At 36.0% G+C, this 288,358-nt stretch overlaps 1 protein-coding gene across 2 annotated transcripts; it reads right to left on the bottom strand.

The window, feature by feature from the left end:
• Nucleotides 1–82,996: 82,996 nt before the first annotated feature.
• On the bottom strand, nucleotides 82,997–252,083 carry LOC149578363 (uncharacterized). 2 transcript variants are annotated; one of them, XM_089828507.1, is made up of 3 exons: nucleotides 251,438–252,083; nucleotides 192,969–193,098; nucleotides 82,997–83,620 (listed from the first exon to the last, which is right to left on the bottom strand). In XM_089828507.1, the coding sequence occupies exons 1-3, from the start codon at nucleotides 251,888–251,890 to the stop codon at nucleotides 83,403–83,405; spliced, it is 801 nt and encodes a 266-aa protein (XP_089684633.1). In that variant the 5' UTR covers nucleotides 251,891–252,083; the 3' UTR covers nucleotides 82,997–83,402. The 2 variants fall into 2 exon arrangements, with proteins under 2 accessions (XP_089684633.1, XP_089684643.1); XM_089828517.1 differs by lacking the exon at nucleotides 82,997–83,620 and adding an exon at nucleotides 116,366–116,715 and having other exon boundaries at nucleotides 251,438–252,064.
• Nucleotides 252,084–288,358: the final 36,275 nt, after the last annotated feature.

Genomic DNA, 288,358 nt, shown 5'->3' with positions numbered 1-288,358 from the left:
TCTACCTATAAGAAAGTCTCTTTTGATTAATATGTTGATCTATTGGATATAAAAGAAAAGAAGTTGAAATCAATGGGGATTCTCAATTCACCTAAGTCTAAAGCATTGGTGGCCAACAATGAGGGTTCTCAAAATTCAACTAGAAAGACTTCAAATAAAGGAAAGGGTAAGAATAAGAAGTGAAAGAAGGAAAAATCAAAGGATACAAAAAAGACAACACCACAATCTAATCAACTAGGAAAGTCCTCAAATTCCAACAATAAGGAGAAGAAAAAGTGTGCCTATTGAAAGAAAATGGGTCATGAAGAACATGAGTGTTATCTTAAGAAGATTGATGACCAACATCATGAAGAAACATAATGTTCCATTGCCTAAAGCTTATAAGTAGAAAGGATCTTCTTTAGATTCAAAGGGAAAAGGGTAAGCACACATGGAAAATTCAAATTCTCCAAAGGAATGGATCCTTGACTTAGGTGCCTGATATCATATGGGTTCTTCAAAGGAGGATTTTTCTTCAATGAAGCAGTCAAAGGTATTGCATATCTTTGTGGAAGATGATACCAAAATGGAAGTTGAAGGGAAAGGAAATGTGGAGATGGACAATGGAGACTTTCAAGATGTTTTCTATGTTCCAAACCTAAGTTCAAATCTCCTACCAATCTACCAAATCACTCACCTCAAAGATGGACATCGAGTTGAGTTCCTTCTAGACTCAGTACAAGTGTATAGTCTTAAAGATGACTCATTGGTTGCAGTGGGGAAAGTGAATCATAACAAAATCTTGTACTCTTTCTCCCATTTTGTGCCCAAGTTACCTTCAAAAGCCTTGTTATCTCAATCAAATTCAAACATGCAATTATGGCATGAGCAGTTTGGCCATCTTTCCTTCCACTATCTTCAACAACTTTGCACAAATAGAATGGTCAAAAGTCTACCCCAAATCAACTTTTCCACAGATGAATGTCTAATAGATTTAGTGGATATGCATCTAGAGGGAAAGTTATAGAGAGGGAAGTCTTCAAGGGCAATAGGTGTTCTACAAATGGTTCACATGGTATTAGTAGGTCCTTTTACAGTGACATCAATCAGCTAGGGTTGCTATATACTTACTTTTATTGATGACTTTTCAAGATACACTTGGGTTTACTTTCTTCATCATAAGAATTAAGTGTTGGACAAGTTTCTAGCCTTCAAGACTCATGTAGAACAAAAATTGAGGAAAGTCATCAAAGTTCTAAGAATGGACAATGGAAGCATGTATGTGAATAGAAGACTAAAAGACTTTTGTAGATTTGAGGGAATTGATCTTTAGAATTCACTAGTATTCAGTCTGCATAAGATAGATGTCGCAGCACTAAGGATTCAAACTCTCAAATCTATGGCAAGTTGCATGATACAAGCCAAGTCTCTAGATCCATCACTTGAAGATGAAGCAATCTCTAGTGCCACTCACATTCTTAATCAGTCTCATCATCCATCTTTAGATGGAAAAACTCCTTTTGAGGTGTGGTGTGGTAGAAAACCTATTGTGACACACTTTAGAGTCTTCAGTTGTCCTGCATGGGCAAAGATATCTTCCAGGAGTTGCAAGGCATAGTCATCTTGGCCTTGTACTTTTATTGGTTATGAAGATGGTGTGAAGGCATATAGACTATTAGATCTAGAGACACATTAATTTTTTGTGGAGAATGATGTACACTTTGAGGAAAGTTCACCCAGCTTGTGCTCTAATCCTCTTTGCACATCATATCATGTGGAAACTGATAGTGACACCAATAATAGTGCTTCAACATATTCAAACACATGGGGTTCTATTGACAGTTTCAGTGAGAGGTCACTACATCCATTTAGTCCACATGCATATATAGCCACAGTGATAGGTCCAGTAGAGCAAGGTACATCCAATCTTCTAGGTCTAGCTATAATGACAGATTTGGTGATGATCTGCCTCTTCTTCTTAATACAACAAAACCTTCTTCAGTTGTCATGAGGGCTCCATCTGACCCTCTTGTTCATTCTCTACATGATCAATCATCACATGTTGAATTGATTGTGGATACTTGTGATCAGGAGTTGTAGAAGGGTTATTCATTAGTTGTAGAGACAGACAGTTCTTTGAGATAGGTTCTTCAACCAGTTGAGTAGGTTTCAGAGACATCACTCATCTATGGGATTCTTTCCATGCACAGTGGAAGCGTCTCATTTGTACCTTTGGCATTGTTTCTTCCTAAGGGGAGGAACACCATTCTGCAGTCTTGGATCAGCTTCTTCATTAAAGCAGTCACTGGTAGGCATTCTTCTTTTGGGGGGGGGGGGAGTCTATCCTGTCTCTCTTCCTCTTTTCATCACTCTCTTATGTATATAGTGAATGTATGTCATAATGGGGGTGTCTTGAATACTCCATCCATCCATGCATCCCTATTTATCTCTCTCTATGGGGGAGGGTTTTTCCCATGATGTTTTCCCTCTTTCTCTGCTTTATGAGATATTGCATATCATTATGTACATGGTTACCTAACATGGCCTAGTAGTTGGGACCCATCATGCACTTCACCCTAGATTTTGTTAGCTTAAGGGCATTTCCCTAAATTGCACTTAGGGGGGTGTTGGTGTAAATAAGTATTTACTATTTACACTTACTAAAGTTTAGTTAGGTTAATGTACTATTTTATTATTTTTCATTATTTTATTATTTATTTAGGTGAGATGCTTAGGAGTTTGTGTACTCTCATGAGTTGTCATGTTGACAACACAAAAGTACACAACTCTAATTCAACACATGGTGTCTATGACACTGGAGTTTGCATCATTCATTGAGTTACCATGTTGACAACACAATTATTCATACTCCTAATTTAGCACATGTTCTCTACACCACTAATTTGTGTGATTCACCATTGTAGGCTTATCCTCACATCATCACACTTACTTCCATGCTTAATGGAGGATAACCCATATCTGGTGGACATGTGCCTAGTTGTATGACTTATCATCATGCTGACTTCTATGCATTCTAGAAGCTCTCCAAAGGCCTTTATATGTAGGCACTCTTAGTGTACTTTCATATGGCATATTGAATGAATATATCATCATTCTGATCATACTCTCTCTTTGGTCTACTGTTGTGCTTGTGTTTGAGTTCCTTGGTCTTGGGTGAATTTTGGCCCAAGCCAAATTCTTACAAAAACATTCTTGGAGAAATATAGGAACCAATTTGTTCCTAAGTTTAGAATTTTTATGATTTTGCAAAATAATATTGAAGTTTTAATTCAGCAAAATGAGTTACTTTGGAAAAAAAAATGGTCTCATAACTAAAAAAATTGACACAAGAGAAAGACATTGAGATAGTAACCATCTAGGATGATCAAAGTGATGAAATGAGTTTAGGTGTGTCAAGTCTATAAGGTAGCATCTCACCTATTCATGTCGACACCCCTAACACTCCAATTGCCAAGGAAGAGAATCTCTCACATGTAAAAAAAGAGGAGTAATAGGCAAAGGAAACAAATAAAGAAAAAAGTGTAGATATTTCTACCAAAAATCAACAAGGACTAAATGTGTTAGAACCACATATTGAGGAAAATAAAATTATACCTAGTGTAACCATTTTTGTCTCTAGCACTAATATACAAGAAAGACAGAGCAGTGATACCACCTCACCATCTCCTAAAGTAGTGTCGAGCAGTAGCACTTCATCCCTTAGTAAAGGGAAAGAAATAAAGGATATCTCTCTAGATATTCAAGTTAGTCTGGATAAAGTTATTGAGATGCCAAAAAGGGATTTGGAAAACTTCACTCTTGAGAAAAGTATCATGTTGCAATATATTTTGGCTAACAAGAAGAAACAAGAAGAGATGAGAAGAGAACATCAATAAAGGAAAGTATTACAAGATGTAAAGGACATTTTTGTAGAAGCATTTGATATATAGAAATTTGATGGGAAAGCCCCAATCATTTCCTAGCTTGCACATATTGTTGAACAAATTATTGTTCGAGATATAGAAATAAAATAGAAATTAATTGCTTGGTCAACCAAGAAATTTGAGAGTAAGGTTGTGGAGAAAGTCTCAAAAATAACTTTTGAGAAAAAGGTTCAATTATAGGGACATGTACAGAATACCATGGAACTTATATAGAAAGTACATTATTTTGTTTGATGTGTCAAGATTCACTTTTGATCTATAGGAAAACATCAAGATGATTGAGGCTAATATCTAGAGAATGAGTAGTATCATTTTGTAGTCAACTGAATCTAGCTCAAGCCAAATTGGTTGAGCTTCAAACAATTGATAGCGGCATGAGGACAAATTTTTTCTCCATCCAATCCATGTTGATACCTCATTTGGAGGCTATGTAACAAGAAATAAAATCAGCACAAGATCTTATTCAAGAAGATCATAATCTTTTGATTGATGATAGTTTAATTGATTTGGTAGTTAGATTGGAGTTATAGAACCATATTTTGGAATCCATAAGAACCAATCAGGATCATGCACTTGCTATGATCACCCAAGTTCACAAACTATTCATTGAAAAATATGGTTTGATTCCATTGATTCCACCCCAACAAAAGACATAAGTGACAAAACCAAAGGGGAAAGAAAGAAAGAGGGGATATAATGATGATTACATATTTTCAATGGAATAATGATTGATCACAAAGTTGGATTCAGCATTTCAACATATACAGATTAGAGTTTAGAAGGAAAATAGGGTATGACACTAAAGCAATAAGACTACTTAGACTCATGTTCACATATGTATTGATACATTGTTTACTATTCATTGTTTATTTGGCATAAGTTGTTTAGTTCTATGTGAACTAATTCATAGGCTTATGGGGAGTACTCATATTATCATTGTAACTATGTAATCATGAAAAAAAAAAATTTCCACTAATATCAAAGGGGGAGATTGTTGGTATCTCTAACTATTGTTTTCTATTAGTGTCAAACATTTAGTCATATACTAGGTAGAGTTAGAAGGTCATCACTATGAATGAGCTACTCTATATGAGTTGAGTCATGTAAAGACTTATGTATAAACATGTAAATGTCAAGCTCTATAGGAGTCAAGAAAGTCTTTGGCCACTGAGTATTTTCAATATAAGTTGATTCTAATGATTATCAAGTAGCTCAAACATTTTGATGTTGTGTTACATAGAAGGTGTCAAGCATAGTATAGACTGAATGTCAATAGCATGTACAATAAGTGTTGAGCATCAGCTACAGTAAGTGTTGAGAAATGAAAAATTGACATTCAAGTTAGGAATGATACAAACTTTGAGGTAAATTATTTCAGACTAGCATAGACAAGATATTTAATACTTAGAGGTTGTTACAAAGGTTATTACATGTTTTATGATGTGGATCATAGATCCCTATGTTCTATGATGAACCAATTAGATCAAGAGGTGATATAAGGAAGCACCTAGATAACTCTTTATGAAATATTTAAATAGAGTAGATCTTAACCTAGTCTACAAAATTATGATGTAGAGCATGGTGATGTGATGAGGATCAAACAAGCTATTCATGTGATCATAGAGAAAATCAATTATGAAAGTGTGAGCATTGCAGAAGAGGTAAAAGAGTTAAGTTATGTAGAGGAAGTGACCTTGTCTATACAATGAAGGAAGTAAAGCTATATCAGATTGAAGAGAGGAGATCCAACATCATCTTATTAGAGAAAACCAAGGATCAGGTACTAAATCAATTTTAATAGATTGAGTCAAGGATAATCTCCTAATAGAGTGGTCTTAACAAATCTTTGTAAATCTCTTAATTGAGTCCTTACTTTTTTGTAATTGTAAAACCCTTTCACATGGTGAGACCTAACAATCTCAAACACCTTAATACCATAGACCCCTAAGAGGGTAGATCATCATATATGATCAAACATTATAACCCTAATAGGTTAACTTTATTACTGTAGTAGTGAATTTTTTTGGTGTCATCCCCACCCTAGTTTTACCTTCACCATAGAGGGTACATGGATAACCAAATCTTTGTGTTATGTGATTATAGTTCATGCATGTGATAGATTAGATCTACATGTTATAATAGTTGTATTTTATAAGTTATGCATTCATTAGATATGAGATGGTAAATATGGTGAATGCACTATAGTATTGTTAAAAATAAAAAGTGTGAAAGATCTTGATTCAGCCCCCCACCCTTCCCTTCTCAATATCTTGGTTTCCAATTAAGACTTCCAACATGAAGATGTTAAAGAAATTTTTTATTTCTAAACACACAAATCGAGTACCAAAATGAAGACACAAAACTACAAATTTGTATTATTGATAATGCATACATTTGATTATCCTTCGTAATGTTTTATGGTGTAAAATCTTGTGTTTTGTGTTTCCATCAATGCCAAAGGGGGAAATTGTTAGCCCCAATTGATAATTTAATTTATAGTGAGAGATTTTTGATTGGCAATTCTATAAATGCATGTAAAAGAGTCATATCATTTGTTATATTTCCATTGATGTCAAAGTCTTGGTTGGCTAGATATTATACTAACTTAGTAGAGTACCATATCATTTGATTAATGAAGAGGATTTGAAGAAAGTGCAATGAAGACAAATTTGATATGTAAGGTATTTAATGGGTACTTGAATGATTTTCACACTGATAATCAAATATTGGTTTGATTATTTTACAATCATGTATTTTAGCAATATATTGAAGAATAAAAGGTTAACTAGGTGATAAGGTTAATGAAGGGAGATGGTATTCACTGAGTGACTGCAATATTGCACAAGTGATTAACAAAGTAAGAAAGAAACAAGTATTCCCTAAGAGAGTTCAATATTAACTAAGTGATATATTGCTTGATTAAATGCTATTTTTACCAAGTAACAGTTGGATGAACAAGATTGGAGAATTGGTATCTAAGGCTGACTTTTGATAGAAATTTAGAAAGTTTGAGATGGTTTAAGGCATGAGTCAAGGTTTATTGCAAGATGGTGATCCCTAATCCATGTTGTCTATTATCATTAAACTCTTATTCATTCACAAGGTAGAATTATTTGGTCATCACTACAACTGAGTCATCCTATATAAGCTAAGCTAAGGAATGAAAACGTGTACATATTCCAAGTAATGTGTAAAGTAGTAGTTACTACTAAGAAATCTAATGGTCACTAAGTACTCTAGTAATAACCAACCTAATCAGAGTTAATAGTGATTCTCAAGCTATTCAAAGTTACTTGTGGATGCCAAGTGTTATAGAGACTGATCTATTCAGTTCATGTTGAGCATAGTTAAGGTTGAGGGATAGCATGATGAAATAGTTTATGTTGATCACCAGTGTGATGTAAGTGTCAAGTAATATAGTTTCACATTTTTTTTTTGGAATGGCACAAAATTATATGTTAACCATTTTTATCAAAATGGAAGTGTGTTCAAAAGATTAAGGAGGTAATCAAGGAGATAATTATTTATTTGGAAGAAGTTCATTAATCCCTAGGAAAAGGAATCCACAAATCAAAAAAATGAAAGGACCAAATGGAAAAAGGATTGATTCTAGATTGCTGATTTGGATCTAGAAGGTTCACCTAATTATGTATTTAAAGAGGGTCTAAGACCTAATTTATTATGGATGAGATGTATACACATGAATAGGTGAAGAGAGAAGTTTTGGAGGTGAAATAGAGTGTAGATAATGAGCAATGCAGTGAAGATTTTTGAGAAAAGAAAAAGGATATTTATCATAGTTAGGTGATATTTTATTGTATAGAAAATATTTGTTATCTAACATTGAAGTGCTAAATGAAGGATCAAGTAGTGGCCATTCTAACAATTTTTTTAGGGTTTAATTCTCTTAATAGATTAGTATTTGTAGGCTTGTGTAAATCTCCTAACAAAGTACTCACTTCATTGTGATATAAATATCCTTTAAATAAGGTAGAACCTAGACTTTCCTTTATCCTTTAAGAAGGAAGAGCCCTCATAGGATAGATCATTAGAAGTGATCAAATCATTGTATATAGCATTAATAGGTACAACTTTATTGTTGCAATAGTGAAGATTTTGTGGGTGTCATCCCCACTGCAATTTTACCTTCACCTTGGAGGGTTTATGCGTAACCAAATATGTGTGTTAATGTTTGATATGTTTATGAGTTTACATTTATGTAGTTAGAAGGTGTACCTGATATTATGTTGATGTAAATGGTTTTATTGATACGAGATGAATGTTTAATGAGGGTTTATATGTGGTGATATCAAATACGTTTTATGTTGAAGTGAAAGAAGTTTTATAGATCTTGATTCAACCCCCACCCCTTTTAGTGTCACACTTTTCTTATTAGATTTTAAACAGTTTTTATCACAGTAGTGTAATCTTGAAAAAAGTCTAAACACTATGGAGTTAAAATCTTGAAGATGGAAGCCTACAAACTAGAAAAGATCATTGAGAACCAAAAGGTTGGTGTTCGACTTGCATATGAACAAGTAAAGGCCGCTAAGAAAATATTAAGGCAATCCTTAAAGAGAAGGAAGTTCCAATAAATCTAATGCAATAGTAGCATATTTGTCAAAGAGGAACAATAGCATGAATGGAGAAGTTAGAGCATTGAAAAGAGAACATGAAAGTCAAATAATAGGCTATGTTAAGTGACCAAACAAAATAAAAGGGATGAGGAATACAAATCAAAGGTTGAAGATAACATAGCATTGGGTGATAAAGACAAGAGTAGGTTAGTTACAAGACTTGATGAAAGAATCAAAGAAGTACAGAAGCTAACACATAATCAATTGCTAAGTGAAAATCATCAGATTACAAGAAAGAAGTTGGAGATTAAAAATATGAGATCTAAAGATGAAAATTTGAAAAATAAGTTGAAATATTAAAATGATTTTGTTGATAGGTTGAATAAACCTAAAGACTCTATGAGATTCCTAAATGAATAGATGAATGCACCAAGGAGACCTCATGACACCGCTAGACAAGGATATGCCAAGTTCCTATCAAACGTTAAGCAAGGAGAATCATCAAAGAAAGGAGAAAAAAGGAATGTGAATAAAAAGTCAAAGAATAAGAAACCTATCATCACTATAGAAAATCAAGCCATACAACAAACATTTACAAGAGAAAGAGTGGTAAGTCAAACCCTAAACCCAAATTTCAATGGTTATTTCTTTAATTGTAACAAACAAGCTCATCAAGAACATGAGTATTGTAGACCAAAGGTCAATAAGGAACCAATTAATTCTAGATTTGAAGGTTACTATTATACATGTTAGAAGTATGGTCATAAGTCACAAGATTGTAGATCTAAGACAAAGAAAAATTAGACACCTAAAGGTTAGGGCAAACCACCTAAGCAAGGTAATAAAATAAATTGGGATTACAATACTTGGGTAAATTGTTAATATTGAGGAAAGTATGGAGACATTGTAGAGAATTGTGCTAGGATACATCTCAGAGGAAGATTTGGTAACAAGAGGAATGTTAGACCAGTATATTTTAATTATCAAAAGGTCAATTATCTAAGAAAGGATTGTATGAATTAAGCATCAACATCAAATGTTGAGGTAAATAATGGAAAGGCAAAATTTAATACTGCATAAGTAAGGAATGAAATGAATCAAACATGGAAAAACAAAGTCAGATGAAGCAAAAGTGGTAATGGAGAAGCTATGATCATCAAATCTAATGGATTAGGTGATCCCTCCTCCTCAAACTAAATAATAAGGTATGTATGGAACTATGTTTCAAATTGTGATATCATACATTAGTTCCTAATAGTACATGTATGTAAGTGAAAATCAACATGATTGAAGATGCACAAGGACATATGTTGATATTTGAGTTGAATTTGAATTTTGGCACCAAGTTGAAAATTTAGTAAGGACCAAGCGCTAGTTTTGAATGTTAATATGAACAAAGTTTTAATATTGACTAAGCAACATTGAAGGATGTGTACGCATTGATTTTTACTGTGTGTCAAGACATGTGTAATGCACCCAATGTATACCTAATAATTATATGGAGCATTTAATAAAAACTCAATTCGACCATTTGAATCTATATAGTTCATTTTAAAGTTCATTTTGAGGATATGTGCAGGATCATGGTGTGCCAAAAAGTGGTGATGTGAAAAAATGAAGTTTGAAAACATTTAAAAGAATTTCAAAATTTGCTTTGACTTTTTTCCACCCATCTTGATACCAAAGCTCAAAAGTTAGGACCAAGCCTTTTCGAGTATCCGATCGATAATTGGGTATCTGATTTCACATTGGATACCCGATATTATATTAGGTATCTGATATGAAATTAGATACTTGAAACCTGTAATATAGATTTATAAAAAAAAATGAGAGCTCTTTTTACATTGCATTTTTTTGGCTTGAGTATTGACCTCCATTCAAGTATCGAATTTCAGAATAGGTATATGATAAGGGTAATTTTTTTTTTGTTATTTATGTTTTAAATGAATATTATTATAAATTAGTTATTTTTAATTAAATTTTTTTTTAAAAAGGTTTTTTTAATAGAAATTATTAAAATTTAGGTTATTTTTAATAAAAAATATGTTTTGCAAATTAATAGGTATGGCTGACCCAAATGATGATACTAAGACAGGAAACAATATTCCTTGTAACACTCCATCAAACAATCCAATAGACCCTCAAAACCATCCACCAAATGATCCCCTACCCCCTTAAAACCCTCCTCAAATTAACGATTTGATATTTGAAAATCTCGCCGAACTAAGGGTTTTGTGAACCACATATAACACTATACCCACATTAGCTCCCATGTTATCCACATTAAACACCATAATGGATAATATTGAAACACTTACCAATGAACAAAATGCTACTCTCTGCTAGCATGACCAAATGCATGCCATGTTTGATGATGGGTTGGACTATGATGAGGTTGCGCCCCTAAATATAACTAAAGATGATATGGTTAGCCTTTTTGTAGACCCAAAAATTAGTAAACAAGTAGAATGTACAAAGCCCAAACTATCAATTAAATGGTGCACAAATGAGGCTATGCTGTGAACTTTCAGAGTCATTGGTGGATGGTTTTTGACATCCCTCCACATAGCAATTTAGAGGTGCCATTTTATTTCTTTAGAAAATTGTACTAAATTGGTGTTGGGCCTCAACGTGAACTATTGCAGCAAAAGGCCCAACATGGGTGTAGGAGGAGGAGCTCCTTAGATAGACCCTTTGTCCCCCCTACTGATGTCTCCCTACCTTCTCCAGTGTAGCATCCTAATATCATTGCAGAGGCTAGCTCTTAGACTATTATAGTAATCCATAAATTGAGTAGCCTATTGACATCCCAGGCTAGGTTAATGTTGCCTCCCCATTTTGATAATGTTGGTGCGAGTTCATCATTGTGAGCTCATCACATGTTTGTGTGCCCCATACTTTCATAATGTGTAAGAATATTTTTCTGGATCTCATAGATGATCATTCTGAGTATCAACTTGTATTTGAGGAGGATACACCAAATGCGTGTACATAGGCTACACACCCTAATGTGAGAGAGGAGGGGCATGCAAAGGCATGGAATCCTTCTGTGTCAGTACATGTATATATTTTTTTGTTATGACATATGCAATTTAAAGTTAATCTTTATAATACAGTAATTTTAATTTTTAACCCATACTGACTTATACATGTATGTGATCTTCATTCAAGTTTAGTTGATGACTATGGAGGAGCTCAAATAGGTTGATAATCGCACGCTCTCATCTATTTCATTTGGCCTTGAGATTTCTATGGTATATTATGTTGTGTTCTTATTGTTTTTTCTATTTGATATTGCAGCATATATGGTTGCTAATCTTTCTTTTCTCTTGCAAGTATCACCTGTCAATGGGGGGCAGAGTGCAGGGGATGAGGCACAACCCATTGATAAGGGAAAGGTAATTAGGTGCTTTTAAAGTGATTAACTATCAATGTATTCTTGTAAAATGTTTTTGGTAATGAAATTTAATTATATTCTTTATTGTATAGGGTGTGGGTACTAGTGATGAGTCTAGGAAGATTCCACGTCGCAGACCCTCTAGCATTTCCATTTGCAGTGAGAACCCCATCTTATGTAAAACTATCATTTATTTTTTATTTTATTTATTTTCATAAATAAATTCAAAACTAATTTCTATGATATTAATAACTAGTATTTTGTATTTTGTAGTTAGAATTCTTGATTACATGTTATAAATTTAGCATGCTTTGAATTATAATGTTATAGCTTGAGTTGTAGATTCATCTAACAAGGATACTTGAACATACACAGGCCATAATCAACGAGATTCAAGCATTGTCGAGGACATATGAGAGGACTCCCGATTGGCACAGGAGGTCGATGAGAGAGGTATTTATGATGAAATATTAATACTATAAATCTTTATTTTAAAAAAATATCATTATGTATTTGAGTAATTCAATGTTAGATACATAGAATCATTTCAATTTAGTAGTCTAACTTTGGGTTTTCCTTTTTTGTTTATGTAGGAGGCATCTGATCCACCTAGTGCAGCAAAGAGGCAACATTTTGATCATCCACCAACAACATAGGATAGTATAGTTGTCATAGGATGCATCATAAGACATTTTGAGATGGCATATGCCACATTGTATATAGAAACATTGATATTATACACATTTCGATGGCATGATCAGCCACATTTTGTAAATGGATCTATTTATTTTGATATGTATTTGCATAATTTGTCTATGAATACATGAACTTTGATATATATATTTATGTAATTTGTCTATGGATACATGTATTTTGATATATATTTTTGTCATTTATGTCTACAATGATATACATATTAATTTAGTACAGTATTGTTCAATTTATTATGGATCATGTGTATTGTTCATGTTTATGGAATATTATTAATTTTTATCATTTTTTTTATATTTGATTCAAATGCAATAATTTTTTAATAACATTTTAACAACCTTTATTATCAAATTTTGATGCAATGTTTAATTTGAAATGCTATCATATATGTTTAATGTGAAATAATCTATGCAATCCCTTAAGATGTCACTATGGTTCACCTACCCAAACACACTTAGAGCACCTTGGAAATGAGATAGGTTATTGTAGGCCTTGGTATGACCATCCTATAGCATTTGAAATTTCATCGATAGCCCCCATGAGCTTTGAGTTACGATCCTTGGAAGATTGACCTTGAAACACACTTAGAGCACCTTGGAGACTCTTAATTATGAGGTGGTTGCAAATGATGGAGGCTCTCCATAGATAGAACAAGGGTGTCACTAGGGTTTATCCACACATCTAGAGCTAATGGCATTGATGATTCAATGCCAAGATTAGCAGTTTCAAAGTTATGTTGTGATGCACCTATGAACTCAAGCACACTATGAGTTTTGGCACTGAGCGAGATCGATGTGTTGAATCCAAATAGAATGTGATATCTCAAAAATGAGATAGGTTATTTTAGGCCTTGGCATGAAATCCTCTAGCATTTGATATTTCATTAATATCCTCCATGAGCTCTGAGTTATGATCCTCAGAAGATTGATCTCGAAACGCACTTTGAGCACCCTGGAGACTCTTCAGTACGGGGTGGTCAGGAACAATGGAGGCTCTTTGAGGTTAGAACAAGGGTCTCACTAGGGTTCGCCTACCCATCTGGAGCTAATAGAACTGAAAATTTGATGCCAAGATCAGTAGTTTCAAAGCTATGTTGTGATGCACCTATGAACTGAGGCACACTGTGAGTTTTGGCATCGAGCAAGATTGTTGTGCCAAATCAAAATAGAATTTGATCCCTCAAAAATGAGATAATTTATTTTAGACCTTGGCATGACTATCTTGTAGCATTTGATGTTTCATTGATAGCCCTCACGAGCTATGAGTTACAACCCTCGGAAGATTGACCTCAAAATGTACTTAGAGCACCTTGGAGACTCTTCAATACGAGGTGGTTGCGAATGATGGAGGCTCTCCACAGCCAAAAAAAGGGTGTCACTAAGGTTCACCCACCCATCCAAAGCTAATGGTATTGATGATTCGATGCCAAGATCAGTAGTTTCAAAGTTACACTATGATGCACCTATGAACTGAGGCACACTGCAAGTTTTGGCATCAAGCGAGATCATTGTGTCGAATCCAAACAGAATGTGATATTTTGAAAATGAGATACATTATTTTAGGCCTCACCATGACTATCCTATAGCATTTGACATTTCATCAATATCTTTTACGAGCTTTGAGTTACAACCCTTGGAAGATCAACCTCAAAATGCACTTAGAGTACCTTGCAGACTCTTTGGTATGAGGTGGTCGTGAATGATGGAGACTCTCTACAACCAAAACAAGAGTGTCACTAGGGTTCACCCACCCATCAGGAGCTAATGACACTGACAATTCGATGCCAAGATCAGCAGTTTCAAAGTTACATTGTGATGCACCTATGAACTGAGGCACACTATGAGTTTTGGCATCAAGCAAGATCATTGTGTCAAATCCAAACAAAATGTGATCTCTCAAAAATGAGATAGGTTATTTTAGGTCTCAGCATGACCATCTTGTAGCATTCAAAATTTCATCAATATCCCTCATTAGCTTGGAGTTATGACCCTTGGAAGATCGACCTCAAAATGCACTTAGAGCACCTTGGGACTCTTCGGTACGGGGTGGCCGCAAATGATGGAGGCTCTTTGCAGCCAAAACAAGGGTGTCACTAGGGTTCACCCACCCATCTGGAGCTAATGGTACTAACAATTTGATGCCAAGATCAATGATTTCAAAGTTATTCTATGATGCACCTATGAACTAAGGCACACTATGAGTTTTGGCATCGAGCAAGATCGTTGTGCCAAATCCAAACGGAATGTGATCTCTCAAAAATGAGATAGGTTATTTTAGGCCTCAACATAACCATTCTATAGAATTTGATGTTTAATTGATAGCCCTCATGAGCTCTGACTTATTACTCTCAAAATATCAACCTCAAAACACACTTAGAGCACCTTGGAGACTCTTTGGTACAAGGTGGCCGCGAATGATGGAGGCTCTTTGTAGCTAGAAAAGGGTGTCATAGGGTTCACCTACCCATCTAGAGATAATGGCATTGATGATTTGATACCAAGATTAGTAGTTTCAAAGTTACACTGTGATGCACCTATGGACTGAGGCACACTGCAAGTCTTCGCATCGAGCATGATTGTTGTGCCAAATCAAAACAGAATATGATCTCTCAAAAATGAGATAGGTTATTTTAGTCCTTGGTGTGATTGTCCTATAGCATTTGATGTTTCATCGATAGCCCTCATGAGCTCTGAGTTGCAACCCTCAGAAGATCGACCTCGAAATGCACTTAGAGCACCTTAGAGACTCTTTGATATGGGGTGGCTGCGAACAATGGAGGCTCTTTGTGGATAGAACAAGGGTGTCACTAGGGTTCACCATCCCATCTAAAGCTAATGGCATTGAAGATTTAATACTAAGATCAGCAGTTTCAAAGTTACACTGTGATGCACCTATGAACAGAGGCACACTGTGAGTTTTGGCATCGAGTGAGATCACTATGTCAAATACAAATGGAATGTGATATCTCAAAAATGAGATAGTTTATTTTAAGCCTTGACATTAGTGTCTTGAAGCATTTGACATTTCATCAATATTCCTCAAAAACTCTAAGTTACAACCCTCAGAAGGTTGATGTTGAAATGCACTTAAAGCACCTTGAAGACTCTTCAGTACGGGGTGCTCGTGAATGATGGAGGTTCTCTATGGATAGAACAAGGGTGCCACTAGGATTAACCCACCCATCCAAAGCTAATGGTGCTGACAATTCGATGCCAAGATTAGCGGTTTCAAAGTTACACTGTGATGCACCTATGAACTGAGGCACACTATGAGTTTTGGCATCGAGCGAGATCATTGTGCCAAATCCAAATGGAATGTGATCTCTCAAAAATGAGATTAATTATTTTAGGCCTTGTCATGACTGTCCTATAGTATTCAACATTTCATCAATATCCCTCATGAGCTCTAAGTTATGACCCTTGGAAGATCGACCTCGAAATGCACTTAGGGCACCTTGGAGACTCTTTGGTATGGGGTGGATGCAAATGATAGAGGCTCTCGATAGCTAGAACAAGAGTGTCACTAGGCTTCATCCACCCATCCAAATCTAATGGTGTTGACAATTTGATGCCAAGATCAGTGATTTCAAAGTTACACTATAATGCACCTATGAACTAAGGCACACTGTGAGTTTTGGCATCGAGTGAGATCATTGTGCCAAATTCAAATAGAATATGATCTCTCAAAAATGACATGGATCATTTTAGGCCTCGGCATGACCATCCTGTAACACCCCACCAAGGGGTCCAAAGAATTAACCTAAAGTTTTACTAAGTTTGGTAGCAACTTTTTTTTAAACATGAAAGTAAAATCATACATAACATAGTAGCGAAAGCAATGACATTTATCAACTGAAAGTATACATAAACATAGATAACAGGTTACATTCTTTAAGGATCCCTTAATATTGAATCACATCTAAATTAACTATTAATGAATCCATCTAATACAACATCCACATGAAATAATAATGAAAAGTCCAATGTTCATTAATTACATTTCTAAATGCTCAATCATCCACTGTACAAGCCACAAGGTATGAAAGGCTTAAAATAATATACATATGTGAAATAAAGTACATCATCCTATTCTAATCCATAATGCAACAAAGTAAAGGTAATCAAATGTCATACATGATACATCATCATAAAAGATAACCAGTTATCACAAAAATAATTAACTAAGTGCATGGTTCCTCCCAACAGTAAATAGCATCATTAGACCATCATGGGTCCTAGCCATCCCTTCATGTGTAACATTCCAAATCATTGAAGAGATCATCGGTGTTAACATAGTAAGAATGTCACTCTTAAACCATACTACATAATATGTAGAAAAGAAATCTAACATGCAAAGTAAAGCATAAGATAACATAATCTAACATATGCAATCATCAATGTAAGCATACGTGTCCACCATCATAAAGAATACATCAGCCATGGTGTCTTAAATGGATCTCAATGATAAGAGTGAAATAGCACTACCACCTGACCTCGTGGTACCTAAATGTCCCACTCCCACCGAGCTGAGGAGATAAGCTCAAGTCCCAAATAGGCTATCAAAATCACATAGCATAATACTCTCTAAGTCCAGGAATCCTAAAAGTATACTAACTCAAAAGTTCCAATCACAAAACTGATATCTAATCCCAGAGGCACAACAAAGACATGCAGGAAACTTACTATGCAAGCGGGAAAGTGTCATCACACGGATCACGCTAGAGTTACCCTGATAGTCTCCCAATAAACTGTAGCCCCCTAATGACCCCTATGCGACCACTAGTATCCTCTGATATGGACGAGGCATACTACGAAATGCAAGGTCGCAACCTAGCATTCTGTCTACTCTCATCCTAGTCTGTACTAGCACTCGAGGCATGGGCAAGAACAAGCAGTTATCTTTTTAGGTTCATTAAGTCAGTATTGGGTGTGAATGTTTTCACTTATTAAGACAACTTAAAATGAGTTATCCTGGCAGCCTCTTAGGGCCCCGGTCCCCATTGTAAGCCACTTCCCATCACTACAAGTAGATAACCTACCCTAGACTCATGGAATCATAAGTCACAAAATATCAAAGATAATCCACAATATAAACATCAAATCTCCATGAGTCAACTGAAAAGCATCCATAGATAATCATGACCACAACAGTTCTCTATTGGCAACTAAAGGTATCCCTGATAATCACAATAATCATTGGTTCTTAATAAGAAATCAAAAAGCATCTCAAAATAATATTGATCGAAGACTCCAAAATGGTTTAGTCAAAACATGTCACAACATGACATCATCAAGATCAAATAACAATTTCAATTCCATCAAATGACTAGAAAGTAACCCAAGTATAATTGATCGATGACTCAAAATGGTTAAGTCAAGTGTCTCATACATATGAATCTCAGCTTCACATAAGGAGACTGGAAAGCAATAACAATCAGTAAATACAAACATCTCATAGAGCATACCATCACATAACCATGGTTGGGTTTATAAAGATCGAACTTAAAAGACATCATCATGACATCACAATCATAACCCCCAAGCCTCTGGTAGATGTCCTATAACTGGTCAACACTAGTCAACCCAAAACCCAAAACAGATAGCATAGAGAAAACACAATGCAAGCACATGTTTTGGTTTGAACTAAGTGTGGTGGTCTCAGTTTTTGTTTCAAGTTTAGATATTGAATGGAGAAATATTTTGTATGCTTTCCTAACCTATGTTGTTGAAAATTTCCCATAAGTCTAGAATCAATTTTCCAATTATTCTAATGATATATTGTTTATATAAACATTATTTGAAAATGACCCCCATCAAAATTACATTGTAAATTTCTAACATGAGAAATTACCAATTCTTTTCGTTGTCATCTTTTCTTCATAACTCAAGTCAATTAAATAATTAAATTAAACCTATATTGTTAAAATATAATATTACAAAATGATTTATTATTAAAAGAAATGATCTATTAATACAATTTTTTTTCTTTTTTTTAAAATATATAATTATTATTATTATTAATAACATATATATATATATACATACATACATAAATAAATATATATATATATATAATTATAATTATAAACATTTTATAATAACATTTTATAAAATCAAAATGTATAAAGAAAACGATTCATAAAACATACATTGCAAACGTTTTTTAAAAAAAGACATAACAAATAATATAATACCACTGCCGCGCAAGCGGTACCCTGCTGCTGCAGGGCCTGCAGCAATAGCGGTACATGGTACTGTCTATCGTCCCAGTACCTGTGACGGTAGGTACTCTACGATGCAGAGTGTGTGGGCACGGGTAATCCCTCCACAGTGTTTAATAATATTTTTTTTATTATAACATTTTTACAAAAAGCATTTTTAAACCATTGCCATTCGAATTTTGTACATATATGTATACTCCCCGCTGTGATTTAACATTCAATTTTTCAATATATATATATATATATATATATATATATATATATACATATATATATATATATACATATATATATATATATATATATATATATATACATATATATATATATATATATACATATATATATACACATACACACACACACACACATGCAGAGTTTTATTAAGCACTACAGCATAAACATATATATATATATATATATATATATATATATATATATATATATGTATATATATAATATACACACACATGCAGAGTTTTATTAAGCACTATAGCATAAACATATATATATATATATACATATATATATATATACATATATATATATACATATATATATATATGTATATATAAATGTATATATATATACATATATATATATATACATATATGTATATATACATATATGTATATATATATATATATGTATATATATACACACACGCACACACACAAACACATATATATATATATATGTATGCAGATTTGAAAAATATAAAAACATGTATAATTCTACAAAGAACATATACACAATTTTTCTAAAGGGCTTCCAATTTTAAGAATTTTTTATAAAATATTTGTTCTCTAAATTTACCCAATAATTCTTCTAATCGGTTTGATTATAAATTTTAACCCTAGCCTCATAATTTCATCGGATCTATGCATATGAAAGTTTCTTATATGATATTTAACTACTCATGACAAAATGCATACAACCAAAGTATGGAAATCCTCAGAAAATATTCAGAAGACACGAAGAAGACAGGAAGTGTGAGAAACGGAAATAACATAGGCCAAAATCACAAGTGTCTACCTGGACACTGATGCTAAATCACTTCTCTTCATAATCCGTAGAGCAAGCTCCTTCCTTCTCTCACGTTCTTGGTCCTCCAATCACGCTCTCTAAGCTTCTAGGAGTGCCTGAATATAAAGAATTTGTGACGCCTCACCCCGACCCTTCGTAGCCTTAGTTATTACTTTATCTTTTTGATACTCACGACTCGAGATGTCGAGACATTATCTGATGCTTAGAACATACTATATTATTTCATGATTGGGTGATGTTACTTTTAGATATATTTGATGTTTGTCATTTAATGTTTCATGTATATGTATGTTGATGAAATCAGTAAATTTAGGATTGATACTCTGATTTAAGAATTTTTAAATGGTTAAGAATTAAGTAGGATGAAGAGACCCTTACTAATGTATGTTTCAATTTATGAGAATTACTAATACGTATATATGTACATGTGATTTTTGGGACTACTGATGTGTGCAATGAGTGTGCAAATAATTTTAGCCGAGGAAACCGACAGAGGAACAGAACTAATCTCTATGTAAACCTTGTTATTCATAATTCAAGTATTTTATTTGAGATGTATGTATCCTTATGTGACCAGTAAATGTTAATGTTCGTAACTATGTTCTTTTAGTGTTGCTTGACACTTGTGAATTGTTTGTGCTCTTTAGTGTGTTGTTTAGGGTTAGTTGTGTAACTTTTGGACCTAAGTCAGATTAAGTCAGTGTCAGTTTACTAATTGGGTTCTTAATCGAGTTTAATCACCCTTAATCTAGATTAGTGCTTAATTTATTTTTTTAAGAGTTGTTAGTTGGTCCTAATTATTTCCTAGCTTTTGTTTGGCTCTAAACCCTTTCCTAAGGCTTTAAAACATGATATTATTATACCCAAAGGGTATGGGTATGGGTTAGGGGTCTTTTCCAACCCTTAAGCCCCTTTTGTTGACTTTGGAGATCACTCAAAAAGTCTCATTTTACCTTTGTGCGAAAATTGCAAGTGGTTGCCATGAGTTTCATTACCTCACCTCCACTTAGGGTTTAACCATGGTGTGGGTTGAGTTAGGAGCTTCTAGATTTGTAGGTGGGTGGGTATAGTTATTGATCCTTTTGGTGGTTGAGTTGAGGCTTATTTAGAAGCCTTTCTTGGTCTAGTGGGTTTTGTTACCCAATCTCTACATTTAGAGAGAAGTTCTTGAAGATTGAAGCAAGGAGAAGGAAACTCTACTCAAACTTGTTCATTGCCATTACCTCTTTGTGAAGGTTGGAATTCTCATGTCCCTTGTTTAGTTTTCATGTTTGTTTCATGTGTATGCTACCTTGTTGTTGTTTCGATGTTTGTATGCTTGTGGGTATGTTGGGAAGCTTTGCAAACCATGTTATTTTTGGATGATTTCCTTTCATGTTTATGTTTGAAATTTTGAGATCTTCTTGCATGGGTGTTTTGGTATTACTCACCCTTGGAGAGGGCAGAAGTGACCAATTTTGGGAAAGGTTTGTTTAGTCAGACTCCAACTAGTGTAGAGTCTCTTCTCAGGATGAGAAGAGGGAGAAAGGGTAGGGTGTTATGGGCCCCTACCTGTTAGCACAAACCTTGTATGATTATGGTATGTTGAAATGGAAGAATAGAAGTTCTTGGTATATAGCCCCGATTGGGCATCTGTTTGGTGTTGTGTTTGACTTCTCCTGGTTGGAAGAATCCACCTTTCCCTAGTTTTGATTCATTGTGAATCCCTTTGTGAAAACCATGTATGAATATGCATGTTTGATTGTCTCTTGGTTATGCTTGGTGGTCACCCGATCAGATTCTGTTCCATCCATGGTTCTAATAATGTGTTGCAGAAATTGTTATGAATCCCTTGATGAGGGTCATGAAGAAAATTCAATTTAAGTGTTATAATTTAGGATTGAAATCCTATGAAATTTGTATCTCCAAAACTTTGTTGTAATGGCAATGATGCCAAGTTTTCTTCCTGGTTCTTTCTCAGCTGAGCCTTTGAATCAGGTTAGCCAATAAAATAATGGTTGAGTATATTTGCTTCTCATAAGATTTAATCATAATGTTCGGTCGTATGGATGCTCATCAAAATAGGATGAATAATAGATAAAGGAAAAGATTATGGGAATCTCCTTGCATGGTTCTCATGTGATTTGAAAAAAAAAAAAATTGCATATATAGGTGAGAGAATAGAATCATAGATAATGTCTTGAATTGTGATATTTCAAGTTTTTTTTAATTTGTTAATGAAGAATTATTTGATATGATGAAACTTCCAAGTTGATGTATAAGTATTTAGATGAATTACAATTCCTACTTTGAGAACTCAAATTATCTCTTCCTTGTTAAATTTCCTTATGAACAAATAAATTTGAATAAGAGATTATGTACTTCCTTGAATTCAAAGAGATAGATCATAAACCTTGATGTATAATGATTAACAAAACATAAATTATAGGAGAGAGGGAGAAAATAATACCTTTTCTCATCCTTGTTAGTATACTTAAGAAATCATTGTCATCAATAAGTTTATATTTATTCCAAGTTTAATAAGAAAATATATAAATTATGACTACACTTAGTCAAATTTGGCTTCCAAATTAAATGTGCACCCCCAGGCCTAAAGACCCTCTCTGGAAAATGTATGAAGAAAAAAAATTTAATTCCTTCTTGGACCACAAAGAATATTCTTTGTATTATTCCTTTGACTTGCAATAAAAATCTAATATTAATTCATATAAAAAGAATATAATCAATTACTTTTGAAAATTAAAAGTAATTCAATACATGGTTGTTGTTAATCTTCAACCACAAAACTTTTGCATTAATCCTTAGAAGCTAGGAGGCAAAGCTAGCCTAGGACCCTATGTTCCTTTCAAATTTTAAACAAATATGAAATTCAAACTCTACCCACTTAATTATTTTTTCTCTTACCTTTTTCCTCTAACCCTAAGGGCTAGGCATGGGCAAGGTACTGTGGTCAGCATGCCACATAAGGCACAACATGTCTTGGGAGAGCAAATATAGTTTTAAAAAAAAATTATATCTTTCCTTTTTAAAGAAAAACATACCTTATCCACCTCTAGTCATATTGGACGCATGCTTTTACGGGTGCAAGTTTGTTTGAAGTCAAAACTCAATTATCACCAAAGATGAGTACAACCCTTTTTGAGCTGCTCTCCCATTGGGCCGTCCATAGTCCTTGATGGAAGCTTGGTTTAAAAAAAATCTGATTTGACTTGGGCCAATCAAAAATTCTTATCATAAATATGCCCAACAAATAGGATTTGGGAATCAAGTGCCCCAAAATTGCATTGTCAGTTGTGTTAGCAAATGAGTTGTGTGGGGGGCGCACTTTAAGGTCAGATTTGGATTTTGTATTTTGCCCACTCTCTTTAATTTTTTCCTTGCCCTGCGTTTTTAGCCCCTTGGGCAGCGTGGGGAAACTTTGTGAAGCACCCAAGTTTTTAATAGGGTGATGGGGTAGTTGGGGGTTAAGGGAGGTAAGTGGGGTAGGAGGTTCAGGTTAGTAGAATGTTTAGATTAGTTTTTTTTTTATTAGTTTTTAATTAGCATTTCATATAAGTCTTAGTTTTAAGTTAGTTTTAGTTATTTTATAGTTTTAGTGTTAGTTTGTTAGATAATTGCTAGATGTTAGCTTTTTAGTATGTTTTTTTTTAGTTGTTAAATTTAAGTTAGTTAAATTAGTAAATGGTATTGATGTTAATTTAAGTATGTATTTAAGTAGTAATTGTAGTAATGTTAATAATTGTATTCATTTTAGTATTAGTTATAAGATATTTAATTTAGGTAAATTGTAGCTTTGGATATTATTTTTATGTAGGTGAGTATAGGTAATAGATTTTAAAAGTGTAGTCAAATATTAATTAGTTTCATTATCTTTAATGGAAGTTTGTATACTAAAGTTTTGAAATAGTTGTTATATTTTTTTTTGAATTATTAAATGTTAGAGAAGTTGGTATATTTAATGTCAAAATAAATAAATAAGTTGGTCAGTGCACTTAGTCCGTATAAAAATAAAAATAAAAAATTCAAGTTTCATGAAAAGTGGTTATTTATTTTTAATTGAGAGTTAGCGATATCTTATTCTAGAAAGTGTTAGAATAGTAAAGGCCATAAAATACAAACAGATTATAGTTATAAATAATATTATTACTAGAATAAGTTTTTAAGCAAAGTTTGTTTATCGATGTAACGTACCTTCATTTGTAAGTTCTTTCTATTTCAAATGTATTCAAAATTTTTGGATTAACATTTATTTAAATGGGTATCTGCATGTTTAAAAGATATTAAGCATAGAATAAGCTAATAAATCCCTTAATAATGGAAATTGGATTACTTAAGTTAATTATTCGAGTTAATTATTATTGGTCAATTTTTTTTAAAAAATTAATTACGTGTGTATTGCCCTCGTATTTTGGGCATGACAGAATTCTCAGGAAGCACCTAGAATGTCTCTAGAAACAACCAAAACGTGTTGACAACTAAGCATGAGTCTTGCCAACTTTCTAGATGAGTCATAAGGTTGTAGACACCATGTGCTTAATTTGTGCACTAACTCTTGTGTTGTTGACATATGTGAAATCAAAAGGTGCATTTACTCCTAGGCAAGCTTATAACTTTTATTTTAATTCTTTTATTACTTTTATTATTATTATTTATTTATTAATTTATTATTATTTTTGTTATTATCAATTTTAATTTCTAATTTCTTTTATTTAATTATTTTCTCAATTAATTCTCATTTAATTAATTATAATCAAAATATCAAAAGATCATGATATTATATTAATTTTTTTCAAATAATTAATTTACTAATTAAATCTATTTATTTAAGACTTAATAGATAGAAAATTCACCATAGACCTTCAAGATAAAATATGAAAACCCATCATAGAACAATCCATACAAAATCAGTCTAAAGGGTTAAAAATCATCAATTATGTCAGCTGACACATTCGGAAGGCAAAATATCCAGATACTTGTCCTACCTCACTAGGACAAATGGTTTAGGGGTTTAAGATTTGGACTTGAGAATTTATCTCCCCTCTCTTACCATTGAGACAATGCGATAGGGTACGCTCATCCTGGCAATTCAACGAAGTCAATACCTGATACTTGCAACCTGCATAAAAACCATGCATGTACATACAATATATATATATATATATATATATGCTAAGCTAAATAGGAAATGGTAGGAAGTGGTGCATTATGTAGATCCCAACTAGCAGGTGACTACAACTCCCTTCCTTAACCACATTAGAAATTCCATACATAAGAACAAATACGCACACCATACACATGCAAGTATGGGGTAAGTATCCATAAGAAAACACATGTGATAATAGCCATCTAACTAATCATCATCAATAACTAGAAATAATGTAATAATCATGATGCATATATGAAATATAGAGTCTATGTAATCTCATGATATACAATTGAATCCGTAACACAAAATCCGATAGTCTCAAATAATGCTACTAACCATCAACAAATAACTAGTCTAACATAGTTTGACCATGATAGTAAAAATGTGACCTAGGGGCAGGCACTACACATCCTATAGAATTCAACATTTCATCGATAGCCCTCACGAGCTCCAAGTTATGACCCTCGGAAGATCAACCTTGAAATGCACTTAAACCACCTTGGAGACTCTTCGATACGAGGTGGAGCAAATGATAGAGGCTCTTCATGGCTAGAACAAGAGTGTCACTAGGGTTAACTTGCCCATCCAAAACTAATGGCATTGATGATTTGATGCCAAGATCAGTGGTTTCAGAGTTACGATGTAATGCACCTATGAACTGAGGCACACTACGTGTTTTGACATTGAGCAAGATCATTGTGTTGAATCCAAATAGAATGTGATCTCTCAAAAATGAGATAGTTTATTTTAGGCCTTGGTATGACTGTCCTATAGCATTTGACATTTCATCAATAGCCCTCACAAGCTCTGAGTTACGACCCTCAAAAAATTGACCTTAAAATGCACTTAGAGCACCTTGGAGACTCTTTAATATGGGGTGACCATGAACAATGGAGGCTCTCCATGGCTAGAAAAAGGGTGTCACTAGGGTTAGTATTAAGTAAAAACATTATTTTTTACCTCTCTCAACTTTTTGTCATTGGGCACAGTGCAATTTTGGTGTTACTATGTATTAAAATCATCATTTTTTAGGTCCCTCCACATAAATTGCATTAAGTAGAATCATTTTTGTTTCTTACATTAAATCAACAAGTTTACATTCACAATATCTCAAGTGTTTCTTTATTATTACATCAATACACAACTACCAAAAATTGTAGTGTCAAAAATAGTAGTGTCAAAAATCGTAGTGTCAAAAATAGAATAGACTTTTCTTCATTCTTCTCCTTATTTAGTTTTTTATCTTCATTCATGGCTACTCCTCATGATGTACCTACATTCCAATATCATAAAAAATATTAGTAACTTACTGTATTAAACAAGATAATCATTGGTTCACCGAATCATTATGAACAAAATAACATAAGAAGTAAATATACCTAGTCGAGTGTTCCAGTAGGGTCCTCTCTATTTTAGGGTCTCCAATAGGGCTTCATGATCAGCATTAGTAATAGTAAAAATTTCTTTTACTTTTGGTATTCCTTGATGCTTCAACAACTTCACATTTGTTGCTATAATAAGATATGAATATATGTGAATTTTTTTGTGCTTTTGATAGTCTTCGAATGTAGGAATTCCAATCCTTCTAAGCATGTATGTCCATAGCCATGTTCCAAAAAAAATCACTAAACCAGTAGGATTTGTGAATCCATCATCATCTGTGATCAGTTTTGCAAGCTTTTGTTTACCTCTTACACAATGTTCTAACCAATAATCTAATTTCTCATCATTCCCATGTGGTGCAACCAATGCAAAAACATGTCCTGGTTGAAGAAGATCTAATAGATGGTTATGCTCAAGTGAACTTTCCATGTCATCATTTCTTATAGAGGGTATGATAGACAATGGAGTAAGATAATGTAGAGCCTATGTGTCCACCCACTCACTTGATTTACAATGATCCCAATCACACTGAAAATAACTAAGACAAAAGCAAGCTAGATATCATGTCCAAATGGTCCATGTACTAGAACTAGAGCTCTGAAATGAATAAATTTTTGATGAGTCTCTCACTGTAGCACAATATGATCTATCACCTATGGACCCTTCCTAAACCAACCAAAAGAGCCTATTTACTAAAAATTCAAGAGTCCCCCTATGATAATTCTAAACTAATCTAATCAACAATGCTACAAGCATCAAGAAGCTATGCTCCTGAAATCTTCAATTGCTCCTTAACTAGAGCTCTCTTTACACATACCCTTACTCCACCATGTTTCCCTATCCTATGGATAGACTAAAAAAAAATCCAAATATGAGGCGCCCCCCTCTCTAAGTGCATCCTACACAACCAATAAAACATGCAAGCATTTTTGAATTGACATATGCAATTATCTGACCAAATGATATGTCTATCAATAGCAATGCCATGCTCATGTAAGAAATCAAAATAATTCTCGAAATAATGTTGCACAAACTTGTGAGAGTGAGATCTATCATCACTCATATAAAAATGGTACTCTAATAATCTTTTAATTATCTTTCACACTATTAGGAGCATGTCTATATGTTATAAGGAAAAAAATAAAAATTTGAATGGAGTTGTAGTACTAAGATTGTGTCTCATTTTGAGGCTGCAATGTGTAGTTCTCAACAAAATCAACAACTAATATAATAGTGCCAATGGAAAAAGTCTCCTTACACATTCTAAATTTTTGATCCAACCACTGAGACTTGTGACTATGTCTTGCATACTTATAGAAAAGATTTGTCTTGAAATCTGAAATAAAATTAGCCACATGGATTTCTTTTGTGACCAATTAACATCTATAGCCTTCACCCCCACTCTTCAACATCTATTTCACCATTTCATATACCATTCTTTTTTACTATTGTCTTCCCAAGATCTTGTTCACACCCCTCATGGAAACATGTGTCAAACTTGGATAAGCCACCACAATCTGAACACTTCTCATTTAAGAAAAAATTTCTATAAAAGAAACAACCATCAACTCTACGATATAAAAATTGATCTAGCAAGTCTCTTGATGATTTTGGAAGCCCACTAGCACCACAATTCTCCAACATTTCTTTACTATGCAAAATAGAATGGATGGACTGTAATAGTTCATGGTGCATAGAAAAATCAACATGATATTTGCAACAACATTTATTTCAAATTTTAAGTGGTACACAATAATATGGCTTCAAAGATTCAAAAGCCCTCTATGATATATGAAATCTTAGATGACTCTCTCTAAATTCTTTGAACAACATAGTTTGACATATCTCCAAATAATGTTTAGGATGTGGCATGCAATCTTTGATGCCAATTCTCAACTTTAACACGTCTTTAGTATTGGGTAATACTCTTGAGCTAGAGAGCCAAAACTGTGTAATTTCTTCTTTCTCATCATCGGATAGCTTCTTATCCAAACATGGAAGTCTCCCACCAAAATCCCATGTTTCATTTTGAAGAGGATCATCAATTCTCTCTCGTCTACTAAGTGCTCTTCTCAAAGTAAAACAATTTAGATTCAAGTCAATACAAGTTTGTCTAATTGATCTACTCTTTTTCAAATGATGACTTACCAAAGAAGTTGTAATAACTCTTTGAGAAGTTCTCTTATCCTTCTCCATGCTATTTTTCCCAATGCTATTGAGAGCACTGAAAAGATTCTTCACAATAATGGCATTTCTTTCCAATTTTCTATTGATATGAATCTTTAATTTAAAAATCATAGGTCTCATCTTTCACATATTTAATAAGTGCATAAAAGGTTGGCATTGCTCCACCACTATCTTGTTGTCGAAAAATATCTTATATAGTCTTGAAGCCCATAACCAAATGGTTCTTTCTAATTTTTTCCCTTCCAAATTGGTAATAATTGTTCCATCAATTTCAATTATCCATTTTGGTGTTTTAGAACCTTCATGTCGATTATAATTGGGAGATATGTAACATTCTTGTACATTGTCATTTTTGAAATGGTCAATCATGCAATTTACATTATGAACTGGTAAAATTTCATTCTCCAAATTTTCATTCTCTAAATTTTTAATCCTAGCATTATCATTATCAATTGGTACATTTTCATTCCCCTACTGTACATATTCATTATCTGACTCTATGATTTCACCTTTGATCAATACATCATCAACTTGAATCACATTTAACATATCTTATCTCTTTCTTCAATTATTTACCTTGTCCCTTTCCCTATATGTTTCAATGTCTTCATTTGATACCTTCCTTTTGCGTTTAGCCTTTCGATGACTAGTGCTCCCCATTCAAAAAATAATATCGGACACCTAATTATACATTATAGAACCTTTTTTGTTCATATGGCCCCTAAGAAATCATTTTTCTTCAAACCTGTGAAAATGGCCCCCAAAAAATGTGATTGTCAAGTCTATAGTGATAGAGAATATTTTGGAAAAAGCATGCCAATATTTTGGGTACCCAATCCCAGATTGAGTATCCAATCCCAAATCGGATACCCGATATGATAACAAGTACCTAAAATGGATACCCAAATTTTGGAGGGAAGTCAAAATTTGGAAAGTGTGAGCAATGTGAACAAATTTTTACAAACGTTATTATATATTAGTATTTTAATAAATATAATATTTGTATACAATTATTATTATGAATATTATTATTATGATATTATTATTATTATGACCTCTAATATAATATATTTATATGTATATATGTATATATATATATATATATATATATATATATATATATATATATATATATATATATATATGATTATTATGTATTATGATTTTTACTATTATTATTTAGTAGATGAGAGAGAATTGATATTTAGGAAAAGCATTCTGAATTTAAAAAGTTGTACCGTTGAATTTTAAAATAGAATTTTATATTTAGAAAAAGCATTCTAAATTTAAAAAATTATACTATTGAATTTTTAAATAGGTTACCATTATAGATGCTCCATTTTTTAAGAGTTATATATGGGCATTGATGACAAGTCTGACGAATAAGAATTTCAATGTGAATTTCATGACAACATGTCCCTAGGGACATATTTGGTTGTTTAAAATGCATTGTAAGGGGTCATACGATAACTTATGACCCATTTTGACACATTTCATGACAAAATATGTCCCTAGGGGCCTTGGGACCCCTAGGGACTGATTTGATTGGTTTGAATGCATCAAAAGGGGTCATAGGTTAACCTATGACCCCTTTTGATGATGACAACATATGTCCCTAGGGGCCTTAGGACCCCTAGGGACCCATTTGGTTGGTTCAAATGTGTCCAAAGGGGTCATAGGTTAACCTATGACCCATTTTGGTGCAGGAGCACCTAGGAAATATGCCAAGTTTCCTAAATCGTTTTTGGCTTGTAGTGGTCTTGGCTAGACCACATGAATAAGGGCTATGGGATAAATCCCCAAGTTTGTGAGTTGTGTTTCTAAATAGGTTTTTTTTGTGTTTGAGTTTCCAAGTTGCTTCTATGTTGGCAAAATTGCTTAAATTGCTTGTTAGAGCCTAGAATGGTCAAACACTGACCAAGACCCCAGGAGGATGGGAAACATGGAAAATATGTTAAAAGTTGTAATTACATGGAAATAGGTTCATTTAACCATGTTTGAGGTCATGGAGCCATTAAATGCACAATAGTGCAAAAGTTGCACTTGGCAACTTTGCAACTTTGCAAAGTTGCTTGACAACATTGACAAAAAGTGCTAAAACTTTATAAGGGCTTCAAGAATCAGTTGGAAACCTATGGGATCTGTTGATTCACATGGGTAAAAGGTATTTAAGACCAATCCAAGTTAGTTTGAGGGTTGGCATATGCTTTTGTACGAATTTTGGCATTGGAATGAAGAGCAAACTGAGCATTTTGATGACAGTTTTCTGATTTCACCCTTCATCCACACCTTTAATGGATTGATAGGGTTGTTGTTTTCATGTGATTTTATAGTGTATGGAATGTAGATGCTTTGGTAAAGATTAGGAGTTTTTTTGATCAGTTTCATTACTAGTTTGAAAAATCTTTTTAAAGTTGCCAGTTCGCTGGTCTGTACACAGCAATCAGCAAAAAAATCTCTATAACTTGAATTCCAATGGTGGAACCATGATGGCCTTTTGGAATCAAGTACTAGACTGTATAAACAATGTAAATATGTATTTTTGTCTTGTTTTGCAGAGGTTTGTTGTTTTTTCCAAGAGGCCCTAGGTGAGTTTGCATACCCGGCTAGGCAATGAAATCAGCAAATAAGTGTTTGAAAGGGGCATAGAATGGGGTGTTGGGTGCAATACAAATTCATGGAAGGAAAGAGTGGTGAGTGAAGGAAGTTAATTCCAGGAGTTCAGTCATTTAGAGTCCATTTGAGTGGTGGAAGGAAGAACTCTCTATATTCATGTTCATACAAACAAGAAACCCTTGTAAATAGACATATTTTTGGAAATCCCTTGTATGGATGACCTGGGTGTTGCAGACCTGAAAAATCTTCAAGGGGAGCCAAAAGGGTATCCAAATCATAAATTTTTTTGAGTACTTCTTAAGGGTTTGAGGAGATATAAGCCAAAAATCAGTTTTGGAGGCCTAATTTTGTTATTAGTCTTGGTAGCCCTCTTAACTATGCAATCTTCAAATCGATTGGAAACCCAATACTCCAATTCACTTAGTGATCCTAAAAACTATTGAATGAGACCTAATACAAGCCTTGGAATTCAATATAGCCAAGAATGCACTCCTGGAAGCCAGTTGTCAAGAACGGTGCAATGAGAGCACTAGGGAGACCCCATGGTGAAATAGAGTTTTGAGTTGATTGGTGAGGATTAGTGTAATAAGGGAATAGAGAGAAGATTCCCTTGGAGTAGGGTATAGGATAAATACCCTAAGAGGCTAGGAGAAAGCCTAAAGTGAGTTCTAGTAGTTGAGGCTAGAACCTTGTTCAAGATCCTCCCCATCAAATTGGTATCAGAGCCTTGAAAGGTTTGGGACAAGACATTGTGTATGTCTTATTTTGGAAGTGAGTCAGTGGGAGAAACCACCATGGTAACAAATGCTGAGTTGGCAAAGGAAGTGGCAGAACAAAGGGAGAAAAATAGGCTCCTTGAGGAAGCCTTAGAAGCTATGAAAGATAAGCTTGATGAAGTGGTAGAGACAGCTGGAAAAATGAAAGAGAAGTTGGAAATTAATGAAGAAAAGGGAAAGGAAGAGAATGAAGAGGACTATGTACCTGAACCTGATCCTCCATTACAAGACGAACCTTTCCTTAAAGCCATCAAGGCATTGGGTGGCAAATCTCTTGAGGGGATACCCCTATTTACTGGTAAGATGAATTCAGAGTTGGTCATGGAATGGATTGAAGGGATGGAGAACCATTTTGAATGTGAAGGCGTATCAGAGGCACAAAAGGTGAAGGTTGCCAAAGCAAGATTAAGGGGACCAGACCTAACATGGTGGAAGTTCATTCAAGAAGAGAGGGAAAGAGAAGGCAAGAAACCTATCTCTAATTGGAAAGCTATGGTGGCAAAAATCAGAGATAACTATTTGCCTGAAGACTATGAAATCCAGCTACACAAGAAGAGACAAAGCTTGAAGCAAAAAGATTTGGATGTGGCCTCCTATACTGAAGAGTTTCAAAAACTTTGCTTGAGATCCAAGGTCCAAGAGGAGGAGAGCATCAAGGTGGCTAGATATTTAGGTGGTTTGAAATGGAGTATTCAAGAGGAGATCAGCCTTTGGACTCCTACTACTGTTCATAAGTGTTTTCAATTGGCACTCAAAGTGGAAGATAAGAATAGAAGGAAACAAGACTCTAACTCTAGGGGTAGAGGAAGAGGGAGAGACTCTAGAGGACATAGAGGTGGTTATGGGGGAAGAAGCAATGAACCCAAGGCCACAGGAGACTCCAAGTTGATTGAGCAAAGTGGGGAAACAAGTGGAAGAGGTAATTTCACTAGAGGAAGAGGATTTGGTGGTGGAGCTAGAGGCAGATCAAACAATTTCAGCAGGGGTTCACATTTTGCAAACATTAAATGTTACCATTGTGGACAACTTGGTCATCCAGCCTATAGATGTCCTGAGAAGGCATCATCTTCCCAAGAAGAATGCAGCAACAATATAACTTTAGAAGTGAATCTTGATTCTGAGAAGGGAGAAAATATGATGTTTAGAAGAGTTTTGATCAAGGAGCCTAGCAAAGAAGAGCCTAAACAAAGAAGGGCACTTTTTAGAATAAAATGCAAGATACTTGGTAAGGTTTGCAAAGTTATTGTTGACTCAGGATCAACTGATAATATCATCTCTGAAGAGGCTGTCCAAAAGCTCAAGCTAACAAAGATTCCTCATGATCATCCATATAGAGTCACATGGCTGAATAAAGGGCAGAATGTGTTGGTAAATGAACAAGTTTGGGTGGATTTTTCAATTGGAGGATATCAAGACAAAATTCTTTGTGATGTGTTGCCCATGGATGCTTGTCATCTACTCTTGGGTAGACCATGGCAATATGATAGGGATGTTGTCTATCATGGGAAGAAGAACTTGTATACATTCAAGAAAGGAGGAGTGACATACAAAATCCAATCACTTGTTGAGGAAGGCATAGATGCAGCAACAGATCAGCGTGTTCTACTCATGAGTGGAAAAGAATTCTTACATGATTTCAAGGAGAACAATGAAGTTGGGTTTGCCATAGTTGTGAAACCAAAGGAGAAAGATGCTGTCAAACAAACACCATTGCCAAGAGAGGTAAAAGAACTATTGGATCAGTTCAAAGACATCATAAGTGATGGAGAACTTGCCACACTCCCTCCACAAAGATCTATTAGTCATCAAATAGACTTTGTTCCTGGATCCTCATTGCCCAACAAGGCTGCTTACAAGATGACTTCAGATCAGAATAAAGAAATTGCAAGACAAGTACAAGACCTACTTGACCAAGGTCTCATTCGGAAGAGTATTAGCCCATGTGTTGTACCAGTTGTTTTGGCACCAAAGAAAGGAGGTAAGTGGAGAATGTGCACTGATTCTAGAGCCATAAATAGGATAACAATTAGATATAGGTTTCCTATTCCTAGAATAGAAGATCTAATGGATTGTTTGGGGGGTGCTAAGTATTTCTCCAAGATAGATCTCAAGAGTGGCTACCATCAGATCAGAATGAAGGAGGGTGATGAATGGAAAACAGCCTTCAAAACTACGAAAGGACTTTATGAATGGCTAGTAATGCCATTTGGCCTCTCTAATGCACCTAGTACATTCATGAGGCTAATGAATGAAGTGTTGAAGGACTACATAGGCATTTTTGTAGTGGTTTATCTTGATGATATTCTCATTTTCAGCAAGTCTAAAGAAGAACACATGAAGCATTTGGCAATTGTTTTAAAGAAGTTACAAGAAGAAAAATTGACCATTAATCTTGAGAAAAGTGAGTTCTTGAAACAAGAGTTGGTTTACCTTGGTTTTGTAGTTTCACAAGGTAACTTGAAGATGGATGAAAGTAAAATAGAAACCATTCTAAACTGGCCTACACCTAAAACAGGGGCTGCAGTAAGAAGTTTCCATGGTTTGGCACAATTCTACAGGAAGTTTATAAGGGGTTTTAGTGAGATATGTGCACCAGTATTAGACACCATCAAGGGAGGACTAAAAACTAAGTTCTTGTGGACCAAAGAAGCCAATGAAGGGTTTGAAAGGTTGAAGAAAGAGGTAGCTACTAAACCCATTTTGGTTTTACCTAGTTTTGACAAGTTGTTTATTGTAGAATGTGATGCAAGTAATATTGTTGTTGGGGCTGTATTAAGCCAAGAAGGAAGGCCAGTAGCATTCTTTAGTGAAAGGCTAAATGAATCCAAATCTAGGTACTCATCGTATGACTTAGAATTGTATGCATTGGTGCAAGCACTTAGGAAGTGGAGGCACTATCTTTTACCTAAAGAGTTTGTTGTATACACTAATAACCAAGCATTGAGTTACATCAACACTCAAGAGAAGTTGAGCCTAAGACACATCAAATGGATAGAGTTCCTACAATCCTACACATTCACCATCAAGCACAAGAAAGGGCAGATAAATAAAGTAGCTGATGCATTAAGTAGAAGGTTGCTTACTATCCAAGAAATACAGTTAGAGAGTATTGGAGTTGAAGGTTTCAAAGACCTATATGCTGATGATGAAGACTTCTCAGAGGCCTACAAGGTATGTGTAGAGTTTAACAATCATTTTCATAGCAAGTTTGCTGATTACACTTTGCAAAATGGGTTGTTGTTTAGGGGAAATCAATTATGTGTGCCTAGAGGATCAATGAGAGAAAATATAATCCAAGAGAAGCATAATGGAAGCCTTAGTGGACACTTTGGTTCGAACAAAACATTGGAGTTGGTGGAAAGATTCTACTATTGGCCTAGGATGCAAAGAGATATCCGGAAGTATGTTGAACAATGCATGATTTGTCAAAAGGCCAAGGGAACTTCTACAAATGCAGGATTGTACCATCCCTTACCCATTCCAAATAGGCCATGGGAATGCATCAGCATGGACTTCATAGTGGGCTTACCAAGAACAACATCAGGTTTGGATAGTGTGTTTGTAGTTGTGGACAGATTTAGCAAAATGAGTCATTTTATTCCTTGTAAGACTACTCATGATGCTAGCTATATTGCTCACTTATTTTTCAAAGAAGTTGTAAGGATTCATGGCTTACCAATCAGTATAGTTTCAGATAGAGATGTTAAATTCATGGGGCATTTTTGGAAGACCTTGTGGAGAAGGCTAGGTACTAACTTGGCACATAGTTCAGCTTACCATCCCCAAACTGATGGTCAAACTGAGGTAATTAATAGGGTGCTTGGAAACCTTCTAAGGTGTTTAACAAAGGAGTATGGCCAAGTGTGGGATCAAGTCCTACCACAAGCTGAGTTTGCCTACAATGATAGCACAAATAGAACTACTGATAAGAGCCCTTTTCAAGTTGTTTATGGTTATCACCCAAGAGGAGTTTGTGAGCTACGAGAATTAAAGAATCAAGAAGAGATTAGTGGACATGCAGATGATTTTGCCCAGTCCATGAGAGAGGTACATGAGCAGGTCAAGAAGTCCTTGATAGAGGCTACTCAAAGGTTAAAGACTAAAGTAGATGAAAGGAGGAGAGATTTACAATTTGAAGTAGGAGATTTCGTGATGGTACACTTGAACAAGGCTAGACTTCAAAAAGGTGTTCCAAGCAAGCTTCAAATGAGGAGGATAGGGCCTTGTAAGGTTCTAGCTAAGTATGGCCCAAATGCCTACAAGATTGAGTTGCCAAACAATCTAGCCATCTCTCCCATCTTCAACATTCAAGATTTGGTTAAATACAAGGGTCCTAATGTCATGGAAGAGGAACACATCATAGAGGTAGATAAGAATATTCCAGAAATCAGTATTCCTCTCCAAACCAAGCCTCAAGCTGAAAAAGTTCTAGATTCAAGAGTAAAGAAGAAGACTAGGCATGGAATTTATATGGAGCATTTAGTAAAATGGAAGAACCAGCCTGAATCTGAAGCGACATGGGTAGCTGAACATGAATTCAAAAAGAGAGGTATCAGTCAAGATCTCTTGAATACTGACCCACCTTAAGTTTTTTTTTGTCATAGGGGGAGAATGGTGCAGGAGCACCTAGGAAATATGCCAAGTTTCCTAAATCATTTTTGGCTTGTAGTGGTCTTGGCTAGACCACATGAATAAGGGCTATGGGATAAATCCCCAAGTGTGTGAGTTGTGTTTGTAAATAGGTTTTTGTTGTGTTTGAGTTTCCAAGTTGCTTCTATGTTGGCAAAATTGCTTAAATTGCTTGTTAGAGCCTAGAATGGTCAAACACTGACCAAGACCCCAGGAGGATGGGAAACATGGACAATATGTTAAAATTTGTAATTACATGGAAATAGGTTCATTTAACCATGTTTGAGGTCATGGAGCCATTAAATGCACAATAGTGCAAAAGTTGCACTTGGCAACTTTGCAACTTTGCAAAGTTGCTTGACAACATTGACAAAAAGTGCTAAAACTTTATAAGGGCTTCAAGAATCAGTTGGAAACCTATGGGATCTTTTGATTCACATGGGTAAGAGGTATTTAAGACCAATCCAAGTTAGTTTGAGGGTTGGCATATGCTTTTGTACGAATTTTGGCATTGGAATGAAGAGCAAACTGAGCATTTTGATGACAGTTTTCTGATTTCACCCTTCATCCACACCTTTAATGGATTGATAGGGTTGCTGTTTTCATGTGATTTTATAGTGTATGGAATGTAGATGCTTTGGTAAAGATTAGGAGTTTTTTTTATCATTTTCATTACTAGTTTGAAAAATCTTTTTAAAGTTGCCAGTTCGCTGGTCTGTACACAGCAATCAGCAAAAAAATCTCTATAACTTGAATTCCAATGGTGGAACCATGATGGCCTTTTGGAATCAAGTACTAGACTGTATAAACAATGTAAATATGTATTTTTTTCTTGTTTTTCAGAGGTTTGTTGTTTTTTCCAAGAGGCCCTAGGCGAGTTTGCATACCCGGCTAGGCAATGAAATCAACAAATAAGTGTTTGAAAGGGGCATAGAATGGGGTGTTGGGTGCAATACAAATTCATGGAAGGAAAGAGTGGTGAGTGAAGGAAGTTAATTCTAGGAGTTCAGTCCTTTAGAGTCCATTTGAGTGGTGGAAGGAAGAACTCTCTATATTCCTGTTCATACAAACAAGAAACCCTTGTAAATAGACATATTTTTGGAAATCCCTTGTATGGATGACCTGGGTGTTGCAGACCTGAAAAATCTTCAAGGGGAGCCAAAAGGGTATCCAAATCATAAATTTTTTTGAGTACTTCTTAAGGGTTTGAGGAGATATAAGCCAAAAATCAGTTTTGGAGGCCTAATTTTTTTATTAGTCTTGGTAGCCCTCTTAACTATGCAATCTTCAAATCGATTGGAAACCCAATACTCCAATTCACTTAGTGATCCTAAAAACTATTGAATGAGACCTAATACAAGCCTTGGAATTCAATATAGCCAAGAATGCACTCCTGGAAGCCAGTTGTCAAGAACGGTGCAATGAGAGCACTAGGGAGACCCCATGGTGAAATAGAGTTTTGAGTTGATTGGTGAGGATTAGTGTAATAAGGGAATAGAGAGAAGATTCCCTTGGAGTAGGGTATAGGATAAATACCCTAAGAGGCTAGGAGAAAGCCTAAAGTGAGTTCTAGTAGTTGAGGCTAGAACCTTGTTCAAGATCCTCCCCATCACATTTCAACACATTTCAAGACAACATATGTCCCTAGGAGCCCTAGGACCCCTAGGGACCCATGTTGTCATGTTCTTAAGGGCCCTAAGACCCCTAGGAACCAATTTGTTGGTTCAAATGTGTCAAAAGAATTCATAGGTTAACCTATGACCCCTTTCGATGTATTTCATGAAAACATATCTCCCTAGGGGTCCTAGGACCCCTAAGGACCTATTTGGTTGGTTTGAATGTGTCAAAAGGGGTCATAGGTTAACCTATGACCTCTTCCGATGCATTTAATGACAACATATGTCCCTAGGACCCCTAGGGACCTATTTGGTTGGTTTGAATGCATTGAAAGGATTCATAGATTAACTTATGGCCCCCTTCGACACATTTCATGACAACATATGTTCCTAGGGGCCCTAGTACCCCTAGGGACCTATTTAGGTTTTTTCAATGTGTCAAAAGGGGTCATAGGTTATGACCCCTTTTAATGCATTTCATGACAACATATGTCCCTAGGGGCCCTAAGACCCCTAGGGACCCATTTGGTTGGTTCAAATGCATCAAAAGGGGTCATAAGCTAACCTATGACCTCTTTCAACACATTTCATGACAAAATATGTCCCTAGAGACCCATTTGGTTGGTTCAAATGCATCAAAAGGGGGCATACAATAACCTATGACCCCTTTCCGTGCATTTCATGACAACATATGTCCCTAGGGGCCCTAGGACCCCTTGGGGTCTATTTGGTTGGTTTGAATGCGTCAAAAGGAGTCATACGATAACCTATGACCCTTTTTGATGCATTTCATTGACAACGTATGTCCCTAGGGGCCCTAGGACCCCTAGAGACATCAAATTTTGACACATTTCATGACAACATATGTCCCTAGGGGCCCTAGGACCCCTAGGGACCTATTTGGTTGGTTCGAATGCATCGAAAGCAGTCATAGGTTAACCTATGACCCCTTTTGATGCATTTTATGACAACATATGTCCCTAGGGGCCTTAGAACCCCTATGGACCGATTTGGTTGGTTTGAATGCATCAAAAGGTTGACGCATTTCATAACAACATATATCCCTAAGGGCCCTAGGACCCCTAGGGACCCATTTTGTTGGTTAAAATGCATTGAAAGGGGTCATAGGTCATAGGTTAACCTATGACCCCTTTTGACACATTTCATGATAACTGTAGATACCTAAAATTGTCCAAATCCCATTTCCTAACCAATTAAATAAATATTTATTATTTATTTAATTACCTTATCATTTAATTGAATAAATTTACATTTATTTAATTATATGCCCCTTTCCTTGATTTAAATAAACTAAGGTTTATTTAAATCCTAACCTATTCCCCTTGCATGCTAACCCATTCACTTTAATTAAGTACTTCATTTACTTAATTAATCCTTGCCTAATTCCACTTGGAATTAAATATTGAATTTAATCCTATTTGAGCACATGGATCCTACCTTTAACCCTCACCTAACCTCACTACTCTAACCTTACCCACCTTTTCTAAACCTACCCACTTCCTAATCATCTTGCTAATCTCCTTTTAATCCTAAGTGTGTGCTCACACATGTGTGAGAAATTCTCACACAAGTGTGAGAGATGTTCACACTTTCCTCATCCCTCATGTCTTTCATGCCTCTTGCACACTTGTCCTCTTGCATGAGAGTCAAGGTGTCTCACACATGTGTGAGAAGCCATGCCTTTTCACACCTCTTGCACACTTTTCCTCTTGTATGAGAATCAAGTTGTCTCACACATGTGTGAGAAGCCATGCTTCTCGCACCTTATTGATCATGTCACCATCAAAGGTTGCTCACACATGTGTGAGCATATTGCCCCCTTTGAATGGTCAAAACCCTAATCCACATGGAGTCTACTTGGCCTCCACCTCATAGACACTTCATCGATCTTGAGGGATCCTAGCCCTTCATCTTGCATTCAATCTCATCCGTCCATTGCATCTCATTTCCTATAAAAGGAGAGCCCTCTCCTCATTTTCATCAAGCACTATCTACCCCATTGTTATGCTGTAGGAATTGTGAGCAACCACATCCCATAATGTGAAATCATCTACACTTGATGATTTTTGTGAAGTTTGCATTGGTGTTATTTTCAATAGTTTAATGCTTTTTTTATTTCATGTTATCTTTGTTTACATGTTATCTTATATATTTTGAAGTTTGCATAATCATGTAGGAATAGATATTAGTTTCTTAGTATTTATTTTGTTTATTACATTTTTATGCAATACAATAACATATGTCCCTAGGGGCTTTAAGACCCCTAGGGCCCCATTTGGTTGGTTTGAATGTGTCAAAAGGTGTCATAGGTTAACCTATGACCCCTTTTGATGCATTTCATGATAACATATGTCCCTAGGGGCCCTAGGACCCCTAGGGACCTATTTGGTTGCTTAGAATGTGTCAAAAGGGGTCTAGGTTAACCTATGACCCCTTTTGATGCATTTCATGACAACATATGTCCCTAGGGGCCCTAGGGACCTATTTGGTTGTTTTGAATGCGTCGAAAGGGGTCATACAAGAACCCATGACCCCTTTTTACACATTTCATGACAACATATGTCCCTAAGGGGCCTAGGACCTCTACGGACCTATTTGGTTAGTTTGAATGCATCGAAAAGGGTCATAGGTTAACCTATGACCCCTTTTGACACATTTCATGACAACATATGTCCCTATCATTTGGTTGGTTCAAATGCATCAAAAGGGGTCATACGATAACCTATGACCCCTTTCAACACATTTCATGACAACATATGTCCCTAGGGGCCCTAGGACCCCTAGGGACCCATTTGGTTGGTTTGAATGTATCGAAAGGGGTCATATGATAACCTATGACCCCTTTCAAAGTATTTCATGACAACATATGTTCCTATGGGCTCTAGGACCCCTAGGGTCATTGAAAGGGGTCATAGGCTAACCTATGACCCATTTTGACGCATTTTATGACAACATATGTCCCTAGGGGCCCTAGGACCCCTAGGGACCCATTTGGTTGTTTTGAATACATCGAAAAGTCTCATAGGATAACCTATGACCCCTTTCAATGCATTTTATGACAACATATGTCCCTAGGGGCCCTAAGATCCCTAAGGACCCATTTGGTTGGTTTGAATGCATCAAAAGGGGTCATAGGTTAACCTATGACCCCTTTCAATGACCCCTTTCGATGAAATCTATGACCCCTTTTGATGCATTTCATGACAACATATGTCCCTAGGGCCCCTAGGACCCCTAGGAACCCATTTGGTTGGTTCAAATGTGTCAAAATGGATCATAGGTTAACCTATGACCCCTTTCAATGCATTTCATGACAATATTATATTTAATAATAATAATATAATATTAGATATTTGAATATAATAATAATATATTAATAGATTATATAACAATAATAAGCATATATATTACTATATTATATTTAGTTATAATAATAATCATATTTATTACTATATTATATTTAATAATAATAATCATATATATTACTATATATAGTAATTATAATATAATATTACTATATATAATAATAATAATCATAATCATAATCATATATAATAATAATAGATAATAATAATAATCATAATCATATGTAATAGTAATAGTTAATAATAGTAATGCCCACACTTCCCAAATTTTGGTTTCCCTCCAAAATTTGGGTGGTTTCCCTCCAAAATTTCAAAAATTTGGGCTGGGCTATGAATGCCTAAAAGAATTTTGGCTACCACTTTTTTGGGCACCCTATTTCGAATCGGGTATTTGATCTGGTATCGGATACCCGATTAGGCTTGGTATTTACCAAACCTATTTGATCAACTCTAAAAACATGTTTGAGAAAGGTTTCACTGACATTTAGACTTCGAATAGCCTTTTGACAATATTATTTTCATCAAAATCCAATGAAACGAAAAGGGTTTTTTTATAACACTCTCAAGATTCCATTGATATAATTTTTGCCAAATTCTAAGTTCAATAAGTATTTATTAGTTAATTTTTAATGAAGATGACTATAAAGTGTTGATTGACATATTTATTGAAAAATAGCTATAACTTTCAAATGGTATAACATTTCTAAAATCCAAAAGTTGCATCACATTATATGTTTCACCTAGTATAAGGAAAAAATAATAATTTGGTAGAGTTTTCAATTAGTTAAGGTGGTCAAACACGGGAGTTTTTTTATTCTGGAAAAGTTATAGTAGAAAATTCATATTTAATTATTTATTTGAAATAAAAATACCCAAAAATATGTGTCACATCTGGGCATGAGTCTACTTTTCATATCTATAATTATATTAAAAATTTTATTATTTGATTTTGATTAAGGTGGTCAGGCATACACCTACTTTTTATTTTTGCCCTAAAACTTTTGTAGTACTACATTAAAATCCAAACTTTTGACCAATCAAATAATTTTTTCTCTAGATAAGGCCTAGTAGTTTAGAAACTACATTTAATTTCCTACAAATTATTTTCTCACAACTTTTTGATATAAATTCTAAAACCACTTTAAAATTATGTGTCGAGTTGACATAACCCTGATTTGTTAGTTTTTCACTACCACTTAAGGTCATAGTTTGGTTGACTATGATCCTACACATACCCTTGACTCACTAGTTTATCAAATTTTAAGTGAAGAATCAAGGCAATTCGCAGAGTGATTTGTGTGAATTTGTGAAAAAATTCCAGTGTGTTCTTTTGGCTTAACATGTGAGTTGTGCAAAGTTATTTGATTTGAAAACCCTAGATTGCAAGAATGACATTATTTGCATCTACAAGTGAGAAGAGTGAGGCATTGAAGGATATAAAAGTACAAATTGTTCATACTGATGCATGGCATCTGCCAAAGTTTAGAGAATATCATAACATTGTGTTATTAGGAGATTTATCTCTAATGCCAACCAAAGTGATTATGGTATATGATGTTAGATCCTATTATATATGTAAGATTGGACAGAGGAAATTTTTAGTTGAGGAATTCCTAGGACATGTTGAGTGAAAATGGGATGTTGAAAGATGAGAACAAGGTCGTGGTCGAGAAGGGATAACTCATGACATAGAATTTCCAAAAGTGTTCAAGGTTGAATGGATAAAGATCATGCTAAGTAGGATACACTACATGAAGTTATGGTATGAAAATGAGCCATACTAGATCACAAAGTCCATTATTCATCATGTGACCAGTTACCCTATGTTGGGTCAAGTGAATTTAGCTCCTTGTCAACAAAGGGATGTAATTAAAAACTTCATGAATGTAAAGTGGAATAGCTGAGGTATGTCAATCAACATTATTGAGGATCTAGTGATCAAGTTTTCAGTGTCTGTGATTTCTAATAAGTTTTATCAATCGATTCAACTGAAAAACATTTCATGTGTAGCTGGTATACAAATTGTTCAAGAAGTACCACAACTATTATTTGGACAAGTTGTAATTGATACAACTTGCAGAGAACCTTGGTACCATTAGGAAAGGAAAGAATAAATTATCTATGTTTGTCTCTCTTATCATATGTATATATTTCTACATACATAATTAATTTCCTATTGTATGACAATTTGTTTGGAATAAGACTAGGCTAGTGATTAAGAAAAAGAATGAATTCATTAATCAATTACGACAAAATTTTGAAACCATAATGGATGGATATTTTAAAGACTTCAAGAGGAAGATGAAAAATAGGTTCAGAATACCTAAGTCAATCATTGATCATTACTATGATCACATATGTTTTCTTGTTGATATTGACTATACATATGTATATGTTGTTATACCTAGAGTGGCATGGATAAGGCCTATGCAGGTAAATATTGACGAAGTGTTAGCTTTCATTATAGCACTATTAGAAGAGGAAAGTGATAAGAATGTTGAACCATCTGACACATATGAAACTACAAAAATCAAGGTGATGATGCAAACTATGGTCCCTAAGTTGGACAAAAAGAGAAAGAAGATGATCCAAGACTTTGAAGGTAAGCTTGGAGGAACACCATTGTAGATGATTGAAGGTAAAGGAGAAGATCTTAGCAGTGATGAAGGTGATGGTGAAGAAGATGAAGGAAAAGTAAAAGAACTTTTTTTTGTCAAGCCTAAGGAAACCAAATATAAAGAGTTTTTTTTTGTTGAGCCTAAGGCAAAGAATTTGAAGAAAGTGGCATCCTAACCCACTACTACACCATAGAGAGTCACCAGGAAGAGATCCAAGGCAGCGAGTCTTGCAAATGTTGAGCCACTAAAGAAAGGGCTTATTAAAATCACAAGGCTTGTTAAAGGAAAAAGTCATAGGAAGAGGACATCAGATGCTATAGCTTTTGAGAAAGTACAATAGAAGAAGAAGCCAATGAGAAATTTGGTTATCAAACTAGATGATGATGAGGATGAGAGGACCTAGTCAAGTGACTTGAGTCAATTTCAAGTTGTGCCAAGGAAAGAACCTCGAGACATTGATAAGGTATGTGAGAATGTGATGAGTTCAGCAGGATTGGCTGGTTTTAAACATATTAAGTATGAAAATTTAGAAAATATTGATAAGGAGAAAGTAGGACAAGTAATTATTGACATGATGGTGAATTTTAAATATACACCAATTGAGTTAGGTAAGCAATTACCAAAAAATTGTATAATAAAATAGATGGAAAATGGAAATGGGCTTTGACTACTAAAAGACAAATGAGAGAGGATGTATTAGCCCAAGTTATGTCTAATTTAAGAAAACAACAAATGTCAATAGCCATGAAAGACTATGCAAATAAATTTGTGCCAAAGACAAGGACACACAAATTTTAAGAAATAAAATTGAAGAGGTTGTGTAAGAAAGAAACTCATATGGAAAAAAGTTTTTGGACTGATGCTTTCAAATGAAGAGAAATAAGAAAAGGGAGATAAGGATACACGAGAAATGGAGCTAGAAAACAAAGAAGATATTTATAATGATGTCAAACAATTAGTCAAGATAGTTAAAAATATGGCACAGGATAGTGTGAAGCAGATTGAGGTAATCACTATTGAGGATGATACACCAAATAATATAGTGCCTAATGTGTCTATCAAGCCAAAAAAAGAGGAGCAAGCTCCTAACTCTATTAAAGACACACTAAAAGACACCAATCAAGTGATTTTGAAAATCAAGGAATGCCCAAAGATTGGTGATCAGCCACAAGATCAATGGGTAATAGTAAGTCTAATTGATACATCTCAAGTTGTTGTTGAAACTAATATGCAAGTGTCAGAAGAGGAAAAGGATGTTGCAATTTTTGAGAAGCAAAATGGGTTGGCACATGAGGAGAAAAATCTAGAAGAAGAGCAAAAGGATCAATTGGAGCAATCTACTACTGGTAGTAAGAGGCCAAATGTCTTAGGACCTCTAACTAAAGGAGAAAAGGAGATAGTGAAGCTAAGTTCAAATGGTGAATGCATAATGACTATGGAACATAGCCAAGGTGTCAAGGACACACAAGTAGTTGTTCAAATACCGAGTCTCGAGCTCCCCACACAAACCACACACACACACACACACACACACACATGTATGTGTGTGTGTTGAGCTCCAACATTCCAAGAAAGAGAACCAAAAGGAAGAAAGTCTAGTCCCCAAGTTCATTTCAAGATAAGCCAGCTATGCTTGATGAAGATATTAACATAACAAATTGTGACAAGTCCACATTAACTAAAGAATAGATGAAAATTTTGAGTGAGCTATTTGCACTCAAGGAAAGAAAAGGTGAGTTGAGGAGAGAGTACCAACAAAAGAAAGCACAAAAATAGGTGTTATATGATATCAAAGATATATTTGTTTTGATTATGTAAAAATAGGTTTTAAAGGATCTGAAACCTTGTAAAAAGTATCATAGAAATAAGAGCATAGAAGCTCAAATAATAGAATGCCTCATAGCCAAAAAAGAATAGACAATACAAGCCAAAAAGAAAGAAAAAAGATAGCCCCAAGACAACTACATAGTCTTTAGAAGGTTAGTTGCTTGGTCTACTAAGATGTTCATACTTTCAGCAGATGCTTTCATGTCATCCAACTTTTTTGCTTTCGCAGCCTCATTCTTCTTGGAATTATCCCTTGTGTGCTTTCTTAGGCCCTAGTCATCTTTCATAACATTATAGTCTTGGACTTTACCTTGTTAAAGCTTGTTTAGTAGTGTATTAAAGTTGTCCACCACGGTCTTCAATATAGTGCAGTTCTGATCTGCCAATTTCTTAACCATTTTTTCCAGGTTACCCGCTCTAGTATCTAGACCATCCATCCTTTTTTGAAGATCTTTTCCCAACTGATCTAAATTTTTGTTATTGGCTTCAAGTGGTGGTACACATTTCATCAAATTCTTTACCTCTTTCACATTGCCTATAACCTCAGATAGTCTGTCAATGTACTGACCCGGTGTTCTCTTCCCCCTTGTAGTCTTGGTGAGTTGATCAAAATCCTTTGAGATGTCTTGCATTCGCTGCTTTAGGGTGCCAATATCTTTCATCATTATCCCTAGGTTACAAAATATTCCCTTTAGAAAACCCTAGTCATCTTCATCCCTGTCATGCTCAAAGAAGTCCTCATACTCCCCTTGTTTGTTCTTGTTCAGCTCCATCTCCTTAAGTTCTTTCTCAATATTCACATCTTGAGCAAGCACTTTTTTCCTTTTTGTTTCCACCTCTTAATTAAGAGTTCATCATTACAGGGGATAGAATCTCTTTCAATATTCTTCCCCTTGTTTCCCAAAACCTTACCCAATGTTCCTCTCTTCTTAATACCCTTTTCTTGCTCCTCTTCAAAATCACTATCATGTTTCGATTCAACCTCCTTTTCCTTCCTTTTCATCTTGGATGAGCTCCTAGGATCACCTTTATTCCTCTTCTTCATTTCAACCTCAGTCATTTCATCCTCTGTGTCCTCATCAAATTCCTCCTCTAGTTCACTTCTCTTCATCTCACAATCCAAAGATTACTTGCTCTACCAAGGTCTATCCAGTTTTTTGGATTTTAGAAGGTTCATTACTAAAACCATTAGCCCCTCATGATAGGCATGGTCACCCTTAGGATCATTTTGAATGGCTAAAATAGAATTACCCAAAGATTTTTTGAGGTAAAAGGGTAAATTTATCCTAACCCTATGCCTAAAATGGTTAACCTACATGAAATAGTGACCATATATCTTAGTAAATCATCCATCTAAAGTAAGAAACCCTATCACCACAAACATAAAAAATCTCCAAGAGAAAGAAATGGAGGCAGGGGTAGAGTATGAATTACAAGTTTCTACCAGTCTATTGTGTTCCTTAGCCGATTCTGCAAACTCTTCAATTTCCAAATCTAAAAGCTTCCTATCCCAGTAGAAGTTAATACCCTCTATGTCAAGTCTTGTTGCTTCAACAATAATATCTTCAAAAACCTCCATCCTCTGATTACCCACCAGTATACTCCTATCTTTCCATGTTTTGATAAATTTTTGAGTAATGATAGGGTTACTACCTTTCAATTTCTCCATATATACTATAAAATTCCCTTGTTCCAATATGTCCCAAATATCACTCTTCTTCTTTCACTCTTTGTAGCTCATCGGTTCAATTCTCATTCTCCTTCCTCTCATCTTCTTCACACTAAAATGATGGTTCTGACTTCTCAAGACAACCCCCTGCAAAAATAGACCAGAGTCAAAATTGCAGCCAAGGATTTTAGTGGAAAAAAGACCCACAATCTATGTGGTATTGAATGACAATACATTGTCCTCCTCATAACAACCCACTGCTTCTCAATCCTGCCCATATCATTATTAATCCTTGATGGCATATTCATCATTAATGAAACATTTTTGTTTACTTCTATCTTTGTCATGCTCAATCAATAAAAGCCAATAGGAATAATATCACTTTGATTCCAAATTAACTTTTTATCACTCTTGCATGCCACATTAGCCACCTAGTCAGCAATTTGATTAGTTTCTCTAAAGTTGTGAGTGACAACACAGTTTTCAAAGGACTTGATAAGATCAATGGCCTTGCCTACAATATTATTAATAGTCCAAGAAGGATTAGTAATTGTATTAAAATAATTAATTATATTAAGGGAGTCCCTCTCAAACCATATCTTATTCAGATTCAAACTTTTAGCATGGCTAAGACCATAGAGGGCCACACTTGCTTCCACCACATGGTTAGTTTGAACCCAATAGGAATGGCCATTCCACCCACTCTATCCCCATTCATATTCCTAACGATAATACCACAACCTGATGTTCCTAGGTTGCCCTTTGAAGCTCCATCAAAGTTAATCTTATACCAATCCTTCGAAGGACAATCCCATCTTGCCAAATCCTAGAGGCTAGGACCATTTTGCACTAGACTAAGACCATTCAAATTCCAGTTTTGAAACACTAATTCTTCCCAAGCATTCTGAGGTTGGTGCCCTTTTTCACAAGATATGATATTCTTAGACACCATATTCTTAATCTTGCAGAACAACTAACCTAGATTAGTTTCCTTCCCCCTAAACATCCTATCATTTCATTCCTTCCAAACACCCTAGCAAAGGAACGGGAGGATAAAATTCCACAACCTCATAACCAAGGAATTAGTAGAGGGAGACTTCCAACCATTGAAAAAACCTTGAATAGTAAGGGGGAAAACCCAGGTAATATTCAACAAGCCACAAACCTTTTCCCATAATCTTCTAGTATAAGAATAGTGTGAAGTCATATGGTTAACTGATTCATCAACTTTCTCACAAAGATAACATATGTTGACAATGTTAAACCCTCTCTTCAAAAAATTGTCCATTGTCAGAACCTGCAAGAGAATCCAAAAATATATGTTAACTTTGGGATTCATACCTTTAAAACCAAGCTTTGGCCCATCAAGGCTCTCGATGCTCTTCAAAAGCATTAGTACACACCGAAGACATGAAAAATAACCCATTAGGATTATATTTCCATATTAGATCATCCTCCTCTTGGCTTAAAAAGAAAACATTCAAATTTTTGTTGAGATCATTAAGATTTTTATCCACTCTATTCAGGTTAACCCAATTATTCTCCTCCCAATAGTCTTCAACAAAAATCCCAAAGAGATTCTTGCACTACTCCATAAAGTCATTCCATCTTTGATCAAAACTGAGGGACTGGTCAAGAATCCAAATATCATCCCAAAAAAGAACAATCCTCCCATTTCCCACCTTCCATTTGACCCCTTTATTAATAATCTACTTTTTTTTGTGCATGTTTCCAAATCATTGAACCCCCTTGTAAAGTCTCATTGTTAAGGAAGAGTTTAAGATCTTGATTCTCCCTATTATATTTATCATTCCAAATATCTTGTCATTCTCCTTCCTCTTTATGCCATCTCCATATCAACTTGGCAAGCAAAGAATCATTCATAGTAGTAACTCTTCTAAGACCAAGGCCACCTTTATTGAAAGCAATGCAAACTTTCTCCCATGCAATCAAAGCTAATCTCTCTTTTTTTTTCCATACCCATCCATAAGAAATCCTTCTAAATTTTCTCAATTGCCAAAGAAAAATATCTAGGGATCTTAAAAACACTCAAAGCATACAACGAAACATTCTATATGGTGTATTTGGCAACAATGACCTCACCAACCTAGTTGAGGAGGTACCCTTTCCACCCAGTTAACTTTGAATGGATTTTATCAATTAGAAAACTCCAAAAAATCTCAAGTGGGTCTAGAAAAAGGGGTAAACCAAGATATAGAACCCAGTAAAGTACCAATCTCACAACCAATAATTCTTTTAATTATATTCTACCTATTATCATTGACATTAATGAAATATATCACACTTTTGTTCCAGTTGATAATTTGACCAGAAGCTTGCCTTTCTTGATTTTTTTACATTCCAAACAAAAGCTTCTCCCATCACAATAGAGTCATCCACAAAATGCTGATGAGAACAAGTCAGATCTTTAGATGAGGGTTTGAGCCCAAAAAAATCCCCCACAGACACCATTTTCTCCACAAATCTACCTAAGCATTTAGCCATGAGAATGAAGAGGATAGGTAAAAGTAGATCCCCTTGCCATCAAAGACATATTTGTTGAATCTTTCATTATTTATAATTTGGAAGAGAACACTCTAATTATTAAGCAATTAATTAAGATCAAGGAGGAAATCAAAGAGGTGATTACGCATTTGGAAGATCATTAATCCCTAGGAAAGGGAATCCACCAATCAAAAAAATCAAAGGACCAAATGGAAAAAAGGATTGATTCTAAATCATTGATTTTGATCTAGAAGATTCACATAATTATCTATTTAAAAAGGGTCTATAACCTAGCTTAGTATGGATTAGAGGTATGTGCATAAATAGGTGAAGAGAAAATTTTTGGAGGTGAATCAAAGTGTAGAGACCAAGAAGTTTTGTGAAGATTTTTGAGTAGCAAAAGAGGAAATATATCACAATTTGGTGATATTTTATTGCATAGAGGAGATCTATTATCTAGCATTGAAGTGCTAAACAAAGGATTGGGTACTAAATATTCTAACAAGTGTTTTGGGGTTTAAATCTCTTAACAAGGTAGCTTTAATAGGCTTATGTAAATCTCCTAACATAGTACTCACTTCATTGTGATGTAAAAATCCTTTAACGAAGGTAGAACCTAGAAATTATTTTAGCCTTTAATAGGGCAGACCCCTCATAGGATAGATCATCAGAAGTTATCAAATCATTGTAGCCTTAATAAGTACATCTTTATTGCTATTGTAGCAAAGATTTTGTGGGTTTCATCCCCACTACAATTTTACCTTCATTTTTTAGGGTTTTTTCATAACCAAATCCGTGTGTTAATGTGTGATGTTTTATGTGTTTATGTTTATGTTATATTTTTGCATAACCTAAGATTGATGATGGTGACTAAGAGGAAAAATATGAAAGGATCTGGAAGTATTATGAAAACTATTTAAGAAGGAGAACGGGACAGTTTTAGGTTGTTGGTTCAAAGTTGATGTTAGTTATGTTATGTTGTTGATCAAGACTTGATGATATTGGTTAAGATCTAATTGAAGTTTTTGTGAATGTGAAGTTGTTGAAGTTGTAAGAAGACAATTGAGCTAGGAGAATCAAGCAAAGAAAAAGAAAGATAAGAAGAAGAGTTGGTGAAACAGTAAATCAATCGCATGAGTAAAGAGAAGAAAGAGAAAGAACATAGATATGAACAAGAAAAGGTAGTTTCAATTCTTAAGAGATCATTTATAGTATTACTATTTTACCATTATAAAATAAAATCTCAGAAGAACCAAGTGAACCTAACAAATCTATGAAATTTCATATGGTAACATCAATTAGTGTTGTTTGTAAGTCCTTTAAATCAGACCACTCTTTATTTAGGCACAAGGAGTGATAAGGTCTAGATGATATTTTGGTGAAATCCTCTAGCAAGGTCACATTAAAATTGTATGTGTAAACTTTAACAAGGTTGGCTCCTAGAAAAGCTCACTTCAGAAGAGTGAAATTTTTGGGTTTTCAAGTCCCAGATGGTTTTTCCTTTCATAGGGTTTCCACATTAAAATTGTGGTGTCAAATGTTTCAACACTTAACACTTTCATTAACTGTTTGCAAAGAAGTGAATGAAAGTGTTAAGTGTTGAGCTGAATAATTATACCAAGTGATTGATGATAAATTTTATGATATTTAATAGGTATTTGAACATTTGAAGGGTTTGTATCATAACTAGATATAACTGATTCACCCCCCCCCCCCCCCCCCCCCCCACCAACGCCCTCCTTAGTTATCTAACACCTATTTGTTGGTACCTATAATCCTTCAATCTATGAAATGAGAGAACTAGCTAGCAATGAGAAAGAGATATTTTGCAATTGGTAAAAAAATATAAATCTATATAGGGTGTATTGAATGATATCTAACAATCCATGAGACTATGTGGGATGTTCATAAAATGGGTTTGAGTTCCTACATATGTAATTTAATTATATTAAGTTAACTGAAAAAATGTTGATACGTATGCTCAAAATTACATACTAGGCAACATGAAAAATATTCAATCATCATAATCAATATATTTTTTTATATTCCTTACCTTTATTTTATGTTTTATGTAAAGGACCCTCAACAAAAGTTGGGTTGAAGATTTTTGTAATCAATTACCTATTTCCACCAAGGGTGGTAGCATCACACAAAACATAAACATGAAAGAAGCACCAACAAAAAATACATATGTATTGCATCCACCATAAGCATCACATATGAATTAAAAATAGTAAAAGGTACATCACAAATTAATCAAATTAAGCACTGATAACATAATTGTATATTTCTATCAAGAAATCAATATTAAATAGTATAAGAATTGATCACATAACTATACATTTCATTCATGTCGTTAATCTTCTTCTTCATCCATTTCATCATCATGATTATCTATGGCATCAACATCATCACCACCACCATCATCATCGTCATCATCATTAGCAACAACAACATCATCATCATCATCATCATCATCATCATCATCACCATCATTATAACAGTAATAGCATTATCGTTATGATCCTCTTCTTTTTTTTGAATAAAATTTGTGTCTGCAACATCATCAACTAACTCTCGATCATGATCATCATCTACATCATTGTCTACTTCTTCTTGTTCCTCCAAATATTCTTCTTCCATCAGATTATATTTTACTAGTCTTCCTCTTAGATCATATCTAACAAAAAATGACCAACCTAGTTTATGTAGAACCTCTAAGTAAAATACTTGCTCAATTGGCTTGTAAGAACATAGGGCTCATCCCCAACTAGCTCAAAAAACCTTGTATTAATCATTGGAAATCCATTGTCGTTCAATAACAGTTCTATTGGGATCATTTTGATTAAGTCATAGCATGTACCATTTGACAATAAAGAGAATTAATTTTAAGGAATTAAAATCACACTCAAGTATATCACCCAAAGTTCTATAGTATCAATTTTGAGACTTTCGAGGATGTAAATCATTTCTAGATGAAGTATTAGTCACCTAAAAGACTAAACTTATTTTTTCTCTGCATCATCCAACTTTTTGATGTGAAATTTATAACCATTGCATAACATAGCCTTTTGGTGTTTCAACTGCAATAATATGTCAAACATGTAAAAATTATTGCATCATGAGTTGATAAATATATGGATGATTGAATAAATTATACTTGCCTAAAAATCTATTAAACCATATGATAAATCGATTTCCCTTTGTGTGACATTGAGATCTCCATTGCAATGAGCTTCTTTAACTAATCAAGACACACCTTCTCATGTCAATGTGCAACTAGAATGTTGACATCATTCAATTCATACCATCATCCAATCTTTGATTATTTTCAATATACAAATGTAGTGTATCCCACTCTCAAGCAAATGTACAAAAAATCAATAGACAACTAATGACTGATTTATTTAGAAGATTAAAAATTAATTAACTTAAATAACATCTTATAATTTATTACCTCTCATTTTCCTCAATCCACCTTTCCCCACCAAGTACTCCCCTTCAAATATTTTAATGGGCTCAGATCCCAAATGTGATCTATATTGGTCTTTTCTAGAAGATTAAGAAGATATAAAGTAACATACACCATAGTTTGTTATACAATATATCCCTTCACAATAGAACCCTCAGAACATTTTCTTTATCAAACCACAGCCTTCAAAAAATTTAAGTTCCTCTCAACCATCCATGTTGACATAGTGTGTACAAGTCCACATAATTCAATATCCCCAACTTGGTGTATCAAGTAGTGTTCTTGTGCATTGAAAAAAGTTGAATGAAGACACTTTTTCATTTCACACTTAGATGAGGAATTCTTCTCTTTGAATATTTAACATCTTTTTTTATGGATTTATTTAGATGAAAACCACCTACAAGATATTCAAGACATGAAAATATATAAATATAATACAATGAGATATATTACATAGCAAGAAAAAAAAATTGTGAATATAATAAATATATACAAAAATTTGAACAGATACAATTTCTTAGCTTGTTTATTTTCCAAGATCATATATCATTTTTTTTTTGTTATTGTCAAAATTCTTAGGGAGAGATAGGGGTAGCACGTAATTCAATAAGTACAAACTAATTCTTTTCTAACATAATACAATGAAAAGAAAATGTACTTTTACAAATATATTGTAAATAGAGAAGAGACTGAGTTACCTTGATGAAGGTATGTCGATCATGCATCTTCAACCATGACCCAAAATCATTTTTATTTGGTATGAGATTGCTAATGTTCAAAGAAAATCCTATGGGAAATCTTTTTTTTTGTATGAATTATTTTATGGCATCACTTTTTTGCTTCATTAATAACCAAGAAAGGACACTCATATTAATCCAATCTTTATATATATTTGACTCAATGAAATTTTCCATTGCATTATTGGATTCATGAATGTCACTACAAATTTTGACAATTTTTTCTTTGTCACGTCTTCCATCCAATATTTTCCATAATATCTTTGTTATATTCTTTCCAATATGCATAGTATCACACAAATGCATGGTTTGAAGTTCCTTGTAGTAGGGAAACCTATTGAATTGTCTAGGATAATAGTATAGGCACACTCTTTTTGAAATCTCAAAATTGTCAAAAATTGATTTTTATACATAGCATTAGAATGATGAGGAAACTAACCCCACTAACAATCAGAACTCTATGTACTATAACAATTGCACCTTTTAGATGATTAACAACTTCAACTTTATCAAAAGAATGCTTTCATTATGATTTTGGATACACTCATTCCAATGCACCATACCAATCAGAAGGTAATCCCATATTTCAATAACACTCAAAATAATGAATTTAGAAAATTAACAAGAAATCCATTACAAATTTTCCCTTAAAGAATAATTTGATAACAACCATAATAACTATATTACATTTAGCTCTTTTCTTTTATCACATGTTTTTATCTAATATAGGATAATCTTGCTTGGAATGGTATCGAATAGCAATGAAATCTCACTAAAATCTGGGAAAATAAACAACTATTTCAATGCATATCATCATTCGAGATCAAATGGGTATGTGGCCTCATGTAGCCTCAAGTTGCTTCTATTGGCCACTAATATGGTTGTATGTAAGCCACTTATACTACACTGTGTATACAAGACCCTTCCTTTTCCTTTTCCAGTTCCCTGTCTTCCTTCTCAATTGAAAAATATCACTGTGGAGATGTAGATCACAAGGGTATGACAAGAAAAGAAAAAAATTTCACTACTGAATCCTATATGAATGAATGAATTGAAAAACTAGGTGAGGGAAGAAGTTATACCACAATCAGTCAAAATTTAATGACTTTTAGTTTCCCTTCCATTCCCCTCACTCAACAAAAGCTTGCATCATTTTCAAAAATGAACAAAAATTTCAACCGATACCTTTTCCAGTTGCCCTAATATTGCAAGGAATTTAAAACTTATTTCATTCCTTTATTGGTTGCTCTAAGATGCTCATTCTTCACAGGTCCTAGTATTTGGGAGTTTCACTTATGGTCAATTTGGGTCATTAAAATGATTTCATGTGTTTTCCTTTTTTTTCTTACATTCTTGGCATTGTCAAAATACTTACGACACTATCAAAATATCGATAGCGATGGGGACACTTCCAAAAAAAATCACATTATAATGTCTTTTCAATTTCAATTTGGCATTATTAAATGAACCCAAAATGTAGTAATGCCTAATTGCCAGCTAAATCTAACAATACTTATTCAAATTCTTTTCTATATTTTGTAAATGTTATTTGAACCTTTGTTCCTAACATGCAGGTATACATTAAAACCACACACATTACTAACTTAACAACTGTCAATAACTTGCCCAATAAAGTTTAATTTGTCAATGATATAGATTTCATATCAATTTAGTATACACAAAAATTTGCAATATTAGTTTTATGTCATATGTTCTTAAATGTGTACTATGTATTTGAAATAATAACCTTTTTAAATCAATATTTCTTCTTTTCTTATGCAACTACAAACAAACTTTTCTTGTATGGAATATCATAATAGCAAGATAAACTTGATTTTATTTTAAACAAATAGTATAAAACTGACATTACAATTAGGTGGCAAACTCTCCAACTTTTAGTAAACAAAGGGAGTTTTAATCTTATGTAGGGAAACATAATAACAAAAGAAACTCTTCACTTTCAGCATAGATAACACCACAAATAACCTACAAAAAAATAACATTTTTCATGGAAAGACCACCTACTATCCATAGGCCTTTTTAATGCCACCCTCGAGCTAGGAGAACCTTAGCTAGGTGGGGAAGTACCAAAATTATAGCCATTCCACACACATAGCATAATTGATTTACAAATATACAATATTACAACTAACACATTACTCTCAACCCAAAATTTTCACATAGGATCACCATTGATCCATCTAATAGGGTGAAAGTGGAAATGATCAAAAGGGGAGAATGACATTGCAATAAAATTATACATTCCTTTATAAGGTTATCACACACTCCTTCACATAACACCAAACTCGCATTCACATCCCATATGGCCCCAAAAAAAAATTTAGCATATCCCTTATGGCTCCCAACTAAAATGTGGCATATGAGGCCCATAACACCCATATGTTATCCCTCTCCTTCTCAAGGAGAGACTCTCCACTCAAATTTATTCCCCATACCCTTCACCCAACAAGGTCCTTTTCCCTCCCAAGGGTGAGGTGCACCTTGAAACTGCCATACACATTAAGTAAACCAAGTAAAGATATCAAGAAAACGCACATGAACACTATCAACACTACACAATACAAAAACATCACAAGACACATCCACAACACACAAAAATTGCAGCACTATACAAGAAGGTATAACATAACACAAGAATAATTTTACATCAATTTACCTTAACATGAAATCTACATGATAGGAGTACCAACCTCACTTCCAATCTTGCACAAGGTTGATTTGAGCTCTCTCTCCTACCCAAGCTTTCTCCCTTCCCTTCCCAAGCTTCCTTCCTTGCCTTGGCTAAATTCTCAAGAATCCTAAATTCTAGTAACTTGTTACTGCAGTAGTGGTCTCCAAAATTGCAGAGTGGGAATTGGACTACAATTTCCTCCAAACCCCCACTAAGAAGGCTCACGGCTACTCTTACCTGCCATCCATCATGATAGAATATATCATGATTGGTTTTCTTCCACTCTTGTCTCATTGTCTTGGTAGTTGATTTCTTTATTTTGAAAAAATGGAAGCCTTTTCTACCCCTAAAATTTGTCACTCTCTTCTGAAGAATATTTGAAGGCTCATCATTGTGTTTTGGGGAGCTCAAATAGCCTAAAAATTCCCCCTATCCCATAGTGTACCCATGGGAAAAGTCTTTGTTAGCCTAAACTTCCCCCTAGGGTCACTTATTACCCTCCAAAAGTCCACTAAAAATTTACCTATGAAATTGGATGATGGGACAACCATCTTGGTCCTCTAATCAAAACTCTCACCTAGGGCTCCTATATGGTTAATCAAGGCTTACTATTCTACCTACCCAACTCAATTTGGCATGCCATGTCACAATACATGTGTTAATTGACACCACATTAAACACATCACTTTACAACTACTAAATATGCCAACAAGGATATTCACAATTTACATTTAACATTTACATCATTCATTCCAACACAATTTTACAAATAAAATACAATTAAAATTAGGTTAGGCCCATCCTTAGGGTCAACCTTGGCTTCACAAGGGATGTCAAAACCATTCATCTAGAAAAGGTTCTCCATAGTGTACATGGTTATACTATCTACACACTTATGAAACATATCAGTAATCCAATATGAGGTAAACATAAAATCAATGTACATGGGAACATAACACCATACTAATAATTCCCAATATCCATGATAAAATAAATAATATATAATATTTCATTTGTGATATTTCATAATCATATTTACATAACTTAAAATCTACGTATTTCACATTCATTGATATTTTACATTCTCTAATTCTAAACATAATACAGTAATTCACAATTCAATTACTTTCAAACACAATTCACTTGTCAAATATGTTTAAACCATAAAATTAACTAACTTAGATATTTAGCTTATATGCATAGTAGACATTTACATAGTCCATCAACTCATAATTCAATTCCATCTAAACACAATTTATTGTCAATTATTGTTAAACTAGAAAATCATCCACTTTTTTTCATTAATGGTCATGACATATAGATCATAAGACAAGACATGTAAGCATGTCTTAACATGATTAATAGCATCACATGGAAATCATCACATAGTATAAATAATCAACATGTTAGATGGTGTTTAGGTCTTCCTTGGGAATATTTTTATAAGTCACATATTGTTTCTCCATGTGAAAAAAAATTATGAGAACCTATTTGAGGATGAGATATATCATTTCACCTAATTTCATGGTTTTTCATTTGGATATTTTAGCTTGATATTACAAATTTAGAATCTATCTATCAAGAACTTGATGTGGTAGTTACTTTAACCTATGTTAAAGATATCATGATATTGCATTCTTACTTATTGATAATCAATTTAATTAATTTTTTATTAAGTAAAATGGGTTTCGAAGGGCCCCTAAAACCCTATACAAAAGAACTAAATATTTACTCCATTACAACCCATATAGAAAAGTATAACAAAAGAGAACAGGGTCATCCAAAGAAAAAAAGGTCAGCCACGAAAGGACAACAACACGAAAACAAAACCAAAAGACCCGAAACAAAAAAATAAACACAAAGGAAAACATGACTAAGAGGACAACTATCCTATATACTTAAGGATCCTTGCAACCTATAGCTCCAGCTGGTCCATCTTCTCAGCAAACTTCTTGATTTTCTTTATCATTGTGGATGCAAAAGTGGCCAACTTTCTAGTGTTGTCCCTAGTTCTTTTTCTAGTCACATCCCGACTATCCATGAGACCCCCTTGGTCATATGAAACTTTGATAATGGTCTTGCCCCCCACTGATCTCTCAATATTGCTAATGATAATTTCTAGGTGCTCATTTGACACCATAAAAATATTAAAACTCCAACCATCTGTACCCCTCAAAGTGTTCTCAATCTTAGTGACCTTGTTGTCAAGATCCAATACCTTGGCTTCTATACTGTAAAAATTTGGCATATCAATTAAGGACCCCATCTCTAGACCTTCCTTATCAACATATAGTAAGTCCTAATTGTCATTGTTTCCTTCTAGGGAATCCATCATGCCACTGATGTCATTAATCTTGTGGTAAAATCATTTAATGGACCTAAAATTTGTTCCTGGCATTGTTCTGAATATACATCTTAGGCTCTTTGCTAGAGTTGCTAAGAATCAACATGGAAGGATCAATCAGCTCCTTGATATCAACCTTTCATGTCTCCTCACCACCAAACATAAAGTCAAATTTCTTCCTGGCAATACCCAGTTGCATTGTGTTCATATCTAGATTTTTTCACATAGTATTTCTCACTCTAGGTGGAATGCCCTTCACGGGGGACTAAACAGGGATATCAACCGAGGGCATCTAATAGTTCTTCACATAAGATAAATTGATATCTAGATTATTCTCTCCCACTGGGGAATCATCCCTGTATTACTCCTGGATGAGATTTAGAGGAGAGTTAGAAGCCCACTTTTTTCCATCATTATCCAAAACCTTCTTCTTTTTTCTTGGAAAATTTAATTTTTTTCTTATTGTTGGTCTCCTCCTCCTATAAGTCTTGATATCCTCGTCCTCCTTGTTATACTCTTCATCAGAGGAAATAACCACCTTAACCTATCTTTTGGCTGAGGAACCCTTGGAATCTTTCCTAAACATATCTCATAGGGACTTTGGAAGAAGAATCGTTCCCTCCACTCTTAGTATAGGTGATATGTATGTCATCTAAGTGCATTCCCTCACTATCTTCAATTTTCAAAAAATCTTGCATCGATTCAGACTCCTCATCATCTTCATCTAAATCACTATTTTCATAAACAAGTAACATAAGACCATCATGCAAGAGTAGGTTAGTAAAAAAAATTTCTCTCATAACATTAATATTGGAATTTAGAGAAGTATGGAATAGAAATTTTAATTCCATGCCTAGCATGGTTTAGAAGAACAAAGCGGTGGAAGGAAACATGAGTGAACCTACCATCTAGGGTAACATAATAAATAATTGCATGGAAGAAAAATCTCAAAATCTTTTCAATACAACTAGTATGGTAAAATTGTTTACCTCCATTAATTAGGGCTTCACTTTCTCCTAACTCCTTTGGGAATTCCTCAATGGTGGTGCCCAAGAATTTCCTATCCCTACAGAATTTCTTCCCCATTATGGGAATTCTCATCACCTTGGCAACGACGTCCTCCATGAAAGTGACGCTCCAACCACACACATTTAAGGTGCCTTCAAACTAGCTTCTCAAAAATAGATTCGTAAGTTATGGCTTACCCCAATATAATCTCTCCATGAATAGAGTCAACCCACCCTACTACAAAATCTCCCACACCTTGGTGCACCTTCTTCATTTATCACAGTTTGGAGGCTTCCTTCTCCTACATTGCCCACCCATTTCTTCTCTACAACTCACTCACCAAGGATTTCAAATAAAAAAGGAAATTTTTTAAGCATACAACCAAGTGATGGTGAGTAATAATAAAGACTAGAGTGCTCAAAAATACCCACAAAACATGTTCCAAAAGGTGAAATCATAAACCAACCCTTCCTTATAGTTTCACAAGCACCTTATAATCATAAAACCATCCCATCTAAGTACCATCATCATAATTATTTATAAAGCCCTCCTTACCATTTATTAAATCATAATTAGTAATTGACATGATCTCTGTGGGGAGAGCCACATCACCCTGCCAAATCATCTTTTGGTTTATCTTCACTACCATATTAGCCATTGAGTCAACACCCATATTAGACTCCTGATACATGTATGAAATGTGATATTCATCCATTTTTCTTAGGATACCTAAGGTCTCTTTGGTAATATTTTCAATTGTACATGAGGGTTTGATATCCCCTTCAATCAATTAATAAAGTTATTTGATTTTTCCTCCAACCAAAGTTTAATGATGCCCCTATCTATAGCTAACTTAGTAACTTGAAGGGTAGCCATCAATTTGGTTGATTATTAAAGTAGCACAATTTGGTATTTACATTGATGAGGATTGTTAAAAATTCTATATGTAATTGGAACCTTAATATTAGGCATTAAAAGTGAATTATTAAGCTAATAACATTATGTGAATTTTGTGTTGAAATGTGATGAGCCTTGATTGACTAGGTAGAAATGAGAATTAGATGTTGTATGTTTCATTTTGATTTCTTTAGATACTCTATATGCCTATAATTGACATAGTTAGATTATTAGGATAATGGAAAAATTGAGTTGAGGATTTTATGGTTTAAACATAATTAACAAGTGACTTGTGTTTGAAAGTAATTGAATTGTGAACTGATGCACTATGTTGTGCAATAGATATTGAAAATATTAATGAATGTGAAATATGTAGATTTTAAGTTATGTGAATTCGATTATGAGATATCGCAAATGCAATCCTACATATTGTTTATTTTATCTTGCATATTGGGATTTATTAGTATGGTGTTATGTTCCTATGTACATTGATTTTATGTTTACCTCATATTGGACTAATATTTTTCAGGAGTGTGCAAGCAATATAACCATGGACACTATGGAGAACCTTTACTAGGTGAATTGTTGTGAAATACCTTGTGAAGCCAAGGTTGACCTAAGGAGGTACATAACCTAATTGCAATTGTATTTTATTTGCAACATTGTGTTGGATTGAATTATGTAATTGTTAAATGTAAATTGTGAATATTTGTGTCAGCATGTCTAGTGGTTGTAAAGTGATGTGTTTAATGTGGTGTCAATTGACACATGTATTGTGATGTGGAATGCATAAGTGACTTGGGTAGGTAGAAGAGTAACCCTTGATTATTTCTTGTTTAGAACCGATCACCCAATTTCGTAGGTCAACTTTTAGTAGATTTTTGGAGGGTAAAAAGTGACCCTAAGAGGTAGTTTAGGCTAAAAATTACTTGTCCCATTGGTACACTATGGTTTAGGGGGTTTTTCTAGGCCATTTGAGCTCCCAAAAATACAATGATGACCCTTCAAAAGTGCTTCAAAAGAGTGAAATTTTTTGGGAATAGAAAAAGCTTCCCTTTTTCCAAAATTAAGAAATCTACTCCAATGATGAGGAGACAAGATTTGAATAAAACCACTCATGAGATCTTTCACCATGATGGGTGGTAGCTGAGAGTGGTTAGGAGCCTTCTTAGTAGGGTTTTGGAGGAGATTTTAAGCCAATGCCCTCTATCCAATTTTGAAGAGCACTAGTGAAGTAACATGTTAGTAGAATTTATGATTCTTGAAAATTTGGCTAGGGCAAAGAAGGAAGCTTTGGAAGGAAAGGGAGAAAGATTGGGTAGGATAGATAGTTCAAATCAACCTTGTGCAAGCTTGGAAGTGACATTGGTACCCCTATCAGGTAGATTTCATGTTTAAGGCAAATTGATGTTAAATGGTTCTTGTGATATTTTATATATTCTTGTGTAGTGCTACAATTTTTGTGTGTTGTGGATGTGTCTTGTGATGTTTTTGTATTGTGTAGTATTGATGGTGTTTATATGAGTTTTCTTGACATCTTTCCTTGTGTTGGTTCCTGAATAAATAGCTTTTGAATAACCCAGTGATAAGAACACATACACCTAGGGGCAGCTAATTCCCATGGTCAATGCACCCATTCAAACACTAGGACCAACTATAAGGCTATACTCTCCTTCTTCTTCAGGCTCTGTAAAATCTAGGTGGGTGGACCTCAGATTCTTTATATGGTACCAGTGTAAAGGCATATAATTGAATCTATATAACAGGTAAAACCCCTAAATCTTCTATTTTATGCAAACATTCATGAACATGAAATAGCTAATAACAAGGCACATGAAATAACTAATATCAAGGCACATGAATCTGATAAACTAAGTGAGGGAAACTTCTTTTTAACTCTTAAACTAAAAGAGAAAATATATTCGATTAAAGATTGGATCAGCATAACCCAGGTATGCAACAACAAAAATATGTAATCTCTAAGATGACCAGTCCCTTATCCATTGGGCATAAACTAAGTTAGAACACACAAATGGATACCCAAAGCATACTCATATATCTAGATATTAGATCTATCTATCTACCTTACAAATAGACATCAATCTTCGGAATGAAACTCGTACTTATCACATCCTCCTATGATCCTTGTAATTTTTTCACTGCATATCAAGCAATTTTACTTAGGTCCTTGACCCAACAACAAAATATACAACAGCATACAACTTCAAGAACAAGTTGCAATTGGACAATACACACTGTGGGCATATATCAACAGAAAATTACAAACCCACATAGAGGAGACAAACTTTAGAATGAACCTTCAAATAAAGCTCTGTATTAAATTCTTTGAAATCAATACATCAAGTGTATGAAACAAAATGATTGTATAACTAAATGCTTCAAAAACACTACATTGATGTTCATAACAGAGGAGATATGCTAAGGAATAGTATCACAGTCATAAAATTGGAACCAACAATGGTATCACAATTGCAGAAAATTCTTCAGAACTGGAACCCTTACAATGAGGAAAGAAGAGAGACATATAGATAAGGAAGAGGCTCCCGGATTGGATTTGCTACTGCCAAGTGTACAACTGAAACTCTTTCTTCTCTTATTGTAGAAATTCTCTCTTCCCTCATTTACTGACAATCAAACCTCATCAATAATGTTCTAGAATGTTTGAAATATCTTCTTAGAATACATGAGAAAGCCCTCCTTTGATGAAAAATTAGATATACATCAAAAGGTACAGGATCCTTCAATCTGATCTCACTTGTCTTCACTTACACTTGTCGTGAATCTCCAACTGCATCTGCCAACAAAACATTCAATTCTTCTTGGTAGTCATTTCAATAGATCTAATCTTATCTTAAATTGATTACAATCTGATATTATTCCTTCTGAAACAACAAATCTGCATAAATACTAAGGATGCCCCAGAAACACAAAATTGCCTATAGCTTTTGCCATTGAAGATCTGTGCAAAGTCTAACTGTAGAAATGGAAAATTCATATTCTCTCAGTTCTGATAGTATATTACACTGCACATTTTCGATGCAAATCACCTCTCTAGCATGCGTTTGAAATTTCTAGGCCCAACTAATGTTCAGAGCATTTAATTGGAAATTTTAAAATATCCTATAGTTGAAACTATAGAAAAAATAATAAATCATTAAAAAATTTCATCCTACTAACTGCACGTTCAAGATTTTAATGAAAAATGATAAAAATTATATTTTCTTGAAATTCATATTTCCCCCTTTTTAATCAGGGTCAACCCTCTGTTGACCACTTGGGCACCACGTGGTGGCCTCCTATCATCATTGCCACCTTACCACTTCGCATAATCACACCCTTAACTCTTAACTGCACTAAAACTCCAACGATCGAGCGACTAACCTCAAGTCACAACTTTGTGGCTTTATTTGCTTAACTGCATTTAAGACCCACGACCGGGCAAAATGAGGCATTTCATGCGATTGCGACACCTCCTTGGACTTAACATTTCATGTTGGTGACCTGGCGACCGCAGTTAGATCAGCACCTCCTTGGACTTAACACTTCATGTTGGTGACTTGGCAACCACCATTAGATCTCCATTTTTTACGTCATCGTGCAGTTAACTTTTTACTTCGTGGTTAGCCTCATGACCTTACGACTAAGCACCATGTGACACCACCATCACCTGTTTCTTCTTTTAGGTGTGGTTTTGTTCAAAATTTGTTTGGTGACATCACTCTAGCTCTCCGTCCAACCATGGATGGGGCCCCTTGCCTTGAAAGCAAAATGTCGTGTGTCTTATTAGACACTTTTGTTTGGTGACATCACTGTTGTTTTTCGTTCAACCACGGATGGGGCCTCTTGCCTTGAAGAAAAATATATCTTGTTAGACACTAAATATGTGTGTAGAGGAGATTATAAACATTAAAAATAACGTGCACACAGCCAATGTGAGACAAAGGAGATAACGTTTTCTTCAGCGCTCATTCGTGTGCTAATTCCATCAAATCGATGCAGCCCTCACCATTTCATTACATTCTCAAACAACTTCCTTAAACATGGTTGCCAATTCAGCAAGAGGAAGTTTCTTAGAGGCACACACATATATCTTGATGATGACCTCACCATAACTCAGCAAGAAGAAAGGAGGAAGGAATGGGGAAAAGTGAAAATAGCAAGAGAAAACGGCAAGTGGGCATGGCTACAAAATGGCAAAGCCCAAATCAGCGACAAAATCACACGCAATAAATAGGAACTCGGGCCCACCTAGGAACATTTAACTATAGTTAGTTGGAACTGTAGAGGTTATCCTTGGAGAAGAGGACCTGGGTTAGGGCCGATAGCTAAAGATAATGACATCATTATGCTTACTGAGACTCATGAACATGATGAATGTAGGGTTCTAGATTTTGAAGGGTATAAGAAGGTATTACTGTGGAATGAAAAGATAGATAATGGTAAGGGGCATGGAGGCATCACCGTTCTAATAAAAGAAACTTGCAATAGATTTGTAAACTTAGAGAAAGAAGATGTAAACAAGCAGTATATTTGGATAAAAATAACAGAGAATCAGATTTCTACAAGGGTGGTTATCTGTTACTTCGCTCCAAAAGGCTCAAAAATATATTAAAAAAACATAGATTGGATCGAGAAGACCCATTCGTTGCACTCAAAAAAGACATAGCAGCCTTTAGCTCTTTAAGGGAAATAATGATAATAGGGGATTTCAATGCTAGAATAGTAAACAACCAAACTCTCAATCTTAAGGAGAGTTACAATGAAAGCAGGGATCCAATTTGGCTCGAAGAAGAAGGGACACAAAAATGGGAAAGATCTTCACAGGATAGCATGGGAAAGATTAATCATTTTGGTGTTGAATTACTAGGCTTATGCTGCCTATATAACATGGTTATATGCAATGGTATGGAAAAGTGGCCTAAATCAGGTGGAATCACATGCTAAAGATACAATGGACAAAGTGTTGTTGATTATGTTATATGCTCGCAAGACTATGTCACAAAGATAATTAACTTTGAGATAGAAGATTGCCCCATGGAGTTAAAATCTGATCATAACCCCATCTTGATAAGGGTGGCCCCTCACTTTAAAGATCAACATATTGTACCAAAACCTTTACAGAAGAGGAAGACGATTCCGACTAGCAAAGTTTTAATGACACAAGAAAACCATTATACTTTCCAAGACTCTCTTTTGCGGTTGTCTAGGGTTCCCAAAAACCATCTTGAGACTGAAAAACATTTCATGGACAAGGATAATCTTGTTCTTACTATCATTAAAGCATTGGAGGAGTGTAAAAGATCTAGGGCCACAAAAGAAGCCAAGAACACTTTTTCGGCCAATCCTTCGTTTGATGAGGCGTGCAAAATGGCAAAAACGAATTGGAAAAAGAACATGAACAGAGAAAGTAGAAAGGAGTATGATCAGCTGATTAAAAAGAAGAAAGAAGAGTATGTGAACAAGAGAATAATAGAGTTGATTAATCTTGGTAAAAACAACCCCATAAAATTTTGGAAAGAGCTTCAGTAGAGAAAAACTCAGATAGAGAATAACATAACAAGAACCAAATGGCTGGAATATGCCAAGACTCTCTACGAATGTGATCTAGGAGAACGTAGAACCATGAAAATAGAGACTACAGGGGAGTTATTCAGCAAAAAGGATATTATTCAAGGCATAAGGAGGTTAGCTGCTGGTAAAGCCCAAGATATAGATGGGCTACAAGCGGAATACTTAAAGTGGGGTGCTGAAATCCTCACACCACTCATCAGTAAGATTTTCAACAGTGTCAATAGAGAAGGTTTCCCTGTAAAATGGACTACAAGTGTGGTGATCCCACTCCACAAAAGTGGAGATATAAACAATCCTTCTAATTACCAAACCATCATGGTCAATCCACTATTTGGCAAGTTATTTGGCAGCTTGGTAGAACAAAAAATCAGCAACTGGGTTGAAACAGAAGGCAAACGTGCAAAAGGGCAAGCAGGCTTTAGACCGAAACACTCTACTATAGATCACGACATCACTCTCAGACATTTGATAGAGAAAGTTTGGGACACTTCGGGGAACGAGGCTTTTTGTTGTTTCGTGGACTTTAAAAAAGCATTCGACACAATGCCACGTAATAAACTATGGGATAGAATGGTAGAGCTGGAAGTTTCTAAATAACTTAGGTCAGCGGTTTACAGATTATATGAACAGGTCAAAGCTAAAATCAAACGACAAAAGGGCTATCAGAAGATTTTGACAGCAACATCGGGGTTAAGCAAGGGTGTCCGCTTTCTCCAACATCATTCGAGCTCTATATTGACAAGTTAGAAGAGTGGATAAACAAGACCAATGGTGAGGGGGTGCAGCTAGCCCACTTCATGATAAGATTGCTCTTATATGCAGATGATCTCATAATTCTTGCTAGTACAGCTAAAGGTTTGAAAGAACACTTGAAAGCACTAGAAATTTTTTGTCATGAAGTAGGAATGCAAGTTAACACTAGCAAAACCAAAATTATGATCTTCTCACTAAAGAAGAATAGAGGCATACAAGAAAAGTTTATGTTTGAAAATAGCCCCCTTGAGATTGTGGAAGAGTACAAATACTTGGGCATCGATTTTCATAACAAACTCAACTGGGATACTTGCAGATCAAAAAGGATCCAAGGGGGCTGGAAGGCGTTATACTCTTTACAAAACAAGTGCAGGAACGTAGAATTATGGGATTGGACAACCATGAAAACTCTGTTTGGTTTGCTGGTCACTCCAGTTATTCTATACGGATGTGAAGTGTGGGGCAGTAGTATGTCCGAACAGAAATGGCGGCAAGTAGAAAGAATTCAAAAACACTTCATCACATGCAATCTTAAAGTCAAGACCACAGTTCCATATGAAATCCTTTTGGCGGAGGTGGGTTCCTTTCCATTAGAAGCTGTCGCATTGATCTGGATGCTAAGCTATTTAAAGAAAACCCAAGGTCTGGAAACACATCGTTGGCCCAAGTTGGTAATAGAGGAAAAACTTGTGAGGCGGAAAAGCACATGGATGAAGCAAAATGACAAATGGATGCAAAAATGGGATATCAACATCCAAACTTGCCCGGATAACATCAAAGAAATAAAAAAGTTTGTCAATGAAAAATTTCACAATATTCTGTGGACAAGACACATAGGGCAGAAAAAATCTTATTACATTAAAGAATTTAATCCCACTTCTAGTCATGATGAAAAGGCCTATATAAGGGCACCTATTAACTGGAAAGCAAAAATGTTGATGGCACAACTTAGAACTAGTTCACATCAGCTGCGATGTGAAACTGGTAGATGGCAAGTTCCAAAGGAAGAGTGGGCAGATAGAACATGTTTATTTTGTAATACGGGAACAGTTGAGACAGAGCAGCACTTTGTCAAGGAGTGCCTGGCTTACAACAACATCAGATCTGATTATACAAAAATACTGCAGAACAAGGACTTCAACTATTTATTCAAGGAAGATCAAGTGAAGAGAACAGCGGATTTGATTATCAAAATTCAAAGGAGAGACAAGTTAACCAAAACTTTGCAACTGACTAGTTTCGCTCCTAACTCAGGAGGGTGATTGCATGGGTCCCATAGACTACTTTAGTCTCGTGGACGTCATTAAAATCTATCATATCATATCATATCATTCACCACTCATGCTATTTACATCTGTTATTGGTTGCCTCTGCATCACATGGTCAACTCACGGAAGATCATAAATTGGCGGCTTGAATTACCTATCCATAGGCAGATTAGAGGCAAATTGAATCCCATCACGAACTTTTGGCAGCAAGGTCGCCACGTGGGCTTCGCTCATCACGAACAAGCCTTTTGAATCGCCTCTCAACAAAAGCACTACCTAAGAAGCCATTATAACACTTGGAACATAACAAACATTCCCTAATGCAACTCTTCCGCTCGGCGATCTCACCAAGTCAATAAAATTGGGCGCTATTCCTGAACATGTCTGGAGTTTAATGCTTAGGCTTGAAAGCCAAATAATTCACATAGATGGAGTCCGAGTGAACTCTTGATGATTGGAAACACAATCTGTGGGTCTAGATAGCCAATAGAAATGCCATTAATGATTACTTGATTGTGAGCCTGCCAATCCCTTGCTTGGTTGAGTCTTTCCTCAAGACTTCTTCTGCATTCTCATTTTTCCATGCCCTACTCTGTAGCTCTCCTCCATCTTCTGGCATGATTTGGAACTCTTCTTCAATGTCTCCCCGTCGTGTACAACTTCTGGCACTGGCTTGGTGGGCACGGGTTTGTACCAGAATTCCTGTGTTGCTGCCAGCTTGGAGACACAGGGAACGGCTTAAACATCACACACACGAAGCTTAATTCCTAGAACAAAAGTGTTAAATAGTCAAAGTTGACTTATTTTTCACAAGCTTAATTCTTCCCTTAGTGTGTGATGTTTAAGGGTGGCCAAGACACAGTATTAATATCTACCAAAGCCTTAGCAACTCGGCCGCATCAGACCAATCCTCCCTTCGGCTCAATGGGTGTGAGCTCAATTTTGCATTGAGCTCGATTTTGTCCCAGACGACTTACCATGCTCAGTAGGTGAGATTTATTGAACAATTCGGTTTAGGATCCCTTGCATGTTGTCGTTATAAATGACCACTATGAGAAATCATGCCACACTTATAACCACCCAAGTGTAATAAAATATCCATTCTTAATATCCTCAAGACATTGATGCTCTCCATCTTGGTTTTAAACAAATCAGGAAGATACAATTGTCTTCATGACCGGATATCACCCATATGGGTAGAGTGGAAGATACAATTGTCTTCATGACCGGATATCACCCATATGGGTAGAGTTTCTAATACATTTTCTTGTTTTCGAACTATCTCAAATAAGAAGTTCCATTTGAAAGTCACTATAAGAGTTGATATCAATATTTGTGAAACTTGGGACCTCGTCAATGTGTCAAACTTCTTTCCTTACTACTCACTATAGGTATCACAACATCTTAACAAATCCAGTGCAGTCAGTTGGGCCCCAAAGCGGGTCCAACTAAAAAAAATTGAATTGAAACACATGATTCCTAAAATCCACTGAATTGACCTTTTCGAACCGACTAAAATCAATTAGGACCATTGCTTATCATATTTAACTCAATTTTTAATCTTTTGCAAACTATCCAATTTCATGTCAAGAGGCCTATGAGTTGGCTTTAAAAACCAACTAAATCACCTAGTTGGGCCCTGAAATTAGATATATCGATTCTCTATTCCACATTCTCTTACCCTGTCAAATCTTGTGTCATGACGATACCTGGGTCAAAAGATATTGACCATCAAAGTTGCCTTTGTAAAACTGCCTGCAAGCAAACATGGCAAAAAACTATAAAATGCATTTGGTTTTGGCTTTGAAAATAGGGCAAATAGACACTTGGGGGCACAGAAACTGGGGCATTAGTTCACTGTCATGACGAGAGTATAGATCTGTGATTTGGTCTCATTACAAATAATAGGGAGAAATTAGCAAGCATGCAAAGTGGGGTACTCATATTTGTAGAATTGGGGACATCAACATAACTATGGTTTTCACAAATGGAATGACCCTGGGAAAGTGTGCAAATGGATTGGTTAAGACTTGAAAACTGGCACACTTAAATAATTTTTGAAGTAGAACGCTATGGTACAATCCATTTGGTTTAAAAAATCATAGATTCAAAGATATGACATCCCGAATAGGGGTACCGATCAATCTGTATTCTTTGACACTAGTAAAACTTCACAAGTTGCATTTGGAATCGCATTTGAAAACTAATCAAACAAATTCATCATAGGCTCAAATCTAGAACATAGAAAGTGTGTGACCTCTAGAAAACAAGAAATTTTTTCAATATGGTCAACTGGGTCAAAGTTATAATTGGTCAAACAGGGCCTCTCAAAATTCACAGCAATTTGCACCAACATGACAAAGATAAGTAACCAACTTTGAGGGATTCAAAACCTAGTCAAAACATATCAAAATAACTCAAAATTTAAAACATAGGTTCTCTCATACATGTGCTAAACAATTCCAAAGCGGTGAGTTGTGAAACATAAATGGGTGCAAAATATTCAAATGCAAACTAGGCATTTTATCGATGTTTGACACAAGCAAAAATGCAAAACTGGACATTACTCAAAATGAAACTTCGTGGAATGACAGTTTATCATTATAGGACGCATGGATATACTAAATGCAAGGTGTTAGAAACATAAAACACCTCTTAGACCTTAAAATGAAAGTCAAGTACACAAGTATTAAAATGCGCTTATAGGGCTCAAATGGACTCAAAAGTTTGGAATGGTACTCACAACAAGAATGCAATTTTGAGCCCCATCACCTTGGTTTACTAAATGTGTATGGGAGTTTCAAGGTGATCCTTACACTTGGGAGAGAAGATAACCTTGTTGGATGAAGGGTATGGGGAGTGCATTTGGGTGGAGAGTCTCCCCTTAAGAAGGAGATGGATAACATATGGTTGTTATGAGCCCCATATGCCGCATTTTGGTTGGAGACCATAAGGGATATGCTACTTTTTCTCGGGTTCCATGAGGGATGTGAATAGGAGTTCGAGGTTATGTGAAGGAGTGTGTGATAGCCTTGTGAAGGCATGTGTTTTTTTATTGCAATGTGTTTCTCCCCATTTATTCATTTCTACCTCCACCCTATCAGATGGATCAATGGTGATCCTATGTAAAAGCTTTGGGTTGGGAGTAATGTCTATGTTGTAATATTATGTATTTATAAATCGGTTATGTGTGTGGAATGAATGTAATGTTGATACTTCTCCATCTAGCTAAGGTTCTCTTAGCTTTAGGGTGGCCCTGAAAAGATCTATGGCTAGGAGGCAAGCTTTCCATGGAAAAGGTTATTTTATTGTAGGTTACCTGTAGTATTATCTATGCTAGAAGTGAATACTTGTTATTTTTACTATGTTTCCCTGCATAAGATTGAAACCCCCTTTGTTGTATAGAAGTGAGCGAGTCTCCCACCTAATTGTAATGTCACTTTCATACTATTTGTTTTAGAGAAAATTAATTTTAGATTGTTGTTATGATATTCCATACAAGAAAAGTTCACAATGTAAAATTTGTAGTTGCATATGAAAAGAAAAAATATTGATTTTAAAAGGTTATTATTTAAAATACTTAGTGCAAATTCAAGAACATGTGACATTAAACTGTTATTGCAGTTTTATGTGTATACTAATTGATATGAGATCTTTATCATTGAAAAATTAAATTTTATTGGGCATGCAAACTGACCATTGTTAAGTCAATAATGTGTTTGTTAATTTATGTATACTTGTATTTATGATATCTTATAATTCAATTCACATAACTTAAAATATACCAATTTCACATTCATTGATGTTTTCCAATCTCTCATGCAAGACATAATAGATCAATTCACAATTCAATTACTTTCAATCACAATTCGCTTGTCAATTATGTTTATACCATAAAATCCTCAACTCAATTTTGTGATTATCCTAATCATCTAAACATGTTAATTATAAGCACATAGAGTATCTAAAGCAATTGAAATCAAACATACAACATCTAATTCCGATTTCTACCTAATTTAAAGGCTCATCACAACATTCTATTTTGGCATCTTTTAGCACAACATTCACATAAAGTTATTAGCTTAGTAATTCACTCTTAATGCCTAACATTAAGTTTCCATATAAACACTTCTAATCATTAGACCAATTACATATACAATTTCCAACAATCCTCATAAAGGTAAATATCAAATTGTGCTACCCTAATAACCAACCGAATCGGTTATCCCTAAATAAGCATCCAGCATCATGATATCTTGAACATAGGTTAAAGTGACAACCATATCAAGTTCTTGAGAGATAGATTCTATATTTTTAATATCAATCTAATATAGCTAAATGAAAAATCATGAAATCAGGTGAAAAGCTATATGTCATCCTCGAATAGGTTCTCACAATTTTTTTCACATGGAGAAGTAATATGTGACTTACAACAATATTCCCAAGGAAGGTCATTAAAATATCATATCTCACATACTTAACCCTTCTAACCCTTTAACAAGGGACTCATTTTTAAAGTTATGGTTATATTCAGTGCAAAAGAGGAACGGTGTTATATATTGGCCATATAATTGACAACAAGGAATTAACAATGTTGGCTCTCAACAGACTTCCCACATCTTGGGAATCATTCGTACAAGGGATAAGTGTCTAATCCAAACTTCTAAAATTCAACCAATTAAAAATTGGTTGTATTAAAAAAGAATCAAGATTAATCACTAGAGGGGTAAGAGTAAATATTTATGGTGGAGAGATCCAAGTGTTGAATACATGTTCACATAAGAAAGGGAAGAAAGGAAACATCGAATGAAAGAGAGGAAGAGACGACAATCCACATTTATTCAAAAGAAGAAAGGACATGTCTAAGGTACAGTGCTATAGATCTGACAAGTAAGGACATCTTGCCATAAAATGCTTGAAGAGACTCAAGAATCAAGTGTCACAAGTAGTAGTCAAGGAAATAGAAAGAATGGTACTCTTTTCAACTTTATCAAGCAAATTAATTACCATTATTTAGTACTTGGATTATTGACAATAGATCATACCATCACATAGCTTGATTCAAAGAACAACTGGATAGTCTTGAAGAGAATTCAAATGAAGAAGTCACCATTCAAGATAACTCCACCTACTCTGTCAAACGAATTGGGTCATGTATAATTCAACTAAAATTTGAAGTTTCTCTACAACTAACTAAAGCATTACTTGTACTAGGCATCAAAAGAAATCTAGTTTTCATCCTAGTTCTTGAAGACAAAGGGTATAAATCACCTTCTTGGATGGGAAAGTTCTTACCTTGTCTAAGAACTCAGACATCAACAATGCATATACAAAAGGGGGTCATGGTAGATGTTTATACAAACTTTGCAATGTTCAAACCTAAGCCTTAGCTCATTTTGTCTCCACTTCAAATGAAATATGGAATTCACTTTCGTGTCATACCTTCCATAGAGAAACTTGTTACAAGATTACCCAAATTAAACCTTGGATATGATGAAATATGTAAAGGATGTACTTTAAGTAAGAATTCTAAGGGACATTTCGTTGTAGTGAGTACAAATCCAAAAATATATTTGAACTTATTCACAATTATTTATGTGGATCAATGGCAATGCCCTCCTTAGGGGAATTTTTGTACTATATTATTTATGTTGACGACTACTCCATGAAAACATTAATTTATTTCCTAAAACCCAAATAATCAAATGAAGTACTATCAAAATTTAAAGAATTTAATGCCTTAGTTGAAAACATGAATGGGAAAAGAATCAAAACTCTAAGGTCAAATAACGGGGTAGAGTATATCTCTAAAAAATTTAAAGATATTTGTAGTACTACTAGAATTAAGAGGGAGTACATTGTTCCATATAACCCTCAATAAAATGGAGTAGCAGAAAGTAAGAATAGAACCATAGTAGAAACTAATAAAGCTATGATGAATGAACAAAACCTTCATATCTCATTTTGGGATGAAGCCTCTAATATCATTGTTTACATACAGAATATATGCCCTCATTCTATTCTTGACAATATGACTCCTAAAGAAGTTTTTACTAGAAACAAGCTTGACTTAGGTCACTTAAGAATATGTGTTTGCCCAATCTATATTCACATTCTTAAGGAGAAAAGATACAAACTAGAGTCGTCAAGGAAAAAAAGGATATTTGTTGGATATAGTGAATCATCCAAAGCCTACAGGGTATATGTTCACGATCATAAATTAATTGAGCTTGGTAGAGATTTAACTTTCGAAGAAGACATCGCATTCAAAATATCTAAAAATATTAATGAGACAAATGACTAGCCTCCTCAAAACATGGGAGAGGATCATGGCACTTAGCTTTAAAGGGAGGTACATGTAGAAGATAATGAACCTATGATTCCTACTCCTAGACTCATGAACCTACTGCTAATAGAAAAAGACCACTCTAGGAGAGAGAAACAATTGAAGAAGCATAAAACTATGTAGCACCAAAGGGAACATTTAAGTGTGAGCCTTCAAATGTTGAGGAAGCACTAAAATATAAAGTTTGGAAGGATGTCATGTAAGAAAAGTACCAATCCATTATGAAGAACACTATATGGGATATTGTGCCTAAGCCTAAAGGAAAATTAGTTGTCTCGTGCAAGTGGCTATTTAAAGTCAAACATGTAGCAAATGGAAGTATTGAAAAACACAAAGCTAGATCTGTTGTCAAGGGATTCTCCCAAAAGGTGGAAATTGATTACAAAGAAACATTTACCTAGTTGCTCGTTACACTTCAACAAGGACTATAATCGTTATCGCCACCTCAAAAAGATGAAAAAATACACCAAATGGATGTAATTATTGGATTTTTGAATGGTATCATAGAAGAAGTATACCTAGAGCAACTTGAAGGATTTATTATTCATGATAGTACCTCTCATGTTCGCAAGTTGAATAAGGCTCTCCATGGCCTCAAACAAGCCCCTAGAGCCTAGTATGAAAGGACAAAGAATTACCTCACTAAGTTGGGAATCTTCAAGATCAACGCAGATCCTAACCTTTACTTCAAGGTAAGGAATGGTGACACGTTAATACTAACTTTTTATCTTGATGATTCACTAATCATATATGCAGATCATCTCATCAACAAGATTTTTCTTTCAAATTTGATACAAAGGATTTGGGTATCTTGCATTAATTGCAAGAACTAGAAGTATGGCAAGAAGACAATTGTATCACTCTAAATCAAGGTAAATACACTCGTAATATTCTAAACAAATTTGGGACTCTAGTCAAGAAGCCTATGTCTACACCCATGGAAACAAATCTACATAATTAAAAGATGCAGCCATAGAGTCAGAATTAGCTAATCCTACTCTATGTCAATGAATAATTGGATCCTTGATGTATTTGGTGAATATAGGTTCAAAGATTTGTTATACAACAAATGCACTCAATCAGTTCATTCGTGAACCTAGGAAAATACATCTTGTAGCAGCAAGACATATCATGAGGCATCTACATGGTATTGTTGGACTGGGATTAAAATATGATAATGTAGATATACATCTACATGGATATTAAGACTTAGATTGGGCTGGTAGTGTTGTTGATTGATAAAGTACCTCAAGGTGATGTTTCATCTTAGCATCTACCATGGTAGCCTAGTTCAGCAAAAATCAATCCTTAGTTACATAGAGCTCTATGGAAGTCGAGTACATTGTAGCATCAATGGGAGCTCGAGAAGCAATATGATTGAGGAAACTACTTGTAGGGTTGTTTGGAATCCATGGAACCAACTATTATACGCTGTCCTAATCAAAGTTGTATAAAGATTTCAATAAATCTTGTATTTTATAATAGATCAAAACACATTGAGATCCCCTATCATTATATTAGGGACATGCTGGAGAGAAATATCATACATTTGAGATACATCAACACAGATGAACAAGCTGCTAACATTCTAACCAAGTCCCTCTCAAATTTAAAAGTAAATCATTAAACTTGGTATGTTGAAAATGTAATTATATTTGTTTAGGTTGAGTCTCCATAAAGTTTTAATGTTAAAAGATGTTTACGTTTATACTCTTGTTTATTGTTTGAGTTACTACATGATTGTATAGAAACATCATGAAAGATGGTGATCTTTCGTCAATGTTTGATTGTGTTTATTGTTACCACGTAACAATCTTAACACAAGTGGCTTGTCCCTTTGGTGAAATGGTGGGGCTTTTTGCCTATAGGGCCTACAACCAAGGTTCAAGTCCCCACAGGGCCATTCTCTACTGTGGATCTTAATTGAGAATGTTTTTCCATTGACCCTAGGTGAAATAGTGGGGCTTCTTCCCTGTAGTGCTTACAGCCAAGGGTTAATAATTTTTTTTTTTAAATTATCAGGGAAAAAATTGAAATGAAGCTCCCGCCCGCGTCGTCGCTGCTCCCGCCCGCAGCACAGAAGCTCCCGCCTGCATCGTCGCTGAAGCTCCTTGCGCAGATTGTGGACGGGCCAGTCTTGCCTGCGCCTAGCCCTGGCCCTGGCCCTGTTGACTCGACTTTGTTTTCTAGGTTGCGCGGTTGTCATCCGGCTATTCCTGCTGGATCGGTGGTCAAGACTCATGGTTCCACCTTATCCTATGTGGACGTTGCTGCCTATGAGGCAACTTTAGGTGGTCAAAATGTGAGGTCAGTTTCCCAGGGCGACTTTGGGGGTCTGAAGGCGCTTTTGGGGTCCAGGGATTCTGTGCCAGTTGCTATTGGCAAATCACTGATTCTGGAGTTAGATCCGCCCATTGTTGAGGATATTTTTTAACAGTTCAAAGATTTCTCCTCTTCAGCCGCTATATTCCGCTTCAAGGGTTTCTGGCCCTCACTTTTGGACTTGCACGCTTGGATTGGTCGCGCATGGGAACCCTTTCTTTCCGGCACAGCTCAGATTTACCCTGTTGTTAGGGGTTTTTTCATTGTGACGTTTGATTCTGCTGATGACAGAAATGCTATTCTTCGTCGAGGTTTCTCGTGGGGTGAGAAATTTCCCTTGATGGCTAAACCCTGGTTCAAGGACTTTGACCCGTCGATGGAATCCTTTAACAAGGTCCCTCTGTGGGTCAAACTGTCGAATCTTCCCCTTCACCTTTGGGTGGATTCTATTCTGGAGGCTGTAGGGGAGGCCCTTGGGGACTTTTTGCTTCTGGATACTACTTCTTCTAATGTGTATCGCACCACTTATGCTCGGATCCTAGTTGAGGTTGACATCTCCAAGGGTCTCCCAGCGAAGATTTTTTTGGCTTCTCCGATTGGATCTTGGGTCTAGAATCTTGATTATGAAGGAATCCCTTTCCGTTGCAGGAAGTGCCATATGACGGGTCACCTTGCTGCTTGTTGCTCCTCTGAGAAATCTAGACCTAAAAAGTCTCCTTCTTGGTGGAAGAATGCTTCGGATGATCACTACACTGTGCGCAAAGACCCTTCCGTCGGGGATGGTGACTCTTCTTTGGTCTCTCAGGTGGCTGCTTCGCCTGCTATCCCGGATGACTCTCTTGCGGCGTTAGTGCCCTCCTCTGTTCCACCCTTGTCTAGGGATGCTTCCTCTGTTGAAGCTTCTTCGGTGGTGGCGAAATTTGTTCTTCCAACTCCCTCTCCCGCCCTGGTTTTGGATGTTCCTCCTAGTCCTATTGGGGGCCAGGACACTGTTCCTGCTCCTGCCCTTGCCCCTGTTCTGGACTTTCCTACACAATCAGTGGGTGGCCTGAAATAACCCTGACAGGTTATTGCTTCTTCAGCTCCCAAAAAGACGCTTTATACTTCAGCTCTGATACCACTGTAATAACCCTGACAGGTTATTGCTTTCTCCAGCACCAAAAAACTCTTTATACTTCAGAATAAACTTATTACTTCAGGATTCCGACATTTTGCCAAGCAGTTTGCAGTCAAACTTAGATACCATTGAGTGAACCTTACTAATAAGACACTAAAGTAACAATACTAGAGAGTAGTTACTCATCAAATACATGAGACAAAGCTAACCCTTATGAATGACGAATTTGCAAGAGATATAGCACCCTTGTTTTCTTAACAATCAAATTGAAGAATAACAAAGTCAAAAAGAATTACAACTGAGCAATGAAGAACCTGGTAATCGGATAACAGGATTTGATTCAGAGTCATCACCCAATGGTCCACTAGCTCGAGACCAGACTGTCCCCTTACTTATGTCGTTATTGGTTCTTATGGTCAACATTCTGCGTCCTCCATGTTCATGGTGATCCGACGGCTAAGAGTGAGAGAATCCTGGTCGGGTTTCGATCTGAAACCGTTCTCCAAAATGGTGATTGTCAAGTGCGTCCAATGGAGATGCCTAACCGGCGGTTTGCCAAGGATTAATGTTGGACCAAATATCTCCCTGCTCAATGCGAAACTGGTCCGGTATCGGGTGGCCCAGGCGGTACTGAATCAATCTCCTTTGGGTGCTGCTGTTATGTGTTGCCTGCGTGTCACTTGCAGTAAAGATGGAAGAAGATTTTCCGCCACTTACTGATTTACAGGTAAAATGAACGACTTCCAATTTGGCAAAAGCTGAGCAGTTCAGTTAGAAAATTTATGGTGAGAGCTCAAGACTTTATATTGCGAATAATGTGCAGGTCGGAGGCGCGGAGTCTGGTTCCGAAGCTGGATTGCTATACTCAATGGAATTCTGACAGCATTATATTGGAAATTACGCTTCATTACCCCGTTTATCTTCATTCATTACTTCTTGTACCGACTCAAAGGCACCACTGCAGTGCCTCAAGACTTGATATCTCCAACAACTGCCTTCATTATGAGTACTACAGAAATACTGTTCAGTTACAATAGAAAGGAATATTGCTCGGTCATAATATAGAATATCTGCAATGAAATTCCTCAGACCGGCCCTAGAGCTGATAAAATCTGGCCACGCTAAACCCTTCCATCCGTCTCCCTGGTTCTCTTCCTTCGTGCAATTTTTTAATTGCTAACGGTCTCTATTAAACTGAATCCTTAAATCTGATGTCAAACAATATCCTGCAATAATTTGTGAAATGTCGACTAACCCTATCCTTGTTGATCCTTAAAAGAATAGTGAAGCAAAAACCATGAAGTTGGCCTTAAGCCACAGATTCTACCCTGATGAAATGACTGAATGTCACCTCCAATCTGCAATAATTCGGATGATATTTCACACCCTCAAAATTGCGTACCAATTGAGAGTTATCGTTCTCAATGGCCAACTGTGACAATTGTAGAAAACCCTAGGTTCCACAATGCACCTGTGATCGAATCACAACCTGAAAAACAAAGAGAGATAATCAACTGCCCGATTCGAATGGAGCCCCGGGGTGCCTATTTATTCTTTTTTCTCCATCCTCTCCAGAGACTTCTAGAACCTTTTTGATCTTATCCCTCTAGTGACTTTATTAAATATTTTCCAAGTCACTTTATTAAATACAAGGTCATCTTTTAATATTTATTTATTTAATTAAAATAACTAATTAGTCGTCCTTGGACAACCATTAATTAAATTAATTAAATCGAACTGTCACCAGAAAATTGGGGACATGACATGGCCTGCTGGCTTCGGGCTCTTCTAGGGAGTTTGTCAATTTATCGGTTTCCCCTGGGCTTTCTGCTTCTTCTAGGGATTGGACTGCTGAGGCAGCCAAGGTGGAGGATGGTTGGACTGCGGTTAAAGGAAAGAAATCTAGGCCATTTGCTCCTCCTTTAGATATGAATCTTCAATCATGCAAGGGAGGCTCTAATTCAAAGGGCAAAACGTGATGTATCTGGCCCTACCTCTTTGCTGGATCTTTTGTTTTCGCTGGTGATAGGCTTTTTTGTCACCTTGGTTACCCTTAGTGTGGGGGGTGACCAGCTCTGAGTTAGTTTGATGTAACTTTGGTCTATGCACTCATTGAAAATCCTTAGTCTTGTACAAGGTTTCAAGCACCCTTCAAAACCTGTTTTCCTTATCAAAAACAATCTTAACACAAGTTTAACTTGATATCGTGATGAATGTCATATGGATGATGTATATGGAGATATGCTAGTGCATCTCTTATGTAACTAAGTAGTATTCAACTACTATAGCTTGGTGGATACTATGAGATTTAGTATCAGTGGAGACACCATGTGCAGATATCTTCTTCAATAGGCATCATGAGACTTTATGCCAGTGCACATATAAGAGAAGATATATATATGGTGAATATCTTATGGTTGCTATTCATGGATGTACCATACTTCTAATGCTATTGTAAGCTAACATCTAAATGGAGGATATATGTTGCTATCCTTAAATACAACATTTCCTATAATATCTTATTGAGATGATATTCCTCTCTCATAGTATTATAGTACAATGTATTGGTCATACAAACTATCCTCCGTAGCTAAGAGAGAGCATTATTTTTGTAGCTCTATTCAGATGAGTTTGATCGAGAGATAAATTGTTTTAATCAATATATTGAGACCATTATGTTTATCAATTAAAACATTATTATCACTAATTAAAAATTATTAGATCAATCACATATACATACATACATATATGTACATATAGATATGTGTGTTTGTGTGTGCACTTGTGTGTGTGTAGGTGTGTGTGTATAAGGTCAAATAATATATAGTAATTATTAATCAATGATAAATATTAAATCAAATTAAATATTGATCTTATTGAATCCATGCATATAAATTGTGTGCAATAATGATCATATAAACCGATAAATTGCTATTATCAATTAATTTTTTTGATATATCTATAATGACTTCATAACATACAATAATTGGCTGTAACAAGGTTTGTATTCCTTGTAAAGTGATCTCTTATCAACAGCACTAATCACTGCATTGAAACAACACTTATTACCAATGAAATTGTTATGAATCGGTTTGCCAATGGTCACAAGGCATGTCTCATGTAGAGACATAAACCTACATGGACTTGGGCCATGTAGAGACATGACACATGCATATATGGCGTGTGCGCCCACTCTCTCTCTCTCTCTCTCTCTCTCTCTCGCACACACACACACACACACACACACAGATCTGCCAAGCACTTGAAACACACAAAATTACAAGAGTTGCTACAAGTTGCAGCGACCTCTAATTTATGTTTAATCAATCATATCAACAAGGAGATTCAAGAGAGTGTGCAGTCATCAAATCAAGTTTCATATATATATGATCCTATTTCCTTAACATATTCAATCCGTATATAGATTGTGATGTCTTCTGAGTATCAATTCTGTAAGTCTGTTATTCTAATAGACAAGTTAGTTGAAGAGAACTCAAAAAATTCTCATTGATTGACTGCAATATTATTCAATCATAAGCAAGTGGTTTTGTTCTGTGTGTAAAGATCTGAGTAAAGGAACCATCTTTAGAGAGCTGGATTGTTTCCCTCAAGAGCAGGGTTATCCCCAGGATAAAGCTTTTGTACTCCTGTGTTTAGTGTATTTAGTTTCAGTTCATTATTGCATTCTGATACTCTGGTTCATAAATTTAACATCCTCAACCTAAATGGTTTCACTTTCAAGATGTACAACACAATTTCTTTGTGAGATCACTTTCATAGGAGCGAGTAGCATCTTCTATGCAATAATGAGCACTGTATATTTCATGATGCATGCTACCTTCGTACTATAATACAAAACATAGAATTAATCGTCCAGGTTGGCACAAGTAAATTGTTCTCTATCATTTAAAGAAATCTTTAAAATAATTGGGGATTCCAAGATGTTGAAATAGAGTTGTTTACTTCAATTGCAGTGCCATTTCAAGAACATTGTAAAGACAGTTTCCTTAAATTTAAAGTATCAGAAACTAGCAGCTTATGCATCCAAGAAATCTCTCATAACCCATAAAATAACTTTCACTGGCAACTTATCCATCCAAGAAATCTATCGTAACCCAAAAAATAACCTTCTTAAAAAACTGGAAGTCTGGAAAATAATACTTTGGCCTTAAGCATCTTACAAATACAAATTCAAATAAATTATAGCCAGCCTGGTTTGATTATGACAAAAATAACTGTACCAAATAAATTCTAAAAAAATTGGGAAGTAATATTTTTGGCCTTACAAAAGTAAGTCGTGATACAAATTCAAATAAATTATAGCCCGCCTAGTTTCAATGTGACAAAAAAACTGTACCCCGTATGCCAATTGTAAAATGTGAGAAACCTTAGATTGGGACCATTGATCGTCATTTTATGGATTCTCCAATAAGTCATGTTTAATTTCAGATGAGTTAGTTATGGGGAAAATAGAATTCCTCGGACATTGTATCTGTGGATATAAATATACTTCACTGCCCAAATGATATTTTGCTTGGTAGGGGGTTAATATCATCTAAACATCTAGCTCTAATGATAGCTCCAGCAGATGCAAACCAACTAGCTGCAATCCAGCTTAGGATCATGATTTTAGAGCCTTATACTTTGATCCCATTATTTTACATACAGGTGCATTCCCATCTTGTTGAATTAGCTTTAAAAATGGATGGACTTTAAGATCACGCATTAGTATCTTTTGGCCAATATCCAGCTCACTCAAGTCCAAATCAATGTATGGTGGAATAAGATCAGGGGGACAAAGGTACTTCACTGTTCTCTTTATTGTGTTAAGATACCCGCCTGCCATTCAGAAAAAATAATAATAAAAGTGCTGTTATGATGTAAAAACATCAAACTCAAACTGAAGACCATCAACTCTCAATTTTAATTGATATTTCATGCATCATAAAACTCATGAAGTTGATCATTTATAATTTTTGTTGTCCTTAGCCTGGGTCCACTCCCCTTGCAAGATACCAAATATATTGTTATCCATATCATTGAGTGCACAGAAGAATGCACGCCCTGTTTGGTGGAATTAAAAGGAATATTCTGCTATTTTTGAGGACTAACTCTTAATGATTTAAAACTGCAAACTATTTACCATGTTGGCAAAAAATCAGAAGCTGAGTAATTCAAAATACCTTGGACGTAATAAATGCTACAACAGAAAAACTATAAAAGATAGTCACAGTATGCTATATAGGCAACATGTGAAAGTACACAAACAATGCCAAAACAGCTGATTCATTAGGCCAGAACCTATCAAAATCCACGAAAATTTTAAGCATGGCACTTCATATTGAGAGCAGTGATGATGCATTCGACACATGTATGTGCTAGACTTGTCTATCGATATGTTTTACCTTATCCACAAAAATTAATCAGTTTTTCTGGGGTTCATTTTTATTATTTATTTGGTTCTTGACCTGATTTGGAAGGGAAAAAGAAAGAAAGAAGAGGATTTAGATTGCTGTTTTATACTGATTTTTAGAAGTGGAAATGTCGAATGCTGGGTAACCAAACAAAGGAACAAAAAATTAAAACTAACCATTAACCTGAAGTGTTTAATTAAGAGAGAGTTTAACTTTCTTTCTATGGTACTTACAACAGAAATAAAACAGATTACTAATGACATTCAAACTTCAAACACTCTAACCTGATTTATAACAGCAAGTACCAAGGCTAGAAACTGAAACTTGAAATAGGCTACAGAATAAAAACTGAAAAAAGGGTTCAAGACACCTCTCAGAACAGTGAATGGATACTGGCAATTGACTCGGGAGGTCAGAAAGGTCACAGACAATTTTCAGCAGATTCTAAGCACTTTCTGAACTAAGCACTATCAACTAAGAAAGATGGGTATTACTGCATGATAGGGTCAGGTCAGTCTTGAGTGAAGATACATTTGCATGTGTTAGGTTGACTCCAACAAATTTTTAGGCAATTGAATATTTATTGATATAATCATATATGAGGAAAAAATGATAATTGAGCACTATTTTGTAATTTTGGCTTTGACCAAAGACTTTATTGGGAAGTTTCATGACCAACAGTCTATTAGAAAAATAGAACAGCAGATTTGAAAAAGAGAAAGAAGGAACTTCCAGCTTGTTATTGTTGAATAATAGATGCATATTTATACAATAGATTGATCGACCAATATTCCTAAATCACTGCTAAATAGATTGACAACAAACTACTTCATGATTGACAACACACACACGAACTTGACACCTAACTAGATCTGAGACACATCCACAACTAGTCATTATTTACAACTCAAACTCTTTGCCACATATGCAGCACACATAATCAGAAATGATTTATTCACTACAGTTGGAACATTAACTCCAACACCCCCACTTAATGTGACAACTAAAAAACATAATGTAGAAATATGTTCTTTGAGAAATAGTTCATAGACCAGTAAGACTTCCTCAAGTTGCTCTCAACTATTAGTATAGTCATGCAACTATCATCCAATTTCAAAACACCATTGGACACCATTTGCACATGAAATGCCTCATAACCCTCGTAAAGGTATGATGCCAAGCTTCCAGATTTTCAAATCTCCCTGAACTATTGGACACCAATCCACATGTGTGTCTCATAACCCCAATGAGGTATAGTTTCTCCAATCCCTTAGCACCTCAGATTGTTGAGCATCTATCTAGCCTCTACTACATCCTTTCCTATTATCAAAGCATTGGCTTATTTAGAATATGGCAAGACCTTCATCTCCAATGGAATCATCACCATCAAGATCTGGTGGTTCTTCACCAGGCCTCATCTTCTTGATAGCTTCTTCTCTAACATACACAATTTAGTAGGAAGATGGCTCTAATGCCATATTAGAAAAATAAAACAGCAGATTTAAAACAGAGAAAGAAGGAACTTCCAGCTTGTCATTTTTGAATATCAGATGCATATTTATACAGTAGATTGACCCACTAATATTCATAAATTACTACTAAATAGATTGACAACAAACTATTTCATGATTAACAACACACACATGAACTTGACACCTAACTGGATATGAGAGACACATCTACAACTAGTCATTGTTTATGACTCAAACTCTTTGCCACATATGCAGCACACATAATCAGAAATGATTTATTCACTACAGTTGGAACATTAACTCCAACACAGTCCTCCAGAGGATGGCTGTCACTATGGAAATATTTTCCGAACAGTCCTGAGGAATATAGCAGCGAGAATAAATGAAATATACATGTCAGCATAGATGATGAATCAGCAGTCCTAGAAATGACAGAGTCTATAACTGACACAATGGGCCAGCATTAGTTTATGATAGTGTAAATAATAAACAAACCAGCAGTTCAGGGGATGGCAACAAAACAAAGTTGAGCCCAGTCATGTGGATGGCAATCTGACTCAGATATGAGCCCAGGAGTCCCATGAGGGGTGGTGGAAGGACAAGCTTGCAGTCCCATAAGGGGTGCTCACAAGAATCAAATGTAGATGTGTTCAGAATGACTTAAACAGATGATGAATTTAAAATCATAGTTACTTGTATTGATTCCCTAAATGGATAATGAATTCAACTCAAATAGTTACTAATGTCAATTTCACTTGATCTTATTGTCTAGTCAAGTGATGGAGAAAAAGCTAGATGTAGAGTCCCCAATCAGTAATGGATCGCATGGGCCCAGCACTACAATGAATGACTCTTCTCAGAGGCAATTTTTTGTTGTGGAATAAGTTAAATTGGCGCTCTGGACCAAGGGTTTTGAAATTCAGCCACTGCACACTGTATGCTCTTAGAGATGCCCCATAGTTAAGGTGGCTAAGGACCCTGTGACCTTTCTATCTTGTGGAATTTGAATTTGAAAATCAAGGAACAGTCACCAAAATTAAAGGAACAATAAGCTATAGAATTTGTGAATTGCCAAAAACAGTGAAACATCAGACAATAAACCTTGCTGACATATGACCACCAAAAATACGAGCCAGCCAGTGTTTTCACCATATATGGTTCATATTAGGATATGCATTAATTAGAAAATAATGTTACACCCCTCTTTCATGAAACATTCTCAATTCATTTTTCACATAACAAAGATGTGATGAAAATATATAAAGCTATGTGAATGCAACACTTGGATGAGTTACACTGCAATAAATGGATTTTTATTTAAATAAACATGTGATCTTATGTTTTAATAGGTATGTTCCTAAAACGGTTTAAGTTATGGTCTAACTACATCTACAAACCTATGTGGATGCAGGAGATTTCACTAGTGATGCAGAGATAAATTCAACGGAAGCAAAAACAAAAGAAACCAGCACTAGCAAGAGATAGATAATAAAATTCTTCTAATTGATTTATCAAATGAACAGTATATACACTTGCTCTCCTATAGACTTCTCCCCGTAACTTCGTATCCAGAAAACTTGACTTAAACCTAAACCTAAAAACTCTATTTATACTTGCTAGGATAGTCTACGAAACATTCTAGATTATTACAAAATAGGAAAACCCAAAGAGACTTCTTGTCAAACGGCTTACAGAATACTCTAGATCTTATCCTAATGACGAAATTGGGGAAATTCTTCGTGCAGAAATCACATCCAAAATATTTTATGTGGGTGCTCCTGCACCATACTCCCCAGGAAATTTTATCTCAAGCCCACTTGAGATGAGCGCTTGTAGAGTGGTACCCTGCTTCTTGATATCTTGTTCAGTCATCCACACAACATCTACATCCGAATAACCTTTGAGTTTAACCAACTACTACTTGGACTCCTTTCTTCGTCTGCTTTATGACTTTGGTGTCAAGTATCCATTCTAGTTGTGGTGTCTACTTAAATGGTAGACGTTGAATGTCTTCTATATCACCAATCTGTCCTGTATCAATTTCTTCATTGGGTGCTTTGAATGGTGTGAGGTCTGCTATGTTGAAGATGGGAGAAATGCCAATCTCAGGTGGCAATCGAATCTCATAAGCATTGGTTCCAAACTTCTTCAATATTTGACAAGGACCTAGTTTTCTCAACATAAGCTTGGTAGATTTACCTTTTGGTAGCCTCTCTTTCTTGAGATTTGCTCGATACTAAATCTCCCAGTTCAAATTCTAAGTGTCTCCGTTTCAGATTTGCATGCTTCTTATACTTGTCAAAGGTTTGTTGAAGTTGTGCTTTGACTTCATCATGGATTTCTTTAATGGCTGTAGCAAATTCTTCTCCTTGGGCACTAACTTGTTGCTGTGAATTCATATCTCTTAACTCAAAAATCCCTCTAGGATGAATTCCATACGCCACTTGAAATGGTGACTTTCTTGTACTTCTATCGATGGAGTCATTATATGCAAATTCAGCTTGGGGTAGGATTACATCCCATTTTGCTGCATGTTGTCTTGTGAGTGTTCTTAACAAATTGCCCAATGTTCTATTAACTACCTCTATTTGGCCATCAGTTTGAGGGTGGTAGGTTGATGAGAATGATAAATTGGTTCCAAGTTTCCTCCATAAAGTTCTCCAAAAGTGTCCTACAAACTTCACATCCCTGTCTGAAATTGTGTTGAGAGGTAGCCTGTGAATCCTTATGACTTCTTTGAAAAAGAGATCTGCTATATGAGAAGCATCATTGGTCAACTTACATGGTAAGAAGTGAGCCATTTTGCTGAACCTATCTACTACAACAAATACACTATCATGCCCCTTTTGTGTCCGTGGCAGCCCCATTACAAAATCCATCATTATGCTTTCCCAGGTCTAGATGGTATTGGCAAAGGTTGATAAAGCCCTGCATGTGTAGTCCTTCCTTTGGCCCTTTGACAAATCATACATGTTTCCACAAAGTTTCTAACATCAGTCTGAAGTTTAGGCCAATAGTAGTACCTTCTAACCAATTCTAAGGTTTTATCCAAACCAAAATGTCCACCCATTGTTCCACTATGCTTCTCTTTGATAATGTTTGTCCTCATAGAGCACCTGGGTACACATAGTTGTCCTCCTTTGAAAAGAAGTCTGTCTTGTATCAAAAAATCAAAAAAATCAGCATGGTATCTTTCACCAAACTCCATACATACCTTGTAGATGTCACTAAAATCTGGATCTGCTACATACATGTCCTTGAATGCTTCAATTCCCACACTTTCTAGCTGTATCTGGGAGACAGTTAGATTCCTTCTACTAAGAGCATCAGCAACCTTGTTTGATATGCCCTTCTTATGCTTGATGGTAGAGGTATAGGCCTGTAAATACTCCACCGATTTCATGTGCCTATGACTTAATTTGTCTTGGCTATTCAGAAAACTGAGTGCTTGGTTATCGGTATACACAACAAACTCCTTTGGCAACAAGTAATGTCTCCACCTTTTGAGAGCTTGAACTAATGCATACATTTCTAGGTCAAATGAAGAGTATTTCTGCTTGGCTTCATTGAGTTTTTCACTTGAGAAAGCCACTAGTTTTCCTTCTTGACTAAGAACTACCCTATAGCAACCTTGCTAGCATCACATTCTACTTGGAAAACTTGGTTAAAATGAGGTAAAAAAAAAATTGGCTGCTCACTAACCTTTTTCTTAAGCAATTCAAAAGCTTCATTTTCTAATTGCCTCCATGCAAACTTACACTTCCTTCCTCCTCTAATAGTTTCTAACATAGGAGCACATATATGACTGAAATTTCTTATGAATTTCCTATAAAATGTAGCAAGACCATGAAAGCCTCTAACATCTCCAACTATTCTTGGCGGTGGCCAGGAGAGTATAGCACTTACCTTATCTTTATCCATCTTCAAGCTACCTTGGGAGATCACAAACCCAAGATATCTCAGCTCCTCTTGCATAAACAAACACTTTTCCAAATTTATTACCAATTTCTCCTCATGAAGTCTTCTCAAAACCATGTCAATGTGTTCTAAGTTTCTTCCTTTGTCTTGCTGAAAATTAATGTCATCTAAATATACTATGATGAACTTACCATTGAAGTCTTTGAGTATTTCATTCATAAGTCTCATGAAGGTGCTAGGAGCATTAAAGAGTCCAAATGGCATTACCTTCCATTCATATAATCCATCATTGGTTTTGAATGCTATCTTCCACTCATCTCCAGCTCTTATCCTTATTTGATGGTACCCACTTTTTAAGTCAATTTTGGAGAAATACTTTGCACCTCCCAAACAATCAAGCAAATCTTCAATTCTTGGCATTGGAAACCTATATTTGATTGTAATCTTATTAATTGCTCTAGAATCAGTGCACAACCTCCAGGTTCCTTCCTTCTTGGGTGCCAAAACAGCAAGTGCAGCACATGGGCTTAAGCTTTTTGTAATCAAGCCAGAACCGAGTAACTCCTTTACTTGCTTAGCAATCTCCTCATTTTGTAGAGGTGACATCTTGTATGCAGCCTTATTGGGTAAAGTAGCTCCAGGAATGAATCAATACAATGACTAATGTCTCGTATAGGTGGTAAAGACTTTGACATACCTTCTGAAATCAAACCTTCATACTTATCCAAAAGTTCTTTCACTTCATTAGAAATTGTCTTCTTTGTTTCAGCCTCCTTCCTGTCATTTCCAATGGGTTCTTGTGGTTGTGGGTTGGGCAGCAAAAGAAAACAAAGTTTAGGTTCATCCTTCATGTCCCGTAAGAATTCCTTCTTATCAACCATCATAATTTTGGCTTTCCTCTCTTTATTTTCTTCCACTTCTTCTTGATCAGCAAATGGAATAAATCTAATCACCTTTCCATCCTTCTTGATGGTGTATATATTGAGTTTTCTATCATGTTGTGCCTGCAAATCATACTGCCAAGGCCTACCAAATAATAGGTGGCATACATCCATGTCAACTATATCACACAAAATTTTGTCCTTATACTTTCCAATCTGAAAATTAACCCATGATTGCTCATTTACAAGAGTTTGTAGACCCTTTGTTAGCCATGAAACCTTATAAGGGAGAGGATGAGGTATTCTCTTAAGTTTTAACTTCTCAACCATAGTTTAAAATCTCGGTATCGGCAATATCTCAGCCAACCCAATTTTTTTGAAAAACTCGGAATCGGAAAAAACTCGGCAATAAATTGGCACTTTTATCGAACATTAAAAAATATACAATTTTTTAAAATATTCTTAAAAATGCATACATACACACCAAAAAACAAGTACAACATCTGAATATAAATAAGTCTAGTACATATAGAAGTATTAATTATTATTTATCTAGATTATATATCTTTTGTAATACTTAATACCTAAGTCACAAGGTTTGAATTTGAGGATAAAGGTCGACAAGGATAAAAGTTAGGAAAAAAATTCGACAATAAATTCGCTTTATATATATATATATATATATATATATATATATTATAATTTACCAAATTAGTTTAACTATTATTTTTCAAAGAACAAAGATGTTAAATTTATTATAATTTTACAATATTTATAACATATATATATATATTAATATATATAGATTTTTTACTAACATTAGTAAATATTTTATTTAAAAACACATTTTAATTTTTTTAATAGAAATTGAAATAATGTAAGGCAAAATCATTTCTATGTTTTTCATCGAATATCAAAAGCCTACTTTTATTTCCGTGCTGCTTTATTTCTCACTTTGCGTTTGGTCTGGCGATTGAAATTCATTAACACAACGCTAGGTTTGTGGGTGAAATCGCTCAGTCAAATGAAGGCAATATATCCTGCAGTGTTTTGAACTAAGCCTAGATTGCATTTGCATTTATAACAAAATTCGAGCAAAAGTGCCTAACGAATTTTTTTTTAAGGAAGATCAACGCATTTTTTGGGAGCGAATTTCTTAACGAATTTGTCCAAATTTTTTGTCCCTTGAATATGTTGACCAGTCAATGATATTTGGAAGTGATTTTTGGTTTAATGCGCAATTTATAGCCAAAAAAATCACCATGTTTTTGGGAAAATATCGGTGCCAATATATTGACCGTTTAATTCGTCTCCACAATAAGCTCGCAATATTCCACGATATTTGCAATATTTCGCAATGTTTTTAAACTATGATCTCAACCATCTCAAGAGAAACTAAATTCTCAGTAGATCCTAACTCAATAATGACTTTACATACCTTACCTCTGGATTTGCAAGCAATCCTAAAGATAGTTTTCCTTTGTGGTAGTTCCATGGTAGTAGGCACTTTCAAAAGTGTTCTTTTCATCATTAAACTTTCTCCTCTTTCAGGTACACTATCTAAATCAGCCATCTCCTTCTCTTGGTATTCATCATCTTGTACCAAAAGTGTTCTTCTTTCACCTAGTGAACTTGAACTTGCTCTATCCGGACACCTAGATGCATAATGTCCCTCCTTATTGCAATTGAAACAAATAATCAAACTTGCCCTTCTAGCACCAAATCCACCTCTTGAATTGCCTCTTCTACCTCTGAAGTTACCTCTGAAATTTCCTTCACTTTGACTAGTTTCTTGCTTTATCTCCTTATGATCTTCATGGTTTTGTCCTCTTCCTTGGAAATTTCCTCTTCCCCTTTGATTTCTTCCTCTTCCTTTGCTATTTTGTTCTTACCTTCTTTTCAATTTGGCTTCCACCTTCAATGCTAGTTGATAACATTTTTGTACTGTATCAGGACACAATAAATTAAGTTCTTCTTGAATGTTCAACCTCAATCCATTGAGATATCTAGCAACTTTTACACTTTCACATTCACTTGGCTTTGCCCTTAGGCTTAATTTTTGGAATTCTTCAGTATAGGTTGTGACATCTAGTTCCTTTTGTCTTAAACTTTGTCTCCTTCAATGAAGTTGGATTTCATAATCCTCAGGTAAGTATGTTTCTCTCACCTTGGCACACATCCTTTCCCATGAAGTTATCATGTTCTTACCTTCTTTGACCCTTTCTCCTTGAGTCAAATTCCACCAAGTGAGGCCTGGTCCCTTCAACTTTGACTTGGCAATTTTTACCTTGTCCTTTTCTGCTATATTTTCACATTCAAAATGGTTGTTCAAGGCTTCTATCCAATCCACAACAGCATCAGCATCCATCTTTCCCGAGAAGATGGGTAGGTCACCTTTGGCATCCTTCTTGCCAACTCTTTCAAGGGCTTCTATGAAGTATCTCTGGTCTGCAGGTAAGTTAACCACCTCCTGCTCAGGGGTATCCTCTTCTTCCCCTTCTTCCTCTTACTCTAAGGAAACCTTTGCTCTCTTTTCCATCTGACCCTTCAGCTTCTCAAATTCATCTAATAACCACTTATTGATTTTCTCATGTTCTTGCATCTTCTTTGCCAATTTAGCATTGGTGACCATATTTGATGTTTCAGTTGTTGACTCTGATCCAGACATAAAATCTAATTGCCTCAGGAGCTTTCCCCAAGCTCTGATACCAAAAATGATGCAGAGATAAATTCAATGGAAGCAAAAACGAAAGGAGCCAACACCAGCAAGAGATAGATAATAAAATTCTTCTAATGAACAATATATACACTTGCTCTCCTACAAACTTCTTCTCCCCGTAACTTCGTATCCAAAAAACTTGACCTAAACCTAAACCTAAAAACTCTATTTATACTTGCTAAGATGGTGTATGGAACATTCTAGATTATTACAAAATAGGAAAACCAACCCAAAGAGACTTCCTACCAAACGGCTTACAAAATACTCTAGATCAATATAGAATAGGGAAGAATGACCCCACAATGATCTAAACGAATCCCAATAAAAGATCTTATCCTACTAATGAAATCGGGATAAATTCTTCATGCAGAAATCACATCCAAAATATTTTATGTGGGTGCTCCTACACCAACTAGCCTCCACAAGGAGAGGGAAAGTATGATTGAGGAGAGGGAAGTAAACAAACGAAGAGGTCAAAATTGTCATGGACACCAAAACTTCATGCTCTTATGAGGTAAGTTGACCTTGATAGAGTTTCCATCAATGGAAAAATTCATACCCTTCTAAGATAATGTTAGAACATCTAGAAACTCAAATTGTAGACCAAATAAACCTTCACAATGCAAAGAGAAACAACACAAAGTTGATATTTCATTAGTAGCGAACAATATGAAAAGTGATGATACATATTGTACAAGCACCCAAATTTAAACAGGATGCAGAGTGAGATATTGGTACAACCATCGCCAACTACCTTAACCAGAGAATCAAAAAATGCACTAATGAAGTACTAGTACCTAATTACTAATAAATGCAAACATGTTGGCAGCCTACGCAAACTTTAGCATACACCAACCTTCACCCTCCCCTAGTGCAACTTACAAAGATTGTGATACAATATGAGATGCAAGATGGGTCCTGGCAACATGATAGGCACCCATGCACAACTACAATGCAATGAAAAGAAATCTCTCACAATTGGAGAAAAGGAGGAATAAATAGTGGGAGAAAATGTCTACCCAAAAGAGAAAACAGAAAAGAAAACTTGACTCAATCACTGAGATATGGAAAGTCTAAACACCCCTGCACTCTATGTTCCACCAAATGGAAAATGGCAACAACTTTATCAAATGCAAGACAGTACAGCAGGCCCAAAAAAGGCACAAAATAAAGCTGCAAAGAATAAATTCACTCCTGATCCGATAGAATCTTAGAAGCATGGGAAATGAAATCTTAGAAGCTGGCTTGTGAAGAGAAAGCACAAGCCAAATGAAGCCGCATCAGTCATACTGCAATATGCCGTGGTCAAGCCAAAGAGAATCAAGATCATCTCAAACCTCCAATGATGCGAAAATCCACCAAAACTCAATACTGAGTTCGCCTGTAGAGAAGGTAAACTGCCAAATTACAAAAAGCACATCTAATCCACTCAACCACGCAGTAGATAAAACCTCTGAACCAATGAAATGACAAACACCAACAAAGTCAAAACTCTACAAATCAATTAACATTGGACAAAAATAAAATGACTAAAAGGTACTAATAAAAACTGAATACGCCAAAGGGGTATGCGCAAGAGTTCGCTCTGATACCACATTAGAATACCCAAAAACTCAGACTGTAGACCAAATCAACTTTCACGACACAAAATCATTACAAAGTTGACATTTTACCAGTACTGAACAATATGAAAAGAGATGAAAAATATTGTACAAGCACCCAAAAATAAACAAGAGGTAGGGAAACAACCATCACCAACTACCTCAACTACAGAATCAAAAAATTCACTATCAAAGTACTAGTAACTAATTGCTAATAAATGCAAACATGTCAGTAGCCTATGTAAACTTAAGCATATACCAACAAATAAGTTGACCTGAGTTTATTGTTGTCAGTCTAGTGCCTAGTGTGTAGTGTCAGTACTTGGTGTTTGTAGTGTCACGACTTTGAATTGAACTATTCGACTTGTTTAAGATCACTACCACCTTGTAATTAACTCTTAATATTTTATGTAATTTGCCATATTATTTCATATCTCATATCATCGATACAATATATGAATACAAGAGATATGTAGATATGCATATGCATGTAGTTCATATGTACATGGAATATAGATGCAAGATATATATATGTGTGTGTGTGTGTGTGTGTGTGAATAAAAATGTATTATATTGATAATATAAGGAAAGAAATATTTTAAGTTTTAGGAAAAAGAACTTATTCCTTCTAAATTAATAACTAATAAGAGCTCGACTCTGAGCCATAGAGTGTTCGATGACCTTGGTAATTTGTCAACCCACTCAATATGGGGCCACATCATTTCAAATCACCTTGACTTCCTACAGATTAAGCCAACTTAAATTGGCCGCAAAATATGAATACGGTCTTACAGCAAATAAACGGCAATTCTATTGGTTTCGTAGGGCTTGACAAAAGCTCAAAGCTCATTTAGTACAGATGAAAACATTTAAATGATTTCAATTATAGGACTGTAATTTATTAACACCGCCACCTTTACTTCAAAAAGCACATCCTTCTATCTGGAAAGTGCTTCTTTGAAGGGAATTTTGGTTAGTACTTGAGGTCCCTATATAAGGACCAGAATTCTGTTGTTTTGAAAGGAAAAAACTTCAATTTTATGTCTGGGAACAATTTTCTTGGAAAAAGAAGCAGTGGAGCTTAAAGCTTGTAAGATTGAGCTGGCGAAGAGCTTCATTTTAGCAGACTTATATCTCAGCTACAGTTACAGGTATGAGAAACTGTCACTCTTCTCATGAACTCTTCTTCTGTCTTTAAAATCTTCGGCTAATTTTAGCTCCTTGAAGAGCTCAATAGAGAATGCTTTTATAAAAGGAAAAGGTTTAGGAAGAAATGTCTTCTATAATTAATTCATCGGAAGTAATTCTAATTATGTTCTTTAAGAAGGAAATTGATGCAATTCTGATTGTATTATTTGGGATAAGACTTCAGTGTTAAGACTGTTAGTCAACTTTTGAAACTTAAGCTGATGGCTAAAGATATATATTTCATGTTCATATGTGAACTTCTATAATGTTTCTACATGGGTATGAAGTATCATTCTGATCTGTACATTGTTTCTTAATATTGAACCTTTTCTAAACTCTTTCTAGAAACCTTAGTAAGATTAAAAGGAGGATTCTTCTGTGTATACCAAAGTCTTTAATTTCCTCAAAACCAAGACCACTATTTGATTTTAAAGATTACCAGAAAACTAACCTACGCCTTATGAATCTTATTATAAAGAACCAACTTTCTGATTGTACATTATCTTGCTTAGTAAAGAACATCATTATCTCGATGCACGTATATGCTTGAGTATAGTATGCTGTGATAGAAAGTATGTGTTCATGTAGTGTGCAGAGATAGCATGTATAGACATGTGCATGGCATGCAGAGATTGCATGTATATGTATGCACTAAGTATGCTAGGATAGCATGTATATACATCCATGAAGTATGAGGAGATAGCATGTATATGTATGCATGTCATGTGCAGAGATAGCACGTATATGAATGTGTATAGTATGCAGAGATAGCTCGTACGTATATGCACATCGGATTCAGCTATGGCACATATTTGAGTGCATATAGAAGAACAGATTGACTTACTGATCCCTAAGAATTGCAAGTCCTATTTCATGCAAAGAAATGTCATAGGCTAGTGAGCCTAATCTGTAATGGAAGTACCTAAAAGGAATCTGCAACTCTGTAAGCTTTCTAATCAGCCATCCACAAAAAACTGATTGGCCAGTAAAACCCTGTACCATGGTAAGAGTGACCAGCTACAATGGTATTACTTACTCAGAACCCAAACTCACATATACATAAGTGAGCAAAGTTGAGTATTGGTTTATGTCTTTGTACGGATGTGCAATCCCAATGATAACTAGATTAATCCAACATATGTCAAGGATGGAATGCAGCAAGAACATGCCCCCAAGCCAATTTTCTTCCTATATTATTGAACATTTGCAACCATTGAAAGATGTGAATATTAGTTCAAATAAGAGTGGGTGGATAGTTGAAGGCATTTATGTCATGCTTAGCAAGAACAATTAAAAGTTAAAACATTTGGCCAAGGTAGTGCAAGTTTTGTTTGCACCAAACCATTCACTAAAACGGTAAAACCCTATGTTGCCGGTACGGGTACGAGCACAGATACAGATACGCGGGTACGGTATGTGGGTACGACAAATTTTTTTGGAAGGGGTTTGGGCAAAGTAACAAGAATCGGAATCGGATCGAAATCGGCAAGGCCGAATCAAATCGTGAATCGGCCATGAATCGGAATCGAATCGGCCATGAATCGGAAAATTAAAAAAACCCTTGAAATTTAGTGAGTAACTTATTTCATAAACCCTTTATCGCTGATTTGATTCACTGATTCACAAAAAATCGTTTGGCTTGAATCGAATCGCCGAATCGCGTGAATCGCATGAATCGCCGTGATTCTTGGAACTATGGGTTTGGGTACGTTTGGGTACGTTTAGACCAAAAAGTATATAAAAAATCATAAATATATATGTATAGATGTTTACAGCCTGAAAAGTAGAATATTAGCCATTATGTTATCTACAAAAGCCAACAAGTTAAAAAAATATATTAACATTAAACAATACAATATTAAGCAATAAATTAGAAAAATATATAATAATTAAAAATATTATAACATCTATGCTTTAAAAAACTTGCAATTTAATTTTAAATGTTTAAGAAACTTTAACAACTTAATATATTATATAGAATTTACTATTATAAATATATTTAGTATTTTAAAGGTTAATACTATTATCATTCTAAATAAATTTAATACTATTTTAACGTTTAATACTATTATCATATTTTAATGTTTAATACTATTCTAAATAAATATATATAATATTTTAAAGTTTAATACTATTTTTAAGTTTAACTATTATCCTAGATCATTCTTAATATTCCGGTAACATCTTCTTTTCCTAATGATTGTAAGTGTTTGAAAGTTAAATATTTAAAATAAATTTTAAAAAATCTTAAATTGTCCTAAAAATCCCCCCGTACCTGAAGCAATTAAAAAATTTAATAGTCTAAGAAATTGAAAAAACATCATTCGTAGCTGCGTTACACAGGTTGGTCCATCGTTGCAACTACCGTTTCCAGAATTTAGAAAAGGCGAATGTCTGCACTTGGATTCAGTTAGAATTTACTAATATAAACACAAGTTGACCGGAAGACAACCGTCTGCAGTGGATTCGAACAGCTACCGTCTGCAGGAATTTCTGTCTGTGTTTGGGAGGGTTTCTGTTTGCAGCAGATAGAAAGGAAAGACGTGGAGCTTTAGTTGTGAGATTTCAAATGTAAAAAAAGGATTTAAAAAAACACGTCACCCTCAACTTCGTCACAAAACAAAAAAAAACCGAAGTCAGATCGCCATGTCAAGTTAAAAAGTTTCGGATAGAGGTTGCAAAAGTCATGTACGTTTCAGACTTGGAAAACTTGAACCCTATCGGATTCCATGGCGATTTTTCAACGTATCCGATTCTGATACGTATCGTACCAGCATTTTAAGGAAATTTCCTAAGTACCGGTAACTTAGGTAAAACCAGATACATATTCAGAGGTTCATACATAGTTAGCAGAGTCTTCAGCTGTGTGACTGATTAGAGTTGTGTAGGTATCTAAAGATTCTAAACACCAAACTCAGATGACAACTAGACTTGATTGGAAATCAGAATGAATAATCAGAACCCTGTAGACTCTAAAGTTCTAAACCCTACTTTAAACTTTAAAAATATTGTCAGCATGTACACGTGATGGTAACAAAGATTACATAGAATCTCCTACCTTTATGTCTTCTTTCCATTTTGTATTTAATGTTTACTTGTCAGATCAACAAAAGTTAAAGGATAGATGAAAAAAATTTGTTTATGCAAATATCTAGGTAGCATCTCTTTGTTATAAGTAACATAAAATTTCCTTTAACTTCTTAGAATGGAAGTCACTGTTAAAGATGACATTCTTATCCAATAATAACGAGCCCAAAAAGAGTGAAAAAATAAATTAACATAAACAAAGGCAAGTTAAACATTCTTTCCCTTGGCTTTCTTTTAGCCTGAATACTCCTCTGTTTCAGCAAGGAAGACTCTAATAGATTGGATCCTATGTTCAACAAGTTACAATCTGAAAGGAAAGGGTAGATAAAATGCACTAGCCTCATTACCACTGCCCAAAGAGTCATCTCAACAAATGAAAATGAAGGAAAAGACAGCAGAAGACAAAATATTCAGGATCAGTAGTTTCACCTAGTTTCATCTAAACAGGCCAACCATCGGATATTAGAATGGTTTCTATGTCATAGATGTACATGCTCAGTTCATGTAATTGTATTTCTCCATTACGTGCAGTTGTCTAATTGGACAATTCGTAAAACCAAGGCTTGTACAGTTCTGCAAATTCGTGAGCCTTGAATGCAAACTCAGAGTTGCTGAGAATAATCCTTTCTACAATTCGTATGTTAAGATCTTTTAAGGCGGATATAATTATGACAACTGCAGGTCCAGACTTCTATGCACAAACTTGTGTGATTTGAAAATTGCTGCTATGAATCCATGGGAAGAAGAATGCTTGAAGATCAGACTGTATTGTATCTGTCTGTCTCCAAACTACATTCTCAACCCGACTATATATTCTTCTAGAGGGTATGTCCCTCAAGGGACATAACCCTTGGCATATAACTAATAAATTAGTTAACCCTAAGCCACCGATCTTAATGCAAATATTAGTTATGTCTAACTAAGATTAGTCAGGAACAAACTAAGATAATTACCTACAGATTGCCGGCACCTATAGAGAACATATAAATTATGTGAATGCCATTTATTAAGAATATATAAATAGAAGAGCCTAAGTACGATCTGTACCATTAGACCTGTAGATTATCTAGGTTAGATTCGTAACACTCCCTCTTAACCTAATAATCCTATAGAGAGATATCATATCTAGCAACATCAATACGAATGTTTAAGCAAGAATTAATACTCTATATCTGTTTGTCTCTTCTTAGTATGTGGTATCATAGAACACGTGATACAAAGTCATATTACTATAACTGTGATATGACAAATCACTACTACTAGTGATAAGACACATGTTGTGACTCATAGAAACTGGTATTTCTATATCACAACAAGATCCTAAGTTTAAGATCTACCAGAATACAGGATAAACCTAGAAGAAAAACTTCCTTTATCCAATTTGTGACCCATGAACATAGCAATGTCAATGTCACAAGACGATCTAAAACTCAATTGGATTTTACAGTAAAATCTACTGTATAGTACATTATCTAAAAGATCATCACCTCTCATAATGCCTTTTGCACAAGTATTCATTATTTCAGAGATCGTCACCTCTTAAAATAATGATTACACATGGTGGAGCCCATAACAGTCAATAGCTTGACAAAATAAAATTTATTATTTTATTAATAATCAAAAGAGTACAAATGAATTACAACTCAACCATACCAAGTCTCTTTCTGAAATGTTCTATCTTTACTCTAGATAGAGGTTTGGTGAGTATGTCTTCTATCTGATCTATAGTACAAATGTATTCCAATTAAACAAAATTCCTATCTACCATATCTCTTACATAATGGTAAGGAATTTCAATATGCTTGGATCTATCATGGAAAATTGGATTCACTAAGAGCTTGATGGAACTCTGATTATCGCAATGAATAATTGTAGGATTCATGGCTTGCCCAAATAATCCCACAAGTAACTTCCTCAGCAATACTACTTCTTGAGAGGCCATTGCTGCTGCAATGTATTCGGCTTCTATGGAGCTCTGAGCTACTGAAGACTGCTTTCTACATATCTGTGAAATCATAGCTGATCCTAAACTGAAACAGCATCCTGAAGTGCTTTTTTTGTCTTTAACACTTCCACCCCAATCTAAATTAGTGAATCCATGTAAATCTAAAGCAACTTTCTCATATTTGAGTCCATAATTAAGAGTGCCTTGTAAGTATTTCATAATGTGTTTAATAGCAACTAGGTGAATCTCCTTAGGTTCACACATAAACTGACTTAAGGCATGAACAACATAGCAAATATCAGGTCTTGTATTTACTAGATACATTAGGGACCCAATCATCTGCCTGTAGAGAGTAGAATCTATTGGAGGTGATTCTGCAGCTGCTTTTTTAAGTTTATGCAAATTGGTCTCCATTGGAGAAGACATGGACTTGCAGTTCCATATTCCAAATTTCTTCAAGATATTTGAAATGTACTTCCCTTGATTCAGTATGATACCATCAGCATTCTGTCGTACTTCCAATCCTAGGAAGTAATGGAGAAGACCCAAGTCTTTCATCTCGAATTCTCTGGTTAGATCTTTCTTGCACTGATCTATAAGATGATCATCACCTGTGATTAATAAATCATCAACATGCAATATCAATATTACCATAGCATCTTTATCTCTTTTATAATATAAGTTTGGATCGGCTTCATTCTTAGAAAATCCTAAGCCAGTGAGATATTTATCAATCCCTTCATATCAGGCCCTGGGAGCCTGTTTAAGCCCATAACGAGCTTTCTTGAGTCTGCAAACAAAGGCATTAGGATCATGGGTTTCAAATCCTTTTGGTTGCTCCAAATAGACTTATTCTAAAATCTTTCCATTGAGAAATGTTTTTACATCCATCTAATGTACCTTCCATCCCTTAGATACGGCAATTGCTACGACAACTCGAACAATAGTATATCTGGTATCAGGAGCAAAGGTTTCTTCATAATCAATCCCTTCTTTCTGAGAAAAACCTCTAGCTACAAATTTGGCTTTATATTTCTCAATACTTCCATCAGTAACATGCTTTATTTAGAATATCCATTTGGAAGAAACAACGGATTTTCCTTTTGGCCTTGGAACTATTTCCCAAACATCATTTTTCATAATTGATTGATATTCTTCTATCATAGCTTCTTTCCAGGCTAGATGTTTAATAGCATCAGAAGGATTGGTTGGCTCTGTTTTGGATAAATCAATCATATTTGTTGTATAACCAGAGAATCTTTTAGGTCTTTTACTTTCTCTGACTGATCCTGAAGGTGCAGCAAAATCTTGAGCTACTTCAACTGTTTTTATGGCCCAAAGTGGTCTTTTCTTTGAATTTTCCTCAAGGTTCATATTTTCATTTTCGACCTCTTCTAGGTTCTCCTTCTAGGATTCAAATTCACTAGTTCTTTCAGAATTTGATAAAGGAGAAGGTTCATTGGAACTTAGGTCTCTTTTGAATGCAAGATCTTCCTCAATGATTACATCTCTGCTAAGTTCAATAGTTTTTTGTCCAGGTATGAAGATTCTATATGCTTTAAAAGTTTCACTATACCCTACAAAGATACCTTTCCTCCCAGATGGTTCTAATTTGGTTGTCTTTTCTTTTGGAACATGAATGTATATAGGACATCCAAAAATTCTGAGATGACTTATATTGGGTTTTACTTTAGTATATACTTCTTTAGGGGTTTTATCTTTAAGATAGGAATGAGGGCTTCTATTTTGAATATATACAGCAATACAAGAGGCTTCTGCCCAAAGATAGTATTCTAGATTTTGGTCAAAAATCATAGCCCTAGCAGCTTCTATAATTGTCCTATTCTTTCTTTCAGCTACCCCGTTTTGTTTTGGGTTATAAGGAACAGTATACTCCCTCTTGATCCCTGATTCTTTACAAAACCTTTTAAATAAGTTTGAGGTATATTCTCCTCAATTATATGTTCTAAAGGTTTTGATTTTATGTCCTGAAAAAATTTCAGTTAATGCTTTAAATTCTTTAAATCTTTGTAGGATTTCTTCTGATTCCTTGCATTTTAAAAAATAGATTCATGTTTTCCTAGAGAAGTCATCTATGAACAAGATATAATACCAGAATCCTCCAAGAGAGGGAACGGACATAGGTCCACATAAATTTGAATGAATTAACTCAAGTACATTATTTGTTTTCCTAGTACTATCATGAAAGGGACTTCTAGTACTTTTACCCAGAGCACACCCTTTACAAATACTAGGGTGATCTTTATTTAATTTAGGTAATCCAATAACCATCTTTTCCATCGTTGATAAGGTTTTAAAGTTTAGATGCCCTAATCTTCTGTGCCATATTTCATTTGAATCTTCTGCTTCGTGAACTAGGGCTTGAATGGATCTACTGGGTTCTATATTCAGTTCATACAAATATCCCTTTCTTTGACCAATTACTTTAGCTTTCTTGATGGAAGAGTTCTTAGCCCAAGTTAATACTTTGCCATCCACGAATGCAACATTGTGTCCATCATCTTCTACTGCTGTAATTGAGATTAGGTTTCTTTTAATCCCCGGTACATATAGTACATCTTTAAGAAGAAGAGTTCAAAGTGTTCCTTCCCATCGAATCTTTCCTCAGGCCTGATTGTATATGCCATTGGAAATGGAAGACAACTACTGAAATAAAAAAATCCGATCACTGAAAATTTGCAGAGCCCTAGATCTGATAACAAGGCTCTGATACTATGTACAGTTCTGCAAATTCATAAGCCTTGAATGCAAACTCAGAGTTGCTGAGAATAATCCTTTCTACAATTCGTATGTTCAGATCTTTTAAGGTGGATATAATTATGACAACTGCAGGTCCAGACTTCTATGCACAAACTTGTGTGATTTGAAAATTGCTGCTATGAATCCATGGGAAGAAGAATGCTTGAAGATCAGACTGCATTGTATCTGTGTGTCTCCAAACTACATTCTCAACCCGTCTATATATTCTTCTAGAGGGTATGTCCCTCAAGGGACATAGCCCTTGGCATATAACTAATAAATTAGTTAACCCTAAGCCAGCGATCTTAATGCAAATATTAGTTATGTCTAACTAAGATTAGTCAGGAATAAACTAAGATAATTACCTACAGATCACCGGCACCTATAGAGAACATATAAATTATGTTGAATGCCATTTATTAAGAATATATAAATAGAAGAGCCTAGGTATGATCTGTACCACTAGACCTCTAGATTATCTAGGTTAGATTCGTAACAAGGCTAAATATTTGTAAGATAATTGCCATGAACATGAGGTGCTTCTATCAAGGGTAGGTAAGTTAAAATGGTGTAAGAACAATGATGCCATCTCACAACATGATTGCATCTTAATAATTGTTCCTCCTACTCAAATGAGAATTCAAATATAAAATCAATTTAGAATGGTCAAATTTCTACAGAAAACACATTAAACCTATTTTCTCAATAAAAATGATAATAACTTATATTCAAAGGGTGCTTCCGCTAAGATTTACAAATTCAAATAGAGATATCCAAATCATTTTCTTCTATCTAGTTAACACAATTCCATGCCAGCACCTGTCACAAAATTATAAAACATACTGCCCTCAAGTGTCTCCCAAATGACATGTGACAAGCATTGTCACATTATAGCATCAACTTGAATCAGTGCACCAAGCTTAATCCAATTCCCTCAACTCAAACTACACAGACCACAACTCAATTTTAAAATCTTCATAAACTTCCTTACATCATATAACAGTTGACTTCCAGTAAACTACTAGTCTGTCACCATTTCTGTTTTCTTATCTTCCAAATACAATTTTAAGCCTAGACTCAATGTGTTTTGTTACAGGTGAAATAATCATTGTCATAGTTTCAGAGAGTTGCCTGATGGGGGAATGCAAAAATGTAATTTTCCCAACTAGAATTCAATTCGCAATGATTGACATACATTACTAGCATCTAAATCAAATTAATTCATGAAAAAACAATGAATAAGTCATAATACATTTGATAGTTAACATATGTAAATCTCCTAAACTCAACCCATAGGAGGAGGGGGATTCACTATTGTAGGGTGCTTGACACCAATCTACAAGTAGCCTCCCTCCAGGCTTCAGGACCCCAACCCTATCCCATCTTGGGATTTACCTACCTTGCGAAGACGTTCTCCACCTCTACCTATGCAACACCAACCTATCCACTTAAGGAACTATAGAAAGTGATTACGGACTAGGCTGTGTGTGTGTATCTTGATAATAATGAACTCACAATTTAATATAATAAAGAGAGAAATGATAATACAGTTAGTGTATAAATTGTGCTGCTTACAGTCAGTGATCAAGACTCATGTCAACATCTACCATAAAGCATCCACGGCATTGACGAGGTCATCGTCAGACCACACACAATCATTGACTTATGAAATAATTATATAATTCAGAAAATAGTATTATGTGGTGCTTGAAGTTGAAGAATTAATAGCTCTCTCTTATAGAGGTAGAAATATTGATTCAGGCTCGTATCAACAGAAAACTCCTCCCATGGCAATTATTAATTGTCAATCACTAGAATTGGGGATTACTATTTACACACATATAAGGAACTAATTTACAGAGGGAGGAGAACCTCTTCTTCAGGCAGTTGACTGCAGACGGCGGTCAGCATAGAGACATGAAACAACAACATATCCATCATTATAACCTTTCTATGTTGCACATTCAAGGCCCATAGAGATAAACAAAACTCATGTCGAAGATCAGAGATCTCATACAGTATTAGTCAGTAATTCAATATAATCACAATCTACATACCTATCCAACCCAAAAGTCAAAGTTTATACAAGTATTGCAGATTGCAATGTCCCCTTTCAGGACATTAGGAAATTTGAGGACAAATTCATGTAGTATTAAAATTGGCTTGTGAGAGCATAATGTAAATTTATTAAAAAGTCAATTTAAAATTATACAAGGGGGTTAATAAGAGACGAACTGGCAAGAAGACAAGACAAGGACGTGAATGGGGAAGTTGAAGAGTCACACGATGAGAGAATGAGGAGTCATTTTGGACATGCTCAGATTTTGGAGATTGTTTTCAGATTTCTCTTTGAGAAAGTGGAAGCTTTCAGTTTTCAAAACTTGAGGATGCAACCCCTTCATACTTCTTCTGGTGAATTGGATGCAAACCCAGTTCAACATCAGCTATGGTAAAGTCATATCAGAGTTCACATTGGAAGTTCAGGAACATTTCATAGTTCTCCAATCTGACTGTTGTTACTGTATTAAGATTGGATATTGATGTTTGTTATTGTATCGCTGATTTATAATGCAATAAGCTTTTCTAAGTAATTTGTGTAAGCATTTGATGGTTTTTATTTGGATAAAATTATCTGCTATATTCTGAAAATTATTTGTGAGAAAGTTTGGGTAGTATATTACATAGAAGATCAATTAATTATTCAAAATAACTTTTGAAGGGAGAAGGTCTTGCAAATCAGAGTGAGAACCTGATATTGCGAAAGATTCGATAAGAATCATTCCATTATCATCAACAGATACAAATTAATAAGAATATTTATTTGCCCTTAGAAGTAAGGTTAATATTGACAAAGATTAAACAATTAAATAATTACTTAATCTAAAAGGATAAATATGGTATTTAAACAATGAGGAAGATCAAAAAATTAAAATTCCATGAGGCAAAATGATTGATCTAGGACAATTTGATGATCAAAATCAATTGACAAGAGGACATACTTAAACATCTACTAAATAGATATAATTATTTAATTGAGAGATAGGAGAATGATGAAGATTATTCAATCAATGTGAAATACAAGTTATTGAAAAGCATCGTCACAGGCCTTGGACGATTTTGAATGTCAACAAATGGCTATGGTTAAAAGAAAACTACTTCAAAACTCTCAGCAGACTTTTAGGCTTCTTGGGGCTCATCAGTACCTATCATCACTTTGTTAAAAATTATGGCAGCATAGAAGCACAACTGATAACCTTATTAAAGGGGGCCTCCCTCCATTGGTTGGAATGAAACGACCACTTGGGTATTTGAATAGATAAAGGAGGCCATGAGTATCACCCCAATTTTTCGTTAATCCGAATTCATCTAAAGCATTCATAGTAGCAGAACATAGTTGAGGAGGACAACCCGTTGCAAGTTAGATTCACCAACTCAAAGGTAAGAATTGGCGAAAACCTATTTAGGAAAAGAAAACGATGGTAATCCTCCATTCAATAAAACAATAGCAATCATGTATGATGATACTCTTAATTTTAAGTGAAGACATGCCATGAGAATCTGAAATATTTCTTAGAATAGAGGTTTTCATCAGCCAAACAAAAAAAATGAATACTAAGATATTAGACCATGAATATAAGATTGTATACAATAAAAGTGAAAAGGATGTCATGGCCAATGCACTATCTAGGAGGGATGAGCCCATCGAGGCAATAATGTGTGACAAGTCCATATTTGGGGTAGACTGTGGGGATTGGAAAAAGATCAAAATGAGAAAATGATGCAATTACATAGTACCTTATTCAAAAGCTCCATCAACATCACAGCATGTCAAATGGGGTTGCGGGGGGGCAGGGATTTGGAGAACGAACATTGTCAAAGTAGTGCAAATTTGCTACTTAGCATACAATGTACTTTCACAACAACTTAAGGGATTTCTGGGAGGAGTTCAACTGTAGGGATTTTGTGGCTGTTTACTTGCTAGTGGAGTGCATTTTGGGGGCTTTTGGTGGGGGAGTGATATTTTGGGTGGCTTTTGGTTGATTTCAGTTTGGATTTGTTTTTCCTTTTGTGGCCATTACATGGTGCTACATGTCGGCTATTTGAAAATGGATCTCTCATTTAAAGTTGGAGGTTCCGATTCTCTAAACTTGCATGTTAATTGTAAAGCCAAAGGGAATAGAAGAGGCATTGGAGAAAGCTGTTCTCAAAATGAGGGTTCGGCCTCCAATTGTTAATGGATGTTTGGCTCATAGTGAGCATAGGCCAGTGTTGGTGATTCAACCAAAGATTGTAGTCTTGATGTTAATTACTTGTCTAATCATGCCTTCATATGCAAGCTCATGGCGATACAAATTTCCCTACCTTTGTTGAAATCATGTTCCTGGTGTACGTGCAATATAGAGGGCAAAATGGAAGTGATGTTGATCACAAAAAACTACATTTTGGTTATCATTTCTTGTATTTCACAAAGAAATGGGGAGTAGATTAGTTCATCAAACCATGAAATGTAGGTTTCAACCCTACAGAGGAACTCCCTTCTAGGGTTCTAGTCTAGGTGAGACTTTCATGGTTTCCAATTTAGATCTAAAGGCATGACATTTATCACTCAGTTGCTTTGCTACTTGGAAAACTAGCAAGCCCTTAGGTGTCAACCATGGATAAAAAAGTAATCACTTGTGCCCGTCTTTGTATTGAGACAGATTTAAGTATACCCTTACAAGACTATGGAGATTTGTTTGATATCCTTCTCTTGGATAAAGCAAATTGACTATGAACTCTCCCTTTTCACTACCAAATTTTATGTGAATATGATTATTTACAAAGGATGTGCCCTAGGCAGAGTTCCTAGAATCGCCAAGTTTGGGTGAGTCATGATTCGAGTCACCCCTGTTGAGTCACAGGGACTCTAACTTGAACTCATTCGAGCCAAGCATGTGGCTTGTTGAGCCATGGGTAGTCGCAAGTCTAAGTGTGACTCATTGAGTACCTATGACAAGAATTTGCCAACATCAGACTTCTTTTTTGCAAAAACCCATAAAAAATGAATAAATTTGTTTTTTTCAAGTTGTGCATCATACTACTACATGCACACCAAACTGCTCTATGGCAGACACAATTCCTTGAGTTCTTATGCCTTTTTTTTGGCAGGAAGAGATTTGGATATTACATTTTTGGGCTTTATCGGTAGTTTTTCGGCATCTTGGAAATTCAGGAAAATGATGCATGCTATAGAATATTATGTGGTTTTGAAAGTGCTAATTTGGTCTTGGGAGCGACGGTGTTTCCCTTTGACTGCCCTGAAATGCGACAGGGAGCATTTTGGGGTGCTACCCCCAAACCCCACAAGGGATGTTGCTCCTAGACCCCATTTTATTTTTGAAGCACACCAATTGTGATTCCTTTAGTTTTGTGCTTTGTTTGACAAGAAAGAAATTTGGCAAGAGATTTAGAAAATGCATTTTTGGGTTTTATTAGTATTCTTTTTGGCATCTTAAAAATTCAAGAAAATGATGCACAATAAGGAGATTTATGTGCTTTTGAAGGTGCTAAAATGGTCTTGGCAGTGGGGGTGTTACTCTACAAATCTGCCCTAAACTGTGATAGGGAGCATTCTTGGAGTATTGCCCCCAGACCCCCACCTTATTTTTAAAGTACACTACAACTTTTAGCTTGTGCAATACGAGTCCTTGTCTACAACCTTATCATTACTCTTCTTGGATATTACTTGATGTATACTTGATGTCTAGAAGACAACTTCCCTTTTTTAATTTTTAGGGAGGTGGATGGGTGGGGTGTTGATGTAGTCTACATAAAATGCCTATAGTTGTCTTTGATAGTATTGGTTATCTATCAGTGTATTAATTGTCATCAATATATTAATTTGTGTTTGTGCTAATGTGATCGATGTATATTTATGTCTGTGATCAAATTAGCTTATATTTGATAATGTTATTTGTCATTAAGCTTTATTCAATGATGGGTGCCAGAAACAAGTTTTAAATCCTTAAAAATCTCTGAATTTCAAGGGAATTTTCACTTTGTCGAGTCATAAGTCGAGTTTGCCTCGCCAAGTCCAAATCTGGGAACTATGGTCCTAAGTCAAATTCTTCAAGACCATCTAATAGTACCAAATTGCCCTCCACCTAAGAAAGACAAAGGAAGATATTTGTTAGCAAAAGATAATGAGGGGTTTGTTCCAATTAAGGCTCACAGTAAGGGGAGAGGGCAAAAAAAGAACTTTGAGAGATAAGTAGATTGATGAGGTTTTTAACCTCTTTGAGGCTCCAAAAGAGCTTGATCAGTTTGATGATGTTCTTGTTGGACTTCCTACAAGTCAAGAGCCTATGACTGCAAAATAAATTGTTGTGAATAGGAGGGTATCCTGCCCTTTGAATCTTAAGTTGGAGGTTCAAATTCACATTTGAATACAAATTTCACCTCAATTCCTTCAAGTGTTCTACAACTAACTGGAAGCAAAATGGTGAAGGTTAGTTCAAGTCTAGGTAGCTCTTTGGTTGGTGCAAAATGGCACTCTCAAGAGGCTAGTAAGAGTAAGCATTCTCCCCTGATGTTGGGCTTGCTACAAAAAGCTCTTAAGAAGGGTCTTCCTAATAGGTCTACTAAAGCAGGAAGAAAGATCAAGAAAAAGTGAAATCGATTGATGGGACTTTAGTTAAGTCTGGGTTGGTTAAGACCATTGGTTCTCATTCCTCACAATCTCATAAATGATTGCGCTCTCATGGAATATAAGGGGTTTGAATAACATCCAAAGATAAAAGGCTATTCAAGACTTGATTAGATTGAATGTTTTTGGTGTTTTTTTAATCCAAAAGACTAAATTGTCTATAGAAGGTATGTTGAATTTGGCTTCTAAGGTTCGGGGTAGAAGATAGTGTTAGTGCGTCGCAGCTCTATGTAGTTCTAGTGTGTGGCTTATCTCTAGAACCCATATAAAGTTGTTCCCTAGTGGTGGGTGTCTAATAGTCATTCTTTATCTATGGTTGCTACAAGTTTGGAGTCACAGGTCAACCCTTTTCTAATGTGTATGCTTCGATTGATGTCCTTGGAAAGGATAAACTCTAGTTGCATATCAAAATGGTAAGGTCCCTTGCCCCTTATCTTCTTAGATTCTTAGGATGATTTTAATACTATTGTTCATTTGAGTGAACAAAAAGGCGATGTTGACAAAGTAATGTCCCCTCCATAAGCATCATTTTGGATGGGTTTTAGCCTTAGAAGTTTGTCCCAAAGAGGCCTATCATAATCTACAAGGGACATGAAAAAAAGAAAAAAGAAAAAAATTGCCTAATGTTTATCTAAGTTTAAGTGGTTATGTTTGGCATTAATTTGATATTTGAACAGAGACCAATTCGGAGTTGTTACGGCACTAACCTTGTTATTTTTGGGCGTGATATGGCAGCCATGATGGCCAGGTCATCAACAATGTTGAGTAACTATGTACAATTGTGTCAACTGCCAATTGGCAGTCCCTTTGGGATGTTACAGAAGCCCAAGGGACATGAATCTCTTGAAGAAGAGGTAAACGACAAAGAAGGGAGATATCAAAAATTGAAAGAGAATTGGTATCGAGCTGCAAGGAAGAAGGTCAGGAATTGCTAGCAAATGTTTGGACGAAAGCAACAACAATTGTAATATTCCTTTGTGAGTTGAGCTTTGTGGGATGGTACCCCTCAAGCCAACAACTTCAACACTTCTCATGAAAGAAGTCTTGGAGCTAGCCGATTAGTGGTAATTGGGTTTAGCATTGGTTCATGTTGATATCAAACATCTAGAGCTAATATGATTTATGGGAGGTACCGAGATTGACTGGGGAACGTGATATATATGAGGGACGCTATTCAAAAGTTGTGACTGGATATATAATTGTAGGCATACTGTCCTCTTGATCCTTGTCGAGCAACTATTCATTTACTGTGCTATAACTAGTAGAGGTGTGAGTGTGTGTATAGTTGACCATTGCTGGTAGCAAGAGATAACATGTCAACGGGAGACATATTTAACACAATGAAAGGTATTCCAAACCTATCAGACTTAGCGCGTGGTGGTATGGCAACTAGGATCGACAATGACATTGATTCACCAGCTAGAGCAAACTATTCATTTACTATGCTATAACTATTATTTACTGTGCTATAACTAGTTGAGGTGTGAGTGTGTGTATAGTTGACCATTTCTGGTAGCAAGAGATAACATGTCAGTGGGAGACATATTTAATACAACGGAAGGTATTCCAAATCTATCAGACTTAGTGCATGGTGGTATGGCAACTGGGACATGGTGGTATGGCAACTGGGATCGACAATGACATTGATTCACTAGCTAGAGCAAACAATCAAACTGGAAGGTATGATACCAACAAGTACATATTGGGGACTCTACAGATATACACTCCAAGTTGGGAACGTGCTTGTAACATCAGGGTAAGAAGGTGATGATTAGGGCACTTTCTTACACAAGTACAAACTCAATACCTGGGTATTTGATATTGGTTCATCAAGACACATCACAAGATTCAAAGAACACTTAGATACTATGGTAGAAGAAACTGATGAAGTAACTATTAGGGATGATTTTGCACATCGAGTGTCATGTCCCCATTTTAAGATATAATTTTAATAATAATTAAATAAATAATGATAATAAAATCATATTCAAGTATAGAAATAAGATTTAAAAATTACATATATAACATATTATCAATAAAATAATATTTAGTAAAGATCCGAGATACTCTAAAAGTTGGGAAGGGGAAGGACATTCCCACAGATCAATGAAGTTAACAACTTGGAATGTTAGGGGATTAAACGCTCCTAACAAAAAACTCTTATGAAAGCGGAATTTAACATTATTTGAATCAGAATTAATACAATTACAAGAAACAAAGTTGAATAAGTTAGAAGGGGAAAATTGAATAGGAAACTCGAAATATGGAAAGTTGATTTAATAGAATCTAAAGGAGCTTCAGGAGGCATTGGCATTGTATGGGATCCAAGGAAAATTGCATATAATAGATGGACGTCAACCAATAATTGGATGAGTGGCAAAGTCAAAAGTTTTAAAGAAACTCTCCAATTTGTTTTAATGAATATGTATGGACCAACTCCAATTGCTAGCAAGAGAGAGCTATGGCATGATATCAACACTTTTAAAAATAATAACCCTTCTAAAACATTTATGATTGGAGGGGATTTTAATGCCATTCTAAGCTTAGAAGAAAAACTGGGGCGTTCTCAATACATTTCCCAAGCAATAACAGCTTTTAGAGATTGGATTGCCAAAGATAATTTGGTTGATTTTGTACCAACAAATGGTCTCTACATGTGGCACAACAAAAGAAAAGAATGTTGTCAAATAGCGGAATGTCTTGATAGGTTCTTATTCAGAGGAGATCTAAGAGACTTTGACCAATCAGTTCAAACATCAATCCTACCATAGCAAGATCAGATCATTTTTCAGTCAAACTAGAAATATCGGAGGTTCAAAAGCCTAGCAGAAACCACTTCAAATGTGAAAAGATGTGGTTCCAAGATGAGAAGTCTATGACACTAATAAAAGAATGGTGGTCAAAAGGCCACTCTGAGGGATCAAAAATGTTTTGTTTCATATCCAAATTAAAATTATTGAAGGAAAATATATTAAAATGGAATGATATACACTTTCACAATATATTCAAAGAAAAATTAGAAACAAAAGAAGATTTGAATAAACTAAACGAAGAAATTATAAAAGGACTAAACAATAATAAATATACGAAGGAAAAAGAAGTCATACTAAAAAAAGAATCAATACTAGCAAAAGAAGAAATATCTTGGAAATAGAAATCTAGAGAAAACCGGTTAACGGAGGGGGATCGTAATACTAAATTCTTTCATAATAGTACTATCAACAATAGAAATGTAAATAGAATAACAAAAACTAAAGATGATCAAGGTTATATTGTAGAAGACCTAAATCAAATAACAAAAATATTTGTGGATTACTCCACTAAAATTCTTAATAATTTGGAATACTCTAATCTAAGAGCACAAAAAAGTATGTTAAAAGATATACCTAAACTAATATCCGTTGAAGACAATAAATACCTAAACAGGGTCTTTTCTAAAGAAGAAATTAGAACAACATTTTGTAGTCTCAATCCGGATAAGTCTCCAGGACCAGATGGATTCCAAGCATTTTTCTTTCAAAAATGTTGGGGCATACTAGGAGATGAACTCTGGAAAGCTATTGAAGCTACTAGAAACTTAGGTTCGTTATTAGCAAAAATCAATAATACCTTTATAGCTCATTCCTAAGTAAGCTAAGCAAGAAGAACCAAGTGACTATCGGCCTATTGCGCTATGTAACACTATTTACAAAATTCTCACTAGAACCCTAGCGAATAGGCTCAAAAAACTTTTACCAAAAATTATTTCAGAGGAACAAATAGGATTTACGCCTGATAGATCTATTTTAGACAGTATTATTATTATCCAAGAAACAATTCATTCTGATGGAGCCTTATTTTACTCTCCATTTTTATCATAAAGAATGAACGAACATAACGAGTTGGTGTTGTTAATGCATCGAGGGAGTGGAGAGATTGGACAGGTTATAATTCAGCTGCAAGAAACTCCTAATAAATGCAATGAGTGTTTTTTAAATTTTAAATTACCTCCTATGTGTTGGCTGCAAGAGGAAATGATTAAAATTCAGAAAAGAACTGAATGGATTTATAAATAAAAAGAGATCTGACACCTTCACAATAATGATTATTAGGAGCAGAGATTAAACAGATTTAAGCATACCTCACCAAAAGACAGCTTTAAGTATGATGCTATTAGAATGGAGGTTTGAGGATGGCAAAAATGATAAGTCTGAATATGTATACAACTAACTATAGCCAAAAAACAACATACAGAGAAATAGTATTAATAAGAATATTAGAAAGGGGATAAAGTGTTGAGCATGGAAAGAAGCATCCTGATATGAGACTCGACTCACTAGAGATTGCAATGAGAAGAATTACCTGATGAGATTATTGAAATTACAAGACAATGGAGTCTGAGATATACAGTCAACCTACAGATCCAATTGGTCATAAACAGAGTATATGCATTAACCAAGATTTGCGACAACCAACATATCATATTCAGTCAAAAGAAAATGAAAAACATTGATTATGAATGGATATTAAGAGGCGCGTGGGAGGACTCACAGTTTTAAACATCAATGGCATCAAGGATATATAAATCAGTAGAAAGTATGTGAGCAACAACTATCAACAGGAGTTTAACACGGCAAGGTGGAACCAGTACTATCATAATATAATATAGAGCACATGTGCTCGTGGATGATGTCCGACAAACAAATATGTGGAAGCTACGGTAGAAGGTCTGACTTCATAGCACGGCGCTTACACAACGATGTTCGAATTCAATACGTCTTCAATATCCTTACCATGAATATGCACAACTATGGAGATTTCGGTGGCCATATTTCACAGAGCCGCTGGAACATCGTCTATTACAAATTATTGTTTGATGACCCATATCTAACGTTACTATATACTTGATTACAGGTTTGAGAGCTAGTATTGATATGATTTCCGGTGATTCAATGATATGGAGAGCGCATGTCTAAAGGAGCTTACTTCCAAAATACACGTCTCCTTTTATTGGCCAATTATTCCAATCAAATGGAAAAGCTCTATTATCGGGAGATGTACATGCGTCTGTGCTGCATGAAGGAGGAGAGACGTGCACAAAATTGGAACTAAGGATTTTAGCGAGTAAACTATTTAAACCGAATGTGCCACCGCTTCTAAATAAAGTTAGCACAATAATGAAAATATTGGTCCGATTAAGTCTGAAGTGTATTAAGAATTTTATGTAGTTAGTCAGTTATTTGTTAGGAAAGGGTGCGTTGTTTTGGAAGGGTTACACACCCTTTCATTGGTTATTAATATAGATTTAAAATAAAACAATAATTCATATTCCTACAAAAAAAAATTTCATACCCAAGTTATATATATATGTTCTATGATATATTTTTCTTTCATTGGTAAAGAAATGATTTTTTGAACTAAGCTTTTGAATTTGGATTATTGAGTAAATATATTTATGCGATTCTGGAGTCAAACTGCATTGGATGGATCATCCATACAGAGTGTCTCCAATGCAATTTTATTTTCGGCATGATCAATAAGAAATATATATTTTATTTGCATGAAGCTTTAGAGTTAAGATATTATATAGTTTCATCCTTTATAATTATTATTTTAGTTTTATAAATAATTTATATGATAGATAAGTAGACAGGATCAATATAGCATTTTAAAATCGAACATCATAGATATTGAGAAATATTTAATTGTTTCTGAATCTATGTTTGGCTTCTCTCCGAACTACAGGAGTCAAAATACATCCTAGACTGTTTTAAAATTGCGTCCATATATTTGATTTGTCGCATCTTGATTACTAAATTGTTTATAATTAATGTGCGTAGAATTTTATAAAGTTGTATGTTTTAAACTTATAATACCAACTCTATCGCACTTCGGCACTAGTCTTTATATTTTCCATAATTTGTAATCCATATGCTGGCAATTATTTCATATCTTTCCCTTTGAAGAATTAATGTATTCATTTGTTGCAATATTTCATACTTATCTCAAAAACATTCATACAATCATTTACTTTTATTCTTAATTCATAATTTGCAAATTTGAAGTTTCCTATAATTCTTGCCACTTGGAAAACTTTCATTGTATTTGTGTTCTAACCAATCTGCTCTAAGCATCTTGGTTTTTTGGTTGTTGTCCAGGATCAAGTACACCCGCCTTGGTTTTGCAGAGCCAGGGAACTCGGACCACACTGTTCAGTTCCATCAAGTTGACCATAATCGGTTGGATATCCCAGCATCGAGTTGGCGAGACTCGTAGGATTCCAATCTGCAGTTTTGGGAACCAACACATTCAACAGAATCCAATAAAAAAGCTTATATGTTCATGAAATTACATATCCAAAAAGCATATTATAAAGTAGATTGGAGATTCTTGTGCAAAACTCTTAAAACACTTGGTTTTCCGAATCAATGGATTAATCTTATCTTTAACTACATTTCTACACCAAAAATCTCACTCATCAATGGCTCTTGGGAAGATTATTTCAATATTTCAAGAGGTATTAGGCAAGGAGATCCAATATCGCCATTTTTATTCATTATTTCGGCTGAAGCCTTTGGAAGAAGTATTTAAAAAGCACAAGAAGAGTCTCTCATCAAAGAAGTCATTGTAGCAGAAGGTATGCCCAGGATAACACATCAACAATTTGCTTTCCAGGAGAAAGTTACTTGGAAGAGGCTCGTCACTTCGAAAATATCATCACAACATATGTGGAAGCATCTAAACAAAGACTTAATGAAGAAAAATTTGAATTTTTTTTCTTAAACACACATCCAAACGTAGAAAATAGCATATGTCAATTAATGGGATTCAAAAAAGGATCATTCCCTTGTAAGTACCTAGGCATTCAAATTAGAAAGAACTCCACAGATTCTAAGCCTTGGAATCCTATTCTAGATAAAATAGATTAAAAAAAATGGAAAATTAGAAGGGTAAATGGTTAACTTAAGGCTAGTATGGCAACAAAAATCAAATTTGTTCTTTCATCTATACCAACTTACCAAATGTCGTATCTCCCCCTACCTACCCAAAGGGCTTAATAGTAGCCTAGAAAAAAAAAACAAGAGATTTTTTTTGGAAAGGGCTTGAAGAAAAGAAAAAACAAGCTCTTATAAAATGGGATAACATTTGCAGACTTAAAAAATTAGGAGGACTAGGAATTAAAAAATTTTAGTTGGCAAAATGAAGCACTGGGAGCTAAATTAGTATGGAGGATGTATCAAGAAAAAGATAAGCAATGGGCGAAAATTCTTTATCAAAAATATCTAACATTTTTGGATCCATTGTCACTATTTCGCACCTCCAACCCTCCTAAGGGATCTAGAACTTGAAACTTTATGTTACAATGTCCTCCTGTTATTGGCAAAAGCTTAACTTGGGATATTGGTGATGGGAAAAAAGCTTTGTTCTGGGAAGATTCCTGGGACGGGCTCCCAGCCCCAGATTACTTAGATATGTCTCCTAATATCAAAAATTCTCTAATTAGTCTATGGGGCAATTATGTAATAGATTGTCAAGATATCATTATCTCAAAACACTCAATCAAATGTGAGTAGAAATTTGTCGCCCAAACAAACTTAACTGAAAACAACAATATAATCACTTTATAAATCAACGCATAGCAAACTACAAAAACAGATATGATAAACTTATCTAGGGAGCATCTAAAGATGGGAATAGAGTTAAACTAGGATATGAAATCATTACTAAATCTCAGAGATGGGAAGACACTGAGATCCCCTTTGAACTATGTTGAGGTTCAGCTTGTTTACCAAAAGCTGGTATCTTCCTATGGGCTGCAATCCAAAATAGGATTTTAACTGCAGAAAGATTTTTAAAAATGGGTTTTGAAGGGCCTTCTAGATGCTCGCTCTGTAAAAATGAATCTGAAACTTCTGACCACCTATTATTTAATTACCCTTTTGCAAAGACTTGTTAGTCATGATTATATAATAAATTAAACTGGCATTCGGCCTTCCAAAACAATCTGAAGGACCACCTTTAAAGCTGGCTTAAGTCTAGATTTTCAAAAATTTACAACAACCTTTGGAGGGTCTCACCCTCTATTCTATTATGGAAAATTTGGAAGGAAAGGAACTAGAGGATATTTATGAATGAGGAGTTATCTATTTCTTCTCTCCTAAACAAAGTTGAGGCTAGTATAATAGAAAACATAAAAAATAATCTCAGAAACTTGGTTAAAGTAGAAAAAACATGTGTGGCTTGGGATGCAGAAATGAAGGAAAACTAACATAATCTCATTAATCCCCAAATGATGTACCCCAAAGCTGATAAGCTAGCTACAGAAAACTGTAAATGGACCCCACCCCCTAAGGGTTGGGCTAAACTAAACTTTGATGGAGCTTCAAGAGGTAATCCTGGGAATGCAGGATAGCTAGCATCATTCATAATGACAACAATGAATGGATAGCTAATTACCCCAAATTCCTACGAAAGGCTTCACACAATTTAGCAAAAAATAGAAGCTATAATTATTGGTTTGAGTCTAAGTTTAGCTCTTGGTATTAAGCATTTGGCTATTGAGGGAGATTCACAAATTATTCTAAATGCAATAAGGAAAAGAGAAACTCCAAATTGGCAACTTAATTCTAGAGTAGCAAAAGCAATAGAATTGCTAGATCAATTAGTATAGACTCAAATTCAACATATATACAGGGAAGGCAAAAAAGTAGCCGATGCCCTAGCAAATGTCAGGGTTAACGGTGAAAATATACTCATGGAAAGAGAAGAAATGATTAAATCAGATTAATTAGAAGACTTGTTACAAAACTTTAATCAGTTAATTATAGCCTCTTGACGATTACGATTCCTTTCCTAAGGTCGTTTCAATTCACATTCTAGTTAAACTTTCATACATTTTAAATAAATGTCCTATCACTACCTTATATCTCAATTCTCAATAAACTTAGAATATAATATCATGAATAGATAATGGGCATAGACTTTAGTAGCATAGCAAAGGTGGAAAACTTCAAAACAAACAACTTTCTCTATAAAGCACATTATGATATGTACTAAGATAATTTGAACAGAAAGAAAAAATAAGGCACATTTTTTTATTAGATATGTTATTTTATAACTACTAATGTTAGCAGATGGTTTTCTTTTTTATCACTAACAAGGATCTTGGCCAAGTTTATTCATTTTTTTTGCAGGTCTTATAAAATTCGATCAAAGAGCGAGGAATGGAAAATATAAATTATAATCGTAAGATTGGAAAGTCCATATCTAGGCTCTCGAATAAAAAAGCTATCTTGAAATCAAAATATGTAAATGCTATAAGACAAAAACAATGTCTAGCCAAACGAACTAAAATGTAATGCTCCAGTCAAGCAAGATAAGTTGTAATGTCCAAGGGCTTCAGCCTTTTACTGATCAAAAAAAAAAATAGTATAATATTTAAAACAATTAAATAATTATAAATTTACAATGAATATATTAATTAATTAAATCAAATACAAATATATTGTAGAAAGTATGTTATCTTTCTAAGTAAGATTAATAATAAATGATGATAAATATAAAATAGATAAGTAAATAAATAATATAATATAAATTAACTAAATCTAATAAAAAATCAAGAGATGTAATAAAAAGATGTGACTCTTTAAAACTAATGTATAAAAGGAAGGAGAGTTCATTTTAAAGAGGAGAAGAAGAGAAAAGTTAAAGAAAGATTATTAGAAGAGGAATGAGAAGAAAACAAGTGACTTTTTTTCAAACATTTTCAATGATGAAAGGATGTGACTCTTTGAAAGGGTTATAATTATAAATGGTTGTAACTCTTCAAAAATATTTTAACTATGAATAGTTGTGACTTTTCAAAAGGATTATGATTATGAAAGATAGTGAATTTTTGATAGTATTGTGATTATGAAGTGTTGTAACTTTTGGTAGTATTGTGATTATGAAGTGTTGTGACTTTTCAAAGGATTTTGATTATGAAGTGTTACGACATTTCCAAAGGATTGTGATTATGAATGGTTGTGAGTTTTCAAAAGGATTCTGATTATGAAGGTTTACAACTCTTTGAAAAGGACACGGATGATAAATAAAATATGGGTGGATTAAAAACAATTATGCCTAAGAGAGTTGAACTACGTTAGAGTAGAGAAAGTAAAGAAACTAAACTAATATATATTGAATGTTGGGAATTGAAGTAATATATATTCTATTTAGGATTATAAAATGAAAAACTAAAGGGAACAAGAGGTGTGTTCATTTGATATGTTTATTTCATAAATAAATATGAATCATTTGATAGATAAAATTATCAAGATAAAGGATTGAGATAAGAACTTTATAGTACTCATAGAGATCAAGTAAGAACTTGGTAGAGGGCATTCATTAGAATGTCGAGTTTCTTTTAAGAGAACTCAAAGATTAGAGGACATTCTTGATTGAATGTCGGGATTCCAAATTGGAACCCAGAAAGATTTGTAGAGAATCTCTTAGAGACAATATATATTGTAGTGGTCAAACATATGCATATGTCAAAGATAAGAGAGTTGGTTAGAGGTGGAATCTCTACCATGTAGCCAGAGATCCCAAAGAGGCCTAAGGAAGATATTCTTTATATGATAATTACCTAATCGAGATATAATTCTCACCAGAGGGTTAGGTGGTTTGAGAAGGATCTCTTCCGAAGGATTAGGAAGGGTAGTGTGGGTAGTATTTCGATTGATATTTAGTTAATCCAATACTTTTAATGTGTTTCACATTAAAAAAAATCTATATTATACTAACAAATAGTTGCAGGTTACAGCATTCGAATTTAATCCGGAAGAGGAGACATTACATCTAGTAAAGAGGATTGGAACTTGCACCATAAACTTAAATTTTGGCATCTCTCTACAACTCACTGGAATGTTTGTAATGGGAACAAAGAGGAACCTATATCCCTTTCTACTCTTGAAGACAACAAGTATAGGTTACATTTGTGAATGAAAAAGTTTTGGCATGGCCAAAGAACTCCACCATAAAGAAAGCACCAAATGGGTATAAGACAAGGATATCTCTACAAACTTTGAACAAACATTAATCAAACCCTTATTCATGAGACCTTTGACTCAAATGAAATTTGGCATCGAAGATTAGGACATATTCATTTCTATGTCCTACCTTCAGTTGAAAATTTGGTGACAAGATTGTCCAAACTAAAACAAATTTATGAAGGAGCATGCAAAAGGTAAGCCCTAGGGAAGAATACAAAGGGGACCTTCCAAAATAGTTTGAGTAACAACAAAAATGTATTAGAATTAGTCCACTCTATCTAATGTGGACCCACGTTTGTACCCTCCATGGGAGGATTCTTAAATTATGTAATATTTGCAAATGACTTTTCTAGAAAGACCTGGATATATTTTCTTAAGTGTAAAGAGTCAAAAGAAATATCTTAAAGCTTTGAGGAGTTCAAAGCTCTTACAGCAAACTTTTTTGGGAAGAAAATCTAAGTACTGAGAACAAATAATGGGAAGGAATACGAATCAAAAAAATTTAAGAAATTTTGTGTAAATGTTGGGATTAAGAGGAAGTTTATTGTACCTTACAAAGCAAAACAAAATGGTATTGCTGAGAGGTAAAATGGAACTATTGTAGAAGCTGCTAGAGCAGTGTTGTAAGACCAAAACATAGAAACTTCATTTTGGGTAGAAGCCTCTAGGATAGTTGTCTACATTCAAAATAAATATCCCCACTCAATTCTAGATAATAGAACTCTCAAAGAAGCATTTACTAGTGTAAAACCCGACATAAGTCACTTAAGGATCTTTGGTTGCCCTCTCTAAATTCATGTGCCTAAAGCAAAGAGGTCTAAATTAGAACCTATTGGAAAGAAAGGAATGTTTGTGGACAATAGTGAAACCTCAAAAGCTTACAAAATATACATACCTGGACAGAAACAAATTGAACCAAGTAGAGATGTCATCTTTGAGGATAATCTTGCTTTCAAAATTCAAAAGAGCAAAGAATTCTAATGAGATAGAAATTCAAGATTCTCTTAAAGACATGAAGGAGGATCCTACTCCTAAGATTCAGGGGGGGTATCCTGAAGAAACCATAAATGAAAATCAAACTGTTCCAAGAGAGAATCCTAATAAAAACAACAAAGAGAGACCACTTTGGGCTAGAAAGATGATTGAGGAAGCTGAAAATTTTGCAGCACCCAAAGGAACCTTTAAAGAAAGTAAGAGACCCAACAAATTCTCAAGCTATGTTGCCTTAATGAATTAGATCATTAATTTAGAACCAACTAGTGTTATAGAAGTTATCAAGCATCAAGCGTGGAAAGATGCTATGACGAAGAGTATCAATCCATTTTGAAAAATCAAGTATGGGATATAGTACCTAGACCAATCTATTGTCTCTTCCAAACGGCTCTTCAAAATCAAACATGTTGCAAATGACAATATAGACAAACACAAAGCATTTTTTGTTGCCAAAGGTTTCTCACAAAAGGAAGGTATTGATTATGATAAGACGTTTGCACCTGTTGCCCAGTACATCTCTGTTAGAGCAATAATAGCTATTGAAACAACTAAAGGCAAGAAGATCCATCAAATGGATGCGAAAGTTGCATTCTTGAATGGGCCCATTGAAGAAGAAGTTTATTTAGAGCAACCTGAAGGCTTTGTGATACATAATGCAGATTCCTATGCATGCAAATTGAAGAAAGCCCTATATGGTCTTAAACAAGCCCCTAAAGCTTGGTATGAAATATCGATAGCTATCTTATGGGACTAGGATTTTCCAAAAATGATGCAAATCCAATTCTCTATTTTAAGGTAATTAAAGGTGATATGTTAACTAATTTTATATGTTGATGACCTACTAATCACAAGAGAAGATTACCTTATTACTCAATGCCAGAAGGACCTGGCCTCAGAATTTGATAGGAAAGACTTGGGCATTCTACATTACTTTTTCCTTGGGTGACAAGTCTAGCAAAAATCAGCTAGTATCATTTTAAATCAAGGCAAGTATGCTATTTATATTCTGAAGAGATTTGGGATGTTGGACTGTAGACCCATGTCTACACCTATGGAAACCACCTTACATAAATTGAAGAAAGCAGCAACAGAGTTAAAATTTGCAAATCCTACTCTCTATAGACAAATAATTAGATCATTGAAGACCGGATATTTGTTATGTAGTGAATGCTCTAAGCCAATTTATGTGCAAACCAAAGGAAATACACCTCGTTGCTGTGAAGCATACATTGAGATATCTTCAAGGTACTATTGGATATGGTCTTAAATACAAAAATGTTGACCTAGATCTACATGGGTACTCTAATTCAAATTGGGTTGGAAGTGTGACCGATTGGACAAGCACATCAGGATGTTGCTTCAATTTAGGATCGGCTATGATCTCTTGGATTAGCAGGAAATAGTCTTCAGTGGCACAAAGCTCAACAAAAGACAAATATATTGCAGCCTCTAAGGGAGCAAGACAAGCAACATGGCTCCGAAAATTGCTTGTGGGATTATTTGGTGAGCCCTTACATCCTATTTGGTGAACCCCTAAATCCTACTATTATCCACTGTGACAATTAGAGTTGTATTAAGCATTCAGTGAATCCAGTGTTCCATGATAGATCAAAGCATATAGAGATTCCTTACCACTATGTAAGAGACATGGTAGAAAGGAAAGTGATCCAGTTGGAGAATATTAGTACAAGTGATCAAACAACAGACGCTCTCACCAAACCTCTCCAGAGTGAAAGTTGAACGCTTCAGGAAGAAACTTGGTATGGTCGAAATGTAAGTTATTTAAATTGTCTCAAATTTTTATTTGTGCCAATATATATATAAGATGTTTAATGTGTAAACTCTTCTATCATGTGTGACTCTATGAATTTATGGGGCCCCCTGTGTACATTATTGAAAGGTGACGATCTTTCTGATAATGAACACTTGTATTTGGCATTGTAAGGTGACAACTTTACAATGATTAGTCTCACTATTATGATGGATATCATGTGACTTAATATCCATGGACATGTGATGATGGTATCTCCTAGACATTTTAATAGATATCATGAGACTCAATATACCATGATTTGTTATGGTAGTTATAAGGCTCGATGCCAGTGCACATGTCATAACTTGGATATTTTATGAAGAATATCACATGACTTGATGTTCTTGAGCATATCATATCCATTGATATCACGAGTGAAGTGATATTGTATTCTTCAATAAATGAGCCTATTGTTGTGCCATTGATATCACGAGTGAAGTGATATTTTATTCTTCAATAAATGAGTCTACTGTTGTGATCTATACTTGGTCAAGATTTTATCTTCCCTAGCTAAGAGGGAGTGTTGAATACATGGTAGCATAGGTCAGATGTAGGAATGATGATTGATTTGATGATGTATATATGTATGTGTGTATGTATATCAGCACTCTGTATATTTTGACACAATACACACATTTAAATATATTTGTCACATCATTATTTCATATATGTTTTGGAATCTGATTGAAACACCATATATTCCAAGTATACTATCAATCTGCATTTAGAGATTATTCATTGCAGATTAGTGGTATTCGATGTTACATATCAAATCTCGATCAAGCAATTATGATTGGCAATAACATGCAGATTGCACATTTAAATTGTTTGTGCAAGAACACTTTTGAGCTTAATTGATAAATCATTTGCATTTGTTAAGGCGTGAGTCCCGTCTAGAGATCAGGCATGTAACTAAAATGAAAAGGCACTTTCATGAGACATCCCATGAATAGGCATGTCTACACTTTGTGGAGACATGTCCGTTCATGAGATATGTCTCCTCAAACCTTCTATAATGTAGATCCCATCCTAAAGAAAGACATCAAAATCAACAAATGTTTTGCCTCTTAGAGATCTAATGTAGTGCAAGGCCAAGTGAACCCCCAAAGGAGGTGAGCAAGCCCCCAGCAAATAGCCACATAGCGGAAAACAACACACAACACAAGATTTTATAGCAAAACCGAGACTTTATTCATCAACATCTAATTACATGCAATGTGTCAAGCTGGAAGGCCTTCCTGGTTACAGTCAATTACAAAGCAATTATGGTAACAAATCTGCAAGATCTCACAAAATCCAAACAAACCCTAGCTAGCTCAAGTTTGTAACACGACATCAACCTGGTAGAAACACCAAGAAATATCTAAACTTGTGCTTGGAAGCCACCCAGCAATTTTCTTGTCCCCTAAGCCCACAATCAAGCACTAGCTCTGCTCACAAATTCGCAACTCCAGATTTCTTCCTTGAATCTCTACTACTACCCCTCGCCTGCCTATAACACTACCCAACCCCTCATTTTATACTTGCACGGCCACAAGACGGTCTATTACAAATAGAATCATCTAGAATCCAGACAAACATAATATGGCTTGGTCGGCTTAAAACAATCATTAAATGCAAATAGGAGAAAGAACCAAGACCCTAAATAGGTCCTCACACATCCCATGATAAATCCATTCACGATCACACGCAACACAAATTAAATGCACCAACCGGCCGATCAAATCTCCCACGAACACCCAATCCGTGCACCAAACCATTGAGCCACAGCAACAACCACCGAGCATGCCAAGTATACACCAGGCATACCGAGAAAGCACGTCCACTGAGCTCCTTATTCACCAAGCACAAGTTCCACCAAAACAATCATCAACCGAGCACCACAAGCATAACCAAGTCCATTCAGTCACTCAGTTCCTCAAGTGAAACTACGACCGAGAACTACCCTAGTAATGACCGAGCATCACCTCCTTTCAACCGAGTCCACCAATTACAAGGTCAAAAGCCACTCCAACATATAGGATTGCCAACTACCCCAGGATGCTCCTCCATCAAGATCGAATACCTCTAGATCAGTTTCAAACTTGAGAATTTATATTCAATATTTTTCAATATTGATTTAGCATCACCTTCATATTTGTCAAGATCAAGAATTATCAATAATTTAATTACAACCTACAAATAATGGACAATGATTATTCCGGAATTAGTAAAAGACATAGATAGATCAAATCTAAATTTAATTGTCATTAACATCGAGGAAGGGGCTAAGCCATTGATAATTACTCCTTATAAATACCAAAACAAATATAAGGATGAAATTGACAAGGCAATTAAAGAGTTACTTGTGATGGGAAATATCAGGCCTAGCAATAGCCCATTTGCTTATGTAGTTGTTTTAGTTAAGAAGGATGGGACTTTCAAGTTGTGCATCAATTATAGGGAGTTGAATAAGTAGACAATTAAAAATCAGTACCTAATTCCCTGTATCGATGAGCTCATTGATGAGTTACATGGAGCCTGCTTCATCTCACAGATAGATTTGAGGTTGGGGCTAACATCAGATTCATGTCAAGGAGGATGGCATAGAGAAGTCAGCCTTCAATTGTCATCTTGGGCATTTTGAGTTATTAGTCATGCCCCTTGGTTTGACTAATGCACCAACTACTTTTCAGTCACGCATGAATAAGATATCCAGGGATCAATTGAGGAGATTTGTGTTGATTTTTTAGATGATATATTGATTTATAGCAGGACTTGGGAGAACCTGAAACACATTGATTTTGTGTTAAGCATCCTTGAGCGAGAATACTTATATACCAAAATTTCTAAGTGCGAATTTGGGATGTACAAGTTATTGTATTTGGGACAATCATTAGTGTTGAGAGTGCTCGAGTGAATTCAAAAAAGATCCAAGCTAATATGGATTGGCCACCACCTAAGAATCTTTCACACCTTAGGTGATTCATGGATCTATGTGGGTTCTACCACCACTTCATGAAGGGGTATCTCCTCTTGCAGATTTGACTTGGAAGGTTGCTTTCAAGTGTACAGATAGATCACGCAATACTTTGACACGTTTATAGAGTTGATGAGTACTTGCCCCATCTTAGCCACCTGGATCTTAAGAAACCATTTGAGTTACACTGTGATGCTTCAGGAGAGGGAGTTGGGGCAGTTTTGATGCAGGAAAGGCACTCCATCCCTTTTGAGAGCAGGAGGTTGAGAGGAACTAAGAAGAGTTACAGCATTTACAAAGAGGAGATGTTAGCTATCATGCATGTGTTGGCTAAATTCATGAAATATTCAGTGGGCAGAAAGTTCACAATTAAAACAGATCATAACATTTTGAAACATTTTCTTAGCAAAGCTTAATGATAGGCAAGAAAAATAGGTTAGCAAACTACAAGCCTATAATTTCAACATAGTTTTTGTCAAAGGGAAGAAGTATATCGTTGCAGATGCATTGTCTAAGAGACCACACTTGTGTGCTTTAGGTGTTATACTAGATGATTGGAGGGAGCTGATTTTGGCAGAATATGTTAAAGACAAATGGGCAGCGTTCTATACAGGATACAGGGTATACAATGGTAAATGCTTTGATCATGTATAAGGATCGGATTTGGTTAACCCCCAGATCTGCAATTAAGCAGAAAACTTCGAAAGCATTCCATTTCTCACCCATGACAGGTCCTCAAGGGTTTTTCAAGACCTATAGGCAGGTGAGAGAGCGCTTAACATGGAAAGGGCTCCGAACAAATGCATAACAGTATGTGAGGGAGTGCACAGTTTGCCAACAGAATAAGTATGAGCACTTTTTTCTTGGTGGTTTATTGCAGCCCCTACCAATCCAAGAGTAGGAGATGGGACAGCATTTTGATGGACTTTATCACAAGGTTTCCTGCAGTCCAAGGTAGGGATTGTCTCTAGGTGGTGGTAGATTGGTTGACCAAATTTGCACACTTCTTTGCCATTGCATCCACATATACAGCAGTACAAGTGGTTGAATTATTCTTCAGGGAGATATTTAAGCTCCATGGATTGCCACAAACCATTTCGTGACAGCAGATTCACGAGTTTATTTTCGAAGAAGCTTTTCAAATTGTGTGGGACCAAGCTTACAAATACAAGTTATCGCCCTCAAACCAACAGACAAACTAAGACAATGAATAAATGGGTTGAGGGATACCTCCAAAATTACGTAGCAGGAAAGAAAAAGGCATGGGTTAAGTGGTTATATTTTGGAGAATACTGTTATAACACTACATATTATATGCCCATCTAGATGATGCCTTTCATGGCTCTCTACAGTTATGAAGCACTGAACTGCTTGGATTTGCTTTTCAGCAATAGTCAAGTGCCTAGAGCTAAAGATTTGTTGCAGGAAAATTGTGACATCATGAGATCATTAAAGGAAAATATACAAAAGGCACAAAATTAGCAGAGGCAATATGCAGATCAACGTGTTGAGCAATCATTTGGGGAAGGAGACATGGTTTACCTCATGTTACAACCCTAAAGGCAGTCCTCTCTAAAGAGAAGTGGAGCAGAGAAATTGAAGCCTTATTACTACAGGCATTTCCTAGTGACTAGGAGGGTTCGAGAGGTAGCTTATGAGTTGGTGCTACCAGCGGACAACAAGATACACAATGTTTTCCATATATCACACCTTAAAGAGGCACTAGGACATAATGTGACACCTTCAATTGAGTTACCTCCTCTTGATGATGAGGGGAAATTGTTATTAGTTCCTGAAGCTATCATAGACACCAGAGAACGGAAGCTTAGTAAGAGGGCTATCAGGCAGTACTTAGTACAATGGAAGGACCTACCAAGTGAGGATGCAAAATAGGAGAATGGGAGAATATTGCATTTGCTTGTGGGCAAGCAAATTCAAGAGGAGCAGACTGTCATGTCCCATCCATGAGCATTATTTTGGATGGGTATCAGCCTTAGAAGTTTATCCCAAAAGTCTAACCATAATCTACGTTGGATGTGAAAAAAGAAAAAAAATTACCTAATGTTTATCTAAGTGCTTACATTTGGCATTAATTCAATATTCGAAGAGAGATCAATTTGGAGTTGTTACGGAACCAACCTCACTGTTTCTGGGTGTGATATGGCAGCCACGATGGCCAGGTCATTGGCAATGTTGAGTAACTAAGTACAAATGTTCCAACCACCAACTAGCAGTCCTTGGACGTTATAGAGTCTCTTGAACAAGACGTAAACGACAATGAAGGGAGGTATCAACAGCTGAAAGAGAACTGGTATCGAGCAGCAAGAAAGAAGGTCGAGAATTGCTAGCAGAAGTTTGGACGAAGTCAACAACAACTGCAGTATTCCTTTGTGAGTCTAGCTATGTGGGACGACACCCCCTCAAGTTAATCAGCTTCAACACTTCTCAAGAAAGAAGTCTTGGAGCCAGCTGATTAGTAGTTATCAGGTTTAGCATTTATTCATGTCGATATCAAAAATCTAGAGCTAATAGAGTTTACGAGAGCTACAGAGATTGACTACAAAATGTGACGAAGATAGGGGACACTATTCAGAATTTGGGATTGCATATATAACTGCAAGCATAGTATCTACTTACTCATGCGAGCAATTATTCATTTACTGTGGTATAACTAGTAGAGGTGTGAATGTGTGTATCGGTGAACCATCGCTAGTAGCAAGAGATAACACATCGGTGGGAGACATATTTGACAAGACAGAGGGTATTCCAAATCTATCAGACTTGGTGCACAATGGTGTGGCAGCTAGGATTGACAATGACCTTGATTCACCAACTAGAGAAAACAATTGAATTAGAAGGTCTAATACAGGCAAGTACATATTGGGGACTTTGCAAATCTACGCTCCAGGTTGGGAATTGTATTCCAGATGAAGAAAGGAAAAGCTCTCATACTTGATGGCTTCACTGTAGAGTTTTATCATGAATTTTGGGACATAATCAAGTGGGCCTCTTGGAGGTGGTATTAGAGTCTCAAAGAAATAAGCAAATGTTGGAAGCCATGAATTGTATATTCCAGCCCTTATTCCAAAATGTGAACGAGATGATTCTTTGAATCTATTTTATCTGCATAGCTCTTTGTAATGTTGTTTACAAAATTATTACCAAACAAACTCTAAAGAGACTTGAACCTTGGCTCAAATCTTTAATTTCGAAAGAACAAGGTGTTTTGTTGTTGGTAAGAAAATTCTCGATGGACTTGTGGTTACTACTATTCATTCTATGCGACTTTCTAAGGAAAGAGCTATGCTTATTAAGATGGAGATGGCTAAGGGGTATGAGTGTGTCAATTGGTTTGTCTTGCTAAAGGTTTTAAAAGTCCTTGGGTTGGGTAGTGAGTGCATTGAATTGGTTATGAGTTGTCCCACCTCCTCATCTTTAGTTGTACTCATTAATAATGGACCTCGCGAAATTTTTGGTGCTTCTCAGGGTCTTTGACAAGGGGATCCTCTCTCGCCTTATCTTTTTTTTTTTATAGCTGAAAGCTTGAAGAGATTTATCAAGGCTTGAGCGAGGAAAGGTTTGGTTTAGAATTGGAATTGGTGAGACAAAATTCATTCCTCCCCACTTTCACTTACAATTTGTTGATAATGTTGCTTTGATTGATCCTACTAGAGTTAGTGAGGCAGAGATACATGGACATTTATATGGCAGCTTCTAGGCAAAGTATCAATGAAGATATGCTCACTACATTCTTCTTAATACTCCAAAATAGGACAGATGGAGTTTTGAGATTCGAGATCAGAGCCCTTCCTATAGTGTATCTTGGTATTCCCATCGTAATTGGGTCTTTACCAAGTAGGTTCTAGCACGATGTTTTAGATAAGTTTTGCAAAAAAAATCTCATTGGACCAGCGGTTAATAGTGTGACTCTTCTGAAGTCTGTGATCAAGTTCTTCCTTTTTACATGTGTTTTGTGCAATCTACTCCTAGCTTAATTCAGGAGTTTGATTCCTCGTCCCGTCAATTCTTATGGGCATGAAATTTACTTTCGAAAAAATGGAGCAGAATTCAGTTTACAGAATAAAATAAGAAGGGGGTTTTGTTGTTAGGCATACTAGACTAAATGGTCAAGCTTTGACGGCTAAACTTTATTGGAGGTGGTGTTGTCATCATGATCAGGACTAGGCTAGAATCATCACCGCAATGTATCCAGGCAGTGCTGAGAAAAAGTATTAAGGATGTTCCCCATATAGTCTTGAGGGTAAAGGATACATGATTTGGAGCACTCTCAAAAGAGTTGTGAGGTCAATCAAGAATGGATTAATTTGGATCTCGATAAAGGTTTTTAGGCTTTATTTAGGCTAGATTCTTGGGATGGGTCTACACCTCTTCTTTCTGTAAATCCACATCTTTAACCTTCAAGTAATATTTTTCTTAAGATTGAACAAACTAAGGTAGAGGACTATAAAGCAGTGTAACCCAGAGACTCGCACCCCCTCCCAAACCTTGAAGTACCCGTCCCCAAGACGTCCCCGCATAGGGTACTTGAGTACCCAAGCACCCCCACCTCTGCCATTCCGCAACCATGTCGCTGCTAGGATGTGTAGTTGAATTTCTATTTGAGTTTTGATTTTTGAATGTTACTATTGGGTATGTAAAACGTTACTATGCTGAATGACAATGGTTCTAATTCATGTTTTAATTTTTCTATGTTCAAGTATTTTAATTTGGTATGTTCTAGTGAACTACGGAAACATCATTTCATAACTAGCCTTTCAAGTTCTAAATGTATACTATACAAGACCCCTCTCTAGCCCGTCCTCCCCTTGCCACTGTCCCTTGGCCTTCCCCCTGTCGTCCCGAAAATGAGGCCCATTTTCCCAGCGTCTCGGAAACTTGCCCCCGCATCCCGCTGTCCCGAAGTACCCTCGTACTGGTGTAATACTGTTATAAAGCCTCTTAATGTCTAAGACAAGTTAACTTTAGTTGGAAAAAGACACATGAATGGCATCCTAGGAGCTATGAGGAGGAATGACAAGAGCTAACAAAGACCCTTGCAAACACCTTGCAAGCAAGGTTTATAGCTCTTTGAAGGAGACATACATCCTTGCTTGGGGCCTTAATCCAAAAGATAAATTCTCTCTTGCATCAGGATATTGGAAGCTAGTCATGCAACTCTTTGCAGGAGTTGGAATTCTTTGGTGGAAACAAGTTCAGAGCAATTTTCTGGCCTAAGTGTAATTTTCTTTGGTGGTTCAAAACAAATGTCTCACTTGGGACAACTTATATAAGCAAGGATTACAAGGTCCCTCTATGTGTGTTCCTTTTAAGGGTAGTGGGTAAGGATCCTCTCATTTTAAATAAATTTGGCAATGTTGGTGGGAGGTTTGGAATAAGCCTTGTTTTCATGCTTCTACCTTGGTGGAGTTTTGGGATCAGGTGGGATGCCCCCTTGCTCAAACCTCTTTTTTTGCATTCTACGTGGAATATTGGCCCTACATTTATTCTCCAAAAAAATTGGTTGGAAAGAAACAAAAGGATTTTTCAAGACAAGAAAATGATGAGTGGTCAATTATGGATGTGAATTATTAGTGGGCTGCACAAAATCTTCTTTGCCAAGTGTCATTTATGTAGCAGTGTGGATCCAAGGGACTTGGCTATTATTCAAAGGTTAGGTTTCACGAGTTGGAAGACCAATCATCCACCATGTCATGTGGTTCGTCGTGGAAAGAACAAGGTTCAAGGAGATGGTTGTTGGAGATCTCCTTTTGAAGTTCTAAAGATTAATACTAATGGTTACTCCAAAGAAAATCCTAGGCATCCTAGGATTGGGAGAGTTGGTAGAGATTCTTTTGGGGTGGTTCAATTTTTTTATACCTATAAGGGTCACCATACTAATAACTTGATGGAAGTGTTGGTTATCCTCTATGCTTTGGACACTTATGCATTGGAATAGTGGAAGTTCATCTGTGAATCTGATTCAGAGATTGCAGCTGATATGTTGAATAAACAGGAAACAGGGGGAAAGAAGTGGCAATTAGTTAGCATGGTCAACCAAATTGCAAAACATAGCAAGTCTTTAGATTATGTTACCTTTGGTTATATCCCTCCATAATGGAACAAGGTAGCAGATTGTTTCGATAATGGGCTTCTATGTGTATGAGGGCGTAGAAGTCAAGGACTGTTGTCACTTGTCTTTTGAGTATTCTTGTTTCCTCAAAGATCTTACAGAGGACATGAGAGATTACCTACGAATTTTAGGTGATCAACAATTGTTTTTTATTAAAATCAGCAGCAAAACAAGGGTGTTAATCATCGATTGTTATTTTAGCTTTTGGCTAGTTGTTTTGTCGTGCTTCACTTCCTTGTATTCTTCTTTGTTGGAATTCATATTGTTTTACCTTTTCTTTAAAAAAAAAAGTATGTAAGATAAATTTGTGTGAAAAGTGGATGCTCTATGGTACAAGGATATGTTGTACCTGTGCAAAACTTCAAACACTACAAATAAAGGTGCTTATGAAACTCCATACTTCTCCAATATTAGGTGACTCAAACTTCTTAAAAACTTATCATAAAGATACAAAGGATCCAATGAGAAAGGATGTAATGTCCCATTCTAGATTAAGCCAAATATTTTTCATTATGTTCTTGATTATAAACCTTGCAACACCAAGAAAACACAAGTGCATACAAAAACCCATATAGACTAATGACATCAGTAAGCCCAATGTATATAATTTTAAAATACAATTTCCTATGCTATTATCATTCTTAAGAAAATTTAGAGTATAGGAATCAAGTCATAGTTTGGCTAAGCCAATCCCATACTAAGTCCAAGGGCAGAATATTGGCCTCCATGGCCTTAGTGGCAAGACTTAGACATCCATGTGAGGTGGTCTGCATAGTAGCACACTTGCTTTGCTTCCTATCTACACTTCATCCTTTAAGGTTGATTAGCAAGACATGGTAGTGGGGTCCTCAGCTTGTCCAATCTAAGCCCAAGGGTGGAACATTGACCCTCTTAGCCTTGGTCGCAAGACTTTGACATTCAATGAGGCGGTCTTCTTAGATAGAAGTCATACTTTCTTACCTACGTCTCCTACAGTTAATTAGCTCATCATGGTAGGAAAAGTAAGAAAATCGTAGTGGGGTGGTAAACTTGTCCAATCAAAGCCCAAGAGGGCTTTGAGCATCTTGACCTTGGTGGCAGGACTGTAACACCCACTAAGGTAGTCTTTTTGTTCTTACACGCACTCGCATAATTCTGATTTTGTTTTCGCACGCACACACACTTCTGATTTTGTTTTCACACACACACACGCGTGCGCGCATGTATTTCCTTTCATGCTCCCTTTTCCATCCTTCAAAGTAATTAGGTCATATATCCTTATCTTCCAAGAGTCATTCTCTTTGTAATTTAAGCATCACATTTTCCCACTTAATTGCAGCCATTCGCCTTTTTCTAATTACTGGATCTTATAGCACTTCAGTTTCCAAATCACCCCCTTTGATGAAAGATCCCTGATAGATGCCCTTGCTGATCTGCTGTAATTTTTAAATTAATAAACTATATTTTCTTGTGATTTCTTTGATGGTCTTTGAGAATAGACAGAAGTTGCAGAAGGTTTTGTTTTTGTTTTGTGTTTTTTGATAGTTTTCACAATGGTAATGAATAATGAACAATAAATATGAGAGGAGACTGAAAATAAATAAGAACATAGAGCCAAATCAGAATTGCTATAAATTGTACCAGGCAGATTTCTGATTTATAAAGCCAAATAATAAATCCAATGTAGTTCCAAGGAGCTTACATCCAACAATGATGCCAAACTGCTACAAATGGCAGCTGTAAGACAGCAAGGAATCACGTCCCAGCTGAAAGAATCAATCTGTAACGCTGAAACCATAAATCTGCAACCTGAATCCACAATAAAGAATGGTGTACTCTATCCCTGATAGCAATGCACACTGTCTGAAAAATCCAATGACAATAACTGTTGAGGGCTACGTCCCAACCAATCCAAAACTTGGGGTTTGCGTCCCAGATGAAGATTGCTTTCTCAAAGCCAATTCACAAAAGCAAGTTTTTCAATATGCAAAAGATAATAAGAAATTAGGTCTCCATCTCCTTATATCCCCTTCCAACTATAAATCGAACCCTAAAGGGAAATTACACTTTGCCCTTTAAATAAAATATAATAAAATAACATTTTCCCAATTAAAGTCGTCCATGCTATAGGAAAAACATTACTTTATTAAAATTCCATAGCTGAAGGCACCAAAAAGTCTACAGATAGTAAAAATCATGTATAATAATTCGAGACCTTTCCAAAGAGCTATAACACATAGGTGTACTTGATCAACTGAACCCAGAATCCCCTTATTACTCCAAAATGGTTATATTATTAACCTTATTTTAATTTATTTAATCACCAACTTAGGAAATATTTAAATATATTAAAATATTTCCCAAATGGTCCCAAAAGGCCCAAAATGACCAATCAAACATGAATCTGACCTTGTCACCTGTCTGTGACTGATGTCGAACAAGATGGGTCAACTGGCAGTCCATCCCTAAAATCTAGGGATGCTCCTAAAAAGTAGGAGACAGCCACAATCAACCAAAATTGAGTCCCAATGACTCTCCCCTACTGTGTGCACCTCTGAGAGAACTATCACTAAACTGGGAGTTCCTCCTAAAAAAATAGGAGATGCACTCTAAGTCTCCAAAACGTTCGCCGAGGTCTCCAAATGCCTCCTAGACCACTCCTAGCCAATCCCTACAAATTAGGAATCCCTCCTAAATTGTAGGAAATTGTTGTCTACTGCTCCAAACTACTTGGGAAGCTCATGCATGACTCTCAAAGTCCCTGGGTTGGTTCCCTCTACGCTCTGTTGGCCTATGGGAACCAGATAATAGACCAACCCTGCTAGAAATGTTGTCACTAAGGAAGGGCGGAAATTGGAGACATGACAGTCCTCCCTTCCCAAAGATTGCTTGTCCTCAAGCAATCCAACTCCACAAACATCAAGCAAGTCCATACCATAACCAAGAATGATCCCAAGGTCCCAAGCCATCCTGGAAGGTAAGGTATTTCAACAGCTATCACCGATAAGAGAATGAATAAAAGATTAGAAATCATTAAAAGAAACATATATCATAAAGGGCATCGTGTAGGGTGAAAGAAAATAAGAAACAACATCCACGCAGTTGTATAAGAAAATTTACAGTCAGAAGCCATCAGTCAACTAACCCATCAGATAATTGTTATAGCATAGAGACAGAAGTATAAGTAGAAGGAAAGATGAAAGACTTCCTCCCGGTGTTATTATCACATACGGCATCAAGATAAGATTGAATCGAATAATATTACACCATCATGTTCAATGTTACTCCAGCAGGAGTTGCACGATGTCCATATTATTGACAGAGTTAGGAGTTATGTGTATAGGCCACAAAGATACAATCAATATGTAAGAGTGCACAGTCGGTGTTAAACAATCACAAAATCATTGTTTGAATCTTGCAAAAATATCACGCTTGAAAGAAAATATAATTCCATCATGTACATATCAAGAATGATGACTCATGTCCAATAGATGACTCAAACACAAGAAAGAACTATTTCACTACTGAAGACTATCAAATCATTACGTAGAAACAAGGGATGAAGAAAAATATATAAATTAATCATACATGGGCACATATTCTCAATCTTACGCTTGGACATCAACTTCGTAGATTTGAGAATGAAATATATGATTTAGATTGATTTGAGTTGATTAAAAGGAGGGAGAATAATATTCACTATAATCAATGATCAATAAGCAATATTAGAGAAGATGTCAAGTAGATTGGAAAGGAATTAGTAAGTCAAATGTTAGAAATTGTCATATCAACGATGAGATAATACTTATAACTAATTGATTGATTCAATGTCAAAGGAGTACATTTAGCTTTACAATAGAGGGGCTATTAGATGATCTTTGGGAGAAGGAAAAATAAAATTCATAAGGAGCTGAAGCTATAGACGTATCAAAGAACTTTACTGAACTGTTTCATTATTGTGATCTTCCGCATAAGGAGTAGAATTTACTCTACATGTATATATATTATCAAAATCATCATGTTGATTAAGGAAGATAGGGAAATTTTTATGTGCAAGAAAAAAAGGATCAACATTAGATTATTTATAAAAGGAAAAGAAAGGGTGGATGCATGAAAAGTATAGCAGTTCTATATTGAGGGATATATATTCAAGTGATTGTCCCAAAATTTTAAAGCAATCAAAGTGGGGACATTACAATATCAATGTACATTAAAGATATTGGGTGCACAGGGGAGAAGGAAAATAGAGAGAAAACCTAAAAAGATGAGCCGGGAAGTAAAAATACAGTTGATACAGCTCGTGTGTGGGGACCTGAGGCAAGCGGAACACGAAGCTCTCACGGGCACATCAAGGGGTAGAGGGTTGAAGAAATCCAATGTGCAAAAAGGTCACTGGTGCTATCTGATGGACGTCGTGAAGAGTCACCTCACAAGCTCTAGCCGCGCCTTAGATATTTCATTTCCACATGTGGCTATGATGAATGGGATTCTGCACGGTAGGGTGTATGATTGGGCCGTATTGTTGGCCGAATGGATGTATGAATTCATGACATGCCGCATTATGCTATTGGCTTATTCTTGGAGGCAACAACGCGAATGATTCCCAACGATGCACTGGAGGCCAAACAAGGACCACTCGCGCCAGACAAACCATCGATCATGCAATGGAGGCCTCTTGATACACTTGCCACAAAGACCACAGTCGGACAGAAATGACCGAGACCAAACAGAGGAAATATTAACAGTGGTCAGGAGGAGACTTCTTCGAAGGAGAGTGGGACCAATGGGGAGGAGGAAGAGGACAAGGAGGTAGAGGTAATAACAACTACACTGTTGAGATTCCCACAGCCTGCACTTTCAGCGATGGCACACTTGACTCCCGTTGGTATACATGGTATTCTGGGTTTTAGTCAACTCAGGCAACTAGTAGTGATGACGCCAACTTCAGTTGCGATTCAGCTTACTGCAGAAGTACGAGCGAAGACAAGCGATTCCTAAGGCATTAGCAGAGTCACATCTGACACCAACGAAGACAACCGCTCCAAAGGTAACGATGGAGCTTGCTCGTGAGGCTTTACCAGAGGTTAGGGATGAGGTACTTGTACTTGATACAGAGATGAACACTGAGGTAGGAGTAATGGAGATACCAACAGGCTAGGGTTGGAGGGCGTCAGGTGTCCAATTGGACGTAGTAGGTTCAGATGCAATGGTTATGGTGGATGCGACATTGTTAGCATCACCTGAGCAAAACAAAGAGAGCAAAATTGATAGAGGTACGCTCTGATACCACTGACGAAGGGCCACACCACCCTTACCAACTCACAACCAATAATGCAACAATATAGAGACCAAGAAAAAAAAATGCTTCACAAATAATTTTATTATACTTGAAAAATCCTTACAACACCCACAAGATGATATGACTTCTTCAACACAAGAGAAATCCTAAATAAGAGTCTTCACACCAAGAGCTTCACCAATAACTTCTACTTGAAGAGCTACACCTTTAGAGTTTTCACACCTTGAAGTCTTCACGCCTTCTAGCTTCTACTTCTCAAACTTGATTAGAAATGCTCATATGCCTTGCTTAAATAAGCACTTACCACCCAATGCATGACTTATCCACAACCTTCTAGAATTCCTCCACAACCTTCTACAACTTCCACAACCTTCTACAACTTCCAAAACTTTCTACAATATTCATAACTTTCTAGAATTCTACCCACTCACCTTGATAAATGGAATGACAACCATTTATTTTTATTTTTTTCCTATTATGCCACCTATGCACCTCGAAAATAGAAATCACCTTTTCCTTTCTTTTCTCCTTTTTCCCTTTTTTTATTTTTTTATTATTTCTCCTCTAATTTTCGTCACTTTCTCTCTCCACAATTTTTTTTTTTTTTTTTTTCAATTTTTTTTTTTCCATGCAAGATGCTCCTGCATCAGACTCCCCCAGTAAATAGAAAAGTGTGTCCCACACTTTGATGCCAAAAGAAATATCTACCACCATCTTCATCTTCACCAAAGGTTTCCACCTCAACAGAGACAAGAAAACCACCATACAAATCTTCCACATCTGCATCACTCTATCAAACAGTAGAATCTCAACCATCCAATCAACAAGCTCACTCCCAGAAACAAACTGAACATAATTCTTCATCAACAAACCCTCATTCACATCAGCAACTAGTGAATTCACACCCATAGCAACAAACCCCGCATCAACAATAACAAACTCCATATCAGCACCAGCATGTAGATCACCATCAATACATGCCAAACTCTTAACACCAAAAACTTCATTGCTCACAACAAGATGCTCTGCAATACATAACTCACCTCCAACAACCGGATCATCCACGACCAAGTGCTCCACAATCTCCATGTCAGACTCAACCAAGTGATCATGAAAACCAACATCTGTCCCAACATCAACAACATTAGGAATATCTTTAGCAACAACCTCTAGTTGCTCTGTAGGTTCTACATCAGGCTCCACAAACTGATCAGCAAAACCATCCTCTTCCACCTTGACCTTCTTAGCTTTAGCATCCAACTGAGCAAACATCTTAGAAAAATTCCTCTCCACTATATCATGGATTTACGCAATCATCTTAGGGTCCAATCCTCTTGGAGCCATCTCCCAAGATCTTCGTAAACCCTCTGCAACAAATCCTTCCTATGCTCCTTGTGACAACCAAATTGTTTGCAAGTCAGATCGCAACCTGCCACCTCGCACGAACAATCAGGAACCACATCACAAGTCTAGGACAACGGATTTGCAATCCACCAGCTCTAATAAACTTTGCCCAACCAAGGTCCTCGTACAAACTGCCTCACACTTCGGCGATCTGCTTGTACACTCAGGATCTCCCGCTCTGATACCACTTGATAGAGGTACGCTCTGATACCACTGACGAAGGGCCACACCACCCTTACCAACTCACAACCAATAATGCAACAATATAGAGACCAAGAAAAAAAAATGCTTCACAAATAATTTTATTATACTTGAAAAATCCTTACAACACCCACAAGATGATATGACTTCTTCAACACAAGAGAAATCCTAAATAAGAGTCTTCACACCAAGAGCTTCACCAATAACTTCTACTTGAAGAGCTACAACTTTAGAGTTTTCACACCTTGAAGTCTTCACGCCTTCTAGCTTCTACTTCTCAAACTTGATTAGAAATGCTCATATGCCTTGCTTAAATAGGCACTTACCACCCAATGCATGACTTATCCACAACCTTCTAGAATTCCTCCACAACCTTCTACAACTTCCACAACCTTCTACAACTTCCAAAACTTTTTACAATATTCATAACTTTCTAGAATTCTACCCACTCACCTCGATAAATGGAATGACAACCATTTATTTTTTTATTTTTTTCTATTATGCCACCTATGCACCTCGAAAATAGAAATCACCTTTTCCTTTCTTTTCTCCTTTTTCCCTTTTTTTATTTTTTTATTATTTCTCCTCTAATTTTCGTCACTTTCTCTCTCCTCCACAATTTTTTTTTTTTTTACCATTTTTTTTTTCAACTTTTTTTTTCCATGCAAGATGCTCCTGCATCAAAAACCCAAAAGTTGAGCACATACCTGAGTACGCGGTTCCACCGTACCCCAACACCTCGAGTGGCATACCTGCAAACATCAACGCGAGAAGCAATTCCAAAGGAAAACCCTTTAGAGGCATAGGAGGTGGAGCAGACACAAGATGAGGGACTTCTGCATAGCGTTGTGGAGCGGACGGCGGAAGCAATAGAGAGGGCTATGAGTGTGCAACAGGAGCATCCCGTAGCGCTGGAAGCAGTGATGAGAGAGGCATTCTTCGCTGATATAACAGCTCTAGCGACTCAGGCTCGCCAGGTAGTGGCCTCTGCAGAGATTCAAGCTTTGGACTCAATAGTAAAGGAGTTGGAGGGAGTAGTATCCTTCATGAGATTAGGATGCCCGGTTGCCTTTACAGTCTGTTTCGAGGAACGAGGATGGCCGAGTGTAGAAATTGCAGAGATGTGATAGGATTGGACCACAACGAGAGGTCCTGATATGGAGAACTGAGTAGAGGCTTTGACTCACGAGATAATGGAGATACACAAAGAGGCATATTACACCCTTCGGAGGAGCCAAGCAGATCAGGTAGCAGCTGAGAGGGCTTGGGAGGTGTCAGCTGCCAAGTTAGCCACGGAGAGGGCACCCTAGGAATCCGAGAGGGCAGCCTTGTTAGACAGACAAAGTCCGCTACATAAATTGGCAGCAGAGAAGGAACAGATAGCAGCAAAGAAAAAGAGAGTAGCAGATGAGAAGAAGAAAGAGCTGGGAGAGATTGCTTGGATGATGCAGTCGGCTTTAGAGCTTCAGATGGAGGCGGAAGCGAAATTGAAGGTTCGGAAAGAGCAAGTCTACAAGCTACGGGCGGAACTGAATGAACTGAGGGCGTGGACGGCCACTACACCAAGGACGCATCCCTCTGTTTAGTATTTATACATTGATGTAATTAGTTGTTTACTTTAAGTTTTGTTGTATTGTCGTCCGGAGACGACTTTACTTTTTGGGAGGGATGATGTTGTAGGTAAAATATATAGTGTAGCCGATGGGTAGAATTGTATCCGAAAGGGCGCATGACGGTTGAGTCACCCCTTCAGAAAAGTATATGTACACCGTCTAGAAGGGACTTAGGAATCATCATCATTGGAATCATTGTAATGAGCATATTGCATATATGAATAATGTATTTGTTTTGTATTATATTTTACTGTACTACATGCGATAAGTATCCTTTTACCCTGTGCGGTAAACATTGAGAACCTTTAATGGACACATAGTCAGCTACGATATAGAGTCGGCCATCAACTTTGAGTATATATCATTGTATTTCTTTCTATTATTAATCTTTCAAATATATAGAATTGCCTATCAGAATCTTAATCTTATCAATCCAGTTCGTGCCAATCCAAGAATATTAATTATCGACCATGTTTCATACTTGTAACAATAAAAACCATTAATCTCGACAAACCTTACATTCTTTGCCTACTCTTAATTCTTTATACTCCAAGTCACCACAAAGAATGCAACACTGTGACTAAATTGTCTTTGTCAAAGTTCAATCAATAATCGTAGAATTGACCAATATAGGACCCCTTATTGCCAATCAGTCTACTTGTGGCTAGTTGATGTATTGGAAATAGTCCTTGTTTAATGTATCTAAAACTAAACTTGTTACCTTTTGTAATTATGTTAAACTACAATTTATTATAATTCATTTGTTCATTCGTTTGTTTGTTTGTTTATCTTTACATTTTAATTTTATTGTTGTATCCTATTTCAGAAAGGGGACATCACAAAGGGCTAGAGGATTAAGCCCAAAAACTTGTGGCAACATGTATGGTGTGCAGCATAGCAAAGGTGGTACAATCCAGATGAGAGATCTATTGCAACACTTATCTATTTGAAATAGCCAGACGTGTGAGGAAGTGTCCAACAATTTATCATGTTGTAGATAGACTTGCCAAATATCCCATTTTTGTTTATTAAAACATCTTTTCAAAGCAAGTGTAGTCGCAACAACCTTGATTAGTGTAGTTCAAAAGCTCTAAGGACCCCAAACATCATAACAAAGGATTGTGATCTCATCATCTTTACTACTAATTTTTAAAGCAATTCTCATGTTTTAATACCTAGCTAGCTCTTAGTACTTTTATCATCCTCAATCTAATTGGCAAACTGAAGCTGGTCAACAAGTGCTTGGAGGGTTATCTTCACTATTTTGTTTCATATAAAGAAAAGAGGTGAATTCAATAGCTACCCCTAGCAGAATGGCAATATAGCACTTCTTTCCATAAGTAATCCAAAATATTTCATTGTGTAGCATTGCACAGATATCATTCACAATACCTTACTTTGTCTTAAACTTTCTAGACAAAGGCTTAAGCAACCAAAGAACACACGCAACACCAGATATATGTACTCTCTAGTCTTAGGGAAAATTTGGCAATGGCAAAAAATTGCATGAAGCAACATGTTAACCAACATTGTTGTGAAATACAATTTGAAGTTGACCCATAGGTGTGGGTTAAGCTAGGCCTCGTTTACCATTTATAGTTTAGTCCTTAGTTACCGATGCTTTTTGTTTATGCCCGGAGGCAAGAGCTGATGTGGATTCTAATATGGATGCCCTGTGGATGCCATCTGGAAGCACGTATAGGGCCCCTTGATGCCTGTGGATGCGCAGTTGGCACATCCACAAGCATTTAGGGGCCCAGGATATGCTTCCAGGGGGCATCCACAAGGCACCCATGTGCTTCCTTTGGCATCTGTAGAACCAATTAGTGGAAAACATCATTTTCAGCCAAAAAACAAATTCAAAAACATTAAAACATTTGCACAATAACGTTTTTTAATCTTTTTTTTTGCAAATCCATATAATTCAGACTCAGATTGATGAACATTGAATCATGAACTATATTTTGATTTTGTAATTGTAATGCTTTCTGATTTGCATTGGAACCATGAACATAGGCATATATGATATGGCTTATTAGTTATTTCAATTTGGATATTTGTGAACTATCAAATATCTTGATCAATGGTAAAGTATCATACTATCAAACGATTTAATTTTGTATATTTCTTGCATCCTTTTGCATAATATGTGTGTGTACAAACGGATCCAAAACCCCCGACAAGAAAAATCATGCATCCGTACACCCGATTCTCACATCCAAATCAATATTTGCACCTGAATCGGAACTTAGATTTAATCCATAAGTTAGTCGTCATTTAGGCTGACTTAATTAGAATGGTGGAGAGTGACCCTATGTATTATGTTTAGATATAAGAATAAGCAAAGTGTAACAAGCTAATTTTCCCCAATTCTAAATAAACAATTAATTATAAACAGAATGAGCAATATCTTTCATATTCATACGAAAACAGTTATATTAACTACTCTACTCATTCAACTAAAAGGGATCAACGGCTATAACAGAATAACTAAATTCCTACTCCACAGAAAGAGACTAATTGAATTAACAATATTAACCAGCTAACATATCTTCAACTGAAAAAGAAATATATAAAAGTAAAGTACCCGCTAAATGAAGATAACTTGAATGAAAATCATATCCCTGTCTTGTGCAAGTCTTGGCATCTGGTGGACAGAACCATTGTCAAAGGCTTAACCTCCCAACCGCAGAGCCTTAAGTATCCCCAAACAATCTCAACAGAGAAAGACCCTCCCTACTCGAGATCAGGCATGGGACACCCCTTACCTACCACTAAGCATTCTAAAGTTAGAGTGTTTGCTAGGCAGCCAGCTATGTTGTGGAGTCCTTCCCATCAACCCATTTATCCAACTGCTAGCAACCTTGACCTCTAGTGATTACAGCAGCAAGCATGCCACTAAACCTACCCTGGCCAATGATTTAAATGGACACTATGTGCCTGATCACCCACCGCTCGACTTGACAACAAGATTAGTACCCCTTGATCCCCATGAGCTGACTCTTCAATACTTTAAGTTCATTAACTGTGATGGAGCCAAAATTTTAGAGCCTCCATTATTTTTGCTGAGATGATGGAAAGTTAGTATTTAAAATATGCCAATTGCATTGTACTGCAAGGATCACATATATTATGCATAGATATCCAACCATCCATGAATACTTAGCCAAGATTGTCAACCAGCAAAAACATAAACAGAATCACAAAAGTTTTGTAGATGCAGATCATATTGGGTGAACTAGCAAAAACAAGACATTGGTAATTACGTAAGGATTGGGATTACCACCTACATATTTGGACAAATTAGAGAAAATTGCTTTCCGTTGTTGTGGGTGTGATCAATGACCAATCAACATCCTTCATTGTAGACTATCTAGTGATAGCACAATAAAATTGGTTGCAATAATCTTGGACAAGGTTGCAGTCTGTCTGGGGAATATCCTGGCACCTAGAATCTGCATTTGATTATACACACTCAAAAATAGACCCGTCAATGTTTATATTAAGAGCACTCAAAGCATAAGTGATTTGAAAATCAAACCAGAGCATTGACAAAAGGCTATAACTGCATGTCCACCGTTATCAAGGGGTGTGATCCATACTTGCTATAGACCCCACCATGAAAGTCATCACACTAAAGTTACTCTGTCGATTGCTAGAAGACGTTGTTCATGATTGAGAATTGGAATGTAAGTGCAATACAAAAATGCAATATAAGCTCGAATTATATGCCATCAAGGGGAGTTTGAACACTAAAATATGAGAGGACAATTGTGCAAGATAGATGTAGTATGAGGAGAGATAAATACAATGCAAAGCTAATATCATGAGCCTCAATGATGAATTTGAACCCGAAGTATCTATAAAGAAACCAAAGACGTGTACAAGCAATTATCAACGGTAATAGAATGAAAGCCACATCAGATTAAGACTTGGCAGAAACAAGGTAACAAGCTTTTTAATGTTCAAAATCATCAAATATGTAGAAGGGCACAAAAAGATCCCAAACATTACTACACTTTCTTCCTAGGGAATCCCCATGGTTCATCTTCAAACAAAACTTGATGTACACCTTCGATCAGAGTGGATGCGAATAAGAAAATTCAAATTAGATTTGCACAAAAAGCCTATACATATCACCATTAACACGACATCTAATGCACATAATTTCTTCTTCACGCTAAAGTAAAGCACAAACTTATAATGGAAAGCTCAAACCAAACCAAGCGGAATTAGCATAATAGATGGCTCGGTCTATGAGAATTTATTTATTCCTCACGAAAACTTGAAGATGGAACTCCAAATAATTTGTGTGAAAGATTTCTCTGGACTTGTTACAAAGATGTCATGAAGAGTAAAATTGTTTTATTTAAAAATAAACTATGGTTTGTGGAGCCCGATGACTATGCTTATGGTAATTAAAGGGTGCAATTCAGATTATAGTATGATTTTAAATATAATTATTATTTTAGTTAAGATGTGAAATGTTTATAAGAGGTGCGACTTTTACCAATGGTCATAACTCTTATATGGTTCAAGAGATATAAATAGGAGTACTCGTAGGGTAGAAAAAGAAGACATATTTAACATTCAACAAGAAGAAATATTCATATTCTATTGTACGGAGGAATAAGGAGCAAAAATATGACTTTGTAATATTAATTTATTTATTATATTTTAATGATAAATAAAAGCCTTTTTTGCTTTTTGTTTATTTAAAAGCCATGGAGATTTAAAGTGCTATTGATTTGTCCTTATAATCATTTTTAAAATTTCGTAAACAATTTATATGTCAGATAAGTGGACATGACCATTTATGGCAATTTAAACTCGATCATCATAGATATAGTGAAATATTGAATTGTTTACGTGTCTATGTCCAATTTATCTCCCTACCTTAGAAATTAAAGTGTAATATGGACTAGTTTAAAATTGCGTATATATACTTGATCCATCGCATCTTGATTATTAAATTGTTTATAGTTTAAGTGCATAGAACTTTATAAAGTTGTACGTGAAAATCTTCATTGTAGTTGACTTTGTTGCTCGAATAAGAAAAGGCACTCGTCTTTTGAATCATTGAAGTATTATTATTGGATTTATATTTAAAGTCAGAAAATCTATATCTTCCTTCTTAGAAGCATCAAATCCATTATTGGCAAACATTATACAAAACATTCATTCAGTTCAAATATTCAACACTCAACTTTATTTTGATCGAGTTCAACAATTTTGCCATCCGGAGAACTCACAAAGCTTAAATTCGCTATAGAAAAGCTTCGGATCAAGTGATCAGGTTTGGAGTGAAGGTTTACCCGCCTAGGTGTAGCAAAGCCTTAAATGCAAGGGAATCAAGAAGTATTCTCGTTCCTTCGCCAAAATTGATTGTGGAATCCTGTCAGAGAAGTGACAAGCTCTTGGATTTCCAATCTGTGGTTTTGGGAACCAACAAACTGTTTATTTTAATTCTAAATTTTTCCTTCAATCTTGCACGTACAACTCATTATTCATATGCTATCAGCCCACACTCTCCATCCTGCCCTTGCTGGTCATCTGTAATGTCCCCATTGGTTGTTAGTATCAGAATTTCAGGGATTAGCCTAATATTGAATTCTCGTAGGCTAATGAGGATGGTTAGAGCATCTTCTGAGGATTGATTCATCTCCAACATTCAATGATTTATGGATTTGGCCTTCGTTTGATGTCATTTGGACTCCATTTGCCATACTTACTATGTATAGTAAGTCAGGGGTAATAGAGATGGATCCTTTCTATTTTTCGAAAGTGTATTTGGTCACATGGGGAATTATGAGGAGAGATTCTTGTTTCAGACGGCATGGCAATCAAACAAGTATTTCAAGAGATTAAAGTTCAAGTGACTTAAGCGATTTATTTAAATATTTTAATGTTATAAAGTTATAAAGTTACTTAAGTGACCAAAAGACAAAATTGGTTTTTAATCCCACATTGTCTAGTTGTTTGTGTCTTCCCTCATATCAAGGCTATAAAAGTGTGGAGCTACATTGGGATTGGGAGGAGGAATATATGTTATTATTCAAATCCTAAAAGGTTGCTTAAATGTGACTAGATATTTCCTAAGGACGAAAACCCTTGAGGAAAATAGTGAGGCTAGACGCAAATCTAGTACTCACCTTGTACATTTAGAACTGATACATTGATTTACAGGAAGATTGGAGCTTAATAACAGGAAGAAGAATAGGTGGTTGAAATCAATTTAAGACATTGGCAAGTACAGGTCACTTTCTGGCAGAGTTGTGCTTGGATGGCAGGCAAAGTGGACAGTTCTTCATAGAGCAGAGATAGTGCTAGCAACGTACAGGTTAGGAAGCAACAGGTCGGCACCACACTCGGCTACATAGTGGACTCACACAGCAGCAACCTCCTATAGAACGTTGGCTACAAGGGCAGCTAATAACAATGAAGCCAGGGCATGCAGACTGGAAGTGATTTGCGGGAGACTATCTGGTGGACTAATGGCATCCTCATACTGCAGCAGCATTAACATCGCCTACCCAAGCAGCTCGGGTTCACCGTACTATAAGAGCATGGATACTCCCTCTCCAGCAGACAGCATCCTTTAATTGTTGAGTTCAGACTTACTGTTATCTAGCCATTGTTCTGCATATTAAATACATTGATTTTTACATACTTTCCTTAGTGCATAGCGGTCTGACTATGTCTCAACAGTGTGGGGAATATTACATGATTAATTTTCCATAACTCGGGTCTTGCAATCTTATATATATTGACACACCAACGCTGTAACCTCTTGCAAACAATAAATCCAATTTATGGGACAGTTATTTGTTAGTTTGGTTATGATCATTAACAGTATAACAGTGACATCAATAGTTGACAGCAGACCAAGTATGCCAACTGTTTGTTAAAATTCCTTGATTAGACATTCAGCCCCTTTTGATATATCTAAGGAGGATTATTACAGTTGTATCAGAGCTGGTATTTTCAGAACGAATGTCCATTGAAGAACATGCCCACATGAACAATACCCTTTTCTTGTATGCACTGCCAACCATCTATGAGTGATAAACTGGAGGGATAATCAGTTCTGCGATGTTTAACACCACTGATTTGGTATTGAGTAAAGTTCTGGAATAAATCTGAGAACATTATATTATTGGTTCAAGTCTGCTTTTAGTAGCCATTTCAGAATTAAATTTGGTTCCTTGTCAAGAGTTTGTTGTGTTATTTCTAGTTGTATGGAAATCTGATAAACTTGGCAAACATCCTCAAATCAAATAAACATTTGCATATTGAAGAAACTAAGTAGCATTCATAGCATCCAGGTTGTACACCAACTGTTTGGGAAAATTCCTCGAGTCAAAGTTTAATTTCTTATATCAGACCAAGGGGGATTATTACAGTGGTATCAGAGTCGGTCTTCCTACCAGCCTGTGGATTTATAACTGAGGCAAAATTTTATAAGGATTTATCAGAAACAGTTTAAGTTGAGACATGGAGATTGTGGAGTGAATTTGTAAGGAGTGTTTATGCAAGTAGAAGTCAATTTGTGAATGCAATAGTGCTATGAAATGGAGTATTGTTTAATAGCAGATACAAGGAGGAAGTGAAACACGTACAAGACACTCAAATGGCTCGTAATGAGAATGAACAAGGACGGGAAGTGAGGGGAACTTTGAGGACTATTAGATATTTATTACATCAATAGTTGACAGCAGACCAAGTATGCCAACTGTTTGTTAAAATTCCTTCATTAGACATTCAGCCCCTTTTAATATATCTAAGGAGGATTATTCAGCCCCAAGTCATCACAGTGGAAGTGGTAGTGCGCAGGATCACCCCAAGTTGCTATGGCCCCCACACGGAACACTAACAGGCCTTTGATGCCCATTTTTAATGCAAAGAAAGAGGTAGCACCACCCAGGGCACCAAACTTACTACTAGATAATGTTATGGCAATGTATGACGAATGGGATTTATTCCCTGATCTGGTTAAGCAAAATTTGTCCTTTGTTCAATACTTATTCAAAAAATAGAGAGCTTGTCAGATCTAGAGACAATTGAGAGGACAACGAGGTATACGGTTTCTAACTTTAGGAGGTCGATATCGAGATTGCAAGGAAGGAAACTTGAGTTTTCCCTGACAGGTGTCTATAATGCATATGTACATGTACTTCGTACAACACCTACTAGTCCTATCTGCCATGTTGATGATGGACCCAGTTCACAGAGATCATTAGATGTGTCAGTACCCTTGGTGGATAGTGGCACTAAGCTTCAGCATGTTGAGGCCCCTAGAGTTGTTGCAATTAGTGCAGAGACAGTTGATGCAATTGTTACTATTGATACTTCAGGCTTTCTTGAGGAGGGAATTATTATTGGAGATTTTTATGGGAGCTGTCATAGTGTTGCTCTAGTGCAGGAGGCAATTGCTTCCTCAGGTGGGACCGATGCATGTATAGAATCACCCAGCTGTAATGTCAGTGATTTGAGTGTTACAGCGGAGTCAGTAGATGTGGGTTCATACTCTAGTGTTATTGATTCACAACCTTGCATAGAGTCATGTGTGTAGAGTCAGGTGGCGGCAGTTGAGACTCTATTAGGTGATGAGGATGCAGACAGTGTGGACACCTCTGGTGATTTGTTGGATGATGCTATGATTTGCACCGGGTATTGTTGTCCTGCATTTTGTCACCACAAAATGTTGGTGACAGCATGAAACTTTTCCAAGCTAGTTTCGCATTTTTCTAAGTTTAAATTTGATATTTAGTTGTTTAATGTTGATCAATTGATCAATTTCAATTCATATATCAAATTGTTTTACTGAAGGCTTTCGTCAAGTCTTTTAAGTTTTGTTTTCTATCGAGCCTTTGCTTGACTTTTGAAGCCTTCATTGTCTCTTCTTTGCTTTTGAGTTTTTGTTTGTTGGTTTTTAGTCCTTTGGTTTTGTTCATGTCATGCCTTTTGTTTTTCCCTTCAATCGGGTCTAACCTAGAGGTCAATCGGAGTTGTCAGTCAAGAGCTATGTCCATTTTAGTGCTTCAAAAGTGGACCTTTTGGGTGCAATGTAATGTTCCCATTATAAAATAAATAAATTATCAAACTATTGTTAATGGTGATGGAGCTCAAAAAAATTTTGGCTCCATTTGACAAAAACAAGTGAACAACAACTCCATACACTAAAGAAACAATAGGAACATTTATTCCTGAATGTTTTAAGCAAATTTGGACTGTGGATATATATGATGATTCTGCAAGTAATAAAATATTCAGTGATATCTAATACAGCAAAAAACTACATATTGATTCTTCATATATTCAAGGAGTTTGAGATAGGATCATTGGAGACTAAGAATTCGATGAAGTCCAATAATGAATTGACACTATTGATAAGGAGGACGTATTGGAGTCACTAATCAAATGAAAAAACCAATCTTGCATACAGTCAGCATTGGAAAATAACATCAACATTCCATAAATAATTCTATGAAAAATATTATATTTCAATGGCTCTGTAATAATACATTATCTGTCAGCACTGAATCAAAGGTTTATTTTGTTAATCAAAACAATAAAATATTGCTACCAAGCTAAGCAAATGGATAGAAGAGGGAATTTTACATGACATATGTTTGAGCCATCAAATTTCTGAAACGTGAGCCACAATGAGACAAGTTTGGAAGAGTGTATGAATGATGTGGTTTTCTTTATTCAAAGGAATACAATCTCGATGAAGAGAAACAATAGTATATAGAGTTTATTGTGATCAATAAAAGATATATATAAGATGAGCCTCATCAAAAGTATAAACAGAGATTGAGTATATCAGATGCTTGGTATGGATGTGAAACTTTGGTTTTCTAGCAGAAAATAGGAGAAGATGAAATTCTTGAAGTCCGAAACAAGAATACGTCTCAAGTAACAGAATTGTGCAAATATGATTGCAAGTAGATAGCCAAAATTACATCAAACTGGATATCTTTGTGCTTGATATTCCAGAATTCTGCAAAAAATGTAGAGAACTTTGTAATGATGTAACTTGAGAAGAACATGGACACGCAATGGCTCTAGTGGAATCATTTTTCCTTCAAAGCCCCAACAGTTCGAGCATATGCAGCATTAGCATCGCTCAATTTGAACATCAACACTTGTATGTAGTGACACATATTTGGGTAAATATACTCCAGAATGAATCGTCATCAGGTCAATGATAGACAAAAACAATAATGGTGCTCGATAGAAGAACTCAGATATACTAAGTAGCCTAATAATTTCCAAGCCAACCAATCAGAACAAACAACTTGCTCATAAATTGCTGATAAAGCTCTAGATATGGCACCTTCATAATTGTTTTGGAAATCCTTGATACGAATTATGGTGGCAACCTAGAAGTTCAAAGGTTTAGGACTTTCATTGCCGTGAATGGTCTTTGCCCACCTATGAATATTCCAAGATGTAACAAAGGAGTCACAAATGAACGAAGAATAAATTGGAAGTTAATACATCGAAGAACTTAATAGATTAATACAAACAAGCCACACACCGTTCAAAATTGGAGGAATAGCTAATTCTGTGTTTTGAAGATTACGGAAGTAACAATAATCGAATATGGTCATAGTATGACCTTCTACGGGAGAAGATGGAGACAGAACCAATAATTCATGTTTTGTTTTGTATCTGATAATATTTTATTTTTTATGCAAGTATGAAGATTTACTCGTGTAAAGGAGCTGGTAATGATCATCACAGTTGAAGGAACATGATCCGTTGTGCATATGAAGTCCATCTTGCAATAATAGAGATATTCATGCATTACATGGGAAGCATTTCAGGCGTATCCTAAGGCTCACGGGATTACCAGACTTGCTATAATTATACCCGTATCAAATTATTTAGTGCAACAAAGGGGTTATCAAATATAAAATACTATTGAATTAGCAAAGTTGATTAGTTATTGCGAAAGGAAGCGATGTATGGAGAAACAACCGACACCCCTTGCTAGTTTATAAATATGGAATGCAACACAAACACTAGGAGAACAATTTTTATTCATATTCCTATAAATTTATACATATCTTATACACTTATGGCAGATTATATTCTTTTATTGGCGGAGAAATGAAGTTTTGAACAAAGCCCATGGATTGAATTATTGGGTGAATTTTGTGCAATCCAGATAAATTCGCAATAAGTGGATCATCTATAAGGAATGTCTTTATTGTGATTTTATTTCTAGCATAATTATTTATTTTAAATTTTGGAGTTTTAAATTATTATTAAGTTGTGTCGTTTATAAATATTTTAATTTATTTTCTATAAATATTTTAGTATTCGGATAAGTGGACTAGGTTATTATTGCATTTTAAATTTGATAAACATAGATATTATGAAATATTTAATTGTTCCCTATTTATGTCTAGTTTGTCTCTGCAGGAGTTAAAGTGTATCCTAGACTAGTTTAAAATTGCATTTATATAATTGATCCGTTGCGTCTGAATTGTTAAAATTATTTATAGTTTAAATATATTAGAATTTATAAAGTTGTACGTATCAACTTATAATATTGACTCTGATTGCCCATTTAATTAAGCACTGGTCTTTTATTCTTGATTCATAATCCATATGTTGGCAACTGTTTCATTTCTTTCCATTGAGGAAATAATATATTCATTTGTTGCAATCATCTATAATAATCACTTTTATTTTAAAAACTCTCATATATTCTTTTATTATTCTTAATTCGTAATTCACAAATTTGAAGTTTTCTATATCTCTTTCCATTAGGAAAACTTTCATTATCTTCATGTTTTGACTGATTTGCTTTAAGCATCTTGGATATAAGGATGTTGTCCAAGATCAGGTACACCCACCTCGGTTTTGCAGAGCCGAAAGCGCAGGGGATTTGGATCGCATCAATCAATCGATTAGATATCTCAACATCGAGTAGGTAAGGCTCATAAGATTCTAATCAACGGTTTTGATAACCAACAAATGGGCCAATTGATTTAATATATCTCAGACCCATTTTTATTTTGTTTCCATAGTTTGTGTCATCGTCGGCTATGTTTGTACACCCTCGGAAAGTTTCCTAACATGTATTTAAGCACAGCTTGTTGGTAGTCTTTAGGGATGCTTTTGGATTAATTTTATGTACTGCGAATTCCTATTGGGGTTCTCTGTTGATTGCCATTTTGGAAGTGAAAGATCTTCCCTATTTGGTCTTTTTGGTTTCAGTGGGTTTCAACCCTCACCCTATTCCGTCACCTATAATACTTCGCTCAAAACTAGCGAATCGGAGCATCATCTTTCAGCATCTATATTAATTGAAGCATTATTTGTGTTCAAATCTCTTGATCTAGCTTGTCTGATAAATTCAAGATTAATAGTTTATAGTGCATAATTATCTTCCATCATTCATCCACGACTAGGAACCTTCATTTCTACCCCGTACAGCAACCCCACTCCCATACGACCTCCTAGTTTTCCTGTACCCCTCCTTATTCCCCGTACTACCGCCATAGATTTTGTACTGTCTCCATTGTCGTTCGTACAGCATTCACAAGCCATCCGTACAACATTCACAAGCCTATTGTACGGCCTGCACAAACATTTCGTACAACCCTTTATGTGCCACCGTACGACACATCCGCTACCCTCAAGCATACCATATGGACTGTTCTATACAGTCCTCCAATTGTCCGTACGTTGGCCATTGCCAACTGTACGCCATCCCAACACCCTCAATACTAGTTCCAAATTGCCATACGAACTCTATTTGGTCGCCAAAGTTGTCTGGAGAGCGATTTTTTGATTCGTGTACGGGAATGGGTCATTACAGTGGTATCAAAGCTTAGATCTTGCCAGCCTGTGGACAGTGAATGAGAGTTTATAGCCGAAAGAGGACACATTCCGTTGATCGAATGGCTACCGAACCGGAACCAACAGCGGCCGAACTCGTGGCACTATTGAGAGAACTTGTCAGGAATCAGGCACAGATCACTGATACTCAATGACTCATGGAAGAGACTCTCAAGAAGTTGGCAGACAATAAAATATCCAGAGAACAAAATAGTCACAGCGCGGACTCAGTGTCGGGTAAATCAAACCCTCATCTAGCACACTCAACCTTCCATGCAGACTTTTCCTCCACTGACGGAGGCACAACACAGAGGGAAACAACCAACCTTTGAAGAGATGCAAGAACAACTGAGAGAAGATTGGAAGAATGCAAATTTTGAGAAAGATATATCCTACAAAGATTATGTAGATCTGAGAATGAGATATTTGGGAGGCAAAAACAGAGGATATTTTAACGATGATCTTAGAAGAAAGTTGAGTAAAGTAAATTTGTCTCTATTTGACGGATTTGGATCCATATCTGTGCAAGTGTGGGTAATGAAGGTTGATACTTACTTCTAGCTGAATCCTATGCCAAAAGAAGAGGCAATCAAATTTGCGGTGCTACACTTGGAGGGAGTTGCGCATAAATGGTGGCATCATGGCACCATCACACAAGGGCATAATCAAATAAATACTTATGTAAAATTAACGAAGAGATTGATAGAGAGATTTGATGGCAAAGATCCAGAACTCAATTTCAAAGATTTGGCACAGCTGAGACAAACTAGATCGATCAATCAATACATTGCAAAATTTCAGAAACTCTTTGTTTTGGTCACGGACATTTCCGAAAGAAGACGGGTAGTGCTCTTCATGGACGAACTGACAGAACCTCTGAAAGGTTAGGTAAAAGGGTTCAATCCTGCCACCCTGTCAGAGGCTATCAATAAAGCACAGAGTATGGCATTGTCATCGGCGTCATCCTCTCAAAGTTACTCACATTCCAAGTCGTCGGCATTTCCAAGGGACAAACCTCTACCCAGGAAGCCATCGTTGGACGAAGCTACCAGAGAGAAACTCCGAAGGAAGAAACTGTGTTTCAATTGCAAGGGACCTTAGGAGCCTAGCCACAGATGCCTCAGTAAAGGGAAGATCCATTACATTGAGGTCGTGTCCGATGATGAGGACGAACAGGAAGAAATGTCGACCGAAGACAACCAACTCACAACAACACCAACATGGTCAGTTTAAACCATACGGAGAGAATTGTAGCTTCGGTACAACGTGGAGGAACTATTGTCCTAGCCAGTAGCCCGAGGTGCACAATTTTTCGTGTACAAGGAACCCTTCAAGGACAAAGGGTTATAGTAATGCTTGACAGCAAAGGCACTCTAAACTTCATAAACTCATCTCTAATGAAGCAAAGAGGTCTACCTACGGAGATGCACGTAGGATTGCAAGTCAAGGTTGCCGGAGGGACTCTTCTGCCCTGCACACACTTTTTTCCTCAGCTAAGTATCACAATGGCGAATCACATGGTGACCGAGGATTTCTTCATAGTAGACCTTGATGACATGGAGGTTATTTTGGCTATACAGTGGATGGAGACACTTGATGAATACATTCAGAGCTTCAAACAGATGGATTTCACTTTTGTTGTCGATGGAAAGAAGGTTGTTCTCCACATAATGGAAAATGAGGGTCTGAAGGAAGTTTCTGCGCATCGGATGGAGGCAATTTTTTGGCGTGATGACATTGCGTAGGCTGCACATTGTTTTATCTTGGCGGAACCTATAAAAGGACAACGAACACCTCCACAGGATGATGAACTCCAAGATATTTTGAGTAAACATGATAAAGTTTTCATTGACATTCTTCCTAGCATACCACCTCATTGAGGATCTGAACATATTATCAAGTTGGAAGTAGAAGCCAAGCCGGTCATAACCACACCATACTGCCATCCCAAGAGATTCAAAGATGAGATCAAAAAGACGATTCAGGAATTGCTAGAGAAATGATGGATCCGTCCCAGCTCTAGCCCCTTTGCGTCATCTGTGGTATTGGTCAAAAAGGATGGGACGATGCACATGTGTGTGGACTACCGTGCGTTGAACAAAAAAACAATAAAGAATAGATATCCCATTCCAAGGATAGATGACTTGCTAGATGAATTACATGGCGCAATCTATTTTTCAAAAATAGATCTCCGTTCCGGATACCATCAGATCCGTATGACGGAGGAAGATGTAGAAAAGAAGACGGCCTTTCGTTGTCATTATGGGCATATTGAGTTTCTGGTCATGTCATTTGGATTGACCAATGCACCTGCTACATTCCAATCATGCATGAATCGCATCTTCAACAAACAATTGCGTAAGCACTTATTGGTATTTTTTGATGATCTTATTTATAGAAAGACATGGGAGGAGCACTTGAAACATCTGAATAAAGTCTTAAGTATCATGGAGGAACAATCTTTGTTCGCCAAGCAATCCAAGTGTGGATTTGGTATGACAGAAATATTATACCTTGGGCATGTTGTCAGTAAATACGGAGCTCAAGTTCATCAAGAGAAGATTTAGGCTATCCTTGATTGGCCTCCCCCAAAATCACTCATGGATTTGCGAGGATTTTTCGAACTGTAGAGTTATTACCGGAAGTTCATTAAAGGATTCTCTCAGCTCAGTGCACCCTTAACGGATCTGACAAGAAAGGGGTCTTTCCAATGGAACAAAAAGGCACAAATCACTCTTGATAAACTAAAAGAGGTAATGAGCACTTGTCCCGTACTAGCATTACCCAATTTCACTCGACCGTTCCTTTTGGAGTGCAACATCAATGCGTGGTACTGATGCAAGATAGACACCCCATAGCTTATCAGAGCAGGAAACTTACACAAACATAACACTTATATTCCATATACGACAAAGAAATGTTGGTCATCGTACATGCACTAACCAAGTTCCGGCAATATCTGGTGGGTGCCAAGTTTGTCATCCGTACAGATCACAACAGTTTGAGATATTTTCTGAAGCAACAGGACTTGAACGAAAGGCAACAAAAATGGGTAAGCAAGGTTCAAGCTTTTGATTTTGACATTGAATATGTGAAAGGGAAGAACAATGTGGTTGCAGATGCCTTGTCTAGGAAACCCACCATCTGTCACTAAACTAGATTTCAGCTGAGTGGAAGGCACACTTGTTGGTAGAATACTCCAAAAACACATTTCCCTGTGAGCTAATGGATGGCAACACCCAGGATGATAGGTACAAAGTGGTGGATGACATCATCTACTATAAGAATCGGATATTTTTGGTGCTAGAGTCCAAATTGAAGCAAAAAAACTTGAAGGAAGTACACGACTCACCCTTGGCGAGACACCCGAGGTTCCTCAAAACTTATAGAAGTCTCCAAGAGAGGTTTTCATGGAAAGGACTTAAAGGAGACGTGTTGCAGTATGTGAGAGTGTGTGGTTTGCTACTAGAACAAATCCGAACATACTCTACCTGCCAGGTTACTGCAACCTCTACCAATTCCAAAACATAAATGGGAAAGTATCTCGATGGATTTCATAACGAGGCTTCCCAAGGTGAACAGAAAGGATTGTATTTTCATGGTGGTTGATAGATTGACAAAGTACGCACATTTCTTCGCCATCTCCTCAAATTTTCAGGCCGCACAAGTTATCGATCTGTTTTTAAAAGAAGTCTTTCGTCTACACAAGTTACCCCGTAACATTTGTCAGTGATCGGGATGGGCAATTTATCAGTATCTTTTGGACAGAACTATTTCGATTGGCGGAAACGGAATTGTCACCAAGTACTAGTTACCACCCGCAGACAGACGGACAGACGGAGATTGTGAACAAGTGGGTCAAAGGTTACCTTTGAAACTATGTTTCGGCACAACAACAAGCATGGGTCAAATAGATACATCTAGGGGAGTATTGCTACAATACCACATACCACATCTCCATCGAAATGGCACCATTCAAAGCTCTGTATGGGTACGAACCCCTTTCCTTCATCAACACAGTTTTAGGTGACAGTCGCACACCAAGTGCGAGAGACTAGCTTCAGGAGGGACAAGACATACTGAGACGCTTGAAGGAAAACTTACAGCGGGTGCAAAATCAACAGAAGATGTACGCCAACAAACACAGACTGGAGAGGAGTTCGAAGTAGGGGACTTAGTTTATCTCATGCTTCAGCCATATAGACAATCCTTATTGAAGGAAAAAGGAAAGGAAAAATTGAAGCCACAATTTTATGGCCCCTATTGTGTAGTTCGTCGCATTGGTGAAGTCGCGTACAAGTTGGAACTTTCGGAGGGAAGCCATATTCATGACGTCTTTTATGTTTCATATCTGAAGAAGGCCATAGGGTAGAACATCACGGTTGCTACAGACCTTCCACCACTTAATGAAGACGGCAAGCTCATCCTAGAACTAGCCGAGATCATCGAAGTATGTGAGAAGACTCTGCGGAACCGCACGGTGAAGGAATATTTGGTGCATTGGAAACACTTGTCATTGTACGATGCGATGTGGGAGGGTGAGCACATTCTCCAACACCCAGCATTGCATTTGCTCAAGGACAAGTAAAATTTGGGACAGGAGGACTGTAATGTTCCCGTTATAAAATAAATAAATTATCAAACTATTGTTAATGGGCCGATTGATTTAATATATCTCGGACCCATTTTTATTTTGTTTCTGTAGTTTGTGTCGTCGTTGGCTATGTCTGTACACCCTCGGAAAGTTTCCCGACGGGTATTTAAGCACGGCTTGTTGGTAGTCTTTAGGGATGCTTTTGGATTAATTTTATGTACTGCGAATTCCTATTGGGGTTCTCTGTTGATTGTCATTTCAAAAGTGAAAGATCTTCCCTATTTGGTCTTTTCGGTTTCAGTGCATTTCAACCCTCACCCTATTCCATTGCCTGTAATACTTTGCTCAGAACTGGCAAATCGAAGCATCATCTTTCGACATCTATATTAATTGAAGGATTATTTGTGTTCAAATCTCTTGATCTAGCTTGTCTGATAAATTCGGGATTAATAGTTTATGGTGCATAATTATCTTCCATCTTTCATCCATGATTGGGAACCTTCATTTCAACCCTGTACAGCAACCCCACTCCCGCACGACCTCTTGGTTTTCCCGTACCCCCTTCCTTATTCCCCATACTACCTCCATAGATTTCATACTACCTCCATAGTCGTTCGTACAGCATTCACAAGCCATCCGTACAGCCTGCACAAACATTTTGTACAGCCCTTTCTGTGCTACCGTACGGCATATCTGCTACCCTCAAGCATACCATACGGACTGTTCTGTACAATCCTCCAATTGTCTGTACGTTGGCCATTGCCAACCGTACACCATCCCAACACCCTCAATACTAGTTCCAAATTGCCGTCCAAACTCCATCTGGTCGCCAAAGTTGTTTGGAGAGCGATTTTCTGATTCGTGTACAGGAACGAGTCATTACATGCAACAGCATGAATTAAAAATATGATGTTATATTTTCAATTTGACTTTCACTTTTTGATAAATATAACTTATATTCACTTTTTGTTATGTTTTTAAGTTACTTTGACTTTAAATTTTTAATTTAAATTGACTATAGTGCACTTTATGTTATAATTTTAAGTTGATTTATTTATTAATTTTTCACGTAAAGTAAATATGTAACTATATAGTTTCAATTTAATTTTTGGTTTTAAAAATCAAATGTTTATTTAAATGTTACTTTAAAATGATGTTTATATGCTAAGTTACCAAATTCTCTCTAGCAACCCTCAAAGTCTGGTTCAATTCTATAAAAAGTTTGGTCCTTGTCAAATTCTCTTGCAGAGCTGTGAATTTTCTGCAAATTCTGTCAGAGGAACCCAGGTAGAGTTTGCAGCGAATTTTAAAGAATTTGTTGTCTAGACCTGGGCTGAATTTGGTCTCAGAACATTTTTCTTAGACTTTTTAAAGTGTTTTTTTGACCTCTCAATCCTACAGTGACCACTAAAAAGACCAAAAAAGATGTTTATATGTCATTTATGCATTTGTGTATGAAAATGAAAACTTGCTTATAAAGGAAATCCAAATTGACAATAGGTTACATCTAAATTGATGATTATAGAGAAATGTCTTTAAAAAGATATGATATGTTTGAATCCGAGACTTCAAATTTGTATCACCTTATGACATAGCCTGGTTAGAAATTCTCTAAACAATACAAAATAAAAATTCAGATAATTGCACTTATCTTTTGACAATTCCTTTCATTCTCAAACTGTCCCCATGATATGGAAATATGTTCCATGCATGTGACCAAGCCAGTGTGTCAATTTGTATGTAGTGCTAAATGATGCAATTAATGTCCTATTGAACTAAAACATAGATTTGGTGGTGTATTATGCTATGTTCCTTTACTATTAGCAGATTCAAGTATGGATTTATTTTTTATGCATATATATATTTTAACAAAACATATGTTTTTGTACAGATGAACCCAAAACAAATCCGAACCCAAGCCTAAAAAAATTTAGATGAATCTCAAACCCGCATTCGTACCAGAATCCAAACCGACAACTTAGTTTATATGTTATATTTCAAAATATGATAAATAAATATTGTTTATGACCCATTTTGTAACATTTTTATAATTTTAGTGAATTACATGACTTAAGTCTTCATAAGTGGACATTTTATATGCAATAACATGTAAAATCCATCAAAAGTGGACATTTTACATGTCACTGCATATAAAGTTTACTTTAGTGAACCTTTTAGATGTCATTACATCAAAAGTTCATCATAAGTGGACCCTTTTGATGCTATTGTATCAAAAGTGAAGATTTCATGCTTATACATCTAAAAGGTGAGTTGCATTTTAAAATATGCTTCTTCCCCCAAAAGGTGAGTTTTTGTCTGTGAGCACACTTTAGAACATGTAATGGCACCCAAAAAGTGCGATTTTGGAGGGATGCATGTTTTAAAATGTGTAAATGACTCCAAAAGGTCTGATTTGATCAAAAGACATGTTTTAATATATGCATTGACCCTCCAAAAGTCCGTTTTTGAAGAACATGCTCTTGCCCTCCAAAAACTCGATTTTGATCATAACTTGAGATTTTCTCAATGGATTTGCATGAGATTTCTTCCATTGGAGGCATTTTTGGTTGGCAATGATTTCTCTTGCTTCTAAAACGGATTTATTAAGCTCAAAAATGTTTTTGAAAGCTTCATGATAGGGCACGTTTTTGGAGAAATCAGCAAATAAATCCTTTTTTAATGCATGTTTTAGCGCCCAAGCAAATCAATTTGGCATATTTTGGAGGTTACATTGCATTGTGGTTCATATTTTGGTGTTTAATGATCAAAACGTTTTGATCTTTCATCATGGAGAAAAACATGTTTACCAAAAAATGTCCCACAAGCATGACAATCCAAAAACGTTGGACCTTGGAGTGTTTCTAGGGCACGTTTTGGTATCTTCCACCTAAAACGCCTTGTTTGCTGCTTTCTCCCATTCGAATTTGCAAAAGTTTGAAAGGTTCAAGTGTTTTTGAACAATTTTTCAAACCTTGGAGCATCTTTTTCCTTCATTTTTGGCACATGTAAGTGGACTCTTTCTTTCTTGCTTTAAATTCATCCTTATCTTGCTGATTTTATGCATGAAATTACTTAATGGTTGTCATTTGTTAAAATCTTTGCCATGGAAAGTGCATTTTTCCTTTAAAAATGAAATGTTTATTCATTTTCATGTTTTGGTTCTTTCCCAAGTCCCAATATTGAATTTGAGTGTTAAAGTGCACTGCATCTTGGCATGTTTGAGTCACTTTCCAAAGGTATGCGTTTCTTTTGTGTTTTGTGCTTGCTTACCGATTTTCTTCACTTGGAGAAATTGTAAGTTCTTGCCCAAAAACTTGTTTTTGTTTCATTACATGTGAAAGCATCATCACATTCCACATTCTGTTTGCGTGTCACCACACTTCACATTCTCATCCGACAAATGCAATTACATGTTTTCTATTTCATTCACCATCCACACATGCATGTAATCCCATTTTTCGCTTCAATTTTTCACCCATCTCACATTCTGCATCCACTCGCATGACACGACTACACGAAAAGCATTACATGTAATTACACTCAAAAGGTTCGATTTTGATTATACGTCACATTTTGGAAAGTCAAAAAGATGTCATTTTCATCTCCCATGTACTTTGACTTCCCCTTTTTACCAAAAGTGACTATAAGCAAATACATTTTTCTGCATCTTTCCGTGCTTTCCATCTCATCCTTCATTCTCACTTATATGTGAAGTGCATACTTCACCCGCATTCGCATCTCATCTCACCTACCCTCTCCCATTACATGTTGCACTTACATGTAATCATTTTTCATACAATAAAGTCTTGAAAACACTAAGTCACTTTTGAAATCAGCAATTTTCATTTGTATGCATTCTCATGTGTTCCATCTTCATGCATTCTCATTCATTCTATTTCACTCCAATTTCCATATTCTCACTTTTATACCATTTCATTCCACTTTCCATTCATTTGATTCCGCATTCCACCGCATATGAATATGCTTTCTAAGTCACTTTGTCGGATTTGTGAAATTTCCTATACATTTTTGAATCTTCGCTGCTGATCCAAAATCCATTTGTATAGAGATTCTTTTTTATGATGTATTTGTGTTTTGGGATTTTTGTGTTGCAGTGCAAGCACAGGACATGTCCTCGCCATCCAAATCCAAAGGCAAAATGAAATATCAATATGATAAAAAATTGGCTCATGCAGCTCCTTCAGTCATATCTATTTTGGATAACGTGTTGGACAGAAAGATTGGTCATGTGGATGTGGTTGATTTTCAACAAAGAGTTGAAGCTCCAACGAGTCATTAAATGAAGCATATTAAGAGAAGCAATATTCACCTGGTTCCACATTTCCCATGGCGGCTATAGAATCTGACTTCATTTTTGGATGTGCACAGCATTTCACTCCTAAGACGAAGACTATTAAAGATGCTGATGAAAAGGTTATCATTAGTCTTGATCTTAAGGTCATTGAGCAATTTTTCAAGGTCCCACATAAAACAGAATGCGCTGATTTGACCAAAGAATCATCATTGGCATGTTAGAATGAGCAAAGGGGTAATTATCAGAAATATTTCAACCTTTACTAGTTAGACAATAAAAGAAACAATTTCTCCAAATTGCCAAAGACTGGTTATCGGTCAAATTTCAAACAAGAATATAAAGATCTTATCATCCTTCTTAGCAGGATTTGTGGCTTTAAAGATTCTACTGATTTCGAGCCATGGATGTATAAGTTCATGTTTCAAATTATGGAGAGTAAAGAACATATCTTTTGGGGAGAACTCATCAGTATTGCACTCTATCAACAAATATGCAATGTGAGAACATCAATACCTTTCTACATGAATTCTTATCTTGTTTACATTGCTGCTGCCATGGGTTCTTTCTCTAGTCTTTCTACCAAGGGAGATCGTCTTCAAGTTCCTATTTGGGATTACTATGACCAAATCACTTTGGCAAATAGTAAATTCCAATTCAAAGAATCCAAGATGCCTTCTTTGAGTATTTCTAGTGTTTGTTTAACAAGCAGCTGTCTGTCAAAAGAGTATCTGATGCAGCATGGGAGAAGGTGAATCAATACGGCTGTATTTTTATTCAATTTCCCACTTTCACATATTTGAGAGTTGGATATTTCAAAGGTGAGTCGTATACCTTACCTAGGTATGCTACAGATTCGAATCATCCTGATAGAGCTAGCTAGACAGCTCATGGACGTGCAAAGTGAACAGCGTGCTTTGCATAGGCCTAGTTTTGGATTACCTCAGCTAAACCTTTGGCTACTGGCAATTATTCAACCATTTCTGTACGTAAAGCAAAGAACACGGAAGCATAGTTGCAGTTGATTACCTTGAAGAAGTTTAAGGCCAAATTTGATTATGACTATCGAGAGATGAATTCTCAAATGAAAAGAGCCTACACTCATGTTCATCACATCGAAGACATCTGGAAAGATATAAGGATAGAACTTCACATCATGAAGATGGACTACTGCAGATTAACTTTGCAGCAGATCATTGATCTTAATATGTTGGAAATTCCTTCAGATTTCCAAGTTGAAGATGATGGCAATATCCTTGATCCAGAATTTCATCAAGCCGGCTTTGATAAGAATTTGCCCTTTTCCTATCCAATGGCAACAAAAGGAAGGTATGTCTATCATGGATAGATTTGAATTCATCTTAGTCAACACCAACAAATGGTTGAAAAGTAAAGGCCTTAAAAGAGTAAATCCTAAGATGGGCTTGGATGGTGGAAGTTTTGGTCCTCCTGGCAGGAAATCACAACTAGAAATTACAGGGAAGGATGGTACCTCATCTTCTAATGCTAAGGGTTCCCTTAAATTCAAATTGAAGGGCGGAAAAGGAACTAAATCATCTCAAGTTCCTAAACCAATTCAAGAATCATTGGAAGAATTGGAAACAGAATCCAATAAAGGAAATTCAAATGAAGAAGGGGAAATCATGATTATATCTCCTCTAAAGCCTGCACAAGTTTGTACATCTTCTATACATCATGAACCTTTTTCTACATGAGGTTGATGATGATGTGGATTCATTCTCCACTGTTTTCACACCTTCCATTCCAATTTCGAAGGTTAATACTATGGCTCCTCCTATTTCCTCTGTTGCTCCTCACGTCCCTCCACATGAACAATATGATCATTTATCTTCAATGGTCAAGTTTCTCAACTTGATACATCTTTGACAGGATTTGAACTTTCTATGATGGAGTCTTCTCAACATGTTCCTATGCCTTCACTTGTACAGACCGAATCTTGCTCAATCACTACGGAAATACAATCTAGATCAATGTCAATGATTTCCACCGTACCTACTTCTGCAGATGAAAATTTCAGTCTACCTGCATGGTTGAGCAAAATAACAACAAAGAGAAGGAAAGTGGTTGTTCCTCCTAACAATCTTCCTGTTAAGAAGACTAAATCCAAATCTTTGAAAGACAAGATTGTTTCCAAAATTTTGGTTGATTCTGATAAAACCAAATTTGTTGAAGTTGTTGAGCCCTTGGTAGATAAACCTATTGAGGAACTTACTCGTTTTGACTACAAGTTTACTAAAGTTGAAACTGGAAAGCAATCACGTTTGAGTTGTTTGCAAGATGCTCAAGATGCATCATTCCTAGCGCAAGCCTTATCTCATCTTTCTATTTCCGATCATCATTCCCAAGATGGTGTCTTTGTATAATGTAACCTAGGATATTCGCTCCACTATAGACCTTACCCAGTACCCGTAGGCTTTACCTAGTACCTCTGAGTGGTGTCACCCAGCCCATTCCACCGCAGGCCTTATCTCATTGTTGAAGAGGATGACCAACATTATAATTTATTAAACCTTTAATAAATATTCTTAAAGCAATTTCAAGTCAATCAAGATTTATACTTAATTGATTAATAATAATGTTTGTAACAATCATTTCAATTATCCAATGATATTATTATTTAGAACCATTAGTTATATACATTTATAATTTCATACGAATACATGTACATCTTATATACATTACAAACATAACATAATCCTTCATTTCAACAATAGAAATTAAATAGCATAATACTTAAAATAGAAAAAATTAACCATACCTTATTTTTACTTCTCATATGCTATGGTGAACCTCTTTTAAATTTACCTCATTTAAGCCTTGCTTGGTAGGCGATGGGTCCCATTGTACCTGCTTCAAGATCATTATATGATGGCACAACCAAGTCAATATGGAGGCCTTAATTCACAAAATTGCCTTCTAAACAATATCTCCTTTAATCTTTTCCCATGCTTTCCTTGTTAGATCACATTCTTATCAATGTTTTGTAATTACTCCAATGTTTTTGGACTGGTCATGTCCCTTAAACTCCTTCAACATTTTTGCTGAATCCTTTTTAGTTTTTACTTGTATATCACCAATGGATTTATAGTTCTAACATGTGAGAGAATCCATAGTTGCATATTAAATTGCAATAGTATGAGGTGATCCTCGGTAGAATTATTTGCGAGTTACTAGATTCTCATATTCAGCACTTGGACATTGGTATAGAAATTTATTATTTGAGATCTTCCCTATTATACTTGTATACGAGATGGTCTCTCCCAATTGGCATCTGTCCAAAGCCATTGCATTATGGAGGTTGAAGCATGCAGCGTTATACTGAGCAAAGCATCTCCACCATAAAGATTTGGAAAACCAGAAAGCAAAAATTTATACATTGCTGTCCAAAGAGCAGAATCACGTTTTTGCGTTTTAGCCTTAGATTTGGAGCTATTTTTGAGCAGCAAATGATGTTTTCCATATCTAAATTTTCCTTCAAACCATTTCTCATAATTGGATAGCAAGTTTTCATCTTTTTAATGCATTTTTGTGAAACCGACAGACCCCAAAACGCCCAGCATCTCCAAAAACGACCCAGATTTTAATGATTGTGAATGTAGTTTCAGCATTTCAAGATAGTAACAATAGAGATCAGTCAATAAAGTTAGAAGAGCATTTGTAGCTAGACGGTGACATAATTGCTTTTCTTCTTGGAGTGTTTCTTGTTTAGATGTTTTACCTCTGTTGTCATTGATTCCCTTCAATTTGTCGGCTACCAGTTTATGCTTATCTCTATGTTAAGTGAGAATGCAAAGTATCAGTACAGAAGGAGGATCAATGTCTTCCACTTCAATGCTGTGGTGCCTTAACTGTATTTTTTCGTTGAATATACACAAAACTACCGGTTATCTTTTAGATGATAGTTCCGCTCCTTACATGTCCTTTATGATCCATTGTTAAATCTCTCTATCATTTCAGATGTATAATTAGTTTTCCCAGGATGAACTATCAACTTCTCTTCTTGCCTTAATGGATGTCAATGCCCACAAGTATCTTCTTTTTGATGCTCAGTGACTTTCTCTGTTGATTAGTTCCCTCACAGTATTAATTATATGATCAATCTTAGTAGGATTCGGATGAATCATTAATATGGCTTGATTCTGACTGTCCTTTGCAATTGTTGATCAATTGATCTACACAATTCACGATGATGTCTTGAACGTGTCAATTTGTAAACTGATTTTTATTTTCTTGATGAATTCTCAACTATCAAATTGTTGAGGAAAATCACGAGTTTGGTTGAAACATATTTCCATCATGTCAAACCTCTACAGAGCTTTCCTTGCTTGGAAGAGTTGTGCATAGACACCACGTTATCTGGATTGGAAAAGATGAGTTATTAGACCTTGTTACAGATTCTTATGCTGGAATCACCTGTAAGTCAATAGACCTATTTGTTTACTGCTGGTGCAACCACTTTCTGCAGTTCATCATACAAAACAAATTTGTTTTCATGAATGGACGCAGATCCCGTAATGACCTCTAATAGGGTCTTATGTAATTTTTTCTCAAAATTACCAATTAGGGTCAGGGCCGATAATAGTCGTGAGCCATTTCCTTGGGAGCAGTTTAGTAAATCATGCCATAATTACATTCTGACTTTAGTATGCTGCCTTCATATTATTACTCCAACCTTCATTTGTGCGCCAAAATCTAAAATTATATAGGCCGAACAAATATACTACTACAAATTGGTTTCTGTAGTGACTTTACAACCCATCTTAATTTCTGCACAGAAATGATAATCTTTTATGGCCAAATAATATTTAACCTTTAACTTGCTTGATTATGTTATTTTGATATACTCTAGTGGCTTGTAATAGATTGTCCTTAGTGCAGGATATAACCAACATGGTTTTGGGATTGATGTTCTGATAGATCCTCTAATAAGATATCGTGTTAAAATTTGTTTCTGAATCAACTCCACACAATGATATTTGGTTCTAAATAAACCTAATATGATGGCAAGGTCAATGGGTCAATGCTTTGATAAAGTTTTGTAAAAATTTATTTTTGTACAAACATTACAGGATGGCAAGATCGAGGCTCTGATACCACTTGTAATGTCCCCTTTCAAGACATTCGATATTTTCCTCTTAAATTGTATATATTTGATAGTATTTCATATGGTCCCCCTTCAATATTTCAAACTCTATATATATATATAGTAATCATAGAGACGTGTCTTTTCATTAATTATATTTTATTAATAATAATATTTAATTATATTTAATTATATATTTATATTAATAAGCTTGGTTATATTAATCAATATCATATGATATATTATATTAATAATAATTATATTATAACATATATTATTTTAATAATATATCAACTATTATATTATATTATATGATAATATGTAATGTCCCCTTTTTAGCATTCATAGTATGATGTTGTCGTTAGCTGATTTCCCCACAGTCCCGTAGGCTAACCAGGACATTAAAGGGGCTTAGAGGCCATTTGGCCTAGATAGTTTCAATTGCAGGTCTTTTTGAGGGGTTTTGAGGCAACTTTGGGCATACTTACTATTTATAGTAAGTCATCTTGGATATGGACGGACATCCAGTGGCAGCAGTATGTCGATGGTAATTGTTTAAAATCGGCAAGAAGACTTGTATATCATTGATAAGATTTGTTATGCATTGATAAAGCTATTTTATAAAGTTAAATTTAAATATTTAACTTTATTAATGCATAGACTATAGTTTGTGAGAAATATTTAAATTAAAAGAGTCCCCTTTATTTTATAACACATTGGAGACATAAGTTACATAAAAGGAGTGATGTTTTATCCCACATTGAGAAAACGAAGGATTGAGCTCTTATGAGAACACTATAAAAGAAAGGGATGAGCTTCTTTTTAGTATGCTTGGGAAAATCAAAGAAATTGGGAAATTTTCTGGAGATCATGTCTCAATAGTTTGAAGGACGAAATCCCTTCAAGCCGAAAATCTTGACGCCATTAAAAGATATGGTCTTGAGATTCAACAGGGTAGAAGTCTGAAAAAAGCAGATACGAAAAAGTAGCCCGAAAAAGCGGAACCGAAAAAGCAAGCCGAAAAAGCAGTCCGAAAAGGTAGAACTGAAAAAGCAAGCCGAAAAAGCAGTTCGAAAAAGCAAATCGGAAAGGCAAAACAGAAGGGGCAGCATTGAAAAAAATTATTACAGCCATCTACAACTAGGTTCCTTTATTAGTATTGTTTTTTTTAGGGTGTTATAAGTTTCAGCTGTAAGTGTGCATTATACCAGTATTATCATTTTGTAATCCATGTAAATGTCAAAAGTCTTGGCCATATTTCATGAGCATTGTATTAGAAATTTCATTGCAAATTAAGAAAATAATAGTTGTTGGTGTCATTTAAGCAATTCAATATCATTATTTATCAGCTAGTTAGTTTGCACACCAACTGTTTGTTAAAATGCCAGTTGGCTGTAGGTGTTCATTTCTCATGCTTAGATCATATATATGCACTGAATATTGTCAAAAATTAGTAGCACGCTCATGTTAGGCCATTGTGTAGTCCATTTGGAGTCTTCTAGCACAAGATTCTCATTGATGCAAATTGAAAAAGAGTCATTTAAAGCCAGCTGAAAAACTATATCAGTCATATGTCCCTTGCATGTAAATTGTTTGATGAAATTCCTTGAGCTTTCATCAGCATTGTTTGAGGGCAGATTTGAGGAGGGCCATTATAGTGCTATCAGAGCTTGCTTGCAAAGTGTTTGACGAAATGTCAAACAACTGAAGTATAAAGATTTTTGGTGTTTGAAGAAGTTATAACCTATTGGGGTTATTACAGTGGTATCAGAGCGGTTTCTTGCCATCCTGTGTAGGTCTTATTGGGAATTTGGATTAGCCAGATAGAGAGAAAAATGTTTGACAAAATGAATGCAGGTCCAGATCAGGGAAAGGAAAGATTCTTACAGTTATTAGACACTTTAGCACAGGGACAGCAATCAGCAAAGCAGAGAGCACAGGAACAGAGTCAGAGATTGGAGCTTATGATGCAGATGATGGCTTGTCAAATGGGGTTGAATGCTAATGTGGGTGGAGGAAATAATCAGAATGGTAATAACCAGAGTGGTAATAATCAGGATGGGACACATAATGGAAGCGAACAAGTTGGGAACAATTTCGGTCATGCACCCCAGCAAACTAGGACAGTGAGTTCAAGGCCCATTATTCCCACATTTCCTCCTAGAACTCCAGAGCAGCCCGTACCAGAGCCCCAGATCACTGATATACAGGACCAACTAAGGAGAGATTGGGAAGCCGGAGGTCCAGACTTTACTGCTGCAATTACCTTTAGGAAGTATATAGATGTGCGGATGAAGCATATGCCACGTGGACATGACAGGAACTAGAGCTATGAGCTACAGATGAAAGTAGGGAAACTTCAGTTACCATATTACGATGGCTCGGAGAAGTCTACAGCAAGAGCTTGGGTTCAAAGGCTTGACACATACTTTCAAATGAACCCTATGCCTGAGGAAGAAGCTATTAATTATGCAGCAATTCACTTGGATGGGTTAGCACACGAGTGGTGGCATCATGGTATGGTCACTATGGGTCATGCACACATTACCTCATATGTGGAGTGTAAGGAGAGACTTATTGAACGTTTTGATAGGCCTAAGGATTGTAACTTCCCTATGACAGGCAGAAACTTGTATGAGGAGTTTAACAGACATGCTGATTCGATACAGGGAGACATTAGCATATCTTCAGGTAATGGTTTATCTGCATCATCTTCACAGGTAGAAGGGGTTACAGATGTTGTGCAGGTTGAGCCAGAAGGTGATATCACAGGCACACTGGATTGTGCGATTGACACAGATAGTGACTCCAGTACAGTTGGGCTGGATGAAGTTACAGCAGTTGAGGATACTGTCATGTTTGAGGATAGTACAGTTGATCAAAAAGTGAGCATTCAGGACTTTGCAGAAAGTGAGTATCAGGCACAGTTGGATGCTTCTTCACATGAGATAGAGGCTAGTAGCTCTTTACTTGGTTTGGCACGCCAGTTGGAGACAAGGGACAAGAATATTGTCACGGCTTTATCTCATCATGATAGGATACATAGATTGATTGAGAATCACATTTGGATGATTCAACTGCAGGGGAGACAGAAAGGAGTCACAACAGGTTCTTCTTGTGACGACTTACAGCAGATCAAGGAAGGCATGGAGGCAATGAAGTTGGCTCTCCAGGATTCTGAGAGACATGTGGACGAGCGTTGTCTTGAGGTGAGTTCAGTTCGGGAGTTAGCGCATATAGCAAGGACTCAGTTTGCTTTTACAGTCGGGTCACATATTGATGATGATATGAGTACGTCTAGCATTCACACTCCGGATTCAGAGACTGTACACAGGTGCGTGAAGTCAGTTGGTATTGTTCACATTACTCAGGTGAGAAGTTTACTTGAATTGCCAGTTGGTTTCCATTCATGGATTAGATGTTGGGATCCTTATCTTAGTACTTGGGATCGTTTTGACCGGAGATATTTATCATTCTTTGGTAGTAGTATCTGTTGCACCATCATGGACTTGATTAGTAGCTTGCCAGGTGTAGTTCTCATCCATGCCAGCAGCTTGTTTGATGCTGGAATTAGTTTTTACACACTTTTGTTGGGCATTGTTCATGTATCCAGTCGACCATTCTTGTTGGAATGGGTTGATGATCTCTCAGATATGACAAAGTTTACAGAAGAGTCCCAGGATCTGATTATTACAGATGACACCCAGGGGGATGTTGTGGACAGTTTTGAGGACATAGTCTCCTCAACAGTTTCCTTTGATACGGAGGTTTATGTTGATGCCTCAGTCACTCCGTTTGATGATACAAGTTCAGCAGTTGGACTGCAAAATTTGGATGGCAGTATTACAGATGATAGCCATTCTGAGGTTACTCCTTTGGACAGTGTACCAAGGGTAGAGTATAGGAGTTTGACCAGTCAGCACAATCATGTGTCTAGTCAGCTAAGAGTTTGCGAGCGAGACATTTCTATCGCTTGCGAGCTTTTCGATGCTGCTCGTCAGTTGTTAGTAGTTTATGGATGGGGTTCTCCTACTAGTGATGAGCAGGGAGGCAGTTATCTTTCCTTGACAGAGATCCACTCTTTATGGGAGGCTATCCGGATTCTGAGACAGAATTATATGCAGTTGGTAGCCGACAGAGATTATCTTATGGAGTGGGGGAGTACAGCATACGATGCATTATTGGCCAAGGAAGATGAGGTGAGTGAGCTTACTCAGCAGCTCAAGGTGACTTCTGAGATTCTTGAGAGTACACAATTGGCTTTCGAGGAGTCACAGTTTCATTTGGCTAAGGTGACAATGGAGTTAGAGCGACTGCAGTCTTTACCGGATTCTGTACAATCACGGACCGTGGTGTCTGGTGATCCACGGATGTCCATGGTCGAGGTTGATAGAGGTAGTGGAGATGAGGACATATCTGTCCACGACACTAGTATTGGCATATTTGGTCCGTTTTCACTAGAGGCAGGTTCAACTGAGTTGGACACTGCAACTGAGCGTTGTGATATGTTTGACTTGGAGGGCACAAAGGCTAGTGATGTTGTTGTTGATTTTGCACTCTTGGCTATATCATCCTCTGACTTAGCTGATGATCAGTCACAGGTGGTTGTATCACGTCTGCAGGATGAGTCTTTGACTGGGATTGGTTCTTTTTACCGGCATTATACTGTAGGATATGTTCATCGGTTTGCTTTTGATCCATGTGCTAAGGAGTTAATGGCAGACAAGTTTGGTCTGGGCTCTTGTTTTTGTTATCTACCGTGTAATGACTATTCACCATTAGCAATGCATGGGTGTTATGGTTATGAGACAGTGGCCGGTGATCTGCAAAGTTGTGTTAATTGCAGTAGATGTGCAGTGTGTGGATTCTTTGTATTTGGTGGAGTTTCATGCGGGAGTATTCATCGTTGTTGCAGAATTGTATTGTACATTCCACATAGGCTAGTGGGATGTGTTGATGGTATTTACTATGTTGGCAATTTGGGTTATTTACTCTACTTGGGTTCTAATATTTCGAGAGCTTGTTTCTCATGGGTTCCTGACTTTGGAGTTTGGGTGAGTTGTATTCGCCAATTTGATTATGGATTCCTCTTGGTTAATTTTCAAAGGTTGTTGCAAGAGCTTATGTTGACTGACAGCAGTATAGTTCATGACTACATTTGGGATCCAGTTGGATTGATTGGGTTGTTGTTCGACCATTGCTTGGGGACAAGCAATTTTGGGAAGGGCGGACTGTAATGTCCCCTTTTTAGCATTCATAGCATGATGTTGTCGTTAGCCTATTTCCCCACAGTCCCGTAGGCTAACCAGGACATTAAAGGGGCTTAGAGGCCATTTGGCCTAGATAGTTTCAGTTGCAGGCCTTTTTGAGGGGTTTTGAGGCAACTTTGGGCATACTTACTATTTATAGTAAGTCATCTTGGATATGGTCAGACATCCAGTGGCAGCAGTATGTCGATGGTAATTGTTTAAAATTGGCAAGAAGACTTGTTTATCATTGATAAGATTTGTTATGCATTGATAAAGCTATTTTATAAAGTTAAATTTAAATATTTAACTTTATTAATGCATAGACTATAGTTTGTGAGAAATATTTAAATTAAAAGAGTCCCCTTTATTTTATAACACATTGGAGAGATAAGTTACATAAAGGGAGTGATGTTTTATCCCACATTGAGAAAACGAAGGATTGAGCTCTTATGAGAACACTATAAAAGAAAGGGAAGAGCTTCTTTTTAGTATGCTTGGGAAAATCAAAGAAATTGGAAAATTTTTTGAAGATCATGTCTCAATAGTTTGAAGGACGAAATCCTTTCAAGCTGAAAATCTTGACGCCATTGAAAGATATGGTCTTGAGATTCAACAGGGTAGCAGTCTAAAAAAAGCAGATACGAAAAAGCAGCCCAAAAAAGCAGAACCGAAAAAGCAGGCCGAAAAAGCAGTCCGAAAAAGCGGAACCGAAAAAGCAGGCCGAAAAAGCAGTTCGAAAAAGCAAATCGAAAAGGCAAAACAGAAGGGGCAGCATTGAAGAAAATTATTACAGCCATCTACAACCAAGTTCCTTTATTAGTATTGTTTTTTTTAGGGTGTTATAAGTTTCAGCTATAAGTGTGCATTATACCAGCATTATCATTTTGTAATCCATGTAAATGCCAAAAGTCTTGGCCATATTTCATGAGCATTGTATTAGAAATTTCATTGCAAATTAAGAAGATAATAGTTGTTGGTGTCATTTAAGCAATTCAATATCATTATTTATCAGCTAGTTAGTTTGTACACCAACTGTTTGTTAAAATGCCAGTTGACTATAGGTGTTCATTTCTCATACTTAGATCATATATATGCATTGAATATTGTCAAAAATTAGTAGCACACTCATGTTAGGCCATTGTGTAGTCCATTTGGAGTCTTCTAGCACAAGATTCTCATTGATGCAAATTGAAAAAGAGTCATTTAAAGCCAGCTGGAAAACTATATCAGTCATACGTCCCTTGCATGTGAATTGTTTGATGAAATTCCTTGAGCTTTCATCAGCATTTTTTGAGGGCAGATTTGAGGAGGGCCATTATAGTGGTATCAGAGCTTGCTTGCAAAGTGTTTGACGAAATGTCAAACAACTGAAGTATAAAGATTTTTGGTGTTTAAAGAAGTTATAACCTATTCGGGTTATTACATAATACTTTATTAACATGGTATTGCCATATAAAATATATCTTTCATCATAATATCTTTATTTAATAGATTATTATTTCATTTGTAGGTAAATTACTATAATATGATATATATAATATGATATTATATGATTATAATATAATATAATATTTATAAATATTATATGATTATAATATAATATAGTATCACTTCTAAATATTATTTTAATATAATATTACTTATAAATATTATTATTTAGTATTACTTTATATATAATACTCATTTAAATTATATGTCAAAATGGGGATATCACCGATACATAGTAATTGTATCTCAAATGCAGAGTTGTGCAAGGACGATAGCACATGTATGAGTGATCTTGTGGTGGACAGTTCTAATTTAGTTTTTTATCACAATGCAGTTAGTGAGACACAAAGCTTGCATAGGAGTCAGGGGTTACAAAGGCATCATGTGACTTATCAGCTGAAGGTGAGTGATAGTGACATTTATTCATCTCTTGATCATTATGATGCTATTTGGCATATGCTAGCTACATCTGGTTGGGGTGCCCCAATGTCAGATGAGCACAGTGACAGCAGTCTTTCCCTAGCAGAGGTTCATGCGCTTTGAAAGGCTATTAGGATCTTGAAGCATAGTTACTCTGATTTAGTTGATGGCAAAGATTACCTTCTAGAGTGGGATAGCACCTGCTATAAGGCGTTAGGGGAAAAGGAGGTGGTTGAGCTCACCCAAGAGCTTGAGGTGACGATGGACTCTCTTCAGTATACTCAGTTGGCTCTACAGGAGTCACAGTCACAGTTGGGTGAGGTTACCGTGGAGTTAGAACAGGTACAATCAACACCAACCCCCGACCCTATTCAGTTACATATTGTGGTTGGTGGTGAGTTTGCTTCTACGGTTGAGGATGAGGGACTTGATGATGTGGCAAACACATTCGTCCAGGATATGAGTGTAGTATGTACAGAGGAGGCGAGAGCATCAGTGGAGATGGGCTCTCAAGGTGATTTGTTTCCCTGTACTAGAAGTGAATCTATTTCTTCTTTTCATACAACTAGTAACATTGGATAGTTGGCATTGTCACATTTTCAAAGAGATCAGCTGTGGGTTGCGAGGGAGCACATCGATGCTTCCACATATAATTTCTACTATACTAAGTCATTCATGGAGTATTTGCTTGAGAGCTCGGATATGCAGGAGGTTTCATATAGTATATCTGAGGGTGCTCTCATGGACTCTTGTGCTATTCGACAATTGGTGAGGAAGATTGTAGAGACCTTGGCTACAATGCTTCCCAATAGAAGGCTTACTGAGAGGGTTGCCCAAGATCCTACCTGAACAATAGTTCAAAGTCAGAGATTGGAGCCATCTTCTGATTTCCACTTTGATGACAATGAGCCCTTGATAGAGATTGGGAGTTTTTATCGGCATTACACTATGAGGAGTGCTCATCACTTTTCTTTTCACCCACAAGTGGGCGACTTGGTTTTCAATGTTATGGATGGTGATAGAAGGTTTGGTATTCATTACACCCGCAGAGGGCGTACTTCTCCGCTAATGGAGGGAAATTCTAAGATATAGGGTATTGTGAAACAGTTCGATGTGCTAGTGAATGAGATGAATCAAAATCACAAACGGATGACCCAACTGATTTCAAAGCCGAGATTTGAGCAGAGAATGATATCACTTTTTCTAAGAGCGGAAAGTGATAATACAGTTGCGGCTTCAAATTTGCAGGACATTTCTTATGAGACACTACATGAGTTAGGCACAATTGAGGTGGAATGTGATGAGGATTTATGTCAAGTCAGATGATGCAGTTGTTGGCATGAGTTCCCCGGATCATGTATTTGATGGCGATGCAACGATAGTGGGAGTAGGAGCATGCAAGGATATTGTCATATCAGTAGCCACTTCTGTGTCGATTGAGCCATCCAATGAGGAGTTTAGCAGTATGCAAGTGGTTGTATATGTGTGCTCTAATGGTAGTACACTTGTTATTGTTGATGAGGTGAGCAATGTCATGATAGAGTCATGTTATACTATCGATCAACAAAGTGTTGATGTTTACTTCATGAATAGTCCTATGTTTGAAATGGATGCAACAGTCTTATGACAATCTGTTGTTTAAGGTTGATGCTGATCACTCACTTGAGTGGAGTTGGGTTCAGTTTTCACCATCTATAAAGATTCAGTTTTGTGTTGCGGCAGTTACTAATGTTCCTGTGTCCACAAATTTTGACGTGGCTACACCTACGGTTGATACAGTTGGCATGAGTGCATATGGTTCTCCTATAGCTACGTCTCTTCAAGGGATTGTTGATCTGAATTCAATCCAGTTTATATTATATGAGTGAGAACCAGGATGAAGATATTTCTTGTGGGGAATTCTTCTGCTAATATTCTAACTCCATCATTAGCAAAAAGTTTTGAGTGCTGTACTGCAGGTTATGTTGTTGGTCCTAATGATGTTAGTGGTATGCAATTGGTGCAATGTTAACAGGAGTGTCACGTACTACTTCATTTGGGATACAGGTGGAGGTTGTAGTTCACCGTTATTGCTTGATTGCTTGAGCGCAAGCAATCTCGAGAAGGGAGGACTGTAATGTCCCCACTGGTTGCCAGCATCAGAATTAGGGATTAGCCTAATATTGGACCCTCGTAGGCTAATGAGGATGGTTTGAGGGTCTTCTGAGGATTGATTCATCTCCAACAGTCAGCAATTTATGGATTTGGCCTTCATTTGATGTCATTTGGACTCTATTTTCCATACTCATGTATAGTAAATCAGGGGTAATAGAGATGGACTTTGTATTTTTAGAGAGTGTATTTGGTCACGTGGGGAATTATGAGTAGAGATTCCTATTTCAGACGGCATGGCAATCAGACAAGTATTTCAAGAGATATTAAATTTCAAGTGACTTAAGTGACTTAATGTTATTTAAATATTTTAATATTATAAATTTATAAAGTTACTTAAGTGACTAAAAGACAAAATTGGCTTTTAATCCCACATTGCCTAGTTGTTTGTGTCTTCCCTCATATCAAGGCTATAAAAGTGTGGAGCTACATTGGGATTGGGAGGAGGAATATATGTTATAATGCAAATCCTAAAAGGTCGCTTAAATGTGACTAGATATTTCCTAAGGACGAAACCCCTTAAGGAAAATAGTGAGGCTAGATGCAAAACTAGTACTCACCTTGCACATTCAGAATTGATACATTGATTTACACGAAGATTGGAGCTTAATAGCAGGAAGACGAAAAGGTGGTTGAAATCAATTTAAGACATTGGCAAGTACAGGTCACTTTCTGGCAGAGTTGTGCTTGGACAGCAGGCAGAGTGGACAGTTCTTCATAGAGCAGAGACAATGCTAGCAACGTACAAGTTAGGAAGCAACAGGCCGACACCACACTTGGCTCCATAGTGGACTCACACAGCAGCAACCTCCTACAGAACGTTGGCTTCAAGGGCAGCTAATAACAATGAAGCCAAGGCATGCAAACTAGAAGTGATTTGTGGGCAACTATCTGGTGGACTAAGGGCGTCCTCATACTGCAACAGCACTAACATCACCTACCCAAGAGGCTCTGGTTCACTCTCCTACAGCAGCACAGGTACTCCCTCTCCAGCAGATGGCATCCTTTAATTGTTGAGTTTAGAGTGTATGTTATCTAGCCATTGTTCTGCATATTAGATACGTTGATTTTTGCATACTTTCCTTAGTGCATAGAGGTCTGACTATGTCTCAACAGTGTGGGGAATATTACTTGATAAGTTTTTCATAACTCAGGTCTTGCAATCTTATATATATTGACACACCAACACTGTAATCTCTTGCAAACAATAAATCCAATTTATGGACAGTTATTTGTTAGTTTGGTTATGATCATTAACAGTATAACAGTGACATCAATAGTTGACAGACCAAGTATGCCAACTGTTTGTTAAAATTCCTTGATTAGACATTCAGCCCCTTTTAATATATCTGAGGATTATTACAATGGTATCAGAGCTGGTATCTTTAGAACGTATGTCCATTGAAGAACATGCCAACGTGAACAATACCCTTTTCTTGTATGCACATTGCCAACCATTTGTAAGTGATAAATTGGAGGGATAATCAGGTCTGTGATGTTTAACACCAATGATTTGGTATTGAGTGAAGTTCTGGAATAAATCTGAGAACATTATATTATTGGTTCAGGTTTGCTTTTAGTCACCATTTCAAAATTAAATTTGGTTCCTTGTCAAGAGTTTGTTGTGTTATTTCTAGTTGTATGGAAATCTGATAAACTTGGCAAACATCCTCAAATCAAATAAACATTTGCATATTGAAGAAACCAAGCAGCATTCACAGCATCCAGGTTGTATACCAACTGTTTGGGAAAATTCCTCGAGTCAAAGTTTAATTTCTTATATCAGACCAAGGGGGATTATTACATCATTCTTGATAAATCTCAGTATAGTTGTCTATATCCTTGAACAATCATTGTTTAACACAGTCAATTACTTTCTGCCCAATCGGGGCTTATGACAAATATTTACATATGATTTCAAATTATTTATTATTAGATTTCTTAACTCACTAGGAGTGCTTCCTCTTATCTCAGAGGCATATTGAAGATGCCCCTGTATAATTATTGCACAGGGTTAGAGATCCTTCCAATTCTGATTTAAATTATGAAAGAACAATCATAACAGTATGCAATAATTAATTGTGATCCTTATGCATGCTTTATGTTATAAAATTATGCAAACAAGGCATTCAATTCAGAGCTAGTCCATCTGACTCTATCTAATACATAACAATACTTCTTTCAGAATTCCTAACTAGAACTTTCAGAGCCTTTTAATATAACAAAATGTCAAGAAAACTTAGAAAGAATGCATGATCTAACAAAGGTATTATCACGCTCAAGTGCAAATGAAAACTGAATTGCCTAGTATGGCTCTTTGCCTATAGCTTCTAGCAACACTGGTACAAATATTTTGTGGCCAAGGAGCACGCTGATTTTCTAAGAAATCACATGTGCAAACCCACGGCACTATAGGTGCAATCTCAGAAATAGCCACTAAGGTATGAATGCTAATAATAATGAGAACATGACACTAAATGTGTAGATGCAGCAAAGCTAAGTAGTATGAAAAAGCTATTGCAATTATAGTGCACAAAACTGCATGTATAATTTCACAACAGAGTATTATGAAATGCTATTGCAGATATGGAGCACAAAATTACGAATGAGGTCTATAGAAGATAAAAGAAATCGCATAAAAAATGTGATAACCCGTAAAAATAAATGTAACTTCCTATACAAGAAATTGATATTTTGTAATAATCATTAAAAATAAGGAAATAAGAAGTAATATAAAAATTAATGTAATTTCCTACACAAAGAAATTCATATTTTATTTATAAATGAGGAGATAAGAAAATACAAATAATAAATAATATTACAATTCATATTACAAATAATAAATAACTAAATATTAATAAACAACTAAAAATAATAAAATACAAACAAATAAGAACTAAAACAAATTAACTATTACTCTTGACACAACTAGTCGTTCCCCTAAGAGACATGACTGGTTAAGAAGGCAAACATATATATACAACGTTAACCGAAGGTAGAGGGACAAAACAAGATATCGATGTGAAGAAGCCCCAACAAACCGTGACAAAAAAGAATTACCATACAAGCAAAGACATCTGGAAAGGAATGACAGACTTCTAAGTGCCAAGCCAAACAAGATAGAGATCCATATCCCATTATCCACACACACGCGGATATAAGCGATTAAATCGAGAACAAAAGAATATCATTAATGGTGTATAAGACATCACTCAAGATGGGGAAAACAAAACTTAGGAAGCTAGTGAAGATATTTCCAAATGTGGATAATATAACCGCCAATAAGACAACTCTTGGAGGCGTGGACAGAGTAGGAAGCCATTAAATTCGTGAATCCAAAGCAGACAGTTGGAAGTGCCTTTGACGAAAAGGAAGAATAGCCAATTAAACAAGTACGACTGAAAAATATTCACAAGACATCATCCTAAGCCGCACCCAACTGTGAAATAGCAGAGAGCCAGCAAAGGATATTAAGAGGACTAATATAAAGAGTACACTAAGGGATTGGGAATTGATCAAACCGGTATGAGAACTTACCATTAACAAAGAGAATTCCTCAATTATTAAGGGCAATACTTAGAGGGCATCCAGTTGGATGTAGAGCCTCTCTTGAGGACAACAGAGATAGAGGGCATTCTAGTGTGAATGTTGGATTCCAAATAGGAATCCTAGAGAAGGGATTTATAGAAAATCTCTTAGAGGCAATATGTATTGCAGTGGTCAAACATATGCATATGTCAGGGATGAGAGCCTTGGTAGAGGTGGGATCTTTACCAAGTGAATAATTAGAGATCCCAAAAGAGGCCTTAGGAAGATACTCTTTTATGACAATTACTTAATCGGGAAGCAATTCTCACTAGAGGGTTAAGTGATTTGAAAGGAGTTCCTTCTGAAGGATTAGGAAGGGCTAGACAGGGTAGTCTTTATATTCATGTTTCTAATATAATTTTCATACATTTTTTTTCATTATACTAACAATTTGATGCAGATTCCTACTTCCAATCTAGATCCAGACAAGGGGACATTACAATGGTATCAGAGCATAATCCTGCCATCCTGTGGATAAAGGCTTATGCAAACTTACGAGATAAGAACAAAGACAACAATGAACGATTTAGCAAATGAAGTAAGGTCATATATGGAGTAAACCAACCAAACCAATCAAACTCTATTAAACCAAATGGAGAAATCAAATCAAGCTCTCCTACAAGCCTTATAGAACATGGAAAATTCAATCAATAATTTAAGAATTCAACCAACCTGGAGAGAGAAGCTAGTTCAATCCATTTTGAAAATAATAATATAACTTCAAGTTCAAGTTTGCCCCAACCAACATTCCTACCCAGAAGAACAAACCTACGAGAAGAGGAAGGGGTAGTGCAACCCTTAACTAGCACGGAAGATATTGCAAGAGCATATGCAGCCCTAGAGCCTCACATTTGAGAAGTAGTCTCTTTCAAGGAATTTTGTGTGGATAAAAGAAGAGAAATACCTAGAGGTTACATAAATGAAGAACTTAAATGCAAAGTAAGCAAGGTCGCAATCCAAACTTTTAATGGATCAGGAGAAATGTCAGCTCATCAGTGGTTAGAAAAACTTAATACATTCTTCATCCTAAACCCCATGACAAAGGAAGAAGGCCTCCAATTCGCCATAATCCTTTTGGCGCGAACAGCACATGATTGGTGGATGCAACGACGTATCTCATTAGGTCATAAAGATGTGAAATCTTATGAGTTCTCCCAAAAACTCATAAATCGATTTGATGAGAAAGATACTAAATGGTACTTCCAAGAGTTGACACACATTAAGCAAACAGGAGCCCTATAAGAATATGTTACAAACTCCAAGAAATTTCAGTCATGATCCCCGATTTATCCCAAAAGAGACTCACACGGATGTTTTTAGAAGGTTTGAAAGAATCAACAAGAACAATGGTGAAACCCCGCGAGCCACAAAATCTGGGAGAAGCCATAAGGAAAACAAAAATGGTTGAATCTAATAATAAGGAAAGACCCCGGAATTTTCCCTCCAAAACATTCCCTCGAAGTGAAGGAATCAGCAAGGATGACCAAGATAAACCATGCTACTTATGCAACAAACCTTGGAGCATCAGACACAAATGCCCTCAACGAGAAGAACTAATCCAGAAGAATTTGTGCTTTAAATGTAGGGAGCCTTGGGGATGGGGGCACCAATGTAAAAGAGGACAAGTAAATCAAATTGAAGAGACAAATAAGAAAGCTAGAATAGAGAAATCAGAACAAGGAACATTGGCGGTCATATCTCAAGATGAGAATAGGCCCTTCCGTATCAAACGTGTGCTTAAGGGACAAAAGGTAATTGCACTAGTGGATACGGGAGCTTCTCATGATTTTATCAGCAAACACTTGGTCACAAAAAGAAGGTTAAAAACACAAGACTTTGAAGGTTTTAGGGTCAAGTTGGCAAATGGCACCTAGATCATTGTAGAAAGATGGTTACACAAGTAGAAATCACCACTAACAGGCATGTAATTAAAAGGAACCTTTATGTAGCAAACATACAAAATGATATCATCTTAGGAATGCCTTGGATCAACTCCCTAGGACGTTTTATCATGGATGGACCAAATCTGGAAATATGCTTCAAACATGAAGGGAAAGACATAGCACTAAGAGGCATGCCCGACGGATCAGCAAGGGTAGTATCTTGTAATAAAATGGAGAAAATATTAAAACATGACCAAGGAGAAATGATAGCTCAATGTATGATTTTGGTTAATAACCCCACTAAAGAGAAAACATTCCATGTAGAGATTCAGCCCATCCTTAAGAGGCATAAAATAGTCTTTGAAGATATACCTCCTGGACTTCCCCCTAAGAGAGGTTTTGAACAAACCATTGAATTGGAAGAAGGAGCAAAACCGGTAATCACTATGCCATATAGGCATCCCCACAAATATTAAGAAGAAATAGAGAAAACTATCAAGAAACTCTTAGAAATGGGGCAAATACAACCGAGTAGCAGCCCATTTGCATCATCTATGGTATTAGTAAAAAAGAAAGATGGAACTATGAGAAGGTGCATTTATTATCGGGCATTGAATAAGAAGACTATAAAATAGATACCCTATCCCTAGAATTGATGAGCTAATGGATGAATTACATGGAGCTCGTTATTTCTCCAAAATTGATTTAAGATTAGGATACCACCAAATCAGAATGAAAGAAGATGTACCAAAAACAGCATTCAGATGCCACTATGGACATTTTGAATTCCTTATACTTCCCTTTGGGCTCAAATGCACCAGCAACTTTCCAATCCTATATGAACCATACCTTTAGACAGCAGCTACGAAAAATTCCTTCTCATATTCTTTGATGACATTCTCATTTATAGTAAGACATGGGAGAAGCACCTAGAACACATCAAAGAAGTCCTTAGCATTTTAGAAAGAGAATCTCTATATGCCAAAATCTCAAAATGCGAATTTGGACATGAAGAAATACTTTACCTTGGACATAAAATCAATAAAGGAGTAAGTGTGGATGAAGAAAAGATCAAAGCTATCAAGGAATGGCCAAAACCAAAAACCCTTACACAACTCAAAGGATTTGTAGGATTATGCAGTTACTATCAAAGGTTTGTTAAAGGCTTCTCAAAAATTGCAACCCCTCTTATAGACTTAACCAAGAAAGGAGCCTTCACTTGGGATGACAAAGCACAACAAGCCTTCAAACAACTCAAAGTCATTATGAGTTCATGCCCAGTATTGGCTATACCAAATTTCTCCATACCATTTGACCTACAATGTGATGCCTTGGGAGACGGAATAGGGGCAGTACTAATGCAAAGGAAACATCCTATAGCTTTTGAAAGCCGTAAACTCACAAGAGTTGAAAGACATTATTCAATTTATGACAAAGAGATGTTGGCAATAATGCACGCCTTGGCAAAGTTCCATCAGTATTTAGTTTGTGGGAAATTCATAGTCAAAGCCGATCATAATAGCCTATGCTTCATCTTGAATCAAAGGGTTCTAAACGACAGACAACAAAAATGGGTGAGCAAAATTCAAACCTACAATTTTAACATAGAGTATGTTAAAGGAGTAAATAACGGGGCAGCAGACGCCTTATCTAGAAGATCCCACATCAACCATATTTCTTGCATTTCAGGTTGGAAAGATGATATAATAGCAGATTATGCGAAGGATCAAAATTGCAACAAAAGTAATGGAAGGGAAGGTATCCAATGGAGATTTTAAGATCTCAAATGACATCATCTTCTACAAAGGGAGGATCTATTTGACTCCAAAATTTGAGTTGAAAAAGATAATTATGAAGGAATATCATGACAATCCCTTGGCAGGCCACCCTGAATATTACAAAATGTATAAACAGATAAGGGAAAAATATTCTTAGAAAGGATTAAAAGGAGACATACAAAAATATGTACAAGAATATAGAATCTGTCAACAAAACAAAGCAGTGCAATCACACCCTGCAGGATTATTACAACCACTACCTATTCCAAATCAAAAATGGGAAAGTATATCTATGGATTTCATAATAAGATTTCCAAAGGCGCAAGGAAGAAACAACATCTATGTAGCGGTAGACAGACTCACAAAATTTGCACACTTCTTCCCCATCTCTACATAATACAAAGCACCTCAAATCATGAAAGTATTCTTTATAGAAATTTTTCGTCTCCATGGATTACACAAGAACATTGTAAGTGATAGAGACGGCAAGTTCCTTAGCAAATTTTGGCAAGAATTATTTAGACTAGCAGGGACTTCACTCACCCCTAGCACCAGTTATCACCCCCAAACCGATGGTCAAACTAAGATCGTAAACAAGTGGATAGAGGAATATCTAAGAAATTATGTCACGGGACATCAAACGGCTTGGATCAAATGGCTACACTTAGGTGAGTATTACTATAATACAACCCATCATATGTCCATAAGGATGAGTCCCTTCAAGGCATTGTATGGATATGAAGCTACGACATTCGGAGGCCTAATCATTCTTGAAAGCAGAGTACCTAGTGCACAAGAGTTCATTCAAAGAAACATTGATATTATAAAAGAATTGAAGGATAATTGACATGTTGCACAGAACCAAAAAAACTCTATGCAGATAAGAACAGAGTAGAGTGATCATTCCAGGAAGGGCATCTAGTGTACTTGCGATTACAGCCCTATAAACAATCATATATTAAGAAGAATGGAACTGAGAAACTCAAACCTCGATTCTATGGACCATATAAAGTAATCAAAAGAGTTGGAGAAGTAGCCTATGAGCTAGAATTACCTAGCAATAGTCGAATCCAAAACACATTCCATGTATCCAGACTCAAGAAGGTTTTGGGCCAATAGATAGAACCCTGTATAGAACTTCCCCCACTAGATGATGAGGGACAACTCAAGTTGGAGCCGGAAATAATTCTGGACACCAGAGAAAAGGCACTAAGAAATAGAACCATGAGAGAATTCTTAATCAAATGGAAAGGATTGCCAGATGAAGATGCTACTTGGGAAAAAGAAGAAAACCTCAAATTGTTTGAGGACAAGCAAAATTGAGACAGAGGGACTGTGATAACCCGTAATAATACATGTAACTTTCTATACAAGAAATTCATATTTTGTAATAATCATTATAAATAAGGAAATAAGAAGTAATATAAAAATTAATGTAATTTCCTACACAAAGAAATTCATATTTTATTTATAAATGAGGAGATAAGAAAATACAAATAATGAATGATATTACAATTCATATTACAAATAACAAATAACTAAATATCAATAAACAACTAAAAATAATAAAATACAAACAAATAAGAACTAAAACAAATTAACTATTACTCTCGATACAATTAGTCGTTCCCCCAAGAGACACGACTGGTCAAGAAGGCAAACATAAATATATACAACGTTAACTGAAGGTAGAGAGACAGAGCAGGATATCGATGTGAAGAAGCCCCAACAAACCGGGGCAAAAAAGCATTACCATACAAGCAAAGACATCTAGAAAGGAATGACAGACTTCTAAGCGCCAAGCCAAACAAGACAGAGATCCATATCACATTATCCACACACACAGGGATATAAGCGATTAAATCGAGAACAAGAGAATACCATTGACAGTGTATAAGATGTCACTCAGGACAAGGAAAACAAAACTTAGGAAGCTAGTGAAGATATTTCCAAACGTGGATAATATAACCGCCAATAAGACAACTCTTGGAGGCATGGACAAAGCAGGAAGCCATTAAATTCGTGAATCCAAAGCAGACAATTGGAAGTGCCTTTGATATAAAGGAAGAATTGCCAATTAAACAAGTACGACTGAACAATATCCACAAGACATCATCCTAAGCCGCACCCGACTATGAAATAGCCGAGAGCCAACAAAGGATATTAACAGGACTAATATAAAGAGTACACTAAGGGATTGGGAATTGATCAAACCAGTATGAGAGCTTACCATTAACAAAGAGAATTCCTCAATTATTAAGGGAAATACTTAGAGGGCATCCAGTTGGATGTAGAGCCTCTCTTGAGGACAACAGAGATAGAGGGCATTCTAGTGTGAATGTTGGATTCCAAATAGGAATCCTAGAGAAGGGATTTATAGAAAATCCCTTAAGGCAATATGTATTGTAGTGATCAAACATATGCATATGTCAGGGATGAGAGCCTTGGTAGAGGTGGGATCTTTACCAAGTTAATAATTAGAGATCCCAAAAGAGGCCTTAGGAAGATACTCTTTTATGACAATTACTTAATCCGGAAGCAATTCTCACTAGAGGGTTAAGTGATTTGAAAGGAGTTTCTTCTGAAGGATTAGGAAGGGCTAGACAGGGTAGTCTTTATATTCATGTTTCTAATATAATTTTCATACATTTTTTTTCATTGTACTAACAATTTGATGCAGATTCCTACTTCCAATCTAGATCCAGACAAGGGGACATTACAATGGTATCAGAGCATAATCCTACCATCCTGTGGATAAAGGCTTATGCAAACCTACGAGATAAGAACGAAGACAACAATGAACAATTTAGCAAATGAAGTAAGGTCATATATGGAGTAAACCAACCAAACCGGTGTGAGAACTTAGGGATTGGGCATTGATCATACCGGCATGAGAACTTACCATTAACAAACAGAATTCCTCAATTATTAAGGGAAATACTTAGAGGGCATCCAGTTGGATGCAGAGCCTCTCTTGAGGACAACAAAGATAGAGGGCATGCTAGTGTGAATGTCGGATTCCAAATAGGAATCCTAGAGAAGGGATTTATAGAGAATCCCTTCAAGGCTATATATATATATTGTAGTGGTCAAACATATGCATATGTCAAAGATGAGAACCTTCATAGAGGTGAGATCTTTACCAAGTGAATAATCAGAGATCCCAAAAGAGGCCTTAAGAAGATACTCTTTTATGACAATTACTTAATCGGGAAGCAATTCTCACTAGAGGGTTAAGTGATTTGAAAGGAGTTCCTTCCGAAGGATTAGGAAGGGCTAGACGGGGTAGTCTTTATATTATTAGTTTCATGTTTCTAATATAATTTTCATATAAATTTGTTTCCATTATACTAACGATTTGATGCAAATTCCTACTTCCAATCCAGATCCAGACAAGGGGACATTACAAAAAACTAGCGTATGAGATGCCCCACTGATATATATGAATTGCAAAAAAAGAGAGAGATTGTCTTCATGCTCTCGCGAGCATGCTTAGTTCGAGCAAGAAAGAAAGGTAGCAATGTTAAGAGTTACATTTAAGAGCCTCTAAAAAGGTTGATAGCACATGTGGCTATTTTCAAAAAGAAAGAAAATATTAAATAGGTCATTGGAAAACAAAAATAAAGAGGGCCAATGACATGAAATATTATTAACACGTAGCCAAAGGTTGGGAGTAATAATTCCACTCTCAAAATGTTAATATAAAGATACCATCCTATATCTACCTATACTCGTATATGCATGTACACAGGTATACATATACATGATATTCTAAACATATATATCTTGGGCATACGTCTTATTTCAAGTGGGCATATACGCTCATGTATGTCTCATTTGAATTACGCATACATACATACATACATACATACATACATTTATATATACATACATGTACCAGTATAGATGGGTACCATGGTGTCGTTATATTAAGACATGTCAATTATCATAGGAAGCTTTGAAGTTCATATTCATATATAAAGGTAACAATTTTGTTGCATTAAATTATTTTGTCATCTTATTAAATACACAAACCAATTTAACTCATGGTGATCACTTGGTATCCTTATTGCGTAGTCTGGTTTTTCCCTTGTCCAAGGTGGTTTAGGACCCATAGTTGTTATTTGCTCAATGCTAGGTGGTGCCCTCATGCCATTTTCTTTTTTGGCAATGTTCCCCCCCCCCCCCCCTTCGTTGTGTTCCTACAAAAAGAAACTTTACCATGGTAATAACATATTTCTCATCACTTAATCAAATCAAAATTACTTTAAGAAGAATTCATATTAGCTATCCATTTCCAATTCATATAACATCATAATGATTAACCATTATTCCAAATCTCATGAATTTATAACGAATAACCAACACTTCCATTTCACATGAACCATAACGATTAACTAACTTAACCAAATCAACTCGCTTCACATGAAGTTCTCAATGGCTATAAAAAGCATTTTATTTTTAAGCAAAATAGGGATGTAACATAAAGGCTCTCCCAAATCATCATATTTCAAATTGTAATCTTATTGTTAGGTTGCAAAGGTTGCCCCTTAAAATACAGATGGAAAGATAATAACGATTATGATAAACAGCTACCTACAACTGAAATGTCTCTTAGGACCACCTCTGACTATATTAAACAAGAAACACAATTTCTACTCCATGCCTAAATTAGTCTATTTCAACTGGAAGTCTTATTGTGTTTTCTTTGCTACTTGTGACCAAGTGGCAGTTTGTCATATCTCAGTTTTAAGATAGAATTTTAATAATAATTAGAAAATACAATGTTATTAAATAAATAATGGTAATAAAGTTATATAAAAACTAATACTAAAATATAAAAATAGGAAATAATTATTAATTATTCGATATTATTAATGAAATAATATTTAATATGATATTTTAAATAATTAGAAACTAATAAAATTACGATGAATAAATAAACAAATAAAATTAAATACAAGAGACAATATTATAAAAAGTATGTTAACTTTCTAAACAGAATTTAATAATAAATATTAATAAACACAAATAAGTAAGTAAACAAATAATATAACATAGAATAATATAAATTAACTAAATCTAATGAAAAGTCAAGAGATATTTAATAAATAGACATGACTCCTTAAAATTAAGATATAAAGGGAGGAGAGTTTATTTTAGAGAGGGGGAAAAAGAAGAGGAGAAGATAGGAATTAAAAAATGAAAAATGGAAGAGGAAAGTAATATGAAGAAAATAAGAAAGTGACTTTCTACAAAGGTATCAACGATATTAAAACGATGTGAACCGTCGAAAGAGTCATAATTATGAATAGTTGTGACTCTTCAAAAATGTTGTAGTTATAAATTATTGGGACTTTTCCAAAGGATTTTAGTTACAAAGTGTTGTGACTTTGAGAAAGGATTATAATTATGAAGTGTTGTGATTTTTCATGAAAGGTTGTGACTCTTGGAAAAGAAGAAACAAATAAGTATATTTTATCCTTTCCTTATAATTAGAAAAGGAAAATATTTAGAAAGTAAATATAGAATCGAGATAATCTAGAAGGAATAATTCATTGAAGGGCCAACTAAGGATAGAGCCACATAGACCAAGCAAAGAGGAAGCTAACAAAGGTATGTTTATGGATTGTATTTGCTTAATTATGTTTATAAATTTATTTATATTAATGAATCATATTTGTGGATGTAAACAACTTGGCATGTCTCTAACCGAAAATAACTGATGGAAGTAAAGCTCTTTTTGCAATTTTGTAGTTTCCAGACTTTTTTTGAATTTTTGGAATTATATATTTTTATTTTTTTAAATTTTCTCCTTGGCATAGATATATATTGACTTCAAGAAATATTGAAATGAAAATATAAAATAAAACTATGAAATTGAAAATCCACTTTGCAATCTCAATATGACAAATAGAGTTCGGAATTACAATTTATAGTATTGGCACCTAATTTTGGCTTTTTCCCTGCAAGCCGTCCATGCAATTCCTTCTCCCTTGAGTTAGACGCTGCTTTAATCAACACGCCTACACTCTGCAGTCAGGATTGATACCAAATTCCAAATCGTAGCCCTCAATAATTATCTCCAGTCCCTCTCTGGATGCAAATCGATCCACAATACAATCGGCCACAATTATAAATCGCAGACTATAAGTCAGCTACGGCCAATGGGCATTAACGTTGGAGAGAGTAATGAAATCGCAGACCTCTGAATGCAAATGATATGGAATCAGCAAGCTGCCAGTATAAGATGAATGTTATTTAGACTTCTCACAAAATTTCACAGTCCCTTAACTCCACTCGGATTCATGCATAATCACAAAGATTTTCCAATTATGTGAATCGCAATTTCAAGAGACTACTAACTTTTGGATGGAAATTGCTAATCGATTTTCCTTCAAGATTTAAAATTCCAACTCTAGAATGCAACACTTCACAGTCACAAATATTGCAGTAAAAAAGAAAAGCAAATTATATACCTCAGCATAATTTGCAATCACCAAACTTCAAAAATCTCAAAAATCTTCAGAAACCCTCAACCAGATAATTTTTATGAAAGTTATAATATTCAAGATGATCTCTCCTCAACAAAAAGTTGTATTTATAATCAAATTGAGCCATCCAGCTTCACATTCACACCTTCTGCTTAAAAAGCAACTTTATAATATAAAGTTATAACACTTTATAATATAAAATACTATGCTTATTAAATGCAAATTAAATCAACAAGCTTGCAGATAAAAGGCTTTAATAAAGAATCCCAAGAGATCAAATAACTAGAATCAAAGAATCATCCTGCCTGAACTGCGCACTCCAAAATTAGCAACTGACCAATAGTGACTTACTAAAAATAGTAAGTCCAAAATTAGCAATCTCATGACAAAGACCCCCAAAACTAGACATCAGCTTAGAGGGTCGTGATAATGAGCTGACAAACCCACTCTCCGGAGACCTGCTAAATTAGGGACATTACAGTGGATAATTTATGCATATACATATGTATATGTAAAGATAAAATTAGAAATGGATAACACACATGACTTAATGGTTAAAGGTTTTTGATCAAGAGAATCCCTTTTTAGGGAAGAGAGTGATCTAAATATGGTTAGTAGCCTAAGATCAAGAGAATCCCTTTGGGAAGAGAGTGATCTTAATATGGCTAATAACTTAAGATCAAGAGAGTTCCTTTGGGAAGAGAGTGATCTTAATATAGTTATAAGACCAGAATATTCCGTAGATGTATATGCATATGTGTCAAGGGCCCTGGATAGAGAATGTCTCTTCTATGAAGGACCTTAAAGGGAGCACTTAATAGACGACGGAGAAGTAACCAGGGATCTAAGGATCCTCAAGAGGATTATTGATCCCAATGTGGAGACATCTTTAAGGTTGGGTTAGGATAGAGGGTGGAATAGTGAAATATAATTTATTATTGTATAAATTCCAACATTGGTTTTGTAGGTATTCTTGTCCTAGCTAGTGGGGATATTACACAATTTGAACTTTGAAGTAAAAGCACTGCTTATTTTCTTTGTTTCTTGTCTTGAGATTTACTGTTCATATTGCTTTTATATCCAGCATGCTACACAAGTTGATTATCCCTGCATGAAGCTTTAGAGATCATAACAAAAACTAAATGACATTATCAAGGAATGCACTATTTGACAACATCAAGAATTATGTTCTTACCTTTTCTAATTCCTGTGCACGCATCCTCTCCTCTATACAGAAGAGGTATGTCAACCTTGAGCATAGCATCTGAAGGGGCTCTAATAAATGTGACATTGACAATCTCATCAGTTGCTCTATTGATGTGAACCTGCACAATCATAATTTATGTGTTTATCAGCTACACTCAATAAAAACAAAAATAAACATAGATGCTAAATGTTTGAACAGAGTTTTTTCAAGTTTTACTTTATCTGCAATTGCTTGCAGCTTCCTCTATATGAAAAGAGAGTGAATTACACCAAAAAGAATGAGTTACATTTACTAATCAGCAGAGCAAGATGGAAACCCATATCTAATGTAAGCTAAAATGGACAGAATCTGAAAGTTTTGCCCAAGAGAATGCAAGTCTAGTGATCAAAAGATATATGTAAGCAATTATGTTAAAATCTACAGATGAAAAATGTGAGTAAACATGATTAGGAATGATATGAATGAGCACAAGGAATCTTCTAAATACCACAAAATCCATGAAAGATAGCACTGCTCGTGTAGGAACTCAAGCAGTTCATCTCTTTTCTTGCAACAACTATGACCTCTTTTCTTTTTAAAGAAATACATCATGCATTACACCAAAAACTATTGCATACATATATGTTTATGCATGTATGTATATGCATGTATATAGGTAGTTAGATATGTATGTATGTATGTAAATATGTGTGTGTGTACGTGTGTAAGTATTAATGTACATATGCATGTACCTATGTATGTGTTTGTGGGTAATAGCAGAGTTACATGGAAACCCAAATCGTTTATGTATGTATGAATGAAAATATGAATATATGCATGCATGTATCAATGCATGTATCAGCAGAGTTACGTGGAAACCCAAATCAAATGTAAGCTGAAATGGGCAAAATCTGAAACTTTTCTCAAGAGACTAAAAGCCTAACCCAACCCAAATGTAAGCTAAAATGGGCAAAATCTACAACTTTTCTCCAAGAGGCTAAAAGCCCATATTTAAAAGAGCCATGTGAACCAGATAGAGAAGTTAAATATGCAGATGAAAAAATGGACTCAATGGCAGAACTGAATAAACAAGATTGGGAGTGCTATGGTGATGTGCATGAGGGATATTCTAAATACAATGAAGTCCAGTGAAGATACCACTGCCTGTATAGTGACTCAAGCAGTTTACCTTCTTTCTTTAAGAGATTATTATTCTGAGATGCAGATGTTTATGCTCGATCACTACACAGCTGTCATGGAGATTATATCTTTCCTTCAGCTCTCTTTCAGTTAATTGGGAGTGTTTTGCCTTTCCTATCTCTGTTGTTCTTTGATAATAATAATACCTTATGTTACTAACTTCTGTTACTACAATTTAAATTTTCCCAAAATTATTCTTTCTGATAGGAAAACCCTATTTATAATGATGTGTTTATTGTTCCCTTGTGCTCCTCTCAGTAAGATAATTTGCTTAGTATTTAGGAAGTTAAAATGTGTTTTGCTTTGGCTGTCAAAAACATCAAATTTTCATTGCATTTGGTTCCTATTCTGTGAGGATAAACTAATCCATGACCTATCATTTCATGGTAGGTAATTGTTAGATTTTCTTGATCAAAGCTTCACTCCTTTGAGGAGATATTATTTTAATAGTTATAGTAGCACTTCACAATCTTTATTAAGGAATGTTAGTTGAGTATATTGATGTAACCCTTAGATGGTCTGAAGTCCCTGCAAGTAGTAATTTCTAAGTTTTTGTTGGCCAGAAATTTAATTTTCATTTGACTCCATAATTTTTCTTCCCTAGTCAGCTATCTTTATGTGAGAATAAACCTTTTCCTTGCATCTCTTCTTGAATGCTGGATATATGTTGCATTTAGTATATCAATGGAAACTTAGATGGTTTGAAACTTTAAAGTCACTGCAAGCAGTGATTTCTAAATATTTGTGTGACCAGAAAGTTGATTTAATGAAATTCTTTTTCTTCCTGAATAAGTTGCCTGTATGCATGAATCAACTTTTTCCTTGGCTCTCTCCTTGTAAACGTGACAATATTATTGAGCACACCCAAATGGTATTCAAAAAATTAGTTGATAACAAGTTCTCAGCAGCTATCTGAATCTTGTGCTATTTAAAAAATTTATGTTCAGATTCCTTCATTAGGTATCTTTATTATATCTGCTGCTATATTAACTCTTGTTAATAACTGCATAAGTCTGAACTGGCCTTTCAACAATTTCTGCTCAGTGGATTTAGAAAAAAAATTATAATTTTGCAAGTGGTAGAAAAGCAGCAATCTTGGCTGCTATTCACAATGCATCAGTGCCAGTGCAGCTGTCAGGGTCAATGACAGCTTATGGCAATAGAACTCTTAAAGGTAGAAGTGTATTCTTTTTCCCACCTGTAAAATATATTTCATAGCAATATTCTTGCAATTTTCAGCAACCCTTGAGTTCTGTCTCCATATTACTATCTGAAACATCTGGGATCACAATCTTTATGGTCATTGGCCTTTTGCACTCATGAGAGTAGATGTGTTTAAAAACATGCGATTGCCAGTTTAGTGATGCTTAAGATGTCTTTAATCAGATACCTCTCAGTGAGACAATAGCATATCAGTCACCAGTAGCTTCCCAGTCACCCCTGGTTTTCAAGTACAGACTGTACTCCTATTAAAGTTATATCCATTCTAATCCATCTTGTGGAGCTAGCTGAAATGACAACTGCAACATGTTATACTCCTGCAGTCCCAGCTTTCATTTACTAAACTAAAATCCTAGCCAAACCTTACACTTGCCCTGATTGTTGACAGCAAAATGCCACGATATAAGACAGTTGTATGAGAGAATACACTAAGGTTGAAAGCACTCCCAGAAAGGAAAATTGAGGGAGAACAGCAGAATTAAAGTAGCCAACCATTAGGAAAAGTCCAGAGCCACATGCAGCTTGGACACCAGTTCTCAAGCATTGCCATGTGATGATTAAGAATGTTTTAAATTGCTGGTAGATATTTGGCTCTCACAGTTCAAAACTAATTTACAAATTAAAGAACATTAGGAAATTAAGGACATGTTCATGTAATATTAATTGACTCATGAAATGATAATATAAATTAATTAAAAGGAGGCAATTTAATTTTTTTTTTTGGCGAAACATTATATTTATATTAATAATAATTGGTTCAAAATAGCTCCCAAAGAAAAGAACCAGAAAAGAAAAACTCCGGTCATTGCCTGATACAAAAAAGATGCAGAAGAAGAAATGCTGCATCAAGAGAGAGTATCTATCAACACTAATGAATCTTGTCCTAGAGATTCCCAAATCAAGAATATAGTGATTACAAAGAGCCCAAAACTCATATGAATACAATTCACTATCTAGTGCCAGAGACAAAACCAAGAACCCAGCCAAAAACTGTCATAAAGATTACCATCACTGATCTACATCCAAAACTCCAATTGAAACCATGATATTAGAAAGCCATCTAATGCAAGTGCAATCCAAGATCCTGACCTACATACAATATCTCAAAAGAACAAGGGAGATTCACAAAAAAAAAAACATGCGAAATCGTAAAGAAGATGTGATTTACTATCAAAAAAAATATGAGGACTCAACCTTATTCTAAACATATTCTTTTGTCACAATATTAACCAAGTTGGGGAGATCAAGGAGGTTAAGTGGGGAAAGTAAAGAGTCAATATAAACCCCGTCAATACCCAAATTAGCCAAACAATCAACTAAAAGATTGTCTTCTCTATAAGCATGCATGATGTAACATTTACAGATTGAATCAAGAAGAGACCATACTTGATGTAATATATACTGTGATGGAGCCTTATTTTGGGTATAAAAAATAATAATAATAATAATTTGGCCTCCATTCAAGATATGAGGTTGGAGACTTGATGAAGTACTGTGGCTTGACAAATATATTCATTACTATCACCGGATGTTTATCATTCGTCCTAATTCAATGGCTCGGTTCTTTACAAATATTCTACTAATAAGCAAAGTGGGCTATCATTAATATGGTTTCAAAGCATCCATTAAACCAGCAGAGGAAGAGATGGTAATGAGCAGCATAGATACAATAATCTTCTCAAAATATCAGAAGTAGCACAAATCAGTTACGTTCAGACTAATGGAGATGGCACACAAAATCAGCATTTGGCAGAAAAAGTCGTTTCTTCTATTCTATCATAATACATTTTTTCACATCATCAATTGGAGCTTGGTCATTCAATTGCTCGTGCTTCATACCCTTACGCAGATCCTTATATTGGAGGTATTCTGACCTATGGAGCTTCAACAATGATCCCCCCTCACATGTTTGGAGTACAACAGGCTCGTATGCTCCTGCAACCTGAAACAAAAGAAGAGCCCATGTATATCAATGCAAAACAATATTATGGAATCCTACGACGCAAACAATCACGTGCCAAGGCAAAGTCAGAAAATAAAGTTTTGAAAGCGAGAAAGCCATATCTATATGAATCTCGTCATCTTCATGCAATGAGAAGAGCAAGGGGGTGTGGAGGCCGTTTTCTCAACACAAAAAAGCAAGAGTTTGAACGTTCTGAAGATTTATACTTTAAATACTGATGAATTTCATGAATCATGCGAAATGGGGATTTTGGTTGAAAAGCGCACAGGATGTATTCTTATCGAGCCTATTTAAATTTAAATGATGGAATGATTAGATGCCAGTGCTCAACGGATTCTTTATGCCCAGACCAATTAGGAAGTAGGATTTATTTCTTGTAGCTAATATCTCACGATTTGTGTGTTTGCTTGCAGGTTCAGGATGTGTCGGAAGGCGAATCAAACACGACAAGAAGGCACCAAGGTTCAAAATATATGCTCGTGAAGAGAGCCCAATGATCATGCTGGCTTTGAGGATGGATGATTGTCTTCAATGCGAATGGTCTTCAGGAGAAGTGCGAGCGGAAGGATCAGTTGGAGGTGGCGCTAAGGAGATGTTCAGTTATGCGCAAACATCAAAGAAATCTAAACACGCATCGGTGAATGCAAAGGATGCAGGTGTTAGCCGATGATGATATATAAGGAAGGATAATTGAATCAGCTATTGCATTTGATTTTATTTAAAATCAAATTAAAGTTATACCGTTGGTTAGGTATTACTATGAAAGGGTGCAAAGTTTGGAAAACAAACTGATACCCCTTATGGCTCTATAAATATATGATGTGAAACTCAGCAAGATACGATTCAAGATATTTTTTTAAGTTTTGCACATTCTGAAGCTCATAGGTTATTAGATTCATCTTCTAAAAGAGATTGAAGTCGAACTAAACCCCTACATATTGAGGGCGCTAGACGTATATTTCAATTATTGTGAGAAATTGTGTTGGATAGAGTGTCAAAATACTGGATGTCTTCAACATGACTTTCTTGCAGTAAAATCACTAAGAGTTTCATTTACATTTGAGTTAAATATTATAGTTCATCTTTTGTGAATCATATTATTTCTTATAAATAATTCATTATCACGATAAGCAAATCGAATTGTTCACTGTTATTTGAACTTGATCAATACAAATACAATAAAATAAAATTGTTTTCATATTTGTACCTATTTCGTCCTTTTATAGGTTAAAATATTATAGGCTAGTTTAAATACACAAAAAAGTGTAATAATTTGATGCATTGTGATAACTGAATTGTTTCCAAATATTGTATATCACAAAATTGTATGTGAAAACGTATGCTATTGACACTATTGCCCATTTGAAATTCGGCATTGATCATTTAAATTGTTCATGTTTCTTGTAATGACCCTGCTCAAACCTGATTAAAACTTTTGATTTTTGGCCTTGGAAATTTTGTCAAACACTTCACATACAAGGGTCATATGACTGATATAACATTTCAGTTTGTTTTAATGACTCTTTTCTTCAATTAGCATCAATGAGAATGCTTGCAAGAGGACTCAAAATTGACTAAACAATGACCTAACATGAATGTGTAACTTATTTTGACAATATTCAATGCATAAATGGGATTGAAACTACTTGCAATATGCAGCTACAGCAACTAGTAATTATGACAAACACTTTGGATGCAACCCAAGATGGCATTAATGCACTTACAGCCAAGTGGCATTAATACAAACACTTGATATGCAAAATTATAACATTATTTATGCCAAAAAGAGAACCTATAGCCAATTGACATTTTGTCAAACAATTGGCATGCAAACTAATAAGCTGATCATGAATGATAAAAACACATTCAATTACAACTATATCAGAGCCGCAACTTATGTCTCCTTTATTGCACATATAATGTCAACTACAATGCTAGTTCGAAATGGCCAAGACTCTTGGCATTACAACATATGCAAACTATGTAATCTTCTGAGTACAAATGCAGCCTTAGTATGAAATCTAAAATGCAATATATATGCAACAATTGACTTGAGAAACCTGGTACACAAATTGTAGAAGAACCAGAGACTTGATTGTAACACTTGTTGATGATGAAGACCCCTCCAAATGAAGAAATTGACTCCCTTGAAGTGTCGCCCCTATTCTTGCTTGGCAATACTTTAGATAAATAAAGGCAGACTCTAGGCTCCTCGAATTTGACCTTGAAATGATTGTCTCGGCGATAGCAATTGAATGCAACAATACCCAGAACCATAGGATGCTTCAATGATGAGCTATGAACAAAAATGTCTTGCCAACAGTGCCCTTTATGTAATATATCAGACCGCTGAAATTATTTACCAGCAACCTGATAGCTACTCCAAAATACACCAAAACAATTGCCAAGCTCTCCCAAGATGAATGCTCAAATACCCACAAAGAAACAATACCCGAATGAGGCCATACAAGCAAAATCTGAATATGATATGCAAAATTGTCCTCCATTAAAATCTGAAAAGACTGGTAACTATAATAGCAATGTGCAATAAATGAAATCGACCCAATGATGAAATTCCAAAGCTCCGAAATGCCTCCAAAATCTGCAATAGATTTCCTCAAATCGATACCACCAAAATTTGGCCAAGGGCCATAAAATTTTGCTTTGAAGTACAAGTAGAAAGTTTGAAGCAACTTCCTCAACTTTGCAATAATTTAAGTGATATTTTCATACCCTCAAAATTGCTCACCAATCGAGAGTTTGCGTTCTCAATGGCCAAAGACAACTGCAAGAACCCTAGGCTCCACAACCATCAAACATCAACATCAACAACAACAAATCTGTTTGCCGAGAATGAAGCCCAAGATGCCTATTTATTCTTTTTTTGCACTTTCTCCAGAAACTTCTAGAACATTATTTTATTTTATTTATTAAGTGACTTTATAAGATATTTTACAATTCAAGTCACTTTATTAAATTAGTTAAATAAAAACTTACTTTTTTTTATATTTATTTATTTGATAACTTTATAAATAATTAACTTAATACCACTTATTTATTTAATTAAAATAATTAATTAGTCATCCTCATAAAATATTCATTATTTTGAACAATTTAATTAATTAAATTAATTAAATCAAATTACCTCTAAAACGGGGACATTACAATCCACCCCTCCTGAAATTGCTTGTCCCCAAGCAATCTCAGCAACAAGTACCATTCTCCTCCACCTAGATCCCAAGTGAAGACCTGTGTAATGTCTCAATCATCACCAAACAACTCTTGTAGCACAAGCACAACCTGTTGAATCAACTCAACCCCAAAACTGCGATGATAAATCTGATGCGCCCATACTGTTGGAAAGCCACCTCCCATTGCTTCCCGTTGTGCCACTCTGATACCTCCCATCTCCATAATGTAGCAAGTCCCCAAGTCTTGAATCAAATGATAATCATCATGAGAGAACAAAGTAGAAAACCTGCCAAACTTGGAATCACTATCTGAGATCGGAAGTAAGTCACCAACCAACAAGTAGATAGTTGCCCTATCGTATGAAATAGGTAACCAATCCAAAGATGAATTGTACATGCCTTTATTACCCTCCAAGTACAACTCTTGGGTGGCTGGTCCACTAAGAGAGTAATCACTAATATCAACGTCCTCCTCAAAGAATGATCAACCTCATCACAAAATGCATCCTTTCCTTGAGTAAGGAGTCTTCTAATGTTATCTACTCCTTTTTGTCTTGCCAAGTTGGAGAGATTGACTTTTTCTTTCATATCTTGAAGGCGTTGTGCCTTGGCAGCCACTAACCTAGCCTCCTTGGCCTTCCTCGTCCACTCATCATTCATCATTTTGGACCTTCTAATCTCTTCAATGCCAAAGTACACAAAATCGGTCCTCTTGATATCTTCATGTCCTCCAATGGGTGTAGTATTGCCATCAAGAAATGATATCATATCTTTAGCTTGTTCATGATCACAAGCTTCCTTTTCATGAGAATGATGATGCACCATGTTGCTGTCCTCAAACAAATCTGTGATGACATCATGCCATTGTAGAATGCCTTCTTCATTATGTGAAGAAAAAACACTAGTGGCTGCTCCACTAGGTAGAGGATCAAATTCCATATCCTCCCTTATATCTTGTGCCTCCAATAAACTCCCATATGAATCAACATTCATTGAACTACAATATGATTCTTTATCATGATAAGAAGAAGCAATGTTAAACTCACCTATTGAACCATCACAAAAAACCATATCTTCATGTGGATGCTCTAATAAAACTGATTGGTCTTCAAACACCTCTTGCTCTTCTTCATCCTTGAAGTCCTCCTGAAGTATTCTGTGCCCAACATCTTCCTCCAAGCTGGCCTGATTTTTGTCCTCCCTAGATTCGGCTATATGTTGGTCACCAACTGCTACAAACTCCTTGTAGAGGTTTCTAGATACCTCACTTGTAGAGACCTCTTGTTCTTCCACCTTAAGACTTTTAGAAATGGAAGTCATATACCTTGCAATTTTGTCTATGGTTGCTAGTGAGAGCAATTCGACCATCTTTCTTTGACTTTGTATAAGCTTCTCCAATTCTCCCATCATGGCATTTAACTGCATTCTAGGAATAGCCATAATTTCTTCGTTCTTCATCCAACAGGATGGCAGGAGACCGCTCTGATACCACTGTAATGACCCTGCTCAAATCTGATTAAAACTTTTGATTTTTGGCTTTGGAAATTTTGTCAAACACTTCACATATGTCATGTCCCCATTTTTTTTGGTGACAGTTCGATTTAATTAATTTAATTAATGGTTGTCCAAGGACGACTAATTAATTATTTTAATTAAATAAATAGTTATTAAAAGATAACTTTATATTTAATAAAGTGACTTGGAAAATATTTAATAAAGTCACTTGAGGGATAAGATCAAAAATGTTCTAGAAGTCTCTGGAGAGGATGGAGGGAAAAGAATAAATAGGCACCCCGGGGCTCCATTCGAATCAGGCAGTTGATTATCTCTCTTTGATTTTCAGATTGTGATTCAATCACAGGTGCATTGTGGAACCTAGGGTTTCTACAATTGTCACAACTGGCCATTGAGAACGATAACTCTCAATTGGTACGCAATTTTGAGGGTGTGAAATATCATCCGAATCATTGCAGATTGGAGGTGACATTCAGTCATTTCATCAGGGCTATTACTTGCGGCTTAAGGCCAACTTAATGGTTTTGCATCATTATTTATTCAAGAATCAGCGAGGAGAGAGATTGACATCGTTTCATGATTTATCTCTGAGTTGGAAAGAATTCGGAAGGAGTTAACCTCAGGTCAAGGATCCGTTCTAGAATAACATGACAAGAAAGTGCCACTAGCTGAGGACATTATAGGCATCGATTTATTTGACATGCGATTTTCAGGACCGGCTAGGATGACCTGTCATTGAAGGATTTGGTAGACAAACTTCAGTCAGCATACCAGAATCTGCCGCACTCAAAACATATAAAATGGTCAATTTACAATAATTATTGAAGCCGCACTCAGCAACCACATATCGAGGGTAACAGGCATTTCTCAAGAGCAAGCTGAAGGCCATAATGAATTCATGGGTGTTGTTTTATATCAGATCGCACAGACCTGACAAGCGGTGAATTAACCAATGAATACACATTCAACGTGGACTGCCAAATTAAAGCAGGAGGACGGCATTATATATTGATCTTCATTACGGTTCAGGAAGGTGCGGTCTTGGTGGGCACGGGATGCTGTTAACAACTAGATTATCATGATAGTCTGATCCGCAGGATCGATGACGAGTCTCTGATCAGTGCCGGCATCGTCTCGCAGCAGAAGTTTGAAGAAGGGCATGTGATACAGACTGGGCGTACTGTCACAAGGGTCGCGATAATAATCACAGTCTTAATAACCATTTCGTTGGGCAACGTCTAAAAGATCATATTTAGTGGTGGAGGCAGGTAACTTCTCTGCAAGTGACAAAGGAGATCTTTCCAAAGTATTCGGGCCAGGTTGGGCAGTGGGCCCCAAACAGCCATTGTGATAAGTTGGCGGCGTCGGCATTCCTTCCAAAGTGTGAATGTGACCAGCCCATGACGACTACAGGTAAAGGCCAATTAAAGTTTTTCTTTTGATACTATTAGCTATTGTAGATATCCAGTACAGGCTCTGTATTCAGTTTGGACTATTGTTGGATATATAAAGAATTTGCTTGTAATTAGATCCTTTCTTAAAACTTGAGGGTATCATTGTCTATTGTATCATGTTAAACAATTAGTTCTCGAGAGTTATTACACCCTTACTTGTTAACAGTTGCATACTGAGTATTAACGGGTTGTCACAATTCCGTAATTAAAAGCTTGTTTGCAAATTGCCACCGTATCGTATTGGGATTTAGTGACCTTTATAGCAAGGGTTATTTCAACATACAAGGGTCATATGACTGATATAAAATTTCAATTTGCTTTGATGACTCTTCTCTTCAATTAGCATCAATGAGAATGCTTGCAAGAAGACTCAAAATTGACTAAACAATGACGTAACATGAATGTGCAACTTATTTTGACAATATTCAATGCATAAATGTGACTGAAACTACTTGCAATATGTAGCTACAGCAACTAGTAATTATGACAAACACTTTGGATGCAACCTAAGATGGCATTAATGCACTTACGGCCAACTGGCATTAATACAAACACTTGGTATGCAAAATTATAACATTATTTATGCGAAAAAGAGAACCTACAGCCAATTGACATTTTGTCAAACAATTGGCATGCAAACTAATAAGCTGATCATGAATGATAAAAACACATTCAATTACAACTTATGTCTCCTTTATTGCACATATAACTACAATGCTAGTATGAAATGGCCAAGACTCTTGGCATTACAACATATGCAAACTATGTAATCTTCTGAGTACAAATGCAGCCTTAGTATGAAATCTAAAATGCAATATATATGCAACAATTGACTTGAGAAACCTGGTACACAAATTGTAGAAGAGTTGGAGACTTGATTGTAACACTTGTTGAAGATGAAGACCCCTCCAAATGAAGAAATTGACTCCCTTGAAGTGTCGCCCCTATTCTTGCCTGGCAATACTTTAGATAAATAAAGGCAGACTCTAGGCTCGTCGAATTTGACCTTGAAATGATTGTCTCGGCGATAGCAATTGAATGCAACAAAACCCAGAACCATAGGATGCTTCAATGATGAGCTATGAACCAAAATGTCTTGCCAATGGTGCCCTTTCTGTAGTATATCAGACCACTAAAATTATTTACCAGCAACTTGATAGCTACACCAAAATATGCCAAAACAATTGCCAAGTTCTCTCAAGATGAATGCTCAAATACCCACAAAGAAACAATACCCAAATGAGGCCATATAAGCAAAAATCTGAATATGATATGCAAAATTGTCCTCCATTAAAATTTGAAAAGACTGATAACTATAACAGCAACGTGCAATAAATGAAATCGACCCAATGATGAAATTCCAAAGCTCCAAAATGCCTCCAAAATCTACAATAGATTTCCTCAAATCGATACCATAAAATTTTGCTTTGAAATACAAGTAGAAAGTCTGAAGCGACTTCTTCAATTTTGCAATAATTCAAGTGATATTTCACACCCTCAAAATTGCTCACCAATCGAGAGTTTTCGTTCTCAATGGCCAAAGACAATTGCAGAAACCCTAGGCTCCACAACCATCAAACATCAACATCAACAACAACAAATCTGTCTACCGAGAATGAAGCCCAAGATGCCTATTTATTCTTTTTCTCCACTTTCTCCAGAACTTCTAGAACATTATTTTATTTTATTTATTAAGTAACTTTATAAGATATTTTATAATTCAAGTCACTTTATTAAATTAATTAAATATAGAGTTACCTTTTTATATTTATTTATTTGATAACTTTATAAATAATTAACTTAATACCACTTATTTATTTAATTAAAATAATTAATTAGTCATCCTCATAAAATATTCATTATTTTGGACAACTTAATTAATTTAATTAATTTAATCAAATTACCTCCAAAACGGGGACATTACATTTCTCAATTCATGTGCTGGCAATTTTTCTTAATCTATTTTCTCGAAGGATTTGATACTTATCTATTTTAGTAAATTCATTTTAAATTTTCTTTTCAGCAATTCACAATTCTACTAAAGTAAATAAAATTCGAAGAATAATACTCATTAATCACAATCCAAAGGGTTTCCTTGAATTCTTGCCACTTGAGGAAATTATCTTTGTGTTACAATTTATCCAATGTAAATCATCTTGGATCCAAGTTTTGTTGTCCACAATTCAGGTGTACAAGCCTTGGTTTAGTGGAGCCAAAAGCGTGGAGGGTTTAAGTCAATTTGACTGATCCTATCAAGTTGGCCAAAATCGATTAGATATCCCAACATCGAGTAGGCAAGGCTCGTAAGTTTCTAATCAACGATTTTGATAACCAACATACTGTATGGACCAATTATATACATGACGTTTAATACAAACATTAATAATAATAGATGAATCCCCTTCAACATGTAACTTAGATATAGAAAGTGATTTTGCAAGTTTTAAACCAAAAAGCAAGGCCAAGGCCTCAGCTTTGTTATTAGTACATTGAGGGAGAGAAGATGATTTTTCTGCAATCACATGACCTTTAAAATCTCTAATGACTATCCATAGCCAGAGTTGCCTGGATCTCCTCTGGATGCCTCATCAAAATTGAGTTTGAAATAACCCTCACTTGGAGGAGTACATTTGGTTTGTGCTCGGATAAGAGGAATCTTGGATCGACACAATGGAGCAGGAAGATGAGGAAAAAGTAAACCCTTCCACCAATGAATAACATAGCCATCCAAAGGAGAAAAAACATGTTTACCCTTATATTTACTTATTCAAACATCAACAAACTCAACAATTGATCTCTCTAATCCTTCCAAAAATTGAGGAATTGGAGATGACGTCTGTCTAAAAATTATCTTGTTTCTTTCCCACCAAATTGCCCATACTACAGATGTAAGGATGCACTTCCAAAGACATGAAAACATTGATTGAGTATAAGATTGGCCATGCTTAGAATAAATCCCATAGAGAATTAGGTAATGGCATATGGAAATTAAGCTTATTAAGGACAAAATGCCAACAATCTTGGGCAAAAGGGCAGTTTAAGAGGACGTGATCTGTTGTTTCTATAACTTGCAGATAGAGCACACAGTTAAAGGGATCAGAAATGTTCAATCTATGAAGACGATCACTAGTTAAAATTTGGTTCTTTAGTGCAAGCCATGCAAAGCATCCTACTTTTGGCAGAACTGAGCTATTCCAACAGAATTCAAAAGCACGATATGTGGTCTGATTAAACTGGTTGTGTTGGAGAGCCAAGTATCCTAGTTTAATAGAGTATTTACCATCTTTAGTTGGAACCCAAAAGAGGCAATCCGGTTAATTAGACATAAAAACATTCCTTTCAGCTAGTACTTGTTTGAAAGAAGCAACCTGATTGTGGGATATAGAAAGAATTGAGGGGTCTTGCCAAATGACTAGCCCTGTGAATCTATGAATAGCTGAGACATAAGTAGAAAAAGATGTCCCCCAAGCTTGAATCACCATGTTTGAAAAATCCTTTACAAAATTGATAGTGGCAAGGGTGAGAACCCATTCCACGAATCAAACCAAAAATTGACACTATCCCTGTTGTTCACTTGCCATGATATGAATGAAGTAATAACTTCTTGAGAAGCCATCATGAAATCCCAAATGACAGACCCCTTTAGCGGGTCTAGCACAGTAAGAACTCTAGAAGGTTCCAAGTTATCTAAATATTTCTCTTGTAAAAGGCGACACCATTTGGTAGAGGATTTTTCATACATTTGCCAAACAAGTTTAGCACCAAAAGCCCTATTCCTATTGCTAATGTTGGGAAGTTTGACACCTCCTGTTCTATAAGAGGTTGACATGGCATGAATAGAAATTAGCGGTATTTTCCTCTGACCATTCATATTATCTGATCAAAGAAAGGTGTGGATTAAAGTTTCAATTTGAGAGATGATACCTTTGGGGACTTTGGGGCAATTTAACATTATAAAGTGGGCCAAAGTGACCAAAGGAGGAATAAGACAAAAAGACAAAACACAATTGAAGGGTCACTGTTTAAGCATTCAAGGTGGAAGTCCCATTCATTTTCAGATATGCTTGTATTATGCCTGGTTTATTGTTTGTTTGGAGAGTTTGGGTTTCTCTTGGAAAAACGTTGGAAGAGCTTACATCTTCCAATTTAGACGTGAGGACGCAAACCATCAGGCCAGTTCTGGTGGATTGGATGCAGCCCCGGTACATCACTGCAGTTGATATAAGACAGATTTCATGTTGAGCTTACATGTTCGTTTAATGTGTTTCCAATCTAACTGTTGTTATTGTTTATAAGATTGGCTTTTCTATGCATGCTATATAGTATTGTTGAAAATTATAATACAAGTTTTTGAGGTTTTTCTATGTGAGAAATTGTTGTTGTATAGCTGGCTTATAATAGAATAACCAGTCTAAAGTTGTATCAAACTGAGTATTTTAATGAGCATTTATCGATTCATTTGCTGGTTTATAGTACTAGTTTAGTTTGCATGCATTATCTATTATGTCCTGAAATTTGTTTATGAGAAAATTTGTTAGAATATCCATTCAGGATATTGCACTAGTTTCAGAGCAACGAATCTGCCCTAGTGAAATCTTGATATTAGATGCAGCTTGTAAGATTACACACAATAAATCTGTTAGAATCTCTACTCAACTTGAAATATTTCAAGAGGGGTAGATACTGCATATTGTCTAAAACATTCGGGCACAACCATGTTTATCAGAAAGTTTATCAGAAACTGAAATGCAAATATTTCATTCTAAGTATTTTGGGTAAGTACTCCTATCTACTTGAGGTGATCTTGCCGTCTCATTAATCTCAGACAAAAACCAAAATTTCTCTGAGATTTCCATTCACCTGTTCAACAATCTGAAGGGAGACACCATACACTGGGAAGTGTCATTACTCATGAAACTATTATTATTGCAGTCCATACATTTACTGTTATTTTCACTAAGATCGACATAAGTAATTTTTGCAGTATTGAGTCCAATATTAGGAGCCATTGGGGAAATCAAAGACTTATCGTCATTAATAATGACAATTGTAGCTAAACATCAGCACAAGCAAATAGAATTGAAATTTGAAAGGGCGAAAATATTGGTCCAAGCTTTCAAATGTTCCGCACAATTGTGTAGTCGGGTGCTCTCATAATCTATATCATGGGTAAATATTGTCATTGTCGTGTTGAGAACATTAGCGGATGCCTACATTACTTATGGAGGCTTTAACATAACTGTTGTGAATGTCTCGGAAATAAATTTCGACAAAGATTTTGTTGGAAAAAATGTACTTGATGCAAACATATTTTATCTGGGACCCATTGAATGCTTTGAAGTATTTCTCTAAGTCGGACATTGGTGTGAATGTTTGTGAAACCCATTTGATGTCACGGTTGGTCCAAACACTCTAGACGAAGGAGGAAATAGTCTGAAGTCATTACAAATTTTGAAATAAAACTCCTTGAGAATGCCACGTTCATTTCTTGTAGTGAATCTAGAAGTTGAGTCCTCTGGGCATTACAAAGGCAAGTTAAAATTCAAATGGTCGCTTTCTAAAGTTTGGCGGACTATGTTAAGTGTGGCTCGATTCTAAGTTTATGAAATTAATTTTTATATGATTAGTTTTGATAACTTTTAACGGCACTAGCTGAGTTCTTAGCTGGTTGCACTCTGGTAGACTGGAGATTACGATGGGAAGTTACACAGTAATGTTCCCTTTTGGGACATTAGAAAAATTGAAGTCTTATTCTATATAATATTAAAATTGACTCTAAGACATAGACTTAAAATGTTAAGAGGTCAATTTAATGTTATACAAAGGACAAGGGGTCAAGGAGGAACAAGACAAAATGCCTTAAGGAAGTTGAAGAGCCACAAGGGAATAAGACGAAAGCCAGAGAGGAGCCGAAGAGTCTTGGTTTGTGTATTAAAAGGGGAAACAGACTCATTGTTGAGATGCTTGATTTTATGATTCAGTTCAATTTCCTCTCTTGTGAGAGTTTTCAGAAAGCTTCAGCTTTCAACTAGTTTGAGGACGTAGCCCCTCGTGCTGGCAAACAATGGACGCAAACCCATTGTCCTGAGAGACATCAGTTCAGGTGTTTCATTTGTGCTTACAAGTTCTTATTCTAGTATTCCAATCTGACTATTAAACTATATTTAGGATTGGATTTGTTATTGCTGGTTATTGTATTGTTGTTGTATAGTGCAATAACGTATTGTAAGGAGTTATAAGAGTTTGTTGGTTTTATCTTGCTGGTTTGCAACACATGGTTATATATTCGACATCTTGGATGTTATTGTGAAATAACGGGTTATACTCTTGTGGAGAATTCTTTGGGCTTTATTATAGCATTGTATTCCATTTTTGCATATATCTGAGTTTGAATGTCATATCTGAGAAAAGTTGATTAAATCTCTATTGGGTTTTCTACTAGTTTTTCAATTGAGCTGGAAACTATCTGCAATGTTTTGTTTCTGATTATATTGTAAAAAGAGAAATCAGTAAATATTCGATTAGGGATATTTCAGTGGTATCAAAGCTGGTTTTCCTGCCAACCTGAAGGGCTGCATTGAAACAATAATATTCTTTTTTTGAATTCTAGAAGAAGAGTAGTGTTATGAGATTATCATTACCTGCAGAAACTAAAAATGTTGTGAAGTTTATGCCTCTGCATATACACTCAGTTATTATAGGAATCATTAAGGGGTGAATGACATAGCTTGAGCCACGGCTGGGTATTGTGTACAAGATTATGGTGCTACAGTTATAGAAGATTTTTTATTAAGACTCAAATGGAGGTGTTAAATAGACAAGTGATAAAAACTCACACTTCATTCTGGACTACTATTTAGTTAGTTATTTTGGATATCTGAAGGTTAAAGACTGAAGTTCAAACATGTTTACCGTACAGGTAAAGAAAATGAACGCATACAGACAATGAACATGAACAGCAGAATTATATTCGCAATAGTAAATGAATGATGCTTTACAATGATCCCCGACGGGCTATAAATACTACCGCCGAACCTTCCTGAAAGAGTCCGTCGGCCACAATTATTCTATCCGCTACAAATTATTTACCGCCGGACCGTCGACTACAAACTAGAAAATACTGCCGGAACTATCCAGTCGGCTAACACCATCCCCCCCAAAAAAAACAGTTGTCTCCTGACAACTAACAAAATTAGGAGACAACCTACAGACCACAAAAGAAACTAGAGAGAAGGGGGCGTCCCAGAAGTGTGCTGCTGGCGACGTAACTCATACACCTACTCTGTCCTGATGCGGAGATCTGTCTGAATTTGAGAATTAACTTCGACGGCCTCCTTTAGAAGAAGTGCCGCATCCATGGCCTACGTCCTGGCTAACTGCATCTCGTGCTCAGCCGCATCCTTATCTCGAACCGCTGCCTCCGTACCTTGCTTAGCCACGTCCCTCTCCTGCACCGCTGCTGCCAAATCTGCCAGTAGTGCTGCCCGCTCTGTGGCCCATGCTGCCTGCTGATCGGAAAAGTCGGCGGCTAGCTTCTGTCTAGCCTCAGTCTCTGCTGCCAATGATCTCTCTGCTGCAACCCTGTTCGCCTCCGCATGCTGACGACCGTAATAAACATCTTTGTACAGTCCCACAATCTCATGTGCCAGCTTCATCATAGGGGTGTCATTGGGTCCCAACTCCGGCTCAGTAGCCCAATCTTCCAACATCTCAGCTATCTCCGTTGCCGGCCAGCCCCTGTCTATAAAGCAAGTCTGAAAGCGCCGAGGACAAATCCCATGGATATATGCTCTGATCAAGTGCCACTCCCTCTGCCGAGTCAGGGCCTGAATTGCCACATCGTGGCCCTTCTTCAATGCAGATTTCATAGTCCTGAGGTAATCCCGGCACCTGTCCTCATCTGACCCATAGTCCTCCTTGGCGAAGGCCTCCAATGACCATTCCGCATCACTGTTTTCCTCCTCATCAACAAGAGCCATGCCCACATCCGGTGCCGCCATCTCTGCTGTTAGCGCAACCATGGCATGTGGCATTCCCTCCTCCTGAAGCTGAGGCTCTGGTACCGCTGGCCATGTTCCTGAACGCCTAGGAGACTGAATGGACGGACCCCGCTTGGCAGGAGTGAGTCGGAACTGCTGCCTCAAAAACTCACTAGCTCTATCCATCACCTCCGGTTGGTCGACCTGCGCAAGCTCCATGTTCATCTCCGATACTGGCTGGGCTGACTCGGCCTCTGCTAAAAAGGATGATGAAACGGTGACCACTGCATCACAATCAATGACCTCCAAGCGAACCTGCGGCTCAGATTGTGGCGGTGGCGACTGTGCTCTTGGTGTGACTGCGACGGTGACATCTGCTGGTGCAACTGGAATCACCTCCGCTACAGCCGTCGGCAATGACTCGGCAACAATCCGTGGGACGGCATCCGTCACTGTCTGTGGAACCACCTCTGTCACTATCCGTGGGACATCTGCCTCCGCTGGAGGAGTCATAAGAACCGGGGTATGGCGCTGACCAAACGCCGGAATGACTATCGAAGAGGTAGTCAGGTGTGCCGAAGTTGACAACTGAGGCGGGGTAAAGAATGTGGGCCCACCACCCGCTGTCTCATCGTCAACTTCAGCCGATGTGCTCTCCTCTTCTTCCACGGATTTAGCCCCGTCACTCATCGAAGTGCCCTCCCGTCCGCTATCTGTCTCCCCGAAAGGGGCCAATTCACGGAGTACTTTCTTGTGACCTGCTGCTGGCCCTCCTGTATCTAAGTGTCGCCAGTAGAATATGGGAGGCTCCTCGTCTGCCAACTTGCCCCTTCGAGGAGCCTCAAAGCCATCCATTGGAATCTGGCTAGCTGCAGCCTCTAGAAACAACCCGATGGCATGGTGCGGCATGAAAAATGTTCGGTGCTGAAGCGTCATGAATTCTTCCATCCTGTTGGCAAGTACTGAGGCCCAATCATATACCACTCCCTACATGATACCATTCATAAACACAATCTGCGGCAATGCAATATCTGAGGCCCGGGTGGCGCCTGTCAACCTGCTCTTGATAATGTCCATGATACACCGCCAATGACCCTCCCGAATAAAGTCTCTGCGAAGCCCTCTACACTTTGTCCCCTGAACTACTGTCTCCCTCTCCACGGGTGTAAGATCCCTGCATACTAGAGCTATCCAATGCTCCTTCCGTCCCCGTGACAGTTTATGATTCCTGATTTCCACTTTCTTCCCATCGGGGCCAGGGATGCCGAAAACTCTAGTGAAATCCCTCGGTTTAAAAGATACTGACATCTGATGCTCTTTGTACAGGAATGTACTTGTTCTGCTCTGGGCGCTATATGTCTTTATCATAGTGCGCAATACTTATTCAAACAATCGGATGGAAAAAGTGGGAAGCTGAATAGCCCAATGTACCTGTGCCCGCAGCAAAATCTGTTTAATTTGGTCTGTCTCGGGGGTCTCCTGCCACCACTTCCAGCATTCGCTTCCACTAAGACTCTCAAACTGGACAGTGAGATAGGTGAGTTCCTCCTTGGTTTTTTGCTTCTTGCTACTAGAACCGGAAGGACCTGCAACTCGAATCCCCGATGCCAAAACTCTTGAATTCTTCTCCATATTTGCCGCAAACTGACTCTTCCATGGCTTCCGCTTACCTGCTGACTCCATGCAACAATGACTTATTTCTTCTTATATAAATTTCCCCTTGTCTGTTACACATGCAATCTCACCCCACGGAGAGGTAAATGAACGAGTCGTAGTAAATCCGACTACACCAGCACTCCTAGAAGGCAGCCAGTAACTTCCGGAACAAACTCAATCTTGGCGAAAAACCTAATGCGCTGGATGGAAACTGCGAAAAACAGCATGCTCCTGATGAGTCTCGTTCTACTACTTCCCCGACCTCCAAAAAGTTTGCGTTAGCTAGCAAGTTCAATAGATCAGAAGATTCGGCAAACTCCATTACGACATGAGTGCAGCATCAAAGAACAACCAACGATGAATCCGCATCATTTCAAAGCAGAAGAAGAAAAAGATCCAAAACACACACATCCGGCAGCGACGGATTTTGAACTAGCGTCCGGTGAAAACATTTCTGTCTCACCCGCCTTCGCCAAATAACGATACAACCAGAGGGATGAACAAGAATCGATTAAGTTTTATGCTGCGGACGCCTTCTTGTTACCCGCGGAGAGAGTTAAATGTTGAAGAGACTTATACCAGCGAACCATTCTTTCACCGGCGGCTTTTGTGGCGAGGAAAATGTTATACTCGCGAGAGTTTGTGTTTTTATTTCTGCCGAAGGACAACTTTATGCCCGTGGGGCTTTTAAGAGCCCGCGGACAAACTGTCCGCGGGACCTTACACTCCCGCGGGGTTTCTCTGCCCGCAGGACTTTCACTACCCGCGGACAGGCAGTTGCCTGCGGGGCTTTTCAATCCGCGGGGCCTCCGTTTTTTTTTTTTTTTTTTTTTTTTTGCAAAAAAAAAAATTTTATTTTTATTTTTTCTTTTTCTTTTTCTTTTTTTTTGAAATTCGAATACATCAAATAACAGCGGTACCTCTGGATGACGTCACCGCCAGGGAATGTTGTACTCACGACGATGGCGGATTCAATGACGGCGAGAACTGCCTTGCACGATATGGTTTCAACTTGGATCCGTTAACTGACTGAGTCATCTCCTGTCCGTCCAAGGTTGTCAATTTGATTGCCCCAGTGTCACCAATTTCTTGGACCTGATATGGTCCAACCCATCGCACTTTGAATTTGCCCAGCTTGAGTTCATTACGGCCATCATACTTCAGTACTAACTGTCCCGGCTGGAATCTGCTACGTTTCAGATGCTTATCATGCCAGATTTTGCGTCTGTTCTGTGCCACTTCTGTTGCCCACTGTGCCAACAACCGTTTCTCCTCCAGTTTATTCAAATTATTCAATCGCTCTTGTAAACTTCCGTCATCATCGAGTTTGTTTTCCAACGCTATTCGGAGACTCAGAATCATGAATTCTGCTGGGACCACTGCTTCCTGTCCAAACATTAACTGGAATGGTGTGTGCCCGGTCGTCATTTTGTATGCCGTGCGGTACGCCCAGAGGGCAGCGGGTAAGTTCTCCTCCCAATCAGCACCTTCCACCGTGCCGGATTTGTAGATGATGGATACCAGAATTTTATTGGTGGCCTCTGCATGCTCGTTTGCTCTTGGATAGTACGAACTCGACAGTGAATGATAAATCTTGAACTGAGTGGTGAGCAGTCGAATAACATGATTAACAAAATGACCTCCCCTATCACTTGTTAATTGTAACGAGATTCCATACCTTGTGATGATCTGTTCATAAATAAATTTCGCGGTACTGACGGCCGAGTTATCTGGTAACGCACGGGCCTCCACCCACTTGGTCAGGAACTCCGTTGCAACAATGATGTAGCGGCACCGCCGAGTCTTGCTCACCCTCAGTGGTCCAATGAAATCTAGTCCCCATCTCTCAAAAAGTTCCTACGCATGGGAGGGTTGAAGTGGCATGAAATCTCTCTTCAGCGGCTTCCCAGCCCGTTGGCAAGTGTCACATCCGACGACCCATTCCCATGCATCATTGTATACCATCGGCCACCAGAGTCTTGCGAGTAATATCTTTCGTGCAGTGATGTCAGGCCCCATGTGTCCTCCCGCGGGACCCTCATGTGCTTCTTTTAACACCTGCGGTATCTCTTCTTCCAACACACACCGCCGAAGAATATGATCCGGCCCCATTTTGTAGAGCAACCCATTGATTAATTGAAATGTACGACTCCTGATTATCAACTTGCGCCTATCATTTGTTGACATCCCCGTGGGAAACTGTCTTGTTGAGAGGTATTCGCCAATACTCCTGTACCATTCCGGCAGTACCCCAATCTGAAACAGCTGTGCGTCAGGGAACTCGTCATTCACACCATCCGCTAGTTCCCCTGTTTTGATCTGCGACAGGTGGTCGGCACTGACGTGTTTCTTTCCTAGCCGGACAATGATTTTGAAAGTAAATTCCTGCAACAGTAGCAACCATCGGCTGATCCTCCCTTGGATGACAGGTTTGTTAATCATGTACAACAGGGCCTAGTGATCAACATAAAACACAAACGGTGTAGCAAGCAAATAATGACGGAATTTTTGCACAGCATAAACCATTCCCAAGGCTTCTCTTTCAGTCGTGTTGTAGTTCTGCTCGGCCTTTGATAGCAACCGGCTGGCAAAGTATATTGGATGATCCAGTCCGTGATTACCAGTCTGTGCCAGGGTTGCGCCGATCGCATAATTGGAGGCATCCACATGAACATGAAATTCTTTATTCCAATCCGGATATGCCAGGATGGGTGCCGTAGCCAATCGTACCTTCAGCCCTTCAAATGCCTCATCCTGCTCTTTCTCCCATCTAAATGATTCTTCCTTGCATGTTAACTTATTTAACGGTTAGGACACCTTGGCAAAAAATTTAATAAATCTCCAATAATAACCTATATGCCCGAGAAAAGATTTTACCTCCGTCACATTAGTAGATGGCTGCATTTTGAGAATGACTTTCACCTTGTCGGGATCCATCTTTAATCCTTCCTTACAGACAATGTGTCCGAGCAATCTACCGTGCGGAACCATAAATCTGCACTTTTTGGGATTCAATGCTAGCCGGGCCCTGCGACATCTCTCCATACACTCACCAAGTGCTGCCAGGTGTCCGTCCTTCGTGCTAAATATTGACCAATCATCCAAGAAGGCCTTGAAATTTCCCACAGACATCTTGTCGAAGATATGTAGTATAATCCGCTGGAATGTGGCCGGTGCATTACACAACCCAAAAGGCATCTGGTTGTACGCGTAGACCCCATCTTCAATGACAAATGTTGTCTTCAACTTATCCTCCTCCGCTATAGAAATCAGATTATATCCAGAGAACCCGTCCATAAAAGAGTAGATTTCATGTCCCGCGACCTCCTCCAGAATGCTATCTATGAATGGAATCGGAAAAGGATCTTTGATCGTTACTGCATTCAGGCATCTGAAATCAACGCATATCCAGATCTGAATGGTATCCTTCTTCAAGGAAATGACTATTGGTGACACCCATTCGCTAATCTGTACCTTGAAGATAATGTCGGCTTCCAGCATCCGGTTGATTTCCTCCATAACCCGTGCGGCATAGTTCTTATTCATCCTGTAGGGTCGCTTCCGTACAGGTACAGCTCCGTCCACCAGCGGGATGCGGTGCGCACACAATTCCGGCAGTACTCCTTTGAGGTCCTTGTATGTCCATGCAAACACATCCTTGTAGTCCATAAATATCTTGAATGCCGCAGCCTTGAGTATTGGATCCCAATTATCTCCGACTAGTATGTTCTTCGACTCTGCCTCGTCCCCCAAATTCATTGTTTGCAGCGGAGCTTCGTTGTACTTGATTGTCTGTCCTTTACTGAATGCATGGGCGGGTGTAACATCCAACGGTGTCTCCCCCTTCTTTACTTCAGTAAACTCCTTTGGATATTCGTTCTCAATTGACAGAACATTACAATTGTGAAATAATTCATAGTCCCCCATTTGCCAGTGGTAGAGACCGTTGACGGAATCCAAGTCGTCATCCGTTGTTCCCCCGTCCAATCGGAGGACACCCTCCTGATCCAGTTCCATCCGTCGTCTACCTTCGTCCTCCTCTCCCTCAAAATCTGACGACAGAGCCTCTTCCCCTACCATTTGGGTATGCAAATCAATGACGAATCGGCAGCCTTTACTTTCCAGGGATAAAGTGTTCTTCTTCCAATTGTGTCGAGCTCTTGCTTCGATAAGCCACCCGCGGCCCAGGATGGCATCATAGCCTTTCCTTTTCAATGGAATCACCACGAAATCCATGAGGAACGGCTGGGTGCCAATGGTTACCGGCTGTGCCATGAGAATACCTAGTGGTTTAATTCCATGTTGATCGGCGATCAGTAGCTGAAACCTTGGAGGCCACAATGTCGGCTGTCCAAGTTTCCTCCAAGTTTCTTCTGGCAATACATTTATGCCGGACCCTCCATCCACTATGGTGTCAGTGAGAACATGTCCAAGTATCCCCATCTCGACAACTGTAGGTTGTCGTCCGGATGTCAGCGCCAACAACATCTGATCTTCTCCTCCCGTAACAATTTCCTTTTCTTTTCGTCGACTCGGTTCTCCCGGTGACTTTTCCTTCTCGAGGCTTGATTCCCCTGCCATATTTGAAAGAGCAGAACGAAGTTGGGGCATGGTGAGAAGCAAATCACTTACCTTTACTTGCACCTCCGTTTGCAAAATTTGTCGTACTATGTTTTGTTCTGCAGAATTTCTTGCTGAAGTGGCGGCGGTGTCCGGAGAAGTTACTGCTTGAGATACTTTTCCAACCTTCGCCCATGCTGCCGCAAATTTCTTCTTTTCTTCGGCGGGGTTCGGGTATTCTTTTGCTTGTTGCCGCGTAATTGCGAGAAACTCTTCCTCATCGACTCCAACAGTGATCAAGTTCACTCCGAATTTTGGACATTTTGAGTCGTCGTGATCACCGGGCCCGCACCATCGGCACAATAGTTGAGGTGTATTTTCTGTTGGACATTCTCGCGCAAAATGCCCCCACAAGTTACCTGCTCGACACTGAATAATCAGTCATCCGTTTGCATCATACTGAATCCGACTTCTGCTCGTATTGGTATTGTTATTGTTGTTATTTTGTCCACGCCGATTATTCCTGTATCCTCCAGAAGTAGCGCCGGCGGCATTTGTGTTTCCGTTACCACCTGACAGGGAGGCCTCCTATGTGAGAAGCACCTGCGGAGATCCTCTTGTTTTCATGTTAAAGGGGCAGTCTTTTGTCGAGTGTCCCATGATCTGACAGATGTCACAGAATTGGTTCTTCGGACATGATCCTTTAGTGTGACCGTCGGTCTTACATTTCGTGCACCACAATTCACTACCTTTTGGCTCTTTCTGCATATTTTTAAACTCCTTCATCATTCGAACCATATCCTTCTGTAAGGCACGAACCTTTTTGTTACTACCTTCGTCGTCACTACTATCATCTCCAGCAGATTCGTCATCATCAGAGTCAGAGGAGCTAGTTTTCTTCTTCTTTGTCTTCTGCGCACTTTCAAGGTCCAGTGCTCTGTTATAAGCATCGGCATATGACGATGGTGGTACAATTTTCATCTTCCTCCGCAACTGTGAGCGTAGGCCGTCCACAAACCACCTTTTCTGCAATCCGTCCGCTGGCTTGCTTTCCATTTTGTTTATTAAGTCTTTTAATCTCTTGGCGTAAACACCGATAGTTTCGTGCTTCCCTTGCTTGGTATTGAAAATTTCCGCTACGATTTCATTTTCATCCCGCAAAAGTTTAAATTCTGCCAAGAACTCCTTTTTAATCTTATCCCAGGTATCCAGCTTCTGCGGATCCATATCTGAAAACCAATCAATCGCGACACCCCGTAGGGTTGCCGAAAATTGCCTAGCCCATTCGTCAGCATCTGTGATTCCATTTGCCCGCCAAATCGTCTCACATGTCTCACAATGTCGGAGGGGGTCGGCTGTACCATCGCCTTCAAATTTCGGCAACTTTTCTTTGGGTCCCGCCATAACTCTGGAGGTCTGCACTCCTACGTTGGTCGGCACTCCCACACCGGCAGTCGGCACTCCCACACCGGCAGTCTGAACTCCCACACCGACAGTCTGTACTCCCACACCGGCGGACTGGTCTCCCACACCGGAGGTTTGCACTCCCACACCGGCGGTCTGCACTCCCTCACTGGAGGTGTCGACAGCTGCCAACCTTGGTGAAGACGAAGGATCCTCCGAAATTGTTTCCCGCGGAAGTCTATCCTAGACGAAGAGGTCACTCCACGCTCATGCTCCGTCGGCACTGCGAGTCATGCGAGTTGATGGTCTCCCATCTGAATTTTCTTCCCTCGACAAACACAAATTCAAGAACTCCTCTCGTGCTTCTTCCACCAATTCCACCCGCTGCCGAGTCTCCTCCAACAATTCCTCCGCACTTCGGTTTCCGTCGGCAATCTTCTGGAATCTCCGTCGGCGTTCAGCTTGCTGTGCCAGAATTAAATTCTCTTGCGCAATACGGATTCCATCTTTTCCCTTTGCTTTATTCCGATCCTTGTTAAGCTGATTTGGCATTAATCTTCATTCCTCCCACCTTCCAGATTCATAAGGCAACGACGCCAAATGTTTACCGTACAGGTAAAGAAAATGAACGCATACAGACAATGAACATGAACAGCTGAATTATATTCGCAATAGTAGATGAATGATGCTTTACAATGATCCCCGACGGGCTATAAATACTACCGCTGAACCTTCCCGAAGGAGTCCGTCGGCCACAATTATTCTATCCGCTACAAATTATTTACCGCCGGACCGTCGGCTACAGAATACCGAAACACTGTCGGACCGTCGGCTACAAAATACAAAACACCGCCGGACTGTCGGCTATAGATTAGAAAATACTGCCGGAACTATCCAGTCGGCTAACAAAACGTAGGAGGAAGGAAATGCGTTCTGGAAAATGACAATTTATGGTAATTAAAGACTGAAGTTCAAACGTAGGAGGAAGGAAATGCGTTCTGGTAAATGACAATTTGTGGTAACCATATGCAGACCATAGCAGCAGACGTAAGCTATTGACAAGCCAGGAAGTGATCTCTTCATAATCAAAACAAGGTAAATCTCAGTGTGATCTTGCTTCCCTTGTTCACGAGTTGGTCTTTCTTAGTCGGCTTCCACCTTCAAACTACACGGCAGGAAGAGACACTGGTTGCAAATGTTTGAGTATCTACAGGTCACCATTGAAGACTAGACAAAAATCTAGAAGTAAACTTCCCAAACTGTAGAATCTGGGAGGAGTGTAAAGTGAAGTAAAATAACCATCATCTAAGCTTATACAAGGGCGGGTCTTTCCATATAGTGGGCTCACAGGGTAGTAAAAGGTTACCGACAAACATAAATCCAACTCACGTAACTAGTTTGCAGTGAATATCAGCTTTCGAGAGTGGGATGACTGGCATAATACTGGGAGTAACAGCTGCCTCTGTGATAACTATCGGACAAGATAGGAGTTGAGAATGTCAAATGCGAGTTCGATTGGATCGAGCATGGAAGGGAGGCTTGGTGTTTCACATCTCGTACACTTAATAATCAAATGAAGGCTGACTCCTTTTTCAGCACCCACGACTTCAGCAATACAGACTATTTTAACGGCAACATAGAGGAAGTCCGCACTTGATCAAGCACCTAGAGTGATGACGGGTTGGAAATCTTTTCTGCACTCTTCAAATGCCATGAACGGCAGTCTCTATTAAAGGGGTCCGCTCCTTATCTACCCATCCTGTTTTCTATTATTGCACAATGATGAATATTGTAATAAACGTTTAACTTTGGCGATGGTTTAAAGAGGTGAGAATAACATTTTGAGCCGAGAAAGTTTTATTTGATGCTATTGTGTTGAAGCGAACCCAGAAATATATGCGATCAGAAATTTAAATAATAGATTAAATGACAGACAACAGGAACCTATAATCAAGCTGCGAATATTGCTTACTCGAACTCCATTCAAAGATTGGGCAAATAATCGAGATCTGCAGAGCAGTTGTGGAAAGACGTTATATGCTGATCGCCCAGTATTAACATGAATGTTCAATTTGTGGGGAAAAGCTATCAAATAGCTACCAAGGATGGTCATATCTTTAATGAGATTCTTGGCATCAAAGAAACTTGACCATTACAGAAAGTTTGGAAACTTGTATACGTCCACCATTGGTTTAGAGGGGAGGAATCATTGGTAATGGCAATGATAATCTATCATCTTTAGTAAGTCTGACGATTTAGCTGGAGGTTGGGAGGTAATGCTTCCTTGTTTTATCCAAACCATTACAATAGTGACAGTCCCTATTCAACTTTGCCATTTGTAATATTGCGGAAGGAAATCTCTAATATGTTGTCTCTTCCGCTTCTGAAGTGTATATTTTATAATACCATAAATCTGTCTAATAGTAATTTTAGCTATCCATTACTAATATTGAGCTGCAAAGGAATAAGGTAAAAGAACTCAAGTATTTTATCCCAAAGTTCTTAGGCATTTTATCATGTGAGTGAAGGCTTATGGAAACTTATGAGATAAGGACAAATAAAACTACAATGAATGACTTAGCAAATGAAGTGAGAGCATATATGGAGCAAACCCATTAGACTAACCATACTATATTAAATCAAATGGAGAAGTCAAATCAGGCCCTCCTACAAGCATTACATAACATGGGAAACTCGATCAATGATTTGAGAAGTCAATCTCACATAGAAAGAGAAACTAATTCAGTCCATTCTGAAAATAACAATGTAACTTCAAGCTCCAGCCTAGAAGATTAAATCTTAGAGAAGAGGAAGGGGTCGAGCAACCCCTAACTAGTACGGAAGATATTGCGAGGGCATATGCTACTCTAGAGCCTAACATTAGAGAAGTGATATCATTTAGAGAATTTTGTGATGATAAACAAAGAGAGACGTCTAGAAGTACGGTAAATGAAGAAATAAAACATAAAATTAACAAAATAAAGCTTCCACATTTTGATGGTTCAGAAAAGATTATGCCGCGCCAATGATTAGAAAAATTAAACACATTTGTTATTTTATGTTCGATGACGGGAGAAGATGCCTTGCAATTCGCTATAGTGCATTTAGAGGGAGCAGCACATGATTGGTGGACTCATGGGGGTATCTCATTAGGACATAAAGATGTAAAATCCTATGAAGAATTATCCCGAAAGCTCATGAACAGATTTGATGATAAGGACATCGAATGGCATTTCCAAGAACTAACTCAACTCAGACAAATTGGAACAATGGAAGACTATGCTCGCAAATTCCAAGAGTTGTCAGTTATGGTTCTAGACCTTTCCCAAAAGACTCACTCATATATTTATAGAAGGATTAAAAGACTCCACCAGGCACACTGTTAAACTGCATGAACCACAAAACTTGGAAGAAGCCACTAGGAAAGCAAAAATGGTAGAGTCAAATTCATCAAAAGAAAGGTCTAAGAATTTCTCAACAAAGACAGAGCATACAAAAGAAGACTCACACAAAGACCAAAAAGAGAAAGAATGTTATTTCTGCAAAGTGAAATGGAGTAGAGAACACTAATACCTGAGTAAGGAAGCCCAAAAGCAAAAAGAGGATACATTGAAGAAAGGCGTATGTTTCAAATGCAGAGGCCCTTGGGAACCTGGACATAAGTGCAACAAGAAAAGTCAACTCCATAAAATTGAAGCAACTTATGAAATAATTAATGAAGAGACTTCAAACAAAAGTGTGAATGGTGATCAAGAGAGGATATGGGAATAGAGATTCATTGAAGCTTTGAGGAGGTTCAACTTAGGAAATGTAAATATCAAACAATACATATATGTACATATTTTTTATGATTATTAATAGAACTTTAATATTCAATTTAAATAAAAGGAAAGAGTGGCAATTAAGGGAGAATTGGTAATGACACCTTGTTGTTAGCACCTTCCTAAGAGTGCAATTAGGGAGAATAGCTAAGGCACCCTACTGCAGTGGTATGTTAGGGAGAACTGTGGTAAGGACACCCTATTACTCTGTAATTAAGGGAGAACCGCTAGAGCACCCTATTGCAGAATTAGTTGAGGGAAAACCGCTGAGGGCACCCTATCATAGTGATAGTAAAGAGAGAATTGCTAGCAGGGCATCCTACTACACTATGGTTATGGGAGAACTACTAAGGTACCCCAATACAGAGAGATTATTGTAGAGATCTTGGGATGAGATAAAATCTCACCTAAGTATTTTAAAAAGGAGTAATCCTAAAGGGATACCCATTGAGGCCTAAAGGAAAGATAAAATCTTCCTCATGGAAAAAAAGAAACAAAGAAAGAAATGCACACTAAAAGAGAATTGATACAAGGAAACGCATAACAAGGAGCGTGGGAATACTAAGATAAGTTGTTTCTTTATTCTTGATATTTTCAATGAAATATTGCGATTTTCAATCTATATTGTTGTTCTAACTTCAAGATGGAATTTTTTGTTTCAGGACCATGGGATTGAATATCAAAACTATGTATTGAGAGTTGTATTGCTCGAGGATAAGCAATTTTGGGGAGGATGGACTGTGATATCCCCAATCTCAGAGGTCGAATTAATTAAATGACACAATATTTAAATAATAAATATAATATCTAAATGATTAATAAATAGTAACTAAGCAAATTTCATTCACTATATTAAATAATAATAAATAGTAACCAAGCAAATATATAAACATAATATAATTTATTATAAATAATTCTTACATCGAATTGACATAATATGATATTAAGTCAATCGATATAAGAATACTATAATAGTAAGCCATTATAACATATTAATATTATATTATATTTTAAATATAATATTCTATCGATATAATACAATATAATAAAGAATATATGAGCACAAATAAAATAACAAGTATACATAATAAACTAATACATAATCTTCTATAACACTTATTATTTTCAAGACACGTATATGGATAACAACAAAATCTTATTATATAATCGAAACTATTCCTATGGTTTCCATACACAATGGGCATATGCGTATGAGAATGGAATTAAGTAATACACTGAAATATTTTTAATAATAACATTGGACAGAATGATTTGCTAAACTAGATTCCATTTTATTTAACCATGTTGCTAGGGATGTCGACATTATCCTCCATTCCTATTTGGGCGACATTGACATCTTATAATCACTGCATTATATGATAGCGATCTATATACTTATCCGCGGGAAACCAGCTCGCCATCGACTATGCCATACAAATCATTATATAATATGAAGGACGCGCTAAGTTTTATGGATCTCTGATAGATAAAACAATTACAATAAATATAAGAACAATAGATACTCTTACTTGTACTATAGTAGTGCAGAGTATTTCTTCAAATAATGGTGAACTTGAATTTCTTGAGTTTAGTATCTCCCTTTTGTGAGTCGCGGATAGTATGAACGGTATGCTGAATATTCTGATACTCCTGCAGGTTAGATTTTAGAGGAAGATATACTGAAAATATTAATAATGTTTAACTTGCAGATCGTTGAGTCTGAGATGCCATGTATTGATGTCATCCCTCAATGATCTGCCTTACCTTATGTATGGAGATGGAGAGTCATGACCACAGTAGAGTCATGACTCTACATGGCCTTTGGCCACGTAGAGTCCATGCCTCTTCGGTGGCATGACTAACAAACTATTAGTTAAGAAAATCCCAATATAAGCAGTGCGTCCGATAACACTTTATTAACAGTATGCCAATACAAATAGTGACTGCCGATAGGCATGTTTGTCTATCGATAATTGTATTGCTAGTATATATTAATCCAAACACACACACACACACACACACACATATATATGTTTAATAAGCAACAATAACAATTTATCTAAAAACATAAACACAGATTAGTATATCAGATAAGCATCATTTTACTTCTATTGATGTTAAAACATTAACAGGATGTTGGAAGTGTAATCGATTATGGTTGCTGCAGAAACAGATTATATATTATAACCCTTCGTTAGAAAATAATTAAAAGTCAAAGAAGATGACACTTCATTGATTAAAAGGTCACGACTTCTAACAGTAGAAAATATAAGGAGGTAAGGGGCATCGAAGAACAAGGGGATTACATTTTCTAATTTCTTTTGGGAACTCCTCAGCAGAGAGAAATATATATGATACAGGCAATAACAATGATCGTAAAAACGAACCTGTGTAAATAAGACGTTCAAACACGAGTCTACTTGGCACTAGTTCAATATATAACATTGTTGAAGGTACATCTCTTATCAAAAGAGCACGAACCTGTGTAATTTATAATCAGACATACTATCCAACCATTTGCATATTGTTCAGGTTCCCAATCGGCCACAACATTAGCAAACCACTCACATAATATTGAAGTATCCAATAGTCACAATAATTCTGGCTGTAGCAAAGTCTTAAAGATCATTTGTAATAGTTTCATCGGTTGCAAGATATCACTCCTATCGTGGACCACAAGGGTCGTAAATTGCATATTTCAGACATATCTGAAATAGAAAGGATTAGTCTTCAAATACGTTGTCTCTTCTGCTTCTGAAGTGTATATTTTTATATTACCATAAATCTGTCTAATAGTAATTTTAACTATTCATTACTAATATTGAGCTGCAAAGGAATAAGGTAAAAGAACTCAAGTATTTTATCCCAAAGTTCTTAGGTATCTAGAAGGGACATTACAAAGCTAATGGGTCTAGAATTGAAAGATCCTAGCTTCCGACGCCATGTTCTTGTTCAGTGCTGAATTATTTTTTATTATCTTAAGTGTCCAAGAAAAAGCCGACAAAGAGGCTCCCAAGGAAAGTGTGACAAAAGGATCCAAAAGATACAATCCATAAAAATGCTAGAAGGAATATTTATTTGTGCAGCTCCACATTGTCTAAAGTTATTTTTAAAGAGGAGGGAGTCTGGAGTTTGAATTGCATTTAATAGAGATACACTCGGATTTACTTCAGGTATTACTGAAAAAGATGAGTTAAATAAGAAGGTCGTTACAAAAGCAAGGCCAGTATCATCAGATCCTCAGCCTAAGAAACTCTCTTCACAAGCACAATGTGATCAGTCTAAAGAATCATCTAGCTCACAGCAGCAAGAACAAGAACAAATGTCAAGGCTACAAACACAACACAAACAATTTAATTATAATTTGCAACCCCAGGGACAAAAGGATTATCAAGGTAACTCAGGTGATAACTCAAAATTATATCAAGAGAAGCAACGGGAGTTTGAAAGATCACATCATTAATCACATCAAGAGAACGTTGTGAGTGGAAAAGAACACAAAGTTTCAGAATCTCAAGCAAAAACTCCCCAAGGTTTGTTTCCCTCTCTTGCACCAGAGGTGACATTGAATCCAGTCTTGTTAGACAGGGAAGGAGATGAAGGGAAAATGTTGTATAAGCATGGAATAGGTTTCCTTTCAGTGAGGGTTCCTTATTTACATTCCATTGCAGATGTTAACAAGTCTGTTCCTCAAGGAAAAATTCCAACTTTTAAAACCACCACACATCATTGTGTGTTTCCAAAATCTTCATCAGCATTGAATATTGAAAACAATTATGACCCATTGCAAGATTTGTCAGCTGTCACTTCAGTAACTAATATAAGGTCATAGCGAAATGACACATTACATAATCATCAAACAACTATAACTGCATGGGGAGTAGTGACATCTGCAAATGAGCTAACTTCTGGTCATATTTCATATGCCAAAGATATAGGTTCATGGCTATTGTTGGTAATAGGCATACAGATACTATAAAACTACAAGAACAGTTAGCCCAGAAGTCTGAAGCTGACATAAAAGCAGAAATCCTTGACATTTTTGGAGAGTATGAAGAACTTCCTATCAGAATTCAAAATGAGTTATCATTCAATGATTACTTGGATGTTCATTTAGAGCACCAAAATAGGATTGACACGACAAAAAGGAAGTATTTTGAATTAGCTGAAGATCTCCTTGCAAAAGACCAGTGCAAAACTATGTATGATGAATGTCCCGCAGATCAAGGTCATCAAATTGAGGTTTTTGAAGTAGAAAAGCAGTCAACTACCATTGACTTACAGCTTTCCAGCGACCACGTAGAAGATGTTACCCAAGGTACAAGTTTTTATGTTGGTGAATTGGAGATCAGTGTTGACAAACAAGCGGATGGGGACGGTTGCACACGAGGTAATAACAGATTGCAAATTTTGCGTTATGAATCATATAGCACCTGTTCGTTCCCAAAACTGTAGATTGGAAATCCAAGAGCTTGCCACTTCTCCAATAGGACTTCTCAATCAGTTCTGGCCAACTAACAGGAATACTTCTCCATTCCCTTGCACTTCAAGCTAAGCTACACCTAGGTGGGTAGATCTTGTCCTCGAACCTGATTACTTGGTTCAGAGCTTTTCTAAAGCGAATTTAAACTTTGAGAGTTCTTCGGCTAGCGAAGTCCTCAAACTCTATCAAAATGAAATTGGATGCTGGATAATAGTTGAATGTTTTGTATAAGGTTTTAAAAATGGATCTGATGCTTGTTGAAGGAATATATAGATTTTATGACTTCAATGATAGAAAGACCAGTGCCTCTGCTCATCCGGGCAATAGAGTCAACTTCAATGAATTATCATGTACAACTTTATAATGTTTTACACACTTTACTGCTAACAATTAAATAATCAAGATGCAATAGATCAAATATTTATGCAATTTTAAATTAGTCCATATTGAATTTTAACTCCTTTGGGAGGGAGACAAACTGGACATAGATGCGGAAACAATTATTTGTTTCACAATATCTGCGATGATCAAATTTAAAATGCTAAATGACCATGTCCACTTATCTAATATTTAAATTGTATACAATATTCCAGAAAATAATTACAAAGGACGATCGCTTATAGTTTAAATCTCCACGCCTTTAATAATAAACAAAGAACATTTTATTTTATTATTAAAATAAAATAATAGAATTTATATTACAAAGTCATAATGAGCCCCTTATTCCTTCATACAATAAATAAATATAAAATAATTTCTCCAGAGAGAATATAAAATGTTCGAATATGTCTTGTTACAATTTTTCTCTTATTATTTATATCTCCTTATTCTAAAGTTATGACTTTTCAAATGAAAAGTCATAATTTATAACTTGCCTTAGTTAATCCAAATCGCACCTTTTTGCATTTTAAATAACTTTCTTTATTTTATTATTATATGTTAATCACGATTATGTTTCACCGATAGTTTATAGCATTTGATAAAGTTTAAAATAAATATTTCTCCTGGTTGAGATCCATGGTGCCATTTGTTCAAGCATTTTTCTTTCCCCCGATTAGAGACATCATTCCCCCTGATTGCAATGAAATTTTACTTCCATGAATGATCGATATGGAATGCACTGACTTTTTCTTTCATTGTCGATACTTGGTGCGGAAGTTCAAATTGGTGTCATTATAATGAATAGAAGTTGCATCTTTTTCCAAATCTACGGCTCCTGGGCCCTCTGCAAATGCTACGCCTTTTAAATCTGTGTAATATTCTGGAATTAATTTTCTCTTAGAATTGTTGAATGTTTAATAAATGGCATTAATTCAAACAGTTGTTAAGCAGCCTGGGAAATGGTTCTGATTCTGTTGATATAATCTCACTAAACTTTCTTAATACAAACTACTGATTTAGGAATGGAGGAATTTAGTCAAACAGTTCAGTTACAAGTTTAAATGACATCACTCAGTATATCCTTATGATGAGTTCCAGAATTTGACAATTGGAAGAATGCTGGCATTTTGTCAAACATATGGTGCAAGCTCAAAAATGCCTTTTTAAAAAGTTCTACTCATCAAAATATGTATTTCAACAGTAAGAGAAACTAATTGCTAGATTTCCAATTATATTGAGCTGAGTCTACAAATGTAATCAAAAATTTACAAAGGCCGAACCTGGAACTGTATATGTAATGTTTGACATGGTCATTACTCATTCCCAGCCAATACCATGTATTCACGAACTCTTAAGCATGATAAGGGACCGTCTTCTTTAGTGGTTCCGGCCTAGCTGCTTGGTACCTCTTGCTATATTGTTATTAACCAATATATTCACACCCTCTGTCCTCCTGGTAACCTGTAGGTCAGAACTCAACTTGCAGAATGTCAGACATTGGTTGAAATGAGGTAACCAACCCAAATGACGTGAGTTAAAAGGCTCAAACTGTGAAACAGTCAACTTGTGCCTGGCCTGTCTACACGTGGACACCCACTATATTACCACTGGACGTGTTTAGCAACAAACCACAGCATCCATAGTTTCAAAACACGTTTATTCTCCAAGCCAACTGTGCAACAATATCTATCACAACCTGTAACCAGTATTCCGACTATGGTGAAGGAAGTAATCTTCCATAGCTTGTTCCACTGAAATTTTACTGCCTTGCCAATTTCTTGCCCAACCTATATAATGCCGACTAGAAAGAAGATTAGGGTGACGTCCAACCTTCTTAGAGAATTTCAGACTTGAGGGTTTTCGTCCTCAAGGTTCAACCAGTCACATTTAAGCAACCAGAACTTACAATATTTCTTTCACAATTTCTTCTATATAGATAATCCCAATGCAAGCTCTCCTTTATAGCCTCGAAGTGAGGGAAAACACAAGAAGCAAGGAATGTGGGATTAAAAAGTCATTTTCATCATGTAGTCACTTAAAGTCATTTTATAAAGTAAATAACTTTATAACATTAAAATGACTTAACTCCGCTCACTTTAATAAAGTTCTATAGTAAATTAAATTAAATTTCAATTGTGACTGGTAGGTATCTTATTAAATAAAGTTATTAATCTATCCAGATGTGGAGATAGATTAAATTGTAGCCCAAATTTCTAGTACTGAGAAGGGGACATTGCAGTCTCCCCTTCCTGGGATTGCTTACCCTCAAGCAATCTCAATGTTGGATGCTGCAATATAGACTCACCTTCCCAAGTGGTGTCTTCATAAGGTAAGTCTTTCCAACGGACTAAATATTCCCTTACGGTTCTGTTGCGCAGCCTCCTCTCTTAGGTTTCAATCACTTCCTCTGGCACCAAAATAAGCTTACCCTCTTCATCAAGCAGGGGCAAACTCTTTGAAGGTACAATCTGCTGGCCCACAGCCTTCTTGAGGCATGAGACATGAAAAACATTGTGAATTTGGCTGTTACTCGGCAAATCCAGCTCATAGGCAACCTCTCCTACCCTCCTGGTGATATAATAAGGTCCATAGAATCTAGGCTTAAGTTTCTCTAAGACACTTTTCTTCAAAGAACTCTATCTATATGGCTGGAGACGAAGAAAAACTCTATCACCCACCTCAAAGCTCTGCTCAGTGCGATGTCGATCAGCATATAACTTTTGTTGATTTTGTGCCTGCTAAATATTATCCTTGAGAGCTCGGAGAATATCCTGTTGGTCCATTATCCAATCTTTGGCCAGGGGTGCCCGACTGTCTGGTAATGCCAAATCAATAAAAGAGAGGGCCTCATAACCATAAAGGGCTCGGAAAGGGGTCATCCGAATGGATATATGGTAGGTGGTGTTGTAACAATATTCTCTGAAATACAACCACTTAACCCATGCTCTCTACTGCCCTGCAACGTAGTTTCTCAAGTACCCTTCCACCCACTTATTCACTATTTCGGCCTGGCCATCTGTCAGTGGATGATAACTCGTGCTAGGAGTCAACTTTGTACCTGTCAATCTAAAAATCTCCTGCCAAAAGGTACTGAGAAACCTACTATCTCTGTCACTCACAATAGTCCTGGGTAATCCATGGAGCCGAAAAACCTCTCGAAAAAACAATTCAGCTACTTGAGAAGCTAACCAGTTTGCAGCTATCACGAAGAAATGTGTGTACTTGGTCAATCTGTCCACTATTGCAAAGATGCAGTCCCTGCCCACCCGGTAATAAAATCCATGGAAATACTCTCCCACCTCTGGGCTAGAATAGGGAGAGGCCGAAGTAATCCTGCAGAAAAACCCTGTTCAGACTTGTTCTGCTGACAAGTCTGACACTCTGACATGCTACAATACATCATCCTTAAGCCCCTTCCATGAGAATCTCTGCCTGTAGGTTTTGAAAATCCCTGGGTGCCCTACTGATGGTGCATCATGTATGGTGCACATAATGTCCCCCTTTAGTTTAGATTCCGGTACTAGGTAGATTCTGTTTTTGTAATAAATAACATCATTCATAACCTTGCACCGCTCGTCCTGAAGTATACCAACCAAAATCTGACAAGCATGAGTATTTTTAGAATACTCCACTAATAACTGGGACCTCCAATCTGCTGAAATCTCTGAAATAGCGAAACATGCTAGCACTGGGGGTCATCGGGAAAGAGCATCAGCAACTATATTATTTCTCCCTTTGACATATTCAATGTCAAAATCATAAGCCTGTATCTTACTGACCCATTTCTGCTACCTTTCGTTCAACTCCTTCTGCTCCAAGAAGTAACGCAAACTACTATGATCCGTCTTAACTATAAATTTACTTCCCACCAAGTACTGCCTAAGTTTTGCTAAGGCGTGCATTATAGCTAGCATCTCCTTATCATAAGTGGAATATAACAACTCGCTGCCCCTAAGTTTCCTGCTCTCGAAAGCAATGGGATGACAGTCCTGCATCAATATTGCCCCTATCCCACTTCCCGAAGCATCACACTCTAAAATAAAGGGCCTAGAAAAATCAGGAAGTGCTAGCACTGGACATGAGCTCATCACCTGTTTCAGTGTATCAAAAGCTGCCTCAGCATCCTCTGTCTAGGTAAATGTCCCTTTTCGTGTCAAATCGGTAAGGGGAGCTACTACCTGTGAAAATCCCTTGGTGAACCGCCGATAATAGGAACAGAGACCAAGGAAACCCCGTAACTCTGATACATCCTTCGGTGGTGGCCAATCCAGAATTGCCTGTATCTTCTCCAGAGAATCTCTAGTAGCCCAAATTCGCATTTGGACTCTTTTGCAAATAAGAACTACTCCTCCACGAGACTAAAGACCTCATCCAAATGTTGCAAATGTTCTTCCCAAGTCCTACTGAAAATTAAAATGTCATCAAAGAAAACCAGTACACTTTTCCTTAGCTATTTCTTGAAAATATGGTTCATGCATGACTAGAAAGTGGCTAGTGCATTAGTGAGCCCAAATGGCATCACCAAAAACTCATAATGTCCGTAGTGGCATCTGAAAGTTGTCTTGTGCATATCCTCCTCACGGACTCGAATCTAGTGGTATCCTGATTGAAGATCTATCTTCGAGAAATAAACTGCCCCGTCAAGCTCATCCAGTAACTCATCAATGCAGAGAATCGGGTACCTGTTCTTGATGGTCCTCTTGTTCAGTGTGCGATAGTCTATAGTGCCCTCTGCAAATGCTACGCCTTTTAAATCTGTGTAATATTCTGGACTTAATTTTCTCTCAGAATTGTTGAATGTTTAATAAATGGCATTAATTCAAACAGTTGTTAAGCAGCTTGGGAAATGGTTCTAATTTTGTTGATATAATCTCGTTGAACTTTCTTAATACAAACTACTGATTTAGGAATGAAGGAATTTAGTCAAATAGTTCAGTTACAAGTTTAAATGACATCACTCAGTATATCCTTATGATGAGTTCCAGAATTTGACAATTGGAAGAATGCTAGCATTTTGTCAAACATATGGTGCAAGCTCAGGAATGCCTTTTTAAAAAGTTCTATTCATCAAAATATGTATTTCAACAGTAAGAGAAACTAATTACTAGATTTCCAACTGTATTGAGTTGTGTCTACAAATGTAATCAAAAATTTACAAAGGCCGAACCTGGAATTGTATATGTAATGTTTGACATGGTCATTACTCATTCCCAACGAATACCATGTATTCACGAACTGTTAAGCATGATAAGGACTATCTTATTTAGTGGTTCGAGCCTAGCTGCTTGGTACCTCTTGCTATGCTGTTATTAACCAATATATTCACACCCTCTGTCCTCCTGGTAACCCGCAGGTCAGAACTCAACTTCCAAAATGTCAGACACTGGTCAAAATGAGGTAACCAACCCAAATGACATGAGTTATAAGGCTCAAACTGTGAAACATTCAACTCGTGCCTAGCCTGTTTGCACGTGGACACCCACTATATTACCACTGGACATGTTTAGCAGCGAACCACAGCATCCATAGTTTCAAAACACGTTTATTCTCCAAGCCGACTGTGCAACAATATGCATCACAACCTGTAACCAGTATTCTGGCTATGGTGAAGGAAGTAATCTTCCATAGCTTGTTCCACTGAAATTTTACTGCCTTGTCGATTTCTTGCCCAACCTGTATAATGCCGACTAGAAAGCAGATTAGGGTGACATCCAACCTTCTTAGAGAATTTCAGACTTGAGGGTTTTCGTCTTCAAGGTTCAACCAGTCACATTTAAGCAACCAAAATTTACAATATTTCTTTCACAATTTCTTCTATATCATTAATCCCAATGCAAGCTCTCCTTTATAGCCTCGAAGTGAGGGAAAACACAAGGAGCAAGGAATGTGGGATTAAAAAGTCATTTTCATCCTGTAGTCACTTAAAGTCATTTTATAAAGTAAATAACTTTATAACATTAAAATGACTTAACTCCGCTCACTTTAATAAAGTTCTGTACTAAATTAAATTAAATTTCCATTGTGACTGGTAGGCATCCTGTTAAATAAAGTTATTAATCTATCCAGATATGGAGATAGATTAAATTGTCGCCCAAATTTCTAGTGCTGAGAAGGGGACATGACAATCTAGAACATCTCCATATGAGTTCGTAAATCACCATGTAAGAGAAACGTTCAATCCTAATGTGTCTCCTTACATAGCATCCGACAACTGAGATCATTACATGAAGTCTCCGTCCTTTATTTCTTTCACATGCACCATCCTCATGACCATGAGAATTTTAATGCTAAAGAGACGATCTGAAGAATACACTGTGTAAAATTGGGCAGTTTAACTCCACACTCGTGCATTTCCTTGGTTTATTTGTGCTATATCTTTACCAGATAACATGATCAGCATGTCCTCCTGTTGTCTTCATACTTTATCACAATCTGTGATTGCTGGTGATGATTTATTTATTAATTTCTAATGGATTTCCATTAGTTTGTTGTGCTTTCCACGTACACCACTGCAGAGATAAAAGGCTTAAATCATGTTTCATTTCTTCAAATGATGATGTCTCCGTATTAAATCTTTAAACAAACTGTTGATTATCATTGATTGTTTATGTATTTCTGATGTAAGATGCTACTGTGAGGCTTGGACTACTATATTGCTACAATTCTAGTTTCAAATCTGTTGTAGAGTCTCCATGTAATACGGTGAATTTTCAATGCATTTACTTCTTAATATTCTCTAGGTCATTCCTCATTATTTGTGGTCATCTTCACTGACATATAAGCAACCATCCTAATTATTTGTTTCCTTATTGATGTATACCTTCTATACACCACGTGTTCTTAACTTTGACATCAATAGTTATATCATGAATTCCCAGCATTGTTTCACAAATGGATGCCCCAAATTTTTGCAAATAATTTGGGCTCCATCAGCACCTACGCCCATGATAGAAATTCAGAAGAACAATCCAAGATGACACTACAAGATGATGAGTTGTACCAACATGATAAGGAAATGCATGCATTTAGAAATCAACTGAAGGTTAGTAAAGACATGGTTGTGGCATCCTTGGTGCAGCAAGACAATGCCCACAAGTTGGTTGAGGAGCTCTACACGAAGGTCCCAAGGGAAGGGGAAGGTGACTAGCATGCGGCCCATTACAGAAAGTCAAAATAGCCTTCGAGACTATGAAATCAGATTACTTATATCTGTTGTCCGACAAGGATTATATTCTTAAGGCTATTGAGATTTATGCAGCACAGTCAAATAGGGAAAAGGATGAGATTGAGGATCTCAACAAGACACTTAAGTATGTTCAGGAGGCACTGAGTGAAACTCAATTTTCTCTACAGAGAGCAAAAAATCAAATCAAGCTCATGGAACACTCTCGGGAACATGAGAATATAATCACGCAGGAGTTCTTCCAGAAAGTCTTTGACGAACTTGAGAACATTCAGCAAATGTATGACTTGGATAGCTGCCCCAAACGATTAAGTAGCAAAACTTCAGAACACTTTCAAGTTGTTGACAACCCTTTGTTTGAAGTTGTTGCTGATTGGACGTCTGACAATCCTCTTTTTGTGTTAAATGAGGGATCATCTCTTGTTTGCCATGAAGAGGAAGAGTTTGATTTCAGACTTTGCGATCTTGACTCAAATCCTAGTAGTGAATCCAGATCTCAACATGGGGATGATGAATCTACTTCTGTTGCTTATCATTTGATCGGCCCCAACATATTTTCCAATTTCACCCCATTTAGGAGTTGGGTGAATTTTCTTTATCAGCATCTGGACAGTTCTCGGTGGAGTATTTATGTGAGGTTTGTGGTTAGATTCTCAACATCTTTCATATTCATAAAACCTATACGCTTGGGAACTCTCCAAGTTTATGCTGACAGTATGAATTTTGATGTCCATGGGATGGTGGTTTCAAATTTTGAACAACTCATTTCTTACATCATCATCCATTTAGGTCAAGTCTTCACATTCTACTGGATTATACATGGACCCTGGATATATTTCTATCTCATCATAGCAGCGAGGCAGCATAACAAAGTTTGGGATCCAAGTGTTAGCAGATGGTATCTATGGTTGGACGAGGATTTTACTGTGGTCCTATTCAATTTGAGGTTAAATATGGTGATGATCAGTATTGATCACTTTACAGGTGCTAAGTTTTTTTAGAGAGTTATATGGGATCCAGGGATCCGGTTGAGAGATAGATTGGAGAGAGTCATTTGGCTTCGCAATGTGGCCGGAATTGCTTTTAGTTTGGACTACAGGACTGCCTGCAGACTTGTATGGGATCCTAGTACTGATTGCTTGGGGACAAGTGTCGTCGGTAGATATTGTGTAGTCGATGAGTCCCTTCGGAAAGGTTATTGTTATGTAGCCAACGGGTCCTTCGATAATTGTCATGTAGCCGACGGACACCTTTGGGAAGGTTCTTCGAAAAGTATATATACACCCTTCAGGATCATTGTAATCATTAGAGCATTATGTAATGTTTTTGGCATATGCAAATAATAAAAGGAGTACTGTTGTTCTTGTCTGTTGTCTGTGTGCATTGATCCACTGATCTATGCGGTAAACATTTGGCACTGTTGCCAAGGACTCATCCTGTTGTTTAGTATTTATGTATTGATGTACTTGGGTTATTTGTTATTTTGAGTTTTGTCGTATTGTCGTCCAGAGACGACTTTTTCTTTTGGGGGGGATGATGTCGTCGGTAGATATTGTGTAGCCGACGAGTCCCTTCGGGAAGATTATCGTTATGTAGCCGACGGGTCCCTTCAAGAAGGTTCTTTTTATGTAGCCGACAGGCCCTTCAGTAATTGTCATGTAGCCGACGAACCCCTTCGGGAAGGTTCTTTGGAAAGTATATATATACCCTTCAAGATCATTGTAATCATCAGAGCATTATGTAATGTTTTTGGCATATGCGAATAATAAAAGAAGTATTGTTGTTCTTGTCTATTGTCTGTGTGCATTGATTCATTTACCCAGGACGGTAAACAACAAGCAATCTTAAGGAGGGCAGATTTGAAATGTTCCTTTTGGGACATTAGAAAAATTGAAGTCTTATTCTATATAATATTAATATTGACTCTGAGATAGACTTAAAATGTTAAGAGGTCAATTTAATGTTATACAAAGGACAAAGGGTCAAGGAGGAACAAGATGAAATGCCTTAAGGAAGTTGAAGAGCCACAAGGGAATAAGACGAAAGCCAGAGAGGAGCCGAAAAGTCTTAATTTGTGTATTAAAAGGGGAAAGAAGCTCATTGTTGGGATGCTTGATTTTATGATTCAGTTCAGTTTCCTCTCTTGTGAGAGTTTTTAGAAAGCTTCAGCTTTCAGCTAATTTGAGGATGTAGCCCCTCATGCTGGAACACGATGGACGCAAACCCATTGTCCTGGGAGACATCAGTTCAAGTGTTTCATTTGTGCTTACAAGTTCTTATTCTAGTATTCCAATCTGACTGTTAAATTGTATTTAGGATTGGATTTGTTATTGCCAGTTATTGTATTGTTGTTGTATAATGCAATAACATATTGTAAGGAGTTATAAGAGTTTGTTGGTTTTATCTTACTAGTTTGCAACACATGGTTATCTGTTCGACATCTTGGATGTTATTGTGAAATAACAAGTTATATTCTTGTGGAGAATTCTTCGGGTTTTATTATAGCATTGTATTCCATTTTTGCATATATCTGAGTTTGAATGTCATATCTGAGAAAAGTTGATTAAATCTTTATTGGGTTTTCTAATGGTTTTTTGATTGAGCTGGAAACTATCTGCAATATTTTATTTCTGATTATATTGTTAAAAAAGAAATCAGTAGGGATATTTCATACACATAGGGATACAGTGTTTTTTAAAGGAGAGAAATTAACGCTACATCGACCTCCCTCATTGACCGTCGGCAGTGAAAAACCTATGATATCACCAGCATTTGATGAGCAATGAATGAATACAAGTAACAATTGGATTAATTGTAAAGGTAAGTGGCATAAATTCAAAGAAATGTTGTTGTTTAGCTCTGCTTGTGAGCCCAATTCGGAAATTGTAACAGAGTTGGTGTTTCGATCCTTAGTAGCTACATGTGGATTCCATTCTGAGCAGCACTACTAGAGAATTCTATAAAATTCTCACAAATGCACTAGGTGGGAGTAGTTATCAGCCTCTAATAATTAGGTGAAGGTAATGCACATAAAAAGGCAGGGAGTGCTAGTCGACTGAATGTATTGTTTGGTTTGCGAACTAGATTACAACTTAATTCTATAGGTGAGTTATGTGATCATCTTGGAATGTTGTTTGCAAAAATGATATTGAATTAATCATTTTCCAGCATCATGAAATATCGAATGTCAAATTATAGTCCACAAGCAAAGTCTTAAGAGATGAAATATTGACATCAAGTGCCGAATAGAGACAATTTTTAGAATTGTTCCCACTGTGAATTATTCCAAATGTAGACATCGTACAAATCAGATGCAATGATATTATATCATCTGCAATATCTGCTGTCGTAGAAAAAATTTGGCAAAATAACGGTTATTTGCAAGAAACTTTAGTATGAGAGACAGATTAAGGACATTGCATGATTTGGAAATGTTGTGGTTAATATTTGCTTGGGCCTGCTGAATATTAAAGTTCAAATTTGCCATGGGAAATAATAATGCAGGGTGAGTATATTGTCGACAGTTTTTGGGAGCCAAAATTGCTTAAAACAAAGGCTTCATTCATCTATTCTTCCAGCAATAAGATATTGATTGGAACATTATTGTGGAAGAATTTCTAATGTGTGGTTTATAATATATATCTAATGGGAGCTCGGGTTTGGATTACTTTTCATCTGCAGAATTAACTAGAACAGATATCAGCATTGCCCACAATTGATTTTGATTGACATACAGTTGCTAGTTTTGAAGTATATCAACAATTGGGTTCACAGGGATTCGAACTATACATTGGACCTCCATCATCACTTTAAGTTAGCAAGTTTATTGGATGTTGGAGCTAAAATTGTATATCAGACTAAGATATTTGGCATTATGTCATTATGTTGGGAAAGTACTTCAGTTCATTGTATAAGTCGAATTAAGGTTGTTTTTGTGGGTTGCTTGTAATACTATTGAAGTGGAAACAATTATAACTGCTTACACTGGACCGTAAGCCTGGAATACTACTTTATATATAAAATTTCTGCTGTAAATTGCTATTTCAGGTGTTGACACAAACTGTGTATGCAAACAAACAAGTTAACAAAAATCCTCATGCGTGGTCAGTAAGTTGTTTAACAAAATGGCAGCAGATAACAACTTGGCTAAAATAATTTATAAAACAGGTAGCAAACTTGGATTAGAATTTATAAACAGCAGAAAAGTTCTTGGCACATTGATTGAATTGGAAGGATGCTTAGCCATGGTACAATAATTCACCACCCAGTTTGTTGCAAACAACTCTTGTCCTTATAGTGACAGGGTTGAATCAACACAAGTGGTTGTAACATTTAGATGACGAGATAAAACTATTAGTCGCTTCTTGTCTAATGGAGGTCAAGAAAAATTTAGCCCCACAAGAACCTTATGAAGAAGACACTCTGAAAGAGGTGGTGTTGGTTCCCAAAACCACAGATTGGAAAGAGCTTTCCCAATTCTCTGATAGGATTACTCAATCAGTTTTGGCCAACAAATGGGAATGACCTCCTGATTCAATTCCCCTGCACTTTAGGCTTTGCTAAACCTAGGCAGGTAAACCTTCCTTAAACCCTTAGGACTTGGTTTAAAGGATTTTCTATAGCAAATTTAAACTTTATGAATTCTTAGTTGGCAAAATCTTTAAAGTTGATCAAAATAAAGTTGTATAAATGCTTTGCTATGATTGAATGTTTTATATAAGATTTTTCAATAATGGAGTTAATGTTTGCAAGAAGGAAATATAGAGAGGGATCACAAACTTTGACTATGAACCTTATAATTACTTTTCAATGATTCTAAATGACCAGTGTCATGTTTACTTGGGCAATAGAGTCTGACACAATGAAGAATGATATGTACAACTTTGTGAGACATTTACAATATCATCAGTTACCCCTATGCTTTGCAGAAGATAAATCTTATATGAAATTCGATGTTAGTAATAAAGGAATCTAACTTCTTTGATGGGAAGTCCAATAGGAAACAGATGAAGAAACACATGTATTCCACACCATCCCCAATTATCAAACAAAGAATGCGATGAAAAATCTAATAAATGAGCTTTGTCAGAAATAATCCAGTGATCGCCTTATTAATCACAAAGGACAAATCCAAATTGTATTTAGTCTCTTTGCTTTAAATAAAAAAACAAGAACAAAGAATTTTAATTGATCATGAAATAATAATATTTTAATTCATATCATAAGCCATGTTTTTAATATTTCTCCTAACAACATCCAAAAACAAATTCGTAGTTATATTGTTGTTCCAAATATGTCTTGTTTCTTGTTGCTTTAGTATTTTAGTAAATACAACTTCCTTTATATTTTTTCAATCCAAAAGTAAGGTGTGCCTTTTGGTCCCAAGAAACATCTCCTTATGAAATCACACATTTTCATCTTAATTATTTGTATTAGTTTGATTGCAACTTAAACATAGTTTATTTTGGATCACCAATTAAATAATTATTGGTATAAACATCTTCATATCATTTCATATACTTAGCAGATTTTCTAAGTTTGGTTGACATTTGATAGACATCGACTAGATATCCATTCCACTCGTTTCAGAGCATCAACTTCCCATCACTAGTTCTACTTTGGACAATCCCTTCTCCAAAGAAAATGATCTTCCTTGGCAGCAAACGACTTTCTGCATTTTTCCTTTATGCACTAAGAAAGGCTTTGTCGGCATCGCATCCAACTCCCAAAGGCATCATACAGGAATGATTGTCGTTAATCTATGGTGTGTATCAAAAACTTTTGTGTCGGGCATGTGACAAAATGTTCTATTGTTCGTCACCACTTGTTGATATGGCCCAAGGCTTATCTTGAACTTGAATAGATGATTTGCACACACTTCAATGCCCATCAACTCAACCATATTAATATGCGAATCTTTTTCCATTTGTGGTTTATTTATTTTGGTACTTTGTTTTGAGAATCCGGAATCACCTCCACTTCCTTCACATCTTGAATCACTTAATTACCTTTGATATTCGATTCATTCATATTGAGATGCTTGTCGTCATAGGTCCTCTTCTTACGCGAGCTTCAGGAAATTGCACTTCCACTTGTTTGTTATTATCGTTGGGGATGGAGTCAATTATCGCCACTGTGAGCTTCAACATGAAAATTGCATACTGCAAACAAACATCAGACCCTCCTCATGGTTCCAAAGATGCTCGTTATTTCAACACTACTGAAGGTATATGATCTACACAATAATGTTTTGACTATTTGTGACAATATTTCAAATGCTGAAAGATATCTCTGTTATTTTTGGAAGTCATCACATGTTGTGCTTCTAAATCGATTCATAGTGTCTGACAAATAAACTTAGTTAAAGTATCTGCACAAGATAACACTGCATAAGCAGTAACAAGGTTGATTGAAGGGAATTTTGTGAGAAAGAATTCTCCTGGTGTTTATGATTCCAACATAGCAAGATAAGAAACTTATTCCAACATAGCAAGATAAGAAACTTCTGTTGATTTCCTTGCCATTCTGCTCTATAGTCCATTAAGTACACGATCATAGTTCTTTGACAAATTCCATATGCTTTGGCATCTTAACATGAATCAAGGGCAGCCCTACTAAAATAATTTGCAGATATCGGGTTGTGCAATCTACTACTTGACTTGGGATTGTATGATTTAATACATACCATGTTTCAAAATCTATCAGACACAATCAGGGAAGAACACAATGCAGATGTTATTGCAGTCATGAAAAATATTATGGTGATGACAACTAATGAGTGCGATGCCCATTTCCAGCAACTTCTACAAATCTTGTTACAATTTCAAATAGAGAACAAAAGGCTTCAAAGTGCTTACAAGCTGATCAACAAGGTGCTGAAACAATGTGAACAAAAAATTGAGAAATGCAAACAACAACAGGCTAAAGAAGAACTAAAAGAGATGGATTAAAAGTCTCGGGATCTTCAATGGTGAGCAAAAACAAATTGAGAAAGGAGCATCTCTGTTTCACAAGCCAACACCTCTGGTCTCTTAACGACATTTGTGAGAAGAACAAGGAAGAAGTATCAGCTTCACAAGTGCAGGTTAGTGTCAAGGAAGTTGAGGACTCTTTGGTTCAGCTTCAACATAACGGCGCTCAAGCTTGCAAGGGGACAAAACTGGCTATGGATAATGGTAAGAATTACACTGGCATCTTATTTGGCGAATTGGAGGTTGTTATCAACAAAGATTTTGATGTTTGCAAGGATGAAAATGAAACCTCCCATGATGGTGAACCATTCGAACTTGATGACATGATAAAAGGTAAGGCCATGTATATTGAGGTAGCAGAAAATTTTTAAAATGGTGCCACTGAAATTGAGGATGAATTTAGTATACAAGAACTAGAACAAGATGATGTTACTATAGGAGCTGATTTGAAGGACCAATCAGAAATTCCATTTCAAATTGATGAAGTTGGAGCGTATAATTTAGAGGACAAGCTGAAAGTATCAAATGATATGGTCATTGCAGCCTTAGTGCACTTTGATAACACCCATAAAAACATTGAAGAAACCTTGTGGGAGGTTAATATGTTGAAAGGGAGAAGGGAACAATGAATGGAATCACTATGCAATATTACATACCTTCACACTCTCAAGAGGGCATTGGAAAGAATGAAATCAAACTACTTGAAGTTGCTCAAAGACAGGGATATAACTATCAAACTTGCTGAAGATAAAGAGGAGGAGATGGATGAGCTTTGTCTTCAACTAAGTATGACACACTACTGCTTATATCAAGCTGAAAATCAGAATTCTATAACAGCCACTCACATAGTTGATGGACATGATCATAGAACTGAGGATATCATACACATTGTAGAGGGGATCAATACTCTTGATGAGAATGAAGTTAAGCTTAGCACCCCCACTTTATCTCTCATTATGTTGAAGAAAACTTTAAGGACCAGCAAGAAGTAAACCATGAGAAGTCTGGTTTTTAAAACAACAATTGTGTATCTTCATATTGCCACGTGGATAAAGATAAATCAAGTGAAAATAATTCAAACATTTCACTTGACGACGATCTTTTCACTGATGGAGATGTTGATTTGAGTAATGATACTTAAGGTAATGCTGAAAATTCAGAATTGTCTTTAATGTATATTGATGGTTTCTAAAAATTACCTAAAGATGTATCACCGAGTCTTCATGAGATGGCAGCTATTCACTTGTTGATTGGTATTTTTCCTTCATCTGTGCTTCAATTGTCAGTGGCTACCCTACTTGGACTACTAGTACTTTCAGTTTTGGCTCCACCTTTGGGAGATAGTGAGTTGCAGATCAATTTCCTCTTAAGGCACATACCACATGAGATGATTTTCCTTCCGGGTGAGTTGCAGATTGATTTCCTCTTGAGGCACATACCAAATGAGATGATTTTCCTTCCAGTGCTAAGGTAAATTTATAACATGGGTATCATCCCTATTCCTAATTCAGATTATAGCAGCAATGTGTTGTGGTTAATGAATTGGACTTTTCACATATTGGAGATGTTTTTGGGTTTGGTGGAGTAACTTGTTCGTTCAGTTGGCTGATTCAGAATGATGATAGGTTGATATACACCTATTTTTACTTCCAAGATCGAGTTAACAAGCTGGATTGGGATCCAGGTGTTAACAGGATGTATGTTTTGCATTTTGTGGATCATGTTGTGATGCTACAAAGTTGGATATTTACGATCAAAGTTGCACAGCTTACAGTTGCAGCAGAAATTTAAATATTGACATTGGATCCAAGGATCATAGTGATATATGGGTTGCATTCTCATTTTTGGAACCACAACATGGCCACCAAGATGCTAGTAGATGGATATGGAATCCTCGAATTCGTTTATGGACTCATGATTGATTGAGGGCAAGCGATCTTGAGGAGGGAGGACTATAATGTCCCCCTTTTGGGACATTAGGAAATTAAGGGCATGTTAATGTATATTAAATTGACTTATGAGAACATAATATAAATTATTTTAAAAGGGAGCAATTTAATATTATAAAATGGGCCAAAGTGACAAAAGGGGGAATAAGATGAAAAACAGAAGGTAGTTAAATGGTCATTGTTTGAGCATTAAAGGTGGATGTCCCTGAAATATCCCAAACGGATATTGACCCGATTTTTCTTTCTCAAAATAGCATTCAAAACATAAACATGTGATGTTGCATTATAAAACCAATAATATAAACCCTAGGAAATATTCCCAATAGATATTTACCCGGTTGTTTCCTCAAAACTGATATTCAGAACTTAAACATAGGCAGATGTATTACGCAAACAACAATAGAAACCAACAGATTCTCATAAAATGCTTTAAAATAAGTTATTCCATTATACAACAGCAATACAATAACTATTATTCAAAGTACAATCTTAAACATAGATTTACAGTCAGATTGGAATGCTAAGAGAAGAACTCGTAAGCACATACTAGACACCTGAAGTGACGTCTCCACGGACAATGGGTTTGCATCCACTGTCTGTTGGCACGAAGGGCTACGTCCTCACGCTGGCTAAAAGCTGAAGCTTTCGAATTAACTCTCGCAAGAGAGAAACTGAGATGTGAATCATAAACCAAGCATGCCAAATGAATGAGTCTCTTCTCCTTTTATCCTCACAGTTGTGACTCTTCGACTCCCTTCCTAGCTTTTCGTCTTATCTCTCCTTGTCATTTTTAGCCCACTTTATAATATTAAATTGACCTTTATAATTTGAGTCCACACTCTCCAAGTCAATTTTAATATTATATGAATATGCCTTTAACTTTTCTAATGTCCCAAAAAGGGACATTACAGTCTTATTCATTTTTAGATATGCTTGGTTTATTGTTTGTTTGAAAAAGTTGACTTTCTCTTGGAGTGACATTAGAAAAGCTTACATTTCCATTTCAGATTTGAGGATGCAAATCTTCAGGCCATTTCTGTTGGATTGGACACAGCCCCGATTCATCACTGCAGTGGATTCAAGACAAAGTTCACGCTAAGCTTACAGGTTCATTTTATCTATTTCCAATCTAACTATTGTTACTATTTATAAGGTTGGTTTTCTATGCATGCTATTGTATTGCTGAATATTATAATACAATTGAAGTTTCAAAGGTTTTTGTATATGATAAATTGCTGTTGTATTGTTGGCTTTTAATACAATAACCAGACTAGAATTGTATCAACTCAATATTTTAATAAGCATTTATCAGTTGATTTTGTTGGTTTATATTATTCGTTTGGTTTGCATGAGTTATCTATTATGTGTTGAAATTTGTTTATGAGAAAGATTAGTAGAATATTCATTCAGGATATTACACACCTCCAACAACATGTTAGCTCGTAGCAAGCAAGATATGACATCCTTTCGACCAAAGTAGCTAGAATCTCTAGGGAAGATGTAATTTAAGATGGTTAATCAATTTGGACATGTGATCGAAAGTATGATCCTATTATTCAATTGATTCCAAGCAAACATCCACCTTACCTTTCTGCCATATAACTACCGATATGCTCAAATGAGTAAAATCGAACAGATTATCCAGGAAACTCCTAATGCATGCATCATTTGCTCCAGTCAAAGAGCTTTCTTGGCTCCTATGGTTATGGCATGAAAAACAGAGTTTTCCGATAGAAAAGTTACCTTGCCCCAAATTCTTGTCATGAGCCTCCAATGGATTTCAAGAGCAAATCACTGATGGCAAATGGACCCAACAACTCAACAAATTACTCTAAAATTGCAAGGCAACCAAAATGCACAAAGAAAAGAGATTACCTAAGTCACAAAGGACTAGTTATACTTGTGAAAAAATTCACAAGTGAAGCATAAATGGTTTCACAACTTAATGCTTTGCCTATGGCAATCCCCTAGTTTCTCAAACCTAATCAGGCCCTCTTGAGAAACTATCAAGATAAGCATCCAAAAGTATGTAGCAGAGTGCATAATCCATCAGTTCAATATAACTGACGAACCAACATAATTCTTACAACACGGACTCACAATGGGCCTTCCCAGAACTAAAGGGCAATAGTAGCATTTGCAGCATATTAATAGTTATAAAAAAATAGATTAGTTTCACTTTGTGGTCGTTGTTCAACAGGGTTCCAAATTTGAAGCGGACACCTAGATACTAAAAAGAGTATAAGGTGGTATGTAACATATACTATCAAGCTTTAGCAAAACTGAAATTGGAGTTTCCTAAGCAGTGTAGCCTAATTTGTAAAACTAACTTACTAAGTCATTTCATGGTATGAATATATCAATGTTACTTGATCATTGATCAATGTCAAATGTCAAAGATAAACATTAAACACTGGCTCATTAATCTATGTTCATAATTGTAAAGAAAATACTTTGAATTACTAAAATGCAAAATGAAATTTTAAAACATAAACTAGTTCATCAAATTGATGGATAATAAAAGTTTGAAACATAATGATAAATGACAAATGTTTAATAGTTTATTAATGATCATAGACTCATAGTATCAAAGATGCAAATGCCCTTCAAGGGTCAAATGGGTCATCAAAAAATGCGAGATCAATGGCTTCATCCCCAACTATATTTGCATCCTCATCATTGGAACCCAAATTGATTCCACTAGCCCCAGATGTTGTTGCATTCTCCACCTTGTCCTCCTCAACATCTACTAAGGAAATTCTAGCTAGATCCTAGACGGTCATATCAAAGTCAGCAATCTCGAGTAATACATCCCACAACTTCTCTAAGCCCTTCTTATATCTTGGATCCTTGCGTAACAGGAGGCGCCAATTATTGCGAATATATACCAAGTCCACTTCTTTCTTGGAACCCAACCGGTTATGTTTCACTAAGTGGATAAAAGAGTATGTACTCAAATTCTGCTCAACAGCAGAAGAGCTCGCAACCTAGAGAGACAACCAACAAAATTTTTAAAAATTAGAAATTGTAAATTTAAATTATAATACAATAAAAATTTAAGAGTGCTAATTCTACAAGCTAAGTAGCCATAAAAAAAAGGAGAAAAAAAAAGAAACTTAAATACTTACTTGTGACAGGATCTTAATGGCAAGAGGTTGGAGGTACATGTAACCTTGCCCATGTAAGTGCCACCATCCAATAGCATCCATTCTACTTTGATCATCGATTGCATCAAGGTCTGCATTTTTTCCTCAAAGTCTGCAAACTCTCTTCTAACATTTGATGCCACCTCAGAATCGCTAAAGGGCCTGCTAAATCCCTTCTTATACCCACTAGCGACCTCAGGATCTCTATATGGTGCCACTCTACTGGGAATAGAAAGTATCTCACCGCTATAATACCTAGGAGAAAGTGCATATGCCAAGAGGTGTAAAGGTGTAGTCATCTTGTTCCAACAATGTAGAACAATTTTCTCCACCTATTTGTGAAAGGTTTCCTCAGGATCCTAGTCTCTCCTCTAAATGACCTAGGATGTCAAATGATGTTCATGTAAGTTATCTTGATGTAGTGTTAATTAAAATTAAAAATCAAAATCTCTACATAAATAAGCATATAGTATTGTATAAAAAGTTAAACTTATCATTTTCACTCTCTCTAGCAGGGAGTCCATGGCATCATTTGTCCCCCAAACAAGGCTCATCAGTGTCAGCAAACCAAAGTATAGAAATGATGAGCTCAGTGAATTCTAATACATATTCCACCCTATTCCAAAAATCATCACTCAAGGTTATATCCTTGACAATTTTAGCGCTTGTTGTATTGGCTTGCTTCCATCCACCCCATTGGTTGCTAATAACCATTTGACACAACGCTAAATTTCACTCTCACAAGTCGTCCAAGGATGATTGTGTGTGAAGCAAACCTTGTTTCAGCAAACTATTACCATGTTAATTCAAATTGTAAGTTAATAACACATCTCAAATATATAAACAACACAAAAAAAATATTATTCAATTATGTAAAGTGTGACACAAAATGATAAATGAAACTAAATAAAGTTTAAAATTTACCTTCAATAATTCCAAACCGGAGAAATTTCTGAAAATTGCTTGTGCCATATGGTGGTTTGTCACAAACATTTGGATCTCCTCACCCTCCTCATACACTTTTTCCACCCATTCAATTTGGGTGCCAATTGCTTTCATCACCAAGTTCAACGAGTGGACGGTGCATGGTGTCCAAAAGATATGATCATATCAAGCTTCTACCAAAGCACCTCCAGCCCTACAAACTTTAGCATTGTTCGTTATTATTTGGACAACATTGTCAACTCCCACGGACTCTATGGATTGAATTAAAAGCCTAGCAATAAAATTTGCATCTTTTACCTTCCCTTCAAAATCAACCGCCCTCAAAAACATTGCCCCCTTAGGGGAGACAGGAATCACATTTATTAATGGACGATTTTTGAAATCTTTCCATCCATCAAAGATAATATTCACCCCCATTTGTATCCAAGAATCTCTTATTGGTTTAGGGTTTCTACATTCTCTCTCATTATGCAATATGGTGGTTCTCAACTTTTCATATCTAGGGCCTCGGTAACCACAAGGTGCTTCATTTATTGCAAGACAAATAAATGAAGACAACTTTCAAGACAAAGGAGGTCTTGTAAGAATGGTTAGTTGTGTCTTTTGGGTTGTCCAATGCACCGAACACATTCATGCAGCTCATGAACGAGGCACTAAAAGAATTCCTAAGTAAGTTTGTTATTGTTTACTTGGATGATATTTCAAGCTTTAGTAAGACATTGGAGGAGCATATAATGCATACCTGTAAGGTGTTTCAAAAGTTAAGAGAAGAAAAGTTATTGATTAACTTGAAGAAGTGTAATTTTGAGAAGAAGCTATTAGTGTACTTGAAATTTGTTGTCTTATCAAATGGTTTGTAAATGGGCCCAGAGAAGGTGAAGGCCATCCTTATATGGCCTACTCCAAAGAGTCCTACTAAGGTAAGATTTTTTCATGGTTTGGCCAGCTCTTACAAAAAGTAAAGCAGAAATTTCAATAGTATCTATGGACCCTTGACTAAAACTACGAGAGGGCATAGAAAAAAGTTTAAATGGACAACAGAAGCAACAAAAAGTTTTGATTTGTTGAAGAGAAAATTACAAAGAAACCTATTTTGGAACTTCTAGATTTTACTAAGGCATTTCAAGTAGACTGTGATATCAGTGGCAATGCCATTGGAGTTGTTTGAATTAAGAAGGTAAACTCATTGCTTATTTTATTTAAATGTTGAATGATACCAAAAGAAAATATTTTGGTTATGATCAAGAGTTTGATGCTATAGTTCAAGCATTGAAGAAGTGGGGACATTATATTTTTCCTAAGAGTTTGTTTGTTTCCTAATCATCAAACTTTACAATATTTGAATAGCCAAGGAAAGTTAAATCAAAGACATTTGAAATAAGTTGAGTTTTCGCAGAGTTACACTTTTGTTTTGAAGCACATGAGTGAAAAGTCTAATAGGGTTGTAGATGCCCTGAGCAGGAGGTAGAATCTTTGACAGAGATGTAGATCGAAGTTGTTGGGTTCCAAGAACTCAATAGTTTGTATCCCGAGGATCCTGATTTTGGTGAGGCTTGGAGAGCTTGCACACGGCCTATTACTCTAGACAGGACCAGATGGTTGTGTTTTATCCAAGATGGAATAGCATTCAAGGGGAGTCAATAGTGCATTCCAAAGAGTTACATGAGGGAGAACTTACTCAAAGAAGCATAATGGAGGATTATCTGGACAATTTGGTCAAGATAAAACCATTGCTCTAGTTAGTGAGCATTATTATTGGCCACAATTGCAACAAGATGTTCAGATGTTTATGCAGGGTTGTAGAATATATCAAATTGCAGAAGTAACCAAGCAGAATACAGAGTTATATCAGTCGTTACCTGTAACAGATACGTCATGGGAGGATATTAGCATGGACTTTGTTTGTGGGTAACCAAGCACTCAGAGAGCACAAGATTCCATTTTGTCGTGGTGGATAAGTTCTCGAAGATAGTGCATTTCATTCCTTGTAAGAAGACTAATGATGTCGTTCAAGGGGCAGAATTGTTTTTCAAAGAAATCGTGAGACTACATGGTCTACCAAAGAGCATAGTTTCAGATTGAGATGTCAAATTTGTTGGTTATTTTTGGAGGACATTGTGGAAAAAGCTAAAAAAAAAATTGAAGTTTATTTCACCACATGATCCACAGACTAATGGACAGACAGAAATGGTGAACAAGAGTTTGGGATATTGGTGAACAAGAGTTTGGGATATCTGTTGAGATGATTAGTTGGAGATAAACCTAAGGGGTGGGATTTGATTTAATTACAATCTAAATTTGCATTCAATAACTCTATCAATAGGAGCACTAGTAATCACCATTCTAGCTTGTATAGGAGTAACCTTTGAAATGCTTCAGAATTAAGAGAGTGGAGAAAAGAATAGCACTAAAGTTGAAGGCAGAAGATTTTGTTTAACACTTTAAAAAATTGAATGAAGAGTTGAGGAAGCATATTAATAAGATGAATAAAGAGGATGGAGGATAAGGCTGATCGGAAAAGGAGGCATAAGGAATTTCAAACTAAAGATAAACTCATGGTTTATTTGAAAAAGGAGAGATTTCGAGTGGAACATACAAGTTGAAGATGAAGAAATTTAGACAATGTAAGATCTTGAAGAAGCACAATTCAGGAAATGCTTATGATGTAGAGTTGCCTAGTGAACACAATATTTTGTGAGTGTTTAATATTTCAGAAATGACAAAGTATCATAAAAGAAGAACTGAAGATGAGACAATAGAAGTACAGTAGAATACTCCAACACCTACTTCAACTACAAAGGAGATATAAGACATTTTGGATAGTTGTGTTGGCAAAAGCACGAGGAGCAAGAAGAATTAAGAGTATCTAGTCAAATGAAAAGGACAACCTATTGAAGATTCATCATGGCTATCAAAGGAAGAGGTTGACCAGCTTGGTTTTCCTTTAAACATCTGAGATGTGACAAGGTTTCTTCTCAAATTACCCTACATATCTCATATAGAAGCATTCAAGATGTGAGAGCAATCTTACATCACTCAAAAATATTGTCTAGTTTTTCAAATAAGGGCTATCTTTAAGAAGAGTCACTATTTTTAGCAACTTACTAGTTATTTACAAAAGTATTTGAGTACAGATTGTTCCCAACATTGTTATTCCTATAAAATTCATAAAAATTGTATGCACCCAATACGAAAACAAATACACCCACTTAAGCTAAAACAATTTTTTCATGTTTGTGTTATTGATGCTTATGTTATGTCTTACTCTTCTCTTGTAAGGTTTTTCTAATTTACGTCGTATGCGGGCATGTCCCCCTTTTTTGACAGTTAAGTCTCTTAAACAATTGTGAATGCCCTCCGAGCCTTGCCAAAAAATAGAGCCAACAAAAATGCACGCAATACAAAACCAAACAGACCCACTTCACCTCAAGCTTAAAACGAAAAATAAATACGCACCAGGCGAGGCAAGACTCTTCCCTTCTCCACAACATCTTCGGAATCAGAAGCAGTACGAACCTCAATATCATATACTCTTGACAGAAAAAAACTCTCGCCCATTTTCCTTAAAAGATTCCTAATCTGCTTAGTCTCCACAGAAATAAGGCTCTTGTTCCCACCTTGCTGCCCGTTCTCGCATTCAAAAATAATACTAGGAATCCTCCCTGTTTTCCTGAGCTGTTTGGCTGCATGTTTCTTTGTTTTTACTCTGGGAAGAGCCCTTATGATATCTGCGAATTTCGGGTCTGGTTTTGGGTACTCATCTTTCACTTCAACATTAACATAATCTTCTTCTACGTCTGCTAATGCTGCAGAAGAAAATGGAATTCGATCTAGGACAATTTGAATCCTCGCATACCTCTGAACAATCGATTTGTAAAAAGTTATAGCATTGTACTGCCTTCCCAACATTGATTAGAATTCAGGCTGTCCTGTTTAGTTGCCAAACAGAAAGAATGAGATTGAAGATTTTTGTTCACAGTTAACGACGATACACCTGATGTCGACGATTCACTTCTGAAAAAATGTTGCTCGCCGTTCTTTGTTCACCTTCCCAGCTTTTGGGTCGAGGAGTTCTTTAATTTTGCTTTAGTGAATTTAATTTAATTAACAATATATGTAAATAATAATAAATATAATGTAATAAACAAGAGACGCAAATAGGTGAAGTTAGTGGAATGAAGCAAATTTTAAAAAATTCAAATTGGCAATCGCACCTTAGTGTAATAGGTGCGCCGTAAGTTATGGAAGTTAAATTAAGAATTTGTTTATTTGTGTCTCTTCTCCTCTCCCCCCTCTTTCTCTGTCCCTCCCTCCCTCTCCATTTTATAATGTCCCTACATTTATCCTTGTTATCTTTTGATCAATCTAACTCACCATCTATATCACTTTATATCTCATCCTATCTATTTGTCCCTCTCTATGCATCCTTCCAATCTTCATAGATCTCTTTCTATCTTTACCTCTCAATCTATATGTATCTTTCTATACATCCATCTCTCCTCATCACACTCTTCCTATACCTTTAAACATCTAAATCTATATCTCTCTATCTCCCCATCCCTATATATTCCACCACCCCCTCTCTCCCTCCCCCAACCCCCTCCTCACTATCTATATATACATATATAAGTCATGGTCTCTCTCTCTCTCTCTCTCTCTCTCTCTCTCTCTCTCTCTCTCTCTCTCTATATATATATATATATATGTCATTGTATCCTCCCTCCATCCCTCCCTCCCTCCATATATATTTATGTCTACCATATCTATCTTTTTCTCTTCCCTTTTTATCTCTCTTTCCTTCTATACATAACCCCCCCCTCTCTCTCTCTCTCTCTCTCTCTCTCTCTCTCTCTCTCTCTCTCTCTCTCTCTCTCTCTCTCTCTCTCTCTCTCTCTGTTCCTCTTTATTGTTATTTCCCTACCTCTTTCTCTCTACACTCACCCCTTCAATATCAACCTCACTTCCTCCATTTTCCAAACGCAACATGACCTTGTTGATAAGCATTTTTATAATTTAATTCATAAAATTAAGTCTATTTCATTGTTTTAAAACTTTTTTGAAATTGATTATTGATATACTAATCAAATAAAAATGTGTATGCCACTTATTTACTATCAATAATAATGATAGTTATAATTTGGTGATTTCTCTCAATAGGTGGAAGAAGCCAAAATGTTTCTTGGGCAGCCATGAAATATATCCATACTATTCTTTTTCATCATCCATTTTTTAGATGCATTCACTAGTCACAACTTAAATGAGTATGACTAAATGAACCATCTACATATCAAAACTACAAAAAAAACCTCTAACTAGGCCTACATGCAAGCAAGATAATCATTGTGGCATTAAGGGGGTTCAAGTTATCTTCTACAGGGACTAGTATTTATAATATTTACAATACAGAATCTTATTGTGCAATTGATTGTTTGTTGACTTTTATGTACATATCAAATTCACTTGAATTTATAGTAACTTTCTAGAAGTTGGAATAGTAGCTTTAAACTCTTGAATCAGTGGCAAACAAACACCCCAAAAAAACTCATAGAAACCTGACATACTACTCACAAACTTAACATACAAAAAGTTAGGGTGGTGGCTATTAGGTCCTTTCCCGTACTAGTGCAGTGTAAAATAGTCGCAAGTCTTTATGAGAAATTCTCAATCAATTTTAGGTAGTGGTAACAATTACATGTAATGAGACGAGATCCCTTCAAAGCCAAGCTTATAAAGCTATTTTTATTGAAAAAAAGTCTTCAAAATCAAAATAATTCTCTTTCGAACTTCTTCAAAGTTTCATGTGCAAATTTTCCCTCTCAATTTATGGTCACACATCTAGCCTATATTATAATTTGACATTTATAAGAGTTAGAAGACAAGGAAATGATGGAGATCAACAATAATGAGGTCAACTCCAAAAATATACTCCATTGCAAGTCTAAAAATATTGAAATAGTTTAGTTTAAAGAAAATTTTAAGATTCTGACTACCTAGAGTTCCCTTAGAAATACCCTTGGCAGCAAAACTAGAGCAATTAGAAAAATGATCCTAATAGGTGATCACGTAAAATATACCTTTGAAACATACCAGTAAGGGAAACACACGAATTAGATTTAAAGGGATATCATCTTCAATGCTACCAGAACAAGAGGAACATGAATAAAGAACAATAAACACACATTTTGTGGAAGATATCACTCTTAAAGAAGAAACTAATGAAGCTTTGTTGTTGACTCTACACTTTGAGCCCACGATAAACATGGTCTTTTTTATAATGATTAAAAAAAAAACAACTACAGAGTGACTTTGCCTCGTACATTCTCTTCTACAGCGTTGGTCTTGGTGTGCTCTGCTTTGCCATGTTGAAAACAAATTGACATATTATGAGAATGTGTTTCAATCATTGTTTTGTCACTGATGTTAAACATACTACTTGCTGGTAAGACAACTACCTAGTTGATTTGAGTATTGTCATTTGTTTGATTGATGAGGAGGTTTTGATCAAATGAGATAGCAAAAGCACCTAGAGGAAAGGTTGAGTTATGGTAAGAAAAAATAGTACAAAGATCAGTTAAGACAGTGATGTTATAGTGTATTGATTATCTGCTTAAGGATGCAAAGGTTGGATACACTGACTAAGTCTAGAAGAACAAGTAAGAAGAATTGAGTCTGTCAAGCTTGACCCAATGGATAGTAGGTGCCAAGAAAAGTTAGTGCAAGTCGAGCAAAAAATCAGTTGGAGCCAAGCAAAGTGAAAGTTTAGTGTATGTCGAGTGATACGGTATAAGCCAAGTAAAGTTTAGTTGATGTCGAGCACCAATAAATTTTAGTGTTTGTCGAGTGATCTAGTTGAAGAAGAGTGGAAGAATAGTTTGGAAACCAAGTGACAACATATTGATGTCGAGTGCTAGTATTCATGTTAAATCGTAGATTTGACGAATCTAAGCTGACTATTTTTTTTTTCTGGAATTTTGTGAAGCATGTGGAAGATAACCATGATGAGTTAGTGGTACAGAATTCATGGTAAACTATTTAGAGGCGAATTTAAAGAGGATTGAAGAAGAAGTTTCTAGAAGGGACTCAAATGAAAAGATAGGTAGATTCATTGAATCCTACCTAATCCTAAAATGGATGATAGAAGTTGAACGACAAAAGATCTTAATTTTCTATTTATAAAGATGGTTGGTTAGAAGTAAGGTTGGTCATGTTTGAGAACCTAAGTTAGATAAGAGGTCTAAGGTATTGCTTCAATCAGTGACCGAACAAAAGAGATTGTTATTGGCAAGCAAAGCAAGAAGGCTTAAGAGCATGAATGCTTGAAGGCTGAACAAGTTATTAGAGTTGAAGTGTGTGAAAGCCAAGCAGAATGGAAGACTAAAACAAAGATCTATAATCTACAAGTGAGTTGTATTTTTTTATCAGGTCAGCCTTACTATTACTTTCTAATCATTGTACCAGTCTAGGGTAAATCCTTTGGATTAAGGTTGACCTAACAGTCATTTGTAAATTCTTTAATTAGGTGACATTCCAAGTGAATTATTTGAAGTCCTCTAATAGGTCTCACTCCTAATAGGGTGATTGAAATTCTCTAACTAGGTCACATTTAACAGTGTGTATTGTAACCTTTAACAAGGTTGGTCTTTCATAGGGCATCACTTCAGAAGAGTGAGAATGAGTAGCATGTTACTGGTGGTTTTTCCCAAATTGGGTTTTCATGTAAAATCCTTGAGACAAATGTGTTATTGAATCTATTATGTTTCATGTTTACATTTTTGTAAAGTTATTTTGACCTAGGATAGTAATCTACAAGTTTAAGTGATTGTATGATCTAATGGATGCATACATGAATATGTTTTATGGATATGGGTTCACTAAGCTATGAAAATTTTTATTTGTACATCTGGACCTTGGATAACTAATTCACCCCCCCTCTTAGTTTTAGATTATGGTAAAAACAAGTTTTAAAGGGACCCAAAACCCTTTACAAGAAACTAGAGATAAACATTAAGCACCACCAGGTTTTACAAGGACCTGAATCTTGAAGAAAAGACAAAACCAACACAAAAAACTAGGTTTTACAAGGACCTAAAACCATAAGTTTAAACCAAATAAAAGCAACCAAGTTTTATAAGGACCTAGAACGTAGAGTTTAAACAAGCTGGAAAACAAAAAGCAAAACCAAAAAAACCATATGGACTAGCATCCAGTACACCAACACCCACAACCAGCACCTACAATAGCTCTTTGATGATATTCGCTACCTCTTTACCTGCTTTTGTCGTGCTCTGGATAATCCTAGTCGAAGCTAAAGCAAGAGCCTCAAGAGCCTCGGTGACCTTTTTCCTCATGATCTACCTAATTCTCTTACTAGGTCCTCCTAGACTCCCCATCCCAATATTATCTAGAGACATTATCTCCTCGTTGCTTTTCTTACCTAGACTAGCTGTCGCTACACATAAACTGGATGTAACCTATTCCATTCTTTGCCCACTTTCCTTTATTAAATAATAGAGTTCCTTCTCATATTCCTTAATCTTTTTAGGGATGTTTTCAATTTGTATTCCAACTAAGCTCTCATGGTACATTCATAGTCCAATTCTTTATGCATAATCCCCACTCTTTTCTTGGGTTCCATGATCTCATTGTAAAGCCAAGAATCGCCTTGAAGGGAAGCCTCTACTTTAAGCTTAGCAGTATGAAGTAAGGATAATTTCACTTCATGAGACTCTTCCCTATCATCATCATCAACCCTAATCTCAGAATCAATAGCAATGGTAATTGTATTGATCTAGATATTAGTATTGATATCCTGCTTCTCTATCCTCTCCACTTTTTCCTCTTTACTCAAGTTGTTGTCCTTAGCAGCAAGGTCTTTCTCCTCATTTTCCTTACCAGTGTCCTTCTCCATTTTCTCCTTGCTATCATTTCTCTTCGAACTCTGTTTCTCTACATCCTCCCCCAAGGCTTTTGAACCAACATTAGAATCAATAATTTTGTCCTTACTACCCTCCACATTATCTTTACTAACCAACACCCCTTTGCTCCTAGAATATCCGTCTAGGTTGGAACTAAGGTCCCCCATTTTCGTTTTGTCATCATTGTCAGAATTCTCAGACTTTGTGATTTCCTCCATGTTTTTCTTATTACTCCCCCATTTGAAGCCCTTTTTCTTGCTATCACTAGTGCCCTCCTCGCTTTTAACCTTAATTCTCTTAGAATGAGGATCATTTCCAGGCACTTTCTACTTCTTCTCTAAAACTAGAGAGGTCTAATGGCTTTACTTTTACAAAAAAAATCTATAAGTAAAATTAGACCTTCATGCAGCACAAGATGATAATCTTTCTTCCTATGAGCATAGAGGCTTTGAAGCAGAGAATACTTTACGTAAAATGGAAAGGAGGTCCTATCTTTATGCCTAAAATGATTTAGGAAAACAAAGTGAAATGTATGAACTCTCTTTTCTCTACCAACAACAATAAAATACTCATGGATACATGACAACATGTCCCTCCAGATGACCTTAATCTATTTCAGGTTGTAGAAGTCGCCATTTTTCTCCAAGTTTTTCTCTTCAGCTTCTAACTTTAGAAATTTCTTAAAATTTGTGTTTGAGATGTTAGTCTCCTTATTGAATTTTATCCCTTCTATGGAAGCCCCGTAAGCTCATATATGAACTCTTTAGTCAAGTTCATTGTGACCCCATACAATGTGACCCTTTCTTCAAACCAATTTTTGAAGATCTCAGTAATGTGTGGTTTATACCCATGGAATCTCTTAATGTAAGTCTTTACTTTCCCCTTCTGCAGAATCTCCCACCCAAAAGCATTTTCCTTCCACTCCCTACAATTGCTCAGTTCTTGCTTTCTAGGTTCCCCTCCCATCTCATGTTCTTCTTTACCCTTGTGATTTGCCTAAGAAATGGAAACCAAAAGAAATAGTAAAGTTTTTATGATTACCAAGGAACTTTTAACCTTACATATGTGTTGAATACAAATTATAATAGCACCAACACACTTCCTAGGGAAGCTCATACTATCCTCCATAAACTCATCACTCCCCTTAATAAATTTTCCAATCTTAGAAAATAATTCCTTCCATAGCATGTGTCTTGTCATAATTAGCTATAGTCGTCAGCTCCACTTCCTTGCATAGGTCAGCTTGTCACCTCATCTTTCTTTCCCTATAGACAACTTGATTGGTGATCCAATCAACAACTAAATTTCCCTCTTGAAATTTATGAGTAAATAAAACCTTATCAAATTTATTCATATGATTTTTAATTTCGAACATACTTCTCTCAATAGTCCAAGTAACTGGGCTCTTATTATTAAGCATATTAATAATATTGAGTGAATCTCCTTCCAACCAAAGATTCTGATAACCAGAATCTATTGCCATCCTCATAGTATACAAAGTAGTTGTAGCCTCTACTTTATGGCTAGTAGATATCCCTATAGGAATGGCAATAGCATCAACAATTCTACTAGTATGGTCCCTCAAAATACCTCCACAACCAACTTTACCAAGATTTCATTTTGCAACACTACCAAAATTACCTTTAATCCATCCCATAGGTGGAGAATCCCATTTAACATTATGTCTTTGATCATCAATATTGGTTTTATAGCCTTTAGTCTTCATGGGGATATTAATTTGGAATTCATCACTCATTTTTATATGAGTTTTGAAGTTTTCCTTGATGGCTTTGATAATATTGTGACCGAGAACCCTTTTAAGAATTTCTTTGTCTCTAAAGATTCTATTATTTCTTTCTTTCTAGATTTCCCACTAGAGATGGGATAGAGAAATTTTCCAAAGAAAATTGATAGCAGTGTCCTTTGAAGGACAAGTCCAACTTTGGAAGCATTGATCAATATTATTATGCTAAACCCAATCTAGATTCCAATAGAGAAGGATATAACTCCAAACTTTTTGGTTGAAACTACAAATTAAGAATAGGTGATTCCTATCTTCAGATTCCATTTTACATAGACAACATTTGTTGACCAAATAAACCCCTCTTTTTTACAGATTGTCCAAAGTTAAGATTTTGTTTTGGAGCAAGATCTAGAAAAAAATATTGATTTTAGGAATTAGACCTTTAATCCATGATTTAGCCCATAAAGGTTTGTTTCCCTTTTCCTTAGATCTAAAATAGAATAAACTTTTAAAAACCTCTTGGTTCAATCCCCCAAATCATATTATCTTCAATGTTAGGATAAAAGCTAAGCATTCATAATTAACTAGATTCTAGTAAAAACCCTATTACTTTCAACAAGATTTATCCATTCACTATTAATCAAATAATCCTCCACTAAAATACTATAAATCTATCTGGATATATCAACAAGTGTTTTATACTCAAAATCCTCAATCAAAGGATGATCTAGTAGCCACACGTCATCCCAAAACCTAATCTTATGCCCATTGCCCACTTTCCAAATGCACCCCTTGATTAAAATATGTTTAGCTCCTTGAATAGCACCCCAAATACTAAAAGAAGATTGGATATTTGGATAATATATAAAATTAGGCAAAGTAGGAGCAACAAAAAGGTATTTATGTTTCCAAATAGAACTCCACTCCTTATTGTCATGATAGACTCTCCATCCCTGCTTAACAAGTAAAGCTTTATTCATACTCCTAATAGACCTGATACCCATCCCACTTTCTAGTTTAGGATTACAAATTTTCTCCCAAGCAATTAAAGGCATTCTCCTCTTCTCCTCATATCTAGACCAAAGGAAATTCCTTTGGATTTTGTCCATAGTATCAACATATTTTGCTAGAATCCTGAAGAGACTCAAAGAATAAGTAGGGATACTTTAGAGGCAAGCTTTAAGAAGAGTGACTTTACTAGCTTGACTTAGCAAATTACCTTTCCTTCCTGTGAGTTTCTTATTGAATTTCTTAACAAGATCTTCCCAAAAAGAATCTGAAGGATTAGGTCCCAAAGGGAGACTTAGGTAAATACAAGGAAAAAATCCTATAGAACAACCAAGGATGTTAGCAATCTTACCCTTTCTATAAATAGGAGTATAAATAAAATACAAAGAGCTCTTATTCCAATTAATTAATTGACCAGAAGAAGAAGAATAGAGATTAAGGGTCTTTTGAGATTCCTAGCCTCCCTAACCTCAACTTTACCTAAAAAAATAGTATCATCCACAAATTGTTCATGAGAAAAAATAAGAGGATGAGAAGGTCTTAATCCTTTAATTTCCCCTAGAGAAACCAATTTCCCAATATATATGCCCAGACAGTCAGCTATAATAGTGAAGATGATCGGCAATAAAGGATCTCCCTGTCTTAGTCCTCTAGTTGGTTTAAAGAAAATAGAGGAACGCCCATTAACCAGAACAACAACTGTAGTAGTAGAGGTCATCTGCATAATAAGATTAACCACATTGACACTAAAACCAAAAGAAAATAATATCTCATGGAGAAAGGACCATTCTACTCTATCGTAAGCTTTACCAATATCAACTTTCATAATAAACCCCTAATTGTTAAAGAGAGATAGAGAATGGATATTCTCATGCACAAAAATAATAGAGTTAAGGATTTGTCTATGAGGAATAAAACCATTTTGTTGCTCAGATATAAGGGAAGGAAGCAAATTCAACAATCTCAAAGTAAGGACTTTAGAAATGATTTTATAAATCGAGTTACAACTATTGATAGGCTTGAAGTAATCCAGGGAATCAACACCAATCTTCTTTGGAATCAAACAGAGGAAAGTAGAATTAATTTTCTTCAACATACTTTTAGCCCCAAAGAATTCTTTAACATCACACATCTTTTCCAACAAATTTCCATTCATTCTGAAAAAATATCATAGGAAAAACATTCAACCCTGGTGACTTATCCCCTCCTAATGAGCAAACAACTTTATAAATTTCCTCTCCCTGAGGGATAACACACAACAATATATTATGATCTTCAGAAACCAATGAAGGAATAACATTTAACAACTCAGCTTGTTTAGTCAAATCAATTCCAAGGTCCGAGGACATCAAAGAAGAAGAAGAAGAAACCATTTCCTCTAAAATTTCCTTTTCATTAGTTAACTTGATACTTCCTTTTTCAAGACTAGAAATTTGAGTTTTAGCTCTATGTTTGAAAGTTGACAAATGAATTTTTTTTGTATTTATGTCACCTTCTTCAAGCCATATAGATCTGGATCTTTGTCTCCAATAAATCTCTTCTTTGGTAACAATATCATAATACTCCACCATCTTCTCATTTTCTTCCATTACCAAATTCATTGAGTACCCTTCTAGTTGAATGTTGTCTTGGATAGCTTGCAAATTCTATTTAATTTTTGATTTTCTATAAAAAAATGTTCCCAAATTTTTTTTTTTCCATACTCTAACTCTCTTTTTAACATTTTTGAGTTTAGTAGCCACTCGAAATAAAGTTATTCCTTCAATATTTATGTTCCACCATTCAGCTAGCTGATCCTCAAACTGCGGGTGTTGCATCCACATTTTCTCAAATCTGAACGGAAAGTTCTTTCTAGCTTGAATAGCCTTAGCTCTAAATAACAAAGGAAAGTGATCCAAACCTATCTTTTGGATAGCATTTAGATTACACACAAATTCTTTTGTCCAATCTAGTGATATAAGAACTCTATCCAGGTGAGCTTGGATACAATCATTACCAACCCTTTTGTTACTCCAAGTGAAATCAATCCCAAGAAGATTAACGTCCATTAATCCTTCCTTATTTAATAAATCCATAAAATCCAATCTTCCATCCAATTGACTAGCATTACCCTCTTTTGTTTCATGCTCACAAAGCAGAACATTAAAATCACCCAAAAAGATCCATCTACCATAATAGTCATTACTCTTAATGTTAGATAAAGTAGCCCAATTTTTTTTTCTAGCACTCTTGTTATTAGGTGCATAGACATTCACAATATACCAATCATTGTTCAGGGAAATGCTCTCAATCTTAACCACCATAAAATGTTTATTAGCATTCAACAAAATACCTATAAACAAGGATTGCTTCCACAATATCATTGTTCCCCCCGAGGCTCCTTCAAAGCTGCTTGCCAAAATACAATAATTATTAAAAGATTTAAGTTTTTCAACTTTCTCTTTCTCCATTTTGGTCTCATGGAGTGCTAAAATATTTGGTTTATGCTCTCTAACAAAATTTTGAATAATATCTAATTTATGAATACTATTCATCCCTCTAATATTCCAAGTAATAATATTCATCATAACTTTTTAGGGGTAAAATTCAGAATAGTTGCCTTTTTACTATTAGCATTATTCTATAAGCTTAATCTTTCTGTAGTTTTCTTAGATGTTTTCCTTCTAGGTTTCTCTAGAGTTCCAACATTTAGTTTCAGCTTTGGAAAGCACATTTCCAATTTACTACTCCGGATCTCAACTCCTTTAGATAAAGTGTTACATTTCTTCTCTATTTTCTTTCTTTGACTCTGTTTCTGTTTAGATTCTTTCTTATCTGAAATCAATTCCAAACTATTGGATTCAAAGACATTATCAATGGATATAATTTATTGACAAAGGGGAGACAATTGAATATGAGACTCTACAACCTATATATCCTCTAAAGCCAATATTCTACTTCCTTCCTGTAGGATTTCTCCTTCCTCTGTCTCTTCTAATTCTTCTATATCTTCCCATTTTAGCTCTTTTTTTAAAAGATAACCATCTAATTCATTAGATCTTCATCCTTTTCTTTTTGTTGCATCCTTGAGGTCTCTTCTACTTCCATCTGCATTCCTATAGTTTGATTATCTTGGATATATTTTCCTTAAAAACCCTTCTCAAACATTGCTTTAGGTTTCCATACCCTTTTCTAGATCTTAGTTTCTTTCATTTTTTCCACATTCACCAACTTTGGTTGATTTTTAATTTTCAAAGGATAATTTTTTGCCCAGTGACTCTATTTTTTATAGACAAAACATGCATTTGGAAGATCTTTAAAGATTGTTTCTTGAATTATTTTACCAAGTTTTGAATTTAATTCGACCTTCTATGGAAGGTTCTTCAAATGAGCAACTTTCACATAGATTTTGGCACACTGAAGTTTTGATCTTGAAGCTGTAACATTGTCTATAACTACGAGTTCACCAAAAGATCTAGCTATCCCCTTAAAGATTTCTTCATGCCAAAACTCAAGGGGTAAACTAGGAAGTCTAACCCAAATCAAAGTAGTTAAGAAGAGGGCATTAGACAGATGAACCATATTGGGTTCCCACTTTTAAATTGTTAGGGTACTATTACCAAACAACCAAGGTCCACCACATACCACCACATTTAAATCTTCCTTACAAGTATAAACAAAGGAAAAGAAACCATTCATCATAAGTGCAATGTCCACTTGACCACAAAGTGCCCATTTCCTTTTGACCATATTTCTCAAAGCATCAATATCTGGTCTAGCCCCTAGAAATTTTCCAACTAGGTTAAAATCCATTGTCGAAATAGAAAAATCAATAATCAAATCTGGGATAAAGATTTGAATCTCACCTTTTTCCCAGCAAGATTTTTATGTAACTGGTAGAAAAGAAGATTTTCCTCCAGGTCTTCTCCCAAACAACGAAGATAATTTGCAGTGATCTACATCCAAATTATCCTTCTTCTAGTCCTTCACACTATAAACATTTGCATTCTTATCCACACCCTCCAAGAAATTCCTTTCCTATAGTGGGTCCCTTTTGTGAACATGACAGTCAAGTAGAGGAATAGAAAAACCATCCCCGACACCACATTTTATGGAATAGGAACTTGATAATTTGTCATATTCTTCTAGGAATCCATCACCAAACCATGTCTGACCCTACAATTCCTGTCAAGATCCCTAATTTCTGACTCCTTGTCCCTCCAGGTTTAGTCCCTGCCGCTAAGTTTTCACCTACCAAATTCCTACCTACCAAAGCTCTGACCATTTAGAAAAAATTAGCAAATGGATTTTGTTGGTTATTCTAGAGAATTCCAACAATTGGTATTAGAACCATCCACTTAAGAGGACTAGCTTGAAGGGACGACTAATTTGAAGGTACTGGAAGCAAAAGATCAAGATGTTAAAAAGAGAGGTACCCAAGCTTAACAAGGACAACTTTCCTGCATGGCAAAGTCTGATAAAGCTACACCTAGGAGGTCTTAGAGACCATGCACAATCTATCATCACCACTAAGCATGTTGATTCTACTGGAACCCTAACTACTGAAGATCTAAAAAAGAAGAAAGAACACAATTAGGTAATGTTGGAGATTTCCTCTACCCTAAGTTATGTCAAGTTTGATGATATCAAGGGTTGTGATAGTGCAAAGAAGATGTGGGGTGCTCTTCACACCATCTATAGAAGAGATGCAAATGTTTTGAGAGCCAAATTTGAAAGTCTTAGAGGTAAGTTTGATGATATGAGGATGCAAGAGGGTGAGAATGTTGCTCAATATTGCTCTAGAATAAAAGATGTTGTTAATGTTATAAGAGGAGCTAAAAGTAAGATAGATGATGATATTGTATTGAGTAAAGTACTGAGAAAATTGCTGCCCATCTATGCTATTAGAGTTTCTACAATACAAGAACTAAGATGTATACCAGGTTCTAATCTAACTCTTGAAGGTTTTCTAGGTAGGCTCACTGCTTTGGAGCTATCTAATTTTGACAACTTCAAATCTAACAATGTTGAATCTACTTTCAAAGCTAAGTTGTCATTGAAGGAACCTAATGAGAAGAAGAAGAAAAAGGTAAAATATATTTCCAGTGATAATGATACAGATAAGGAGGATGTAAAATAACTTGAAGCACTACTAGCAAGGAGATTTCACTAAGGTAAAGGAAAATTCAATGGTAAGTTACTTATCATGTGCTTTAATTGCAATGAAGTTGGTCATATTGTTGTTATATGTCCAAAAAAGAAGAACAATAGAAGTGGTGAAAAATATAGAAGTAGAAGAGATGAGGACAATAAAGATTACAAAGACAAAGGCAAGAAGTCTTGCTACATTGTAGAAGAGTAAACCAAAGATGGATATGACAATCATGATAATGAAGTGGTGTATGTTGCAATGAAGGATGATTTTGATGAGGATGAGACAAATACACTAGTGTCTTGTGTGAACAAGAATGACAGATGGATCATTGATGGTGGGTGTTCACATCACATGACTGGAGATAAAAGTAAGTTCATTACCTTGAATTATTATGATGGAAATAGTGTAAGGTTTGGTAATGATGCACCCTGTCTGATAAAAGGATAAGGATCTATCAAACTCACAGAAAAGAGGTCATGTGACAATGCTTATTATGTTGAAGGACTTAATTATAAATTATTGAATATATCACAATTGAATAGTTCAAGTTACAAGGTTGAGTTTGAGAACAAGATAGCTAAGATATATGATATTGATGGAAAACTAATTGGAAAAAGTGATCAAACTAGAGGTAATCTATTCTACTTTGATATGAATGATGCTACTTGTCTAGTTGTAGAAATTGATGATGTGTGATTATGGCACAAGAGGTTATGTCATGTTAATTTTGATAACTAGGTTAGTATTAGTAACATGAGAAGAGTCATAGGTTTTCCTAACTTGAAAAAACCTAACAATGTAATTTGCAAACAATGTCAATTCTAGGCAAAATGACAAAATTCTAGTTTTAAGAGTAAGACTTGCGCCTCTAAATGATTTTTGGATATTGTTCATACTGACTTGTGTGGACCAATTGATGTAGAAAGCTACAAAGGTGATAAGTATATTATGCTATTTTTTGATGATTATTCTAGGATGATGATAGTTATATTTTTGAAACAAAAATCTGATGCTTTCCAAATGTTTAAGTGGTACTTAATAAAGGTTGAAAAGGAAATAGGTAAAATCCTAAAATGTATGAGATCTCATAGAGGAGGAGAATTTTTATCAAATGATTTTGAGATGTTCTATAATGACAGAGGAATCAAAAGATAGACATCTACACCTAGGACCCCTCCACAAAATGGAATTGTTGAAAGGAGTAACATATCTATAATGGACTGTGCTAGGAAACTTATGATGGAGAAGAATGTTGCTTTGAAATAATGGAGAGAGGTTGTATGTACAACTATCTATACCTTGAACTGTGTGCAAGTCAAGAAAGGTACTCATTCAACACCTTTTGAAATATGGTATGGATACTCACCCAATGTAAAATATTTTAAGGTATTTGGAAGCAAGTGTTATATTCTCAAAAATTTCAGGAATGGTAAATTAGATGAAAAAAGTGAAGAAGATATATTCCTTGGATATTCCACAAGAAGTAAAGCTTATAAGTGTTTAAATACTAATGCTAACAAAGTTGTGGAAAGTGCAAATGTGAAATTTGATGAATATACAGAAGTACATGAGGTTGAACCTATGAAGGAATAAGGGGAATATAAATATTTTGTATACTTTTATGAAGGTATGTCTGCTGACGAAGATGTTGCAAATCAATAGCAAGTTTCAGTCATTGTTGAGTCACATATAATGAATGTCGAGTTGTATTCAGGAATCAAGCTATAGTCAAGTGTCAAGTTGCAGACTGAAGCTAAGGCACATTCTGATTCTGAGATTAGTTTTCATGAAAGAGATGCTGAATGACTTGGTAGAGAAGTACATAGTGTTCAGAAGTTGACAAACCTAATGAGGAAAATAAAGCAAAATCAAGATTGTCAAAGTATGTCAAAAGACGTCACTTTACTACAAAAATTATTGGAGATAAAAATGCAAGACCAATGACAAGAAACAAGCTAAGTTGTGATATATGTTTTCTTAGCATGCATAAACCTAAAATAGTGAAAAATGCCTTAGAAGATGATGATTGGAGTAAAGTCATGAAAGAAGAGATTGAATAGATTGAGAAGAATAAGATATGGAGTCTAGTTCCTAAACCATAAAATAAAAATGTGATTGGAACCAAGTGGGTTTATAGAAATAAGTTAAATGAAAATGGTGAAGTCACAACGAATAAGGCAAGAGTAGTTTGAAAATGGTATGCACAAGAAGAAGGGATAGACTGTGGAGAAACATTTTCCCCCATTGCAATATTGGAAGGAGTAAGAACTATTCTTTCTTACATTGCATACAAAGGTTTCAAAGTTTATCAAATGGATGTTAAATCTACATTTATGAATGACATATTGGAAAAAAAGGTCTATATAGAATAGCCAGAGGGATTTTTTGATGCTAACAACAAAAACATGGTATGTAGACTACACAAAGCTTTATATGGTTTGAAGCAAGCATCAAGAGCATAGTATGAAAGGCTTCACAATTATCTTGTGAAGATTGGATTTGAGAGGAATGATGATAACAACAATTTGTACTTGAAGACAGAAAAAGGAAAAGGTATTTTACTATCTAAAATTTTTATTGATGATATCATATTTGGAGGTCAAGATACTTTATGCAAAGCCTTTTAAAATGGAATGAAGGAAGAATTTGAGATGTCTATGTTTGGAGAGATCAAGTTCTTTGTGGGTTTGCAAGTACATCAAATGAAATATGGTAGATACATCACTTAGTCTAAGTATGTAAAGAAGATTTTTAAAACTTTTGGATTGGAAGATTCCAAGCTAGTAAGCACGACCTATGGTGATAGGACACAAGTTGTCAAACAATGATGATTTAGCCGAGGTGAATCAAACATTGTACAGGTCTATGATTGACAAATTGCAATATGTAGTGCATAGCGGACCTGATATTGCATTATCTGTTGGGATAGTTGCAATATTCTTTGTTAATCCTAGGGAGAATCATTTGATGGTTGTAAAGAGAATAATGCGATATCTAAAAGGAACAGAAGACTATGGTCTATACTACAAGAAAGATGAGAAGTTTGAGTTGAGAGCCTACACTAATGCTAATTGGGCTGGAAATATTGATGACAGAAAGAGCACTAGTGGAGGAGCATTTTTCTTAGGAAAAAGGTTGGTTACATGGACTGGCAAGAAACAAAATGGCATATCTCAATCTACTGCTAAAGCTGAATATGTTGCTACTGCAACAAATTGTACAAAACATTGTGTGGGTCAAACAACTACTAAAAGGTATAAGGAGGAAATCACTTAACCTATGATACTTTATTGTGATAATACAAGTGCTATAAATATATCAAAGAACCCTATGATGCATACAAATACTAAGCACATTGCAATCAAGTATCATTACTTGAGAGAGTTAGTTCAAGACAAAGAGGTGAAGATGGAATATGTGAATACAAAAGAGAAGATAGCTAATATCTTCACAAAAGCATTGCCTAAGGATGCTTATGAGTATCTAAGAGGTAAACTAGGGATGATATCCCTATCCAAGGCTATTTAAGAAGCATAAGTAGTGCCCTGCATGAACTAAGATGATTAGCATATGTTACACATTGATGCAGTGGATCTTACTTTAAGAGTTGCTTAAAGTAATCAAAGAGTTAGAATAAATGTTCATATCTACATGTTGAGATGACAAGTCGTTGGCATTGTTGTCAAAGAGGGAGAAATAAAGAAAGAGAGAAATAAAAAATACCAAATACAATGAGAACAAGGGAGAAATATGGAACATCTCCCAAAAGGAGATAGTGTACCTGATGATTACTACTAAGGGAGATATAAGAACAGAATAGTACAGAGATACTTGAGTATCAGAAAGAGGGAGTGATCAAAAGAGAGTTATAAGGATGAGTTGATTGTTTGTTGATCAAAAGAGAATTTTGTAGCCTATACAGAAGATGAAAGTTGTTGATAGAGGGAGATATTTCAATACAAGGAATTATTTTCTTTTTGGTATTTTTGATGGTATGGTTTTTATCATTGCCAAAGAGGGAGATTGTTGAAAATAGATTGATATAAGTATGAGAATGTGTTTCAATCATTGTTTTGTCAGTAATGTCAAACATGTTACTTGTTGGTAAAACAATAGCCTAGTTCATTTGAGTATTATCATTTGTTTGATTGATGAGGAGGTTTTGATCAAATGAGATAGAAAAAACACCTAGAGGAAAGCTTGAGTTATGGTAAGAAAAAGGAGTACAAAGATCAATAAAGATAGTGATGTTATAGTTTATTGATTATCTACTTAAGTCTACAAATGTTGGATACACTGACTAAGTCTAGAAGAACAAGTAAGAAGAATTGAGTCTATCAAGCATGATCGAGTGGACAGTAGGTGTCGAGCAAAGTTAGTGCAAGCCAAGCAAAAAATTAGTTGGAGTTGAGAAAAGTGAAAGTTTAGTGTATGCCAAGTGATACAGTGTAAGCTAAGTAAAGTTTAGTTGATGTCCAACACCAATAAACTTTAGTGTTTGCCAAGTGATCTAGTTGAAGAGGAGTGGAAGAACAATTTGGAAGCCAAGTGACAACATATTAATGTCAAGTACCAATATTCATGTTAAATCGTAGATTTGACAAATCTAAGTTGACTATTTTGTTTTCTTTAATTTTGTGAAGCATGGGGAAGATAACTATGATGATTTGTGGCATTGAATTCATGGTAAACCATTTTGAGGTGAATTTTTCAAAGAGGATTAAAGAAGAAGTTTCTAGAAGGGACTCAAATGAAAAGATGGGTAGATTCATTGAATCCTACCTAATCCTACGTAACCCTAAAATGGATGATAGAGGTTGAACGACAAAAGATTTTAATTTTTTATTTATAGAGATGGCTGGTCAGAAGCAAGGTTGGTCATGTTTGAGAACCTAATTTAGACAAGAGGTCTAAGGTATTGCTTCATTTAGTTACTGAACAAAGAGACTGCTATTGGTGAGCAAAGCAAGAAGGCTTAAGAGTATGAATTATTGAAGGGTGAACAAGCTATCAGAGCTGAAGTGTGTGAAAGTCAAGCAGAATGGAGGACTGAAATAAAGATCTGTAATCTGCAAGTGAGTTGAATTTTTTATTAGATCAAGCTTATTGTTACTTTCTAATCATTGTACTAGTTGTTGTGGTTTCACAATGCATGCCCCATTTCACTTGGAAATGGGGACCCCCTACTTTAGTTTTTAGCTTGCTAAATTCCTAGTTTGGGGTTTAAGTACTTTTAGGGTTTTGCTTACTATTTTTTGCCTAATCCAGGTCTCTGCCTGAAAACCTAGATTTTGAAAACCATTCTTTGAAGGAGAAAAGTTATTTTTGCATGTGAAGATGTATACTAGCACACCTAGGGCACCTCACCAGGTGTGCTAGTGCACTAAGTCAAAGAGGAAAAGAACTTCCCTCTTGGAAGTGTGCAACTGTGCACCTCCAAGAGGCGCGCTAATGCACTTTCTTTGCCCTCCATCACTTGCACACAAGACACAAAGAACAACATTAAAACACCTATAAAGGTGGGAAGCTGCACACCTTTGTACTCTTAAGTGTATTAAAATGACTCATGAATTGCATTCCAAGTGCACCCCATGAGGTGCGCTAGTGCTCACTCTCATATTTAAAAGAGTTTGATAAGGGATAAAGCACACCTAGTGCACCTTAGGGTGCATTCTTTTGTGCTTTTCAAGGTTTAAATGAACTTTTTATGTGATTTGTGATGTTTTATGTTCTCAGTCTTTTTTGTCATAATTAGGGTTTGTTTAAGGTTTGATTTTCATCTCTCTGGACTAATGTTTTCTTCTTTGTGTAGGTAAAAAAGACATCCTTAACTTGTCAGGGTCATGACTTTTGATCTAGAGCTCAAAATTCAAAACCATTTACATCATTGGAAAGAAGAACTAAAAATCTATTTTAGTCCCTAAGATAGCAAGCCTTCGGCAACCTAGTTTTAGAGATTGATGAAAGTTTCAACTTGAAATTTTGAGCAGAAGACCTTTGAAAAGGCTAGTTAAAAAGACTTAGAAAAATTTGTAAAAAAAGATATGAAAAGGTTTCAAACATTTGATCATTTTGGATAATCTAGATCACTTGTTCTCTGACCTAGAAGGATCAGATAGTTGGAAAGAAGAAAAGATCAAAGATACAAAGGTTGGACACATGAACCAGAACAGGTTCTTCATCTTATGCAACCATTAATGACAAGATTCAACATGTTAGTGTAGTTTTTTTATTTTTCCTATTTTGCTAAGTTTTTCCTACACTTTTAATAATTTCACTTAGGTTAATAAAGCATGTCTTATTAGGTGAATGGTTGTGAGGTGTCACCTTCCTACATGTGAGCATCCATTAGCTATCTTAGGAAGATACTTTGCTATCTTTAGTCCAATAGATGGTTGCTCCTCATTGGTTGGTGTTGCCACCTCCTCCCTCTTCCTAGCCTATATAAGCATGCTACCTGGCTTGTATTTGTATCTCTTATTTTTGCATCCTCTTAATGCTATTTTGCTTCCAGCATTTGCATTACTCTCTTGGAGACTAACTCTATGATGCTATTTTGATTTTTTATCATTTGCATTCATAGTTTAGATATTTAATCTTTGCACTAGTTTTCTGGGTTGTTAATCTTTTCAGATTCTAACATGGTATCAGAGCTTTTCTATGTGCAAGAGTAGATTTTAGTTTCCTTATTTGAGAGATTCGGGGGGGGGGGGCAAATAAACTTTATTGTAGTTTTTTTGAAGTAGGCTCTTCTCTTGCATCTTTGGATGATCCTGAGAATCAGAAAAGTTTTGACAAAAATGATTTTTCTCTGGAGTTTCAATCTCAAATCTGACAACCAACTTGCATATTTAGAGTTTTCAATCAGTATTGCAGGTTCCAACATGCCATTAATGGACTTAGGAAGCTGATCCAGCATTTGCATGTCATATTCTGGTTGCTGGGGTCATTTTTTGATTTTTGGAGCCATTTTTTACTGTTAAAGACGTCTGATTTACACTACAGCAACATCTTTTGTACATCAGCAAGAAAAACGCTTTTTGGGTTTTGTTTGCAGCCCCAAAAAACCATCTGGGTATCTTTTAGATTTTGCATGCAAGCTGTATATTTTTCAAAATCGAGCATGCAAAGCTACAGCCATACCCCTCTCTATTGGCAGTCGCAGATTTGAATGCAGTTTTCAAATGTCTCGTTCTTGCTCATACGGACTCTGATTTTGACGATTCTTGTTATGAACTTGGCTATTTTTTTGTGCTCTATCCACTAGTGGAGTTGTTTTTTGATTTTCATGCATGAATTCTTTAGAAATTGCAGATTCTCAGTCGTGACTGTGCACAGTTCTCGTTTTGGAAACTTCGAAGGATCGTAACTTTCTCATACGACCTCGTATCGAGGAGATTCTTTTTTTGAAAGTGCATGATTTTTTGAGTAGATCATAGTGGTGCTATTTGTTTCCTTGATTATTGTGCCCAAGTTTCACTTTTAGCATATGCTCTTCATGAGGAGGCCCTATCGGTTTTTCTTCCGTAACTTGAGCATACAAACATATTTTTTTGATTCAAAAAATGCATCGAAAAGTTGGTTCTGAGATGGAGATGATGGTACAGGTGTTTTTGATGTTTGCTACAATCTGGTTGCCTATTTTGGCAGTCAAAGCCAGATGTTGTATTTTGCCTTTCGGGAGCCATATCTCGCTCATTCGGACTCCTTTCTGGGCTCGCCAGATATCGTTGGAAAGATGGTTCTATGAGTTATTCAGTTGTAGAGGTCTTTTATCCAGATTTTGCTCCAGGTTCTTTCTCCTTCGAGTTTTGCACTTTCGCACTCTGGCGGATTGCTTGGATTCTACAGGTTCTGAAATCTCTTCTTTTGTTCTTTTGGCTCACTCTTCTTTCTGAATTCTGAGCATTGTATGCTTCTATTCTTTTGTATTCCTTTTTTTGTAAACACACTGAGATAAAGTGCCTGCTTTTGCATATCTAGGATCTTGTACACCTTGTGTTTGTTTGTACTCGCACTCAGTTATAAAGTGCCATGGGGGGTCATGATGTTTTGCCATTTTGTGCTCATCCACCTTTGTCAAGTGAATTTTTCTTCCACGACATTAGTCCATGCAGTGTGTCGGTGACACCGCCCTTTATCCTGTGCTTGTACTTCTATTGCACTATTGGTGTTCCTAATTCTTCTTCTTGCAGATGTTTTTGGCATTGCATTTCAGTGTTCCTGTCACCCCTCTCCCTGTTCAGCATTATGGGGGGGTTCACTTGTTGTTCTATGCTTCTTTGGTTGATGGTTCGTGCCTTCTATTTCCACGGAGGTTCTACAGATCAACATTTTGACAGAGTTTGTAGCTTCATGCTTCAGAGATGCTTCATGCTCTTTTTTGTTCCTCTCTTTGGGATATTTCCTAGATTGGAGGCTTAGTTTCCTTCATCTAGTTCTTTTTATTGTATTGGGTACCTGATTAGGCCTTGTTGCCGGGACCCATTTTCTTGCTTTCATAGCTTTGCTAGGTTAGCATCCACCTAAGCTTCACTTATGGGGGGGTGTTAGTGTAGTTATTTTATTTTTCCTATTTTGCTAGGTTTTTCCTACACTTTTAATAATCTCGCTTAGGTTAATAAAGCATGTCTTATTAGGTGAATGGTTGTGAGTTGTCACCTTCCTACATGTGAGCATCCATTAGCTATTTTAGGAAGATACTTTGCTATCTTTAGTTCGATAGATGGTTGCTCCTCATTGGTTGGTGTTGCCACCTCCTCCCTCTTCCTAGCCTATATAAGCATGCTACCTGGCTTGTATTTGTATCTCTTATTTTTGCATCCTCTTAATGCTATTTTGCTTCCATCATTTGCATTACTCTCTTGGAGACTAACTCTATGATGCTATTTTGATTTTGTATCATTTGCATTCATAGTTTAGATATTTACTCTTTGCACTAGTTTTCTGGGTTGTTAATCTTTTCAGATTCTAACACAACACAGGTGCCTTATGATTTTAGAAGTAGAAGGAGTTCATGTCTATGAAATTTTGTTGGCTATAAAGAGGGTATGAATCATCAAAGGGATCAAAGTAAGTACACAAAAGTGATCTAAAACCCCATCTGAGCAAAACCCAGAAACCATTTTCAAAACTAAGAACTTTGAGTTTTTTTGGTGAAATTAGCACCTTGCACAAATTTCTTTCGAGGTGCATTAGGTGCACAGGTGCACGTTGCAAAGGTTTGCTAGAAGTTTTTCAAGAAGTTAAAGGTGTATCGATGGTTAACTACCAATTCTAAACTTAGAGCTTTCCATGCATCAAAAACACATTCTGATGACAATTTAACTCCTACAAACATCCAGAGAAGGTTAAGCTTCTATTTTTGGCATCTTTGGAGACTCCTACATCATCTAATGGCTTTCTTCTTATTATTTTTTCATGCTTTTTTTTATGACATGTAAAAACTCATGTATCCAATTAATGATATAAATATGGATGGAGTCCTACTAAGCACCAATTAGAGAGTCAGTTTGTACAAAAATAGGTTTGCTTTATTAGTTTAGAAGCATATGATTGCATAAAGATATCTCTCACTCTCAACACAAATTGAGGAGATGATTTCCTATAAATTCAAGAATGTAATATGTATTTCAAGTTGTCGTTGTTATTTTGCAATAATATATGCTTTTGGTGCTCGCATTTGGAGTATAGTGATTCTTGCCTAAGTGTGTTATATTTTGTGGATGCATGTTCATGGAATGTAATTGAGCCAAAAGTTTATTGCATTATTTCTAGTTGTGCAATCTTTTAATTCTAGTGTTTGTTACAGGTCTACAAACTTTGCTAATGTACTTAGTTTGAGAAGAGATCATGATATTGTTCATGCATAGATTTTTGTCTCGTATGAGTGCACTTTCTGTGGCCTTGCGATTTGATGACAAGTAAAACATCATTAGGTAACTAAATTCCCATTGACAATTGCATTAGTGGATTAAGGAAGTGCTGCTCCTATTTTTATTAGTTACCTATCGATATTTTCAAAAGCTTAACTTGCGGACGCGTTGTTTTTGTGGCTTATGTCCATTAGGATTTTACTTTTCATGTTACTTGCTTTAAATTCTTGTTACCCTATCTTTTTTTGTCTTTGTTAATCTCTAGTTAATTTAGGAATTCATATAGTTGCATTGCTAGATTGCATTCATTCAAAAAATAGAAAATACCAAAAAAATATCTCTTTTGTGGTTAATTTTGAAACAACAAGTAGATTGGTCATCTTATCCGAAATTAGTTCAAACTAGTAAAGGCATCTTTGTGAGCAAACACATTTATCTTCAACTGAGTAGATTCTAGTAGGTCATAAGATCACCTAGAACCTTGGAGCTAATCCCAGATTAACTTTTCAAGAGAGGAGTTCAAAAGGATTCCTGTCTTTAAGCATCGTGCAAAATGATAGCTCAACAAAAGTGGTGCTAGAAGGAGGGTCTAAAAACCATTCGGCTCGAAGAACCCAAGTTGTTGTTTGAAAATTCTATAATTTTGAAAAAAAAAAAACTAAGTCTGTGAAATTTTAGAAGGTGCGCAGGTGCCCTGTTTTGAGAAAAGTTCTTCAGAGGTGTGCTTTTCCAAAATAAACATAAGTTCCTAGAACTCAATCACTTTCACAAGCATTACAATGATAAAGAGATACCAAGAACTCCACCCATTTGTATTACATATTCCATAATCATCATCTGCTCTACATTATACTTCACACATTCCCATCATTATGCACCATGTCTTTCTTCAATGCCTAAAGTTCACCTTTGAATCTAATTAGTCCATTACATGACTTGCCAAAAAATCCTGAAAAGTTTTTCCCATAGTTCATCTATGGAGAATCACAAACAATAGAACATCATATTAAAATTTTCAAGGAGATTTGTAATCAAAACCAAATTCAACATATGGACATGGTATGTCGGCTTTTCCCTTACACTTTAGGGGAAACAAAATTCAATTGGTTCCTCAATTTGCCATCGACGTCAATAAGGGATTGGAACTCTTTTGAGAGCAAGTTTCTTGAACAATTCAAGATCTATATTTATCCAGCTATCCTATATGATTAGTTCATCTCAATTAAGAGGGATCCCCATGAGACTATTTCATAATTTAATCATTGCTTCTATCAAAGGATGGAGTTTCCTTACATTATACCACAAGAGGTTGTCATCTAGATCTATTTTGGAACAATAGATTTATTAACTCCTATTTTTCTAAGAAGCTTCCCACCTAGAGATATTGATACCATTGAAAAGGTATTCAAAGAGGCTATTGCATTCACGAAGCAAGTTACTACTGCTCCAATGCCAACAATTACATATTCAAGGTATGAGTCCCAAAAGACTGCTTTCTTTGAACAGAAAGCTGCTGCATCCATTGAAGCATACAATAATATGGCTAGAGAGTTTAAGGCCATGAAGGAGATGATGTCTCTTTTATCCAATGAACTCATCAAAATAAAGTTGAATTCCTCAAGAAATCAAGGTGATCATCCAAGACAACTTGTTGCCCAAAATAATTATTCTCAAAATCAGAGTAGAAATTTTGGCCTTTACAATAACATCAACAATGAGAATAATAGTATCACAGGTATGAGTCCAAGTGAAAATAGATATGGGCACAATCATGTTTCAAATTAACCTCCCCAAATCATGGGGGAACAACCTTTGCAATTTAGTGCAATGATGTTTGAATCATATGCTAAATCTATAGGAGGACAAAATGGTGAAGATGATCAAGAGGAGTTCGTGTTCCCATTAATGAAGAAATTATTCCAAGTGTTGATGTTGAAATAAGTGAAGTTATCCCAAGAAATTTTGAGGACGTGGAAAATTTTGAAGTTCCAAAACTCCATGAAGTTGAAAAAATTCTCAAAGTTGCAAAAAGAGATGGAAATGTAGAAGATCTCGAGGTTGGTGAGATTTTTGAATCAAGAGGTCATCAAGAAGAAGATACCAATGCTTCCTATTGTGATATTGATCCCTCATTGAATAATGATAAGATACCTCCCTCAAAATAGGATATGTCATTAGAAGAGATGGATAGAGTGCTCAATTTGGTCTCAAGCTTGATTGAGGAAATGTCTATTTGTGGGTATTCTACATGTATATCAAACCATGAAATAATCGAGTCATGTAGAATCCATCAATTTGGGTTTCATTTAGAAGAAAGTTGTCCTAATTTCTTGTTAGTTTGGGAGATCACAATGGAGGGAAAGTATGATTCTGAACAAGCTTCTTTGGGATATGAGGTGGAAAACATCTTGACTGATGATATTAATGAATCCTGTAATTCGAAAGGAAGGCTGATGATTGAGTTTTCTAGTTTGAAGGAGCCCAAAGTGGAGCCTAAAGTGTTTCCAGGTGAGAGTGGAGTTGTGTACCATGAGATAAGACCACCAAAAAGAGAAATTACAATGTGTGAGTATAACTCTATGGTGGGGGACTCGCTAGATCAAGTGACATTTTCCCATTATCCCTCTAAGTTTTATGATTTTCAATTTGAATATGATGCTAAAGGTAAGAGAACTTGTTTGTGGATTAATCATGGTCATAAAGAGTTACCACAACTTCTGCTTTTGTGTGATTTATGCCCAAATTTGAACCAAGATTGCCCAAATTTTATTTTTTTGAGTACAAAGACAAGTTATCATTTTTTAGGACTATATGGGGTAGTTCATTACTATTGCACATAATGGAGAAATCTACTGACAACCACCCCACATTCTTATTATTCGAGGTTTTTTGTATATAAGTTTTTTTTTTAATAAAGTTTTTCTAGTTAGGTGTTAGTTTTCTTTGAGTTGAGTCTTTTGTTAGGGTTTAGTTTCTTTTAGTTTCTTTTTCTTTTTTAGTTGTGTTAGTCCGAGGGTTAGGTGCAATCAAGACTCATTCTTAACACATTTCACAAATCACTCCTTGTGGTTTTGACTTTTGGGAAGAGGTATTTCTTTGTCAAAAAATTTAAATGATTTTGTTTCTTATACAAATTAAGGAACATATATTGCTCGTAGTAACAAGGGACTTTTAGTCTTGATTTCAAAGTTGAAAATTAACAAGTTTTCAACACTTTGTAAATTTAAAGATCGACTATCTTAGGTGTTTTTAAACCAGGGTCACTAGTAGCAAGGAATAATCCAAACCCTACCAGTTCAAATAGAAGAGTCTTCTTGAAGGAATTGCTAAAATCGTTGTTTGACGTGAGAGTTTCTTAAAAGAGGAACACAAGGGATGTTCACTAAAGATTGAATTTGAGAAATGACACCAATGTCTTGGCCACACAATCTAAGCATGGTCAGGGTACAGAAAGAAAATAAAAAAAGAAAAGGTGTTAAGAATGAAAGATTCTACAAAGTCTGATAAAGGTAATCTAACTATAGGGATATACACTCCAAATAAGCTATCCAATTTCAAAACAATTGCTTCATTGAAGAATCAAATGGTGACATGCGAGATATGTGAAGCAAATATTCAAAAGATTACCTAGGACTTCAAATGAAAAGTGATAACCCATTAAGAGCCCTCAGGACTGATTCTCTCATCTGGTCAGACAAGGGATTGATAAATAACTTTCATGAGGATTCCCAATGAATGGACCAGAAGAGTGGAAGATTATTTCCAAGTTGTCGAAGGTTTTTGATAAGATTGCATTCGAAGATGTCAAAGAAAATGGTTACACTGAACACACACTAAATTTGGAGATTCAAGATTTTGAGGTTTTGACTGTAAAGTGACTCGAAATATGCTTGGAGTATTCAGGATTTAGTTAGTGTTAGACACATATCTGAGGAATTTTTGTTGATGAAGAAATGCCTTTGTCATTCTTCTCTTTTGTCAGGGCTATTTGTTGTGGTTTCATAATGTACACCCCATTTCACTTAAAAATGGGGACACCCTACTTTATTTTTTAGCTTGCTAGATCCCTAGTCTAGGGTTTGAGTCCTTTTAGGGTTTTGCTTACTATTTTTTGCCTAATCTAGATCTCTGCCTGGAAACCCAGAATCTGAAAACTATGCTCTGAAGGAGAAAAGCTATTTTTGCATGTGAAGATGTGCACTAGCACACCTCGCACACCTCACTAGGTGCGCTAGTGCATTGAGTCAAAGAGGAAAATCACTTCCCTCTTGGAAGTGTGTAGCAGCACAGTTGTGTAACTACGTACCTCCAAGAGGTGTGCTAATGTGCTCGCTCTACCCTCCACCACCTACACACAGGACACAAAGAACAACATTAAAGGTATGCAACTACACATCTTTGTACTCTAAGTGTATTAAAATGACTCATGAAGTGTGCATCAAGTGCACCCCACGAGGTGCGCTAGTGCATACTCTCATATTTAATTAAGTTTGATAAGGGATGAAGCACACCTAGCGCACCTCTAAGATGTGCTAGGTGCACTCTTTTGTGCTTTTCAGGGTTTAAATGAGGTTTTTACGTGTTTTGTGATGTTTTTGCATTCTTGATCTTTTTTTCATAATTAGGGTTTGTTTAAGGTTTGATTTTCATCTCTCCAGACTAATCTTTTCTTCTTTGTGTAGGTGAAAAAGGCATCCTTAACTTGTTGGGGTCATAACTTTTGACCTAGAGCTTAGAATTCAAAATCATTTACACCGTTGGAAAGAAGAACTAAAAATCTAATTTTAGTCCCTAAAATAGTGAGCCCTTGACTGCCTAATTTTAGAGGTTGATGAAAGTTTCAACTTGAAAATTTGAGCATAAGACCTCCGAAAAGGCTAGTTAAAAAGACCTAGAAAAACTTGTAAAACAAGATATGAAAAGGTTTCAAACATTTGATTGTTTTGGATAATTTGGATCACCTGGTCTCTGATTAGAAGGATCAGACAGTTGGAGAGAAGAAAAGATCAAAGATATAGAGGTTGAACACATGAACCAGAACAAGTTTTTCATCTTATGTAACTATTAATGACAAGATTCAACATAGGTGCCTTGTGATTTTAGAAGCAGAAGGAGTTCAAGTATATGAAAGTTTTTTGGCTATAAAGAGGGTATAAATCATCAAAGGGATCAAAGTAAGTACAAAAAGGTAATCTAAAACTCCATTTGAGCAAAACCCATAAACCATTTTCAAAACCAAGAACTTTGATTTTTTTGTGAAATTAGCACCTCGCACAAATTTCTTCTGAGGTGTGTTGATGCGCAAGTGCACTTTACAAAGGTTTTCTAGAAGTTTTTAAAGAAGTTAGAGGTGTGTTGACAGTTAACTACCAGTTATAAATTTAGAGCTTTCCATGCATCAAAAACTTATTACGACGATAGTTTAACTCATACAAGCATCTAGAGAAGGCTGAGCTTCTATTTTTGGCATCTCTGGAGTCTCCTACATCATCTAATGGCTCTCTTCTTTTTTTCTCATGCTTTTTTTTATGACATGTAAAGGCTCATGCATCCAAGTAATGATATAAATATGGATGGAGTCCTACTAAGCACTAGTTAGAGAGTTAGTTTGTACAAAAATAGTTTAGAAGCACTAGTTAGTTTGTACAAAAATAGTTTAGAAGCACTAGTTAGTTTGTACAAAAATAGTTTAGAAGCACTAGTTAGTTTGTATAAATATGGATGGAGTCCTACTAAGCACTAGTTAATTTGTTTTATTAGTTTAGAAGCATATGATTGCATAAAGATATCTCTCACTCTCAACACAAATTGAGGAGATGATTTCCTATAAATTCAAGAATGTAATATCCATTCGAATTCACCGCCATTATTTTGCAATAATGTATGCTTTTGGTGCTCGCATTTGGAGTGTAGTGATTCTTTCCTAAGTGTGTTATATTTTGTGGATGTATGTTCATGGAATGTAATTGAGCCAAAAGTTTATTGCGTTATTTCTAGTTGTGGAGTCTTTTAATTTTGGTGTTTGCTACGGGTCTACAAATTTTGCTGACATACTTAGTTTGAGAAGAGATCATCATATTGTTCCTACATAGCTTTTCGTCTTGCATGAGCATAATTTCCATGGCCTTGCGATTTGATTACAAATGAAACATCTTTAGGTTACTGAATTCCCATTGATGATTACATTAGTGGAATTAAGGAAGCACTACTCCTATTTCATTGGTTACCTACCGATCTTTTTGAAGGCTTAACTCATAGACGCGTTGTTTTCGTGGCTTATGTTCATTAGGATTTTTCTTTTTATGTTATTTGCTTAAACTTCTTGTTACCCTATCTTTTTTTTTTGATTTGCTAACCCTTGGTTAATTTAGGAATTCATATAGTTGCATTGTTAGATTGCATTCATTTGAAAAATAAAAAATACCAAAAACATATCTCTTTGGTGGTTAATTTTGAAACATCAAGCAGATTGGTCGTCTTATCCAAAATTGGTTTGAACTAGCAAAGGCCTCTTTGTGAACAAACACATTTGTCTTCAATGAAGAGGATTCCAGTAGGTCACAAGATTGCCCAAAACCTTGGAGTTAATCCCAGATTAACTTTTCAAGATAGGAGTTCGAAAGAATTCCTGTCGTTAAGCATCGTACAAAATGATAGCTCAACACTAGTTTAGGGTAAATCCTTTGGATAAAGGTTGACCTAATAATCATTTGTAAATCCTTTAGCTGAGTGACATTCCAAGTGAATGATCTAAAGTCCTCTAACAATGCTCACTCCTAACAGGGTGATTGAAATCCTCTAACCAGGTCATATTTAATAGTGTGTATTGTAACCTTTAATAGGGTTTGCCTTTCATAGGGCATCACTTCAAAATAGTGAGAATGAGTAGCATGTTACTAGTGGTTTTTCCAAAATAAGGTTTCCACATAAAATCCTTGTGCCAAATGTGTTATTAAATATGTTATGTTTCATGTTTACATTTTTACAAAGTTATTTTTACCTAGGATAATAATCTACAAGTTAAAGTGATTGTATGATCTAATGGATGCATGTATGAATATGTTTTATAGATATGGGTTCACTAAGCTGTGAAAAGTTTTATTTGTACATTTGGACCTTGGATAACTAATTCAACCCCCCTCTTAGTTATTATAGAGAATTCCAACACACCATTGTTGTCTGTCATCATTCCATTTGTAAAAGAGCTATAATAATATTGTCCATTTACATGCCCAATTGCTTCCAATTTATTTTCTATTTAACTATTTCAAAATCTATGGATTAAAAACCACAAACTATTGAAATTGTCGAGGGCTTTTGAGCCTTTCAGTAGCAACAAACATTTTTTGGTTTTGAACTTTAGTAGTTTTGTACTCACTTCCTTTGTAGAGAAATTATTTTCTTAGAAAGACAAGAATCAATAGAAAATGCACTTAAGTTCTCGCCAACCTCAACTACACTTTAGATTGTGTCATGACATTGTGTAGCAATTTTAAAGCAAATAGTGGATGCCTTGTGAAGAAAATCTAATGGCTATCCAACCTTAAATTGTCGTCCACACTTATCCAACGTTACAAACCATCGATCTAGAAAGTTAGCCCAAACATCTCATACAGGGAAACATCTTCGATGTAAATATAAAGTTGAATTTATTTATAATAAAATAATATGGTAAAATTTTAGTTGTGATAGTTAAAGGTGCCAAAATTAGAATGTAAGAAAAACACTTAGAGACATAGTTTTAACAAGTGCCACCTAATACTTGACTTTAGTTAGGCAATTGGTTTAAAAAAAAATTGAAATGCTATATAATTTTCTAAAATTTAAAGTAAATAATTTTAAAAATATATTTAATATATTTTTATAACTAATTGTAAAATTCAATTAAGATAAGATTTTAATATGTAAACTAGAATTATGTAATTTTTATTTATTTTTATCAATAAACTATCAAAGCCTTTGGATTATATAAATAAATTGGAACAATTACAAAAACTTGAGTATCTCTGTTCAAACATGCACTAGTAGGAAAGAACGACGAAGAAAACCTCCAATCTTGCCTGGAACCTTAGTCTTATACAGAATACAAATATAAAAGGGGAATTCCCCAGTTTCTTAATACATTATTATGCTCTATACTACTTTATCTATATTTATTCTTTACAACTTGATACATTTGTTTCTAGGAAGCCTTTCTTCTTTTACATTTATAAATTCTTGATCAAAGTTAGAATCGTCAACTCAACTTTGGGTTATACTTAGTATCTCAATCAGGTTTGATTTACTAAAGCTCTGCAATCACATCCACTACAAACTTGTTTTGGGAGTTAGAGCTAACTTTAATTTAAATTTAGAATCTGTATTACTTCTAGACTAATAATCTTCAAATAGATACTAAATTTAACTGAGATACAACATATACAAGAAGAGATGGATTGATAGCTTTAGATTTTAATACTAACTTCCTACTAAGTTATAATATAAATGGGTTCCTAATAGGGATTAGTTATACTTTCTAGATCTCTTGGTTATTGTGATTAAAAGGCCTTATTGTGGTTTATATTTAAATGGAATTTAATTCTACTTAACGTTTAGATTATAATTTGTATTTTTATTGAATTTAGTTACACTTAAAATAACTCTTATTAAAATTTGTATTTATTGTGATATGTAATTCTACTTATTTTAATTTGGTTCTATCTTGAATTCAATTCTACTTTAAACCCTCATGTAACTTGTAATAATACTTAATTCAATTCTACTTACCTTCCTAATGTTGATGGACAAACTCACATCAATCTAGAAAAAGGATGTAAGTGGAATATCAAAAGATATGAAGATTAGAGGAAATCATCCTAACTAGTCTAAGAGACAGAGCCCCTAGTGAAGAATTACTAAAAACTAATTCCCTAGAATACTTACTGTTAGAAAATGATAGGATAAGGGAATACAAAACAAAAGAATCTACTGCTTAACTACAAGGCGAGAAGGGTTCCTACCATACTCTTTGAACATAAATAAATTTGACTAGAGGATTAAAAAAGAACTAACAACCATACCTAATATCAATACAGAGGGCTAGAAGGATAAAGTACATCTTAATCCAGCAAACCAAATATTTATGAGTTCATTGATGCTATAAATGCTTACCTCCTTTAGAGGGAACGACTAGATATATTAAATTTCTTATACAAAGTGTTTACTAAGATTTGAACTAATTATTATTTTACCAAAACTTAAAATGTAGAAGATAAATCGATGAAAGCAAAAAAAAACCATAGAAACCCAGATTTCAAGTTGTATCATCGAATCAAAACCACATGTGAACAAAAAGTCAAACCAATGCCAACAATACAAGACATTTTATATATGATAATATTTGTACATAGGTGTCTATATGTAAGAGAATTAAACTAAAATTTAGAGGACCACCTAGAGCTAAAAGGAAGGACCAAAAAGACGTGCAAAAAGCTACCAAAAATAACATAGAAGGTGATAGACGAAAGCCTAGAGTAGAGAGAGAACACCTAGAGGAACACAAAAAAAAACCTCCAATAGAAGAAAATGGATAAACCTCCTCCACTTTCTTCCAACATACCATAATGATATCTATGGCTTTATCAAAATCATCTATCTTTGATCCTGGAGGAAAAACGTATGTCAGTTGCTCTTTGTTGGATTTTATCATATTGGGCAAAATGAACTCCAGATTCCCAAGATTATCAAAAGACACTCCAAGCTCAATGTAGGCCTCAAACGCCTAGATAAAATGGACTAACCACTCCTTGCATTGATCTTCTATGATTCCCCTCCAACGAAGTAGGAAATTAATACTAGCCTATATTTTTGGCCAGGCTGAGAAGAATTGGACATTATCTTGGATATACAGAGAAGGTCTTCTAGCCACAACGGTAAGCCTAAGGCTTCTTGATGGATGTAACATATGAATTTTTGGAAGCATAATTTTAAGCTTTTAATCAATGTTGAGCACAACATTCTCCAAGCCTTCTAACCAAGTAGGGTCAAAAACATTGTGATAGAGCCGAATGATCTCCCCACTACCTATGTTTTCCCTAGCAAGACAACCTATGAAGAAGCCGATTACAAAACTATTAGTGTGCCAATTGAAGTCATAGTTGAATTCCTTTTCACCTATGGCCCAACTAATTGCAAACCTTGACAAATCGTCAAGTGGATTGAGAATCCTATTCCATCTTTCGGGCTTAATGGACCTGCTAAAGGTCATGGTTCTAACCTTCAGCAAATTAAATAGTGAAATAGTTGTCTCCATAAAGACTCAAAGGGGAAGCTAAAGATAAGACAAAGATGCCACTACTATAGAGCTGAAAAGACCCTAATAAATAGACACCAGAGCTGCGGAAGGATCTAGAAACAAAATAGAGGGGAAAGGCTAAACATGCCACCCAATAAATAATCATGACTTGACTAGCTAGAAAGCTTAACAACTCATAATTAACACATCACTATCTAATAAATATTGTAGTACTTCAAAGCTTGGGAGCTCCTTATAATGATAATTCACTAAATTATACACGATATTGGAAAAGAAAAATTAACCGATAATGAGAAGGGTGCCAAAAAGACTAAGGCCACCCAATGAAAACCAAGGATCTTGTAATGAAGATTGGAGGATAAAATTCCCACCTTCAACTCCTCTGTTTGCTAAATTATCTACCTCATTATTGCCTTATCGATATATATGTTGAAATATGGTTTCTTCAAATTGATCTATTAAAATGAGAACATGTTCGAGTTTAGAGTTCATCACCCAGTTCAGAGTTTGACATTTTCTAATAGCATTAATAATAATTTGGGAATCTCCTTCTATAATTATTCTCATTATCTTAATTTTTAAACTTGATTGTAGTCCTTCCCGAAGGGCTTCTAATTCCTCTATGTTATTTGTAGTGATACCCAAAGGTTTGGCTCTTTTGATAATCCACTCTTCGATTTCTAACCTAATTATACATCCTATTCCTGTTTTTCTTGGATTACCTCTTGATGTTGCGTTGAATTTTAGTTTCATCCATCCTATTGGTGGTGCTTCCCATTTACATTTGTTCCTATCTTTTTTTAATCTTTTTTCTCATATATTAGTGGGGGGTTATTTAGATGGGCCCAATTCTTTTTCATGCTCCCATCCCATTCAAAGAATGTCCCTTCAGCTTTAATTATTTTTCTTAAATGGTTGTTCATAACTTTAGTAATACTAGCTTCAACCTTGTTTAAAAGAGAGTTCATTCTAAGTTATGTGTTACTAAAGATACACCTATTTCTCTCTTTCCATATTTCCCACATTAGTATGGCTGGGGATATGCTCCATAATTTATCATATATACTAGATTTGTTCTTAGTAGGCCAACCTAATAGGTGACTAGATAAATCCTCAGGGAGAGGTGAAGTCCAGATAAGTTAATCTCAAAGACAATTCCAACAATTTTGTGTAAACGGATAGTTATAAAGGAGATGCTCCATTATCTCAGAGTTTTCCTTACAGAGACAACATCTTAATAGGCCTTCAAATCCCATTTTTGTGAATCTATCTGATGTTAGGATTCTTTTTTGAGTCGCAACCCATAAGAAGATGCCTGCCTTGGGTAAGCATGCTGGATCCCAACATAACTTCAAAGGTAGGTTGATATTTTCCCATCTTTATGAATTAATAATTAGATCATATGGTAGCTTAACTTCATATGATCCATCTTTGGAGGCTTCCCATATAAGTTTATCTTCCCCTATTTTTATGCTTCACCTATCGATCCTTGAGGATGTTTTCAAAATTATGTTTATCTATAGGAGATATGTGTACATTCTCCAAGGTTTTCCATGCCCAAATATCTTCCCCATTTACCTTTACCTTTTTTAGGTATTTGTAGTCTGAGACCTTCGAACTCCATAAATTGATAAGCACATTCTTGACATTATCAAGAATATTAGTATTAGTTAGAGGGGGTTGTCCATCCTAGGATTCCTCCCAAAAGAGAGCATCATCTCCTCTTCCAAGGTCCCAAGTGACAAATTTTCTAATCATTGATCGACATCTTACCATGAAATTCCATGTTTTTGACCCTGCTGGTGGGTTCCTAATTCTAAATAACGATGTTGGATCATTCATATTTAAGTATTTATTATACAATTTTTTTAGCCCATTTGTTTTCCTTTTCTTGATACATTCTCCATACTATTTTTTCTCCCAACATCTCATTTTTCCAACTAAAGTTATTAATACCTAATCCCCCTTGGTCTTTCAAATAGTATATCTTTTCCCACTTTGTTAATGCTAGTTTCTTTTTTTCTTCTGTTCCACTCTAAACAAAATTTTTGAGTTTTCCTTCCAATTTTTTGTTTACCTTCTTAGATAAAGGAAGGGAGGAAAATTGATAAGTAGGGATTGCTAATAATATATATTCAATTTTAGTTGCTTTGTCTACTTTTGTTAGCCATTTTCCTTTCCATGTCTCTATCTATTTATCAATTCGATCTAAGATATTGCCCCATCCTTTGTACTTCCTTGCACCTTTTTCTAAATGAATCCCAAGGTATTTGCAAGGGAAGGTACCATTCTTATATCCCATCTAATTACATATATACTCTTCCATTTCTCCTGATGTATTTAGGGAGAAAATTTCTGGTTTCTTTGCATTTACTTTCTATTTGGAGGCTACAATATATTCCAGTATGATTCGTTTGAAGGTTTGTGTTTCTTCCTTAGTGCTGACACCAGGGAGAATAGTTTCATCTGTAAATTGTTGATGAGTTATATTTGGAATGTTATCTGCCACCATGATTCCTCTAATTTGACCTTCTTCTTGAGCCCTTTTTATTGATCTCCTAAAGACTTCAGCCATGATTATGAATAGGAAGGGTGAAATTGGATCACCTTGTCGGATACCCCTTGAAATATTAAAGTATCCTTTTGGGGTTCCATTGATTACAAGAGAAATCTTGGGTGTTGATATGCAATTGAATATTACAATAATCAATTGACAAGAAAAACTAAAAGCTTCTAGAGATTGCATAGGAATCTCTAGTCCACTACATCATATGCTTTTTGAATATTTAGTTTCATAAACATGCATACTTCCTTATTGTTGACTGTTGAATGAATGGTTTCCTAAATTATTAATATCCCATCCATAATGGATCTTCCTAGCACACAACTAGTTTGTTCCTCAGAGATAATTCTTGGGAGAATATTTTTGGTCCGATTCACTAAAGCTTTTGAATGGATTTTATAGATAGTGTTACATAATGCAATAGGTCTAAAGTCACATGGTGAATCCGCTACTAATTTTTTGGGAATTAAAGCAAGAAAAGTATGATGATTTTAGTTAGTATTGATCCTCCTTTTCTGGAAGCCTCAATTGCCCTCCATAGTTCTTCTCCTAGGATATCCCAACATTTTTGAAATAAGAAGGCCTGAAACCAATCCGACCCTAGAGATTGTTTGAGTTAAGATTAAAGAGGGCTAACTTAATTTCCTCTTTGGAGAAGGGCTTATTTAGTACTACATTGTCAACTTTTGTTACCACTTTGGGGATGACCCTTAACACCTTTTCCTGAGTAGTTCGGTTGGAGAAATCAAAATTGTTGAGTATGTTTTCATAATAAGTTACAAATATTTCTGCTATTTTTGAGGGGTTATCTTCCATATTTCTATCCCCATTTTTAATTTTAGAG

This window comes from Cupressus sempervirens, chromosome 1 (assembly GCF_028749045.1).
Source record: "Cupressus sempervirens isolate cs-2001-9-10 chromosome 1, ASM2874904v1, whole genome shotgun sequence".
NCBI classification, from domain to species: domain Eukaryota; kingdom Viridiplantae; phylum Streptophyta; class Pinopsida; order Cupressales; family Cupressaceae; genus Cupressus; species Cupressus sempervirens.
Note: the sequence above shows the minus strand (reverse complement) of the source record. Positions and strands in the feature narration are given on the sequence as shown.

Bases quoted from the DNA above. Each gene is read 5' to 3' on its own strand.
- LOC149578363 (XM_089828507.1), bottom strand. From the start codon at position 251,890: ATGTTGGGAAGGCAGTACAATGCTATAACTTTTTACAAATCGATTGTT. The intron at 193,099-251,437 runs GTGCGTATTTAT...ATGATTGTGCAG, and splicing joins GAAGAGTCTTGCCTCGCCTG to GTTCACATCAATAGAGCAAC. The intron at 83,621-192,968 runs GTAAGAACATAA...TCTGAATGGCAG, and splicing joins GTGCACAGGAATTAGAAAAG to GCGGGTATCTTAACACAATA.